This window comes from Mytilus californianus, unplaced genomic scaffold (genome assembly GCF_021869535.1).
Source record: "Mytilus californianus isolate M0D057914Y unplaced genomic scaffold, xbMytCali1.0.p SCAF_3, whole genome shotgun sequence".
NCBI lineage: Eukaryota > Metazoa > Mollusca > Bivalvia > Mytilida > Mytilidae > Mytilus > Mytilus californianus.
Window position 1 is genome coordinate 36352907 of NW_026262679.1, and position 256464 is coordinate 36609370.

At 32.3% G+C, this 256464-nt stretch overlaps 4 protein-coding genes and 1 long non-coding RNA gene across 7 annotated transcripts; 4 read left to right on the forward strand and 1 right to left on the reverse strand.

Moving 5' to 3' along the window:
* The first annotated feature begins 455 nt into the window (after positions 1-455).
* LOC127734467 (vitelline envelope sperm lysin receptor-like) lies at positions 456-22584 on the forward strand. The gene is made up of 10 exons (XM_052244352.1): positions 456-572; positions 8732-8773; positions 9565-9607; positions 12803-13026; positions 13332-13492; positions 14222-14376; positions 16174-16258; positions 20020-20185; positions 21038-21071; positions 22247-22584. The coding sequence occupies exons 2-10, from the start codon at positions 8738-8740 to the stop codon at positions 22522-22524; spliced, it is 1182 nt and encodes a 393-aa protein (XP_052100312.1). The 5' UTR covers positions 456-572; positions 8732-8737; the 3' UTR covers positions 22525-22584.
* A 2392-nt stretch (positions 22585-24976) lies between these two features.
* On the forward strand, positions 24977-52672 carry LOC127734468 (beta-hexosaminidase subunit alpha-like). The gene is made up of 12 exons (XM_052244353.1): positions 24977-25343; positions 28330-28430; positions 37271-37381; positions 37749-37835; positions 38221-38329; positions 39410-39614; positions 41687-41773; positions 44341-44416; positions 44709-44880; positions 47400-47489; positions 51889-51993; positions 52351-52672. The coding sequence occupies exons 1-9, from the start codon at positions 24983-24985 to the stop codon at positions 44850-44852; spliced, it is 1281 nt and encodes a 426-aa protein (XP_052100313.1). The 5' UTR covers positions 24977-24982; the 3' UTR covers positions 44853-44880; positions 47400-47489; positions 51889-51993; positions 52351-52672.
* Positions 52673-62872: 10200 nt separating this feature from the next.
* Positions 62873-83689, reverse strand: LOC127734469 (vitelline envelope sperm lysin receptor-like). 2 transcript variants are annotated; one of them, XM_052244354.1, is made up of 10 exons: positions 83586-83689; positions 80895-80939; positions 78797-78836; positions 76656-76885; positions 71842-71999; positions 66525-66679; positions 65732-65813; positions 65290-65455; positions 63584-63629; positions 62873-63200 (listed from the first exon to the last, which is right to left on the reverse strand). In XM_052244354.1, the coding sequence occupies exons 2-10, from the start codon at positions 80931-80933 to the stop codon at positions 62911-62913; spliced, it is 1206 nt and encodes a 401-aa protein (XP_052100314.1). In that variant the 5' UTR covers positions 80934-80939; positions 83586-83689; the 3' UTR covers positions 62873-62910. The 2 variants fall into 2 exon arrangements, with proteins under 2 accessions (XP_052100314.1, XP_052100315.1); XM_052244355.1 differs by having other exon boundaries at positions 83573-83687.
* A 28612-nt stretch (positions 83690-112301) lies between these two features.
* Positions 112302-125001, forward strand: LOC127734470 (uncharacterized). Of its 2 annotated transcripts, none has more exons than XR_007997613.1 (6): positions 112302-112641; positions 114722-114818; positions 115727-115835; positions 121817-121890; positions 122289-122375; positions 122948-125001. It is a non-coding gene; the product is annotated as an uncharacterized LOC127734470 (long non-coding RNA). The 2 variants fall into 2 exon arrangements; XR_007997612.1 differs by having other exon boundaries at positions 114722-114794.
* Positions 125002-132556: 7555 nt separating this feature from the next.
* LOC127734471 (nonsense-mediated mRNA decay factor SMG5-like) lies at positions 132557-232359 on the forward strand. The gene is made up of 26 exons (XM_052244356.1): positions 132557-132779; positions 139964-140062; positions 146152-146275; positions 146691-146847; positions 147959-148072; positions 150563-150652; positions 151369-151447; positions 151877-151996; positions 153699-153770; positions 154033-154217; positions 154551-154694; positions 155569-155708; positions 156323-156428; positions 159595-160062; positions 161021-161128; positions 162806-162860; positions 163429-163558; positions 171400-171475; positions 172289-172467; positions 173827-173982; positions 217602-217661; positions 218166-218322; positions 219748-219838; positions 222157-222237; positions 226309-226463; positions 230341-232359. The coding sequence occupies exons 1-26, from the start codon at positions 132712-132714 to the stop codon at positions 230406-230408; spliced, it is 3282 nt and encodes a 1093-aa protein (XP_052100316.1). The 5' UTR covers positions 132557-132711; the 3' UTR covers positions 230409-232359.
* Positions 232360-256464: the final 24105 nt, after the last annotated feature.

Below are 256464 nucleotides of genomic sequence, written 5' to 3' on the forward strand. Positions count from 1 at the left end.
CCCCTGCAAACAGGTTTTAATGTATTTTCCCCAATATATTTTCCTACCCCTATTGATGGCTAATCTGTCGTGTTTACCTCCGAGTACTGTAACCTGGTCCCCGCCATGTGTGTCTGTCCCAAGTACGGAACATTGCCAGTAGGTCTAAATGATTTGGTCTTTTAACATTTTAGGGAATTTGGTTTTGATGGTAGATGTTTGACATTTACATATCTATTTACAACCTTTCTTGAATCAGGGGAGATTTTAACATATTGTGTAGACTTTTTTATGTTGACCTCAAAAAGTGATTTTGAGGGATGTCGATTGGTTGCTGTCGTATACCCACATCTTCTTTTATTAATCGTTCCAAATAGCAGTTTGTAAAGGTCATTTTGGATATATAGACAAGACAATAACAATTTCTTGAAGCTTTTATTTTCCTTCAATTGCTGCTCGCATATTTTCCTGTTTACGGTTTCATATGTTCCGCAGTCGAGAACACCCTTTTGACATTGCACGTGGGATTTCATTAATACACATATTGTCACAAGAAACATAAAAAAACAAGCACCAGAGGGAAAGTTATAAAGGTAAGTTTAACTCGTCTTTAAGTACACAAACTGAATTACAGTAAATTAATTTCCTGAGTATATTTGAACATGATATTTGCAATCGAATTTGCCATAATACAATTTTTTTTTAAATAAGCATATGAAATAAATCTGGTAATGTGTTGTATACAGGTGGATTAATTACTGTCGTTGCCATTTTGTTCAGGGGAGTCAATAGGGTAACCCATAATTTAGGGCTGGTTAAGGTCTCCCTTGAATACATTTTGTAACTCATCATAGATACTAGGCTTAAAATTTTGTTCGCCATAATCGCGTTTCGTCTACAAAAGACCCTTCAGTGACGCTCGAATCAAAAAAGTCAAAAGACAAAATAAAGAACAAAATGGCACTAATTAGTGTATATTTTAGACACAGTGATAATGTCTTATATATTTACTAGGAGGATGACTAGAAAGAGCGGGAACTTGCATTAAATTTCTTTTCAAGACTTTATGCAACTTTGTTTACTACTTTTCAATAAGACATGTGCTGAGATTTTTTTATTTTTCATTAAGAAAGAAGATGTCAATGGAGTAAAAAACAAATCATATTTTGAAGGGCAGATAAAACCTTTCAAAAGGAAAAAAAGACAAAAAAAAATAAGAATCATACAACACATTACACGTAAGCAACACGAACCCACTTAAACCTATAGAGCTGATATCAACCACAATCCCACCCCAACACCGTAGAAGTATGAAGTCGTTATTATTCTTTAAAAGCACATTTTGTATTGCTCATCACATGTTAACATTTACGAAAAAAGGTAGACACCAATCTGGGACCAAAAAATCAATTCTTATGTTTTACTGACAAAACAATATTCATCTGATTATATGGCATACCTGACATCTTTGCACAATTCAGGGGCGGATCCAGGAATTTTGAAAGGGGGCGTTATTCTATAAAACTGAACGCATACCAACTGCCGATGTCAATTCCCCCCCCCCCCCCCCCCCCCCCCGATTAAATGTGGGGGCGTACGCCCTCTTCGCCCCTGAATCCGCCACTGCAATTTGCTTCTTGTACTGCCTAGAGATAATCGATATTATTCTATAGGAGGCCACTGCAGCAATTTGTGTCAATTAACTTTACAACTACAGTGAGTTGAGAGTTATGTTCTATTCATATTAACGGTTGACATCTTTGATTATTTTGCCATCTCAGTTGTTTGGCAGGATCATTCCAAATAGATCTAAAAGTAGATATATGGCCATGTAAGATGAACTATATGCTCTCAGGAGATTATTTAAATAATGCAAATGATCATTAAAGATTGATGTATTTGCTGTTTTTAAGAATCGCGTTCAAAGTGTGATATTTCTTTCAAAATTAATCATTATTCATTTTCCTAAAAAGTTTATTTTAAAGACAGTCGTCAAAGGAGTCGATTCAGGAATATTTTCAACCCGGCCACAATACTACAAATTTACATAGAAATAGTTGTGATATAACTATTCAGTCGGATATCCAGATGAAATTAATCAAAAGAAATGAAAATCTTTGTTAGAGAAAGTAAAAAAGCCAAATTGGTATATTTGAATTGTTTACATGTGTTTCTATGGGCTTTAAAAGTTTAATCAAGGTGCATAATTTAGGATTTATGCATCTTATATACGTGTTTTATTTAAATTATAGGATGGAGCTTCCAGATATTTGTAAACTTTTAAATTATAGACAAATTTTCATAAAACAGTCGATTGTGGTAGGTGCAAATACAAGTGGATTTTTTTGTGCATAAGCATAAATACCGCCAAAAAAAAAATCCTCAGAAAGATAAAAGAATAATCTTTTTGAAGAATTAATTTGCATCTCTACACCCGGCGACAGTTTTTTGGGGAAAATCCCCAAAATGGGCAATAATTCTCAATTTTAATAATTTCATCGAAAAGAAAAAGTCGAGTACACCTTTCCATGTTCAGGCGTGTTTGGGTTGACTATTCTGTCTTGAAAACGTATAAAGCAAAAATATTTGATACATCATCTCGCTTCAGATTCTATTATTTTTATATATTTAGGCTACAGGTTGATTTAATAACATTAAAAATTCACAGTACTAAAAATGAAATATATGTGTCAAGTGAAATATCTTTCTAAAGAGTCATAACAACAGTGTAGGTGTGTCTTTGAATAACAAATTTTTACTAAAAGTACTTGACGACAGACTTTACAAGTGGATCTTAAAAATGCATAACTTCTAAAAACCTTCATTTTTTGTGTGTGTTATCTAGGGTTATTAGTCTTCAACCTCTGAAAATTTTGTGTCTGCCCTTCCACGAAATATTTAATTAGAATTTTTTTAAATGTTTTTGGACTTTCGAAAATTCCACCTGACAACCGATCAGACAATAGTTTTAAGTTGACTTAAAGTACATTAAATGATGTTCAATAGCTAGTAGATACATTTGTCTTTTAAAAGACAACTAGCATATAAGGATCATAATGGTGCTATGTGGATAAATTTATCGGTTTTTAAGAGCTAAATTGGCAGTGCGTCATCCCTACAATGGCTTCCATTTTTACGATTGTAAAAATTAGCTGGCGTAATGGGGAGATTATTTGGACAAAGTAGAATCCTGACTGTATTAATACAAAATAGCTTCGTATTGGTATGTCATATATAAAATTACGAAGTTCTAACCCCTTTGTGTTGTAATTGTAGCAGACTTGTAAAGAATTTTATAGAGTTTTAAGCAAAATAATAACACAAAGTACACTTTTTAGCTTTTAAACCCCCTGCAAACGAAGTACGATGACGGATACACGAGTACTGTCGGACCCAGAAATGTTGAATGCTTTTAATGATATGAGGATTTGTCGTTAAAAAAGGTTCGAATGTTTATTTGCAAGATGAATGTCAAAAATATAGTTTCACATATACAAAGTTGTGTTCGACTAGGAATTAGTTCATACCTCGAAGGACGAAGGATATTAAAATTGCATGCAAGTTGGGGCGGTATTGCATTGAGCTTGTCCGTCTGTCCGTTTTTCTAACACATATTTCCGTTACACTTTTCTCAGCTACTTCTAAACAGAATAACTTCGTATTCAATCAAAAACTTAACAGTAAGGGAAGAAATGTGTAAACACTTTTGAAATCTTTGAACTTTTCAATATGTTGTATTAACTTTTAAAACAAATCGCCTTAACTACTTAATATAATTTTTGGTCAGCAGCTCGACAATGATGAGTTGTAACGTTTGAACGCTTTTCCTGATCTGTCAACATCTAATTCCTGTTTGCTGATACTTCGAGTTACAAATGGAGGTATGATTAGAACGACGACACGTGTAGTCTTGTTATTGTTGTCCACCACCAGAGGGTTTTTTTTAAAGAGAATGATTGGAATGATTGTCTGCAATGTCATAGTCACAAACTTATTTCAACTTTACACCCCCTTATGCAAATGTCCAATGTTGAATCCGTCGCATAGCCTTTAGATAGCTTTAAGGATATCGATGATGCTCGATAAGTTTGTTGTCCAACACAAGATTTCAGATCTAGGTTGAGCTTTTGTGGTCAAGTCTGTATCATAGATACTGTAATCAATAGGTCAATTGTATTTGGTATATGGAATGATAGTAAGGTGTACATTTCTGTCTGGCTGTCTGGCAGGGTTAATCTGACGTTTAACTCGTTTCAATGGTTCATTTGTTAAGAATAAATTTTGTGGTTAGGTATGTTTCTCAGTTAGTTTCAGCAATAGGTCAGCTATTTTTGGTATATGGAATGACTGTAAAGTGCCGGTATTGCAGGGTTCATCTGACCCTGAACTCATTTTCATGAATTATTGATAATACACATGTATTAAGTCTATCTGATACTTGCAGTAAAACATTTATCTTAAATAATTTCAATATAAATTCAACCATGATTAGTAAAGCAGGCGAGAAGTAAAATTTATTAAACATATTAATTATCTTACTCTCTAAAATGTACTTTAAACAGAGAAATCGGACACACTAGCTGTTTACCGACATTCCTTTTTTCTGTAAAAAAGCCTTGACTTATATGACAATAGACATCATTAGACCCTCATATTTCAAAAAGCTTCAAAAAACCTGTCAACACTTACGTTGCGAGTTCGAACACCACATGTTCGACTACAATTGACTAGGATTTTCAGTTTTCCTGCCGAAGGTGGATGATTCTATCCGGGAACTCCTGCTTCCAAAATCCTTCAATAGAATCATTGAGCGACGAATAACATTAAGAATAAATTGAAATACGCAAAATTGTAAGAAAATCTTTAAAATTTAGTTATAGACTTTTATCTTTTATATTCCAGTTGGATTTGATAACTTTTATATTTGGACCGTGTTACAGTGTATATAAAGTGTGAACCCAGATAGTTCATTTTCACTGTCATATATGCGAGTATTACTATTGTAGAATGAAGGATAATAGGAAAAAATGTGTTTGTTTACGTTTTGAAATTACAAAATAATTGATTTGAATTTATTTTTAACACATTTCATGTACAATAACATGATCTAAGTCCAACAAAATGTTATTAAATCAACATAATCTAGAATAAAGTTATTGAAAACGATTTGTTTTACATTTGGTGCGATGCATCATCACTGTAAAAGCGATCATTTCTGATCTGGGATTTATTGAGGTGGGATGGATTTTCATTGTGGTTTTATGTGATAATTGGGCATGCAAAAACTGACGATATTCATATGATAAATTGAATATTGATGATATTTACAATTTAAAAATCAAACTTATCTTACATGCTTAACTACCGTACAGTTGATTGCGGACGGTGTGCGTTTTAAGCGATAAAGAAAAAGGCGAGAGAAGCATATTCTGAGTTCTGCACACAGTTTGTATACAAAAATATAATATTCACGTTGTATGCATGTTAAGCCATCAATTCTAATTAAAGAATTCCAATTCTAACTCGAATTGTACTTACTTAATGATAAACGCATGTATGTTTACAAAAACTCGCTTAAAAATGCTTTAAAAATGCAAACATTAAATAACTTTAAATAACAACTGATACATGTATATGTGCAGGTTAGTGAGCGTATCTTCCTCCAGAATATATCCCACATACCTAGTTCATTATTATTATTATGATTTTCTAAAATAGTCATGATTCAGTTTATAAAATTGTTTCTACTGTATTGTTCGTTGCGCGTTTTCGTAATAGAACTGTACCGTTCGTTGCGGGTTTTCGTAACAGTACTGTACACTTCGTTGCTAATAATATCGAGAAGAACATATGCTGTCTCCTTTGCAAACTCAATCTTTTACTTTTTGTAACGACTTTTAAAACTTTTTGACATTTATACCATTTCATAATGAAAATTAAAGCACCTGAATTTTGTGTATGTTGAATGTGGGACCAAGTGGAACCCACTCATTGGGAGGACCTGATTGCAATCCAGTTTCTGAGAGATTTCGCAAAAATAACTAAAAAAATCTATTATTTTGATCTTGAGGTAAAGGTCATGATGATATGCAACACATCGTCCTGCCATTAGTGTGTCACGGATTCGAAAATATTCGGGGGTAGAAAATTCATGAGTACAACGTATTTTTATTGCGAATTTTCCGTAAAAAGTTGTAATACTTAATTAAATAAGCTTCGAAAAGTTGGCAAGCAGTTTTACTATTTTATATACATATTTTTACCATATATTGATCGACTTTGAGCTGTCAAAATGCACAACGAACAGTACAAGAATTTGCAACGAACGGTAGTTAACAAAAACACTTAAGCTTGATTAAACTATAAATAAAAGCATGGTACGTTGACTCGAAAACTAAATGTGACCGTGCGTTTAATGATTTTTGTTGCTGTTTAAATTAATAATGGGTGTTCATGTATTTTTCAAAATAAGCAATGCTGTAAGCTTTGTTTTCCTAAACATGTTATACCTAATGTTACGGCCATAAGTCTTTGATGAAAAATATTTTGACGTTCTATCTACCAACTTCGCTTCGCTACACAGTAACGTCCGAAATCAACTTTAACGTGGAGATACCAGTGATACAAAACCATTAAAATCTGTTCTCAATATGTCATTGCAATTTCAAATGTGCGTATTCTTTTTATGTCCAAGATATACGCACCGATGACTTGCATCGATACGTGATGTATATAGCTCCTTAGATATAAACATATACTGAAAACGTAACCAGTCACTTAAGCGTAATAATGAATGTCGTTGTGTGAACGCTCTTCATTCTCTAAGATGCATTCATTAATTACATTTCATTAGTATGTGATGTAATAATACACTAGATATAGACCGAAACCCAAAACTTAAGCGTAGTTTTCGGTGACCGCTAATGTGCTTAACTGTGCAAGGTATATATATTCAATGATGAAATGTGATTGGAATGGATATAATTAACCCTTCACATATATATCCTTACGAATTATTAAAAACATTGAATTGAATATTTTCAGCAATAAATGCTCTTATTTTTACGGAACTCATTTTTGCAATTCGTTAGACTTTCACTCACAAAGTAAGCATTATATAAACCTTCTGACTTTATTTAGTTGCTCACCGAGTCGGCTGAATTAACACTCTATTTGATGAAAATGAAAAAGATTCCTACTGTGAAAATACACCGCATATACAATAGAAAAGAATCGCCCCTACAGTGAATATGAAAGTATTGTATCATTATTCAACAGCAAACATGAATCGCATAAGGCCGAGAAAAAAAAAATCTGTGTTTCCGGTAACCCGACCGACCCTGTTTTTTTAGCCCCGACCCTGTTTTTGACACAGGCTTCTCTTTATCGACATAATTTTTATCTAACTTGCTTCTACTGGCACAGAAATCCAGTAAAACATTTTATTTATGTCAAAAGGTATTCCAAATAGGTTAAAATCCAAGAAATTTGCACAGCATGTGCTTCAAAAACATTGCAAATGGCCGCACTTCCGGTATTTGAAACTAATATCGGACCCGGACTTAGAAAAACCATGATAATTTTCCGGATTTCGTTTACAATGTCAAAAAAAAAAAAAAAAAAAAAATCCGACCTACCGACCCTTTTTTTCAAAATGATGTTACCGGAAACACAGATTTTTTTTTTTAGGCCTAACGAAAGCAGCATAATGGAATTTAACTCAATAGCAACAAACTGAATAACAAAACCTGTTTTAAGTTATACAACATTAATGATTATGTTAAAAGGTATATTTTTCTGAAAATAAAACTTTACTGCTGCTTTTAAATCTCATGCACGCTCTGTTCGTGAAATATTCTTAATATTTACATGTTTGTGTAACGATTTCACACCTTGATCGCTGTATGTGTGATATAAAACCGTCTGCATCTCTTATCTGTATCATGAGTTTATTTAAACAATCCATTTGATATATTATTTATTATTTTATTCCAAAATCATCAATTTTTCGTCTGTTTATTTATTATTCTACATTAGAAATTTATGGCATATACAGTGAAAATGGTATTTCAGGATCCGCACTTTATATTCACTGGTATTAGTGAAACAAATACAAGGGAAACTTCTTTAACATGATCACTCTGAAGTTATCACATCTAGCTTTGATATTCAGTAACAGTTACAGTTACAGTCATCCATTAATCTAAGAGTAATACGGCGGATGTCAATAGTGGAGCAGAAACAGGTGACCACCTTGGAGCAATCGAGTTCGACAGGTTTGGTGGAGTGCTTGTTGCTCAATCTTTAACACTTTTTTATGTGACGGGTTTTATAATTGTTGTTTGTTTTTTCGTTTTGTATATCATTAAAAGTAATTTTGAAGTAATTATGAATAAAACATACATACTTGCGAAATAAGAGTAAATCGATTTGACCTCATATAATTTAACCGGGGGGAAAGTGGACTCGAAAAAACAGACCGATTCGTACGATAGAAAAAAAACACAGTCCCACACGCACACTTATTCCTACCGTGAAATCATCAATATGGCCAATGTTTGTGAACACAATGCTATTATGTTTATGATTTAAAAATCATTTACAAAAGTATATTACAATAATATAATTAGATGAAAAAGTAAATTCATCCTACCAATAAAACAACCAAACACTATATAGATAACTTTTAAGTTCTAAATATTCACATTAGCTGCAGACAGACTAAATATAATTTTTCGTTTCCAACTTTCAGCAAATAATGATCATAGCACTGCTTTTTGGTTCCCTATTTTCGGTAAGTTTTTGATTTTATATAAGAGTGAGGATTTGTGATATGACTGCCAATGAGATAACTATCCACCAGCAACCAAAGGAGATTTGTGATATGACTGCCAATGAGATAACTATCCACCAGCAACCAAAGGAGATTTGTGATATGACTGCCAATGAGATAATTATCCACCAGCAATCAAAGGACAAGGATATAAACAACTTACATTTACTATAATCGGTCATCGTACGACCTTCAATTAACAATGTTCTCTTCAATTTAAAATCAAATTCAAAATAGAGAGCGAGAGCGAGAGCGAGAGCACGGGGAATATGATAAATCTAAATGAGTCAACAACTTAACAACACTATAAACACGTGCTTTTATTTATACAATCTTATCACTAAGTATTGGAATTTTGATTATTTTTTTTTTACAAACATGTCCCACCATGTTCTTGACGACAGGATTGCAGTTCACTAATTGACTTGATCTCCGTCCAATTAATTTGTGAATTTATTGTCTACAGATTAGTGTACCTTTTATACACCCGCATAAATCAATCTGTCGTTCTGAAATATCATTATGCCACCGAGACAAAATGTTGTCCTGCAAATTGTGGTTACCGTATAAGTGAAAAAAAATACTTATAAACGATTTGTGGTTAAATTAGAAAAAATCAAAGCACTTGGTCCTCATGCAAACGTTTAATTTTTTGGGAAATTCGCAATGGAGATAAAGACATGTATACATATAGGTAATATAATTAGTTGAAAGAATGTTACAAATTACAGCGATATTAAATTTTGTTGTAGACTGTATACAGTAATGCTCCACCAGCCGACTATGTCTATAATGGTACGTATATCATAGAACGCAGTCTTCACAGAAGGATTTTTAGCCTGATGAGAATTGACAACAAATATATAGACAGGAAGAAAATGAACATTCCTCCTACAAAATATACAGGAAATAATTGTGTGCAAAAGTAAAAATGTACCATTAAACCAAACTGTTCAGTTGGCAAGAAAATTTTCCAAACTGTTCACAGTTCTCTGTTAGTGGTTCAAGTGAAATGATATCTAAACGACCCTAAAGAGTACGTAACTGCACTTTTTGTTTACAAAAGAAGGGAATGAATTGATTAGTATACTAGTTTTTGAAAGTAGTATCAACGAGGGGGAAATAAGGTCTTCCATATGTTGAAATGCCGACCATGTAAATAATTATCAACTAGTATCGATGTCTGTACTCCATACAAGATTTCATACAACAATGTCAATCGCAAGCCAGTAGTCAGCACTTTTGTATTGACATGACATATCATTGATATGTTATTTTTTTCGGTAAGTTTACTGTTTATAAAATGTTTGATTATTCGAAACACTGAGGGGTTTCTCTCCCATGTATAGATTGCCTTAGTTTTGTTTGGCATACCGTCTTAGGATTGTCAGTTTTTAATGCTCTTCAATGTCGTATTTGATTTGGCCTTCCAACTGTTTTAACAGTGGGAAATCTAGTGACAAAATATTACCTCCCCTGTAAACACTGAAAACTAGATCTTCTCAATGTTTGACACATTTTAGCAAGGACGCTATCAATTATGGATTCACGTAAAAACGTTCTGGTAAATAGTAAAAATAGAAATAAATTGAAATAAAAACAAAACTTCCACTCAATGTTATCATATTCCTCCTTAAATAGCAAACGACGAGTAAAGCAGGCCACAGAAGCTGGGTGTAAAATTGGTTTAAAATGTTGCTATGCGAATAAATTCCTGGAGTACCAACTTCAATTTATTTTTTTACTGTCTGTATACCTCTCTGGAACATGCTAATTATTCGTATATATATATAGCTAGATCAGAGAAAGTCGGGGAAAAAATTCCAAAGAAATCGATTGAAATGCAGCAAAGATTGGCACTTTTAAAATTCAGTTACTAAGCAAAATCAAACCGACCTTATCTCGATGTATAAACATTGAATGTGAATAGATCGAGAAGACCGCAAATACTTGTACAAAACTTGAGACGACCTTTTCTTAAAATTACATACAAAATAGTAGAAAGATACATACTTTATAAAAATAGTTATCTTTAATTTTTTAACCTGCTAAGACAGACTTTTAAATGTTTATATTCACGAAAAGACAATAGTTCTCTATTGAATGTACATGTGACAAGAGCAGACCGGTGTGCTCGATACCTTAGGTGTTAAAAAATAGGCATACTTTGAGAAATTGTAACATGCTAAGGACTTTTTTGAACACTCAGAAAATTGGTGACCCGAAAGATCTTTCGATTTTGTATTTCATGATTTTTTTCCATTTTTTTTTATCAATATGCAGCAAAGATTGGCAGTTTTTAAATTTCAGTTTCACAAGCTTCTAAAGCAATTATCTCGATAACTACTGAACATAAAACATCGTGTATTTACATGTATATTTCTAGTAATACAGTTTAACAAATAATTTCTTTAAAATGAACAATTATTATTTAGAAATAACTTTTGATCAGAATCATCACTGGTATTGTTTTATTATTGACTTACTCGACTCTATCATAAGAAGAGTGAATTTTCTTTTGTTTTCGTTCACTGGATATTCCACTGTTGATACGAGTGATGAGTCTCATGAAGACAAAACGCGCATCTGGAGTACAACAATTATAAGCCTGGTATCTTTGAAGAGTTTTTGTCGAGCCTGCGACTTTTGTCGCAGAAAGCTCGACAATGGGATAGTGATCCGGCGGCGGCGGCGGCGGAGTTAGCTAACTTCTTAAAAGCTTTATATTTTAGAAGCTAGAAGACCTGGATGCTTCATACTTTGTATATAGATGCCTCATGTTACGAAGTTTCCGTCTGTCATATATCCATTGTCCTTGACCTCATTTTCATGGTTCAGTGACTACTTGAAAAAAAAGTCAACATTTTTTGTAATGTTAATTTCTTTCTTATTATGGGTAATAGGATAACTATATTTAGTATGTGCATACCTTGAAAGGTCTTCATGCCCGTCAGACAATTTTCATTTGACCTCGACCTCATTTCATGGATCAGTGAACAAGGTTAAGTTTTCGTGGTCAAGTCCATATATCAGATACTATAAGCAGTAGGTCTACTATATTTGGTATATGGAATGATTGTAAGGTGTACATGTCCAACTGGTAGATGTCATCTGACCTTGACCTTATTTTCATGGTTCAGTGGTCAAAGTTAAGTTTTTGAGTTTTGGTCTTTTTTCTAATACTATATGCAATAGGTCAACTATAAATGGTGTATGGAAATATTTTATGATGTACATGTCAGTCTCACAGGTTTTATTTGACCTTGACCTCATTTTCACGGTTCATTTCTCAGTGTTAAGTTTTTGTGTTTTGGTCTGTTTTTCTTCAACTATAAGCAATAGATCAACTATATTTGATGTATGGAAGGATTGTAAGGTGTATATGTCTGTCTGGTAGGTATCATCTGACCTTGACCTCATTTTCATGGTTCATTGGTCAATGTTAAGTTTTCATGGTTAAGTTTGTTTCTTAGATACTATAAGCAATAGGTCAACTATATTTAATGCCTAAATTGATTGTAAGATGTACATGTCTGTCTGGCATGGTTCATCTGACCTTGACCTCATTTTCATGGTTCATTGGTCAATGTTACGTTTTCTTGTTTAAGACTGTTTCTTAGAAACAATAAGCAATAGGTGAACTTTGTTTGGTTTATTGAATGATTGTAAGGTGTACATGTATTTCTCGTTTGGTTTATCTGACCTTGACCTCATTTTCTTGGATCATGTTAAGTTTATGTGTTAATTGTAGTAAAGTTTTGTATTTAGGACTATCAACATAAAATCAATGGTTATTAAAGAAGGCGAGACATTTCAGCGTGTGCACTCTTGTTGCATAACTGATTTAAACATTTACAGAGTAAGGGTCGCTGTACCATCCAAATACTTTTGACACTTAATGAGTTCCAATGTTTTATAGTGAATACGAGCACGTGCAGAGAGAATGGTGATTTCAATTTAATTTTCCCCCATAACTGTTGTCCATTTTAGTTAATCATTCATGTGGAACCGTCGCTTCTGGTGCTGATTTTGATGCTAGCGGAGCAAGTGTAACAATCCAGACAGAACTTTATGTAATTGCGGAAATCAAATGTGCAGATGCAGTTACATATCATATCCGGCTATTAGATCCCACTAACATAGACACTGTATCAGCTAATATCTATTATACAAATGACGGCACTGGTACAAAAGGAACAGATTGTTTCTTTTTTGTAAGTTTTATTTTTCTTTCTTTCGTCTTGATTGCTTTTAAGAATTATATTTTCAAGAATAAAATATATTTAAGAATACTAATTAAGACGAAGAACATTTATATTTCAATATCCAAGTAAGAGTTCTAAATTATACATGGTGAATAAAAACAACGAGTTTCAGTAGCTTTAATGAAAGTGCATCTTCCAGAAATGGATCTATCTTCCAATAATTGGTAACAACGGATTTAAAACACAGATTAGACAGGTTCTCTTTGAGATTTAACGTTTTATAACTACTATAATGATGTTATTTTTACCTAAAGCAATCACACAACGAATCCAACTTGTATGTAGTGGAAATGAATGTATATTGGGGATATACGAATGACTCTTTAATGCATGAGTATGAAGCTTATACCATTACATGTACTACAGAAGGACTAGCGTCTAACAGCACATCGCCTGAAAGAACCATCGATGACAAGTTTGTAACCAGTATATTCATTCGTATTGCTCATATTTATATGCTAGAGAAAACAGTCAATGTATACACACATTATTTTGATGCTAACGGGTTATGCGCCTTTTTTTTAATCTTTCAAAATAAGAAAAAGTCATTTTGTACACACAAGCAGAGAGATATAGTAAGCCTACTCACTATGAAACTCTATAAGAATTGTGTTTTTTTTTTCAAATTTTATACGGTTCGTGCCAAGCCGATTTTAAATCTTCAAAAACATATCCGTAATGGATCTAACAACATATCAACTAATTAAAAAAGAAATGTCCTTTTAATCTTTCTTTGAACCGCATCAGTGTCTCCTGGAAATCGAGGTCGGGAAGTGATTCGATTCAAGTTGACTCGATCCACAGCTGGGTCAAACCAGAATTTAAACTGGTAGTTGCTGCTTCTCCACCAAACACGTGGCATTAAGACTGATAGGGAGTCAGAATAATATATCTGGATACGGTGACATATCATCCTTCCGGTTGTTATCATGTTAGCTAGCATGTACGTCAAAAATCAGACTCATCGTTTCTGTCTAATATTCATATCTCATTCAAATGTTTTCATTCTAAGTAAGCATATAGTGTTTGGCAAGGAATTTATCTATCAATAAATCTTAATATTCTCTATTCGCGAAAAAAATATTCACTTTTTTATATATCAAACCTATTTAACGAATTAAAACGGAAAACAATTTATTTTTAGTGGGATACGTATAGCAGCTGATTTGGAGAGTCATATAGGAGAGGGATACACTGGTATAACAAGCCTTGGTTTAGTGGATATTCTAGGTCGACCAATAACAGGGAACACAATATCTATGCAAAAGAAAGTAAAATTACAATTGTCGATTGATGGAAGTAAGTAAAGATGCGACTACTACATCCTTGAATATTGTCTTTATCGGTACCAAAATTGAAATATTTTTTTTTAATAAACAAATACGAAAGTAAATATATATTGCTGTATTGTTATATGAACAATTATGGTCTTACATCCTGTTGATATTATATTTTTTGCATTGCACAAGGTCTTGCTTTGTTCAGATTGTTTATGACGTTCTTACACCCAAACGTTGGATGTGTACTGATTGATACTTTAATATAGGAAACATGGTTGAAATTGTCTTTGAGCTAGCTTTCAATAACAGCTAGTGTTCTTAGATTGGTACTTGAGTCTTTTGTCTTTTTGTTAGATGTTTTTGTTTATGTGTTTCGTGCCGATCTGATATGTCAAGTGCTTTAAAATTTCTAACTGATTTTTAAAGGTTGTTCTTATATTGGGTTGTTACATCAGTGTCCCATGTTTAGGTGGGAGGTGGGTGATTGCTCACACACACGTTTTACTCTGCCACATTTTTTATTTGCTTTGTCTCAAGTCAGGAGACTGTATTTCAATGTTTGTCGTTAGTTGTCTGCTATATTTGGTTCTTATTTTTTGTCGAGCGTTCGACGAAAGTCACGGAAGCGAAACGTAGCAAATTATCATAGAATTTTACGAAACCTTGACAGATGCTTCTTCATAACCGATGGATACTGTATCCAGAACAAAATTGTGAAAATATCTGCTTTTTTTCTTAAATATTTAGATACAGTTCTTGGTGAAAACGTATTTGAAATCAATAACTTTGTCAAACCTTCTTAGAATTTTATGAAACTTGGACAGAAGCTTTTTCATGATTATGAGTTAACATTTGTTGGAAAATTTTGAAAGTATTTTTTTTTCCATTTTCCTGTATTTTACTGATAGATGTTACGAAACTCGGACAGAAGTATATTCATAATCAAGAATAAGCATCTGTAGAAATACTTGATTTTTTTTTTCAATTTGTCCGTATTTTACTGATAACTGAACTGTTTTTTTGGTAGTAAACATTGCACTTTTGCACTGACAGTAGCAATCATAGGCGAGACACACGGTTCGACGGAACACTTAAAGACTATTTTTTTCATAATTTTTTAGCTTATTTTCTTTTCACATGCTGCTAAGTAAATTTTATAGGACTACTTTGCATTTCCAAAAAAAAAAAATAATAAATAAATATATCGACATAAAAACGAAAAAAATTGGATAAGAATGCCAAGTCATATGTTATAGGACTAACTGTGTGTAAGCAACCTTTCCCGTTTTTTACATGAATAAATGCAACGATTTAAAACAAATATTTTGAACAAATTTGATTCTAGAAAATAAATAGTATGTATATTAAGGATGTACTTAGGTGAAATTAAAAAATCTAGAATTTAAAATTGATACTTTAAGTCAGAAGAGCATTAGTTAAGGAATAAAATAAGCTAAAAATATTGATAGGTTATGGAGCTTTTTTCGAGATATTTAATATTTAAGAAATGGCGAGAAAAGGCTGACTCGGACTTTTACCTTATATTTGCATTTGTATTATTAGGGTCTCAAATCGAAAGAAAAGAAATCAAGAATCTGCTTGGGTAAATGACCTTTTATGAGCTATTGAAGTCTTATATGAAAAGAAAAATTGGTGTTATGGATCAAAATATTTTACCCTGTATCGTAGGAATAAAACCAAGGAGTCCGAACATCTGACAAAAACTCCTAAACCTGACTTAAGTACATCCTTAAGTAAGAAAAAACACGTACTTATAATTTTGTACTATATTATGCTTTTGTTGCTAAAACTTCAGGTAGTGGCAAGGTTGGAGTAATACCATATTGGTGTAAAGCTTATAACAGTGATAATACACAAACGTACAGAATACTGAGCGCAGGGTAGGTTTCATACAGTGAATGTGGGATGGGGATTGGTGGAATAGATGTTAAGCCTAGTAAGGGAGCTACCATTTGATTTTTATGGGGCGGGGGGGGGGGGGGGGGGGGCTAGGATGAAATTTGAAAAAAATAGGCAGGACAGGAGTTTTGAGTAAAAAAAAGGCAGGATGACAATTTAGTTAAATAAAAAAGTCAGGATAAACTAAAAATCAAGGCAGGACCGAATAGAGGGAAAAATAAAAAGGCAGGACAAAATTTTTCATCCTAGCCCCCCCATAAAAATCAAATGGTAACTCCCTAATACAATAATAACAATACACATACTTATAGAATACTGGGTGTAGGGTAGGTACTGTACAAAAACACACACAGAATACTGTATATGTATAGGTATGTGTAAGATGTCTACAAAAAATAGTTGTCAGGTAGATATCAAATAATGAATTGAAGTTTTGAAGTTAATGCAAACCTGCCTACGAACAGAATAAATTGACGTATGCTTGATTATTCAGGTCCTGTGGCAAATATTTGTTCATGTTCAGGACGACAAGAAATTAAACATTACACGAAACAAATAAGGACTGTGACAAGGGTTGACCAAAATGGATAGCTGGAAATTTTGACTGCCCCTTGAAAAAGGTAATGTTTGATAGGGGCAGACATACGGTCTTGCAACAAATCATCCACGGATCCATCATGATTGTTGCAATGGTTCTTAAACTTGGTGAGAACGTGTCACTCTCTTTATATGGATTGTTGGATTTAAAGTCGCCAATCATACATGTATTTATACTACAGCACCAGGTAAACTCCCTAGCCATGGTCTTGATGCCGAACGAGTCTGACATCGCCATGGTAATCGACGAAAAGACAAGCAGATCCACAAAACACTGATTTAGAAAACTAAAGATTGAGCCACACTAACCCCAGCAAAATCCGCGGGTAATTTCAGGTGCTCCGGAAGTGTAGTCAGTTCCTGATGAAAGTACAAATCCCGTGATAAGTCTCATCCGGTGATGTCACAATCGACGAAAGGAGGGCATTTGTGGTTACGACAATTGGAACATATCCGTGGTCATCTGTGACAGATATTCCATAACGGTCAATCAACTCGTGATGGCGCCCTTAAAACCTTCAAAGGGGGGTTTCAAGTTCACAACTTGGAATCCTTGGTTCAATAAATTCCTTGTAAGGAGCAACCCTTTATCGAGGAAATCATGATAGGAAAGTATGTAAAGATATAAGTCAAAATATGAGGCAGCCTTAACTTTATCTGTGGTGTCCTCTATTTCAAGTTCGATGGGATAGATGCGTTCAACATAGTCACCAAACTTTGGATTATTTAGTGAGAGGATATCATCTATATAGCGGAATGGAAAGTTAAGGTAGCTGGGTTGTCTAAATGTTCAACGATAGATTTTTCTTAAACTTCTGTAAAACACTTCAGGGTCAATGTACTTTCAAATTTCAACATAAAAACTGGGGGTCACATACCTTGTTTTTCGTTAAAATACATTGAAATTAACGAAATTTGGGTTATTTTATATTGTTTATATAGAGGAAACTTAATTTTTCCTTATCGAGCAAATTTTAAGACGTTTTCTTAGCGTTATGTCTTGTTTCATCGGCATTCTTTGACGTGCAGATGTGGTTAAGGGCTCAAAATAATTCTCAGAATACCACCAATGTGATTTAATGTGCATCAGACTTCTGTCATTATCTGTTTATAGTCGATTTGCCTCTTACTGACAAGTTTTTTTTCTGTAAAAACATTTATTTTTTTTCAAATTTTAACTGAATGTTTTCACAAAGTAGTGCATAGAATACTGTTTTGGTTTTTTTGTGGGGGGGGGGGGGGGGGAGGGGGATATGACTATTTTCAATAACTGTGCAGTGTGTTTTGGAAGAATAATCCCAAAATAATAGTTCTAACTTGTACACTAGTTAACTGAAATGTGATTCTAATAGTGTACCAGCGCAATCACAAACTTGAAATGCGCTAAAAATACGTAGTCATTTCTTACAGAATTTATTGAAAAATAGACAAAAACCACTAAAATATCCTGAATTTTTCTAGCGAAGTTGAAATAGATGTAACAAAACATTGTTTCGTAAGTGCTTGTTTATGATAAAGTTAAAAACACTTTTGTTTAGATGAAGGAACATGACTATGTCAATGAAAAAATGACAGACTAAGGTATAGATTCCTTCTACATTTGCTTAAAATCATGAATTTGGCAACATAAATATATCATCTCAATATATAATTTCTAAAAGAAAACAAGCTGGATGATGATCTTATAGTTTTTTCTCTCACGTCTTGAGTAGTAGACTTAATTACTAAAATTTTAATAATTTTCTAAGGATGCCAATGATGCAGGGGTATGCTGAACCAACCCACAGCGGGATGGTCGTGTGTTTGAATCTCACTGCCGAAGGTGAACAAATTATTTCCTATATTGAATGTAACTTAACTTAATTTCAAAAAGAAAACCAACTACATGCAAAAGTCTAAAACAGAAATAATTATGTTTGTTTTAAAAGAATGTGTGTACCCAATTACACCCCCCACCCACCACCCCCCCCCCCCTTTTTCCTCTGCTCCATTGGCCTCGGTCCAGGGTGCGCCACATCAAGTTATCATTGGTAATTCAATGATTTTTCCTTGTAAAGACCAAATTTAGTTTACTGCTTGACTGAACAGACTTGGGGCATTGAGTTTCCACCAGCACTATACCCTATTAGCGCAACAATATGTCTCTACTCGACTCTCCCCCCCCCCACCCAATGTTTTCCCCACAAGTCAGAAAAAAAGTGTGGAAAGATACCAATGACCTAGAAAAGACGAATTATCTTCAAATTTAATTTTCTGTAATATTCGATCAATTATCTTTCATATGAGTCCAATATGGCCAGTGCATGACCTTTGGTGCGAATGCAGTATTCAATTGAATTTTGGTAGTGTCTTTTCGATAAGTAAAGGTCTAAAATGCCTGAAGGGAAAGGGTTAAACGATAGAGAAGGCTAAAATTGGCTAAGAGAATTGCTTTTCATTTATACTTCTGAAATATCAAATAAAAATAGGGGTTTATGGGCCTTATTTACCTGAAAAATAAAAAAAAAACACGGATTATCCAATCAAATTCGGTATAATTATCTGCCCTTGATTTTAAAAAGATTTTTTTCTGATAATTTCAAATATACTTCACGACACTTAATTTTTTGATAGTTTAATTTTCAAATTTCAAGTTTTAGGTATATTGTTGTATATTGACTGGTATTTGGTAAAATATTTTTTAAAAACAAAAATATTTTTTGTTTGAATCAGAGAATTTTTTTACAAAGTTTTTGTTGTTGTTGTTTTTTTTGTGTTTTTTTTTTTACAAAGTATGATTTATCCCTTCCTAAAACAAAATATTTGTATTTAATGTCACTCTTGTGGTCTGAGCACAAAATATGTTTACTGTGTACTAGGAAAGTCTTGGCAACTCTCCTGTACATAAAGGTTTTCAATTTTAAATTCCACTTAAGTTAATAGGTACGTAAATGAGCAACCTGTCAGTTTTTTTTAATTTTGTTTTTCAAAAAACTTTGGCATTAGGAACTGCATGCATATATCGCCAAAAAAAAGTAACTTTCATACTTTCGGATATAAAACAAATTGACTATCCTGTAGATGAAAGTACAAACTATAGGATGCTTGTAAACATCGCAAAAAATATTCAATAATTGACATTTCGATTTTTCATCTTTTATTTTAGATGTGGAGATGGTATCGTGTTTCCAAAAACTGTAGGATTTACCACAAAAGGATTGACAGCTACCAGTCCACATTTTAAAGTGTTCGGACTATTGGAAGCGTTAGGAAATACTGCTGAGGTATCTTACCAGTGTGCATTTTCTACTTGTTCAGCAGTTTGTGATGGGGTAAGTTAAAAAAAAACTCTTATATTGATATGAATTTTCTACGTGTTCAGTTCTTAAAATACTGCTGCACATTAAATTGATGTGTATTTTCTACGCGTTGTCCTAAAAATACTGTTGGAGCATTATTTTCATGTGTATTTTCTACGTGTTCATGCTGAAACATTTTATTGATGTGTATTTTCTACGTGTTCAGTCCTAAAAAAAAATACTGATGGAGCATTATATTGATGTGTATTTTCTACGTGTACAGCATCAGTTGGAATAGATTGGGGTGTATTAAAAAAAACTACTGAAACATCCTAATGGTTAACATGTATCTACTAGTTCTGTCAACTTCAAAAGCATTTGATTGGATAAATTACCAATGTTACTTTTATACTTTCTCAAAAGATGTGATTTTCGTAAGTTAGGCTGCTGAAGTTTTTAACTTGTATGCAGTATCTACGTTTTTAAAGGCCATTGATGACGGGTTATTCCAAACTACAAGATGTTGTTGCAATATCTAACAATAGTACAGTCTGGGTTTCTCTGCTTGTTCAAAGACATGTTAAAATTATACAAAAGTTGAAGGAAAAATTTACCTAAGAGTATACTAAATAACGAGTCTGATATGTCCATTGTTGTCCTTTTATTACAGGATATTTCGAGATAGTTAAGACTAAAATTAATAGGAATATCCCCCTAAAGTGTTTTGTAAGAAAATTTGTAAACATTAACCTAGTTTGACAACGTTACAATAAATCGAACCTGTATGTATAAACTTTCTTCACATAGTTCTTCAATTGTAATATTTTTATGGCAAATCTAACATCACTCCAAATGAAGATAAATATATTATACTTGTTTTTTCAGTCCTCCTGTGCATTACGAAACAAGAGATCTGTTGGTAAGTGTATGATGTAATTGATTAAAAAGATTCTTTACTATTTTTATCTTGTTTGTCTAAGTCACATACATACTCTTATTCGAACTGTGATGAAATTACATGTAGTTTTCTTGCTCCGTTTGAGTTGAACTATAACTTTAAATCGAAAAGATAATGCATTTATCTCTTATTTTCTTAATTATTACTGTATGAATTCATTCAAATAGATGAACATTTGCTTAGAAAGCAATACAGTTCAACTAGCAAAGTTTTATGCAAAATTTAGTTTTACCAACATCTAGGACATTCACAAAGGAATGTATTTGTTTCATTTAAAAACTTTATCCAAATAAATTTATGGATTACACTAAAACTGACAGATTATTGAATTCCGATGTTTTCTTTCACTAAATTTTCAAAAGAATTATATTTAAATCATCATGATTAATCACTCTCACCTGTGATGTATTAGTGCCCGAAGTTTAAAGGCATTAGATTAAGTCTGTCATAAGTGAATCGCCCCTGGACTGCTCCGTTAAGAGTTATGGTGGGACAAAATCGTAACCTGATGGATTAAACACAGGGTTATGATGTCGCAACAGACATCACACATGTGTGCTTTGTTTACTAAAAATAGAAAAATAGTACAAAAATATCTGTGAACAAATCTGAAAATTCTCACAATTGCCAACTTTTATTAAGCTGTGTAGGAAATGGTGATTGATTGTTGGTTGCTTATCGTTCAGTGGCAAATATTTCATGCATGTTCAGGATGGAAGGAAATGATGTATTTGAAACTCGCTAAAAGAATCATTTTGTTGAAAACTCCAATTGCGATTAAAACATCTACACTGTCGTAACTAAAAACAAGAAATTTGACAAAGTTCAATCAAAAACTGGAAAACTGTGTAATTCTAGTATTGTTAAGTTTAAAGAAGGTTGTGAATATAAAAGAAATTATACTATTACAAAGCTAAATTTGAAACGGATGACTCTATTATGATTCCATGCAAAGCCATTCATTCTGTTTACTCGATTCATTAATATTTTAAGAAACGTGAATTGTTTGACAATTTTTTGACGTAACAATTATAATTTACACGATTTACTAACTTGTAACTAGTTGACGATCGGGCAAGAAATCTCAAATCGGACAGACAATAAAAGTATCTAAAAGATAAACTTCTTTTTTACAGAGAAAGAAAGACTGCTTTTTGTTCGCACGGTTAAATACAAGTTGGAACACTTGAGAAATTTGTTATACCAACCAACGATAGATGAGCATGAACTTGTTGGATTAGATATGATCGTGAAGATTGCCGCTACAGCTACAAGTGTTATTGGTGGAATAGCTGTAGTATTACTTGTTGTAGCTTTATGTAAATGTATAAAACTTAAACGTAAAGACAACCAGGAGCCAAGTCTAGAGCAGACACGAACAGAAAAAATGGGGCTTGAAAAAGTAAAAGCTTGAAATTAAAATTGTTTATGCTATAATTTTGCTACTCTAGACAATAAAACATTTGTAACAGAATCCTGATTGTTCATGTAATTTTATTTAATTCGTGATTGTTCTTCTGATCCACTTGTTAACTATATTAAACCAACCGCTATGTCATTCACCAGTAGTTATAACAATGGACTTTTTTTTAAATATAGTTTTCTGTGCAGTCTTTCAAGAACAATTGTGTATCGGATCATGCTTTTTTTTTCTTTTTTCATGGTGTTGTCTTTTTTCGTCGATTTATGTTTTTTTTTATTGTCCCCTAGTATGGTAAATACATCTCAGGATTAAAAAGGGACGGTTTAACTGACATGAAGCAAACTATATTCAAACCCTTCCTAAAGATAAGGAAAAAACGACTAGAAAATCCTTTTATTTTCACTCTCAAATATACCGATGATTTCCTTTCACTCAATATTCCTAAATCAGAGAGTACTCGAATACTATTATGCTATCTTGAATATGAAAATAAGATGTGGTATGATTGCCAATGAGACCACTCTCCACCAGAGACCAAATGACATATAAGTTGACAACTATAGGTCAGCGTACGGCCTTAAAAAATGAGAAAAAATCCGTACCGCATAGTTAGCTATAAAAGGTCCCGATTTGACAAATGTAAAACAATTCAAACGAGGCCTGATTTATATTAAACAATAAACGATAAACAAATATGATATTCAGCAACAAACGACAACCACTAAAATTACAGGCTCCTGAATTGAGATAGGTACATATAGAATGTGACGGGGTCAAACATGTTTGCTGGCGACAATCCCTCCACCTAACCCGGGACAGTGGTGTAACAATAAGACATAAGAACAAACTATAAAAATCAGTTGAAAAGGACTCAACTAATCAGATCGATACAAAACACACAAAAATCTTAACATAAACACAAAAGTACTCGCAGTTACTGAAAGCTATAATAGTTTAAAGCCAATAATAGCCAATAAAAATCGTGTGTCACTCAGTACACATCAGACATTGAACACTATGTATAGGCTCTATGACAGATTCTTTTATTTCAGTTTTCCTTTTATAAATATTCTAATCATGATTTGTATCATCTATTTTTAGTAATACATTTAAAGGTATGAACTGATATCTTAGCACTATCAGCATTTCAACTATGACAATCAGCTCATTATTGTTAAGTTGTTGTAAACTTAACATAGATAGATGATATACTGGCTTATGCGACAGATTTTATACTTAGAACAAGTCTGCATTGCCATTTGCCTGGCATCACATTGTTATGCCAGGACATGTCAGAATTCGTGTAACAACTTTCAGCACTAATCAGGATTAGCTATTTGCGTAAATGCCATCACGAGTTGGTTGACCGTTATAAAATATTTGTTTCACAGATGCCGACAGATATGTTTAAATTGTCGTTACCACTATCACGTCTCTTTTCCTCGAATGTGACCTACCTATCACCGAGTTTGTACTTATATGATGAACACGACGGATGCCACATGTGGCGTAGGACCTCCTTACCTTTCTCGAGCACATGAGATAACTCCCGGTTTTGGTGGGGTTGGTGTTGCTCATTCTAGTTTTCTATATGTTGTGTATTGTATACTGTTGTTTGTCTTTTGATCGTTTTTAATTTTTTTGCCATGGCATTGTCAGTTTGTATTCGACTTATGAGTTTGAATGTCCCTTGATATTTTTTGCCTTTCTTATGAACATTTAAATATACAAAGGAAGCCAGTCAAGTAAGAAGTCCCTTTTGTAACTTGTTTTCTTTTCACTTATTTGATCATACAATGTATATGCATTTTGCAAATGAAGTTGTTTAATATATAATTGTCAAAGAAAAAGAATTTTGTCCGGGGCTTATGTCCTTAGACTTTCTATCCTACATTCGTTGGTTTTATCTAACTTCGGGAAGTAATAATTTGTAGGTTTCAAATAATTATGATACATATAATAAAAAGGAGATATTGTGTGTTGTATGATTGCCAATGAGACAACTATCTACCAAAGTTCAAATGAAATGGATGTAAGCAACTACAGGCGACCGTAAGGCCTATAACAATGAGAAAAACCATACCAAATAGTCGGCTGTAAAAGACCCCGACATGAAAAATATAAAAAATATTTATATTATTCTATGCTTTAAAGTGATGTAAGTTTCACTCCGATGCACAGGTATAATGCTTATATGTTTACTAGTATATGATGTGAACATTTAATTAAACAAACAATTGTAGAATAAACCCTTACTTTTGCAAAATATTAAATTATTTGATTGTCTGAAATCAGGTTTGATTCTTCTTAGTGTTATCAAAATATGCTAGAAAAAAAAATAAAGTACATAATTAGGTCGAGTCTGAGATTACTATTTATATAGTCACAGGTAATTGATTTTCTTCACATAATTATAAGTAACATGTCATGTGATATTTAATTGTACAAAATGGTGTTGAAAGTAAACACCAGTGTTTTCTTCCTCCTTATTAAGTTAATGGTATGTTATTCACGTCATCTTCAAGCGACTATAAATCCAACAATAGGAGCACCATGGCCAATGCCACAGAAATATTCACCTTCAAACAAGGTGTATATGTTAGACGAATCAACTTTTAGATTTGAGGCGACTGGCGAAACATGTGATATTCTAACCTCGGCTTTTGATAGATATAAACAAATAATATTCGACACAACTTTTAGATTTCAACCAAAACATGGAACAGACACCGAGAACGCGTTGACAGTTGCATCAGTGAAAGTTGAATCGGAATGCGACAGATTTCCAAGTTTGGAATCTGACGAATCTTGTAAGTATGCATCATCTATCATTAGGGGGACCTCGTTGGCCGAGTGATCTAAGTAGTCGAACTACTGTATCACTAACCTGTCAACACTGATGTTGTGAGTTCGAATCCCGCACGTGGCAGGTCCGCTCGACTCCAATCTCAATTGACTAGGATTGTCAGTTTTCCTACCGAAGGTCGGTAGTTTTCTCCGGGCACTCCGGCTTCCACAATAAACTGACCGCCACGAAATAGCACAATAGTGCTGAAAGTGGCGTTTAACACCAATCAATCAATCTAATATCAGGAATTTCAAATGTTAAGGTTTAGATTCTAAATCAATGAATGAATATAAGGGTTTTTTTGGCTTCTTAAAATATGAATTTACCAACCCACCTTTCTTCTTTGTACTGGTTAGTTCGTGTGAAACGAGTGTGTTATACTAAATTGTGTTTAAGACATTTTATGACACTACAGTACGATGAAATGGTAGGAATTGTATAAGTTTCCTAAAGGTGAGTATGAATGTAAATCATGTACCTTTTTTCGTATTTACAGTTAAAATCAATAAATTCAAAATTTGAGCTGCAACTGAGTTTTATTTCTCAGCCAATATTGTAGTCCAGCTCTTTACATCAATTACTACTTCATTATGCGAAGAAATTAACTGAAACTAAATGTTCAAATAAATTTATTAAAAATGCCTTTTCTATAAATAATTATATTCTAAAGTTAAATCAAATTCCTGATTTTTTCTTAATTTTATCGGAATATTTGGAAATAACTGTTCTTACCAACAGCGGATCCAGTAATCTGAGTTTTGGTAAGCGTATTAGCTTAAGATTTAGGTTATATCTAATCTTAAAACTGTTTTTTTCTGTTTTTGCATTGCTTTGAAATTGTTAAATTTTTAGCTCACCTGGCCTGATGTGCGTTAAGAAGTTAATTATTGACGAAAGTCTTTTCATATTTACAACTGTGAAGGATTGTTTTTCAGACAATTCGTTTTAAGGCTCTTTTGATCGTACAGCTCTAAACGTTTCTACGTATTGTTACGGCCAGAGATCACTTTTAAATTGTAGCCAACAAAAGACACAAATCAATAATAAAATTTATTAAGATTTATTATACACAAGTTTACAAGAAATATTACACAAATAGAAATGTCAGCTTAACTGTTAAATATATGTCCGATCCTTTGTCTTTTTTTTATCCGGAATTCTTCTTTTAACTGTAAAGGAATATGTCTAATACGTTTACAATCTAGTATGATGTAGCTAACGTAAATAAAGTGTCAATCCAACACCTCCAAAGAAATTCTGAGAATACAAGTATATGAATGTCTATCCAAGTCTGACTTTGGTGTCTGTATATATAGTTACCACGGAAACTTCTAGAAAATGTTATTTTCATTGATAACTTTTCGAATTATAAGCCGGTCTGCTAGAAAACCATGCAATAGGATCCAAATGCAATGTTATCATATTGACCTGACATTTGACATTTTGATACTTTCATGGCAACTACTCGCTGTGCAAAATATCTTTTAGAAATATTCAATGGTAGTCTCTTTATGGAGCGCCATCTATGTAACTACATCTACAAGTAACAATTCATAAGTAGATATGTCATAACTCTTGAGTACATTTTGCATTTGCTGATTTTAAAACGATAATAAAAGTCATAAAATAAACGACAATCAATTGAATAATAAGAAATACTTATTAATCTGTGTGTAATGATTAAATTCGGATCAGTACTTAACAAAGGTTGGGAAGCATATACGTCTAGTGAGCGCCTATGGTGGTCTTACAAGGCATATTGAATTGTTATGCTATTTCACGCATTTCCAAACGAATGAATATTTTAGGCAATGATCCTTGGTTTTTTTCTATTGTCACTGTTTGTTAACTTTTACAAAAAAATCTTCTCTGAAACTACTGGGCAAAATTTAAACAAACTTGGCCACAATCATCATTGGGGTATCTAGTTTTAAAAATGTGTCCTACGATCCCGCCAGCCAACCAAGATGTTCCCTATTATTTAGAAAACCGCTATTCATAGAGAAAATCTGACAGTGGCAAAAATGTTCAGAATGTTGAGCTCTACCTTATGTTTATTTACGTTGAAACTGTCAGACGACTTCTTATAGGAGTTATTGCACTTTAATGATGAATTTTACCATTTTTCAAGTTTTTGCCAATTATTTTGAAAATTATAACAGATTGACAGAAACTTTAAATAGCAAATATGATCGACAAGAAAATATCTACAAACAAGTCAACATGACCGAAATCTTCAGTCGACTCCTTCTTAGAGTGTTTGCCCTATAATGATGATTTTAACCATTTTAGGGGGTTTTGGCTTCATATCTTAAAACTATATCAGATAGATAGAAACTTTAAATGGCAAAAATGATCATCAAGACCAGATCTACAAATAAGTCAACATGACTGAAATTGTTAGTCGACTCCTTATTGAAGTTATTGCCCTATAATGACGATTTTTCCTATTTTTTCCTAATATCTTGAAAGCTATAATAGATTGATAGAAACAAAAATGATTTATGATCTGCAAGACAAGATCCACAAATAAGCCATAATGGCCGAAATTTTTAGTCGACTCGTTATTGGAGTTATTGCCTTTTAATGATAATTTTACTAAAAAGTAGCCATTGTTGAAGATGTCTCTTGAGAGCCTCTAGTTTAGTAATTTTGAAATTATTTATATTCTTATAATAACATTAATGGTATGTATATTTGATTAAATAACAGTTAATTTGCAATGTCAAATAATTTATAAGATAGAAAGTGGAATGGTTTCAATGGTCTTCATACATGGACCTCGAGTCCGATCATATGTGACAATACTTAATAAATCGTTCCAACAGAGTCAATAGATGGCTTCTGTAATAAATACTGAACGGGAGAATTCGCAGAGTAAGCTGTCATTTTGGTACCATTTAGTTTAAAGTCGTGAATTTCATAGTATACAGAATCTATTATTTCAGACGATCTCACCGTCAGTGAAACCGGTATCGTAATTAATGCAAATGCTGTCTGGGGTGCTCTCAGAGGACTGGAAACATTTAGTCAACTTATAGTAAATAAGGTAGGATTTTTTAACATCCTCTTCATGTCAAACTGTATATTTATATATACTCTATATAACATACAGATTTGAGCTAGGCTCTATGCTTTGAGATTTTGGTAAGCTATATTTAATAACGGTTGTAGATAAGAAAAAAATCAATACATTTTAATAAAAGAGGAACTATTTATCCTTTCCGGAGCATATGAGTCACCTGTGACTTTAACGAACAATTTTGTTGCACAAACTTAGTTTTCTATGTAGTGTTTTATAATAGTTTACTCTTTTTTTTTCACTTTTTTTTGTGTCTACTTCTTCGTATGATCTCTGATTGCTTTCTTGGTACCATCCTGTTTTTTTTAATCTGTAATATGTAATCAAATAAGACAAAACTGCCTCGGTGGTCTCGTGGTGGCGTGTTCGCCTCGGGTGCGGGAGGTCATGGGTTCGATTCCCGGCCTGATGAAACCAAAGACTTTAAAATTGGTATTAGTTGCTTTTCCGCTAAGATCGCGGCATTAAGGAGTCAAAGCTAAAGACTCGACTGCTCGGAGTCAGAATAATGCATCCAGGTATAGGGTGACATGTTTTCCTCAGGACTTATCTTGAGGCAAAACAAATCTGTAAACAACACCACAATTGAAGACACACGACCTCACTAGGTTTGCAAACTTTCTATGAGGTTCTAAAGATCTCGGTTGAAAACAAAAAAATGGTACCAGATTTCAAAAGTTTTGATGAAACTAAAAAATGGGAAAACAATTCCTCAAATAATTTCATAATAAAGAGTTCAAAGCTGCAATATGTGTGCACTCATCCTATTAAATTTAAGGATCTGGGTTGAAACTGTAGGAGGAATTGATTACACAACATCGGTACCATGTTTTGCAAATTTTGCAATAATTCCATAACAGCAGAAACACAATTTCGATATGTGTGCACAGGCTGATAGCCAGTTGAAATTAAACATTGAAATGGAACTCTTTATTAGAGAAGGTAAAAAAGGCGAAGTTGGTATATTTGAATTGTTTACATCTGTTTCTATGGGCTTTAAAAGTTTAATGTAGGTGCATAATTTAGGATTTTATGCATCTTATATACGTATTTTTACTTATATTATAGTATGGAACTTCGAGATATTTGTTCACTTTTAAATTAAAGACAAAACAGTCGATTGTGATAGATGCAAATACATGTATATCTTTTTTGTATATAAGCATAAATTCCGCCGAAAAATATTCCACATAAAGATAAATGATTGATCTCTTTAAAGCATTAATTTGCATCTCTGCCCGCGACGGATTTTGGGGGAAAAATCTTAAATATGGGCAATAATTTCATTAAAAAAAAAGAGAAAGTCGAGTACACCTTTTTATGTTCAGGCGTGTTTGAATTGACTACTTTGTCTTGAAAACGTATAAAACAAAAATATTTGATACATTTTCTCGCTTCAGATTCCATTATTTATATATATATATAGGCTACAGTTAGATATGATAAAATTAAAACCTCACAGTACTAAAAAAATAAATATATGGGTCAAGTGAAATACCTTTATAATGAGTCATAACAACATAGTAGGTGTGTTCGAATAACAAATTTTAACTAAAAGTACTTGACGACAGACTTTACAAGCGGATCTTAAAAATGCATAACTTTTTAAAAAAAAATCATTTTTTGTGTGTATTATCTAGGGTAAATTAATCTTCAACCTCTGAAAATATTTAGTCTGCCCTTCCACGAAATATTTAATTATAATTTGTTTAAGTTTTTTTTAACTTTCGAAAAATTCCCCCTGACAACCGATCAAACAACAGTTTTAAGTTGACTAAAGGCCTAAAAGTACATTTAATGATGCTTAATAGCTAGTAGATTCATTTGTCTTTTAAAATGCAACAGTCATATAAGGACCATAATGATGCTATGTGCATAATTTTATCGGTTTTCAAGAGCAAAATTGACAGTGCGTCATCCCTATACTGGCTTCCATTTTTACGATTGAAAAAAATCGTTGGCTAAATGGGGAGTTTATTTTGACGAAGAAGAATGTTGGACTGTGCAATCCACCTGTGAAGTTGTAAGGATGTGGGTTTTAAATTATCGAAGGAATTGATTACACAAATTAGGTACTGTCTTTTCTAAATTTTGCTGAAAAATGTCTGGAATAAAAGGCGGGAGAGGGAAGTCTACTGAAAATTCCATAATAGCAGGTCACACCTCAATATTCAGGCTACAGTACAGTAGTTTACCAATGTTCAAATCTCGTAAATCGACTAGGGAAAGACAAATCAATGCAACTATCAAAAACCAAAGGAATCACATGACTCCCAAAAGTAGCGAGACCGGGTTCGTCGAAAGGTTGCATGGCCGCAAAACTTATGTTGTATCGATTTCAGTCGTTGTTCCCCATAACTGTTGGAGCAGTTTATTTAGTAAGGAGAACACCCCTGTTAATGAAGTCCTTATTGCGTGAATATGCACGAACGTAACGTATAAACTGAGATTCAAAACGCCATATTATGGAGAAGAGGGTATGTTACTGCTAGGAAATGGGAAGCTGACAATTGGAAAGTTGAAATTATCATGTTTGTCATATATTCTAGTTTGAAGTCGTCCAACTGTGTCGATAGCACTCGTTGAAATGTTGGTTATTGAGTGACAGAACATCAACTGGAACTGAAATTAAAGAACTTTGCAAGATGTTTTTATTGTCTTTGAGATGATAAGTGTACAATCTTTCTGTGAAGTTCAGGGTTCTATAAGGAAAACTAAGAGGGATTGATTTTAGAACAAGAGGCTCTCAAGAGCCTGAATCGCTCACCTGTAATTTTTTGCTTAAATCTTTCATCAATGATTATTTTTGCTTTTCAATACATATTTATGAATGGCTTAAAACTTCCATTGAAATGTTCTTTGTATCTGTCATATTTTCTTCAAAATCAAAGAAATGCATTTTACCCCTATGTTTCATTTTAGCCATAGTGGTTATTAGTACTGCAACTGACCTCGAAAAAGACGCTTAGTTAACGAGTTTAATGTTCCGGAATAACACACGGCTAAAAAATGTTTTAAATGATAGAATTATATCTATATTTTAATTTCTGTCTGGTCGTAAAAAGTTTCTATGGTCACATTTTTGTATTTTAGCCCTTTAATGGGGCACCACTCAATTTACGGTTTTGGGTAGTCACCTTAAAATCCCAAAACAAAAAGTTTTTGGTAAATTTCCGGCTCTTTTCGTAAATATTTTCGATGCACATATCATCAAGGATCATCGGAATGATAGAGACATAAATATAATACCATCCCCGAGTAAAACTTTCAAACTTAAAGTTAGCAGTTTTATAGATGGAAATTTAACGCATTTTTCTTTGAAAACTAGAAAACATATGATTCAAAAACAGTATTTGACATTTGAGAGGACAAAATATATTATTGCGATACTGCATGCAAATTTTGTTTAGCAAATTCCAATTAATTTTGTCAAAAACTCAAAAATAAAAACATCATTTATACCTTTTTTTATTACGGAAATTTCATATCCGTCAATCAGCTCCATCATTTATTTTTTTCTTCACAATGAATTTGATAGTTTCGATGTGATGATGTACATTTTCTTGGATAAGTTAATTAATTTGGAGTTTTTGAAGTGTGATTTGATTATATATAGTAGTTCTTTCGTGTATTTTCTGTAAATAAGTTATATTTTTGTTAAGGTTCATCATAACAAATGGACAAAAATGGCTGTATTTACACCTTAAAAACTACTCTGTGTACAGACTTACCTGTCCAGTTTGGAAAGTTTTAAGGCCTGGCATCCACTAGATATAAAAAAGTTAAATGCATTTTTTGTTTCAGAAAGATATAATCACTTTTGGATTTTGATGGGCATTTTTTTTCCTTTCTGCAGAAGGTGTAAAAATAAACAAACACCTGAATTGTTTTGATACTGTCCACTCAGTTAAACCCTTTAACTCACCTATAGTTGTGTAGATACCTATTGTCTGTCTATTGTCCGTGTCAATCAAGGCCAATCAATACAATACAATACAGTTTTTACCTGAGAGGGAGCATCTCAAAGTTTTATCCCAACTTAGTTCATTTTTACACCTTCTGCAGAAAGGAAAAAAAAATGGCCATCAAAATCCAAAAAAGATTTCATCTTTCTGAAACACAAAATGCATTTAACTTTTATATATCTAGTGGATGCCAGGCCTTAAAACTTTCCAAACTGGACAGGTAAGTCTGTACACAGAGTAGTTTTTGAGGTGTAAATACAGCCATTTTTGTCCATTTGTTATGATGAACCTTAATAGAATTTTGACTTTTTATAAAAGTTAACCAAATCCTTCGGATAAGATGCTTTTCCGGATAATGACTAGTTGTGGAAGTCCTAAAAAGTTTACTCATACAAGTCCCAAAAGGAGAAGGCTTGATAGTGTGTGGAAAAAATGCATTGTCAAAGTTCAACCTCAGAGCAACTAATATGCATGCAAGCGGTCTAGAACAAAAGTACTATTGAAGTTTCGCAGAGATTTGGTGTGTGACAAGGTGATGTTACAACTAACTTCTCTTGATCGTCTGCTTTCTTTGGACGAAAGAGTTGTGAATCATTAGTGATGTTATAAGACTTACACCAGAAGGCAAAATTGTAGCGTCTTCAAATTATAACAACAGAAAGCCAAATATGTGATCAATCTGATCCACATGTATCCTCACAACCTGACACTTTTATACGATCTCGCGCTCAGTTTCCTCCTTGTAGTTTGGATATGAAAACATGTTTTTTTTGTGTAAAAGCTAAACTTTTAAAAAGTACAGAAAACAACACAAAATTGAGTCGCCTGAACGTTTTGACAGTCTTTTGAGGTGTGCTTATGTGAGTAATCATATATCCATGGTAAAGATAATCGCGAGTACAGATTTATTTTCGAATGCAGTCTACCTTTCAGCATGCATTACCAAGTACTTATTGAAGTTAACACCTGTGCAATCAGGTATAACAGTTACTGAAGAATTAGAATATGAACTTGCTTTCAATTCATTGATAACGATTGTTAATGATGATATTATGTTCATCCAGAAAAAGGCCTTTCTCCTGTTGCACATCCTCGACATATACCGATTACTTTTACCCAAGAATGTCTCTGATGCTTACCCAACTGCCAAACTCCAGAACAAACTACTAAGTAACTAGTTATTATGACACCTTACAATTCAGACACAGCGGGGACAAGGAATTTCAAATATATAGTTTAGCTCTGAGCTCACTATAGGGGATGCCATATCTGCTGCAGAAAAAAATGAAGTTTATCTTAAGACTTCAAGAATTACACCAAGATGTGTCTGTAGATATCAAAGATACATTAAAAGAGGAACAATTACTTCACTCTGCCGCTAGCTCTCTAAGGAGCTCTGTCCTAGTCGGGTCCTTCCATGGAAAAGATGCCCGCATGTATGGATATTACAAAATCAATCGTTTTTGTAGCAAAATCAACATTCGCCTCATTACATTTGGGATTGACCGTGCAGTTATATAATGAATATGGGAATATTGGTCACAAACATTGATATAAACTTTGTCCTTTTGTGTTTCCTATGCAGAGGTAAGACTATACCTGACAAGCATTGCCATGCATGAGTTTGACCGAATCAAGACGGTATTTACGCTCTAAATGGCATTGTTTCAAAACACCAAGGGGAGTGTTTGATACCAATGGATGCTGACAATATAGGCCTCAACACGGAGTCAATTGATAGTAAGGAACGTTTCATTCCATGGCACGAGCAAACTTTCAGGTTTGTCATTCCACAATTGATTCCAGTTTGCGTCAGAAAGTGAAGAGAGATCAAGATAACACTTTTCAACTGACTGACAGTGCATCATCGTTGGCGACTGTTTCATTATACCAAAGGTAAGAGAGGTCCTGTTCGCGTTCCGAATGCTTTCAAAAACATTTCAAATTGTGCTGAAAAAATTGAAAACACATCAGAGATTCCTTTGGAAATTTTGTGGTCCATGTCAAAATATATCGGAAATTTTCATGTTTAGTCGGAAACGTTTGACCAGCAATTTATTCCATTTTAGACCGGATATAGCAACTCTTTCTGACTTCAGGGTTAGATTTTTGGCCTTGAAGACAAAACAGGATAAACCCCAACATTTTTCAAGGGACACATGACATCAGATTACTTACAAGATTATCTTTGTACTTGCAAAGGTAAATCTTTGTGCTCAAAAGCTGTGTTTGCTTTGAACAAACTCTGTCTTGCACCGAACTTGTTTGTGTCAAGAAAGGGAAGTATGTTATAATGCTAATACGCGTACTGAATCCGCATACGATGACGAAGATATTCATTAAATAGGGATTCATATCCCTATTTAATGAAGACTAGAGCTTTTGCATGTAGCTTTAAAAAGACAAGTTATATAAGGGTCTTGACAGATTTTAAATTACAACATTAGCAAATTGGCATTACATTGTATTTTCCATTACTTCCATAAAAAATTGATGAGTCTACACTTTTTTACCAGGATAATCCCACTAAGATGTTCATGCACCAAACCGAGTTTGTTTAACCAACCGCTAAATTAATGCAAGTCACACTTATGATTTTTTTAAAACCTCGCATTCGCCTCGGTTGACTATGATATTTTTGGTGTTATAACTGATATGTCCGGACTTTGCAAATACACAATAATTATTTATGTATAAATAGATACTAATTTTCCCAAATTTACACAACCTTTTAGATGCAAAATTAAAAACACTGTTTCATCGCTTGAATTTTGTTTTTTTCAAAGATAGAAAAAATATTGAAATAATTGTATAAACTGTTGTTTTATAGTTCAGAAAATAATTCTGTAATATACTGTAGTGAAAAATTATAAGCAGTATGAAAGTTAATGGATGTGAAAAGGTCAAGGCCACTTCTACTTTTGCTATGTCAGAAATGGAAAAAAATCAGAAGGATCCAGATCAACGCCATTTTGTAATGGCAGCTCTTCAAATAAATAGTCAAATTTGTCGTTTTAACATACTTCGCAGCATATGCTGATGATTGAACCGTTTTTGTAGCATTCTAATGAATAAATATAAGAAAATTTCTCATTTTTGTCCTTGTGGTTGAAATATTGATATTTTTAGGCCTGACCTTTGACCCAAATTTCACAAAAATGTGACCACTCTGGATTTTTACGACCAAACTTTTCTTATTGTACTCTTTTTCCTCTTTCCATCGATATATAATTTAGGTGTGTGTTCTTCCGGAACATTAAAGTTTTAAAAAATGAACTCTGGTTGCAGTACTATATGTTTCTTGACGTACAAGAAAATAAAATACAAAATTTATACAAGATACTCTGAAACTCATTCAGCCCAAGTTTGGCTGAAATTGATTCAGCAGTTTCAAAGGAGAAGATTTTTTAAAGTAAGCAAACTAAATGAACAAATTGTGAAAAAATGATTTTAAAGGGCAATAACTCCTTAAGGGGTCAATTGACAGTTTTGATCATATGAACTTATTTGTAGATCTTACCTTGCTAAACATTTTTGCTGTTCACAGTTTATCTTTGTCATTAATAATATTCAAGATAATAACCAAAAACTGCAAAATTTCCTTAAAATTACCAATTTAGGGGCAGCAACCCAACAATGGGTTATCAGATTCAACTGAAAATTTCAGGGCTGATAGAATTTTACCTAATGAACACTTTAACCCCCATGTTAGATTTGTTCTAAATGCTTTGGTTTTTAAGATATAAGCCAAAAACTGCATTTTACCCCTATGTTCTATTTTTAGCCATGGCGGCCATGTTATTTGACGAAACAGTAAATAAAACACAAACTTTATTCTTGATACCCTAAGCATCATTCAACTAAAGTTTGGTTGGAATTGGTTCAGTAGTTTCAGAGGAGAAGATGTTTGAAATAGTTTACACCAGACGGACGACGACAGACGACGACGGACGACGACAGACGACGACGGACGCCAAGTGATGGCAAAAGCTGACTGTTCCTTCGGAACGGTGAGCTAAAAACTGGGACCATCTTTTCCCTGCCCTTCCATTTATTCATCCGAAAAATAACCATTCTATTCGTCGATTTTCAAAATCATCCAACCTTTCTAAAGATTCCACTTAAAATGACCATCTTCATAAAATTAATAGTACCAATTATACTGGAACAGATTAACTAATGTATTTTCATGTAGTGATGCGTTAGGCTAAAATATTTGAAAATCCAAAACCAATAAAAACGACGAAAAGCGTGATACTTTTAGGGCTGATAGACTTTTTCAAAGAGCAATTCTAGTGGAATCCACAATTGACCATAGGTTCGTTTAGAACAGAATGTCTAACCGAAATAAGAAGTTTATACTAAATGACCTTTCTACTTTTAACTACTAATTGGTCGATGCCATTACTGATTGACGTCCCAGAGTGTATCACGAGTCCAGTACTCAGCACTCCTGTGAAATATTAAAAATACGGTCATTTTATGTTTATAAATTTTTTATTTGTCAAAACATTAGATTTTTCTACCCACAACTACCAGATAGATGGCCATAGTCGTATTTGGAACAATTTTTCGGAATTTTCTGTTTTCAATGATCTTCAACTTCATATTTGATTTAGACTTCAACGAAACTCGCGTCTGGCGTAACAAATTTAAAACCTGGGATCTTTGGTGTATATCTTGCTTAAAAAAAATGCCTCTTTAAATTCAGTATAGATATTTGAGAACAAAAACACTTGAGGTGCACGCGTGTTATGTGTTTACTTGAACAATTGCAATTTATTTTCATTATATCTATGTTTAATCATGAATGATCATATTAATGTGGTATATTGTCTATAGTATTTCATTAATGGGACAACTATCACGGACTTTCCTAGATTTATGCACCGTGGAATGCTGATAGATACATCTAGACATTTTTTATCTGTTGACGTAATCAAGAAACATGTAGTAAGTAAAATACAGTATACTATTTGTTGGAACATTTTTCAAAGAAATTTAAAAGCAGTATTATAATAGACATCATTTTGAGAATTATTAGAGATTGAATAAATTAGAGTAAGATACATTTTGCAAGCTATCATTATGATATGGGAATTTTTGTTTGTGTTATATAAATTACAAAGTATGATTTAGGATTCAGTTACTGAAAGGGGGTCTATAGAAATACTTTGCCTAAAAAGGGGGAAAAAATCCAAAATACATTTTTCAAATCAAATTATCGTCCATAAGGACCACTCATCTCGCTGAATCTGTCCCTTCTATTTTGTGTACCATAAAGGGTTAGAACTTACATTTATTTACTTATATTAAACAGGAAGCTATGGCTCAGAACAAGTTTAATGTGTCTCATTGGCACATTGTGGACGACCCAAGTGCACCATTTCCTGAAATGAGTCAAAAGGTAGTTAAAAAAAGAAAATTTTATGAGAGATGGCAATCTCGTTCGGAAATAGTCCATGCAAAAAGTTAATAATGGAAACCAGAATGCAGACCGACACAGAGAAAGTTAACATATAATATCTAAAAGAGCTAAACAAACAAAATAAACCAAAAAATATTTTATTTTTTAAATATGGTGTCCACGCCATGCATATTTGCCTACAAATAGCATTAAACTGAAGTAGATACTTACTATTCATAACATTTGTTGTAAATGCATTGCTGATCATTTTCAAACCATATTACAGAGCAACTGTATGGCTTATCGACACACTCGAGGTTTATGCAATCGACATATGATTAGATGTATATTTATATATTCTGATGATGTTAAATCTATATTTAAGGGATCTTATCCAGGACCTGGCCATGTATACACAGCTTCAAATGTTTTGGACATCATTGGTTATGCAAGAATGAGGGGAATTCGTGTCATACCAGAGTTTGATACGCCAGGTAAGTAGAACATAATTACATGTATATTTTGTGTGATTAAAGGCAGCTTGCAAAGTTCTTTAATTTCATTTTCAAATGTATAACATGTTTAACAAAATAAGGATACAACCGAAATTAGAAGGTTTGCTTCATTTCTTGATCTTTTCCTTGCTTTTGGCACAGATGGACGACTTCAAACTAGAATGTATGACAAACGTCATGTTTTCAATTTTACAAATGCAATTAGTCAAGTGATGTCTTCATTTTCTATTGTCAATTAATTTACTTCCCATTTCGCAACAGTAAAATCCCCCCTGTCCTATTGTATGGTGTTTACATATCTCTATTAAAATGTTACACTTGTGTACTTCACTATATACGGACTTCATTAACATAGTTGTGCTCCGTACAATAAAATTGCTGCAACAGAGTTATGAGAGTAATGAATGGAATTAGCACTTTATAAATTTTACGGTCACTATCACAAACTGATTGACTGATACGATGTATCTGTCTAAACTCACAAGGGGCATGTTTTCGCGGTCTCAACTATTACTAGAATGGTTTTCTGATCTGTAAATTACATATTGTGTCCTATTCTCGATCTCCGCATTTTTACTGGTTGTGGATTCGCTTGGTGGGTGCAAAGAAGGATACGCTTACCATGTCGACTCATCCAGTCCCGCTCCTTTTGAAGTTCATGCGATTCCCTCAGTTTTCTGTTTTTACCTTTATTTGTATCTTGCTAATAGATTTATGAGATCTCAACTTTGAATACACACGAAATTTATTATTTTCATTAGCTACTGTTGCCTTTGATTTATGTGCTTAGATAATAGAAAGGCTTGCAATAAAAATGTAAGTGTATATTTGAAAGTTATGTTTCATCGGATTGATAATCCATTATTTGACATCCAACTTTATTTTGTTGTTAAGTTGTGGTCATGCTTCATGATGCCTTTCAGTTTTGTTTGATTCTCTATTTCCCTAGTTTTTATGTATACTGTTATATCATTAATATTTTCATGATAAAAATTTCAAAAATAACCACTCTGATCATAAAACATAACCTTTAATATTTTTGTTTTTATCATTGTGCAGGACATACTCAATCATGGGGAAAAGGTATTCCCGATTTATTGACGAAATGTTACAGAAAGGGTGAATTTGATGGTAACTATGGACCGATAGACCCGTCTAAGAACAGCACTTATACTTTCCTGGAAACATTTTTTCGTGACATAGCAAACACTTTCCCAGATCAATATATTCATCTTGGTGGTGATGAAGTTTCATTTGGATGTTGGTAAGAAAATTTAAAGCAAAATGTGTTAAGTATATTGCAATTGGTATGATTTTGTAGACGAAACGCGCGTCTGGCGCAAATACAAAATTTCAATCCTTGTATCTATGATGAGTTTATTTACAACCACTGGGTCGATGCCACTGCTCGTGGAGTTTTTATTCTTCTAGGGTATCACCAGCCAAGTAGTCAGCACTTCTGTGTTGACATGAATTATCATTGATATGGTCATAATTATAAATTAACTGTTTTTTTAAACTTTGAATTTTTGAAATACTAAGGCTTTTCTACCTCAGGAATAGATTACATTAGCTGTATTTGGCAAAACTTTTAGGAATTTTTGGTCCTCATTGCTCTTCAACTTCGTACTTTATTTGGCTTTTTTAACCTTTTTTTATTCGAGCGTCACTGATGAGTCTTTTGTAGACGAAACGCGCGTCTGGCGCAAATACAAAATTTCAATCCTGGTATCTATGATGCGTTTATTTACAACTACTGGGTCGATGCCACTGCTGTGGAGTTTTATTCCCCGAGGTTATCACCAGCCCAGTAGTCAACACTTCTGTGTTGACATGAATTATCATTCATATGGTCATAATTATAAATTAACTGTTTTTAAAACTTTGAATTTTTGAAATACTAAGGCTTTTCTACCTCAGGAATAGATTACATTAGCTGTATTTGGCAAAACTTATAGGAATTTTTGGTCCTCAATGCTCTTTAACTTCGTACTTTATTTGGCTTTTTTTAACCTTTTTTGATTCGAGCGTCACTGATAAGTCTTTTGTAGACGAAACGCGCGTCTGGCGCAAATACAAAATTTCAATCCTGGTATCTATGATGAGTTTATTTGCAATTGGTATGAACAAATTGTTGTTTCAATTCTTATGTAGAATTGGTAAACTGAAGAATTAAGGCAACAGTAGTTTCTAAATGTTCAAATCTCATTAATCGATTAAGAAGACAAATCAATGTAACAAACAAAAACGGAGCATGAACTCCAAAAGGATCGAAACCGGGTGTGTTGACAGAGTAAGCCTTTCCTACTGTGCATGCATCGCTCAACATACAGTTCACACCCAGTCACAATCGGGAATAGGACACAACCAGTATAAATACAGACATATCGTATCGGTCAACCTGTTCGTGATGGTGACTGTAAAACTTATAAAGTGTCGATTTCAGTAGTTCTTCCTCATAACTCTATTGGTTCATTTTTGTGTAATGACCATACCGCTGCCAATGAAATCTGTAAAGTATGGACATGCAAGAATTAACATATCAATTAAGATATGTAAACGCCATGCGATGGGTTACAGATTTGTCTTAGAATATTGATACTTGTCTGAAGTTGTCTATTTGTGTCAATATCGAGGAAAAGATAAACATATAAAGCAGAATTCTTACTGGTTTCGGTAGTATCCGCTGGGATATATGAGATGCAAGCACTCACTGAAATGTGTGTTTATGAGTGACAGGACACCATCAATGAAAGTGATATTAAAGAACTTTGCAAGATGTGTTTTCCTTTTTTGAGAAGGTTTCGTATGAATTCTGCTTTATATGAGTTCAAATACAAGTCGGTCAGTACGGTTGCACAATAAGTACTCATTGGAATACAGACTGTTAATCCACAAAACTCAACAAATATTTTGTCGATTAAAATGTCAGACATGAATTTTATTTAAAAAAAACAGCTGTAAAACAATTATAAAACCAGATAAAATAAAGCTCAGAAATAGGAAAATTGCTTAAAAAGCATGGTATGATTAGAACTAAAATATCTATGATCCTTTGTACGTGAAATAAAAAATATCACAAAACAATAACGATTCAGTCGTGAGAAGAAAATCGTGTGCCCTGCTACCGAGGTGAGGGCTATTGCAAAACGTATTGATTCGTGGACTTGATACTACTTTATAATTTTAGACTTCAGTGTTCCCATTGCAAATCAGTAAACATTTCTTTTGATATGAAAGCTACATTTCGGATAGAGTGCATCACACAAAAATTCAGGAAATGTGTATCGGAAAAAATACAGTAAGCACTGATCTGTTTCTTTTTTTCATTTTTAGGAAGAGCAACCCAGATATAACAACATTCATGTCAAAAATGAGTTTTGGAACAAGTTATTCAAAACTGGAACAATATTACATGCAGAAGTAAGAAACTTGATAGAGCGTTCAATTACCAGCATCAATTCAAAGGTGTCTGAAATATAATAACTAATAGAGGAAAGTGTTATTTGAATATTTACAGATATTTAAATTTTCATTCAACATATAAAAAGCCCTCAGAAAAATTCATCCAATGTCTGGACAACATTAAAATATCTTCATGGACTGAATGATAGTATTACGTCAATACTTTGACAGCTAATTATATATTCTGCTCTTTGGTCGGGTTGTTGTCTCTTTGACGCATTCCCCGTTTCCATTCTCAATTTTTTTGAAAAAGAACAAGTTCGGGCATTGGTGCTGTTAAAATAGACACATTGCAGTGGGTCAGTTTCCATTTACCTTTAACCTTTCAGAAACACTTTTCCTTTTTACCCATGTAAGTGGAAAGTTCTTCATTGGTAGTTATGTTCTGTGCTGCCTATGGTAAATAATAGAAATCATTTTAACAATTGCAGCATTCTTACCCTTTAGATACGATTTACACTGTTAGGAATTTTTTTATATTCTGACATAACACATTTCATGTACACAATGATGAGAAAATAAGTTGAAAAAATGACCCAGTTTTTTTCAATGAAAGCTACATATATAATAAAGTGAATAATTTGAGGCAGGCATCATCTTTGAAAACAAAAAACACAAAAAACTAAACAAACAAAAGGAATCTGATGTACAGTAGTTGTCGTCTGTTTATGTATTTCATACGTGTTTCTCGTTTCTCGTTTTTATATAGATTAGACCGTTGGTTTTCCCGTTTGAATGGTTTTACACTAGTAATTTTTGGGGCCCTTTATAGCTTGCTGTTCGGTGTGAGCCAATGCTCCGTGTTGAAGGCAATACCTTGACCTATAATGGTTTATTTTTATAAATTGTTACTTGGATGGAGAGTTGTCTCATTGGCACTCATACCACATCTTCTTATATCTATAAAAAAAACACAAAAATAACCGAAAAGTATGCAAAAATGTCCATCATTTATTGGCTCGTTATTATCGGTCATGCAGGGTATTTTGATATTTTCCAATCATGAATGCAGGAACTAGTGAATCCACTAAATGGCCTGTTATATATGGAGTAAAAATTAAGTCTTCTTCTTTGAACTAAAAGATTACTTTGTCTACAATGTTTTCTATATTACATACTTTTGGAAGCTATAGCAGAAAATTGTAATTAAGTGTACCGATAATATACAACACGTATACGATAAAAGTCTTGTATGAACAATGCATTGAAACATAGCAAATATGATTCATAGAAACAAATTTAATTGTATATCAAACACAATCAACAATATTTATAAACAAAATGTGTTTCCTTTGAAAAAAATCAGTATTTAAACATTTATATATGGCAGATTATGAACGTCCATTAGTAAATTCGTAGCAGTTATAAATTCATATAAGTACCCGTAACAAAGTAGACTTTTTTATTAGAGTATAGGGTTGGTTTAGGTCTTTAGACGGCTATGATAAGGAGTAGTATATGTCAAGGTTAATGTAAGAGTAAGAATGGTACAAGAAGAGCTCTGATGGTCATGATTAATTACAGTGAAAGGAGGCTCTAGATTCTTTTTTTAATCATAGAATTTAGACTAAAGAACAACCCTGTTTTCAAAAGACGTATTGTGATGTATCTGTATGTATTTTAAAATGCATGTATCTTCAACATAACAGACATTTTTTTTTACTTTTTATAATTGTTATTTTTTAAATAAACTATAGCATGTTTAATCCCGCCAATTTCTGTGTGTTCCTGTCCCATATCAGGAGCCTGTAATTCAGTGGTTGTCGTTTCTTGTTGTATATCATATTTGTTTTACGTTTGTTGTTTTGAACATACATCAGGTCTTTAGTTTTCTCATTTGAATTGTTTTATGTTTTATCATAAAGTTTTCTCGTTTGAATTGTTTTATGTGGTTTGCATGTTGTGTCGACTATTATATTATTTGTTTGTGCGTTTCTCTGTTATGAATATCCTTGCGTGTATTTGTGCTGTATTTCTGTCACGTAGTGTTTTGGCGATAGTTTTTAACATTGTCATAAAGCGGGAGGTTTGACATGCCATGAAACCAGGTCCAACCCACCATTTTTTCTTAAAATGTCATGTACCAAGTCAGGAATATGGCAGTTGTTATCAAATAGTTCGTTTCTATGTGTGCTGGCGTTTGTTTTTGTTGCACTTCGGTGTTCCTGTTGTTCCTTTGTTTTCCTCTTATAGTTGATGTGTTTCCCTCGGTTTTGGTTTGTAACCCGGATTTGTTTTCTCTCAATCGATTTATGACTTTTGAACACCGGTATACTACTGTTGTCTTTATTTACCATTGTCATTTCTTTGCCTTTTATAGCTTGCTATGCGGTATTAAGTTTGCTCATTGTTGTAGGCCATACGATGACCTTTAGTTGCTAACATCTAGGTAATTTGGTCTGTGGTTGAGAGTTGTCTCATTGGCAATCATACCACATCTTTTAATTTTTATATGGTTAATAAAAACTTAAAAAGTATATTTATGTTGATATGTCCTGACTTTTCTTATTTCTTATTTTTTTCAGTTTGTTAAATATAATTGGTAAAAAGTTAAACAAAGGATACCTTATTTGGCAAGAAGTTATAGACAATGGAGCTATGGTAAAATATGTTTTTGTATTTGTATAGCATTGTCACACTTAATCATAATGGAGTCTGAAAAATAAACAGGATATGGACTGATCTCTGAGAGATCACCTCCCAAAAATAAAGGAAGGAAAAAAAGGAAAAGTATAACTTCCAAGTACAGTTTTTACAGAACTTCAATATTGATTGCATTCGTCTTTAAAATCATGATAATGAAAGAAATGAAGAATTCTATGAATATTGCTGTAATCAAAGAAATGAAAATAACTACCGAAAATCACCTGTATGATGCGCTTTTATAATGTAGGTACAACCAGATACAGTAGTTGAAGTTTGGAAGCGTGGATATGTAGAAGAACTTGCCAAAATAACTAAGTTAGGATATAAAACATTACTATCATCTTGTTGGTACCTGAACTACATATCATATGGGGATGACTGGAGAAAATAGTATGCTTGTGATCCACAACATTTCAACGGTAAATTAGAAATTTATTTATGCTACAATTTTAATATCTGGCAACTAAAACATTTCCAAAAGTACTAAATATATTGTTAATAAAAGGCAGTAGTTTACTGATGTTCAAATCTCATAAATCCATTAAAAAGATACAAATCAAGGTGTAAAGAAAACCTGAAGGAAACGCATGATATTCAAAAGTAGCGAGAAAATGTCACAGTCGGGAATAGGAATCGATTTGTAATTAATAAAAATACTGTGAAAAAAATTTCATTTATAAAAAGGATATCAAAGGGACATTCAAACTCATAAGTCAAAAATAAACTTGACAACGCCGTGGCTAAAAAAGAAAAAGACAAACAGACAAACAACAGTACACCAAACACAACATAGAAAACCAAAGACTGGGCAACAATTTAGTAACTAATGTAGTTTTATATTATCTCTTACCTTTTTCATTTATAAAAATGTCTGTTTTAGTAGGGAAACCTATACACTATTCTCAATACCTATTACTGCAGTATATTTATTTTCTGTGATTAAACTTGGACTTTTGTTACATTTACGTTTGTTTCTCTGCATCAGATACGAAGAGGCTTGTTAGAGCTATCAAGCTCACAATCCTAGAGCATCGTCCATTGGTACCTGTTGCAGCTAAACAATCAATTATATTTATACATTTCCAGCAAAAATATTATAAAATCAAGCGAGAAGAACGTTTGCCACATCTCTGGAGTAGCAACTCTTAAATACTTTTTTTTTATTTTAACATATAATATCCTGTATGACTTTATATCAATATTGTAGGTGTATTATATGAATGTCATGTAAAATACTGTATGTTGTAACGATTATATTTGTTATATGTGTATGCCCCCTGGGGACCTTATTTGGAAAATAAAATATCTTATCTTATCTTATCTTATAACTTTAATAAGTCACACATTCTCATTTAATAATGTACTAGAAGATGCCCGCGAAATCGCGGTACAATTGGGCAAGTGTTGAATTAAAGAGCACCCGACATGAAATTTTAAAGTACATTTTTGTGTTATAGTAGTCTCAGATGACATACAGTATCTTATTATTATTACAGTGAAACCTGTCTAAACTGAACAAAATCTTCAGTCCCAAAGGTGTTTGGTTTAGGCAGGTTTCACTATATATAATATTTATTATACTGTAGTTAGCTTGTATGCTTGAGCATCCACATGTTTCCAGTAGAAAGTAACCAAGATTTACCACCCCACTTTTTTCTTGTAATGGAAAGTATCCACATTATTTTAACCCTAGCTATGCCACTGATACTCCAGACTGTCGGATCAGAGGTAAAATGTCTAAAACATTCAGTCCGCAAGTTTATATAGGGGAGGCAATTTAGGTAACAACATTTCAGCCTGCGATCGTCTGCTCAGAGGCATATTTCAGCACATAGCACACAAATTTATATGAGGAAAGTAATTTTAGGTCATGACATTTCAGCCATCGAGTGTCTGATGTAAGAAATGCGTGTATTTCAGTCCGCAATTTATATAGGAGGGGGTAATTTATGGTCACAATATTTCTCCCCGTGTTTGAGGAGGGTGCACTAATTTTCTATGGTTTCAGTGTGAGTGCTTCAGTCCCAAATTTGTGTGGGAAACGTAATACGACAACTTCAGTCCTAATTTTATGTGGGGTACGTATTAATAGGTATAGACATTTCAGCCTGTGTTTGAGGAGGGTGCACCACTAATTTACAACAGATTCAGTCTTAGATTTATGAGGGGTAAGGACATTTCAGCTTGCATTTTGATGACAAATATTTTGAATTTATGACATGTATAATTTGATTGTGGTGTATGCCATGGGCATTATGCATGCGACATATTGTAAGCGTTGGCCAAGGCTGCCATGCCATGGGCATTGTGCATGTGACAAATTGTAAGCGTTTGCCAAGGCTGCCATGATCGAGATCACTTCGACACGTTCAACACCCATTCCTTTTTTGGACAGTTCTTTAAATATGCATTGAGTGAAAAGGGGTGGAGTGCATGCAGATGTGACAAAATTTGTAAGCGTTGGCTCAGGCCACAGGCACCCGACGTCCGGACCCTCCCCCATATTTATGTGTAAACCGGCCCCTTGGCCTAAAAAAATTTCTGTGTTTCCGGTAACATCATTTTGAAAAATATGGTCGGTAGGTCGGAATTTTTTTTTTCTATTTTTATTTTTTTGTGACATCGTAAACGAAATCCAGAAAATTATAATGGTTTTTCCCAGTCTGAGTCCGTAATTAGTTTCAAATACCGGAAGTGCGTATAAGACACGGATCGATAACGGTCTCCGAATTTGGATATTTTCTCAAAAATTGGCGTTTTCGGTGGAAAAAAGATTGTTTCAAAGTCATATTTAGGAAGTACAAAACACTACATTTATACGTCATATCACAAATATTTCTGACTTTGTATGGTTTCAGAGAACATGCGGCTCAAATCGGTGTCTTCCTTTAGTTGTATAGATTGTAAACTTTACATTCTTTTTACGTTGTACATACAGGTACTGATGAACAGAAGAAATTAGTTATTGGTGGAGAAACCTGCATGTGGGTGAATTTGTTGATAACACCAATTTGATTGCTCGATTTTGGTAAGAAAAGGGCTAGCACTTATTTGCAGTATAGCTTAAACGTATGGACGTTGCGCACGATGTTGGTACTACTTAGCGTTACACGACGTTCCTCATAATGAAGCGATTTCGACGATTGCAAAGAACGTTTCAAGCGTTCAAGCTTATAATTGATGAGGTCAATTTACTGTTATGAATTTGGTAACCGATTTCGGTTTGTCTGAAAATGCATAGTTTAACAAATAAAACTCAAAGTGGTCGTACACATATTTTTTTAATGAATATTTATTAATAGTTGTCAGTCTTTCCAGGCCAAAATTGATAATTTTACTTTTGGCAGCAGTTCGCATTAATGAATCATACATTAATTTCCAAATTTATACAGATTTCTTTTTAATATAAATTAGATTTTGAATTTATTTTTCCTTTTTATTGCATGTTTATACATACTCCTTTTGTTGCATTTCTGTCCGTTTCTGTTTCCTTTCTATATTTTATCATTTCCCAATGCTTTCTTTGTCGCAAAATTTCAAGGTAGTTAAACATTTTGGATTCATGTTTTTCTCATTTCCGTATTTTTGTGGCATTATGCATATCCTTTGTTTTGTTATAATTGCCAGCTATGGTTTTTCTCTATTTTATTTTATTGACAAAAAAATTATGCATGTTACTTTTGATGATTTGAAACTTGCAGATAGACGTTCCTTGAATAAACAAATGTCATGAATGTGCTAAAATCCCGATATTTTTTATATCAGTCTCATTTGGTCAACATTAGAATTTAAACTTAAACTTTTCCTTTATCATAAATTAGTTATATTATAACTTATATTTTTATTTTCATTCGAATTAAAAAATAAAACTGGAAACAAATAATTATGATATAAAATTAAAAACCCGAGCATGACATCAATTACGTTTTGCGAACGTTGGGACAAAACGGCTATACTTTTTGAAACGATCTAAAAATCTTGTTGCCTATCGAAAAAATGTTAAACACTATATTGTTTAAAAAGAAAAAGAAAAAAACTTTTACCGCCAAGTTTTATTTTCCTATGATCTAACTATGCCTATTTAATATACAGCCGGTTAAAACCTCAATTGTAAAGAAAATACAGCGGTTTTTTTTGTTGGGACAAGATGGCTATACTTTTTGAAGTCATTGCAATAAAAACTATACGCATGGTTTCCGGCAAAAAAATATCATGAACCAGGAGAAAAGTAAAAAAAACTTTCAAAATATCATAAATATTTTTCCTCTCAGCTTTTCCAATTTCACGGTATAAATGCGCAAACCCGATATATGCTTACCTTGCATATGCTTGGACATTTTTCAGACCGTTTTCAAAAATAACATTTTCCGGTTTACGGTTTCAGTGATATTGAGTTTGCTTTAACACGCGAATAACAATAACAATAGCAATACTCTTGTGAAGTTTTACGATGATCAGAAAAAAAATACCGTTGGACATTACGTTTTTGCGTAAAAAAGGGATAATTAAGTGTTATAATTCTTGATATTTTAAATTTCGGGTCCTTTTTTTCTTTATTTTCAAGTCTAATGTAATAAATTCAACCAGAAATCACAATATTTTTATCGAACTGACCAGTCTACGTATTTATTTTCATGCTAATCTATAGTAAAATGGAATTCGTACCAACATCGTGCGCAACGTCATGGGAAGTACTAAGTAGAAGTCCTCACCGTTGCTGATTATCAAGGTTGGCAAAAAAGCGGTCAATACTAGTATTGACCAGGCCGGCGGTAAATACTGGCAAATACTGGTCAATACTGGCAAATACTGGTCAATAGAAATTTTGATAAGATATTACTATTAAATACCGTCCCTACTTGTTCAATTACTGGGTAAATGGACAGATATATTCACAGGGATAGAAAGTCACTTATTTACAACATTGTAAAGGACAAAAAGACACAATTACTTAGTTAACAAGTGTTTGAATATGTAAGGGAAAATCCATGATATAAATTCATTGTAATGTTTATGAGATAGATAATCATGATAATGAACATGGTTAAATGAAGATTTATTAAATATTAATCGTACAAAGGATATTTCTTGGCACTATGACTATGACAACTTGTTTACTTAATTGTAATTTTTATCAATTGTAATAAAACAATGTCTTAAAAATTATTCTTTTCTTAATGAAAGAAAACAGTTCTCTTAAAATTGAATTGTGACTTTCTGTCCTCTAATATTTTGCCCTATATTCAATAACTGTTAGTCATGAAAATATGAAAGTTTTCAAGTCAAAATTATACTTTTTTAATGTTATCTTTTCTTATACAAATTGAAATTCTACATGAACACATCGTGGACAGTAATCATTAGAATAAAATATTAAGGAAAAAGATAAAAACAGCAGCCATAAGAGTATAGATCCTTCAAACTTTCCATTTTCTGTATTTAGTTTTAGAAGATATTTATCATGCTGTTGAATAGTCAGGAATACAATCATTGTTTTAAACAGTCTTCAAAAATAAATTTTATGACTTTTTTCCTGTCATGTCAACATTTATTAGGGGACAGTTGTAATATTGATTAAACTTTTGACACCTGCTTGCCATATAATAGGTAATGGCCTGATAATCTAGTCACCTGTAATTCTATTTACCTGTTAAAATCAAACCTTTTCAAGAAAAAATATATAGATTTTATACATGTTGAAATAACTGATATAGCAATTTAATATCTATACCTAAACTATGTTATATCATTACCACAAAGAACTAAAGTATTCATTATTCATGCTAATAGTTAATAAAACATAGCAATATCATTCTTTTTTATAAACTGAATCATGCCATAGGAAGAAAGTTAAAATAATTTCCCCTATCAACTACGGTTTAACTAGAATTGATAGTAAAATCTGTCGAAAAAACCATGAAAATTTCAATTGACCAGTATTTGCCAGTATTGACCAATTGAGGAGTGTTGACCGGGGCGGTAAATGCCGATAAATACCACTGGTAAATACCGGGGGTTGTATGTACTGCCCAACCTTGCTGATTATGATTGTCTTCATTCAGTTCATGCATGAATAAAAAATTCAGACTTTCTTATGATCCATGGTGGATGACTGTCTCATTTGGCAACTTTATATACCTTTACATTAATACTTAATTGGCTTTCAAATATTTGGCTTTGAGTGTTTCTGGTAAAGGTAAATCCATAAAAGCGCTTCGTCTGGAGTCTGGCGTACAACATTTCAATCCTGGTATTTATGATGAGTTTATTTACAACCACTGGGTCGATGCCACTGTCGGTGGAGTTTTTCTCCATGAGAGTATCACCAGCCCTGTAGTCAGCACTTCTGTGTTGACATGAGTTATCATTGATATGGTCATAATTATAAACATCTTCGCTAGCCAAATGTTACGATCCACTTCCCTCCTCTCCACCCTTGGCGGATAGAGATAGAATTTCGGAGACACAAGGTAATGATTTTCATTGGTTGCAGTCGAAACTCGCTGCATCCAATCAAAAAACGTCTATAACATGATCACGTGTAAATGTAGAAAGTGTATGTAAACAATTGCCACGTGCTTATTGTGCAAGAAGTCTTTACATCCCTAAACATACGACTATATTTAGTGACAATTTGAATGTTTTTAATCAATTAGTAGAAGTTCCTGTGTATGTTTCTTGCACAAATGCATGAATGTCAACGTATATTTTCGTTTCCTGCTTTACCAAGTGTGTAGAATCTAGACGCTACCGTGTTTTTACCTCCAAATTGAAGAGTTCAAGTGCTACCATTGGTCAAGAAAAATGTATTCGGAATGGGCGTGACTTTAATCCACCGATAGATGGCGCAACATTGTTATCACAAATGTTGGTTTTTCGAATAAAAAAAAGTTAAAAAAGTCAAACAACACAGAAGTGCTGACTACCGGGCTGGTGATACCCTCGTGGAGAAAAAACTCCACCGACAGTGGCATCGACCCAGTGGTTGTAAATAAACTCATCATAAATACCAGGAGGGAGGGAAGTGGATCGTAACCCTTGGCTAGCGAAGATGAATTATAAATTGACTGTTTACAAAACTTTTTCAAAATACTAAGGATTTTCTACCTCAGGGATAGATAACCGTAGCTGTATTTGGCAAAACTTTAAGGAATTTTTGGTCCTCAATGATCTTCAACTTCGTACTTTGTTTGGCTTTTTTAACTTTTTTTTATTCGAGCGTCACTGTTGAGTCATTTTAGACGAAACGCGCGTGGCTGGCGAACAACATTTCAAGCCTGGTATCTATGACGAGTTTATTCAAACACATGGAATTCTAAGTGGTGTTTTCAATTCTTAAATGATAAATTTTATATATGTACTTAATGGGAATGTTTACATGTATCATTTGAATTAAAAAAAAATAATTGTGTGCACATATTATACAGGCCAAGAGCAGCTGCAGTAGGTGAACGTTTGTGGAGTGACATGTCGTTAAGAAGTACAGCTGAGGCAGCACCAAGGCTTGAAGAACATAGATGTAGAATGGTCAGGTCAGTATAATATTTTAAGGGATAAATTAGAAGTTCCTAGAAGAACCCAAAATGTGAACACATGATTTATAATGCCAGTTTACTAGTATCTGGAAATATCTACAATAGTGAATATGCAAGTTCATTATTTAAACATTCTTATACAAGTTATTATTCTGCTGTTCTAATAAAGGTGGTTTAAAAATTGGATTGGTGACTGAGGATACATGCACATGGAGTCGATATCATACTTTTTAAAAATGTATTTAATGTCCCTGGCCACACGAGGTTAATGTACAGCTGATTTGATCGTAATAAATCTTTTCTAGTGAGTTGAAAATTTATAAGTTACCTTAATGTTAAGTATTATTTTTTCAGTCGAGGCTTTGCTGCTGAACCTGTTAATGGACCTGGATTCTGTCCAGAAGAATACACCAAGTTTTAATCGTTACCAATCTCGTTCAATGTAAAAAAAAAATCAAAGATCTGTGATATACTTATGTAGCTACATCATCACATCAATGCATATCTTTTATATCAGTTGTGCAATGTGTCACACAATCATTCACGAATATTATATTTATCTACACAGTTTTATTTTGAATAAGCTGGTTGTTATATATAACTGTTATTATAAGTAATGTGAAATCCATTGTTGGATTTTAAAATTAAAATTTCTTAATTAAATATTTATACTTTAGGCTAGCATCATATTACAAGGCAATTATTGACGTTGTGTGCTGAATTATTTTACATTTGTTAGGGGCCCTCTGACTCTAGTCCGTGTTGCCCTATAGTAATCACTCTGTCTCTGTCAGCATGTCTACGTCGTATGATGAGGTTGCCTCAACCGATTTTTAAAAATTTCATCAGTGTTAATTCCTACAAACCAAAGGTCCATTTCGTTTTGTTGAAATTTTGATAAAGAAAAACTAAGTTTTTTAGTTCAAAAAACCACAATTATTAAGAAACATCTTTTTGTGCTAGAATTTCAACCAAAATTGATATTTTAGTTATGATATGGTATTTAATATTGATTCCCAATGACAAAAACAGGTTATGAAATTCTTATGTTATGATGTTACACCACTGTCACAGGTTAGGGGAGGGTTAATGGCTCACAAACATGTTTAACTCCGCCATATTCTATATGCGCCTGTCCCAAGTCAGGAGCCTGTAAATCAGTGGTTGTAGATGGTTCATGTCCGTCATATTTGTTTTTTGTAAATTGTTTTGATATAAATTAATCTTCTAATCAGATTTGGACTGCTATCACCTCTCATAAAATTTTCAATTTGATACTTTTAAGAACATTTAAAGCCCACTGAAGATTATCTAGACAGAAAATTCTTTCGAGTTAAAAAAAAAATCTGAATTCAGTCTTTTTCAAAAAGTTCGTCTTGAAATGAATATTGTTGACAATTTTACGAACTCTTAAACATAAGCAGTTGTTTCTATCAAAGGGAAGGTCGGCTATCAATGTATAGAAAAAAAGCGCCTGTGCTATTCATACCTTTAAAATTATATCCCATAACATGAATGTAAGGAATATTTAGACCATGACATTACGAACCTAATTGAAGGACATCCAATGTTTTGTTTTTGAACACAAGAAACAGATTGTCATTATAGTTCATTTAAACAACGTAGTGGATGCCACTAGTAGAGCTGAAACTGTTTTTGGGGAGATTGGTCTATGGATTGTCGCAAGACTCAACTCAATGCCACTAGTAGAGCTGGAACTATTTTTGAGGAGATTGGTCTATGGATTGTCGCAAGTCTCAACTCAATTCCACTAGTAGAGCTGGGACTGTTTTGGGGGAGATGGGTCTATGGATTGTCGCAAGTCTCAACTCAATGCCACTAGTAGAGCTGGAACTGTTTTGGGGGAGATGGGTCTATGGATTGTCGCAAGTCTCAACTCAATGCCACTAGTAGAGCTGGAACTGTTTTGGGGGAGATGGGTCTATGGATTGTCGCAAGTCTCAACTCAATGCCACTAGTAGAGTTGGAAATGTTTTGGGGGAGATGAGTCTATGGATTGTCGCAAGTCTCAACTCAATGCCACTAGTAGAGCTGGAACTGTTTCGGGGAGATGGATCTTTAGATTGTCGCAAGTCTCAACTCAATTTTTGTATAAAAGTGACACCTAACATCCACGTATTCCAACATCAATCCGAATTCCGACAGCAAAAAATCTTATTCGGAAGACTCCGTATACATACTATTAGTATTTTACTGTAATTATATTATACAATTATAGCCTTTGTATGAGGTCGATACGAGGTTATATCGACCTAAGAGAAGCATATTGACTGAGGACGAAGTCCGAGGTCGATATGCTTCTCTGGGTCGATATAACATCGTATTGACCTCAACCAAAGGCTACAATTGTTATATTATTAATCAACAACTATTGCATGAACAATGTAAAATTGGGGATTTCTAGAATCTATTTTTAGTAACATGCTGTATGCCCTGTGCAATATGCTGTTTTTGACCTACGAAAAGCTAAACACAACAGTATTGGTGTGCAAACTGAGCAAATACAAATGTACATGTGATCAAGTTTTAACGAATCACTAATCCTTAAAAATATTCGATTAATAATATTACAAAATATTGATCACATGATGCTAGTATTACTAGACTTGCAATTGCTTTACATCAATCCGACACTAATTTAGTGTTTCGGCGGTTTTTGTATTATATGCTAATGATAAATGTATAACATTTATGAATGGGTTTAAGCATTGTAGGCCCGCCATCATCAGGGATTTACCTATCAATTTATTTTAATTTTGACTTGTCAATAGATCTGCTATATATTTTTATGCTTTTTATAAGCTATTATTGGTTTGCTTGAAAATATTTCGTTGCAAACCGCATCCTGTTTTAGTAGATGCCAATGTTTACTAATGCATTGTTTTAAATTTATGAATGCATGGATTGAATTTCGTTGCCAATATTAAAGGAATTTCCTTTGTGTGTTTTTTGGCCTTTTTTCTGATTAAATCAGATCTTTTACATGATAATGCCTCATTTATGTACTTTTCGATTTCAATCTCCTTGTATCCTCTATTTATTAAGTTCAATCTGAACTGTAACTAAATATATTGTAAATCAACATCATTATTTGTTGTTCTAATGTATTTGATAACTTCGCCCTTGATAAACCCTGCAAACACGTGTTGACTGTGACAGCTTAAACGATCTAGATAAAGGAAGGCATTTGTCGGTTTAAAGTGTGTTATCACATCCAAGATATTTTCATTAGAAAACCTAGTTCCTTTGAAAATATTAACATCAAGAAATATTATTTCTTTAGATGAAAATTCTACTGTGAATTTCAGGAACGGATGATGATTATTTGCTAACTCTAACAAATCCTTTATTTCCTTCCAGTCGCCGTGATATATTAATATAATATCATCACGATACCTTCCATATTCCATAGAAAAAGATATTTTTTGATTTTTACTTATTTCGATTCATTTAATCGGTGTATTTTAGGCAAGATATGCATATACCCAGGCCCATAATCAATTTGATTAACATTATTAAGGTAATTAAATGTGGAGTAATCTATAACACCTTTGGTGTACATGCCTTTGACATATTTTATTGATATTATATTCTATCATGTATAAAAATACATGATAGAATAACTGAATTCTTTCAAACCACGCTTGGTGTTAAACAAGGAGATAACTTGAGTCCTAACTTGTTTAAAATATTTATAAATAGCCTTCCAGATTATTTTACACAAACCAGAGATCCAATTATGCTGGATGACAAACTCATTCATTGCCTTATGTATGCTGATGACATTGTAATTTTATCTAACTCAGCAGAAGGACTACAAGAGAAATTAAATAAACTTCATGATTTTTGCAATGATTGGTGCTTAAATATAAATACTAAGAAAACTAAAGTGTTGATATTCAACAAGGCGGGCAGACATATCTCTCAGAAATTTATTTTCAACAAAGATGAGCTGGAGTGTGTATCTAATTATAAATATTTGGGTATCCAATTTAATGCATCATGTTCTTTTTCATATGCTCAGAATGATTTATACCAAAGAGCCTTAAAAGCGTACTTCAAATTATGTAATGATTTTTTAGTGCATAATCCTACTGTTAAAAACGCAATTCATGTTTTTGACCATACAATAAAGCCTATACTTTTATATGGGTGTGAAATTTGGGGATATTTTAATCCCTTTACTGCACGTTTAAAAAAAGAAAACATATCGGTGGATACAATTTACTCAAGGATACTTTGTAAAAAACTTCATATTAAATTCTGCAAATATATTTTAGGTGTTAATAGAAAAAGTACAAACTTTGCAGTTTTGTCTGAATTAAGCCGTTTTCCACTGCATTATGATATAGTCAAACATGTTTTAGGATATTGGCATCGTTTAGAAAATATTGGCTCATCATTTCCCTTGTTAAAAGTTGCATATAATTGTTCTAAAAAGCTATTTGAAACAAAAAATTGTTTTAATGGAAAAAATGTCAGGCATAGAAAAGCATATTCCTGAAAAATATTCAACATTTAAATTACACTGTGGTCAGATTGTTAAGGGATACTATACTACATTGTGGAAAAAACAGCTAGATATACATAAAGATGGTTTATTTCTTTTAGCATATTTCTTATAATGTCTAGCCATATCTGTGATCACAGAGACTAGTATCTGAAAGACTATTATCAATCAGCGCCAATATCAACAAAACGAAATGGTAGGAGGCGTGGTGTATTTGCCTAAACTGATTTTCATTGGCTCAGTTACTTCTGTAATTATGTTAAGAGTAATAAGTACTTCAATACATACCACTTTAATGGAAAATATAAATTCCAAAATTACATTATAAATAAAAACAATAAATATTATTGTTTTTCTTCACTAGGTATCAAGTGCCAAGCACTAGTTATTTCAAATAAACCAATAAAATATTTATTGTTTATTCCTAATTCTGATCACGAGAAAATGCAAAAATATCTTTCGATTTATATGTCCTAATCATCAAATGTTTCGTTGGAAAAAGCTTCCTGTGTGCTTTAGATTTCCAAAGATTTCACATGAGGAATATCCTCAGTGTTTCTCTTTAAACGTGATAATATATGCATTTTCTTCAGAATCTGTTTTCAACAACAATATGTTTGAAATACTAATGTAACAGTAACGCCAATTATGTGAATCGGACAGGATTGACCAAAGGTGCCGTATTTCCTTTCCCGAAACAATAAATAACTTTTTGAACCGAGTAAGCGAATTGTTTCAGTGACATTTAACATATGTTAATGTTTGACAAGCTTTTCCGTCGTAATGGCATCTAGTAGAGCTGGAACTGTTTTGGAGGAGATGAGTCTATGGATTGTCGCAAGTCTCAACAGCTGCTACTTAGAATTTGTAAAACGTCATCAGCGTCTGAGCAAAAAAATAATGAGCCAGGGTTTTGTGAAAAAACGTCTTGTCCTTTTTCTCAAAAAGTTCTTTGGAAAGTACGAAGACCTAATAAATATTCAGTGTCTACTTCACAAATAATACAGGATGGTCTTGAGTTATAGAATCAAGGTGCTGACTCTGTGTAGAAATTTGTCTACTTTACAGTTTTATCTTTATTTGTCTTTGTACCATTATTTTCCATTTAGTCGTTTGACTAGATCTTGACGTGGTCCGGTATATATGCATCCAGCTTTCAGGTTTTTGGCTTTTGGCGTTCCTTATGCGAGTGGGTCCAGAGATGCGATTCGGACACTTGAGGTTTGTATAGTTCTGTAATGTTTTAATTGTGTATACCCTTGTATTTATATTTTACTTATTTTGTATTTTATCGGGAAAGTATATATGTCATTATGCTTTACTATACTGACTGCATTATCAACTACACAAACTTTTTAGCTCACCGGGTCCAAAAGGGCCCCATGTGAGCTTATGCCATCACTTGGCGTCCGTCGTCGTCCGTCGTCTGTCGTCGTAAACTATTTAAAAAATCTTCTCCTCTGAAACTACTGGGCCAAATACCTTCAAACTTTAACTAAATGTTCCTTAGGGTATCTAGTTTATAAATTGTATCCGAAGTTTTGATCCATCGACAAACATGGCCGCCATGGCTAAAAATAGAACATAGGGGTCAAATGCAGTTTTTGGCTTATATCTCAAAAACTAAATCTTTTAGAGCAAATGTGACAGGGTAAAATCGTTTAATTGGTCAAGATCTATCTGCCCTGAAATTTTCAGACGAATCGAACAACCCATTGTTGGGTTGCTGCCACCGAATTGGTAGTTTTAACATAATTTTGCAGTTTTTTGTTATTATTTTGAATATTATTATAGATATATATAATCTGTAAGCAGCAATAATGTTCAGCGAAGTAAGATCTACAAAAAAGTTAATATCACCATAATTGTCAATTGACCCCTTAAGGAGTTATTGCCCTTTAAAGACAATTTTACACAATTTGTTCATCAAGTTTGCTAACATTTAAAAATCTTCTCCTCTGAAACTACTGGGCCAATTACCTTCAAACTTTAAGTAAATGTTCCTTAAGGTATCTTGTTTATAAAGTGTATCCGAAGTTTGTATCCATCGACAAACATGGCCGCCATGGCTAAAAATAGAACATAAGGGTCAAATGCAGTTTTTGGCTTATATCTCAAAAACTAAATCTTTTAGAGCAAATGTGACAGGGGTAAAATCGTTGTATTGGTCAAGATCTATCTGCCCTGAAATTTTCAGACGAATCGAACAACCCATTGTTGGGTTGCTGCCACCGAATTGGTAGTTTTAACAAAATTTTGCAGTTTCTTGTTATTATTTTGAATATTATTATAGATATATATAAACTGTAAGCAGCAATTATGTTCAGCAAAGTAAGATCTACAAAAAAGTTAAATGACCATAATTGTCAATTGACCCCTTAAGGAGTTATTGCCCTTTAAAGACAATTTTACACAATTTGTTCTTTAAGTTTGCTGACATTTAAAAATCTTCTCCTCTGAAATACAGGTGAGCGATTCAGGCTCTTGAGAGCCTCTTGTTTGTTGGTGTCTTTGTTTGATTTAATTGTAAGTTTGAACGTTTAATTCAGTTGTGTTGTATGTCTGTGATGTATTTTAACACAGTTTTGGCTGTTGGATCCCAGTTATGGCCACGTTAACCAATTATTTCTGTTTGGGTTGCTCACCCAATTTGGTAATATTATGGAATATTAAAAACTGGCATATAAGTGGGCGTTTTAGCTAGCTAGAAACCCGGGTTTTACTCACTATTTTCTTAAGAAAATGCCTGTGTCAAATCAGGAATATGACCGTTGTTTCCTGTGGGTTTTTTTAAACAATGTTTTCTTTCCGTTTTTCACGAAAATCAACAAGGATCTTCGTTTTATAGATATGACTGCATAAAAATTAATGGAAATCAGATGACACAATCGTAACGTTTCATGAATACGACATAAAACTTACGCAGGACGGACAGACGGACATATATTATTATAAAACAAGTAGTCGGTGTGGTATTATCAAATAATCAGATCCAATAGCATTGAACTATCATCGTTAAAATAAGGAGATTTGGTATGATTGTCATTGAGACAACTATCCACCAAAGTTCAAATTATGTGGATGTAGGCAGTTATAGGCAACCGTACATCTTTCAACAATCAGAAAAAACATACCGTATAGTCGGCTATAAAAGGCCCTGACATGAAAAATACGAAACAATTCAATTGAGAAAACTAACGGGCTAATTTATAACAAAATCTTTTTACGAAAAACAAATATGACCGACATGAACCAGCGACAACCTCTGAACTACAGGCTCCTGGTTTGGGACAGACACACAAAGAAAGTGGCGGAGTTAAACATGTTTGAAGGCACCAACCCTCTCCCTAACCTGTGACAGCGGTGTAACTGTATAACATAAGAACAAACTATAAACATCAGTCGAAAAGGGCTTAACTCATCAGATCGATATACAAAGCAGAAAAACATCCAACTAAAACACAGACCATACGTGGCAGGTATTTATACACTCCTCACAACAACAAAAAGACACTAAGTACAGGTTTGAGAGTACTCGCAGTTACTGACAGCTAGTTCAAAGCCTATAACAACTAATAACAAACTCATGTATCCAAGACAAAACCCTATCCAGAAACATAAGTGAAGAGGAATAGGTCGTGCAAATCCAATCTTTTGCTATACCAATTACAAATATAAATTATCATGTCACCTTTAAATGATTTGATCGTTTTCGTGGATTTTTGGGATAACGATCCGAATATATCAAATTTTTACAAATAGTCCCAATTTTGCAATGTTTTTGATTGAACTAAAAACAAAGAAACTTTAAAAACCATTTTAAACAGTAATATGGAACGATATTTTTAAGAGAAAAGTAGTTTTTGCATTCAAAATAGGAAAAAAATTATGTTTATTTACATTTTTATTTTTTTGAAATTTCTATGAGCAATTTGCCTTTACGGTAGTTATGTTAAAACGGTGCACCTTTGAAACTTGATTTTTCTCGGATACTGATCACAATGTTGAACCATTTTGACAAACAATTTTATTTTTCCAATATTTGTCATTATAATTCATTAAATTAGATTATTACTGGTGTTGCATGTGTCTTCTCGATAAGATTTCCTTCACGCTCCAATACCAGATCTTTCACGATCCAATCACAATACTTGACCACCGTAACTTATTCTTCCACGATCATTTTTCTCGATATTCCGAATGACAGCCGTGCTATGGTATCATCGTACAAAACGACCTAAAATTTAACATGAAATGTAAAAATAATGGAATTTGAAACGAAATGCGTAATTTGTTTGTTTTTTGCGGTTTAAAGCTGTGGATTCAAACACGCCTGGATGTAAAAGGTGTACCCGGCTTTCTCTTTCACTCTTAGAGAATTTTCCATTTTCAGTATTTTTGTTCTCAAAATAACGCTGCAGAGATGAAAGCATTTATCGTTTCGTTGATTTTTTTGTTAATTCGTCTTCAAAAATCCAAAAGGAATTGCACTTATGCGACATATTTTGATTAAGAATCTGCATTATATAGCTTTTATCACCATATATTAATTTGTGTATAAATAGTTATAAAATAAAACTTGTAAATTATACAGCTGTATTGAATTTCACGCGGTAGCGAGACAGGGATTGCTTTTCCGGATACGATGACGATGGCGTCAACAATTGTTAAGTTTTCTGCTTAAGTAAGTTCGATAGGAACTACTTTTGATAGATCATTTATATTTCATACACAGTTTCATTACTATCAGTACATATCAGTTTGACGACTATTTTGAGACCCTGCCCCCTAGGTCAAGGTACAGCGACTTTGAATTAATTAGCGATTTTCAATGTTAAGTTTTCTGCTTAAGTTAGTTTGATAGGATCAAGTACTTGTGATATATCAATGATATTTTGTATGAAGTTGCATTACTATCAGTACATATCAGTTTGACGACTATTGCGGCCCTGTTCCAGTCACTTTCAATTAATAAGCAATTTTTAATGTTAAGTTTTCTGCTTAAGTCAGTTTGATAGGAACTACTTGTGATAGTAATGCAACTTTATAGAAAATATCATTACCTATCAGTATATATCAGTTTGACGACTATTTTGCGGCCCTGCCCCCTAGGTCATGGTCCAGTGACTTTAAATAAATTAGCAGTTTTCAATGTTAAGTTTTCCGCTTTGGTTAGTTTGATAGGAACTACTTACAATAGACAACGTTATTTTTCTAAAAAGTTACATTACTGTCTGTACATCTCAGTTTGTCGATCATTTCTAGGCCTTGCCCACAAGATCATGCTCTAGTGATTTTGAAATAATAAGCAATGTTGCTGTGCATCAGATTGTCTTTTTCTGAATTTCATGTCGACAGGAGAGATATATCATTGTGTCAACAATTCGTTACTTGTTTAAAAAAAGATTTCTTTTTCTATTGTTAAATCTCAACTAGATATCCGTTTTTTAAGGATTGAATTTTAAACAGCAATTTAAAAAAATCCAAAGGTTTGCTAGTTGGCAATCTGGTGCATCCTCTATGTTCCAGATGACTGTTCATTTAAATTTGTTCCAACCTTCACGAAAGAGGCCAATTAATGGAAAAGGATGGTAAGAATGTTTGTATTGCACTGCAACTACTTTATACTTGCAACCTTTTTCTTGAACAACATGCTTTTAAGTTTTCACCATTTTGATTTGGGAATAGTATTATTAGAAGATGTTCCAGATTTGATCAAATTGAAGAGATGATGTCAAACTGCAACTTTGAAAAAATCCTTTATTCGCACGAGTCCGACGCCATAAAGTACCTTTTCAAAGAGAATGAAAATATAGGATTATCCGTTTACTTCACATTCTGCTATAATTATAAATAATTCATAGTTTAATCATTATTATGATTGATCGCATCTATCCAGCTGAACTTGAGATAAAGGTCACCACAGTTATGTCTGTTTCGTGCATTGCCTTATATACACAAATTGGCAGACAGGGTCCGGAATTACAATGATGTCGATTTCACCAACGGTATTTCGTGGTATTTGCATTGCTGTATTTTTAGTGTTTAGTGTACTGTAGTCTGTTTTTGGAGCCACGATGGATTTTTTTCAAGTTCCTTTTTTGATTCCCCAACCCATTTGATAATTTCCACCTTGTTTTTGCCTATTACCTAAAGACCTGTCTATTCCTTTTCATGTAACTTTCAGCATGGAGTCATAAAATGTGTGTATTTGGTTTCTATGGTTTTCGTTTTTGTTGCTTAGAATGATTATTGTACCAAAGTCTTGCAATTCATTTTACAGTGAAATGTAGAACTTATAATTATCCAAAATTAATTTTGTGAAAAAAACAAATAAAAAACAAGAAGATTCCTAATGATTTAATTACAGATTTAACAATGTCCTAAATCCGTCTTGGACATTCTGGACAAGGACACATCTCACTGTTGGGACACTTGCATCCTGGAACACATTCACGTCGTGATCGAGATCGTTCTTGTCGTATACATGAATATAAAGAGAGAAGCAGTGATATTATTGCCAGTACTGCAACACAGAATAAGGCCACTGATGAAAGTTTGCGCTCCTTTGTGTCTTTATCTTCTCCCTCCTCTTTCCCTGGTTTACTTTGATCACTCCTTGTTGATTGGTTGATTTGATATTTTGCTGAATCCGTCATCATCATGGCTTGTTCTATAATAATATAGTATAAAGGTTGTAAAAGTTATATGTACTTGATACATCGATAGAATTGTCAAAATATAATTCTAATTCTGTAAAAGGGTATGAGACGTTTAAAAAATTCCATTCGAAAAACGAATTTTATTTAGCATTTTTAAATCTTTATAAAATAATGTAATAGTATTCTGCCTACCCTATTTTGTATGCTTCAAATAGCTACCCTTAGTTTTCATTGGCACTTTTTGTAACTTACCAGTGGTCCTCATCACATCTCATGTCAAAAATGAGCACAATAACAAAAAAATCTAGCTACCCTTATTTTCTAAAGGAAGCAACACTGAAGATATTTTTATGTTTGACCCAAAGTAAAAAAAAAAATTTCTTTTAAAAATTACCTGGGTCTACAGATCTTCTACTTCTCAAAACAAGGCTGCAACTTGACTGAAAAATAAAGGTCATGAATTATACAGGCCAGTTCATAGATGATACTACGGTTTCTACATATGGTGAACTTGAAAATTTAGATGCAAATGGAAGCGAAATGAAATTGATACAGCTACATATATATTCTATAACAACCCTGTTTATTACTGGTTTAAACAAGCCTGAAACTTAAACACAAGCAAGACTCTATATTACCTATTTTCGAGCTATTTTTTAATTAATTGATTGTTTTAGTGGATCCATTAAATTAGCATTTTTAGCTGGCAAATGTATGCACAATGAATGTATTCAAACTCTAAAATTTGATATAATATATACTAAAACGTAATGCAGAACTACAGAAGTTCCATGGAAAGCAATACACGTCGTCTAGAATCGTTACCAAGTATCCAGTTATCAACATTGTGTGTGTATTCCTAACTGGACGCCATCGAATAAAGTTAAACTATTGACTTGATCCACAATTGACGATGAGCATGTGGCCCCGTTATAGTTATAAACCACAGGGACTGGTTAGCAGATTAAAATTTGTTATTTTTTGCAATTTTTTTTTTCGTATTTCTTGTCTATTTGTATTGCATTATCAACGTTTTAAACGTTGGCATCAATATTTCTTTGTTTTCTAGCAATGTGCAGTTTACTATCCATATCCGTATACTGAAAAATCCTAAATAGACAATACGAAAAAAAAATGCAAAACATTGTTTAACAAATTTTAATCTGCTAACCGAGTCCCTGTGTTATAAACATAACATTCAAATAAAACAGGTAATCACGTGCAACAGTAAAACCAATTTTCTTAGTTCTGTTTGATCTCATCTCATAGATAAAAAACAAATTAAATGTACTGGTAAACCATTTACTCATAACCTGTATAGAACCGGGATTTTTTTACCAGTCGGAGTCATTCAACGAAATCGATTTTCCTGCTGCTACCTCCCCTGGTTTCATTTTTCAGCTGACATCGTTTCTATCATTGGACATGCCTAGCACATGCATAATCTCACAGTGGTTAAATCACAGGTCGCATGAAAACGGATTAAAATGAGATTGAATTTATGACTTGCAAATAATTTGGACTTATTTTGACAAAATTAAACCAAACTAACACCTAGTTGCGATATATTGTTTAAATATTCCGTTTTTATAAATGTTTGGGTTTTTTTTCTAAATCGCAGCCATTGCCCCTTTAATTAGAAAATACATAGACAATAACTGTTTAGTGTCTTTAAATATCAGCTGTATTTGTACGAGGCTAAGAACCAGGTGCAATGCGAGCTTCAGCGAGCTATTACTCCTGTTTCGAGCCGAGGACAAATACAGCTGATATTCAAAGACACTAAACCGTTATTGTCTTTATCCTGCAATTAATTTTGTACATTTTTTTCTATCCCAATCGTTGAATTTGTTTTTGAAAGAAATCGACATGACTAAAACGCGGACCGGAATGAGGACCCCAAATTGAACTGTGACGTAAACAGTAATTTGACATAACCGTTCGCTCGCAACAGAAGCAGGATACCAGGAGACTATATACGTCTAGTATACGTATATCGCTTCGTGTTATCTGTACACCTGTATAAGTATAGTAGAAAGGCCGATTGCAGGATAAAATGTTTTACTTTGGATGATGATAAGCCTGATAAAAGTTACTTACCCCATCGCAGGTGTTATTACATGTTGTAAATGAACAGCTATACTTTACAGCAGTGTTGGCTGTGTCAGTTTCAATAAGCTTGAACACTTTGAAGAATGGACTTTTAGCTTTTGTTCCAGAAACTGTAAAACCTGCAGATTTCTTAAATACAATACCATCACCACACCTACAGAAAAATATGGTATGTATTTCTTATCAATATATAATACTTTTCTTCTATTCCCATACATTTGCTTCATAAAGTTTTGAAAATAATAAACAAATGCAAATGCTTGTTGGGAATCATTAGGGGGAAAATGTGTAAATCAAAATAAAACACACGCCCAATCCTGGAATCCTGTTTTGTGGGACATACTTTCGGATGTACTCTTTCATTATCAATGTGAATCTTTCAATTACAAAACAATAACTGGTTCCATAAAAAAAATCACCGAGTACTTACCCTGCATTAAATATCTTGTACGATTTTGTACTATCGCTGTTTCTTGCATAACAGTCGTAAGGTGTTAATCCCTGTTCATTACCTACAAGTGGATAAAAAGGGAATGAATTACACTCTCTTCATGTAAAGGAACCTTACAACATCTCTAAATGTAATTACATCCGTGTAATGCAGATCTGGTGCAAGTTTATCAAATGCACACATAAATTCAGTTTTTCTACTCCGTCAATAAGTAATATTTTTTCTTCGTTTTCTGACTGAATCTTATTTTTAAAATTATGAATACGAATCTTTTGTATATCCCTTTTATTCATATAGGTCCTCGTGTATAATACTAGTAGTTGTACATTCGGGCCTTTTAATTTTGTGAGTGAGTGTTCCTGATGAATGTAAATCCAGATAATAGATTCAGATGCACCAAGTTAACTAAAGAGTTATTTTTTTATTGTCGAATGTGATTAAATTCTAATACCCAGTCCTTTTCTTTCATCCGTTACTTTTGGAATATTGATTGTCGCTTGCTTAACGTTCAGTGGCAAATATTTCATGCATATTCAGGACAAACTGTGGATACATAATTTGTGCATAACCACGTTACTTTTAATTTCACACTTTAATTACTATTCACGACTTTCCCGTCCAAGTAATTTAGAAAACCTATACATAATTAGAAAATCAAGATCACATACTTGATGAAAAACGAAGACTACCTAAAACGATCCGATATGATCGATCTATTAATTTCCTTATTTATTTTTCTTATATTTGTAGTACAGTACACTTCTATACTAACCACCGCTAATTGACAATTCCAAGTAAATTTTCTTTCCCATGGATACTTTAGTGGCACTTATTTCTTGACCCAAAACATCCATCAATTTCAAGGATGAGCCACCAGCATATGAATCACCAAGGTTATGTACCAATCCATCAGTCATCAAAATTCGACTAGAAGAAAAAATATGTCAACACAGCTTACAATCATGACAATGGATGGTCAATATATATAAAGATATCAAATAGATATAAGAAGATGTGGTATGAGTGCCAATAAGACAACTCTCTATCCAAGTCACAATTTATAAAAGTAAACCATTATAGGTCAAAGTACGGTCTACAACACGGAGCCTTGGCTCACAACAATTAGCAAGCTATAAAGGGCCCCAAAAATAACTAGTGTAAAACCATTCAATAGGGAAAACCAACGGTCTAATCTAAATAAAAAACGAGAAACGACAACTACTGAACATCAGATTCCTGACTTAGGACAGGTGCAAACAATTGCAGCGGGTTTAAACGTTTTAATGGTACCAAACCTTCACCTTTATCTGAAACAATAGTGTAACATCACAACATAGAAAGACACACTATAAAGTATCAATGTAAATGGCTTAACTCAATCAAAAGACATATTAACACAAGTGAACATACACTGAACGAATAAATTTGATCTATGATACAACGTAAATACAAAATCAATAAAATAAGGGATGAATAATTAAAGTAACAGTATTATACCGCTGTGAAATGTTAAACAATTTCAGAAAAACAACAATAACATTGAACGAAAATTCGCCATTTACAAAAATATTACACACAAGTAAATTAAAATAATTTTGTAGTCAGGTATACAGTTTAAATGAAGAAAGGAAATGTTTTTACAAAATAAATAATTTTGATGTTCATAGTACGAAGAAGTGAAAATTTATAGTAATACCAAACACTTATCAAAGCTGGTATATAGACCAGATATAACCCTGAATAAGTAAACATTTAATAACAAAAAAGCATTACAAATAGTATCAACAGGTCAAATTAACAAGAAAGTACGATTTGAGAGTACTCGCAGTTACTGACAGCTAGTCAAAAGCCAAAAACAATTAAGAAAAAAATAATAATGCATCAGAGACTAAAATCAACTAAAACACATCCCAGGGATTTAGTATTTTAACGTCATGGACAGTCAAAGAAGACATGACTTGTGCAATGCCAAAAATAAATGTATCGACAGGCAGTAGGATAGCTAGGTGTTAACCTCTTTATAGATAAAAATGAAATAACCATTTAGTTCTATGCTACATGCCCAGTTTGTGGTGGAAGGTATTTCCAGGTGTATTTTTTCACCAGAATTTTTTTATAATATAAAGTACTGAAATTCCCAAAAGAAATGTATTAATAAGACGAACATAATATACGCTGTTATAAAATTGAACATATTACTCGCTAGAAAAATCTTTAATGACAATACAAATGAATAAACAATACATGACCAGGCCAAATTTTTAAGATCAAGGTGTAACTCTATGCAAGGACTAGAAAAATTATTGCTCTTTACAAATAAAACTATTCAGATGTCACAAGACATTAGTAAGGCAGTCACATATTAGTATCTATATTTTTAGTTTTGTGTGGCATATTTGCTTTTAGGTCTGAAGACTTAAGTTAAAGAAAAAAAAATGCAAAAAAATGTCAAAACTAAGATTTAAGATACGAAAAAAAGCTTTGACTAAAATAATTTTATCCAAAAGATATCTTGTGCAGCACAAAAATGTCATTTCATAAGTCCGTCTCCTCATAAACATAGTAATGACAACAAATGATTAGTCACTGTGAATATAATTCATATATACAGCTTATAACCTAAAACTATATATCTATTTAAATATACTAAAAACTCATAAATTGGTGACTTAATTTCAGTGTTTCGTCTTTTTAGAATAGCACAGATGCATCAATAAACGATTGAAAAAATCAACACTCGACTTTGTTTTACCTCAATGAATAATATTTATAAATATTGGGATATACTAACTAATCGAAAGAAGAATATAGCGCAGTTATTTTGTATCCATTTGCTAACTTGGAAATTAAAATTAGAGTCCCAGTGCGCCATGAGCACATGATACGCACGTCGCTTTTTCAACGAATAGAGTTCCGTAACATCTTCAATATATCAGAAATTTATATAAAAAAAATTAAAGGGAGCTTATTTTAATAAATATAAACCAGTCACCAAAGTTTCATGAAAACTGCTCAAAGCATTTTTGAGTTATTGTCCGAAAACTTATATAGAGGAAAATTAAGATTCTTAATTATCAGGCAAGCCCACAGAGCCAGTCTCAGCAGTGGCATAGCTTTCATTCACCAGATTTATCGAAATCCGTTTTTTTTATGCTGGTGCTAATTTTGGATCACTAAGACTATACACCTGGTGGTCCCAGTGAAAATGTGTTGGTTCTTGTGTTTGCAGAAAATTTTAACTATCAATCATTTTGATACATGTAGGTATAAATAAGTTGAGGCCAGTATATGGTTCCATATATTGATGAAGATTGTAATCAGGAGCTATTAAACAACAGACAGTCCAATTAACAATTAAACCATCACAGACTTAGCTGGACATCAGAACCACCACTACAATAAAAAAAAAGACGGATCTACCCAATTTTTGGTGGTCAGGACCGCAAGTTTTAGAGAACACTGATTCATAGATGCAAACAACGGGCCTCGGTTAAAAAGAAAAAAGAAAAAAACCAACAAAATACCAAAAAGAAAAAACTAACATGAACAAACAAACGTCACCCATATATACAATGTATATGTATTAACAGTGTATATCTAATGCAACGAACTAGCTTTTCGTATTACTAGTATTCTTACTCATGGCAAAGAGCTACATAAATATTGATTTTTTACAACATACATAGCTTTGAATTCTCTTTTAGGTCTTTAAGGTGCGTCATTCAAAAAAATAATCTTAAAACAATACCGGATTCGAAGAAATGCAATCAATTAAAGCTAGCAAATTTGTTTAATCCGTCGCCAAGCAAAGTCAGCAAAGTATTTAATAGATAATCCAATTCTTAAGACTTCTCCTGTCTCATTTCCATATAATTAAATTAACAAGAAAGTACGAAAAAACTCTTCTAAGCGGTATAATAACAAAGATGTCCTGCTAAGAAGAGACTTTACCTCAGCAAACTTTTCTCGAGCTATCACAAAACCGAATTTACGCAAGACCTATGGCAAGCCGTTTTACTATTTATTCTAACTTCAAGATATATCATATAATGTATAATATATAAGATATCTCATATAATTTATAAGATATCTAATATAATCTAGTTTTTATAAGTAATCTTATAAACTTATTGCGATCCCAATGAGACTTGTCCACAGATTCACCTGCAAGTTACCTGTCGATTTAAACTTTTGTAAGTTCTTTTGTCCCATCTAATAAATACAATAGCTATTGTTCTCTGTGTAGTTTATTTGATGGGATCTTTAAATTTCTTCCAAGAGAAATCTATCACTCACTGATTAATTTACCTGAACAAAAAATTGAACTGTCAATAATGAAAATACATGTACTGTTAGATCTGAAATGTTATTCCAAATTGTTGGGTTTCTTCCATTTATTATTACTGAATTTATTTATTTTATTTATAATACTTGTATATACTATTTTTGAGTATTTGCGCATATGTAACGTTGCCCTCGTATAAATTGTAATAGTTTCCTTTTTTTTTTTTTAAAGTTTTATGACGTTTCGCCTTGACGTACGTTACGTTGTCTAGAGTTTTTATTCATTGCAAGTTATTTATTATTCGACGACACATCAGTATTTTGTATAGAGAGATTATAATCGGTAAGAGATATTTATGTACATTTTTAAGAACAATATATTTATTTCAATTAACTTTTTAATTTAACAAGTTATTTATGAAGCGTGAAAGAAAGTGATTCCTATTGTTTGTTTAGTATTATGTTTTTTAGTGTTTTAATTTATATTTTACTTACGATGTATGTTAATGTGTATTTGTATTTTATTGTAGAGAATCGGTTGTTACGATATACTGCCAAATGTAATTTTGATGAATAAAGATACGTATAATTCTAACCGCATACTCGACTTAATTTGATGTGATCCGTACATGTACAAATACTAAATAAGGACTAAAAAAACTGCATGTGGTGTTGTATTTATTCAATATCAATAATTCATTTTTAATAGTTTCAATATAAACACTGATTCCAAAATTAAAAGTTGATTTCTGAACAATTTTTTTATATTTTCCCTACTAAAATTTGCTTTTTTTTGTATGTTTGACAAATGTATTCTATAACTGAACAACAACAAAAACATGCAAATTCATTGGAACAATACTTAAAATTTTGTCAGAAATAAACTTTTTATAATTAAATCAGTGTTTATATTGAACAGATTGAAAATATATTATTGATATTGATTAAATACAATATTGCATGCAGTTTATGCGAGTTTATACAACTATTTCCCCCAAATTAGAAGATATTTATTTGGTCTGGTAAATTAATCAATGAGTGATAGATTTCTCCTAGAAGAAATTTAAAGGTCCCAGTGAAAAAACTACACAGAGAACAATAGCTATTCAATAGGACAAGAGAATAGACAAAAGTTTAAATACCCTGGTCAGACGACTCTGTGGAAAACTTTCATTTGGTTCGCAATAATAAGATATCTCATATACTTTATAAGATATCATAAACTATATGAGATATCTTATAACGGTTTATTAGATATTTTGAAGTTAGAATAAATAGTAAACGGCTTGCCATAAAGATCAGCAATGTCATTAAGAATTCAAGGAGAAAACGGGTCATTCGGTCGGGATAGAAATAGCCATCAAAACCCGATATAAGAAATCTTTACGTCAGAATTGATAAAACAGTTTTTGGGCCTAAAAAGAACATATCTAAATAGTTAAACCCTTGCAGTTTTATTTATTTTTTTTTTAAACAAATGGACTGCAATAGGAAAAATACATGTCTAGTCTACCGAAGGTAAAAACTTAATGGACGGTCCTTTGATTTTCTTGGGGGTGAGGAGGGTTTTTAGCTTTTTTCGGATAGAGTATTCATTTTCACCGGCTTAGCAAATCAATTGCGCGAAAGATTTATTTTAAAAAATCTTGTACATAACTATAATTTCCTGTATTGAAGAAGTTGTGAAGAATTTCATTTACATCCTACTCGGCTTGGGCAAAGTAATTTGTTTTCAGTTTTAAACAGGCCAGACTATTCTTTTTCAAAATCCTGGCCCCCAGAATATCAAATGGTCATCGCCTTACTTATCATCAATCGCCTTTTTTGTTAGAGTCTGTGAAGCGTCTCCATTGGTAGTACATGTTATTGTGTAGGTTTCATAATCCTCCATCAGTGTGGCGTTCCCGAATCCCCAGAACACTTCTATCTCAACCACATTAAGTTCAGAATCTCCATCTGGATGCTGTAGAATATAATAATTATTTACAACAAATGCATGTTGGTCAATTAGATTGTCAAACTTATATCTCATGTCAATATAAGTTTTTCTAATTGGTTATGGGTCAATAGGGAATTTAAAAGATGGATAGCACATGGCACGTATACAGCCACTATGACGTAGATTTATAGATTATCGTTGGTTATCTCAACGAGATTGATTTTCTCGCTTGAGCCGGTACGGCGAAAGTGAGAAAAGCAATCGAGTTGAGATGACCAATGATAATCTGTTTATCGCTATTTTACCTATGAAGACGTTGTTAATTTCCTTGACAACGGGACGTGTTCCCTTAGTTTCTAGCGATAATTTTCATATCACTCGACTCCGCTGAGAACGGAAATTATCAGTCAGCAAGATCAAAGGAAAAATTCGTAAAATAGCGATAAATATATATATCTACGTTGAACGATAGTATACGTAGCAAGCCTATCAACAATTTCGTTGATAATAAATTATTGCAATGGATTCTCCAAATAGCATAATTTTAAGGCTATCTTATTTATAAGGCTGTCTATATCTATTTTGATTGGCAGGAAACAATCATGTGGTGTTTTTAAATAATGTTTAACATCCAAATTACACGAAACATCAATAACCGCACGTGCTTTTCATGGCAACAAAGTTTAAACAGTTTCAAGGTGTATGAATATTAATCAAAGTACTGAAGTACTGAACATCGGATGACCGAATGGTCATAAGCACTTGTCTCAGAAAAAAAATCACATCTCTATACCTGAAAGTGAAATTAAGGTTCCACTAAAGTCAAAATATAGGACACTTCATAAACATCTAAACTTTGCCTGTATTTTTCAACCTATAATGAGTAAAGTCCTAAACTATGAGAACATATGTTCATTTAAACATACTTAACATATACACACTGTGTAAATTGTAAATAAACTTGAAATTGTTATGTTGTGGCCAAACCGGTTCTTGGGGTGAACACTAAATTTTCAAAAAAATCTGGAGGCCTGCGAGACGACTTTATTTGTTTAGGACTTTACTCATTATAGGTTGAAAAATACAGGCAAAGTTTAGATGTTTATGAAGTGTCCTATATTTTGACTTTAGTGGAACCTTAAGGTACAAAGATATATTTTTTTCTGAGACAAGTTTGTGCGTGGATGATGAATAAATGACAGGGAATTCAACCTCACCGTAATAACTATTATATTGTAGTGATACAAATCAGTATACTCTGGTTTGTTGTTATATATCATAAGTTAATATTTGTATATAACAATTACATGTATATATAATTTTCATCTATTTGTATATCATTATATTCTACTATTCTAATAATAGTGCAGTGCAAGTGCATGGTGGACACTCTTCTGTAATAATTCGATTTTTCTAATAAATTGGATTGGAGTAGGCATTCATATTTTCCCGCAAAACGTTCTTGAGATATTCTTCCGCATGCGTTAACACAAATTTTCGGTATTCTTGATTTGTTATTGATATACTAGAAAATACCCGCGAAATATACTTTGGTTCATAATTTGAAGATATATAGTTTTGGTGTAAGGCGATATTAAGATCTTTTAAAAAATCTTTTTGAAGCGTGTCACAGACCCATTTTTAACCGAAAACCGAAGTAATCCCTCCACCCTTTTCATGTTAAATTGCTGCGGTTCCCCGGAAGGAAAAGCTCTTGACGGGTAAAAATCTGTTGTTAAATTGCCGAGAGCGTCAAGGAAATGTGTATCACAAAGTGTTTTAGTGTAAGGTCGATCTGCATTAATATATGAATAGGGGTCACATTCCAGCCGCTCTTCTGTACCCATATTTAACCGAAAACCGAAGTAATCCCCCACCCTTTAGGGTATACTTTTTGCTGTGCAGACCATAATACTTGCAGACAAAGCGAAAATGACGACGGCACGTACATTTTTGCTAATTTACCCCAAAATATTTTGCAACATGCTCCGCTGAACAATATTTTTTGCACCCCCCCCCCCCCCTAACATAAAATCCTGGATCTGCACCTGATTTCTGGTGTTTCCGTGCTCAGAACCACCCCCATATATGAGTGGGCTGAAAATTTTATGCATTAATATATGAATGGGGGTGGGTCACATTCCAGCCGTACTTCGGTACCCATTTTTAACCGAAAACTGAAGTAATCCCCTACCCTTTTCGTGTTGCATTGATGCGGTTCCCCGGAAGGAAAAGCTCTTGACGTGTAAAAATCTGTTGTTAAATTGCTGAGAGCGTCAAGGGAATGTGTATCACAAAGTGTTTCAGTGTAAGGTCAATATTTACCGTATCTGCTACGAAATGAAATTTAATTTTGCCGGGCAGACGTGCAATGACGGAAATGAAACCACATAATTTTAAACACTTGTTTTTAAAATTTACAGTCTTACCTGTATATAAAGTTTTTTAAACTTGGTTTAAGAACGTCGTGAAGCACAGTCGATCCGAACTGGCTTTTTTCCGATTTTAACCCCCAAATACCCCCCCCCCCCCCAAAAAAGATCTTGAAATGAACACATAATAAACTACGCTGGTCATTACCCCTTTATGGTATAAAACAATATTCGTGGATTTTATGTGAAAGAAGAAAAACGCGACACCCAATTTCAACTCTCTTCATTTAGTAATATAGATATATTTCTCACGACAAAACATTTTCATATCATTTATCTATGTTCTTAAAAATTATTTTCATGAATATTTATTGATGAAATTGATATTTAACAAGCGATAAGGAATGTTATTTTGCGTTCGGTCATCAGTCAAAAACGAAAGTCACGTGGGTAGAAATGTCTGTGGCAACAATACACAGGAATGCCCTTATGGTCATCTGATGTAGAAATTGAAATCCGAGTATAGCCACAGCGTGTGATAAGAGATCATAAGATTTTGCGAGGGAATTCGATGTTTGCTATACCATGGTTCACTTAAACCCATTTTTTGACAATCAGAATAAAAGTTTTTGCAGTATTTTAAGAAAAGATTTTTCTATGTATCCGTAAATTATATTTATTGATTAACGCTAAAGGAATGTGAATTTTCTGTACAAGTCAATAGTTTTTTTGACTTTTGAAGTCCGAAGTTTCTGTTGCTTTAAATATGCAATATACAGACATATAGGTTTTTGAATTCTAACTCAAAGTTTGAGAGATGAGTGTTTCGTTGTATTTACAAGAAACTGTAGTATAAAACCCCACGTCTGACATTTCTCCCTACCCAATCTCCTAACACTTATTTAAGTTCTTTTGATATGTACTGGTCATTGTTATTTAATCTTACGTAACAATAATTATTTTTGAAAACAGGTATGGCAACTCTAAATCTTAAGGTAAAACTTCTTTAACGGAAATTATTCTTGTTTGTGAATTAACAATTATAGTCTTAAGTTTGCTGTACTAAAAATCACGCATTGATTTCTTTTATAAATATGATAAAACAATGTTCTTTTTTATAAATATGATAAAACAATGTTCTTTTTTATATATATGATAAAACAATAATCTTTAACTTGAGGGTAACAGTCTAGAGAAAAGTCGGCATCAAAAATGAAGAATTAGAGAAAAATGGCATAAAACATTAAAACGTACAGAAATGAAGAAACCCCATCCATATGGACCCTCGAACTTTTAATAAGTCATAATTTAACTTTTTTAAAGTTCATAATCTGAATGCCTTTAGAATATAACTATATTCTGTTTATCTGAAAACAGGTTAATTTGCATTTCTGAACAGTAATTTAATTGACCATCAAATTGGACACTGAAAGAGTTCATGTTATTTTTATTTATGAAACACAAGGTATGAAAGGTTCGATTTTCCAGTTCTTACTTTTTCACAAAAGTTTCGTTATACAGTGATTTTTTTACTATATTAAGATAGCGCAATCTTCAGATATTTGAGAAACCAAGTTTACAGATCATGTATTTTTTTTTAAATATTTTACGAACGTCCACGCAAGGTTAAAAGCTTGTGTGTCTTAACAGAAAATAGATTTTTTCAGTCTTATTAAGCTGTTGTCATTCCAATTGAATTCAAATGAAAGCAGAGAGTTAATGAAGTCAAAATATGACTGATCTGCCTATTTTTGTACATAAAAAGTAAATTTGATCATTTAAGGGAGCTACCATTTGATTTTTATGGGGGGGGGGGGGGGGGGGGGGGGGGCTAGGATGAAATTTGAAAAAAATAGGCAGGACAGGAGTTTTGAGTAAAAAAAAAAGGCAGGATGAGAGACACTTGCAAAAAAAAGTCAGGATGGCAATTTCTGTAAAAAAAGTCAGGATAAACTTTAAAAAAAAAGGCAGGACCGAATAGAGTGAAAAATAAAAAGGCAGGACAGAGATTACAACTAAAAAAAAATGCAGGACAAAATTTTTCATCCTAGCCCCCCACCCCCATAAAAATCAAATGGTAGCTCCCCAAAGGCTGAATTCGTCTACCTCAATAAAATCTTGTAAGGCACTATATTTTAAAGCGACCCATCCAACAACATTAAACCACTCAACAAACAGCAAATATCTAAAATATAGTTCCGTCCTATACATTTTAAAATTACTTATGTCAATTTTTGAATTGAGTCTCAATACTAGTATCTATAGTAAACATCCGAAATTATCGCGGAAAAAACTCCAATCAACTTACGAAAAAGAAGCAATCTGTACCAGCAACTGCATTGGAATCACCAGAATAGTACAGATTTGTCGTTACTTCAGTATTCGTGTCATTAATCTCCGCCATCTTTACTGTAACTGGACTACCAGCATTGTTGCATGTCAATTTTGCGAATGCATGAAGATCGGTCTTAACAGTAACGTTAGCTCCAGCTCCGACTGCCGAACCTCCTGTTCCAAGCGTTCCACAGTTGTGTGTTACTAAAATAATAAAACTCCATCAAGTAGCGTTTGGAGGATCACCTGATCGAAGTACAACTACTTTGGTTTCAACTGGTCATATTTTTTATTTGATTAAGGATTGATTGATTGTTTAAATAATGTTCAGTGGCAAATATGTCATGCATATCGAGGACAAATAGGTAGAGGTCAAGTAGATTAACCGGGATGAATTTTGCCTTTCAACAGGCATGTTAGAAAGCGTTGCGAGAGAGAGAGAGAGATAGAGAAAGAACCACTTTTTTTTATGAGTATTTAGTATGACAATAAATTTTCACTTTGTTCTCGTACAATGAACAACAAATTTATTTATTTTGTAAAAAATATTTCAGTACTAACTGCAAAATTATTTATTTAAATTTACCTGTGTACGTTATTTTATTTAACTCTATTTTGTCCAAGGTTATAGTTGTCTTTTTGACATTGTTTTACATCTCCCCCTTTTTTTTATTAATATTGTATTTATATTGTGTCATAGATCAAATTTATTCGTTCAGTGTATGTTTACTTGTTTTTGTTAATATGTCTTTTTGATTGAGTTAAGCCATTTCAGTTGATATTTTATAGTGTTTCTTTCTAGGTTGTAATTTTACACTCCTGTTTCAGGTTAGGATGAAGGTTGGCGCCTGTTAAAACGTTTAAACCCGCTGCATTTGTTTGCACCTGTCCTAAGTCAGGAACCTGTTGTTCAGTGGTTGTCGTTTGTTGATGTGGTTCATAAGTGTTTCTCGTTTTTTATAAAGATTAGACCGTTGGTTTTCCTGTTTGAATTATTTTACACTAGTCATTTTTTGGCCCTTTATAGCTAGCTTGCTGTTCGGTGTGAGCCAGTGCTCCGTGTTGAAGGCCGTACTTTGACCTATAATTGTTTACTTTTTACACATTGTGACTTGGATGGAGAGTTGTCTCATAGGCAATCATACTACGTCTTCATATTTCTAATAAGTCTATTAAGAGTTAAATGACAATTTCAGTCATGTTGACATATTTGTAGATCTTATCCTGCTAATAATTTTTCCTTTTCAAAGTTTTTATTTATCTATTAAAGTATAGTTTTCAAGACTGCAAAAAATGTTAAAAATTATCACTAAAGGGCAATAACTCCAAAAAACAAATCGATTGAATATTTCCGCCATTATAACTTATTTGTAGATCTTGTCTTCCTGGTCTATTGTGCAATTTAAAGATTCTATCTATCTATTACAGTTTTCAAGATAAAAGGCAAGAATGGGAAAAATCGTCATTAAAGGGCAATAACTTCAATAAAAAGTCGATTAACGATATCGTTCAGGTTAAATTATTTGTAGATCTTGTCTAGCTGGTCATTTTTGCTTTTTAAAGTTTCTATCTATTATAGTTTTAATATATTAAGCAAAAACGCAAACAATTGGTAAAAATCGTCATTAAAGGGCAATAACTCTAAAAAGGATTCGACTGAATTTCCATGTTGACTTAACTGTAGATCCTGATGTGCTGATCAATATTGATTCTTAACGATTCTCTCTTTTTATGAGGTAATAACGCAAAATATTTGGAAAAAATCATCAAAGGGCAACAACTGTAATTTGTCTGACGATTTTGGCTGTGTAGACTTATTTGTAGATCTTGCTGATTACTTTTGCTTTAATAGTTTCTTTCTATCTTTTATAATTTTCGACATAGACAATAATTTAAATAAATGGTAATATTCACCATTTCCGGGCAATAACTCCTATAAGAAGTTGTCCGACAATTTTGACGTAAACATACAAAAGGTAGAGCGTTGCATTTCACACATATGTTCTATTTTTAGCCATGTCAGCCATCTTGGTTGGCAGGCGGGGTAATCTGACACAATTAATAAACTAGATACCCCAAACTTTGTTACGATTCACCAGTTCTACTGAAACTTACCTTCTAACAAGTATCCCGGTGGAATAGCATGGCAATATACCTTAAATATAGAACAAAATATATGAATAGTCCCAAAAGTATCCCGGTGGAATAGCATGACAATATACCTTAAATATAGAACACAACAAATGAACTATCAATTTATTCATTTGCTTTTCACTCGTTTGTCTGAAATGGGAACATTTATAACTTCGGCAATTCGAAATTCGAATCCTGATCGTATGCATTTACTTGCATATAGTCTTAGTTTTTAGACACACACATACATGTTGTTAGAGCCCGTGTCGTACGTTATCGTAATGACGTATGTATAACTATAGAGGATTAGCCTCTAGCACTAGAAATAGCCTGTACAAATCATGTGTACTTGACCACTAGATTTTAACCTGACCTTTGAAACAATTCAAACACCTCTGGTTCATTTATTGTTTTCTGTTATCTTAGTAAGTACTCGTTGGAAAATATTTTATGCACATTCAGAACCAGAACATTTCAAATAATAATAATTTCTCCAAGGTAGTCTACCAGTGAATGTTGGTAAGGAACAGAAATTTTGTCTTGCTTCAGTCTCTTGACCATTGTTGCATGTGTTCTTAAAGCGAACAGTTAAGAGATGAAAGGGATGAATGACAGAACAAACGACGACCATAGCTCACACTTATGCTCTAGAATTATGTCACCACATAACAGTATTTTGTATCTTCTCGATTCTTAGTCCGAAATTGCTCCGATGTTTGACGACCTTCTTACGACTTGTTGGGCACAGGCACTTATCTCAGAAAATTTTTTCCCCTATATACCTTAATATAACAGGAATTTTTTTTTCTGAGACAAGTGCCTGTGTTGTTGGGGCCTAGGGACGTTTCCCAACAATTCCTAAATAAGCCAATCTCGGTTTACCGTTTCAAGGAATATAATTCAATCTCGATTACTAAGCGTTGAAAAAAAAATTGCACTTAATAAATTTGTTGCGTCCTAATCGCTTTTCTGGATTTATTTTCCCCAGCAATTCACAACGCTAAATAGTTGAAAGTCAATGCATAAGTACATGTAAACGAGGAGACCTATATAACCAAAAAGGCACCCAAAAGGATAACCACTGATCCATCTTTGGTCAACTCTTTCTTAATAACTTCTAAATTTATGAACGTTTGAGCATTGTTCGTTCACAATTACTTCCAATAACATGTAAAAGTAACGGATTCTAAAACTGCAAAAGCCAACACAATTTTTCGTAATATTTATTTGTTAACTTCAAGATATTATTCCCAATATAATAATGAAAAGTGGGTTTATCAAGCAGGGTCAAAGTTTATTTCTATACCATTCCGAACAACTGGATTGAAACATGCAGACATTTTTTTTTCTCTTTAGCAACCAAGACTAGGATTTGGTGATAAATTTTAACATAAACATCACAATAAGATTTAAGTTACAAGTAAAAACTTGGAATTTATTTGTATAGCACGTTAATAATTACGATTGTTATAGAGTGTCATACAAATATGCACAGAAATCCGCATAATTATGTAGCTGTATTGCTCCTTTGAAATCACTGAATATTATTAAAAATAAACTCAACAAAAAATTTGAAAAAGACAATCTGATGGACAGCAACATTGCTAATCAATTCAATTACGCTGGACCATGACCTAGGGGCAGGGCCTCGAAATAGTCGTCAAACTAATATGTACTGATAATAATGCAACTTCATAGAAAATATCGGTGAGCAAGTAGTTCCTACCAAACTGACTTAATCAGAAAACTTAACATAGAAAATTAATAATTAGTTCAAAGTCACTGGGCCATGACCTAGGGGGAAGGGCTCAAAATGGGTGGGGGGGGGGGGGGGGGCATGGCCTCGAAATAGTAGTCTAACTGATATGTACTCGGATAGTAATGCAAATTTATAGAAAATATAAGATAACAAGAAGTTCCTATCAAACTAAATGAAACAGAAAACTCAACAATTGTTGATGCCGCCTAACGTCCTCGCCGCCGCCGCCACCGGAAAAGCAACACCTATATCTCGCCTTCCGCGACTTTGGTCGCATGCTATTTAAAAACTTTTGCATCGTGTATAAATAAAGTCACTTACCACAAAGAGGCAAAAAATTGCTACAGCAAAAGAATGCATAACGTTCTGGAAAAAAAAAGAAATGCATAAACATTGCTATAGGTTATTTTAAGTTACAGTTTGTATAAACCCGCAAAATTGTGGTCAAGTGAATTGAATTATTATGTTTAATTCAAAATGGCAAAGATAAACAGATATATATCATATTCTGGAGATGTATTTTCGATAATACCAGTCGAGATAATTTAGAATTTCCTGTGTCGCTGGGCGAAGGCAATTCCGTCTCAAGACTGGTATTTTTTTTGCAAATAGTCGTCCATGTTTAATTAAGCAAAATATCGATAGAGATGGTACTAGTAATAAAATTAAAGCTTTCAAGACGCAGCATAAATGGTAGCAGTGAAATAAAAAGCTCAAATGACCAAGAGTCTCCGTGATGGATAAAAAAAAAGTATCTTGTTTTGAGCAAATACCACTACAGAGAGCATAAAAATGGCACATCCTTTTGCATATACACCGGCGACAGAAATATGAACGATATTCATTAGAAGATAGTACCTGCAAAAATGCACAATTAAAAGCAAGCATACTTATATAAGGTGTAATTATAACAGCGTGATCAATTACTTTATTAGATGTAGAGATGTGGTATGATTGCCAATGAGAAAACTATCCACCAGTTCAAATAAGCGGATATAAGCAATTATAGGTCACCGTGCGGCCTTCAACAATGAGAAAAACCCATACCATATAGTCTGCTATAATAAAAGGGCTGTTGCTGTGTATCCAATTTTGTTAGTAGTAAACTAATTGTATTCTAAATAACTGTTCATAAAAGAGAAATCATAAAGGTACCTGCAAATACGGCCGTGTGTACACCACAAAACAGAAAACCTGAGAACTTGGATGTTTTCTAGGCCTGGCTGAACCCAGATATTGTACAAATTATATGCATATTGTGTGTTTATAAAAACTTAAAAAATTAAAACTTCTTGAAATTTTATGTTAGGTTCATCAGAAGGAATTGCCAAATATGAATTACACAATGAAATTTACTTATGCACATAAAAACCTGTGCACCTTAAAAATTTAAACTTGGTAGGAACTGCATTTTATTTTTCAGAAGTTTAGAAAGTTTTGAAAATACATCAGGATTAATTTCTATATGCAACATTTGTTCTATTATCATTTTTTTGCTGTTCCATATTTATTCCATCACTATATACCCCTCCTCCACCATCCCATTACAAAAATACCCGCATGATCACACAGAATGGCGGATAAAAATTCCTTAGACTAGCCATGTGGCATTTCGTAATTTGTTGCAAATCAATGTTGTCCATTTCAACTATCTGCATGGTTAAAGTTCATCATAACATAAACAAAAATGGCTGGGTTTACACCCCTAAAACTACTCTTGAGTACAGACTAACCTGTTCAGTTGAAAAAAGTTTTAAGGCCTGGCATCCACTAGACATATAAAAGTTAAATGCATTTTATGTTTCAAAAAGATAAAATCTTTTTTGGATTTTGATGGGCATTTTTTTTCTGTTCCTGCAGAAGCCAAAGGTGTAAAAATAAACTAAGTTGGGTTAAATCTTTGAGATGGTCCCTCTCAGGTAACAACTGTATTTTATTGCATTGATTGTCCTTGATTGACATGGACAATAGAAGGACAATATAGATATCTACACAATAGGTGAGTTAAAGGGTGCAACTGAGTGGACAGTATCAAATGTAATTCAGCTGGAACGAAAAAAACTGCCCATCAAAATCCAAAAAATATTTTATCTTTCTGAAACACAGGATGCACTTAAATTTTATATATCTAGCGGATGCCGGGCCTTAAAATTTTTCCAACTGCAGAGTTTAGTCTGTACTCAAAGAGTAGTTTTTGAGGTGTAAATACAGCCATTTTTGTCCATTTGTTATGATGAACCTTAAGCATGTGACAATAAATCTTTGGTTTGTTCTCATAACTGTAAAAATGGTTTTTTATATAGCTATTTTGTCGTGCAAATACCATAGGCGTATGTTATTTGCTCAATTTTCAGGATTGCGTTTTTTTATGCCATTTAGGCGGGAAAACAATTAAATATTAGTATTTCTTTATGTAAATATATAATAAAAGCGTTTACTTATACGGTTTATTTGAACTTAACCCAAATTGAACTTGCAATAAATATGGAAGTTTTCATGAAAAGATGCATTTGAGCGATTCCATGTTTTAAATTTTCAAAATGCTAAATGAAATTCGTCACTTATTTAACAAGGACTTGCCTACGGGACAGTGTGGTCATTTAAAAATAACTTGTCCTACTAAATACTACACCACCACAGTCGATTTTTTTCAGATAAAATAATGCTGTTCTGTAGAAAATTCCCTGTTGTATGTGAATGAAAATGCAATGTGTCCGGAAAAAAGGGCCTCGTTATTATATGATTATTTTCATTAAGGCTCTGGTCAACCGAAAAGCTTAGATTATCAGTAAAATTTTCTATAATTATTTTATCGTCAACGTATATTTCTTCCGTATAGACAATTCACTGGAGACTTTGTTGTAATCAATGCTTTTAAATTTGTTACTGTTTAAACAAATATATTCATTATCCCTTTGCCCGTAGGGAACAATTCTGTAATGTTTCTTCCATTGGAACTAATGTTATTCCTAAACCGATAAGGAATAAGATAGTGTTACCTTTAGGTCCTACCTGTGACTTGTCCTGTGTCCAAAATCAGTTTAGTTGCAACTCTCGGCAACTTAAATTTTCTATTCTAACTGCACGTGTTTATTTGGCGGGAACCGATTTTTTCATTTCCAGAAATAATTCACAATCGAGATCACCTAAATTATCAGTTGGATTGAATCAGATCTAACAAATGTTACATCTTTTGGGTAGAATTACCACAGTCAATCTGATTTCGTATAAGCTTTTTAACATAGACTATGATTTAAAAAAAAATTGATTTAGCTTGAATATTTGGCAAAGCAAAAGAGCCAGGAGTCACTTGTTTTTTGTTGTTTTTTTAAATACAACTTGCACCAGATATATACTTGCTATTATTGATATCTTTCTGTTTTTCTTATATAACACAAAACAAGTTTAACATGATCTTGCTTATCTTTACAGAAGTCACTTTGACAATGCTACCAGCAATATTTTAGGTTGTGTCTCTATTGCAAATGACATGGTAAGGTAACTCAACATGATATTCATTGCCTACGTCACACGCACTTGTCTCTAAAAAAAGTTATAGTAAAGTATAGAGGTATCTTTTAGAGAAAAGTGCCTGTGTTATATTACACGGCTGTCATTCGGTATATCGAGAAAAATGATTGTGAAAGAATAAGTAACGGTGGTCAAGTATTGCGATTGGATCGTGAAAGATCTGGTATAGGATCGTGAAGGAAATCTTATCGAGAAGACGCATGCTACATCATTAAATAATCCAATTTAATCAATTATAATGACAAATATTGGAAAAATAAAACTGTCTGTCAAAATGGTTCAACATTATGATCAGTATCCGAAAAAAAAATCAAGACTTAAAAGTACACCGTTTTTACAAAACTACAAAAGGCAGATTGCTCTTCGAAATTTCAGAGAAATAAAAATGTAAACAAACATGATTTTTTTTTCAAATTTTTAATACTTAAACTTCTTTTCTCTTAAAAATATCGTTCAATATCACTATTTAAATAGTTCTTAAAATTATTTTGATTTAGTTTAATCAGAAACTTTGCAAAAACGGTAATATTTGTAAAATAATGATATTTCGGATCGTGAAAGATCGAGTACCGCATTTTGATGATCGTGAAAAGGATCGTAAAAGATCTGTTGCCGCTTATTCGTTATTGCCAAAAAAAAAATCATGAAAACGATAAAATCTTTCTTTGGACAAATGATAATTTATATTTGTAATTGGTATATCAAAAGATTGGATTTGCATGACTTATTCTGCTTCACTTTTGTTTGTGAATTGTGATGGTTCAATGTCATTGGAGCTGATTATTTGATAATACCACCCCGACTAGTTTTCTTATAAGAATATAAGTCCGTCTGTCCGTCCTGCATAAGTTTTATTTCGTATTAAAAGTTAAGATTGTCTTATCTGATTTCCATTATTTTTTATGCACAGGCATATTTATAAAACGAAAATCCTTGTTGATTTTTGTAAAAATTCGAAAAAAACATTGTTTCAAAATAACAGCAGGATTACACTCTTACAATTAAATCAAACAAAGACGCTAACAAAAAAGTTTTTGTACATGTAGTTGATAATACAGACAGTATAGTAAAGCATAGTTACGGAGCCCCTTAAGTGTCATGTGAATATAGATATTTTCTTTTGTCGGAGAGTTTAATCTGGTGCGCACTAGTTTGAAAAATCGTGCATTCGACTTTCAAACTTGTTTGCACCATTTTAAAACTCGTGCGCACGACTTTCAAACTTATGCACATAACTTTCGAACTGGCGCGCACGACTTTCAAAATGGTGCTCACGACTTTCAAAAATGGTGCGCACGACTTTCAAAATGGTAAGCACGATTTTCCAGAACTGGTGATCACGACTTTGAAACTCGTGCGCACTAGTTTGAAAGACGTGAACACCAGTTTGAAAGTCGTGCTCTCCAGTTTGAAAGTTGTGCCTCCCAGTTTTCAAATGTCGTGCGCTCGATTTTTCAAACTAAAATATTTCTTTTTACTTGGCACTTAAGGGGCTCTTTACATAATGACATATACATTTTCCCGATAAAATACAAAAAAAGTAAAATATAAATACAAGGGTATAAATTGAGAAATGTATACTCCATACGCGGATGAAGTTGGTAAATCGCTGCTAAAGAATTTTTATACGTGTGCATGCAAAACAAATTTCTTGGTAGAGGGGCCTAAATACACCACAAGCAACATTTTCCAAAAGACCAAATGAGTGAAAAAGTATATTTTAACAAAACGCATTTGACTAGCAGGTCGAACAACTGATGTTCTTAAACCCTGCTGACTGCCATTGGCGATTGCCAAATAAACGGATCACAAGATATATATATATATATATCACCAAAATTATAGCATTAATTTACGTTCTTGGTAAGTAATTACACGCTTCAACCAATTACAAGAATGTCAATTGATATAAGAAATGCTGTTTTCTGATCATTAAGTCTGGTCACGCCTTGTCTTTCACGATCAAAATAATGCGTTGAATGATCTTTCATGATCATGCAGTTTTGATTTAAAATCAACAATAATATACTTTTTCAAAAATAATATGAACTTTTTCAAGTAATAACATACTGTTATTTTACTGGACAATAAAGATCAAGTTTCAAATATATCGTGATATATTGGAATGTGACCATTATAGATACAAAACGTGATTTTTTCTTGATGATTCTCATAGGATTGTATGTCGCCTTTTGTGTTTTCCTAAAAAGTACTGCATTTTTTTCTTTTTCTTTAACTTAGTGCACAGTATTTTTAAGGAAATTGAATCATTGTGACAGACATATTTTCTTTTTCTGATTTGTTCCACCTTTTGAAAATACAGCAGATTTTTCACAAATGTTGAAGTAGAATTACACTTAAATGCATTCACGATCCGATACCAGATCTTTCACGATCCGATCGCAATGCTTGACCGCCGTTATTTATTCTTTTTTCAGAGACAAGTGCGTGTGGTCTGCGTCGAGATATGTGTACATTCTTTTTATGCTTACATCCTCGTCTTTGGGTGATAGTTACCAATCCTAGCACATCTCTTTATATATCCTATTGAGTGTGTTGATGAACTGAACCGTAAATGGGCGTAACTTCCACTTAATTTCATTTGCTAAATTATCCATGTACAGAAGGAACATCAAAGGGCCTAAAACTGTTCCTTAATGTACTTCTATTTTATATAACCGTTTCAAGATAAGTCACACTGCTAAAGTAAGTCGTCCATTTGGCTATGTAAAATGTGTACATACGCAGCCACATCCGGTCGGATTTAGGACGTTCAATCCTATGTCTCGTGTAGAGAGAGGGCCACAGTCTCTGTGATTGCCTATGCCGTATTTGGCACAACTTTTTGGAATTTTCAGTTTTAAATGCTCTTCAACTTCGTATTTGATTTGGCCGTATATCTATGGGCCTGCCAAATGTGTTGATTCGAGCGTCACTTATGAATCTTATATAGACGAAACGCGCGTCTGGCGTACCAAATTATAAACCTGGTATTTTTAATGAGTTTGGAGACATTTTCTTTGACTAGATACTCCTAGGTTGGTTGTAGCTTAGTTTTGTCTCGATTAGCCAAATTGTTTCAAAGAAAAAGATGATGAGCATGCACCTGAGATCTCCCCTGGTTCTGATTGTCCCACGTCAAAAGTTCTGATTGTCCCACATTATTTTACTATGTTAAATGTTCTTAAAAAAACAAGGTAATTGTTGTTTGTTTTGCAATTTCAAATTGAAATTAAGGTTCATCATAACTTTTTGTCAAATATGGCCATATTTACATCACAAATTTTATTCTGAGTACAGACAAACATGAGCACCTGGTAAAGTTTTAATACATGGCAGAAACTAGATAATTACATTTCAAATGCATTTTATATTTCAGAAATTTATAAACTTTTATGGGTTTTAAGATTCCCTTTTTTTTTCCGTTCCCATAAAAGATGCCAACATAAACTAAGTTTGGGAAAATGTTTGAGATGTTCTCCTATGTAATAATATAAGTGAGTTGTTTAAATTGACATTGGACAATAGATGGACAATAGATACCTGCAAAACAAATAGTCGATTTTTACAGTGTAATTGAGTGGGCCGTATCAAATGAAATTCAGGAGTTTGTTTGTTCTGGCACTCTTGTGGAAACGAAAAAAAAAAAGGAATCTCAAAATCAAAGTAAGTTATAAATTTTCTGAAATATAAAATGCATGTGAAATGTAGTAATTACAGTTATCTAGTTCCTACCATGCCTTAAAACTTTACCAAGATGCGGCGTTTTGCATTTGCGCCGATCTGCATTTCACTTTTTTTTCACTTGCGCCGATTTTCTTTCATTTGCGCCAATTGTGTACAGGTAAATTACAGGTGAATGTTATTTTTTATTTATCATTATAAACCACTTCCGTTAGCCAGTTGTACATATGTTATGAATTGTCTAATATAACTGTTGTCCCCTGCTCACCACGGGGAGGTGGAAGTAGGTTTCGAGCAGGATAAGTCAATTTTAAAGATAAAAGCTCTCTGCTTACAGCCACTAATATCACGGAGTAAAAATCTATTTACAGCATTCAAAAGCACACATTAAAACCCATAAAAACGATATATAATTAATTATAAATCTGTTCTTGCCGAGTATTTATATGCTACACATCTATCGTATTCCTTCCTTGTAATTTCATCTCTTCTATACCTGTTGTACTTGCCAACAACGAAGTCCATCTTTTCTTTCTCTGGCTGGCGTACAGAGGCGGGCATTTCAAGAGTTAGTAACGGCCTGTATTTTCTTGATGACATCCATAAAGACATATATGTTAGGGTGGTGCGAATAGAACTGTTCACTGTAATGCGAATGAAACGATTTCAGGACACTGAGGACACTGAACCGGCTGCCGATATGTATGGCCATCGATGGTCAAAGAATTGACTCCTCGGTTCGTTTCATTGTGCAATATGTCCATCGTGTCACAAAGAAGTTCCCGACAGGGGCGGATCCAGAACCTTGATGCCTGGGGGGGCACCATGAAACCAAAATTAAATATTTATTTAGAGATGTGTATATGCGAGTGTAGGTGGATCATCGTTTCTGTAGCTCTCAATCTTTTATTTTTTTACCATTTCACTCTACTCTTTATTCTTCTGCCAATTGGTCTCTATTATATTCGTCCTAAACATGCATGAAATATATGCCACTAGACATTAAGCAACCAAGAATCAATCAATCTATTCTTTATATTTTATCACAATAAATAAAAAAAAATAAGAGGGAAAAGAAAATACACGACATTCAGTTTAAAAAAAAATTTATTAAAAAAACAATTTGTTGTTAAATAAAGTCACAAAAAGACGGTTTGGAAAAAAAATCACAAGAAATGGTAATATGAAAGCTGTGTACATTCTGTATATACAACTCGTCTAAACATCAGCCCAACAATGTTAGATCTGTAAATTTGCTTTCGCAAATTTTTGGTTTTTCCCTCGCCGGGATTCGAATTCATGCTACTGAGATATCGTGACACCAAATCGCCTGCACTGAATCCGACGCGCTAGACCACTCGGCCACCTAGGCTTCACAATAATAAAGCTTTCGGTGGCCGGGTGTTACCTTTCCTCGTCAGTTTTAATCTAGCGTCGTAATACAGTACATGATATATAAGGCATGAAGATGGAATTGTTACAGATCAGCTGAAATATCTATTGTAAAGGATCCTACAAATTAATGCAAGATACAGTCACAGAATATAAATGGAACTTTATATATATCACAAAATATTCTGTCTAGATAGGATACGATGTTAAAATATGTACAGTATCAAATAAATACTTATAACAACAAAATTATTTTCATTTACCTGTGTTTAAAGTAATTGCAAATGGTTGATATTTTTGTTCAAGCATATTGTTTTTTCTTAAATTGTTTAACATTTCACAGCGGTATAACATGTTACTTTAATTATTCTTCCCTTAGTTTATTTTTTTAGTATTTGCATTGTATCATAGATCAAATTTATTTGTTCAGTGTATGTTCACTGGTGTTAATATGTCTTTTGATTGGGTTAAGCCATTTCAATTGATATTTTATAGTGTGTCTTTCTATGTTGTGATGTTACACTATTGTTTCAGATAAGGGTGAAGGTTTGGTACCATTAAAACGTTTAAACCCGCTGCATTTGTTTGCACCTGTCCTAAGTCAGGAACCTGTTGTTCAGTGGTTGTCGTTTGTTGATGTGGTTCATAAGTGTTTCTCATTTCTCGTTGTTTATAAAGATTAGACCGTTGGTTTTCCCGTTTGAATGGTTTTACACTAGTAATTTTTGGGGCCCTTTATAGCTTACTGTTCGGTGTGAGCCAAGGCTCCGTGTTAAAGACCGTACTTTGACCTATAATGGTTTACTTTTATAAATTTTGACTTGGATGGAGAGTTGTCTCATTTGCACTCATACCACATCTTCTTATATCTAATCATAGTTAAGAATCTTAGAATTAAGATGTTTATATTCATCTGGGACTATTATACTAAGTTAGTATAATAGTCCCAGTATTCACATTTATATATGATTATCAACATTATTGTGTCACTTATCTAACTCATTGTGATAAATTACTTTGCTCTTCATGGGCCCTTTGATTGGAATAACATGTCTTGAACATTGATAGTAAACTGCCAGTTGGGACTAATAGTGGAGTGACCAAGTCGAGGAACTCCTTACATACTTTTGGCTAAATATTTTATATACAGTTTATGTCTCTGCACCAATTAAAAAAATGTTTTAAAGGGACCATAAGAGCCTCATACGGCAGTGTTAATTTTGGAACACCACGATTAAACTGTTCGCAAATAAGAATATGTTAACTGTATTTCGAGAATAAACTCAACAGTCGACAAATATGTCATATAGCCCAACTGAAGTTAACAACTTATCAATTGTTGCTTTAAAAAATATGAAATCCCATGACTTACTGATATTCTTATAATGTGGGAGTATAAAACGTCTGCCATAGACCATTTTTCTTATTGGGCAACAATAAACTGTTGCCATGTTGCTATGTTTGGTGTATATCACCGGAGCGTACGTAGGCTTGAAACGTATTTACAAATTTGAATTCTGATAACCTTTTGTAAAAGATGAACCAAATTGGGAAATTGGTCAAGTTTTTTCTGCAGAAATGGGTATCTAAGTTTTAACTTGAAATCTGAGCTTGAAATAAGTCGAAGAAACATCCAAGACATATCAGATGTATAAAAAGAAGATGTGGTATGATTGCCAATGAGACAACTCTCCACAAGAGGTATTGTGACTTGGATGGAGAGTTGTCTCATTGGCGCACATACCACATCTTCTTATTTATATTGACATCTTTAAACTTGATTTTGAAAAAGGCATTTGATACAGTTCCTCGCGAACTTCTAAAACGTAAGGTCAGTAGATAGATATTGAGTACGAACAAACATATTAAACTGGATAGACTTATTTTAAATACAGAGGACACAATGATTGGTAGTAAATGGTTGCAATTCAAAAACAACACCAGTGCTCTCAGGTGTCCTGCAAGGCACTGACTTCAGTGGAGGATCCAAGGGGCGGGGGTGGGGGGTTTCGGAGGTTGCACCCCGTTTTTTGGACGACCTATGCATTTGAAAGGGGACATATGGTTGGAACTCCCCTGGTCTTGGATCCGATATTAATTCTTGTACAAATCAACTAAATTTCTAAAAATAATACATCCTGAATCAAACTATTTGCCGATGACTGCGTTTGCTATAGAGAAATTAGCACCATCAATGATTGTTACAAATAACAGGAAGGCATAGACAGCAACAACATGGTGTTTGAGATTTTAACCAGTCAAATGTCACATGATGACACTAAGCAGGAAGAATAGTAATGTATAATTGGTTTATACTCTGAAAGGCACCAAACTGGTATTTCTCTAATTAATCAAATATCTTGGCGTAAACATCAGAAGTAACTTACAATGTGGAAAACAAGTTGAAGAAATCTATAACAAAGCATACAGAACACTGGGGTCCCTATCAAACGTATCTCCAGGAGAAATTATAAAACTTAAAAAAAGAGCGGCCCCTTTTAATTCAACAAATTATAAAGAGAGATTATAAATCCAGAACAATAATAGCAATTTTGAAACATCTCAATTTACCCACAGTGTAGGATACTACTTCTACATAAAGTACAAAACAAAAAATATACAAACAGAGCAATTGAAAATATCTGGAAAAATCACCAAATCCATGCATATATATCATTTCCTCAGACCACCATCAAGAACAGACTCGCTCAAATTTAGCTTTATCCCGAATACCATTTAACTGGAACTCAATACCACCGGACATTTTTGACAAGATAGAATCTTCAACAGACCAAGTCATATTTTTTTTTTCTCAAAACAGATAACAGTAAAATTAGAATACTGAATCCCAGGCGCGTAGCTACGTTTACGTCAAAATGTCCGGGCGAACATGAGACAACTCTCCAACAAGTGACCAAATTACACAGAAATCAACAACATAGGTTACCGTTCGGCCATCAACAATGAGTAAAACCCATACCGCTGTAGTCAGCTATATATAATAGGCCCCGAAATGTCAAATGTAAAATAATTCAAACGAGAAAAGCTAACGGATTTATGTACAAAATAATGAACGAAAAACAAATATGATACACAGCAACAAACGACAACTACTGAATTGCAGGCTCTTGACTTGGGACAGACACATACAGAATGTATTAATGAATGTATTAATAAATTATTAAAAGTGACGAAATTTACTTTTAATCAAATGGTATCATATTATATATATTATTTATTCATTTTCTGTCAAAGTCTGAATCTACTATGAATTCTAATGTTTCCTATTGTATAAAGCAATTCATTATCTGCTGAGATACGATACGTAGTTTGGATTTTTGTCGAGCCTGCGACATGTATGTCTCGAAAGCGAGACATAGCTATAATATTATAGATTCTGTCGGCGTCGGCGTCGTCAACATGAAGGTTGAGTTTGTGGTTTAAGTTTTTTTTAAACATCAACAATTTTGTCAACACTTCATGGAATTTTATGAAATTTTGACAGAAGCTTTTTATGATCAAAAGAAAGTATCCAGAGCATAAGGAATTCCTTGCTACGCCACTGACTCTTACATTTACTGTCATATGGTATGGCTTTGTTGTAAATAATTCGCTTCGTTATTTTTCTTCCCAATTTCAATTAGCCTATACCGATTAATTTATTATATTGTTTGGTAATCGCCCAGTTGCAAATATTTCATGCATATTCTAGACAAGAACAAAACAATACGTAGGTTATTTGATCACAGTAGGGCGAGAACTCTCATGCTGTCGAAAGTGTGACTATTGAGTAAGGAGGTCCCTCATGGGGGTGTCCAAGTAATCAAATAATCACAAATGTTTTGCCAATGTAATCACATAATCATTAATTATTTTTTTAAACAAGATAATCAAATAATCAAAAATACAGTCTTAGATTATCAAATAATAGAATAATCATGAAATACTTGGTTTGGTAATCAAATAATCACTATAAAAACGGCCAAGTAATCACATAATCAAAAATCCCATGAGGAGGCTCAGTAAGTACACACATTTCCCCTTGTAACTTGTCAGCTTAGCACTGGAGTTGTTCAAATTGTGTTAGGAAATAAATGTATGATTATTTCTAAAGAGATTCAAATCAGGTTGCTGTAATGAAAACTAGATATCAGGTGTACGTCTGTTTATGACAATTTCGCCGGTAAGTTCGTACCTAAGACTTCGATTGGTATACATAATTATATATATTGTTAAGAATAAATAATATATATTAAAAACAAATATTTTTCGTACTTCTTATTTAGAATTAAAATGATTGTTCTCTCTTATTTATAATTTGTCCCTAGGCAACTTTTTTATGCTCGATTTGAGATCAAAATTTAATTGTTCAACAAGACTGTGGTCAAATGAATTTGTGAGTTGTTTTAATGCCGGGGGTGTGTCTTGTTTTGTTGGTTCTCATTGGTTTCATGTTTTGTGACCCTCATTTTTTTGCCAGTGGAAAACTTCCCGCCGAAATGTTTCAACTAGCCCTTTGTCTTTAAACGAACAAGTCGGACATACTTCAGAGAAGTAAACAAGTTTTGATGTGATCCTTGTAGCTGTTCGTATAGCCACACATACAAGGTAGATATTTCCCCAGATTATTTTCGTTTTATGGATCAAAACACGCCTTATAAAAAAATCTTCTCTCATAAATTTTGGATAAATCATATAAAACATATATCATTTGACGTTGAATTATTTTTTTATATACTAGATGACCCTTTCCAAAACCCCCATTTTGTTTATTGTTAATCAAGTTTCTGCTTTTTAGGACAGTCGTTTCTATTAACTTGATCGTCCTGAATATGCATTAAATATTTGTCACAAAAGTCATGCAAGTCGAAGGAAAATCAATTCATTATTGCCATCATTTTTTTTTAAAATTCAAATCGAATGAACCTTTGTCAGTGGTCAAGGTCAAAGTAAGCGAAAGATGGTTTTATCCGAGATTCAACCACCTTGCGCATACATCTTTTTAAATTTGGACGGAATTCACGATTTGAGTTTGCAATTCCTTCACAAATGTTACGTTGAGCATCGATAGAAAATACCAGAGTTAATGGTTTTTTCAGCTATTGGCCATAAACAAGGGTAATAGCATTTTCGAATCTGAAACAGACGAAAAATATTATAAAAAGAGGTAAGTAAAAATGTGTTCATATTTATTTTTTAAATGAACGAGTGACATTACAGGTCTTGTAGTCCTAAAAATAGGCAACAAATGGAGAGGTGTAATCCTACTACAAAATAGAAAGCCAAATACTAAATGAAGGGACGGAAAGCTGCTTTAAAACATAATTGAAGGTTTATCCACTAACGCTTTGGAAATGGACCATTTATATATATATATATAATATTACATTTTTGTGTTTAAATTTATTTTAAGGTCAATTTAATTTTACAAATTTAAGAAAAGTTTGACTTAGCAATATAATTTTACAAATTTAAGAAAAGTTTGACTTAGCAATATAATTTTACAAATTTAAGAAAAGTTTGACTTTGCAAATTACATATTTAAATAAATGAATGAAATTATTGTTTTTTATGATATGTTTTGTTCGTAATCTTTCTTTGTTGCAGTCTGATTAAAACCAGCCCCCCCTCTCACTATCCACTTGCAGTGGGGGCTGGTTTTAATCAGACTATCTTTGTTGCAGATTGTAGTTCACACAACGGACTTAGCTTCATTGGAGAGTGGCAAGTTTTGGCTCTTAAGTATTTAATAAAAGTGTTTAGAATAAAATATAAATATTTTTTAGGTCAATATAATTTTACAAATTTAAGAAAATTTTGACTTTGCAAATTACTTGTTTAAATAAATGAATAATATTATTGTTTTTTATGATATGATTTGTTCGTAATCTTCCTTTGTTGCAGTCTGATTAAAACCAGCCCCCAATATCCACTTGCAGTGGGGCTGGTTTTAATCAGATAACTTTGTTGCAGATTGTAGTTCACACAACAGGACTTAGCTCCATTGGAGAGTGGCAAGTTTTGGCTCTTAAGTATTTAATGAAAGTGTTCAGAATAAAATATAAGTATATTTTTAGGTCAATATAATTTTACAAATTTAAGAAAATTTTGACTTTGCAATATAATTTTACAAATTTAACAAAAGTTTGACCTTGCAAATTACATGTTGAAATAAATGAATGATATTATTGTTTTTTATGATATGTTTTGTTCGTAATCTTTCTTTGTTGCAGTCTGATTAAAACCAGCCCCCACAATCCACTTCCAGTGGGGTCTGGTTTTAATCAGACTATCTTTGTTGCAGATTGTAGTTCACACAACAGAACTTAGCTTCATTGGAGAGTGGCAAGTTTTGGCTCTTTTGACTTTGCAATATAATTTTACAAATTTAAGAAAAGTTTGACTTTGCAAATTACATGTTTCAATAAATGAATGATATTATTGTTTTTATGATATGTTTTGTTCGTAATCTTTCTTTGTTGCAGTCTGATTAAAACCAGCCCCCACTATCCACTTGAAGTGGGGGATGGTTTTAATCAGACTATCTTTGTTGCAGATTGTAGTTCACACAACAGGACTTAGCTTCATTGGAGAGTGGCAAGTTTTGGCTCTTAAGTATTTAATGAAAGTGATCAAAATAAAATATAAATATATTTTTAGGTCAATATAATTTTACAAATTTAAGAAAATTTTGACTTTGCAATATAATTTTACAAATTTAAGAAAAGTTTGACTTTGCAAATTACATGTTTCAATAAATGAATGATATTATTGTTTTTATGATATGTTTTGTTCGTAATCTTTCTTTGTTGCAGTCTGATTAAAACCAGCCCCCACTAGTTTTAATCAGACTAAATTTGTTGCAGATTGTAGTTCACACAACAGGACTTAGCTTCATTGGAGAGTGGGAAGTTTTGGCTCTTAAGTATTTAATGAAAGTGTTCAGAATAAAATATAAATATATTCTTAGGTCAATATAATTTTACAAATTTAAGAAAATTTTGACTTTGCAATATAATTTTACAAATTTAACAAAAGTTTGACCTTGCAAATTACATGTTGAAATAAATGAATGATATTATTGTTTTTTATGATATGTTTTGTTCGTAATCTTTCTTTGTTACAGTCTGATTAAAACCAGCCCCAACAATCCACTTCCAGTGGGGTCTGGTTTTAATCAGACTATCTTTGTTGCAGATTGTAGTTCACACAACAGAACTTAGCTTCATTGGAGAGTGGCAAGTTTTGGCTCTTAAGTATTTAATGAAAGTGTTCAGAATAAAATATAAATATATTTTTAGGTCAATATAATTTTACAAATTTAGGAAAATTTTGACTTTGCAATATAATTTTACAAATTTAAGAAAAGTTTGACTTTGCAAATTACATGTTTCAATAAATGAATGATATTATTGTTTTTATGATATGTTTTGTTCGTAATCTTTCTTTGTTGCAGTCTGATTAAAACCAGCCCCCACTATCCACTTGAAGTGGGGGATGGTTTTAATCAGACTATCTTTGTTGCAGATTGTAGTTCACACAGCAGGACTTAGCTTCATTGGAAAGTGGCAAGTTTTGGCTCTTAAGTATTTAATGAAAGTGATCAGAATAAAATATAAATATATTTTTAGGTCAATATAATTTTACAAATTTAAGAAAATTTTGACTTTGCAATATAATTTTACAAATTTAAGAAAAGTTTGACTTTGCAAATTACATGTTTCAATAAATGAATGATATTATTGTTTTTATGATATGTTTTGTTCGTAATCTTTCTTTGTTGCAGTCTGATTAAAACCAGCCCCCACTATCCACTTGAAGTGGGGGATGGTTTTTAAATCAGACTATCTTTGTTGCAGATTGTAGTTCACACAACAGGACTTAGCTTCATTGGAGAGTGGCAAGTTTTGGCTCTTAAGTATTTAATGAAAGTGATCAAAATAAAATATAAATATATTTTTAGGTCAATATAATTTTACAAATTTAAGAAAATTTTGACTTTGCAATATAATTTTACAAATTTAAGAGAAGTTTGACTTTGCAAATTACATGTTTCAATAAATGAATGATATTATTGTTTTTATGATATGTTTTGTTCGTAATCTTTCTTTGTTGCAGTCTGATTAAAACCAGCCCCCACTATCCACTTGAAGTGGGGGATGGTTTTAATCAGACTATCTTTGTTGCAGATTGTAGTTCACACAACAGGACTTAGCTTCATTGGAGAGTGGCAAGTTTTGGCTCTTAAGTATTTAATGAAAGTGATCAAAATAAAATATAAATATATTTTTAGGTCAATACAATTTTACAAATTTAAGAAAATTTTGACTTTGCAATATAATTTTACAAATTTAAGAAAAGTTTGACTTTGCAAATTACATGTTTCAATAAATGAATGATATTATTGTTTTTATGATATGTTTTGTTCGTAATCTTTCTTTGTTGCAGTCTGATTAAAACCAGCCCCCACTAGTTTTAATCAGACTAAATTTGTTGCAGATTGTAGTTCACACAACAGGACTTAGCTTCATTGGAGAGTGGCAAGTTTTGGCTCTTAAGTATTTAATGAAAGTGTTCAGAATAAAATATAAATATATTCTTAGGTCAATATAATTTTACAAATTTAAGAAAATTTTGACTTTGCAATATAATTTTACAAATTTAAGAAAAGTTTGACCTTGCAAATTACATGTTGAAATAAATGAATGATATTATTGTTTTTTATGATATGTTTTGTTCGTAATCTTTCTTTGTTGCAGTCTGATTAAAACCAGCCCCCACAATCCACTTCCAGTGGGGTCTGGTTTTAATCAGACTATCTTTGTTGCAGATTGTAGTTCACACAACAGAACTTAGCTTCATTGGAGAGTGGCAAGTTTTGGCTCTTTTGACTTTGCAATATAATTTTACAAATTTAAGAAAAGTTTGACTTTGCAAATTACATGTTTCAATAAATGAATGATATTATTGTTTTTATGATATGTTTTGTTCGTAATCTTTCTTTGTTGCAGTCTGATTAAAACCAGCCCCCACTAGTTTTAATCAGACTAAATTTGTTGCAGATTGTAGTTCACACAACTGGACTTAGCTTCATTGGAGAGTGGCAAGTTTTGGCTCTTAAGTATTTAATGAAAGTGTTCAGAATAAAATATAAATATATTCTTAGGTCAATATAATTTTACAAATTTAAGAAAATTTTGACTTTGCAATATAATTTTACAAATTTAACAAAAGTTTGACCTTGCAAATTACATGTTGAAATAAATGAATGATATTATTGTTTTTTATGATATGTTTTGTTCGTAATCTTTCTTTGTTACAGTCTGATTAAAACCAGCCCCAACAATCCACTTCCAGTGGGGTCTGGTTTTAATCAGACTATCTTTGTTGCAGATTGTAGTTCACACAACAGAACTTAGCTTCATTGGAGAGTGGCAAGTTTTGGCTCTTAAGTATTTAATGAAAGTGTTCAGAATAAAATATAAATATATTTTTAGGTCAATATAATTTTACAAATTTAGGAAAATTTTGACTTTGCTATATAATTTTACAAATTTAAGAAAAGTTTGACTTTGCAAATTACATGTTTCAATAAATGAATGATATTATTGTTTTTATGATATGTTTTGTTCGTAATCTTTCTTTGTTGCAGTCTGATTAAAACCAGCCCCCACTATCCACTTGAAGTGGGGGATGGTTTTAATCAGACTATCTTTGTTGCAGATTGTAGTTCACACAGCAGGACCTAGCTTCATTGGAAAGTGGCAAGTTTTGGCTCTTAAGTATTTAATGAAAGTGATCAGAATAAAATATAAATATATTTTTAGGTCAATATAATTTTACAAATTTAAGAAAATTTTGACTTTGCAATATAATTTTACAAATTTAAGAAAAGTTTGACTTTGCAAATTACATGTTTCAATAAATGAATGATATTATTGTTTTTATGATATGTTTTGTTCGTAATCTTTCTTTGTTGCAGTCTGATTAAAACCAGCCCCCACTATCCACTTGAAGTGGGGGATGGTTTTAATCAGACTATCTTTGTTGCAGATTGTAGTTCACACAACAGGACTTAGCTTCATTGGAGAGTGGCAAGTTTTGGCTCTTAAGTATTTAATGAAAGTGATCAAAATAAAATATAAATATATTTTTAGGTCAATATAATTTTACAAATTTAAGAAAATTTTGACTTTGCAATATAATTTTACAAATTTAAGAGAAGTTTGACTTTGCAAATTACATGTTTCAATAAATGAATGATATTATTGTTTTTATGATATGTTTTGTTCGTAATCTTTCTTTGTTGCAGTCTGATTAAAACCAGCCCCCACTAGTTTTAATCAGACTAAATTTGTTGCAGATTGTAGTTCACACAACAGGACTTAGCTTCATTGGAGAGTGGCAAGTTTTGGCTCTTAAGTATTTAATGAAAGTGTTCAGAATAAAATATAAATATATTCTTAGGTCAATATAATTTTACAAATTTAAGAAAATTTTGACTTTGCAATATAATTTTACAAATTTAACAAAAGTTTGACCTTGCAAATTACATGTTGAAATAAATGAATGATATTATTGTTTTTTATGATATGTTTTGTTCGTAATCTTTCTTTGTTGCAGTCTGATTAAAACCAGCCCCAACAATCCACTTCCAGTGGGGTCTGGTTTTAATCAGACTATCTTTGTTGCAGATTGTAGTTCACACAACAGAACTTAGCTTCATTGGAGAGTGGCAAGTTTTGGCTCTTAAGTATTTAATGAAAGTGTTCAGAATAAAATATAAATATATTTTTAGGTCAATATAATTTTACAAATTTAAGAAAATTTTGACTTTGCAATATAATTTTACAAATTCAAGAAAAGTTTGACTTTGCAAATTACATGTTTCAATAAATGAATGATATTATTGTTTTTATGATATGTTTTGTTCGTAATCTTTCTTTGTTGCAGTCTGATTAAAACCAGCCCCCACTATCCACTTGAAGTGGGGGATGGTTTTAATCAGACTATCTTTGTTGCAGATTGTAGTTCACACAACAGGACTTAGCTTCATTGGAGAGTGGCAAGTTTTGGCTCTTAAGTATTTAATGAAAGTGATCAAAATAAAATATAAATATATTTTTAGGTCAATATAATTTTACAAATTTAAGAAAATTTTGACTTTGCAATATAATTTTACAAATTTAAGAAAAGTTTGACTTTGCAAATTACATGTTTCAATAAATGAATGATATTATTGTTTTTATGATATGTTTTGTTCGTAATCTTTCTTTGTTGCAGTCTGATTAAAACCAGCCCCCACTAGTTTTAATCAGACTAAATTTGTTGCAGATTGTAGTTCACACAACTGGACTTAGCTTCATTGGAGAGTGGCAAGTTTTGGCTCTTAAGTATTTAATGAAAGTGTTCAGAATAAAATATAAATATATTCTTAGGTCAATATAATTTTACAAATTTAAGAAAATTTTGACTTTGCAATATAATTTTACAAATTTAACAAAAGTTTGACCTTGCAAATTACATGTTGAAATAAATGAATGATATTATTGTTTTTTATGATATGTTTTGTTCGTAATCTTTCTTTGTTACAGTCTGATTAAAACCAGCCCCAACAATCCACTTCCAGTGGGGTCTGGTTTTAATCAGACTATCTTTGTTGCAGATTGTAGTTCACACAACAGGACTTAGCTTCATTGGAGAGTGGCAAGTTTTGGCTCTTAAGTATTTAATGAAAGTGTTCAGAATAAAATATAAATATATTCTTAGGTCAATATAATTTTACAAATTTAAGAAAATTTTGACTTTGCAATATAATTTTACAAATTTAAGAAAAGTTTGACCTTGCAAATTACATGTTGAAATAAATGAATGATATTATTGTTTTTTATGATATGTTTTGTTCGTAATCTTTCTTTGTTGCAGTCTGATTAAAACCAGCCCCCACAATCCACTTCCAGTGGGGTCTGGTTTTAATCAGACTATCTTTGTTGCAGATTGTAGTTCACACAACAGAACTTAGCTTCATTGGAGAGTGGCAAGTTTTGGCTCTTTTGACTTTGCAATATAATTTTACAAATTTAAGAAAAGTTTGACTTTGCAAATTACATGTTTCAATAAATGAATGATATTATTGTTTTTATGATATGTTTTGTTCGTAATCTTTCTTTGTTGCAGTCTGATTAAAACCAGCCCCCACTAGTTTTAATCAGACTAAATTTGTTGCAGATTGTAGTTCACACAACTGGACTTAGCTTCATTGGAGAGTGGCAAGTTTTGGCTCTTAAGTATTTAATGAAAGTGTTCAGAATAAAATATAAATATATTCTTAGGTCAATATAATTTTACAAATTTAAGAAAATTTTGACTTTGCAATATAATTTTACAAATTTAACAAAAGTTTGACCTTGCAAATTACATGTTGAAATAAATGAATGATATTATTGTTTTTTATGATATGTTTTGTTCGTAATCTTTCTTTGTTACAGTCTGATTAAAACCAGCCCCAACAATCCACTTCCAGTGGGGTCTGGTTTTAATCAGACTATCTTTGTTGCAGATTGTAGTTCACACAACAGAACTTAGCTTCATTGGAGAGTGGCAAGTTTTGGCTCTTAAGTATTTAATGAAAGTGTTCAGAATAAAATATAAATATATTTTTAGGTCAATATAATTTTACAAATTTAGGAAAATTTTGACTTTGCTATATAATTTTACAAATTTAAGAAAAGTTTGACTTTGCAAATTACATGTTTCAATAAATGAATGATATTATTGTTTTTATGATATGTTTTGTTCGTAATCTTTCTTTGTTGCAGTCTGATTAAAACCAGCCCCCACTATCCACTTGAAGTGGGGGATGGTTTTAATCAGACTATCTTTGTTGCAGATTGTAGTTCACACAGCAGGACCTAGCTTCATTGGAAAGTGGCAAGTTTTGGCTCTTAAGTATTTAATGAAAGTGATCAGAATAAAATATAAATATATTTTTAGGTCAATATAATTTTACAAATTTAAGAAAATTTTGACTTTGCAATATAATTTTACAAATTTAAGAAAAGTTTGACTTTGCAAATTACATGTTTCAATAAATGAATGATATTATTGTTTTTATGATATGTTTTGTTCGTAATCTTTCTTTGTTGCAGTCTGATTAAAACCAGCCCCCACTATCCACTTGAAGTGGGGGATGGTTTTAATCAGACTATCTTTGTTGCAGATTGTAGTTCACACAACAGGACTTAGCTTCATTGGAGTGTGGCAAGTTTTGGCTCTTAAGTATTTAATGAAAGTGATCAAAATAAAATATAAATATATTTTTAGGTCAATATAATTTTACAAATTTAAGAAAATTTTGACTTTGCAATATAATTTTACAAATTTAAGAGAAGTTTGACTTTGCAAATTACATGTTTCAATAAATGAATGATATTATTGTTTTTATGATATGTTTTGTTCGTAATCTTTCTTTGTTGCAGTCTGATTAAAACCAGCCCCCACTAGTTTTAATCAGACTAAATTTGTTGCAGATTGTAGTTCACACAACAGGACTTAGCTTCATTGGAGAGTGGCAAGTTTTGGCTCTTAAGTATTTAATGAAAGTGTTCAGAATAAAATATAAATATATTCTTAGGTCAATATAATTTTACAAATTTAAGAAAATTTTGACTTTGCAATATAATTTTACAAATTTAAGAAAAGTTTGACCTTGCAAATTACATGTTGAAATAAATGAATGATATTATTGTTTTTTATGATATGTTTTGTTCGTAATCTTTCTTTGTTGCAGTCTGATTAAAACCAGCCCCAACAATCCACTTCCAGTGGGGTCTGGTTTTAATCAGACTATCTTTGTTGCAGATTGTAGTTCACACAACAGAACTTAGCTTCATTGGAGAGTGGCAAGTTTTGGCTCTTAAGTATTTAATGAAAGTGTTCAGAATAAAATATAAATATATTTTTAGGTCAATATAATTTTACAAATTTAAGAAAAGTTTGACTTTGCAAATTACATGTTTCAATAAATGAATGATATTATTGTTTTTATGATATGTTTTGTTCGTAATCTTTCTTTGTTGCAGTCTGATTAAAACCAGCCCCCACTATCCACTTGAAGTGGGGGATGGTTTTAATCAGACTATCTTTGTTGCAGATTGTAGTTCACACAACAGGACTTAGCTTCATTGGAGAGTGGCAAGTTTTGGCTCTTAAGTATTTAATGAAAGTGATCAAAATAAAATATAAATATATTTTTAGGTCAATATAATTTTACAAATTTAAGAAAATTTTGACTTTGCAATATAATTTTACAAATTTAAGAAAAGTTTGACTTTGCAAATTACATGTTTCAATAAATGAATGATATTATTGTTTTTATGATATGTTTTGTTCGTAATCTTTCTTTGTTGCAGTCTGATTAAAACCAGCCCCCACTAGTTTTAATCAGACTAAATTTGTTGCAGATTGTAGTTCACACAACTGGACTTAGCTTCATTGGAGAGTGGCAAGTTTTGGCTCTTAAGTATTTAATGAAAGTGTTCAGAATAAAATATAAATATATTCTTAGGTCAATATAATTTTACAAATTTAAGAAAATTTTGACTTTGCAATATAATTTTACAAATTTAACAAAAGTTTGACCTTGCAAATTACATGTTGAAATAAATGAATGATATTATTGTTTTTTATGATATGTTTTGTTCGTAATCTTTCTTTGTTACAGTCTGATTAAAACCAGCCCCAACAATCCACTTCCAGTGGGGTCTGGTTTTAATCAGACTATCTTTGTTGCAGATTGTAGTTCACACAACAGAACTTAGCTTCATTGGAGAGTGGCAAGTTTTGGCTCTTAAGTATTTAATGAAAGTGTTCAGAATAAAATATAAATATATTTTTAGGTCAATATAATTTTACAAATTTAGGAAAATTTTGACTTTGCTATATAATTTTACAAATTTAAGAAAAGTTTGACTTTGCAAATTACATGTTTCAATAAATGAATGATATTATTGTTTTTATGATATGTTTTGTTCGTAATCTTTCTTTGTTGCAGTCTGATTAAAACCAGCCCCCACTATCCACTTGAAGTGGGGGATGGTTTTAATCAGACTATCTTTGTTGCAGATTGTAGTTCACACAGCAGGACCTAGCTTCATTGGAAAGTGGCAAGTTTTGGCTCTTAAGTATTTAATGAAAGTGATCAGAATAAAATATAAATATATTTTTAGGTCAATATAATTTTACAAATTTAAGAAAATTTTGACTTTGCAATATAATTTTACAAATTTAAGAAAAGTTTGACTTTGCAAATTACATGTTTCAATAAATGAATGATATTATTGTTTTTATGATATGTTTTGTTCGTAATCTTTCTTTGTTGCAGTCTGATTAAAACCAGCCCCCACTATCCACTTGAAGTGGGGGATGGTTTTAATCAGACTATCTTTGTTGCAGATTGTAGTTCACACAACAGGACTTAGCTTCATTGGAGTGTGGCAAGTTTTGGCTCTTAAGTATTTAATGAAAGTGATCAAAATAAAATATAAATATATTTTTAGGTCAATATAATTTTACAAATTTAAGAAAATTTTGACTTTGCAATATAATTTTACAAATTTAAGAGAAGTTTGACTTTGCAAATTACATGTTTCAATAAATGAATGATATTATTGTTTTTATGATATGTTTTGTTCGTAATCTTTCTTTGTTGCAGTCTGATTAAAACCAGCCCCCACTAGTTTTAATCAGACTAAATTTGTTGCAGATTGTAGTTCACACAACAGGACTTAGCTTCATTGGAGAGTGGCAAGTTTTGGCTCTTAAGTATTTAATGAAAGTGTTCAGAATAAAATATAAATATATTCTTAGGTCAATATAATTTTACAAATTTAAGAAAATTTTGACTTTGCAATATAATTTTACAAATTTAAGAAAAGTTTGACCTTGCAAATTACATGTTGAAATAAATGAATGATATTATTGTTTTTTATGATATGTTTTGTTCGTAATCTTTCTTTGTTGCAGTCTGATTAAAACCAGCCCCAACAATCCACTTCCAGTGGGGTCTGGTTTTAATCAGACTATCTTTGTTGCAGATTGTAGTTCACACAACAGAACTTAGCTTCATTGGAGAGTGGCAAGTTTTGGCTCTTAAGTATTTAATGAAAGTGTTCAGAATAAAATATAAATATATTTTTAGGTCAATATAATTTTACAAATTTAAGAAAAGTTTGACTTTGCAAATTACATGTTTCAATAAATGAATGATATTATTGTTTTTATGATATGTTTTGTTCGTAATCTTTCTTTGTTGCAGTCTGATTAAAACCAGCCCCCACTATCCACTTGAAGTGGGGGATGGTTTTAATCAGACTATCTTTGTTGCAGATTGTAGTTCACACAACAGGACTTAGCTTCATTGGAGAGTGGCAAGTTTTGGCTCTTAAGTATTTAATGAAAGTGATCAAAATAAAATATAAATATATTTTTAGGTCAATATAATTTTACAAATTTAAGAAAATTTTGACTTTGCAATATAATTTTACAAATTTAAGAAAAGTTTGACTTTGCAAATTACATGTTTCAATAAATGAATGATATTATTGTTTTTATGATATGTTTTGTTCGTAATCTTTCTTTGTTGCAGTCTGATTAAAACCAGCCCCCACTAGTTTTAATCAGACTAAATTTGTTGCAGATTGTAGTTCACACAACTGGACTTAGCTTCATTGGAGAGTGGCAAGTTTTGGCTCTTAAGTATTTAATGAAAGTGTTCAGAATAAAATATAAATATATTCTTAGGTCAATATAATTTTACAAATTTAAGAAAATTTTGACTTTGCAATATAATTTTACAAATTTAACAAAAGTTTGACCTTGCAAATTACATGTTGAAATAAATGAATGATATTATTGTTTTTTATGATATGTTTTGTTCGTAATCTTTCTTTGTTACAGTCTGATTAAAACCAGCCCCAACAATCCACTTCCAGTGGGGTCTGGTTTTAATCAGACTATCTTTGTTGCAGATTGTAGTTCACACAACAGAACTTAGCTTCATTGGAGAGTGGCAAGTTTTGGCTCTTAAGTATTTAATGAAAGTGTTCAGAATAAAATATAAATATATTTTTAGGTCAATATAATTTTACAAATTTAGGAAAATTTTGACTTTGCAATATAATTTTACAAATTTAAGAAAAGTTTGACTTTGCAAATTACATGTTTCAATAAATGAATGATATTATTGTTTTTATGATATGTTTTGTTCGTAATCTTTCTTTGTTGCAGTCTGATTAAAACCAGCCCCCACTATCCACTTGAAGTGGGGGATGGTTTTAATCAGACTATCTTTGTTGCAGATTGTAGTTCACACAGCAGGACCTAGCTTCATTGGAAAGTGGCAAGTTTTGGCTCTTAAGTATTTAATGAAAGTGATCAGAATAAAATATAAATATATTTTTAGGTCAATATAATTTTACAAATTTAAGAAAATTTTGACTTTGCAATATAATTTTACAAATTTAAGAAAAGTTTGACTTTGCAAATTACATGTTTCAATAAATGAATGATATTATTGTTTTTATGATATGTTTTGTTCGTAATCTTTCTTTGTTGCAGTCTGATTAAAACCAGCCCCCACTAGTTTTAATCAGACTAAATTTGTTGCAGATTGTAGTTCACACAACAGGACTTAGCTTCATTGGAGAGTGGCAAGTTTTGGCTCTTAAGTATTTAATGAAAGTGATCAAAATATAATATAAATATATTTTTAGGTCAATATAATTTTACAAATTTAAGAAAATTTTGACTTTGCAATATAATTTTACAAATTTAAGAGAAGTTTGACTTTGCAAATTACATGTTTCAATAAATGAATGATATTATTGTTTTTATGATATGTTTTGTTCGTAATCTTTCTTTGTTGCAGTCTGATTAAAACCAGCCCCCACTAGTTTTAATCAGACTAAATTTGTTGCAGATTGTAGTTCACACAACAGGACTTAGCTTCATTGGAGAGTGGCAAGTTTTGGCTCTTAAGTATTTAATGAAAGTGTTCAGAATAAAATATAAATATATTCTTAGGTCAATATAATTTTACAAATTTAAGAAAATTTTGACTTTGCAATATAATTTTACAAATTTAACAAAAGTTTGACCTTGCAAATTACATGTTGAAATAAATGAATGATATTATTGTTTTTTATGATATGTTTTGTTCGTAATCTTTCTTTGTTGCAGTCTGATTAAAACCAGCCCCAACAATCCACTTCCAGTGGGGTCTGGTTTTAATCAGACTATCTTTGTTGCAGATTGTAGTTCACACAACAGAACTTAGCTTCATTGGAGAGTGGCAAGTTTTGGCTCTTAAGTATTTAATGAAAGTGTTCAGAATAAAATATAAATATATTTTTAGGTCAATATAATTTTACAAATTTAGGAAAATTTTGACTTTGCAATATAATTTTACAAATTTAAGAAAAGTTTGACTTTTCAAATTACATGTTTCAATAAATGAATGATATTATTGTTTTTATGATATGTTTTCTTCGTAATCTTTCTTTGTTACAGTCTGATTAAAACCAGCCCCCACTATCCACTTGAAGTGGGTAATGGTTTTAATCAGACTATCTTTGTTGCAGATTGTAGTTCACACAACAGGACTTAGCTTCATTGGAAAGTGGCAAGTTTTGGCTCTTAAGTATTTAATGAAAGTGATCAGAATAAAATATAAATATATTTTTAGGTCAATATAATTTTACAAATTTAAGAAAATTTTGACTTTGCAATATAATTTTACAAATTTAAGAAAAGTTTGACTTTGCAAATTACATGTTTCAATAAATGAATGATATTATTGTTTTTATGATATGTTTTGTTCGTAATCTTTCTTTGTTGCAGTCTGATTAAAACCAGCCCCCACTAGTTTTAATCAGACTAAATTTGTTGCAGATTGTAGTTCACACAACAGGACTTAGCTTCATTGGAGTGTGGCAAGTTTTGGCTCTTAAGTATTTAATGAAAGTGTTCAGAATAAAATATAAATATATTTTTAGGTCAATATAATTTTACAAATTTAAGAAAATTTTGACTTTGCAATATAATTTTACAAATTTAAGAAAAGTTTGTCCTTGCAAATTACATGTTTAAATAAATGAATGATATTATTGTTTTTATGATATGTTTTGTTCGTAATCTTTCTTTGTTGCAGTCTGATTAAAACCAGCCCCCACTATCCACTTGAAGTGGGGGCTGGTTTTAATCAGACTATCTTTGTTGCAGATTGTAGTTCACACAACAGGACTTAGCTTCATTGGAGAGTGGCAAGTTTTGGCTCTTAAGTATTTAATGAAAGTGTTCAGAATAAAATATAAATATATTTTTAGGTCAATATAATTTTACAAATTTAAGAAAATTTTGACTTTGCAATATAATTTTACAAATTTAAGAAAAGTTTGACTTTGCAAATTACATGTTTAAATAAATGAATGATATTATTGTTTTTTATATGTTTTGTTCGTAATCTTCCTTTGTTGCAGTCTGATTAAAACCAGCCCCCACTATCCACTTGCAGTGGGGCTAGTTTTAATCAGACTATCTTTGTTGCAGATTGTAGTTCACACAACAGGACTTAGCTCTATTGGAGAGTGGCAAGTTTTGGCTCCTAAGTATTTAATGAAAGTGTTCAGAATAAAATATAAGTATATTTTTAGGTCAATATAATTTTACAAATTTAAGAAAATTTTGACTTTGCAATATAATTTTACAAATTTAACAACAGTTTGACTTTGCAAATTACTTGTTTAAATAAATGAATGATATTATTGTTTTTTATGGTATGTTTTGTTCGTAATCTTTCTTTGTTGCGATCTGATTAAAACCAGCCCCCACTATCCACTTGCAGTGGGGGCTGGTTTTAATCAGACTATCTTTGTTGCAGATTGTAGTTCACACAACAGAACTTAGCTTTATGGAGAGTGGCAAGTTTTGGCTCTTTAGTATTTAATAAAAGTGTTCAGAATAAAATATAAATATATTTTTAGGTCAATATAATTTTACAAATGTAAGAAATATTTGACTTTGGCATTGCAATATAATTTTACAAATTTAAGAAAAGTTTGACTTTGCAAATTACATGTTTCAATAAATGAATGATATTATTGTTTTTATGATATGTTTTGTTCGTAATCTTTCTTTGTTGCAGTCTGATTAAAACCAGCCCCCACTATCCACTTGAAATTGGGGATGGTTTTAATCAGACTATCTTTGTTTCAGATTGTAGTTCACACAACAGGACTTAGCTTCATTGGAGAGTGGCAAGTTTTGGCTCTTAAGTATTTAATGAAAGTGTTCAGAATAAAATATAAATATATTTTTAGGTCAATATAATTTTACAAATTTAAGAAAATTTTGACTTTGCAATATAATTTTACAAATTTAAGAAAAGTTTGACTTTGCAAATTACATGTTTAAATAAATGAATGATATTATTGTTTTTTATATGTTTTATTCGTAATCTTCCTTTGTTGCAGTCTGATTAAAACCAGCCCCCACTTTCCACTTGCAGTGGGGCTAGTTTTAATCAGACTATCTTTGTTGCAGATTGTAGTTCACACAACAGGACTTAGCTCTATTGGAGAGTGGCAAGTTTTGGCTCCTAAGTATTTAATGAAAGTGTTCAGAATAAAATATAAATATATTTTTAGGTCAATATAATTTTACAAATTTAAGAAAATTTTGACTTTGCAATATAATTTTACAAATTTAAGAATAGTTTGACTTTTCAAATTACTTGTTTAAATAAATGAATGATATTATTGTTTTTTATGGTATGTTTTGTTCGTAATCTATCTTTGTTGCGATCTGATTAAAACCAGCCTCCACTATCCACTTGCAGTGGGGGCTGGTTTTAATCAGACTATCTTTGTTGCAGATTGTAGTTCACACAACAGAACTTAGCTTTATGGAGAGTGGCAAGTTTTGGCTCTTAAGCATTTAATAAAAGTGTTCAGAATAAAATATAAATATATTTTTAGGTCAATATAATTTTACAAATTTAAGAAATATTTGACTTTGGCATTGCAATATAATTTTACAAATTTAAGAAAAGTTTGACTTTGCAAATTACATGTTTCAATAAATGAATGATATTATTGTTTTTATGATATGTTTTGTTCGTAATCTTTCTTTGTTGCAGTCTGATTAAAACCAGCCCCCACTAGTTTTAATCAGACTAAATTTGTTGCAGATTGTAGTTCACACAACAGGACTTAGCTTCATTGGAGAGTGGCAAGTTTTGGCTCTTAAGTATTTAATGAAAGTGTTCAGAATAAAATATAAATATATTTTTAGGTCAATATAATTTTACAAATTTAAGAAAATTTTGACTTTGCAATATAATTTTACAAATTTAAGAAAAGTTTGACCTTGCAAATTACATGTTGAAATAAATGAATGATATTATTGTTTTTTATGATATGTTTTGTTCGTAATCTTTCTTTGTTGCAGTCTGATTAAAACCAGCCCCCACAATCCACTTCCAGTGGGGTCTGGTTTTAATCTGAATATCTTTGTTGCAGATTGTAGTTCACACAACAGAACTTAGCTTCATTGGAGAGTGGCAAGTTTTGGCTCTTTAAGTATTTAAAGAAAGTGTTCAGAATAAAATATAAATATATTTTTAGGTCAATATAATTTTACAAATTTAAGAAAATTTTGACTTTGCAATATAATTTTACAAATTTAAGAAAAGTTTTGACTTTGCAAATTACATGTTTCAATGAATGATATTATTGTTTTTATGATATGTTTTGTTCGTAATCTTTCTTTGTTGCAGTCTGAATAAAACCAGCCCCCACTATCCACTTGAAATTGGGGATGGTTTTAATCAGACTATCTTTGTTGCAGATTGTAGTTCACACAACAGGACTTAGCTTCATTGGAGAGTGGCAAGTTTTGGCTCTTAAGTATTTAATGAAAGTGTTCAGAATAAAATATAAATATATTTTTAGGTCAATATAATTTTACAAATTAAAGCAAATTTTGACTTTGCAATATAATTTTACAAATTTAAGAAAAGTTTGACTTTGCAAACTACATGTTTCAATAAATGAATGATATTATTGTTTTTATGATATGTTTTGTTCGTAATCTTTCTTTGTTGCAGTCTGATTAAAACATGGTTTTGGTTTTAATCAGACTATCTTTGTAGCAGATTGTAGTTCACACAACAGGACTTAGATTCATTGGAGAGTGGCAAGTTTTGGCACTTAAGTATTTAATGAAAGTGTTCAGAATAAAATATAAATATATTTTTAGGTCAATATAATTTCAAATTTAAGAAAATTTTGACTTTGCAATATAATTTTACAAATTTAAGAAAAGTTTGACTTTGCAAATTACATGTTTAAATAAATGAATGATATTATTGTTTTTTAAATATGATATGTTTTGTTCGTAATCTTTCTTTGTTGCAGTCTGATTAAAACCAGCCCCCACTATCCACTTGCAGTTGGGGCTAGTTTTAATCAGACTATCTTTGTTGCAGATTGTAGTTCACACAACAGGACTTAGTTTCATTGGAGAGTGGCAAGTTTTGGTTCTTAAGTATTTAATGAAAGTGTTCAGAATAAAAGATAACAATATTTTTAGGTCAATATAATTTTACAAATTTAAGAAAATTTTGACTTTGCAATATAATTTTACAAATTTAAGAAAAGTTTGACTTTGCAAATTACATGTTTAAATAAATGAATGATATTATTGTTTTTTATGATATGTTTTGTTCGTAATATTTCTTTGTTGCAGTCTGATTAAAACCAGTCCCCACTATCCACTTGCAGTGGGGACTGGTTTTAATCAGACTATCTTTGTTGCAGATTGTAGTTCACACAACAGGACTTAGCTTCATTGGAGAGTGGCAAGTTTTGGCTCTTAAGTATTTAATGAAAGTGATCAGAATGAAATATTAATATATTTTTAGTTCAATATAATTTCACAAATTTAAGAAAATTTTGACTGCAATATGATTTTAAAAAAATAATTCAAAAAAATTTTGACTTTGCAATCGCATGTTTAAATGCATTTATAATGTTGTTGTTTTTTATGCTATGTTTTGTTTGTAATCTTTGGTTGTTGCAGATTGTAATTCATTCAACAGGACTTAACTCCATTGGAAAGTTGTAAGTATTGGCTGTTATAATGTTATTGATGTTATTGTTTTTAATTATTTGTTTTGTTTGTTATCTTCCTTAATTACAGATTGTTGTTCTGATTACACAACAGGACCAGGACTTAGCTTCATTGGGAAGTCAGTGGTGAGGATGGGAATTATATAAAAGTATTTGGTGAAAGTGTTCAGAATCAGTTTTAATCAACTCTTATTCTTTATTTTGTTATCTTCCATCGACACAAATGATGTCAAAGAGCCAATAGAAAGCCACAGATTTATGAAGGTAGAGATTCTGTAAGTTTTCACTATACATCAGTTTATTTTTTGCTTCAGGTTTTGTTCCCAGTTTGGACTTTAAACTGTGATAGATCTTCACTGCATTTATTTCTAATGTTTCATGGTCACAATGAGTTTTGATAAACAAAGAAAAAATGTTTACTGCAAAAATTGGACACACAAAAATTTCCAGATTTACAACTTACTTTATTATATTTTGGATCCAGTTTTACGATTTGTAAATGTCGGCTTACATATTTACATTATCACAGTAATATATAAGATAGACTTGCATAGATACCAACCATTACGATTTTCCCGTAATTGTTACGAATTTTGGACCAAAATTATGGTGTTACGATTAATAGTCTTATTTGTTACTGATTAACGTTCATTAGCTGTCCAGAACAGTTTTCCGTATATAAATCATTTTCATCATTGTGACGCTTAATGTTTCATTAGAATCTTGTAACATTAAGCGCTTGAATGGTTCACACTGTTATTTTCCATTAGGTTTCTGGGGACTACACCCCAAGGGTGACGGGAATAGAAATATGGTCACCACTGTTCCTCGCCAAAGTGGGGCGTCCATTTGGTAGTTCGGGATGTATCAAGTACGCAGCCACGTCCAGTCAAAATGAGGACTTTAAATCCGATGCCTCATGTAGAGAGAGTTTGCACGTTAAGAACCCTTGTAACAACTCTTTGAGGGGTACGTGGGTGGCCTGTTGCAATATACTCTCATTTTCCTGTGGAAGTCCAAACTTTCCCCAACCTTCATCCCCGACGGCCTCCATTGTAAGACCTATCTATTGAATTAATTGTCAACATGTTCTCGTCCTGAACATACATGAAATATTTTCCACTGGACGTTAATCAACCAACAATCAATAAACAATCAATCCGGACTACCAGTTGAAAATGATCTCTCTATTTCATGTTCAATTCTGAATAATTAATGAACGAAACAAGTCTTTGTTTTCAATTTGACATTATGTCTATTGGAACAAATCAAATATCTGAAGCAAAGAAAGAAAACTAGAAATCCGAAACAATTATGCCTTTTGCATATATTATGAAAAAGATTTCCATTTAGCGCGATGGTCAGTGATTATCATTTGCTCATCAAATTTGAATCGTAGTTCTGATAAAAAAAGGAAATCATTTTGTCACTGAGAGTCACCCAATAGGGTGTCTGTGGAATAGAAATATGGTACTACAGGTTTTCTTCAATAGGCAGTAAAACCCTTGCCAAAGTTGGGCGTCCGTTTGGCTGTGTTGGATGTACAAGTACGCAGCCACGTCCAGTCCGGTTGGGGACTTTAAATTATTAAGATTGCCACGCTCGGTGCGCGTTAAGAACCGTTGAAACAAAACTTAGGGGATTGTTGTAATGCTTAATTTCTGTCTCGCATCCAATATACCCTCATTTTCCAGTGGCAGTCTAAATTTCCCGACCCTCATCCCGGACGTCTTCTAATAAAGGACCTACCTTCTGTATTTATTATTCATTTGTTCTCGTCCTGAACATGTATGAAATATTTGCCACTGGATGCTAAGCAACTAATAATCATATCACTGTGTGCTTAGTTGTTTATATGATTATTACAAAATTTTATGAAGAAAATATTATTACTGAATAAAGACCTAAATTACGGAAATCTTTATAACTGTTTTACTGAATGCACCAAAAGAGGGTTGGCATCTATGGACTTGTTGATCTGTAAATCTTTAACATTCTAAGTTAGTGAACTCTTAATGAAAATTCAAAGGATTTTTTATTCTGAATCTGAATCCAATTTATATTTAAAAACAAAACTGCTGTTTTGCACAATCATTCAATTGAAAGTTAGAAGCATGAGACAACTAGAATTAAGTATACTATATATATGTATTCTCTAATATGTTTTAAATGTGTAAAAAATTATAAATGGTCAAATTTGTTATACACATTTTTATATCTTTTGGTTAATTTTTCTGGATTATCATAAATATCTTGATGGATTCTACCACAAAGATAGTTCAGCCATGTTGATTTTAAAGTTAATTTATATATACAAACTTATAATTTCAAAACTGTTCCTAATTTTCTTTTCAGACTTTCATCTTGTATACTGGAACAAGATTATATGCCAGCCTGCATCCTTAATTTATCAGATGATGGCTAACCTGTATGTTTAAACTTTATATATCAGGTAATTTATCTCCCCTGGGATGAAAGTCGTGTAAGGTGAGACATATGGATTGCTTTTCCTTCAATGGCGTTAACAATTGTTGAATCAGTGCATATCAGTTTGAAGACTATTTTTAGGCCCTGACCCCTAGGTCATGGTCCAGTGACTGAATTAATAAACCATGTTGCAGTGAGTGTCCATCAGATTGTCTTTTTCTGAAGTTTATGCCAACAGGCGAGACACATCTGTGTCAACAGTTTTTTTCCTTAGTTTTTGTTCCCTGTTTGGACCACTTTTCAACAGTAAATTTTGCTGGATTATCATAAATATTTTGATTTATTCTATCACACAGACATGTGCATTTTATACAAACTCATAATTTCAAAAAACTTCTTTTCTTTTCAAACTTTCATCTTGAATACTTAAACAAGATTATATGCCAGCCTGCATCCTGAATGTATCAGATGAATGGTCAACCTGTAATGTTATGCTATATATATATTAGGTCATTTTTATACTCCCGCTTAAAAAAGTGGGGGTATTAACTGTTTTACCTCTGTCCGTCCGTCCATCCATTAGTCCGTCCATCTGTCCCATGAATATTTTTCGTCGCATCTTTCTCAGGAACTACATCATAGGGATTTCTAAAATTCGGTTTCAGGATTTATATAAGTCAGCTATACCATGTGATTTGTTTTCAGATTCATTACTCAACAACTTCCTGTTTACCGTCAAGTTTTTGGGCGGGGGTATCATCAGTGAGCAGTACGTTGTTCGCAGTTTCACTTGTTTTGCATCAGGTTTTATTCCTTGCTAGGACCTTAACTTTTGACAGTTAAACTAATTGGATTATAAACATTTTGATATACTTTACCACAGAGTTCATTATATACAAACTTGTAATTTCCAAACTGTTCTTTTCTTTTCAGGCTTTTCATCTTGTATACTTGAAGAGATTATATACCAGCCTGCAAATTCTAAATGTTTTAGTTGATGGCCAACTTCAGTATCCTTTACTTAATAGATGTATGTCAGCCTGTAAGTTTATACGATACATATTAGAAGAAAAAATTTATCAGGTGTTGTTCCCTATTTGGACGATTAAGGTTTTGATAATTAAGTCTTCACTGCACTTATTTTTAATGTTTCATGGCCACAGTTCCTTTCAATGAACAGAGAAATGTTCGTGTACAATTTATTTCAGGTTCAATGTCTACTGTGAAATAGTGATAATTAGATGAATGAAAAATTTCCAAATTTACAATATTTTGTTCATTATTTGATGGGTCCAGTTTTCTAGTTTGTAAATGTTGGCTTACAGATTTACGTTATCACAGTAATGTATGATATTCATAGGTTTCATAACTGAGAATGTGATATCGCTTGATATCAATTTAACTCGAGTTATTTAATTTCAATATAATAATAAACAAGCCTTCGGCGAGTTTACTATTTAAATTAAATAACGAGAGATGATATCAAGCCATATCCAATTCTCACAAATTGTTAAACCTATTTCTCTTATGGTCAACACTAGCTCTCATTGTGTTAAATTAAAAATTCTTTGAATCGTTGATCTAGTCTTTTGCACATTCCAGTATGATGTCATATGTCCTTTTCTGATGTCATGAAACTTTAAAATCAGACATTTTAAGACTTTTGTACGCTTTAGAATGTAATAAAATTTGATAAAAATAAGATTGTCAGGTGAAATGTGTGAGTGTTTTGTATATTATTGGAAGAAATAACATATATCTGTTGCCATGGATGAAATGTACATAGTCTTAACCTTTGAAAGTCATCAATTACCTAACGAATAGCCAATGGAAATGTCGTAATATCGTCTATGATGCTGGATCAAAGCCAATCAAATTAACACAGATTTTCGTCTAACTTTTTCCTATCACACACTGTGCAGACGTGTGATACAAGAAATATTTATTCATGCAAGAAATAGAAAACAGGCCACAACCGTAAGAGAATGACTTGTTGACCTGTAAATCTTTAACATTTTAATTTAGTGAACTTTTCATGTAAATTCATATATTTGATTATGAATCTGAATCAGTGTTATATATGATAACATAATTACTGTGTTTTGCACAATCATTCAATTGAAAAGTATATAAGCATGAGACAAAAACAAAAATGTATACTGCATTATAAATTCCCAAATATGTTTCAAATTTCAAATAGAGATTTTAATTGATGTCTTCCTTTTACTTGGATATAAACATTTTGCTTGATTCTACCACAAAGACAGTACAAACTCATAATTTCAAACCTTTTCAGACTTTCATCTTGCATACTTGAACCAAATTATATGCCAGCTTGTATCCTTACTTTAACAGATGTATGCCAGCCTGTATCCTTAATGTATCAGATTTATGCCAGCCTGTATCCTTACTATATCAAATGTATGCCAGCCTGTATCCTTACTTTAACAGATGTATGCCAGCCTGTATCCTTATTGTATCAGATTTATGCCAGCCTGTATCCTTACTATATCAGATGTATACCAGCCTGTATCTTAATGTTTCAGAAGCTTGCCAACTTGTATCCTTAACCTATAAGATGTATATCAGTTTGTATCCTTTATGTATCATATGTATGCCAGCCTGTATCCTTACTATATCAGATGTATGCCAGTCTGTATCCTTTATGTATATGTATGCCAGCCTGTATCCTTACTATGTCAGTTGTATGCCAGTCTGTATCATTTAAGTATTATATGTATGCCAGCCTGTATCCGTTTTGTTTTTGATGTTTGCCAACCTGTAATATTAACCTATCAGATGTATGCCAGCCTGAATCCTTACTATATCAGATGTATGCCTGTCTGAATCCTTAATGTATCAGATGTATGCCAGCCTGTATCCTTGCTATATCAGATGTTTGCCAGCCTGTATCCTTAATGTATCCAATGTATGGCAACCTGTATCCTTACTATATATCAGATGTATGCTGGTCTGTATCCTTAATGCATGCAATGTATACCAGCCTGTATCCTTACAGTATATCAGATGTATGCCAGCATGTATCCTTACTATATCAGATGTATGCCAGCCTGTATCCTTAATGTATCCAATGTATGCCAGCCTGTATCCTTACTATATCAGATGTATGCCAGTCTGTATCCTTATGTATCAGATGTTACATAATGCCAGTCTGTATCCTTCATGTATCAGATGTATGCCAGTCTGTATCCTTACTATATCAGATGTATACCAGCCTGTACCCTAGCTATATGAGATGTATGCCAGCCTGTATCCTTAATGTATCAGATGTATGCCAGCCTGTATCCTTAATAGATCAGATTTAGCACAGCTTATATCCTTAATGTATCAGATGAATGCAACTTTGTATCTTTTTCATATCAGATTAATTTTTATATCAGAATGGACCGAGAGTCATACACTTTGAGAATGGCTCCGTTGTAGATGACCCGAACTGGGTAGTTGACAGTTCCACTGTGTTCCTGCAGCAGTTATATGCCTTCTACCCAGAGCTTGTAAAAGAGTACCATTACTTGAGGATGTGACTGCAGATGGCCTCCAATTTGTTTTTATTTCAGAATGAACCAAGTTGGGTATTTTGAGGATGTGACTGCAGAAATATCCCATAGATATCTTATGAAATATTTGTATTTTTTGCAGGATCTACAAACCGAACTTTTAATTTCATTCTTGAAGGATTTAAATCTATTTAGTAGTTACTTATTCCTTAATGTATTATATGTATGTATCCTTAACATATCAGATTTATTTCAGATTATATCCTTAATGTATCAGATGTATGCTAGCATGCATCTGTATAGAAGCACATATATTAAATTGTTGATCTTACATGTTTTTTTATTCAAGGACATCTAAAGCAAAATGAATGGTTTAAAAAAAAAAGATTATAAATAGATTAGAGATTTATACTCATTTATATTTGGGAAATTGCAGCTTTGAAAGTTGGCATTTGACACAACCTGTTAAACTACAAAAAAAGCTGTGTAGATATACATAATACATCATTGGTCAATTAGACAGCAACCCAACGTCACAAAAAAAAAAGAATATGAACTTAAAAAATTATGGTCTCCAACAATCAACAATTTAAAAAAAAAGTATCTTATACAATATGTTGACAAGAGCTTTGAACCCTTATCTAGAAAAAGTGAATTAATTTAGCTGAGACTATCAATATTCCATATTCAACAAATTGCTAAATAAAGAAAAAAGATTTCAGTTTTCAGGTACATGTAAAACTCGATTTGGATGTCGGGTAATAATTTGTTAATGTTGAATAATAAGCAATTAAATAAAATCGAGATATTTTTTGGTGTTAATGGCCATAATTAATTACCTTATATAAAGGGGAATATGTGCACGTAACATTATAAATTGACAGAAAAATATTTTTATTCAAGGGTAAATGTAATAATGCAAATAAATATCAGATAATAAATTCAGAAATACATCTTACTTACTAGCCATTTCTATACTAACATTTAACCACCAATCTAACAGACCTAACATTTTTTCTATATCATTGGTATATCTAAACTTCATTGGTCATTTCTAAGTTGTGTTTCCTTTTTCTTGCTATTTTGCTGGTTTGAATGGTTTCATATACATGTATTTGATAGTAATGAAATGTTGTCTATAGTTTTTATAGAGTTTCTTAGTTATGTATTTCTGAAGTTTATTTATATGATGTTTTAAGTTTTAAAAAGTTTTTTCTATGGGGTCTCATTTGATTCAGTAACAATTTGAATTTTTTCGTAATTATTTCAAAATTAATTTTATCAAAATTATATAATCATTGTAGTGCATATTATTCATTACTAAAGTCCAGATCCTTAATTGTCCATATTTGTCTTTTATCATTTATGTTATTTAGAGAATTTTGTGTTGATAGCAGCTCTATATTGGTTTCTGTTTAAATGTATTCTCAAATTTTAGATATTCAATTCTTAAATTAAAGCAGATTAAAAAAAACGTTGTTAGATTATTTGTAAAAGTTAATATTTTTGTGTAAGATTTCCTTCTCTTCATGATCATTTAAGAATTGCTTGGAGTATGTATTTTGACATATTATAGAATTTAAAATTATACTAAAAAAATAAAGAGAAACTTGATCAAGAATAGAAGTTTTTTCTAAAATTAAGCAGATAGTAAATTTTGATTTTTTTCTGGTTAGAAATGCACAGTTAAAATTGAACTCCATGTTGTTTAAATTCACAGTTTATTTTGCATGGTTATGGTTTTCTCCTAAAAACATATTCTGATCCCCAATTTGATGAAAAAAAATTTTGTCAAGCAGATGACAAAAAAAAATATTCTGAATCCAGTTTTTCCCAATACCTTAATGTTAAATTTGGAAGTAAAAGTATAAAACTAAATGAAAAAAACCACCAAAAGAATTACCAAAAAACCCCCAAAATTTCATAAGTTAAATAGTAGTAAAAAATAATTTTGTTAATATAAACAAAACACTGCTAGTCATTATATGGTGCAACAGTTCTTGGAACATTTTAATATCTTGTCCTTTTAATGCAATGCAATTATGTGCAAGTGGTAGAGTTTTCTTACAGGGCCACACAATTTATTATTGATTTTGTATTATTATTTTTGAACCTAATGGTTGTGTTCTAGCTGACTTTGAAGCTTTGTAAGGCAAGGGTAAAATATTCATTTTTAGTGCCATTCGAGAGTGTGGTTTATATTTGGGATGGAGGGAAAACTTCAAAGAATTTTAATAGGTATCATAAAATAATATTTTAATTGGTCAATAAATAAAGTACAACAAATCTGAGAATAAAATAACACAAAGAAAGATGCGAGTGAAAAATGAATTGTCCATTCCTCGATAGGTTTTCAACCTAACATTTATGTGCAGAAATTTAGAATATATTAAAAAGAGAAATAAATTGAAGAAAAGAAAACTTTACAACAGAGTATAAATTGCCAAATACAAATAAAGTTAAAAGGGGGGAGGTGGTATTTAGAGGCAATACCCAAACCCCTAATTAATGTAAAATTTTATTCAAATGGGGAAACCCAAGGGTTCAGTGGGATATGTGGTCATCTGGACTTCTCCCATCCAGCGGTAAATCTTATTTGAAGGGGATCTGTTTTTGTTGCTATGGAATATTAATATGCAGTCACATCCGATTTGATTGTGAAGTAGGAGATTGATCTCTGCACATTAAAGAACCCTGGCAACAACTCTGAGGATCTCTGAGGGGTATGTAGCTTGCCTGTTGCAAGACAGAATTTCTGCCTCCAAGTTTCCCCTTTTTTCAATGGTAGTTTAAATCTTATACCTTTCATCCTGGTTTACCAATTTTGCAAAAGGTATCTACTGGAATTAATGTCCTGAATATGCATAAAATATTTGCAAGTGGACATCAACTGATTGCAACGAGTTGGAATGGAATATTATGAAAGATGGTTATCCAAGCAAGAGATCTCCATGACCAGAGCAAAGGCCTGAGTGAACATTAAAGAGATTAAATTATATTAGATTATTCACAGTAATGCATTGCTAACTGATAAGTTAAAAGAGCAGACAAAATTAAAGTAATATCTTTTAAACATTTAAATTGAACTTTTTGCATGTCATATTTAGTCATCTTTATGTAGATTTGCCATTTAATGGATTATGAAAAATTATGTGCGTGGTGAAGTATGTTTCATTTACAAATGTTGATCCATTCTTTTTGAGATGCCAAGATTAAACAAAAAGGTTAATTCGATGTTGCTGCAGGACTTGGAAAATTGATACTGTTTTACCTCAAAAGTGCCATTTCATGATAATAATGAGCAGGGTTTAAGCTAGGATTTTGAGAGCTTGTCACTTTTCAATCACTGATAATAAGAAGTGTGAATGAAATATTTCAGAGTTAAGTTATAGGAATTAAATTTTAAATATTATTAAAATTAGATTATATGCATTTCTAATTATATCATTTGTTTTAACTTTTAAGCATATTTTTCTATTTTTTTTTTTTTTTTTTTTTTTTTCAGGATGAAAATAGCAAACAGGAAGTTTTCAAGAGATTGTTATCTCAAATCTGAAGTGGTTCAATGCAAAACACGAGGTAATCTTTTCTTAAATTTAAAAAAAAATACTTTAGAAGGTTGATTTATAATGGTCAATGCATCAATAAGACCAAGTCATCTATCTGGCTGGGACCTTAGAACTCTCATAATTTTTACTATATTGAGAAAATGCATAAGGAAAAAGATCCAATAAGAATAATGGATGCGATATTCTAGGGCTATTGTTCTTGTTTCAAAAATTTATCTTTTGAACACTGTTGCAGTTAATGAAGGCTGATTTTTAAGTGGCTGCTCAGATTGGATAACTTTAACAGAAAATAAAATCCAGAATAGAAATGAGTAATATGCTAATTAATATTCTAATGCTACCAATTAGAAGTTGAAGAAATATAAGTATCTCAGAACAGTAAAACATTTTGATAATTTATTTTTTCAGCTTCATTCAATGCTGGCCCTGCATGGTATTCACAAAGTGCCGTTATTAGATGAAAACTTAATGGGAATAAATTTACCTGATGTTTAGGTAAGTCAGCATTATTACAAAAACACTACACAAATGCATTGTTAAAGAGACCGGTTGTATTCTTGCATACCTTGGGGGGTGGTGGGAAGATATACTAATTATGTAAAAATGTGTACATCACACAATCATACTGAGGAAAGGGGGGAGGGGGAAATGCATTGCTGAAAATTATTTCAAGGGAGATAGTTATAGAGATTTTTTTCTTCTGGACTAATTTATAAATACAAGATCATATCATCATCAAATCAGATTTGCAAATAGGACTGAAATAACATTCATATCTTACTGTAAGATTCATATGTTTATGCAAAAACCACAGAATGGTCAAGTTTTACCATTTGAAACTTTTTCGTCTTCTTAAAACCAATTATTTGCCACCTGGCTTGCATTGTAAACGGATATTCAATCTTGGACACCAAATGGTATAAAAAATAAAGAACTTAGCAGCAAAACATAATCCTAACTGTCAATGATTAACCTGATTATGAAGAATAAATATTGTGACACAGAAAAACTGTTTCTCCTTTTTATTTTTAAGAACCTTGTGATAAAACTTATCATTCCATTTGTAGGTAATGTTTGATACTTCCAATTGTGGATATTTTGAAAAAAAGGTGAAAATGAAGGAAGGACATCAACACACACGAACTTTTTTATTAATTATAAAATTGAGGATGGAGAGTCAAATATAATTTTAAAATATGAAATGTGTGAAAGGCAAAGAGAGAGTCAGCTAGATTTTGTGAAGATTATATTTGTTCATTTTAAAGCTCACTGCTTATCTTCAATGTTTGATTAAAAATGTTTTTTTTTTCTTCAAAATTCATTATGTTAAAATGTGAGATAGTTAGAATATTCATTTGTAAAGATTTATCCTGTTTCATACTATTGTTTCCATTTTTTACGAGCTGTTTGACTATAGACGGTCACTGCTATTTTTTGTTTGTTTGTATTTATGGCTTAAACAAGATTATTCTAAGAGGAATTGCAGTGTATGAAAGACAGAAAGAAGGACTATGTAAAGGTCTATTCTTTTTCAGCAAAACAGCAGGTTCTTCTTTATAACTTTTTGTATTGAAATAATCAAGCACTTGCCAATTTGTTTAAATTGGATAAATCTTGGATGAGTATTACATTAATGTGTATTGAAAACTGTATTTTTAAAAAGGATACACTAAAAATATTACATACTAAAAAATTTAAATCATAAACTTTCATTTTATATCTAAATTATCACACTTATGCAATATATTAAGTGTACCATTTTATATATATATATATATATTTATTTTTTTTTAGTTTTCAACACAGGAAGTGAAATCTAAATTGAATGAGGAGCTAATAGGTTGAAGTTATGGCAAGGGGAGGGAATAAACCTATTTACCTCCTATTACTGGTTTCTTCCTATGATGAAAGTTAATTTATCATACTTGTATTATTTACATGTAATATATTTAAGGGACACAGATGTTATCAAAATTTGCCATTTTGTAGAGCTAATAGTAAAGAAATAATGTAAACAAAAGATAAAGAAAAAAAAAGATAAAAGAAAAACTGTAAACTAAGTTCTAGGAAATGGCAGTATGGGATTTTCTGAAATTTATAAGTTGTATTGGATCGAAAAGTATTCTTACAACTTAATATATCTGGTGTGTGTGAGGGAGAGAAATATATTTTGTGGAGGTTTATTTTCTTTCAGCCAAACAGCAGGCACTTCTTACAACTTTTTGTAGACTGGTCTCAAACAAGTTGCCAAACTTAACCTATCATTTGGTTTAGATAAGATAAATCTAGAAGTGGAAGATAGTATTTTGAGATGCTACTTTTTCTTTAATTTGTTTTATGGCTTGAATCTATGAACAAAGAATATACACTTGAATATGACATGGATCAAAATTTAATAAATCAGCTCTCATTGTTTTAAACATCACAGTCATGTTCTATTCTATGCGTATCTATGTCATTTGTGAACCCCTTCAACACAGAAAGCAAAATCCATGTGATGAATGAGGAGCTAATAGGGTTAAGTTTATGGCAAGGGGAGGGAATACACCTATTTACCTCCTTATTCTGGTCGCTTCCTTTGGTGAAAGGTAATTAATTAGACATTAATAGGAGCACATCAGATGTAATCAAAATTTGCCATTTTGTAGAGCTTAGTAAAAACTGTAAACTAAGTTATAGGAAATAGCAGTATGGGTTGGTTTGAAATTTAATGATATCTTTTGGATATTAAATTCTTCTTTTTATATTTTAAATTCATCTGATTTGCATATTTGATAGAGAGATAGAACAAGACTTTGTGAAGGTTTATTCTGTTTCAATCTAACAGCAGGTGCTTCTTTCATCTAATTGTAGTCATCTCTTATGACCAATTTTCAATAAAACTACTAAAACCTGCCATTGGATTAAGTTTGGATGAATCTAGAAGGAGGGTAAAGTATTTCGAATTTGATTACCAGTACTTAAAAAAATAATTACATTGTTTCTTAATTTTCAATATTTGGAGTAAGAGCATGATATTTTATTAACAAAACATTCAAGTGTTATTTTTTTTTTTGCGTTTTGTGTATGGTTATTGAAATAATAATATTTCTTAATAAAAGTTTATATTGAAAATCAGCAATGATGGCTTTTTGTCCTAGTATAATATCCCTCCTCGAGGAGTTAAGGCTATATTGCATTCACCTTGTCGGTCTGTTCCTCTGTCTGCCCGTTTGTCCAGCAAATATTTCCGTCACATTTTTTTCAGGTACTGCTGAACAGGATGACTACCATTTTGGTCAAAGCTTGACAGTGATGAGTTATAACATGTGAGAGCTTTTCAGATCTGCGAGGTACCTACTTTCTGATTATGGGGAACCACTACTAGTGATAGGTCAATGATATTTGGTATGCAGTTGTATCAGCATTGGCACATCTCATTTCCATGGAGCCTGATTATTTGGCCCCGTCCCCTCGGTCATTGTCTACTGACTTTGAAACTTTTGCTTAGTTTACATGTATAAGTTTGTGATTAGGTCAGTTTATGGGTAACAACTAGTGGTAGGTCAATGATATTTAGTATGTTGTATTAGCATTGGCACATCGTATTTCCATGGAGAATGTTTGGCCCTGTGCCTTCAGTCATGGTTCATTGACTTTGAATATTTTGCATAACTTGCATGTTAAAGTTTTGCTATTTAAATATCATTTGCATTTTACTAGCAAAATAACAAAAAGGCGAGGCATATCTCTGTGTTAACAGTTTATGATAATGTTGATGTATGATGCTCAGAAGTATTCATAAGATCCCTTATATTATATTAGGTCACTTTTATGAGAGGTATTTAACTGTTGAGCATGCATGTTAGACATTTTTGTTTGTTCATATTAAGGCTATTGAATAATGATTTGTTCTATCTCAATTTACATCTGATGGAACCAGTCACTAGCCTTTCAACTTTGATCCAAATCTGAAACCTGGTCATTGCGAGGGTTCAACTCAGATCTTGATTAACAAGGATTGCCTGAGTTTTTCTGCTGAAGATTGGTGGTTCTCTCCGGGTATTAGTTCCATCTTCCTCCACCAACCATAGACTGACTGCCATATAAAGCCATTAGGTTGCTGAAAGTGGCCAACAACTATAGTTTTGTATTCATGGAGGGAAATGAAAAAAAGTCACATTTCATTCGGATTAATTTCCGCAATAATTTTGTTCCTATTTAATTAAATATGTATACTGAATTGATTGATTAGTTGATGTTTGCTCAACATCCAGTGGCAAATATTTCATGCATGTTGAGGACAAATGCTGAATTTAATCTGAATGGGGAAAATGTCTTTTTGTTTTAAGTCATATAACGTAGAAGCTAGAAGAATATCATGTTGGCTGAATGTTGTGCGACCTTAAGTCGAAACATTTATTAAGCAGCATATACTCATATATTTGTGGCTTGTGGCACTTTTTATGCCATGAAATAAGTATTGTTTGCACAGAATGACAAAAACTTTAGTACATTATGAAAAATGAAAATTATGTCATATCAATTAACACCTTGGATTTATAAATATTGGTCCCAGATTACACCAAATAAGCTGAAATTATCCCAACATTATGAATTTTTAGACCATACACAAGACAAGTAGAGCTAAAATATTTTCTACTAAGCATTACGTATTTATGTCATTTTGAATTCAAATCAGAATAGTATGATTTTTTGTCGAGGCTGCGACTTTTGTCGCAGAAAGCTTGACATAGGGATGGTGATCCACGGCGGCGGCGGCGTTAGCTAACTTCTTAAAAGCTTTATATTTTAGAAGGTGGGAGATCTGGATGCTTCATTCTTTGTATATGGATGCCTCGTGTTACGAAGTTTCCGTCAGTCACATGTCCAATGTCCTTGACCTCATTTTCATGGTTCAGTGACTACTTGAAAAAAAAGTAAAGATTTTTTGTAATGTTAAATTCTCTCTTATTATAAGTAATAGGATAACTATATTTGGTATGTGCGTACCTTGCAAGGTCCTCATGCCCGTCAGACAGTTTTCACTTGACCTCGACCTCATTTCATGGATCAGCAGTGAACAAGGTTAAGTTTTGGTGGTCAAGTCCATATCTCAGATACTATTAGTCCGAGATTACTCTGACCTGGGAACAGTAAATCTAATATATATGTTCCTGCTCTGACGTCCAACGGCTGTTTTGCCAGACAAGCTGGGGCCGTGGGACGTCCCACGGCCCCAGCTTGTCTGGCAAAACAGCCGTTGGACGTCAGGGTAATCTCGGACTAAGATACTATAAGCAATAGGTCTAGTATATTCGGTGTATGGAAGGACTGTAAGGTGTACATGTCCAACTGGCAGGTGTCATCTGACCTTGACCTCATTTTCATGGTTCAGTGGTTATAGTTAGATTTTTGTGTTTTGTTCTGTTTTTCTTGTACTATATACAACTATATTTGGTGTATGGAAATATTTTATGGTCTATATGTCAGTCACGCAGGTTTTAATTGAACTTGACCTCATTTTGAAGGTTCATTAATTGCTCAGTGTTAAGTTTTTGTGTTTTGGTCTGTTTTTCTTTAAACTATAAGCAATAGGACAACTATATTTGTTGTATGGAAGAATTGTTAGCTGTACATGCCTGCCTAGCATGGTTCATCTGACCTTGACCTCATTTTCGTGGTTCATTGGTCAATGTTTAGTTTACTTGGTTAATGTTAAGTTTATGTGACAGTTGTAATAAAGCTTTATATTTAGGACTATCAACATAATATCAATGATTAGTAAAGAAGGCGAGACATTTCAGCGTGTGCACTCTTGTTTACTTTTATGAAAACTTCTTTTGCCAAAAAAAAAAATATGATGAATATTAAAAACCATGTAAAGTTGAATATGGAGTTGCATATAAAAACTATTTTTTCTTTAGAATTTTCTTGGTTCATTGGTTTACATAAAGTAAGATGAACTTATATGAAAAGATTTTCACAACATTTGAATTATTCATACGTTTTTGACCTCTTTTTTTTTCATACAGCAATATTGCAACGTTCAGTCAAAATTCCAAATTTTTGACTAAAAAGGGGTTTTAATGTTAAGTAGAATAAGACTATCCATCCTGCTTGGGATTTAGCTGCAGAAAAGATGTTAATAATTTCACCAAATTCTAAATCCCACGTCTCTTGAAGGGCAAATTCCATACACACTGCACGTTAAAGAATAACTGCAACAACACATTGATGGGTTAGTTGGAAATTTCCTGTCTATCCAGTATCCATCTTCAGTAGCCATCAATCTCTAGTGTCAGTCCCTGCTGTTCATCCTTGTGTACCTACCATGCAGACTCTTACTTACTGATGGTATGAATTATAAGATTTTTTCCTGCCTGTCAATCCGTTCATCTGTATGTCAGTCCGTCTGTCCGTCTGTCGGTTCTTTTTTTCAAGATGCTCAGTTGACTCGAATTCGTATATCAGATTGCAACCTTACTGGGATATATGTCGCATGTAATGAGAGGAAGTTCCTCATTGATTTTTAGTTCACCATGTCAAAGGTCAAGATCATAGTTACTAATAAAAGAAGAAAGTGTCTGAGGACACGAATGCCCCTGCCCCTGCTCAAGCTTTGCAATTTAAAAATTGGACGAACGGAAGTACGGGCGGAAAGACAGACTGACGGACGGTCAAGGGTAACACTTAATGCCCCCTCGCCTAGCGGCAGGGGCATAAATATAGACCTCAATTTGTGTAGAAAACTTTTATATCTAAGTAAGGTTTCAATCCAATATGTAACCAGATATTACATATTGGATTGAAACCTTACTTAGATATAATTATGGTCATATTTAATGAGCGGAAGATCTCTATTGATTTTTGAGAAAGTCACTTTAATCCGAGCTAATGCTTACTATTAAAGGTCCTTTTATTGCCAATTTGTTCTAGTCCTGAATATGCATGAAACATTTGCCACGTACTGGAATTAATCGATAGTTATGAAAAATGTATATTTGAATTTTACTATTTAACTTAATCAAGAAGCACACCTGGGTATTTTTTCCTGGATAAAAGGCGCAGAAGAGGGGGTGGAGGATGGGATAGTGATTCGGAAGACACTCGTTTGAGCTGGTAGTCGTCATCATCAGACATGGGCAAAACGCAGTGTTTTTTATACGAAAATGCCATGTCAAAGGATAAGAATTTAAATTATTCAGTATATAATTCTTTATTGTCATATATATAAGTAAAACATGAACTTGTGACAATTTCAAATGATAAACATCAACAAAAAATAAAATATAAAAGCCAACGGAAATTGGGTACCAACGAAGCGGAGAAAAAGGAGGAAAAAAGTTTAGAAATCATTTGATTTAAACCATTTCTACCGTTTTGATGAGGTTACCGCTTATGAAACGATTTTCTGATATATATAGTGCTTAATTTTTATGCCAACAAGTAGCAAACAAAGACAAGAGTTTGCGTTATACTTCAAAACTGTGCGCTTGGTACCAGAAAATGTCGAGGTCAATTGCTCTCCGACGTCCCACTGGCCAAATATTCATTCTTTTTCCAGACAAATTTTTAGATTATGATAATGTGACATCATATTTATATATTTACTGAAATTTGCTATCAAAAAGATGTTTTTTTAAAGAATATGCACCTGTAATTTTCAAGTTACTATACGGAGAATTAAAGGGCGTTGTACGGCGAATTGCAAAATAACAACTTGTTTTTCTGTACGGCGTCTTGCGATATACTGAAATGTAAAGATGATATTAATAACTATATAGATAATAACAAGGGTGATATGGTGTACGTGTATTTTTCGTTTGGGCTTGTATTATATTTGCCTTCGGGTTTATATGATCCGTTCATCCTATTTCGACTCTTCAAAATTCAAGAGTCAATCCCAAATTGAGGTAAATTATATGGCCTTCCAAATACCGTTTCGATTCCTATCACTGAAGAGACATTTATTGTCGAAATCCGGATATGGTGTACAAATTTTTGCACCTCATGTTTGCTGTATACCATCTTTTCCGCAAGTTTATTGTTTTCTGTTTGGTATTAAACTAATAATTAAGATCCATTGTGTTAGATCTGTGATCTGTTTATTTGGCAATCGCCATGGCAGTCAGCAGGGTTTAAGAACATCCGTTGTTCGACCTGCTAGTCAAATGCGTTTTGTTAAAATATACTTTTTCACTTTTTTGGTCTTTTGGAAAATGTTGTTTGTGCTGTATTTAGACCCCTCTACAAAGAAATTTGTTTTGCATGCACACGTATAAAACTTGCGGTTTTTGTCCAACGCAATCATATGTTTGAAAGTTGTTTTCAAAGTTTAGACTTGTTTATATTTTTTCGTTTGGGCTTGTATTATATTTGCCTGCGGGTTTATATGAATGATCCGTTCATCCTATTTCGACTCTTCAAAATTCAAGAGTCAATCCCAAATTGAGGTAAATTATAATTATGGCCTTCCAAATACCGTTTCGATTCCTAACATCAATGAAGAGACATTAATTGTCGAAATCCGGATATGGTGTACAAATTTTTGCACCTCATGTTTGCGTTATACCATCTTTTCCGCAAGTTTATTGTTTTCGGTTTGGTATTAAATTAATAATTAAGATCCATTGTGTTACATCTGTGATCTGTTTATTTGGCAATCGCCATGGTAGTCAGCAGGGTTTAAGAACATCCGTTGTTCGACCTGCTAGTCAAATGCGTTTTGTTAAAATATACTTTTTCACTTTTTTGGTCTTTTGGAAAATGTTGTTTGTGCTGTATTTAGACCCCTCTACAAAGAAATTTGTTTTGCATGCAAACGTATAAAAATTGCGGTTTTTATCCAACGCAATCATAGGTTTGAACGTTGTTTTCAATTTAGACTTGTTTATATATATATATATATGCCGTTTATTCCATTCAGATGTCATCATTGCGTACCCTTATTGGATGTTGTGTTATGAAAGAAAAAATGGTTACATTAACCTAATCATCATTAACATATTCATATGTCTTTATACTACTAACAACAGTTGTCTTATTTGTTGTAAGGGCGAATTTTCAAAAGTTCAATAAAACACCGACCATTCATCTTTTGATGGGGAGTATTCTATATATATTTAATTTAAGTATAATTCCTTATTAGAAGGAAAGTGAACAAAAAAATTTGTTTGCATTGAATATTAGGGATGAAATGAATTATTCATTGCGTTTTAATAATAATTCTTGTTATTGAGAAATAGCTTGGTTTTTTTTTAAGTCGGGGAAAAAATGTTTGTCACGAGAAAAATACCATGCTCCCTAAAAAGAAAAGAACGGTCAGTGCCTAAAATATAATTCAACTACAAAACTCCGCAAAGGGATCGACGACTTAGACTATTTGGTTCTTTTGTAAGACGTTTAACACCCAAACTACAACTTTTTATGTCCAAGATAGAAAATGCAACTTTTTTTATTTTCAAGTCTTTTTGTTTGGTCTAAATTAAAAGGAGTTTGTTGAGGGCTTGACCACCGTTAGTTATTCTTTCACGATCATTTCTTTCGATATACAGAATGACACCCGTGAGTTTATGGGGAACCACTTATGGTAAGTCTTTGATATTTGATGCAACTATATAAGCATTGACACATCTCATATCCATGGAGTTGGTCATTATCCCTTAATTAGTCATGGTCTATTGACTTTGAAACTTCTGCATAGACTATATAGTTTACATGTTAAAGTTTGTGATAAGGTCAGTTTAAGGTTAAACACTTAAGGTAAGTCTTTGATATTTCGTATGCAGTTATATAAGCATTGGCACATCTCATATCCATCCCTTCAGCATATGGCGTGTTATAAGGGTCAACAGAAATTTGTTGGCACCACTTGTTTTTGAAATACCGTGTATCATTTGCGCCAAGAATAAAGTATACGATTGCGCCATTTTTTTTTCAAATAAAAAAACTTAATGACTTCACTTCTACTTTTTAGCCGGGTATGGGACCAGCGGGTTACATTGGCGAAGTTATGACTACTTAATACATAATTTTCTTAATCATGGCATAACAGACAATAACAGGCATATCCAGAAAACTATTGTCTCTGACTGTCACGTACAATTGACAGAAAATCGGTACAAAATTTAAATAGAAACAAAATTTGAAAACAACAAATAATCAACTGTAATTAACTCTTACCATGCCAAAGTTGGTCATTAGGTGCAAAAAGCGTCAATTTTGACGATTTTTCGTCCTTTTTCTTGACCTGGAAGACCGTGGGATGCTGATAGATGTATCCCCTGTAGTCTGCATGTGGAGTAGACCACAGTGAACACATTAACTACAACAAAGCTTAGGTTGGAGTGAAACTGATCTGGGTACAGCAGTCTAAAGAAGGTCACGGATTTGCACAAAAAATACGGAATCAAGTTCTCGTTTTTTTCCCGATTTTTGGCTTCAACTTGACCTACAACCGGGAGTAGTCGTTCACTAAATGAATTTCAATATCAAATACGATCAGTAGTTATATTCTCGCAGGTTTACACTATTTTTGGAAGTTTTAGGCCTCTAAACTGTTAATGCCCCTTAGGTACATGTTGGTGCGTTGTTATATAAAGTATTAAAATGGGATTCATTTATATTTTAGTTGATTTTGTGTGGGAATATTCTGACTAGCGATAACTTTTCATACTTTTCTGGACTTTTTATGGGGTTGGTAGTAAAGTCAAAAGAAGTTCCATAGAAAAAAATATGGCAACGAAATATCGGTGCCACCAGGAAGATCTTTCATCAACTATGGAAAGTTAGCTTTTGAAATGAGAGAATGTAATGAAATCCTGATTTGGTGGAACATATTGCCGAAAAGATGAAGAAAGGGAGCGAAAAATCGGGAGAAACAAAACCAGATGTTGATAAAGCGAAACGTGTTTACAGGTGCACCTCAAATCAAAAAATTTATTGGAAAAAAAATATAACATAGTTTCAAGTCCCTTTATCTATTGGCCCAGATTTCATCAAATTTCAGAATCAGCCTTTTGAGTGATAATATGAGGAAGTTGTTACCTGTGAAGTGGACGAAGTAAATCTTTAGAATACTTTACCATGGATATCCAGTTAACAGCAGATTTATATATAATATGAGGCAGGCATTACCTGTGAAATGGGACGAAGTCTGTATGAATAATTTTTTTTTAATTCAAACATATTTTAACTTCAAAATTTGTTAAAAAAGAAACGGAAATACCGTAACGTTTCCGATTTTGGTTCTGTTGTTAGTGATATTAGTTGTGACATTATTTAAGTTATGACGTCATATTCAATGTAAACAAAGAAACGCTATCATCAGGTAACGTTTTTTTCATTTCAAAGAATTATTAAAAATGAAATTGGTATTGTGTTCTTCCTATATTTTACTAGACTGATAAATATATATTTTTCTAAACTCTCATGACATACGAGACCGGAAGAAGGAAGTAGATTTCCGGGCAAATGCGGGAAAATAAAAAAGTCTGAAAAAAAAAGTTAACGATTTTGAGTTCATTAGTAGAATGATTTTTTTGCTGGAAATTTTTAAAATTTTAAAAAATTTGATTTTTTTTCTTTCTTCTTATTTTTCTACCGTAATAGGGGACTTCCTCCCCTTATAAACATTTTTTGTAAAAAAAAAATCCCAGCATGATTTCTGTCGGTTAAAAGCTCATTAGAGCTTATGTTGTTTCTGTTTGTATACCTTGCCGACTCTAAATAAAGCTTATTTATATTATGAAAAGTATCTGAATTACGGAAACGTATCCAATGTTGGTTCTAATGTTAGGAATTTTATATATGATATCATTTTCAATAAAAAGAAAGAAACGCTATCATCAGGTAGTGTTTTTTTTTCTTGTTTTAAAGTATAGTTTAATTAAAAACACAATAACTAAAGTTGGTTTATTACTGATCTTTGTACTGATACAAAAATCTGCCTGATTGCAGACCTGCCTTCTATCCCAATTTATGGGGGATATCCCCATGAGAGGTGTTCACCTGAATTTTTAAAATTCTTTATTGCATAAAATGCAGAGGCGGATTTAGGGGGGGGCCCTTTTGTTGGAAAAATTTGGTTGATTATATAGGAAATCACTGAAGCATTACTAGAACAGGCCCTCTTTTAGGCAGTCAGTGGGCCCCCACTTATTAAAATTTCTGGATCCGCCACTGAAATGAACACCTTGAAACAGGCATTCAAATGAGTTAATAGGGTATTTAAGCACATACATACTCATTGAAACAATATAGTAGTAGATTAAAAACGCTTATGATATTAGATAATATAAGAGGTTCATTAGGTCCTCTAGTCCAAATAATTATGACGCCTTGAAAGGCTATTTTATTTTTTTGCTTTGACGCCTTACAGTGACGTCATAATGCCGAACTCATTTTTTTCAGTTGGACTCCAAGAGAGATTTACTGCTTTATTAAAACGTTTAGCTGATTTCTACTGAAAACGCTTCACTTTAGGAGTATAAAATAAATTTTTGCACCAAACTCAGTAATTTTGACAGACCTGAATTTCCGGATAATAGAAAACTAACTATCAGGAAATTCGGGTTTTGGTGCAAAATTTATTTTATACTCTCTGAAAGTGAAATCAGCTAAATGTTTTAAAAAAAGCAGTAGATTATAGTCTGCCTTGGATGGAATTGTAACTTATTTTATCATTTCTTTGGGAAATTATTGGAAATATTTTGCACTAATAAAGGCATAAAAGGTAAGCATTTGTATATATATGCAAAAATTTCTAGCTATCAATGAAAATTTATGGCTAAATTGGGTCTCAAAGTTGAGAGCAAAATTCCCTTTCAAAATCCAACCAAAAGAAAATGACGTCGCTTTAAGGCGTCAAAGGAAAAAAATAAAATAGCCTTTCAAGATGTCATAATTATAAGGACTATATGTCCTCATGCCCTTAAAATCCTCCAAGGAGATTTCGAAACAGTTGGCAGGTATGTGATTGATATGAGGTGATTTTACCCTGAGAACTCATTTTGTTTGCTATAAAATTGTATTTTGAATAAGCTCTAGACTCATATTATTAAGTTTTCAAACAGAATGAATTCAAATTGTTTGTCCTTATTCTTTTTGGTTATCAGTTATACAAATTTGTGGAAATTATATGACTTACAACATGGCAGCATCTGTCAACAAAATAGGAACAGGGTAATGTGCAAGTTCAACTATTAGAAACATGTTAGAAAAAAGAGTTAACAATTTTGAGTTCATTAGTATATTTTATTTTAATTGATTTTCTAACTGTCATTGGGGACTTTGTATTCATAATATGAGGCAGGTGTAAGAGGACAAAACCTGTTTTTAAGTTGATGCTGATTTTTGCTACATGTAAAATAAAAACTACAGTAAAATGTACTATACAAGTCAATTACTTATTTTTATATTTGTCAAATTAGGACATAAAACCAAAAATTACTATACAATCTGTAACTTTTTTACCTGCATAACAAAAGATTAAACTGTGAAACTGAGTGGACTGTGTCAATGAAATTCAGGTGTTTGTTTATTTAACCATCTTCTGCAGGCTTGAATAAAAAAAAATATCCAAAAATCCCCAAAAGATTTTATTTGTTTGACATACACAATGGATACAACTTTTATATATCTAGGTCCCGCAATGTTTTAAAAAATTTCATGGTGTTCAGATTTGTCTGTACTAAGATTTTTGTTGCAAATATGGCCATATTTATCAATACCTTATGATAAACCAAAGGGTCAAGAAAAATCTAATTCCTTTTTTGAGAAAAGAAAATTTCATTTTCATTTGGATCCTTATGTATTATGTAAAACATTCCATTTAAAGATACATTAAAGAAAAACACAGACATCACCATCAGCACCCTAACCAAATAGTGACTATACAATATTTTATAATTTATATATTAATTACAAAAAGGGTTGGGCTTCGTAGAGGCATTTAGTTTTGAGTGAAATAATATTTGAATATGAAAATCATTCATTTTGAATTTAATTTTGAAAGTTTACAGGATTTTCTGTCAATTTTCACGTTAAAAGCAATTACTTTAAATAAGCTGTAAAGAAGCTATAAAAGTTTTATGTTGAAATATCAAAAGAAACTGTTAAATAAAAGCAGTATTTCCGTTTTGGCAGATTTACCAGATATGGTTGTTTCCAATAAAAACACCGTAATCCCACTTGTCATTGCTTGTTTTGTGGATTGTTTTAAATTCTTTTTATACGACCGCAAAAAAAATTTTGTGGTCGTATATTGGTGTGACGTTGGCGTCGTCGTCGTCGTCGTCCGAAGACACATTAGTTTTCGCACTCTAACTTTAGTTAAAGTGAATGGATCTCAATGAAATTTTACCATAAGGTTCAATACCACAAAAGGAAGGTGGGGATTGATTTTGGGGGTTATGGTACCCACAGTTAAGGAATTAGGGGCCAAAAAGGGGCCAAAAATAAGCATTTTTGTAACTTCCAGACATAACTTGTGTGTAAGTGTATGGATCTCTCTGACATTGTAACACAAGGTTCCATATCATAAAGGGAATGCTGGGATTGATTTTGGGGGTAATTGCCTCCAAATTTTAGTAATTAGGGGCCATAAAAGGGCAAAAAACAAGCATTTTTCTAGTTTCATGACAATAACTTGTGTGTAAGTGTATGGATCTTTATGAAATTGTACTACAAGATCCATATCACAAAGGGAAAGCTAAAATTGAGTTTGGGGGTAATTGCCCAAAAAGTTGAGGAAAAAGGGGCCAAAAAGGGGCCAAAAATAAGCATTTTTCTAGTTTCCAGACAATAACTTGTGTTCAAATGTATGGATCTCTCTGAAATTGTACTGCAAGGTACCATACCACAAAGGGAAGGCTGGGATTGTTTTTGGGGGTAATTCCCTCAAAATTTTAGTAATTAGGGGCCATAAAAGGGCAAAAAAACAAGTATTTTTCTAGTTTCAGGACAATAACTTGTGTGTAAGTGTATGGATCTTTATGAAATTGTACTGCAAGGTACCATATCACAAAGGGAAAGCTGGGTTTGAGTTTGGGGGTAATTGCCTTAAATGTTTAGGAATTTGGGGCCAAAAAGGGGCCAAAAAACAAGCATTTTTCTAGTTTCCAGACAATAACTTGTGTTCAAGTGTATGGATCTCTCTGAAATTGTACTGCAAGGTACCATACCACAAAGGGAAAGCTGGGATTGAGTTTGGGGTGATGAATCATAAGGGGGTTCAACAAATTGGAGGGGATTTTTTTTTCCTTTTTTTTTCTTTAAAATTTTCCAATTTAAATTGGTAATTTCTGATTTATATATAAAAACCAATAAATTAATAATGATATGGTTTGAATAGGTAAATTAAAAATTTTTAAGTTCTTAGACCACTTTCATTCTGTGTGAGAAACCTATGCTGTGTCAAATATTTAATTACAGTCCAAATTCAGTGCTGTATCAAGCTTGAATGTTGTGTCCATACTTGCCCCAACTGTTCAGGGTTCGACCTCTGCGGTCGTATCAAGCTGCGCCCCAGCGGAGCATTTTATTCATGAATATATTATAATTTTCATAGGATTGAGACTTCTATCAAACACTTGGTGCAACTATTTACAAAACATTTTGACAATAGCATTGCGAATCCTTTAAACAAAGGGGATTTACCGGATTGCCTAATAATGATATACTGTAAAACAAATCTTTGTTTAAATGTTAACTTTGAAAGAGGAAAAACCAGTCATAAAATCATTTTGGGATGACATAAACAAACATTCTTTATTTTTCGGAAATTATGCTTTTTGAATTACTTTTAGCATTAAAATATGGGTAAATTCTGCCCATGGACAACTCAAACCTCAGCACGACTTACAATCATGTCGCAAAAAATAAAAATGAAAAAAATAAAATGGAAATACCGACCTACCTACCCTATTTTTATACGACCGCAAAAATTTGGCAGTCGTATATTGGTATCGCGTCGTCGTCGTCGTCCGAAGACACATTGGTTTCCAGACAATAACTTTTGTTTAAGTGTATGGATTTCTATGAAATTTTACCATAAGGTTTATGAATACAAAAGGAAGGTTGGAATTGAATTTGGGGGTTATGGTCCTAACAGTTCAGGAATTGGGGGCAAAAATGGGGCCCAAATAAGCATTTTTCTAGTTTCCAGACAATAACTTGTGAAATGGTGTATGGATCTCTCTGAAATTATACCACAAGTTACCATATCACAAAGGGATGGTAAGAATTTGCTTTGGGGGGTTATGGCTCAAACTTTTTATACGACCGCAAACAAATTTTTGGGATCGTATAATGGTATGATGTCGTCGTCGTCCGAAGACACATTGGTTTCCGGACAATAACTTTAGTTTAAGTGAATGAATCACTATGAAATTTTTTAAGAAGGTTCAATACCACAAAAGAAAGGTTGGGATTGATTTTGGGGATGATGATCCCAACCGTTTAGGAATTAGGGGCCCAAACAAGCATTTTTCTAGTTTCAGGATAATAACTTGTGTATAAGTATTGCGATTGCTCTGAAATTGTACCACAATGTTTAATACCACACGTAGAAGGTTGGGATTCATTTTAAGGGTTATGGGGCCAACAGTTTAGGAATTAAGGGCCAAAAAGGGGCCAAAAACAAGCATTTTTCTAGTTTCCAGACAATAACTTGTGTGTAAATGTATGGATCTCTCTGGCAGTGTACCACAAGGTTCCATGTAACAAAGGGAAGGCTGTGATTGAGTTTGGGGTTAATTGCCCCAAACATGTAGGAATTAGGGGCCAAAAAGGGCCAAAAACAAGCATTTTTATAGTTTCCAGACAAAAGCTTGTGTTTAGTGTATGGATCTCTCTGAAATTGTACTACAATGTTCCATACTACAAAGGAAAGGCTGGGATTGAGTTTTGGGGTTATTGCTCCAAGGGGGGTTTCAAAAAGTTGTGGGGGGGATTTTTTTCCCAATTTTTTTAAGGGATTTCATATTTTTTTTTCAAAATTTTTCAAATTTCGAAATTTTGAAAAGTTTCAAGAAGAAATCTTCAATTGCACAGTATTGCGCAAAAGATTTGTAAGATCTTTGACCACATTTATTTTGTGTCAGAAACCTATATTATGTCAAAAATTTGATCACAATCCAAATTCAGACAGTATCAAGCTTGATTATTGTGTCCAAATTTACCCAAACTGTTCAGGGTTCGACCTCTGCGGTCGTATCAGGCTGCGCTCAGCGAAGCATTTTATTAGGAATTCGGGCAAAATAGGGGGAAAACAAGGGTTTTCAGGTTAATGGACAATTACTTTAGTACAAAACATAATTTTAAAGCAGTGTAAGGGAGGTAATTCAAACACATATTGTCAAATTACCTCACTTACACTGCTTGTAAATTATTTATAAAAAATGTATTGTCTTTAGGTGATTAGCTGTCAATTTATTTTTAGAAGTTACTATTTTAAAAATGTTTAAAAAAAGGTAATTTAATTATAGCCATGATTATGTTTGTGAAGGAATTTTATTTTTAGACATTACTATTTAATGTTGCTGATTGAGGCTTTTTAATTTAAAAAAAGCATTTTTCTAGTTTCCAGACAGTAACTTGTGATTAAGTGTATGGATCTCTCTAAAATTGTACTACAAGGTTCCATACTTCAAAGGAAAGACTGCAATTGAGTTTGATGGTTAATGCTAAAAGGGGGATTCAAAAAGTTTGGAGGGAAGGGGGGGTTTCCAATTTTTTTTTAAAAGGGTTCATATTATTTTATTTTTAAAATTTCAAATTTTTGAAAAGTTTCAAGAAGAAATCTTCAATTGCACAGTATTGCGCATTAGATTTGTGAGATCTTTGACCACATTTATTTTGTGTCAGAAACCTATATTATGTCAAAAATTTGATCACAATCCAAATTCAGATAGTATCAAGCTTGAATATTGTGTCCAAATTTGCCCCAACTGTTCAGGGTTCGACCACTGCGGTCGTATCAGGCTGCGCTCAGCGAAGCATTTTTATTTTATATGATGTAACCTTAAACAGACATGTATTTTTTTTGGCCTAAGATGATGCAAGACAAAAATAAATAATTTCTCATTCTATATTTTTTATAGAGCAGCACTTGAGGCCATCAGAAGATTAGATGAAATTTCCAAACAAAAGAAAGCATACAGAGAAGTTTTCCATCAAGATGCTGTAGGACTTCGCAATAAGTATGAAAATTATACACTCAATGCTGTAGTACTTCAGAATATGTATGACAATTATACTCTCAATGCTGCAGGACTTCACAATAAGTATGAAAATTATATGTTCAATGCTGTAGGACTTCACAATAAATATGAAAAAATACATGCTTGTTTCCTGTCTCCAGGTGGTCCCTGCCTCAGACCCTCTGTTTTTTTTGTGTGCATTTTTCTCTTAAAATGTTCAATAATGCTTATTTGGTATATATATTGGTTTTGAAATTTATCAGTCTCACAGTTTAGGAAACAAAATAAAAAAATAGAATAAAATACAATTCTATAAATTTCTTACCTACTTACCCTATTTTTTTCAGCTTGGAGACAGGAAACAAGCATACATACATTGTATAATTTTGTTAGGCCTAATTATGAAAATTATACACTCAATGCTGTAGGACTTAACAATAAGTGTGAAAATTATACACTCAATGCTGTAGTACTTCAGAATATGTATGACAATTATACTCTCAATGCTGCTGGACTTCACAATAAGTATGAAAATTATACGTTCAATGCTGTAGGACTTCACAATAAGTATGAAAATTGTACACTCAGTGCTGTAGGGCTTCACAATAAGTGTGAAAATTGTACACTCAATGCTGTAGGACTTCACAATAAGTATGAAAATTGTACACTCAATGCTGTTGGAATTCACAATAAGTATGAAAATTGTACACTCAATGCTGTAAGACTTCACAATAAGTATGAAAATTATACACTCAATGCTGTAGGACTTCACAACAAATACGGAAATTATACACAATTCACACAATAAGTATGAAAATTATACTAGATTGATTTGAATTTTTTTCAATGCATGTAATTACTGCAAAATGGATATTTTTTCACATTTATTGCAGTAGCTAATGTTTGCTTTGATCAAATATCATGAAATTGTATGCAGTATAAGAATTTGTGAAAATTACTGTTGCTGTATAAAAAAATTTACCATAAAAATTTTATCACTAAACATCCATTTTAGACTTTCATATGCTAAAAATGTGCAGTCTTTTACCATACTTAACCATGCACCTTTAAGGACTTTATGTGACAAAATTGTTAGATATATTGCCATTAAACATTAGAAAGATGAATAAAAATCATACATTTAAAAAATCTAAGAAAGCATACATGTATGTATACCCATATATTGAATGCCTAAACCCCCCTACTGAAGTTGACAGAGAATTTTTATCTTCACAGTTAAACATACAAGTATTCTTTACTACATTGTATTGCCCTCAAGTTGAAAATGATTTTTAAATACCTCTGATACTGTTCACCAAAGATAGAAAACATGCAAAGAATCCAAAATCAAAGCTAGATTTATCTAGTAGCATGTAAGAACTGTGTACAATGTATTTACCATTTATTGCAAAGTTCTGCTACAAGGTAAATAAGAATTGAGTCAGTTTTGAGAAATACTAAGCAGTATTCTCATCTCAAATTACATATAACATTCTGGTAAACTGAGAATTTTTAAAAGGCACCTTTTTATACGACCGCAAAAAAATTTTGTGGTCATATATTGGTATGACGTTGGCGTCGTCGTCGTCGTTGTCGTCGTCGTCGTCTTCGTCGTCCGGCGTCGTCGTCCGAATACATATTGGTTTTCGCACTCTAACTTTAGTTTAAGTGAATGGATCTTTTTGAAATTTGACCATAAGGTTAAATACCACAAAAGGAAGGTTGGGATTGATTTTGGGGGTAATGGTACCAACAGTTAAGGAATTAGGGGCCAAAAAGGGGCCAAAAATGAGCATTTTCTAGTTTCCAGACAATAACTGTGGAACGGTGTATGGATCTCTCTGAAATTATACTACAAGTTTCCATACCACAAAGGGATGGTTAGGATTTGCTTTGGGGGGTTATGGCTCAAACCGTTTAGGAATTAGGGGCAAAAAAGGGGGAAAAACAAGGTTGTCCTGGTTAATGGACAAATACTTTAGTACAAAACATAATTTAAAGCAGTGTAAGGGAGATAAATCAAATACATCATTGAAATTATCTCCCTTACACTGCTTTTAAATTATGTATAAAGTAATGGTTAATGAACAATAAAGATAATCTAAAACAGTGTAAGGGAGGTAATCCAAATACAACGTTTTGGTTACTTCCCTTACACTGCTTTTAAATTATGTTTAAAGAAATGCATATTTATAAAGGAAGACCAGTAAAAATATCTGCAAATGTTTTCATCTTTTTTTTTTACAAAAAAATCCATATGAAAGATTTGACACTATATTTTTATTAATTCTATTATAAAATAGATTAAGTTAGCACTATGGTAAATTTAAATGGGTAATTATGGTTGCCAACTCCATTGGAAATTTGAATTGAGATTATGACCATATCTTGAGGGAAAGAATTTTTTTGGGGGAAAAAGGGGGGGGGGGGGATAAAAAGAAATTGTGGGGGGCCAATTTTTTCTCATTTCAGATTTCAGAAATTAAAAAGAATTATTCTTCAAATATTATTTTTTTTCAAATTTCAAATATTGAAAAATTTCAAGAAGTAATCTTTAATTGCACAGTATGGCGCATTAGATTTGTAAAATCTTTGATCACATTTATTTATTTGTTATGCCGAATCTAACAGTGTATTTAGATTTTTAATTTTGGGTCCAGTTTTCAAATTGGTCTACATTAATGTCCAAAGGGTCCAAAATTAAACTTTGTTTGATTTTAGCAAAAATTGAATATATGAGGTTCTTTGATATGCTGAATCTAAACATGTATTTAGATTTTTGATTTTTGGCCCAGTTTTCAAGTTGGTCCAAATTGGGGTCCAAAATTAAACTTTGTTTGATTTCAACAAAAATTGAATATATGGGGTTCTTTGATATGCTGAATCTAACCATGTATTTAGATTTTTTATTTGTGGACCCCGTTATCTAATTGGTTCATATTGAGGTCAAAAGGGTCCAAAATTAAACTTTGTTTGATTTCATCGAAAATTGAATTATTGGGGTTCTTTGATATGCCAAATCTAACCGTATTTTTAATTTGGGTCCCGTTTTTTAAATTGGTCTTCATTGAGGTCCAAAGGGTCCAAAATTAAACTTTGTTTGATTTTAGCAAAAATTGAATATATGAGGTTCTTTGATATGCTGAATCTAAACATGTATTTAGATTTTTGATTTTTGGCCCAGTTTTCAAGTTGGTCCAAATTGGGGTCCAAAATTAAACTTTGTTTGATTTCAACAAAAATTGAATATATGGGGTTCTTTGATATGCTGAATCTAACCATGTATTTAGATTTTTTATTTGTGGACCCCGTTATCTAATTGGTTCATATTGAGGTCAAAAGGGTCCAAAATTAAACTTTGTTTGATTTCATCTAAAATTGAATTATTGGGGTTCTTTGATATTCCAAATCTAACCGTGTATTTAGGTTTTTAATTTTGGGTCCTGTTTTTTAAATTGGTCTACATTGAGGTCCAAAGGGTCCAAAATTAAACTTAGTTTGATTTTGACAAAAATTGAATTCTTGGGGTTCTTTGATTTGCTGAATCTAAACATGTGTTTAGATTTTTGATTATGGGCCCAGTTTTCAAGTTGGTCCAAGATAGGGTCCAGTATTTAAACTTTGTTTGATTTCAACAAAAATTGAATATATGGGGTTCTTTGATATGCTGAATCTAAACATGTATTTAGATTTTTGATTATGGGCCCAGTTTTCAAGTTGGTCCAAATTGGGGTCCAAAATTAAACTTTGTTTGATTTTAACAAAAATTGAATATATGAGGTTCTTTGATATGCTGAATCTAACCATGTGTTTAGATTTTTGATTATGGGCCCAGTTTTCAAGTTTGTCCAAGTTGGGGTCCAAAATTAAACTTTGTTTGATTTCAACAAAAATTGAATATATGGGGTTTTTTGATATGCTGAATGTAACCATGTATTTAGATTTTTTATTTGTGGACCCCGTTATCTAATTGGTTCATATTGAGGTCAAAAGGGTCCAAAATTAAACTTTGTTTGATTTCATCTAAAATTGAATTATTGGGGTTCTTTGATATTCCAAATCTAACCGTGTATTTAGGTTTTTAATTTTAAGTCCCGTTTTTTAAATTGGTCTACATTAAGGTCCAAAGGGTCCAAAATTAAACTTAGTTTGATTTTGACAAAAATTGAATTCTTGGGGTTCTTTGATTTGCTGAATCTAAACATGTGTTTAGATTTTTGATTATGGGCCCAGTTTTCAAGTTGGTCCAAGATAGGGTCCAGTATTTAAACTTTGTTTGATTTCAACAAAAATTGAATATATGGGGTTCTTTGATATGCTGAATCTAAACATGTATTTAGATTTTTGATTATGGGCCCAGTTTTCAAGTTGGTCCAAATTGGGGTCCAAAATTAAACTTTGTTTGATTTCAACAAAAATTGAATATATGAGGTTCTTTGATATGCTGAATCTAACCATGTATTTAGATTTTTTATTTGTAGGCCCCGCTATCAAATTGGTTCATATTGAGGTCAAAAGGGTCCAAAATTAAACTTTGTTTGATTTCATCGAAAATTGAATTATTGGGGTTCTTTGATATGCCAAATCTAACCGTGTTTTTAGATGTTTAATTTGGGTCCCGTTTTTTAAATTGGTCTTCATTGAGGTCCAAAGGGTCCAAAATTAAACTTAGTTTGATTTTAACAGAAATTGAATTCTTGGGGTTCTTTGATATGCTGAATCTAAACATGTGTTTAGATTTTTGATTATGGGCCCAGTTTTCAAGTTGGTCCAAGTTGGGGTCCAAAATTAAACTTTTTTTGATTTCAACAAAAATTGAATATATGGGGTTCTTTGATATGCTGAATCTAACCTTGAATTTAGATTTTTTATTTGTGGGCCCCGCTATCAAATTGCTTCATATTGAGGTCAAAAGGGTCCAAAATTAAACTTTGTTTGATTTCATCAAAAATTGAATTATTGGGGTTCTTTGATATGCCAAATCTAACCGTGTTTTTAGATTTTTAATTTTGGGTCCCGTTTTTTAAATTGGTCTACATTAAGGTCCAAAGGGTCCAAAATTAAACTTAGTTTGATTTTAACAAAAATTGAATTCTTGGGGTACTTTGATATGCTGAATCTAAACATGTGTTTAGATTTTTGATTATGGGACCAGTTTTCAAGTTTGTCCAAGTTGGGGTCCAAAATTAAACTTTGTTTGATTTCAACAAAAATTGAATATATGGGGTTCTTTGATATGCTGAATCTAACCATGTATTTTGATTTTGGACATTGGACCATAATAGGTAAATTAAAAAATTCAAGTTCTTAGACCACATTCTTTCTGTGTCAGAAACCTATGCTGTGTCAAATATTTAATAACAATCCAAATTCAGAGCTGTATCAAGCTTGAATGTTGTGTCCATACTTGCCCCAACTGTTCAGGGTACGACCTCTGCGGTCGTATCAAGCTGCGCCCCAGCAAAGCATTTTATTTGTAAAAATTATAGTATCACATCTATCACAAAATCTATAAGAAAAATAATTTCCGTTAGCATCCCATTACCATAATGCTAAAAGGCCCTGTGGAGAACACTTATTTCATTGTTCCTTTCAATAAGGCCAAAAAAAAATATATGTCTGTTTACGGTTACCCGACTGACCCTATTTTTGAACGCCGACCCTAAGTTATTTTATTTCCGTCGTAAAGTGAAAAATAAACTGAACTCGTGTCAAAAGCGAAGTTAGTGTTGCAAATAATATAAATCAATTGCCTGATACATCCCAATGTTCACAATCGTGAATGTGACAGCTGTTTTAAGGAAATTCGTGACTCATGTGAAGAAATAAACACTTTGCCGCCATTTTTTTCCAACCAATTACCAAGGGAAATAATCCAATCATTAAAAATACGGGTAAACTCGGCCCATGATCAACTCGGACCACAACAAGACGAAACCGCATGACTCAAAATCATGTTACAAAAAATAAAATGAAAAAATAGAATAAAATGGAAATACCTACCTACCTACCCTTTTTTTTTTAAAAGTATGTAACCTTAAACAGATATATATATTTTTTTTGGCCTAATGAAAAGCATTTGTTTATAGACTTAAAGAATACTGTGAAAGACTTATGTTTTACAACCCATCTGATTATGGGAGAAAGGCAGAGGAAGTTTTATGGAGAAAGGTCTTCTATGAAATCATACAACTTATGAAACATAACAGAAAAGTAAGTATACAAAATGTAAAATGTTTCACTGATAATTATACTTGTTTAAATTTGACATGATAAGTTATTGTCTATATTCAGCATTAATTCTGTACAAATTCCATTCTTTGCCAAAAAAATTGAAGAACATCATGAATTTTTTTATTTTTCTTGAATTAAATATGATTGAATTAATCTCTATTATTTAAAGTTTTCCTGCTGCAAAATAAAAATTTGCAGAAAAAATGTCTTTTTTTATCGTATTTATGATAAGAGAAGAAAAGGAAAAGGTTCCTTTAAGACTTCAAATAGTAATCTGTTAACAGCCCTCCAAATTATTTGAATAGTTTCACTGGTTTCAGTAGGTTGATAATGGTGCACATCTTTTTGACTTGCCTGCATATTATGTCACATGCTTGTCATATATATATTTCAGCACATCAGAATGGGTAGTTCATTAGAAGCAGCATTTCGCACACATCTGTCATCAGCAACAGGATACTACTACCATCTTTTATTTAGATTGCAACAAGAATTTGGTCTCAAATTTAATGGAATATTAGATTTTAATCTTGTACCAGAACAGAAAACAGGTTTGTCATCTAAGATTACTGTTTAAGTAGTGATTTTTGTGACATACTGAATTTTCGCCATTTGATTTTTTTTTAGAAATAACTATAAATTAATGCAAGTAAACAAGTACCTTTAAAAAAATGCATTATGATAACATATTTTAAACAGATTTTGAACGTTGAACAAGCAACAATCAATCAATTAATAAAATATGCAACCATGAAAACAAATACTTACAAACATGCTTTAATCATCCAAACTGACAAGAATTGGATTCCATGAAAACAAATACTTAAAAACATGCTTTGATTAACCAAACTGGCAAGAATTGGATTCCATGAAAACAAATACTTACAAACATGTTTTGATTAACCAAACTGACAAGAATTGGGTTCCATGAAAACAAATACTTACAAACATGCTTTGATTAACCAAACTGGCAAGAATTGGATTCTATGAAATCAAATACTTACAAACATGCTTTGATTAACCAAACTGACAAAAATTGGATTCTATGAAAGAGGGGCGAAAGTAGATCGAAAATAAACTGACAATGCCATGGCTAAAAAATAAAAACCAATGTCTATCTCAGTGTCATACAGAAAAAAATATATTGTACCAAAAACGATTCCGAATATTTGACAACTAAACGTTTAGATTTGCGTAAAACATATTTATCACAGCTTTTTGTTATATAATTTAATATTCCTATAATATTTATCATTTTTTTACACAAATAGGTATTAAACATTCAACCCTTTAACCATAGAAAAATCCATGAAGTTATCTTTAAAGATAAATAGTATACTAGTAATTCTAAATTTAATGCATACATTAAAATTTCAAAATCAGACAGTTATACAAAAGTTACATGATAATTGTAGTGTATATGTTGCAGTACAATATTTGTGACCAGTATTAGAATCTTTATTTACTTAAATTGTGATGGTCATCTTTCAAATAAAAGCATCACAATAGTGTGTGAATTCATTATTCATGACAGTAATGAGGGATATATATCACTGTGTTTTATAATTGAAATCTTTTTCCTGTACTGTTACTATAAGTGAAATTATGTCAGATTTCTTGATGATAATCCTTATGCAATGCTTAAATTTTTTCGTGTTTCAGTAATGAGAAAAATGGGACTTTCTAACAGTGTAAAAAAGCGAGATTTTGGTCCATCAGTTCAAGCTTGGGCCATAATGGCTTGTCATAGGTGTTTGGTTTGTCTTGGTGATATTGGTAAGTCTTAACTGTAATATGACAGGGAATGATTAACCTTAGATCATATTTTTAAAGAATGAGCTTTCAGTGTATGTCAGCAGACCTAGGGTAATTAAAAATGTAATTGTAATTAGCTGTAATTACAAATTTGAAAGTAATTCAATGTAATGTGTAATTGAGCATATTTTCAATTACATGTAATTGAAAGTAATGAATTACATGACCTATTGCCATGTAATTATGAATTACATTTCAATTACTTTCAATTACATTAATATAAATTGCTGGGAAATTACATTTTTGGCTTTTCTGATGCAACTTGTATTTTATATTTTCCCTACATTTAATATGCACTTGGTACTTTTTTTTTTTATACTTTTTAAACACTTATCATGTTGAAAAAACTACATCATTCCTTGATACTTCCTTAATCATTATAGCATGTATAATAATTTGTATTTAATTCATTAATTTTGTTCACATGTTTACATAAAAAAAAAATCTAAATATCAAGAACAGTACTAATTTATTGACATGATTGACCTACGATTTGTAAATATACTGTTCTAACAATTAACAATAACCATAGCCCCAGGTTATTCTTTCACTTAACTAATTATGAAGTAAAAGAATGTCCCTTGATTAAAATGTCAAAGGCAATTTTTATTTTAAACCATCATATGCATATGTTAAAATTTAAAAATATATTCATTTCTATCTATATATATATCTTTATAAATTTTTCACCATAAAAATAATAAATGCAGTCAAAAATCTAATGATGATTAAATGTAACAATGCTGTTAGGAATTTGAAAACTTAAAATATAGCTTGTACAAATGTTTTCACTGCTAAAAAGTCCACATATATGTATAAAAGTTTCATTCTATTCTTTCCTGTCGTCATTTTAATGATTTTTTTCTAAATGATAGAGCTCTTACATGTCTTTGGACAAAAGTAATTGAAATGTAATTAATTACATTTGAAAATCAATGTAATTGTAATGTAATTAATTACATTGGCATGTAATTGACCCCAGGTCTGTATCTCATTATTTTTATTTTGATATTTAGGATTGATTATTATTTTGATATTTAAGATTGAATATTATTTTGATATTTAGGATTGATTAGACTTGCATTGCTATCGTAGCCATGATGTTTCTGATTGGGGGTTATATGCGTCCTTCCTCTGTTTTTCCTTCAAAAACATATTTGTTTGTTTTGTTAAATTGTTAATTATGAGTGGTGAAATACTTTGATTTTCTCTATGACAACATGCTGTACAAATTTAATTCTACAAGTAAAATTTCACTCCATGGCTAACACAGGGCTTCCAAAAAATATTTGAGCCAGCCGTACAATGTCCCGTAAATTTATAAATATCTGGAATATAAGACCGTTTAGGAAGCCATGGGCTAACATCAGCATGAAGCTCAAGTATAGGTATATGGGAAAAAGTCATATGTGATTCCAGATATATCAGTTATATGTCACTATAAATTATGTGATAAAATGGAATTTAAATTTGGAAAATATAAAACATTTGACCAGAAAATGCTGATAATTAGGGCCCCGCCAAGTGGGGGGTCGCCCTATAGTGATCAGTCTATCTGTCCGTCCGTTTGTCTGTCCATCTGTCCGTCTGTCCGCAACAAATTGTGTCCACTCTATATCTGGAGAACAGTTATAATTTCATACTTTATACTTGACATGTATATTAACCAACACCAGAGGGTGTGTCATAATGTATGTACAACTTCCTAGGTCAAAGGTCAAGGTCAAAAACTTTTTGGTTTCAGTTGACAACCCCATGTCCTATAGTAAAGATCGTGTCCGCTCTATATCTTGAGAACCGTTATGATTTCAAAGTTTATAATTGACATGTATATTAACCAACACCAGAGGGTGTGTCATAATGTATGTACAACTTCCTAGGTCAAAGGTCAAGGTCAAAAACTTTTTGGTTTCAGTTGACAACCCCATGTCCTATAGTAAAGATCGTGTTCGCTCTATATCTTGAGAACCGTTATGATTTCAAAGTTTATACTTGACATGTATATTAACCAACACCAGAGGGTGTCTCATAATGTATGTACAACTTTTTAGATCAAAGGTCAAGGTCAAAAACATTGGTTTCAGTTGACAACCCCATGTCCTATGGTAAAGATGGTGTCCGCTTTATATCTTGAGAACCGTTATGATTTCAAAGTTTATACTTGACATTTATATTAACCAACACCAGAGGGTGTGTCATAATGTATGTACAACTTCCTAGGTCAAAGGTCAAGGTCAAAAACTTTGGTTTCAGTTGACAACCCCTTGTCTTATGGTAAAGATACAAATTTTTTACCACACGTTATTTACAGCGGGGGCCACAGAGATGGCTCCCATCTCAATGATGTCTAGTTCCTTCTAGGACACCAACAAGAATGACCGAAGGAGGTATAACTTAGGCTATTTTAAAACTTTAAAAAATCTAATGATCTACCAACTTTATGTATTTCAGCAAGATACCAACAGGATTTTGATAAGGGATTTAGTAAGTCATCAGCAGAAAGATTCTATTACCAGGCTATAGCCCTGTGTCCAGAAAATGGTAGGTCATAAAGAAACATTCATAATTACATTTGATATGCAAAATGTTAAGATAAATGTAGTAAGTAAATGAATGCTTTATCATTATTTATTTTTTAAAAAACATTTTTTCATGCATTTTTGTGAAGGTGTAAACCATAAAAAAGTATCATTTGTTTGTCACTTGTGACCTTTTATTAACAGATTTTTTACATTCACTTAAGTCTAAAAAGGTTACTATACAGTATGTTATATGAAAAGTGTATAATAATAATATACCACATTTGTAAATTATTTAAGAAAAAATATCGCATTATTTAGCTATTCTTTCACAGTTAGATTTATTTATTAATGTTATTCATGACATCTAATAACAGTAATACAGGCATTTTATGGATAATAGTATTTGAAAAATCATATTGTGGATCCTAAAAGTAGGAGGAACAGAGAGGAAAATAAGCATAGAATTTGAAAATCTACAAGTAAATGTTTGGCCATTCAAAAAAGACTGGTTTGGATCCATACAGAAAGGATACTTTATTTTACTATGGGAATTATCATTTGAATGTCTTCATTTCACATTAGTTTGGCCACCTAAAAGGATGGGTTCCTATCATGATGTTAAGTTGCTATATTGAAGTAACCATACTTTTCATGTGTAAATAATTGTGTCCAGTTGAAATAAAAAGACTCATTAGATATGTTTGTGAAGTGAAGCTTTGAACATTTTTTTTATAGGAACACCACATAACCAGTTAGGAACACTCAGTGGATCAAGATATTACAATGTGGAAGCAGCTTATTACTATATACGATGGTAAATTGTCTTGTGGATTTGATAACTCATCAACAAAATCAAATTTCAAATCGCCTAATAACAACTACATAAAAGTTGATAATTGAATTACTACAGACTGTCGAAAAGAATCTCATCCCTGGATACAATACTGAATTCTTTGCATTAGATTGCTTTTTTTATAAAAAAAATATCAGTTGAAATTAACAGTAGTATTCTCTTCGATTGTTTCACATTTTATATATTATACAGTATGGGCTTTTCATATGCATTATCAACTTCCTGTTAATTTAATACTTAAATTGCCGACATCTCTACTTGTTATTTTTATATAACAGACTGTATTGTACATTTTAAAAGTCCATATTACATTTTGAAATCAGCAATTTTAATGTCAATTAGGTTAGATGTTTAAAAAGGTATATTTAAATTTCTACCGTTTTGTTTTAGTTTGGTGTGTGAAAAACCATTTGAAGGAGCAGATGGAAACTTACAGAGATTATTTGAGAAAAATAATAAACGATTAGTAGAATTACAACCAAATTTATCTCTTCCACCTGAAGTACAAAGGTAGTCCTTAAGATCAGTTTAAGTCTTTATTTTTCTAATTTCTGACATTATCATAACAATGTGCAGGTAATTCTGAAACTTCCATGGAATTTTTCTTTGGAAAATTAGATTCAACATAAAAAAATTTAAGGGTAAACTGCATTTTTAGCTCACCTGACCCGAAGGGTCAAGTGAGCTTTTCTCATCACTTGGCGTCCGTCGTCCGTCGTCCGTCGTCCGTAAACTTTTACAAAAATCTTCTCCTCTGAAACTACTGGGCCAAATGCACCCAAACTTAAACACAATCATCATTCAAGTATCTAGTTTAAAAAATGTGTCCGATGACCCCGCCAACCAACCAAGATGGCCGCCATGGCTAAAAATAGAACATAGGGGTAAAATATAGATTTTGGCTTATATCTCTGAAACCAAAGCATTTAGAGGAAATCTGACATAGGGTAAAACTGATTATCAGGTCAAGATCTATCTGCCCTGAAATTTTCAGACAAATCTGACAACCTGTTGTTGGGTTGCTGCCCCTGAATTTGGTAATTTTAAGGAAATTTTGCAGTTTTTGGTTATTATCTTGAATATTATTATAGATAGAGATAAACTGTAAACAGCAATAATGTTCAGCAAAGTAAGATCTACAAATAAGTTGTCATGACCAAAATTGTCAGTCGACCCCTTTAGGAGTTATTGCCCTTAAGAATCAATTTTTAACAATTTTTTGTAAATTTTTGTAATCTTTTACAAAAATCTTCTTCTCTGAAACTACTGATACAAATTTAACCATACTTGGCCATAATCATTATTAGGGGTATCTAGTTTAAAAAATTTGTCCCATGACCCCGCCAACCAACCAATATGGCGGCCATGGCTTAAAATAGAACAAAGGGGTAAAATGCAGTTTTTGGTTTATATCTCTGAAACTAAAGCATTTAGAGCAAATCTGACAGATGGCAAAAATGTTCATCAGATTTAGATTTATCTGCCCTGAAATTTTCAGACGAATCCGACGACCCGTTGTTGGGTTGCTGACCCTGAGTTAGTAATTTTACAAAAATTTTGCAGTTTTTTGTTATTATCTTAGATATCATTATAATATCTAATATCTAATACTATTAATTATGATTTTAACCTTATTTTACATGATTTCCAAAGCATCAGAAAATACAGGTGAGCGACACAGGCTCTTGAGAGCCTCTAGTTCTATCTGTGACAGCATATCATCATGGATGAATCAATATGTAGTTTCAGTTATGTTTGAGTAAGGGAGCCATTAAAATATTAGATAAAACAGAATCCATTCTTTTATAAATTGTTGTTTTCATTTGGAAATGTCCTGCACATGATCCATTAGATTAGTTATTCCATCAAAAGAGTTAAACAACCTGTTACTGGAGTAATGGTCCAATCAGACACTGTAATAGATGACTTATTGTGAATTTTCTTACTGGTAGAAAACTGGATTATCAGGAAAGACGTGTGCTTTCATGTCTCAAAAACTGGAGATTGAATATCTTCCACAAAAAGAATAAATTGTACATCCTTTGTCCTTGTTCTGCTGTACACTCTAGTAAAAATACATAATTTACTATAGTTCTTGAGATCTCTAATTTTTTATATAACTTATATAAGAACTTATTAATCTTCTGGATTTATATTTTTAATAGTTCATACCTTTGATAATTTAAAACTACTATGATTTTCTTCATTACAGAGTACATGACACTAAGATGTTTCTAATCCAGTTTCTACAGCTGATTGGTGCATTTCATGCTACAGGCAAAGAGTAAGTTTATTGATTTTGAACTAGTATTATGCTTATTTTCCTGTATGTTATAGGTAGATGCAAAACATAAATGAATGGTCAAATTTACTCGAGGGAATACTTCCATGCTTTTATCTTTATATTGAAATAATAAAAATTAAACCCCTCAAGAAAATTTTCCATTTTACTTTATACTCTGTTTAATATTTAAGAACTAAACCAGGATATGTATAAGAAAAGTGGAAATATTTCTTCTGAGATTTATTTATGTTTTATATTTTAGAATGAAACCAGCTGATTTACAAGAGAAGTGCCAGTCTACTCTACAGAAATTCAATCTATGTATGTTTTATGAGGTGAATACAGAGGATGACAAGAGGGAGGAGAATACTTATTTCATGGATGATGACATTGTATTTAAAATAGTCATTATTTGTATGTCTACCGTATATCTTCTTCAGCTAAAAGGTTTGTTACTGAGAAATATATCTACATTAGAACTGTAGAAATTAATTTGAACAAAAGTAGTATGAACACTGGCTCAAAACAAATTGCTTTTAACCTTTACCTTTTATTGTTTAAAACTATAACATACCATAAAATATCATTTAGACTAATTTAGATTTTCCTTTTGTATTTGAGTCTTCAACATGAACTAAAATTCAGTTACCTTTAAAACTATATATGTTAGAAACCTTGACATCAAAGTTTGATTTAAAAAACAAAAAGTTCAAGATATAAAAATAGTTTTATGAATCTTATTTTAAATGACAAATGAGTTAATTTTTCTTTAAACTGTAGGTTCAGGACAGACGACTGCAGCAACAGCTTTCCTTTTAGCTTTATTTTCACACATCCTTAACCATGTGGTGATCAGACTTCAGGCATCACTATATGACATGGAAAACCCAAATAAAATACTTGGTCATATTGAAGAACAGGAAGGTACTGAATGTTTTGTTTAAACCACTTGCTTATAAAACTATCCGAGTTTGAAGACTAGAGAAAGAAGTTATATGCTATTCCAATATTTGATAAAGTCTTAAGAGGATTTCTAGTTAGAAAAAAAACATTGTCGAAAAGCTTTACCCATTTAATGCCATCTGTGTAGCAATCCTCTTAAAATGCTTGATTGAAATGAAAACAAAAGAATGGATTAAGAAATAATTTATGGATTCATGAAATAATGTAAGTGCACATACTTGTCAAATACCATATAAAGCAGAGAAATAGCCCTTTCTTTACTGTTCTTCATTTCAAAACCGTAACGAGGCTTTTAACTTTCTGTATTTGGACAACCATGTTATACATTAAAATATAACTAAGCTGCTGATGGACGACATAACATTTTTTAAAGCCTACAGATTGAAAGAGCACATAAAAGATGTCATGTCAAGAAAAGACATGCTGTAACTGTAGAAATATAATATTATACACCTCAAGCAGAAGGAAACTTTCTATGGCCTCCACACAGCACAAGAGACAAACTGTCAATGGAGTACAAAAGAATGAATATGATTAACTTGCAACAAAAAATCTCTACACAAATTTGACAAAATCAAATACAAAGGAACAAGCCTTGTAGTACTTTACCTTTTCCCCAAAGCACAATGAGGCCAACATTTGACGCTAAAAAAAAAGCGATTGTGTAATGAAAATGATTTGTGATTTTTCTGTGGTATATGAAATGGTTATAAGATGTGAAAGTTTCCCTTTGAATTTTAGAAGAGAAAGTCTAATCCTTTATTTAATGCTTTATCTTTTTCTTCAGGATGAGAAAGTCTAATCTTTATTTTAATACTTTATCCTTTTCTTCAAGATGATGATATGTCAGATGATAACCTTTGTAATGGCTTGACCTCTGATCCCGAACCAGATCAACATATTAACAAAAATGGAGAAAACAAAGTAGAATTAAGTCAACAAGACACAGATGACAATAAAGTTCTCTCAGAAAAGGTATGTTTCTGATATTCAAAAAAATTGTGTTGTATTTTGATGGATGCCTTACCTTCGATGGCAAATATAACATGAATATTTAAAATCATTACATGAAAATGAGATATGAATATACCCTGCTTTAGACTAGACTGATATGTTGAGCCAGTCTTTTAATGTGCTTACTCTCACTAAACAGTTCCATAAAAGACATGTCATCCTACATGCACACATTATTCTGACTCTGTGCCAACCAGCCTTTGATTTTACTCCTGAATGCCACATGCTTGGCACAGAATTCCAATTTGAAAGTTTGTATTGACCTGTACTTGATTTAAACCTACAACATCCTTCACTCAATTTGAGCATGTTCCCATGGGTACTGAATAAACAAATATAACATTCAATGAACTGATCAGAAAAAAATATGTATGTAATAATTTGTTTATAATACATAATATGTAAAAATAAGTTTATATGTTAAAAAAAAATACTTTATTGGTTTTATATATTAACAATGAAAACAATCAGTTTAGATCTACACATATGATATCAATTTTACTTTTGCCTGCTACTTAACAGCATTTTAACAGAGCAAATTGTTATTTTATACATTCTTTAAAATATATTTTCAGAAATCTCGACAGTCAAAACCAAAAAGTTATAAAAGAAGGCGTAGACGTGCAAGAAATGATAGTAGTGATAGTTCTGATCTTTCTGATATGTCTGATCTCAGTGAAGGTATGATGAAAGATGTAAAATTTTGTTATCCTTCCTTTTTAGCTCACCTGACCCAAAGGGCCAAGTGACCTTTTCTCATCACTTGGCGTCCGTCATCGTAATCCGTTAACTTTTACAAAAATCTTCTCTGAAACTATTGGTCCAAATTTGACCAAACTTGGCCATAATCATCATTAGGGTATTTGGTTTAAAAAATGTGTCCAATGACCCGTCTGCCAACCAAGATGGCCAACATGGCTAGAAATAGAACATAATTAATATTACAAATAAGTAATAAGTTCCAGGTCGACGGGTTAAAAGAAAGATTTTGAAAGCAGAGAAAAAAGTTTTGTCTATTATTTTGAAAACATTTATTAATAAAGGAAACCTGACAAGGCAAAAATGTTCAGAATGTTGAGCTCTACCAATTGTTCTTTGAGGTTAAAATAGATAGAGAGAAACTTGTAAGTTGCATAAATGATCAGCAAAACAAGATCTCTGAATAAGTGTTCATGTTAGAAATCATCAGTCAACTCCTAATTAGAGTTATTGCCCTTTGATGACGATTTTTACCAATATTTTGCATTTTTGCCTTATATCTGAAAAATTATAATAGATAGGTAGATAGAAACTTAAATAAGCAAAAATGATCAGCAAGCCAAAATCTACATTTTAGACAATAGGGAAATTTTTTTTAAGTAGATTGTCACTCTTCATAGAAGTGATTGCCCTTAAATGAGGATTTTTTTACCCTCTTTTGTGTTTTGAGCAAAAACTAAAGTAGATAGATAGAAACTAAACAGACAAAATGATCAGCAATACAAGATCGACAAAAAAGAAATTTTTGTCATGACTTCTATTTTTGTCTACAATGTTGGAGAGTGTCTATTGTTGATTATGCACATAGACCTAGGTGAGCGACACAAGCTCTTTAGAAACATGGCAGGTGAGGCTCTTTAGAGCCTCTAGTTTTAATTTGTTAGATAAGGCCAATTAAAAATAATTGATAGATTTTCATCCCCGCCAGCCCTCTGAAATTGTCCTGCCCCGATTTTTTTTATTTATGAAAATTTACGATTTCCGAATTTTGTTCATTTCTGTTACCGGTAACCGTCGATAGTTTAGTTTCATTCAAAACTTCCTTTTGCAAATTTCGGTTTTCATATTTCTTTGAGTAATTTAACCAAAATAATTAAGTCGACATATTCTGCTGCTCTATGTGACAACAGTATCTACTGAGAATGGGAAGAACATGAAATAATCGGGTTACGAGTAACAGGCGGTGTCCAAGAACGCAAATCGCGGTATGGCACAAATTTCAGTGATTTGAAAACTGGGATTTCTTTATTTAAACAATGACTTTGTGCCAGGAAATATGTACTGTGAAAATGATATCAAAACGCTAGAATCGTGGAACACATTGGTACAAAAAACATGACTGGAATGAAGAAATTGACACAAGCACGAAAATGTGCGATTTATAGCTGTATATATTTTTGAGTACAGGAATTCGGGCAACGTACAAAATGTATTAAAGCAAGGATTAGCTCTTAGATTTACCCCAAGGCTGTCGTTATTTTGTTGACAAACATCAAACACTTTCTGTCCCCAGCCCCTCAATAGAGTCATTAAACAACTTCTTTCTTTTGGTTAAGTGCATGTTTTACATTGTAATTTAATATTGAAAATAAAAACAATTTGCACCTTCCATAAGAATCTTAAAAGCATCAACCCTAGTATTTTCAACACAGTTTGAGTTTTCATTTCACTATATGTACTCAAAATACTTGTGTTGCATACACTTCATTTCATGGGCACTACAACAGTGGCGGATTTCGGGGGTAGGAACTCCCCCTTTTTTGACGATCAATGCTTTTGAATGGGGACACATAGTTGGAACCCCCCTTTTTACAAATGGCCAGATCCGCCCCTGTACAAACCATATCTTAGAAAGCAAAATATATTTGATGTAGGTAGTCTAAAAGAGAGCATTTCTCCTTGTTTTTGCTATTTACTTAAAATAGGTTTCTAAAGCGGCAATTACATGCAGAACAGTCGTTGCCTATCAGAAATATTTATTTAATAATTTGAAAAATTATGTAGAATTCCTTATATAAACATGACATAAGCTTATTATTACCCTTGCTAATGAAGAACTCATTGTAAAGGAGTTTCAGGGGAAATAAAAAATAAAAAAATAAAATCCACCCATCGCCCCATTTTTTTCAAAAATTTGGATGAAAATCTAATTAATTTTAGTTGGCCTAAGAGACTAAAATAGTGATATCAAAAGAAATAAGAACAGGTACATAAGAATTTCTTCTCCATATTTGATATTCTCTATAGGCATTTCTAAACTCTAAAGCTGTACAAAAAAGTTTTATAACTGGATAATCTAACCTCTTATATTAACTCTTTATGTTTTTTTCTCATTGTACTGGGATTGAACACAATGATTTGATAATTGACCTGAATATTCATGAACTATTTAACAATGGATGTAAAGCAAATAATAATCAGTCAACATTGGTTTAATTTTTAAAAGTTGAAATGCCTTTTCCTGCATCATTAGAGTAGCAAAGTTTCAAATACTAGATTTTGTAAAGTATTGTAGATATTCAAGTCTCATATTGCTATTATAATGACTCGCATCTTTTTATTAATATATCAATCAATTGAACATTTTTCCAAGTAGAACATCCTGAGGTTTGAACAGATTTTACTTGTGATTGATTGTTGGCGTTTAACGCCACTTTCAGCACTATTGGCTATATTGTGGCAGTCAGTTTTTATTGATGGAGGAAGTTGAAGTGGCCGGAGAGATCCACAACCTTGAACTGGAAAACTGGAAAACTGACAATCCTAGTAGATTAAGATTGGAGTTGAGCTCACCTGCCATGTGCTTAGTTCCAAACTCAGAACCTCAGTGTTGACAGGTTAAAGATATAGTAGAAAAACTACTTAGACCACTTGGTTTTTACTTGTAATAATTACAGAACAAATCAAAAGATCAAACCAAGATCATACAGTTTAAAGAATTGTTAGAATAAGAACTTGTGGTTAAAGGGATTAAAGAAATGTTTTATTTCACCTAGTTACCGTATTTTCTGTGTTTACATTTATCTAATATGGACAAATAATTGTTTGCTGAAATAATTATTTAGTGATATTTTTGTTGACATTTCAGGAGGTGATGACTTACCTGAAGATTTCATGTCAGAAGAATCTGAAGAGGAAGAAGAATTTGTTGGATTTTTTACCAATGATTCAGACTCGGACATGTCTGATCACCTCATGGACAGTCAAGAACTAGAACCTGGCCTTTCTAATGAAGGAAAAATCTTGGTTAAAAATAAACTACAAACTATTGAGGAGAGAAGTAATGCCAGTGATAGCTCACAAAATACTGACAGCAAATCTCCTAGACCTTCATCTAAAACCGATGCTAGCTCTAAGGTGAACCCATGGCTAAAATCAGTAGACCGTGATAACCTTGCTCATTTTTCTTCAGAATTGTTTTCATCCTCAATGAGTTTTCTTGGACAGAATTTTAAATTTTCTTCACTAGCTGATTCCTCATTTGAGAAAGACATTGAGGAATATGAAACATGCAAAGATGTGATACAAGGCAGGAAACAAGTATCTGTTCCTCCAGGTTTGTATATACATAATTACATTTTTAAAGTAAAGTGAGTTGATAGATCTGAATATGAAGGTTTCCCTAAATCCCAACTATCTGTTTTGGTGAAGTAAAAATTAGGTCACAATGCTATAAAAAATATATCCAAGACATAGCAACATAACAAATTGATCATCTTGATGTTATCATGTCTTCAATTATGAGTAGATATCAATTATAGTTATATGATAAAAAATAATGGATCGTAAATGGTTACTGTAAATTCAGAAATTATTGAGTGCATTTATTATTGCGATTTTGTCATTTTAGACTAAAACGCGATTTTAATTTTTGCTATATTGAGAAAAATCCTGTTTAATTCATATAAAAAATTTCAAAATGCAAGTTTGAATTATTGCGATTATAACCCTGTCGCATTTTTCGCAATAATAAAAACATCGCAATAATTTCTGAACTTACAGTAATGTACAATGACTATAAGGAATAGATAACAATTACAGAGTTATATTTATTGTCTCACTAACAGAAGTAAAAGTTTGAGATGCATCCAGTCAATAATTGTTAATGTTCATGATTTAAACTCCTGATTTTATTCTTAACATATCAAAAATTAAGTTTATTTATCAAGACAGTCCTTGTAGAGGAACACTATTTTCTTAAAATAACGTGTCAGATGTATTATTGTAGGATAACCCTGTCGCATTTTTCGCAATAATAAAAACATCGCAATAATTTCTGAACTTACAGTAATGTACAATGACTATAAGGAATAGATAACAATTACAGAGTTATATTTATTGTCTCACTAACAGAAGTAAAAGTTTGAGATGCATCCAGTCAATAATTGTTAATGTTCATGATTTAAACTCCTGATTTTATTCTTAATATATCAAAAATTAAGTTTATTTATCAAGACAGTCCTTGTAGAGGAACACTATTTTCTTAAAATAATGTGTTAGATGTATTATTGTAGGATTTGCCTCCACATCTGAAGCCCACCATGTAGCTGAGATTACCAGCAAGATGGCTAACTTTGTGATAGAAACAGACACTGAAGCTAGTATTATGCCTACAGATGCAGGTTTGTGTTTAAGTATAAGTTGAACTTATTGTACTATGTTGTCCTTCCACTGTCTGTATTTCGATTGGTCATTCTGTTTGTGTAACTGTCTGTCCATTCGTCCATCCCATAAAATGTTTGTCACATTTTTCTCAGGAACTGGGAATCAAGGCTTTTTAAAATGTGAACTCAAGCTTCATGTTAGCATGTCATGTGATGTGTTTTCTCATTTATCTCTCAATAACTTTCTGTTTACCAAATACTTATTGCTGGGGTATCATTGGTGAGCAATGACTCACAGTTTAACTTGTTGTCTCTGTGATGGTGTTATATACTACAAATACTTTTATATCTTATCTCTTTTTTCACCTTGTGCAGTTATTAATTATAATGAGATCTTGTCAGTCTGTCAATGAGACCTATCCTTGACCTCATTTTCATGCTCCAATAGTCATTTGATGTTATTTATGCCTCCGCCGTAGCGGAGGGGGCATTAAGTTTTACCCTTGTCCGTCTGTACGTACGTCCCAAAGTTGGTTTCCGTTCTCTAACTTTAGTTTGCCTCAACCAAATGTTATGAAACTTATACACAATGCTTATTACCACAAAACACAGATCAAGTTTGAATTTTGGTGGCATCACTTTAAATGTCTAGAGTTATGCCCCTTTACTAATGGAAAAATTGCTGAATTTTTGTTTCCATTCTCTAACTTTAGTTTGCCTCAACCAAATGTTATGAAACTTATAAACAATGCTTATTACCACAAAATAAAGATCAAGTTTGAATTTTGGTGGTGTCTCTTTAATAGCTCTAGAGTTATGCCCGTTTACAAATGGAAAAATTGCTGAATTTTTTCGTTTCCGTTCTCTAACTTAAGTTAGCCTCAACCAAATGTTATGAAACTTATACACAATGCTTATTACCACAAAACACAGATCAAATTTGAATTATTGTGGCATCACTTTAACAGTTCTAGAGCCCTTTACAAATGGAAAAATTGCTGAATTTTTCATTTCCATTCTCTAACTTTAGTTTGCCTCAACCAAATGTTATGAAACTTATACACAATGCTTATTACCACAAAATACAGATCAATTTTGAATTTTGGTGGTGTCACTTTAACAGTTCTAGAGCCCTTTACAAATGGAAAAATTGCTTAATTTTTTGTTTCCGTTCTCTAACTTAAGTTAGCCTCAACCAAATGTTATGAAACTTATACACAATGCTTATTACCACAAAACACAGATCAAGTTTGAATTTTTTTTTAATAGTCATCAGAGATTTCCAGTAATAAATGCAATTGTTAAATTCTGAATTTTCAGTATACAATCCCTAGACTGTTCCTGAGTCTGTATAATTCTGTCAGATTGACTTACTGTTAACAATGTGTTTACCTCACACAGAGGCAATAACTATATAAATTGAACTTGCTGAAAGCCAAAAATCTCAAACTAACATGGTTTTGATACTGAATTTCATAAGACATTTTGTTACAATGTATATTTATGCCTTACTTGTAGGAAAAAATATAAGGAAGTCCAAAAATTTAAATTTACTGCAGAAGTATTTGTGCATATTGTTATGAATAAAACATTGCTTAAACAGTATTCAACAGTGTCGATTAGAGAATCATAATGAAAGTTGTGATAGAGATTGTCAGTGGTAATGTTCTACATGTCCAATGATTTATATTACAGAACAGTCTGCTACAGAGGCAGAGGATCAGAGTAGTGAAACAGAGTCTGTAGAAAGGTTTGTTTTACTAACAATACAATGTCTCATGGCTGTTCCATTATAACATACATGGTACTCAGGGAAGGCACTTTAAAAATGAGTAACCATCTATAAAGTCTATTTTAGAAATTCCCTTACAATTTCACTGAACAAAAACACCCACTCATAGATGAGATGTCAAAGTGCCTTCCCTTGGTCCCATGTATATTTTGATGGAACAGCCCTCAGTAAAAAATATACGGGAGTGATGGAAATAATGGGGAAGTAATTTACACTTTGCATCTTAAAACTGATAGATTGGTTGCTAATATATGTACCTCATTGATGCAAGTCCCAATGCCAATATATCAGTACTTTTTTAGTTCTTTCTAGTTCTACTAAACCCCTAGCAAACATTTTTTATTAGTTAAATACAAATAACTTGAGGTCATATCTTAAAAGGTCATGTTGAAACATGAATTCTTTAGTGTATTTTGTCATATAATTTTCTATTCCTACTTTAATATATGTGATATTTTACTTATTATTTGTTGTTCTCTATATCACAGGTTTAACATGATGTTATTCTATAAATAATTTCTTACAGGTCTGAAGATGAACATCGTCAGTTACAGTACACTCTAGATATCATACAGCAGGAAGGACTGTTACCTGTTGTCAAGGTGATGAGTGACTGGATGAGATGTAATACTGGTGTTATCACTACTTGTGCTCAGGTAAGCTACTGTAAAAAATCATCTTTGTATTGTTAAAACCTCATGTATGGAATTGGGTGGTATACTGCTTCAACCTTGGCAATCTGTTAGTCCCTTCATTTGTCTGTTTGTCTGTTCATAACTTTCATAACATATTACTCAGATTCTATATTAAGAATGATTAGTTATTTGGTCTAGACTCTCTCTATAATCTAGACCCTCTCTATAATGTTGAGTTGTACCATGTAAGCAATTATCAGATCTGCTGGGCAGTCACACCTTGCTTAACGATACTTTTTGTCTATCCTTGATGGAGTCAAAAAGCGAGACATAGGTATGCTGTTTCCGGCGAAGGCGTCAACATTGTATAAGTTTGTGATTAGGTCTAGTTCATGGTGAACCACTAGTGGTAGGTCAATGATATTTGGTATGCAGTTGTATTAGCATTGGCACATCTCATTACCACGGAGATTATTTGGCCCAGCCCCCTCAGTCAAAGTCTATTGACTTTGAAACTTTTCATAGTTTACATGTATTAGTTTGTGATTAGGTCAATTTATGGGGAACCACTAGTGTTAGGTCAATGATATTTGGTATGTAGTTGTATAAGCATTGGCATATCTCATTTCCATTAGGCTCCGGCCCCTTAGTCATGGTCTATAGACTTTGAAAATTTTTCTAAGTTTACATGTATTAGTTTGTGATTAGGTCAGTTCAAGGGGAACCATTAGTGGTAGGCCAATGTTAATTGGTGTTCAGTTGTATAAGCATTAGCACATCTCATTTCCATGGAGAATATTTGGCCCTGCCCCCTCAGTCATGGTCTATTTACTTTGAAAGTTTTGCTTAGTTTACATGTATTAGTTTGTGATTAGATCAGTTTAAGATGAACTGCTAATGTTAAGTCAATGATATTTGGTATCCAAATTTATTGGCATTTGAAAGTATCATTTCCATGGAGATTATATAGCCCCACCCCTGAAACTTTTACATAGTTTACAAGTTAATGTTTGTGTTTAGGTTTGTTTAAAGGGAACGACTTATAATAAGTCAATAGTATTTGGTATGCAGTTGTATTCGCATTGGCACATCTCATTCCATGGAGATTGTTTAGCCATGTACCTTCAGTCATGGTTCATCAACTTTGAATATTTGCATAACTTTCATGTTAAAGTATTGCTATTTTAATTTCAACATTTGCATTATCAAAATTATAAAAAGGCGAGACATATCTCTGTGATAACAGTTTATTGACTTTAATTTTACCCACTGAACATGGGTTTTTCATCTATGTCTAATAAATTTATGAGTGTCATATACATTGCATGACATTGTGTGCATTATTATATATTAATATATTATTCCAGGTAAAACTTTAATTATATGTAGTATTATAATGCATGACAAGAATTTATACATACGGGTATATATATTTTGAGAAGGATTCCAAGTTTATTTAAAAGAACAAAATTTTATACAAACTACTCCTGAACGATTGATATGTTGAATAGAAATATAACATAATTTTACTTATCTATGGTTCAACGTTTTTTCGTATCATAAGGTTATAAGCATTGTATAAATGTTGTACAATAAAGCCAAGTCTTAAAATATATTATTGATTGCAATGAAATAATTGGACTTTACCTAAACTGACACACACACACAATTAAAGATTTTTCGTAAGGAACAAAGAAATGATTGAGTTGTCAGAACATTGGAAGATACCCCTGATAATTTTGCATGAAGATATTTCAGAAGTGAAAAGCTAAATAAAATCAAATTAAAGTTCAATAACTATTCAATGTTTAAAAAATCTCCAATACCAAGAAAGTTTAAACAGATTTCATACAATACAGTCATGAGTAAAGAAATTATGGGGTATACATCAATGAAAAAGCTAACAAACAAGACTTAAACAAACAAAGACATACTCTCTTCTATGTTCTTGTTCAAGATATCCAATATCATGATATGGAATCAATAACAACTGATTTTAAAGAATATAACATGGTTTGAGATTAAATCACAACTCAAGAATATAAATAAAAAATGTTTGACAGTAGGATTTAAATACAAAACATTCAGAAAGAGTGTTGCTTATGATGACTCTGTCACAATTGTAACATCATAATGTTGTTTGAACCAGTATTGTTGGAATAGCCAAAAATCAACATCTTAATGTATGATGTATTCTTTAATTAAGGTAAATGTCTACCATGGTGTAAGTTCTTTTTTTGAATGTTTAGTAACATTCACAATCATGTATTTAAAATTTTCTTAAAAAAAAGTTTTGCCCTCTGTATTTACATTTTACATCATGCATATGCCATCAACTAAGAAATGGTGTCATCATATATAAAATTTTGGAAGTTTTTGTCCCTGACATGGTTTGAAATATGAAATTCCTGAAGAAAAGTATCTATAACAGATGCTCCTCCTTCCCAAAGAGTACACAGCAATCATTTGAGTAAAATGTCCAACCAATATATAAGAACAAAAAAATGGAAGAGTTACTTCTCTTTAGCTACTAGAAAAACGTATTTACTAACATTGACTACTAGAGAGATGATATCATGAGGAAATAACACTCAAACAGCAGGGTATTGACCCAAGTGATAGTAAAGTAAACACATCTGGTTTATTTCTGTATCTTATTCATATTTTGTCACTTATTTTCATGAGGATCTGGGCACTTAATACTCTTAGGAGTAATATATCACCACTAGTGGTATCCATCCAATGATACAGTAATATATCACCACTAGTGGTATCCATCCAATGATACAGTAATATATCACCACTAGTGGTATCCATCCAATGATACAGTAATATATCACCACTAGTGGTATCCATCCAATGATACAGTAATATATCACCAGTAGTGGTATCCATCCAATGATACAGTAATATATCACCAGTAGTGGTATCCATCCAATGATACAGTAATAGTAGTGGTATCCATCCAATGATACAGTAATAGTAGTGGTATCCATCCAATGATACAGTAATAGTAGTGGTATCCATCCAATGATACAGTAAAATATCACCACTAGTGGTATCCATCCAATGATACAGTAAAATATCACCACTAGTGGTATCCATCCAATGATACAGTAAATTATCACCACTAGTGGTATCCATCCAATGATACAGTAAATTATCACCACTAGTGGTATCCATCCAATGATATCAATTCAAAGTTTGGAAATATTACTTTTACTTTATTTATTTCATTATTCAGAATTGTCAGACCCAAAAGTGCAGTAGAGGTCATGTTACACGAGTTCAAACATCCTCTGAATTCACTTGCCTTGTTCTATTCCTTGGAATTTCTACTTTTATCATTTCTGACAAGTACTAAATACTAAAAATACACAATTAAATTCCAAATTTTAGAATTCAAATAATGGGGGAAATTGATATTCTTGATAAAGCCAAGGTCTGAGGTTGGAGCATTTATTGTGTACTGCAGAGATTTAATGTATTCTGCTTATCTCCTTTTATTCATATTGAATTTTAATGTTGCATTACAGTAAATTGACTTAGAAATTACAAACCATTTAAACCGTGCTTGGATTTCAGAATGAAAATAGTACAAAATAACTACATTTACAGAAGTTAGTTTTACATGAATTTTAAGCAATTGTTTCATTTCCACATAACTTCATTTCATCTGGGCACATTTAATCACAGGTAAACAAAGGTAAATAAGGATGAATACAGCTGAAATTCCAAAGTGATATTATTTAACTAAGATCCCATTCACACAAGCATTTTTTGAATCAATGTCTAATCTGAACTACTGTGTTCACACTACAAGTAAACATGCAATTAATCTGACCTAATAACCTGTGAAACTGTAAACACTGTGTATAAATAGAAATAATTAATCAAATTAATGTGTTGATACACATGCTTGCAAAAAAATAATGGATGAAGTTATTGTTTCACATGAATTACAAGTTCAGATGTTGATACTGGTGTTGTAACAGTTTTTGTTAATTTTCAAACAAAAAACTTTAGCAAAGAAGTTACAACATCGTGAAATGCTGCGGTTCCTGAAATGACAAACAATAGAAGAAAAGAAGACACATATTTCAAAAGTTTATGATACCCTTTCATCTCGTCATAATTCGATCAAAAGGCCTATTTCCTCATGGGTCCATGTATCAGCCCTTTTATGTTGGTCATCCATTTTGTATTAAATTGCATGTGTAGTTTTGCAGCCATACATGCGCACAGATTATTTTTGATTCAATCGTTCTAGTTTAGATTGCTTGCTGCGTTTACATTTGAAGTAAGATCTGTTCACTTTAGATCAATTCAAACTTAACTACCTCCTTTGGTGTTTTAGTTTAGATCGATTCAAGATCCATTCAAAGGGTTCACATTGGACTTCACTTAAATTGATCTAAAAAGAATCGATATAGCTTAAATCGATCAAATGTCCAAGTGTGAATGGGATCTTAGTATTAATTGTTCCATTTTTGAAAATATTATCATATTTTAAGCATAGTGGAGCAAGATTAGAAGTAAATGAATGAATGTAGATACTATGTAAAGTATTTATTACCATGAAAAAACAAACAACCTCTTGTCAGATTCCAAATTCAATATTTTATACCTTTTTGAACTTAGTCAAAGGCTTAAAGTATAATTGGATATTCTTCCTGTCTATCTGTGTAAATTGCCATAACTAAGCTTTTCTAACTGTTTTCCAAAGCTTTATTTTTTGAAGATCATAGATAAAATTTTCTTGAGGAAATGAGGATGGCTTTCTTTAACTTATGAGATATATTTATTCCTTGAAATTTTAACATTCATAACTTTTTTTCATGCATTTATATACCTTGATGAGGTTTGCATGGCATAATGTAGCGTAAAAACATTAATGCGATCAAACATCATTTGAAAATAAACGCCGTTATTATTTCATAATTATCCGCTTCTAAGTGCTGTGATCGATGTGACAAAAAGGAAGAGACAAATCATCCATAAGCTTAATTTCTTTATTGATAAAAAAACATGTTAAAATTTTCAGGTGACCTAAGCAGGAAATAAATTGATGTCTTTTATGGATAAAAACTTCAAATAAAAAATCTATATGAACAATAGTTATCTAGTCATGCTGAGGCAAAAGTTGTTATTTCTGTATGCAAATGTATTTGTATATTCACGACATCTGTTCTAGCAGAAAAAAATGGAAGTTCACATATACATTGTTTTCCTGTGTAAATTTTGAGCATCATAATGGAAAGGAGCATGTTAAGAAAATATGAAATTTTTCGTTGGCAATCTATATTTGGGGATTTCATGATCATATAAACCACAAAATTTGTTTTCCCAAAAGGCATAAATATTCCATAGATTTGTTTAATCTTAAAGAAAGAATATAAACTTTCTCAAATCTACATAAAACCAAAATAAAAATGTCTTAATTCTATAACAGTGATCCTCAGAATGATGTAATCACAATCTTTCAATTTATTTTCTTACAATACCATTAGCAGTTATACTTTAATATGATGACCCCATCTGATTTATTGAGTATTCAGAAAGAATTATTGTTATGTTGGTTTTTTTATGCAAAATTCTACAGGAGGAACGTTGCAATAATCAATACTCACAGTTTAATTTTTGTTCATAATATTTTGCTACAAAATCAGTGATTGCATAAATTAGTCTTGCATGATTGTCTGTTGTTAAAGATTCACAATGATGAATTCACACATTAGTTCAAAATTTACAGTAAATGAATTATTAAAAAACCTTCATATGAGACCTTCGTCGATATTTGTAAGGTACAATTTTACCCAGAAAGCTTCTTCACATGGTCAGTGGCTTACAATCAGAAACACTTCTAATGCAACAATAATATAAATAATAAGATGTAGTTTGATCGCCAGTGAGACAACTATCCTCCAGAGACAACTATACAACTATCCACCAGAGACAACTATCCACCAGAGACAACTATCCACCAGAGACAACTATCCACCAGAGACAGCTATCCACCAGAGACCACTATCCACCAGAGACCACTATCCACCAGAGACCACTATCCACCAGAGATAACTATCCACCAGAGACAGCTATCCACCAGAAACAGCTATCCACCAGAGACCACTATCCACCAGAGACCACTATCCACCAGCGACAACTATCCACCAGAGACCACTGTCCACCAGAGACCACTATCCACCAGAGACAACTATCCACCAGAGACAACTATCCACCAGAGACCAAAGATTGAGGATGTAAACAACTGCAGGTCCCAATATGTCCATCAGCAATGAGCAAATCCCAATACCATATACATTTAGTAAGCTATTAAAGGTCCGGCTTGACAAAATATGAAACAGTTCAAAAAAGAAAACCAACAGCCTTATATATGCTAAAAAGAATAAGTGAAAAACAAGTTTAACAGATAGCAACCAATGACAACCACTGGATATCGGGCTCCTGACTTGAGACAGGCACATTAAGAATATGGTGTGGATAAACTTTGTTGTAAGGACTCTACTCTCCCTCTCACCTTGGATAGTGGTGTGTGTAAAAGCACATCTTAAGAACAAATTGTCAAAATCAGTGTTGGCTTGATGCATCAGATTGGTACCAAGCACAAAACACAAATAACAGAAAGACAAAGGACACTCGCACAAAGTACCGATCTCACAGTAACTAAGTGATAGTTCAAAGCCTAATTTGAACTAATAAATCAACTAGGTTTTCCAAGACTAAATTGTCAATCAGTAAACCTCCAAGGGATTAAGTGTAAAGATGTTATAAGCATGATCTTGTGCAATTCAAAATATAAGTATCAACAGGCTGTAGTACCCTACTTGTCAAGAAATTGATAGAAATACATGTTAATTACGTATCAGACTACTTTAAACTATAACCAATGTTAGTATGGGTAAAGGCAAGTTCAAATTGATAACCCTCATTTCAGTCAGTTATTCCTAGGTTTGGTATTTTGATTTGACTGTTGTATCTAATTCAGCTTTTGTCCCTATTCTCACATTCCATATCTTTCATCCTACAACAATTTGACTAAAAGATTCCTTGATGTCGGTTTGTATTGATCTGAAAAACAATGCACAACACTCTCTGAGTATAATGATGTTTAACAATTCTTATCATTCATTGATAGCTGTGTTATATAATGTTAATATTTGAAATATTTGTATTTGAATCATGTACAGCTATTGTTTTGTAATTTACATATTGATTTAATCTGTCATGACTGTGTTATCTAGTCTATTCTGTGACATATTGTAGATAGTTCCTTACAGATAATCTTTATTGGAAAAATAATATAAAGAATAGTAAAAACAGATTTTTTATTATTGATTATCTTTACTGGGAAAATGATATAAAGAATAATAAAAAAATTCAAAAAAACATTGATGTCGTAAGATTTGATAGTCATTTTAAGTAGGTGAAGATCCTAACTTTTAGTTTAAAGATAATATATGTTTAGAATTTAGAAGATTCGATTAAAACCTGAAATTGATCTCAAGATAAGAAATGTTGGAAATGATATTTAGATTTACTTTGGGGTTTAGTTATATGTTTTTTCATACAAGTTGTTCTTTTTTTAATTGAAGGCAGAATAAAACTGAATCACATTTTACAAAACTAAAAACTTTTCTAACTTTGTAACTGCCCTGTTTTCCAATTAAACAACTAAGTTGTGCAAATTAAAGCTTTTGTCTTACTTCAATAAAAGTCACAAAAATGTTAACATATACCTTATAGATAGTAGATGCAATCCAGACAATTTCCCTTGTTCACAGTTTTTATAAGTAGACATTTTAAGTTTTTCTGTTACAATTTTTAATCATTTACTTTTGTAGAGTTCCCAGTCACTGTGGCACAGATTGTCAATTTTACTGAATATTTTACCAAAAGAAAGCCTCTTGGTTGATAATGGTAAGTGTTTTACAAGAATAATTCTATAAGGAGAATGAGCATTTTTATGTAGGAGGGGAGAATGAGCATTTTCATGGAGGAGGGGAGAATGAGCATTTTCTTGGAGGATGGGAGAATGAGCATGTTCTTGGAGGAGGGGAGAATGAACATGTTCTTATAGGAGGAGAGAATGAGCATTTTCTTGTAGAAGGGGAGAATGAGCATGTTCTTGCAGGATGGGAGAATGATCATGTTCTTATAGGAAGGGAGAATTAGCATTTTCATATAGGATGGGAGAATTAGCATTTTCTTGTAGGAGAGGAGAATGAGCATTTTCTTTTAAAAGGGGAAAATGAGCATTTTCTTGTAGGAGAGGAGAATGAGCATTTTCATGTGATAGAGGAGAATGAGCACTTGACTATATACTCTATAAAAAATTCACTTGATGGTTTTGGTGGTACATAGTGTTCTTGAAAACCCGCTGGAAAATCACATTTCCATCTTCTCTAAAAATACTTGTCCAATTTAAACCAAAATTGAAAGGAATTATTGCATAGAAGGTTTTTCATAAAAACTCCTCATTCTCTTGTGATTGAATGAAAATTGATTCTGATTGTCCAGATTTAAAAAAAATAAATCCTAAACTTCAGAAGATTGATGATTGTAAGACCCTCTACAAATGATTCTCATGTAGTGTTGATTTCCAATTCATGCATCATTTATAAATCACTTGCAGCTTGAAACTTACTACATACACATTCAATGTTGTGTTTAATATGAAAATAATTCAAATACATTCTAAAAAGATAATATTTGTTTAATATATAATTTTAGATAATTGTTGGATTGATGATTTAAAAGAAGTTCTAAAAGTGGTAGAAGAATCTGATTGGAAACAGGTGATACCTCTGATGGAGGATGTTAGTCTGTGTCAGTTCTCTCCCCTAGCAGAGGTTCATAACAACATAGAATTTTCTGTGAAAAGGAGAGGACAGCTGAATGAAGTTCAGGAGGTATGATCACTGTGTTTAAAGTTCAAAGGTCAAAATGTTTATTCACTTAAGATCCAGATGTATGCAGTTCTTTCCATTCATTAACTTTCGTGTGATTCAGTCAATTGTAAGGTTGTATAGCTATCATTTCTCAATTTAGTACAACACAATTCAGCAACATTCCATCGTCCAGACTTCACAAGTATGCTTGAGCATACAATGTTGGATATATACCACCAAGACAGCAACTTACTAAATGTTGTGACTTTGATGCTGATGAAAATCTTAATAAGGCTCTGATGGGCCAAAAACAAGCAGATGAGTGAGTTGTTACTTATGTAATAGTTCAATACTCTATTCAACTATTCCTGCTGAAGGTCGTGGAATCTCTCTGGGCACACTGGCTCCTTCCATCAATTAAAACAGTTGATATGTATCGATTATCAGGTTGTCTGCATATTGGTTTTGTAAAATATCAGCTGCGAGTCATAATATGAAGCTTTTTGTCGAGTGAGTGCAGCAAACAAGGTCAAAATAGCTTCATATTGTGTCGAGCACCTGATATTTTACAATATATATATATATATGCAGACAACCAGGTAATCGATTTATCGGGTTGTATTTGTGTATTTTGCATGATAGAAACAAGTGTTTTCTGTTTCACAAGCAAACCAGAAGATGACATGATAAGTTCAGGTCAAACTTATCAATGTCGGTTCAATCATTATGACAACGGTGATATGTCCAGGTCAAAGTTATTAAGGCATGGTCAACGTATTTGATGTCACAAAGCCGTGATATGCAATTTTATTAAGACCTGAGCAGAGTGATACAGATAGTGGGACGACCTATACTTTATGATATTAATATGCAGAGAACCTGGTAATTACTACTTATCAAGAAGTAGTCAAACTGTGAGATTATTATGGGTTATAATATCCAGTTTTTGTTATCTCTGAGAAAGTGTTAATCAATGTAAAGGAATTAATAATATTCTGTAAATTAGTATTTGCAAAATTTTAGGACATTTGGAAATATTTGTTAGAGTGACTTCCCTTTGTCCAATAGAAGTGTAAAGAACAATAACCAAACATTTTACAGAACTCAATTTCTTGTTAGGAAAAGATATGTCATTATTTTAATTTGATTACTTACAAGATACAGAGTCACTTATATATTTTCTTGACCAGACATTTCAAGTTTTATGTAAGACAAAAAGGTTTCAACTTTCAAAAGTTTGAGAAGATATTTGGAAACACAAATAAAAAAATTGTACTAACAACTAAATATGTATTTTGTTTACCATACTACATGTACAATTTTCTTTTAGAGATTTCAAAGGAAAAAATAGTAAGTTTCAATTTTATTTTAATATTGCAGACTTTTTTGAGAATTGGTTGTATCAGACAATTTGGTTATTTTCTGTCTGACCTGGACACAATACAGTTTACTTATGAAGAAGCTCAGGGTGTTTTTGTGGGACCATCACAGACCAATCATAGCTCTGGAAACGAAAAAGTTGCCATGCAGAGAGTGGTAAGATTGATATAAAAAATTTCACTTGCAATTGACAAGATGATGTGTAAAAATGTCCTTATTGCCTTATCAAAGATTTACTGTTCTGAAGGTGTTAAGATATGTGTTGATATATATTAGTAAAGAGGGCTTATTCCTTTTGCTTTTGCCTGCTGGGTAATACAACAGATGAACTGGTGGACTGGTTGCCTACTGGGTAATACAGTAAATGAGCTGTAGACTGGTGTGCTGGACTAAAATCCATCTATTTTTGACCTCATAGTACAAGTACAAAAGAACTTTGTAATAAAGTATTTTTGGTGATGAAAATTTTGACATTTCCACTAACAATAACATGTAAAACTGTGGAAATTGTTTTTTAGAATTTAAATGTTAACTTTGAGATATTAAGTAACACTTTTTCTATGGACGTGTTATTAACATTTGAACCTTTTTGATAATTATACAAATGTCAAGATCAACTCACAGTTATTGTTTGAAGGTGGAAAAATTCTTTCTCACCTCCTCTTTTATTACTCAGATTAAACTACAGTTTGTTACGTCTACAAACAAGAAGTGACCTTTTTATACTGATGGTTAAGAATGAATCATTAGGTTATTATTATTTGATTGATTGATTGATTGATTAACGTTGACCAAGACATAGTAATAGTGGTGAAAACATTTCTTCTATTGTTCGTCTCTTTTTGTATATCATTCAATTGATGCAGACCATTTCAAATTTTCTGTAATGGATACCTTATAGAGCAGAAGTTTAACTTTTACAGTTCACCTTCTGTTTCAGCATTTCTTTTTATTGCCAGTTAAAAAAAAAACTTGTTTAGATGTTTTCAGAATAACCAAAGCATTATGTGTACAGTTATCACTGATAAGGCTATCAAATGCTTACAGGTTAAAGGTAAAGGCCACAACAGAAATTGGTAGACCAAAATTTTGGTTTCCATATGATATTTTTTAGCCATATGTCTAACCTTCACCAAACTAAGCTTAAGAACAAAATTCCTATTGACACAGTACCTGTATATTGACGGAAATTTTGACAATCTGATTGGTGACGGCCTTTGATGAAATAGAACCCATTTGATTTTTAGAGCTCTTTGGTCAAAGGTCAAGGCCATAGCAGCAAATAATAGACTGAAATTTGGGCAATTTTTACTTGTCCATCTTTTGACATAAATTGTAGGCAGACTTTACAGTCGTTGTCACCAAAGAAAAAAGAAAACAGTATCACCAATCAATCAATTGTGTGTGCATAAGGGAATTAAGTACAAAAAAAAAACCTCATGATTTTGTTGCAGAAAATGGTGTTAATATTTAATAAGGTTCATTAGGCAGTGAACAGTACAGGCTCTTATTAGCCTTTTTACGCATTTGTTTTTTTTCTATTTGTATCGTTTTATCCAAAGCTGTACATGTAATTGTTTTTGAAGAGTAGGTAGCTATGCTATACTAATGATTGTTGATGAATGTTTTAATTAGCAACCTGTATCAAGTTTAAGTAGCAAGCAAGTAGAAAGCAATATGGTATTAGTCTACAATCCACAGCTCTTTTGTCTTTAATTTTAATCACTTTATTAGTTTTTTTCATTTCTGTTTGACAGTGTTTACTTATATATTTTATCATATAGTCCCTAAATAAAAATCTTATATCACCTGCCAAAAGATGTCCATTGCCTTTCCTTTAGTCTGAAAGCTCTTCACTTTTTTTATCTAGATATAAAAAAGGCTCCTTCTCAAACAATTACATAGAAACGGTTCTTTATTTCTGATTGGTCAACCAATATAGCTGTCATGGGAAATATGTAAAAAGTCTAGCTTTTTGAAAAAGCTACTCAAAAGCTTCACCAATTCAAACCAAATATTTTAAGAAAATTCCTAACTTTTATGTTGTTTTTTTGAAACTGACTAAATGATATTAATTAGGTACTGACTAAGGTTCTTCCTTAAATTGTTACTGACTAAAAGCTGTAATCTATGTACTAACTTAGTGTTATTGCTAAGGTAATATATGGCGGCAAGTAATGACTAAAGGTTCTTACTTAGGTCATGACTAATAATTGTGACTTAAGTACTGACAAAAAGATGTGGACTAGGTACTGACTAAGTGGTGTTGCTTAGGTAATATATGACTAAATGTTTTTAATCATATGGATCACCTAGATCTATATTCTGGTTTGAGGATTGTAAATTTAAGTTCTGATTTGTCAACTTATATGACAGTTATTAAGAGACTTTGTGTTACATTTTAACCTGGGAAAATTTGCAGAAGTTTTTTGAGAACTATTATAGTATTTGAAATTGCATTTGACAAGAATGTTCTTGGATTATTAACATAAAACAATGATTTGAATGCTGATTGGCCAACCAGTATGACTTCAAGGAGGGGACTTGGTATTACATGATATGATTCTTTTTAAGAATTTATAAACTGGGCTATTCCTAATAAAGTATGGTAATTCTTTAGAAGATTTATTTTGCAAGTATAGATTCATTGATTATAACAGGCCAATAATTTGTCTATCAGAGTAAATGTTTAACTACAGGGTACTTTTTGAAAATGAAAAAAGTATACAAGAGGTGAATACAGGGTCATTTGAATAGCTAGTTAAGATTTGTGTTTCTGCATATATAGACAGTTTCAAGTGTGTTGTATGATTGATATACATTTTTAAACATTAATTGAAATCATTGTGTTAGGTAAACTTTTTTAAAAGTCTCTGCAACTATCAATAAATATGGCTAACAAATTTACAAAAATTGAGTAGCATAAAGTTTTTTCCAACACTTCTAGAAATAAAGAAAACAATAGTTTGTTGTAAATGTTGAATCTGTTTACATTGTCAAACTGTATGCAAAAACTGTGAACTACCAAGAAACCAAACAATCAAACATTATGACTGGATTGACCTTGAACTCCTAGAAGCAGGAAGTTTTTGCTTATAATGATAAAAAAATAATAAATGCATTTTTAAAGAGACACATAGTGTCCCAGAAGAGTTAAGCATTTTCAAACAATGATAAACAAATAATAAATGTATATTATAAGAGACACATAAATGAAAGAATTGAATTAAACATTTTTAAACCTAATGTGTCTGAAATTGAACATGGAGATTTGTAATATTGCTGATGTGCAAAAGTTTATAAGTAGTGATATGTTTTCTGCAATAGAGTTCGGTAAGATTTGGAATTCTTCAGTAATAGAGGTCTTTAGGGTTGTAGGAGTTAGTATTTATCATTGGATCACCAAGATCTATATTCTACTTTCAACTGCATTTATTCAAATATTTTAAAGAGACAGCAGTAATCAATTCATTGGTATCAATAAACCAGTCTGTTTGTCTGCTTATAACAATATCTGATCCACAACGAAAAACAAATTATCATTAAATATAAAATTGTTAATCAAATATTATTAAATGAAAACAGCTAGTTAAATATCAAACAGCATTCATTGTTAAAAATCCAAATAATATAAGACCATGAATATAGCTCTAACAATTATACATATTGATTAGTTTAAGGTTTAATTTATTGGTTGTACACACAAATTATTAAAAACTGATATATGCAATCTAAAACAAATTGGTTTTTGTGGTTTAAATATATCCACTTTACTTTGATGTACCAATAATTGAAAAACCATGTAAATGAGGTTTGCCATTATGTGAAACCTAGAAACCACCATTCATCAGTATCTAATAATGCAAATCTGACCTTTATCCTTGTCTATTTTCCCCCTGCCTATTTGGGCCAAACAGCATGGCATATAGATTTCAACATTGTCTGTCTGTGTATACCCCCTTAATATTTGTGTTTAGGTCAATATATCAGAAGTCTTTAATAATACATGTATTTAATTTTTACTGTCTTTTTGTATAGTGCAAAGTGCAGTAAGATTTTGATAACTGTGACCTACATTTCAAGGTTCAGTGACTTTGATTAAGTTTCATGTATAGATTTGTTTCTTAGGAATATATCATCATATTCACCACTATTGTCCTTTTGTACAATACAACACAAAAGCAATACAAAAAATTTGTGATATAAAACCGCCAGAGAACAGTACTTTTATTGCCGTCCTTCATCATGAATGTTTTTACAAGCTCTCAGCAATGAGTCACATGAAAACTCTGTAAACTTCCTGGTAAAAGTAGTTTTACCTGCTTGATATTGGGTATATCTTGTTAAAGCATGTTTTATTTTAATTGATTAATAATGCAAACAATGAAATATTGAAGCAATGAAGACCTTGTTAAACAGGTGCCCTTTATTTATCTGTCCATTTGTAGCTAGATATGAGACTGCAAGAACCAATAAAAAGCACTTAAAAATGCTTTATATAAATTTTGGTAAATATGTGATATTTTATTTATTTCCTGAATATTCAGGCATCAAAATATCCAATCAATAAACAAGATATTTGTTTTGTTTAAAGATTATCTATAATTAAGCAAACCAATGAGGACTTTACACAGTGATGCAGGTTTTATTTACATTTAGCTTGCATGTGACTACTTTACTTTGTCCTGTACTCTGAAGTCCGAGGCCGGAGAAACGTGACAAACACTTGGAGTTGATGTATACCTTACAGTCATACCCTGTTATTGACTTAATGATAGTCTCAAGTAATTTATCAATAGACAATATTGACTGAAGATATCGTTATAACACATTTCTGGTCAAGTAGTTATTGATAATCGGCAAATCTATTTTTGTACTTGAGTGTCACATGAGTATCGTAATATAAATATTGAAACAAGCCGTACTCATTAAACACTTCATGTCAGGTGCCTTTAAAACTATTTTTTTATGATGACAATAACACTGGTTGGAAATTACATATATTTTAGTTTCCATATCCGTATGCTATTTTTGCATGGTAAAACCTGTACGATTTGAAGTGTATTTGTTTCTGTATGATAACAGACACTTGATTAGCTGGAATTGCGATACTTGAAAAGTTCAAATGGCTTTAATGATTTGAAATATTCTTTGTCATATGTTCTCAGCATTTCTTAGTAATTATAAATCTTAAAAAACTGTCAATCATTCAGTATAATTGGAAAAAATAATGATATTTTGAAAATTGTGCATTCTTATCCAATTTCGATGTTTAAATTCTATAAAAGAACAGATCATTTCCAGGTTTTATTTATTCATTATACTACAAAAATTGATTTACTTTTTATGCATGTATAATTAAGTTTTAATTGGTATTATTGATTTTGATATATCTACCAGTAATAGCAACAAGGCAGAAAACATATTTCCATATTAACAGACACAAACCCAGGATTTGATGTGGGGAGGGGTTGGGGTGGGGGCTTCTGAGAATGAACTTTTTGATGTTGTAATTTTACCTTTAAATATCAATTTTTTGTTGTTTTTTTAGGGTTGGGGCGTGCTAGGCACTTCCCTGTCTGAATTGGTTTACGATTAAGGCTATGTATATTTCTGTATAATAAGAGGCAAAGGTAGTTTACTCCAAAGCTTGTAAATCCTCTTTGAAAACTCAAACTAAGAGAAAAAGCGAGGGAATCACATGAACTCTAAACTGAGACAGACTGCAGGTTGGGTCAATAGGGTAAAAGTTCTTTATGAACGAGAAACTATTTCAACTTCATTGGTTAAATTCTTCAGTATTGAATGATAATATGGTAGACAACTGATACCTTGAAAAAATGTTGGCTTATGTTCTTCATTAATAGTATTATTTGATAGAGTGACCCAATTTGGCCATTAGTATTGTTCGATAGTGTGACCCAATTTAGCCATTAACTCCATTTACTCATATTTAATGAGATAATTCACACAATCAAATATAGTGTGTTGTAACTTGTATTTGCATGTTTGGACAGAAATTGTTCAATTCTTAGAACACTTTATATAAACAGTACATTTAAATTGGGATTAAAATGAGAGCGAAGTGACAGCGGAACTTTACATACTTAATAATCAATACATGTGTTTAAGATAGATAAAAAAAAGTCTCTCATCTTCCTTCCTTTTTACAGGAAATAATAAAAGTGTTTGTCACTGTATGACGTTGTGAAAATAGTTATCTTTAGGTGAAAAATTATGTGAACGGGATTAAGGTTGAGTGGGATCAGACATACCATTTGTTTTTAAGGAGTATAAGTGAACAGCATCCCTAAATGTTCTTCCGGTATTGATGTTATCTATAGACCAACTTACATACTTCTAGGTTTTGGATGACACGAGCTAGCTTTCTGGCATAGGTCTCTATGACATTAACCCTTTCCCTTTCACACCGGTACAGCTTACCGGTGAAGCAAATTTTAAGATATTTTTTGGGCATTTAGTCTTGTTCCATCGTCATTTGCTGACGTACAGATATGGTTAAGGGCTCAAATCAATCCTCAGGATACCAGCAATATGATTGAATGTGCATCAAACTTCTATCATTATCAGTTCATAGTCAATTCGCCTCTTACTGACATGTATTTATTCTGTAAAAACCGTTTTTTTTCTTCGAATTTTTAAGAATATTTTCAAAAAGAAGTGCATAGAAAACTATCCTTTTTGGGGGAATTATGACTTTTTTCAATAACTGTGCAGTGAGTTTTTGAAGAATGGTATTAAAATAATAGTTCTAACTTGTACACTAGTTAAAAATGTAATTTCTAGTGTACCAGCGCAAACACAAACTTGCAATGCGCTAAAAATCCGTAGTCCTTTCTTAAAGATTTTATCGTAAAAGAGATAAAAATCACTGAAATGTCCTGAATTTTTTTAGCAAAGTAGAAATAGATGTAACAAAACATGGTTTCGTAAGTGTTTGGGTATGATAAAGTTGAAAACACTTTTGTTTAAATGAAGGAAAATGTATATGTCAATGGAAACAAGACAGATTAAGAACTGGATTCCTGCTATATTTGCGCAAAAAACCATGCATTTGGCCATTTGGCATCAAAAATATATTATCTGAACACATAATTTCTAATAGAAAACAAGCTGGGTGAGGATCTTCATATGTTTTTTTTTTCACGTCTTGAGTAGTAGACTTAAGTACTTAAATTTCAATATATTCCTAACGATGCCAGTGGTGCAGGGGAATGCTGAACAAACCCAAGGCGGAAAGATCGCGTGTTCGATTCTCACTGCCGGAGGTTGAAAAATTATTTCCTATATTAAATGTAACTTAACTTAACTTTACTTTCAATTTCAAAAAGAAAAACCAACGAAATACTTATGTTTGTTTTTAAAAGAATGTGTGTGCCAAATTGCCCCCCCCCTTTTGCCCTCATTTACTTCCTCGGGTTCGGTCCAGGGTACGCCACATCAAGTTATCATTAGTAATTAAATGAATTTTCCCTTAGAAAAAAAAAATCTAGGTTACTGCTTGACTGAAATCGATTTAGACAAAAAACTAGTGTCCGAGTTTGAAATTGGACGAAAAGAGCGTCTGAAATCAGTTATTTTGAATGTTACGGACATCGAGATTTCAAGGCATATAGCACGCATTTCCTCTTTTAATACCAATATGATAACTTGTATGTCTTTAACAGACTTGGGGCATTGTGTTTCCACCAAAACCTTACCCTATTAGCGCAACAATATGTCTCTACACGACTTTTGTCCAAAGGATTTCGTATTTTTTCACATTTTCTACAAAAGTCACGTGACATTTCGAAACATCCCACGTGACCAAAAAAGGACGAATTATCTTTAAACGTAATTTTCTGAAATATTTGATCAATTATCTTTCATATGAGCCCAACATGGCATGTGCATGACCATTGGTGCGAATGCAGTATTCAATTGAACTTTGATAGTGTCTTTTCGATAAGTAAAGGTCTAAAATGCCTGAAAGGGAAAGGGTTAAGCCAATTAACCCTTTCCCTTTCACACCGGTACAGCTTACCGGTGAAGCAAATTTTAAGATATTTTTTGGGCATTTAGTCTTGTTCCATCGTCATTTGCTGACGTACAGATATGGTTAAGGGCTCAAATCAATCCTCAGGATACCAGCAATATGATTGAATGTGCATCAAACTTCTATCATTATCAGTTCATAGTCAATTCGCCTCTTACTGACATGTATTTATTCTGTAAAAACCGTTTTTTTTCTTCGAATTTTTAAGAATATTTTCAAAAAGAAGTGCATAGAAAACTATCCTTTTTGGGGGAATTATGACTTTTTTCAATAACTGTGCAGTGAGTTTTTGAAGAATGGTATTAAAATAATAGTTCTAACTTGTACACTAGTTAAAAATGTAATTTCTAGTGTACCAGCGCAAACACAAACTTGCAATGCGCTAAAAATCCGTAGTCCTTTCTTAAAGATTTTATCGTAAAAGAGATAAAAATCACTGAAATGTCCTGAATTTTTTTAGCAAAGTAGAAATAGATGTAACAAAACATGGTTTCGTAAGTGTTTGGGTATGATAAAGTTGAAAACACTTTTGTTTAAATGAAGGAAAATGTATATGTCAATGGAAACAAGACAGATTAAGAACTGGATTCCTGCTATATTTGCGCAAAAAACCATGCATTTGGCCATTTGGCATCAAAAATATATTATCTGAACACATAATTTCTAATAGAAAACAAGCTGGGTGAGGATCTTCATATGTTTTTTTTTTCACGTCTTGAGTAGTAGACTTAAGTACTTAAATTTCAATATATTCCTAACGATGCCAGTGGTGCAGGGGAATGCTGAACAAACCCAAGGCGGAAAGATCGCGTGTTCGATTCTCACTGCCGGAGGTTGAAAAATTATTTCCTATATTAAATGTAACTTAACTTAACTTTACTTTCAATTTCAAAAAGAAAAACCAACGAAATACTTATGTTTGTTTTTAAAAGAATGTGTGTGCCAAATTGCCCCCCCCCCCTTTTGCCCTCATTTACTTCCTCGGGTTCGGTCCAGGGTACGCCACATCAAGTTATCATTAGTAATTAAATGAATTTTCCCTTAGAAAAAAAAAATCTAGGTTACTGCTTGACTGAAATCGATTTAGACAAAAAACTAGTGTCCGAGTTTGAAATTGGACGAAAAGAGCGTCTGAAATCAGTTATTTTGAATGTTACGGACATCGAGATTTCAAGGCATATAGCACGCATTTCCTCTTTTAATACCAATATGATAACTTGTATGTCTTTAACAGACTTGGGGCATTGTGTTTCCACCAAAACCTTACCCTATTAGCGCAACAATATGTCTCTACACGACTTTTGTCCCAAGGATTTCGTATTTTTTCACATTTTCTCCAAAAGTCACGTGACATTTCGAAACATCCCACGTGACCAAAAAAGGATGAATTATCTTTAAACGTAATTTTCTGAAATATTTGATCAATTATCTTTCATATGAGCCCAACATGGCATGTGCATGACCATTGGTGCGAATGCAGTATTCAATTGAACTTTGATAGTGTCTTTTCGATAAGTAAAGGTCTAAAATGCCTGAAAGGGAAAGGGTTAAGCATGCTGTTTCAGTTTTTTTAAAGCTTGTTTTATTTTTGCAGTCAGAACAATTGGATATGATTTACTGAAATATACCCAGTAATAGGTCCGAGTACACAGTTATTTCGTAGTGCATTTCTTTTAGACAATAAATGAAAATTAAAAAAATCCCACCTGCGCTTTCTCAATAATATTTTTACAGTGTGTTGTACTACTTTTGGGACAAATTATATCAAAATTATAGAAAACTTCATCGGCTCTAACTCAAAATATGGACAATTTCATGTTAAGGGGGTCTTCAAATCTTTTGACAGCTTCCGAAGTGCTAATTTTTAACATTTTTCAACTGGACCAAATCACTACTTTACTTTAAAATTCATGACCCAAATTTTTTTACAGTGTCATTTCACCACCCTACTTACTATTTGAGTCATAAAACATGGAGAAATAAATTTGGAAGGGGTATAAAAAAAATCGACAAGTAACACACTGTCCACACTAGGGACTATATTCGTGGACAACGAAAATCAAAGGACGATAACTGTGTACCCGGACCTAATAGGGTAGAAAAAGTTGACCAATCTTAATGAAACTTGGTATGACCAAAGCTTATTAAATTATAAGACTGCTTACAAAGTTTCATGGCAATAGGATATATATTATAGACAATATGACTAATTCTATATTCAACTTTGCGTGTTAAATTTAGACGTTAAAATTGAAAATTTTCAACTATCAACATTTGGGGCTTAAAAAATTAAAATATTGCAAAAAAATACTTTTGAAATGCCTTAATATATAATATATTATGTATTAAAAGCAATAGAGTACTCATTTGATTTATCAGACTTATCATAATTATTAAAAAGTCAAATTTATATGAGCCTGTGGCTAAAAATGGAGGTTTTCCAATGAAGGGGGGCCTTACATGAAGATGTAATATTTTCCATCAATTTTAAATTTGTAAAGCTTTTTGGTTATAAATAATCCTTACATATGTATTTAATGTACTTTAAATGGAAAGAAAACTTACAAATAACATATCACATCAGTTTAAAAGGGTCTTAGGCCAAGTAAGACTGAAAATAATTTAGGGTCAATTTAGGCCGTATCACATATTTACATTTAAAAATGCATATTGAAGCTATAGGAAATAAAATTTTGTGTCTTTTCTATCATTTCTATACTCAGGTGACATGATACAATAAATCCGAGCACAAAAAGACTCTTGCATTCAACTTTTTTTGCAGACAGTATGGTCTGATACAAAGATTTTTCACTTTTTAGTGAAAAACATGCATGCAATTTTAGTCTCAACAGGCTTATATTTGAACCACTTGCTATCCTATGGAAGAAAAGAAAGATATTATGTGACATAAAACAGGTACAAAAGACATTGTTAAGTGCTTTTTATACAAATTTAGTGAGGTCTTTATAATGGACTTCAACTTTTGTGTTCCAAGCTCCTCACATTTAACTTGATCCAAACAGGGTGTTAGACAAGGATCATATATACAACACATTTTGCACATATTGTCCGAGATAATCTTCTTTTCTGTAAATTCAGAGTTCACAAATGAGTAATACAACTGGATTGAAGCATAGAAACACAAATATTGACACATAAAAACCTGTCAGATAGAAAGCCAGAATGCCACTTATGCATCAAAATTGAAAAAGCTATGAAATGCTTATTTTGACCATAAAATGCCTAAATTGGTTATTTTTGCAGAAATTCTATCAAATAAAAGTTTAAATCCTTTAGTTTTATGCTATTTGATAAATTGACACCATCAAATCATTCAGGGAAGTTGCCAAAGTACAGATTCTATATTTCCTGATTTCACCTCTTAGGTCCGAGTACACAGTTATTTCGTAGTGCATTTCTTTTAGACAATAAATGAAAATTAAAAATATCCCACCTGCGCTTTCTCAATAATATTTTTACAGTGTGTTGTACTACTTTTGGGACAAATTATATCAAAATTATAGAAAACTTCATCGGCTCTAACTCAAAATATGGACAATTTCATGTTAAGGGGGTCTTCAAATCTTTTGACAGCTTCCGAAGTGCTAATTTTTAACATTTTTCAACTGGACCAAATCACTACTTTACTTTAAAATTCATGACCCAAATTTTTTTACAGTGTCATTTCACCCCCCTACTTACTATTTGAGTCATTAAACATGGAGAAATAAATTTGGAAGGGGTATAAAAAAAATCGACAAGTAACACACTGTCCACACTAGGGACTATATTCGTGGACAACGAAAATCAAAGGACGATAACTGTGTACCCGGACCAATAAAAAGATTGGAAGTACATCCAGGCTTTATCAGGGTTTTAAATTGCATTTTTCAAAGGATGGAGATTTTTATTTTGAGGTCAAAGGTCATGGTCATTTAAAGAAGAATAAAAGGAAATAATTGCACATAGAGATTGAGTTTACAATCAAGCTTCATCAAACTCAGTAAAATGTTTGATTGTTGAAAGATAATAGACTTCAATTTCAAGTATGTTATCTATTTTTAGTACATAATTGTTAAGTGGTCATTGTATTGAAATTGACATTTAAAACATATGCTGTTATGAGTGGGTTATTATCCATGGTAGTGTCTTATCCTTTTCATTTTTGAAATACATGTGTCAGTGACAGTATGCCTATTATATATCCTCAAGGGAGGATCACTCAGTCTATCATACTGATTTTTCACTCTTTAGTTGAAATCTGATCAGCAGTTAATACAAGTCTTATGGTTAGTTAGAATGTAAGGTTTTGACAACTGTTTTTGTTAGGCACATTATTTCCAATATTTTCTTTGTGCTAAACTGTAGGTTGTTTTTTTTGCTTTATTTTCTTAAAATTGTACATAGATCTTACTATTTTCTATTTTTAATTAAAAAAACCTTTTTTTGTCAGTTTTATCACAGAAAGGTATGCAATGCAGGAGTAGTGGCTGTTTTAATGTGGTGGTTGAAATAGTTGAAACAAGTCACAAATTTTATGCATCTGTCTACTCTTTCTCACAGACTAATTATACCCCACGCAACAAGTTGCAGAGGGTATAATGTTTTTGACCCGTCTGTCCGTCCGTCCATCAGTCTGTCAGTCCGTCAGTCCGTCACTCCTGTTTCTTGTTATCGCAACTCAATTTTTTTTCTAGGAGTTACGCCCCTTTGAACTTATTTACTTTAATGTACTACTGCAACAGTTTGTCATCGCAACTCCTCTCAAACCACACAACAGAATTTCATGAAACCTTTTCAGATAATAAGGACATACTACATAGATGTGCATATCGACAGGAAATTACGATTCAATTTTTTTTCTAGGAGTTACGCCCCTTTGAACTTATTTGCCCAATATACTACTGCAACCTTTTGTCATCGCAACTCCTCTCACACCACACAACAGAATTTCATGAAACCTTTTCAGATAATAAGGACATATTACGTAGATGTGCATATCGACATGAAATTACGATTCAATTTTTTTTCCAGGAGTAACGCCCCTTTGAACTTATTTGCCCAATATACTACTGCAACCTTTTGTCATCGCAACTCCTCTCAAACCACACAACAGAATTTCATGAAACCTTTTCAGATAATAAGGACATACTACGTAGATGTGCATATCGACAGGAAATTACGATTCAATTTTTTTTCCAGGAGTTACGCCCCTTTGAACTTATTTGCCCAATATACTACTGCAACCTTTTGTCATCGTCACTCCTCTCAAACCACACAACAGAATTTCATGAAACTGTGTAGATAATAAGGACATACTATGTAGATGTGCATATTGACAGGAAATTATGATTCAATTTTTTTTTCTGATACAATTTTTTATTCTTACACTTATTTTATTCCTCCAATGACGACGTTGGGTATGTGAGCGTGCTCACTAAGGTTCTTTCATTAAAGGAATGGTATGATTTTAACAGATTTCCATTATTAACATTTGACCAGTCTTTTCTACTGGTATTTTGACCCCCCTCATTCTTCTGAAAACCTATGGTCAGATGGCATTACCCATGAAATGATATTTCATGCAGACTACCTGTTGTTGATCCAAATATGCCTAACTTTCTGACGTAATCACATGACTGAAATGACTAAAAAAAAACAGAACTTCCATATTAACACACCACCTTGGTATTCTTGTGGAAGTGTGCTCGTCTTGAGTGAGGTAGGTCGGGGAATTAGAGCTAAGACTGGTCAGAATAATGTGTCTTAGTAGGGTGACATGCTTTCCTGTTGACTGGTACCTTGTAAACCAGAACGTTAAAAATCTAGCTCAGCCTGTAGGTCTAGTATAAAAACAGGGTTCATATTGATATCACATTAACATGTTCTTGTCCTGAATAAGCATTTAATTTGCCGCTGGATGTAAAATATCATCATTCATATTAACAACTACAATTCAGGTCATGATAATCTGTAGGCTTTTATTGTACTGGGTTTTTGCTTTATATTTTTCTAAAAATGCAGAAGTGAACTATTTATTTCTGACTCATCCATATTTAAAGCCGCAGCAAAATATTGTAGGATATTTTAGTTTAAGGATTCATATTCATATTTCTGTATTCTGATTTTTTGGAATGCACAGAATCCACAAAAGTACTTTTGTAATCTGATTATCATGTGGAAAGCTCAGAATCCACACAAGTAATTCTGAAATCCGACTAATATGTGGAGTGCACAGGATCCACAGAAGTACTCCTGCAATCTGATTGTTATGTGGAATGCACAGAATCCACAAAAGTACCTCTGTAATCTGATTATCATGTGGAAAGTTCAGAATACACAAAAGTAATTCTGAATTCCAACTAACATGTGGAATTCACACAATCCACAATAGTATTCTGCAATCTGATTTTTATGTGCATGGATTCCACTGATCCACACAAGTACTTCTGTAATCTAATTTGCATTTGGAGATCTCTGAATCTACTCATGTATTTCTGTAATCTGATTGTCATGTGGATTCCCACGAATCAACACAAGTACTTCTATGTCATCAAGTGGATTCTCTCACATAATGTGGATTCTGAAGAATCCACACAAGTATTTCTGTAATCTAACACAAGTTCTACTGTAGTTGGATTCCTCAAAATCCAAACAAGTATTTCTGTTATCTGGTTATCATTGACAATGTTTGGTCATATTGAAGAAATGTAAATTTTATTCCTAAACAAAGACAAAGAGGATGAATTATTATCAAGTCTCTTGGTATTTTGTCATATTCTCCGATAAAGGAAATAATTTATAATAGCATATTTCAAGAGATTTGTTAAGAGCAATTTGTTTTAAACAATGTTTCCTCAAATAGACAGAACTTTATATTTCATGAAAATTAGATTGTGCAAGGAAACAAAAAACTTTCAAGATAATTGAGTTCTTCGAGAAGTAGACATAATTATAGACTAAAGTTTCCATTAACTTGAAGGATTCGCACTGTTAATTTGGTTTCCTATTTAATTGCAATTGAATATTACTGAAGACAATGAATGCTTTCGAAACCCACTTGTATAATCTTCTAAATGTTAAATTCTTGTCAAAATATTGGATTGTTCCTAAATCTGTTTGCATATTGATAACTAAAGAATTTCAAGATCTTATCGATTTATGTCTTAATAAAAATCTTCCTGCAAATATTTACTTAAGAGACAAACATATCACACAATATTCCTATACAGTTGGAGTGTTTAAATTATCAAGTGGTATTACTGAAGCTTCGAGAGCACTAGCCTTAGTTTCAACGTAATCTTTTATATTCAATTCATAATTTATATTTGTACAAAGGGAATTCGTCAATATTTTGATCGATATCTCAACCCTTCAGGGAGATATTTTGGTTCTCAAGATGACATCTTTTAGTTCAAACAACTGTACTAATATTGATATACTGTATAGTTATGGAAGTTGTGGAGATAAAGCACAGATAGTTGGATTTTGTCTCAATACGCCATCGTCAATTTGTAAGCTATTTTCTTTTCTCTAGTAAACACTCATAGGCAGTGCTAAGCAGATTTACTATGTACTGGAATGTAACGGAACCTAGGCTATTTACACAAGACATAAGAGTCTTAACCATCAAATCATGGCAGGCTTTTACACTGAGTAAATCATTTTTGTCATGCTAGCAGCCAAGTTATTTTCAATTGTGCCATACAAACACAAATGAAAAATGGATCAAAGCAGGGGACCAAACTCTTGAGACCTTCGTAGCAATATGATCCTAACGCTAATCTCTCAAGTTTTCAATTATTGAAGGCTATTTACTCAACAAATTTTATCTATTTATGTTATGGTTAACTATGTTGACTGAGACATTAAGTCAACATTTGGTCTTTTGTTCACTTAAATACTCCATATATGGAATACTTTGTCTGAAGAATGTGTGGGTCAACACTAGTGCCCAATGTAGACCATAAATTACTGCAATTTGATAAACCCCCGCTAGATTGAAAATTGACGGGAAAAGAGTGAAGAGATCGCTTGTCAATAGATTTAATCAAAGTGGCTCCTGTTTTGAAGTGTACAGATTCAGAAAATGAAACTTGAATCTCCAAGGATTTACAACAATAACAGTAATATTATGAAATTGTCGTGGGGGATCATGATACCATTTTTATCAGAATACAACTAATAATATTGGCAACATGCCTTGGGGGAAATTTCTCATATAATATAGTTGATAGTATTGTCGAAATGTCTTGGGAAATTTTATTCCAATTTTTTGCAGGATGATGTTTAGTGAGATATCAGCTGTTGTTTATTATTTCCCTATTTGGTGTCTTGTTTCACATACTTGTGTTACTACTGGTTAATGTGTTGTAGATTTGCATGTCTGAAATAATTTATCTTTTGTTTTCATATAAGTTTTCATTGCTTGAAGAATATTTTGTTTATAATCCAGTTTTAATTTGCAATTCACATCACAGCATTTTTGAGGAATTGCACACTGTAATACAATGACATCAGATGAAACAAGAGAATGTAATCAAATTTTTAAAAGAGTCGACTTTTCTTTACTTCAGAAAACATTGTTTGAACATGTGACAAATAAAATATAGTCTTATATAAGAGGTTTTTACTTACTCAACAAAAACAATATGATCTTTAAGAAGCTTACACGACATAGCAATCAAGATTCATGATTAAAAAAGTTCAGACTTTAGATTAGCATGTTGCCTCTCTATTCATTTTAAGCTGCTTATATTTATCTAATTTTTTCTAACACAAAAAACCTTAGAACAGAGATGTATCGAAAAAAGATACATTTCAATTGAACTTTCACTATCTAATCCTCTTACTTTTACATAATTATCTAACGAGAAATGACAGGAGTGATATACAGTGGGGAGCAGCTGGCACATCATTGATTAGTATTGGAAAGGAAGTCAGGATCATGGAATCATACCAAGTGTTGTCCAACGGTCGATGCTCAAACATCAGACTAGATTAAAAAATGTTGATTTGACAACGATGACAATTTAAGTATTGATTTTTGGTCCTTTATTTGTCAAATGTGTAATGTGGTATGCATTAATCATTAACTGATTTGTTGAAGCCGTTGATGGCGTGTGGTATCACAATCTTACAAAGGAAGCCGTCCATGGCATGCAACATCACAGACTTGCATAAGAAACTGCCCATTATAAGTTTTAAGTAATGCTGCAGATAAGTTAGGATTCGCTGTCTAAGGATTAAAATATCTCGAGCTGTTCTTTTTGCACTTGGTGTAAATATGTTACTTATACAAGACTGACTCAATGTCCTATATTTTACAAATCCCCTCTAGACAGTTTACAGTATTGTAGGACAAGATTTATTGAGATGCTTTGAATATCAAAGTTTTGTCTATTATTTAATAAATAATTCTGTTTGTAATCCTAATACTGTTTTCTAAGTACTCTATTTGACCAAGTCTTTAAACAGTTCATTCGTCAAAATCAATGAACAATTTTGTCTTTTAATCCAATAGATATGGTTCAAAAAGGTTGCTGTAATATAATATTAAAAAACCATGATTTTTAATAAGTAGACAAGGCATAAGTCATAAAAGGTATAGATGAGAATGAAGCAATAAAAGAGGCTATCAAAGTTGAGATTCAGATTGATTTTTCCTATTTAGGTCAGAGTGTCATGGCTACAGATAACCCCCCTCAGAGACATCCTGGCTACAGGCCTGGGACCAGTAGTAAATAATAACAGAAAGCAAAAAGAGTGCAGATAGGAGATGTGATAAATCACATTCAATTTCAAATTCAAGTTATGACACTGGCAGCAAGGGATTATCCCCCTGTTTTTGGTAGTCAGAGGTAATATTCCTTGAGTGAGATTTCCTATCATTTCTGACTCCAACAGGCCTCATCAGAGACTCGAAATCTTGCACTTTACTATCTGTGATTTCCCAGTCTTTCACTCTTGTTGGTGCTAGATTCTTGATATCTCAGACATCGTCTCTGATGTGGGTTTTTCTTTCTTTTTTTAAATAGACAACTGACCCTTACTCTATTGGTGGTGATAATAAAAGTCAAGCAAACTGAAAAATACTCAAAACAGTCTGCAAGTTGAGAACAAGCACACATCTTTTTTTCTCAAAATTTTGAACGTTTTATTTACAAGCCAGATGAACATTGGGTTAAAAATCTAACACAAATAGTAGGAGTGCCAAGATGAAAAATTAATAGATATTAAAAGTTCACCATGTTTCTGATTTTATTGTATCATTCTTTGAGGTTTGTTTCTGATCCCAAAAGGAATAATCTACCCTGAAAACATTTTGAAGTAGGAGTTGTCATGACATTATAAGAAATGTCTTGTTTAGACTTTCATACTTTGGGTTATATCAGAATGTCACCATGTGGTTAGTCTCATGTGTAATCCTTGCTCTATTAGTCCTTGTAGAATAGCTAATTTCTCTTTATTGTCTGTCATGATGGAGGAATATATAGAGAAATACTTACTGATGTAGGTGGGTAGAAAAACTGTCTGGGGAATTGTTTTGTTACCAGATATGGTTTATGACACAACTGTGATTTGTGTTCGTCTTTTTGTCATAGGATATAGCATTAGGTTACTACTTAGTGAAGCAGGGATGGATATTTTCAGAAATTGATTTGAAATAATTCTTATTTATTGAACATATATGACTTTTATATAGATTATGAATAAAATGAGATATTTAGTCTGTATAATTTGTATGCTAGGGATTTCTTATATTTTATCAGTCTTTTGTGATATGAAGAGATATAAATTACAAGTGACGTTTTTAAAATTCTTAAGAGAAGTTCCCTGTGTTCATATATGACACCTCAGATTTTCGTGTTATTTTGTGAAATTCTGCATTTTAATCAATGTTTACTCTGCAAGTCATTCTTGTCTTTAATAAGGTTATTTTACCATAAATCTATATTTTCTCAAAGCCAATATAATGCAGAATCAATATTTATTTTTAATATGACAACCTTTAAATTTAGATCAATAAAAACTGAAGTGATACAATAGACACATTGTAATTTAAATGATTTGAGTCATTTTCCTTCCTTGGAGGTTTGTTTTGTTTAATAATGGCTGTCCTTGTATACACAGAACAGTTATCAACACAAAATACAGACTAAACCTCCAATATTTACTTGGTCAATATTTATTCTAGGTTGAAGTTGACACAACATATTCAATATTCTCCAGTTCATACTTATCTCTTCAAAATTGAACTTTGATAAGAGTTAAATTATCAAGGTATGTTTGCTCAAACTTCATTGGTTACATGTGAATGTAAGCCACACCCACTTAAAGGTGGAGTCTAGTAATTAGTTAATGAAGTTATTTGTCCTAATTAAATTACCTGTAATTAGATGTCAGATGATAATACAATTTACAGAGGGCGTTATATTTATGAACTTACTGCTGATTAGTGTCTTGTAATCAGCCATATGTTTATATTTGATTGATAATTTCAGAAGATATAATATTTGCCAACAGATCAGTACCTACAAGTTTTTGTTTACTTTTAATGATATTTTTATTCTGTTGGGAGTTATGTCTCAAAAACATGCCAAGAGGTTGATTTTCACTTTAGGAAATTCCTAACATACCCAGCAAATACAGAATTGTACAAAAAAAAACAGTAAATTTCATTACTTTTCTTAAACTGAGATAGGTACATATTTTGACTCTATTCTGAATTTGCTTTATTTACTTTTCTAAGATTGTCCAAGTAACACTACATCTAAAAGCAATATTACACTTTTTAACTTAGGACCCCAATGGTGATACAATATTCTTGTAAAAGATCATCTGAAGCATCTTAGCTGTGATTTTTACAAAGGAAAACAGAGTACATCATTTATCAGTTGAGAAGATTTATACCTTCACATTTTTGCATTTTTGAGATTCAACAGTATTCCTATTTTATTTTTGTTATTTTGGTCAGATAATACAAGGGAAGATCAAAAGCTGATTATAAACAACTGACTTAAAGGCATTTTTCTTTAGAAACACTCAGGTAATGTGTTTGTATATACTGGACATCAAATGTAAAGCATTGTATGTTTTTCACACATGCAAACCAAATTATTATTTGAGGAGATCATAAGGTAGCTAACATAAAGTATAAAGGCTATTATTATTTGCTGTAAAAGATGTGTTAAAACTTGTCTGTTTATGGTTATTACTTTTCTGATATAGGCTCTTTTTTCATGCCGTGTTGTGTATTTCTGAAGAAGCACTTAACCAAATAAACCTGACAACTGAAATACACTTGTTTAATTATCAGAAATTACAAGGTTGACAGTTGTCAGGGAAAATCCATGCAAGGTCTTACCAAGATCAATCTTTTATGCAGCGTAAATGCTTTAGATCAGTCTTCAGATTTAAAAATTATCTTAAAAAGTTCACCCGCAGGGTAGTTATTTAATAAGATTTAATAAAATTTGAACAATTCTTCCTATTAGCATCAAGATTATTTTCCATTGTGCTATCACTTCCTAAATATTTATAAAAAAAGAACATGTTTAAAAGTATTTAAACAAAACAATTATTTAAAATAATAAGACAGCTTAAAGATTGATTTAAAACAAGAATTCCAAGATGTCAATTAAGAGATCTAAAATGTGTCAAATTAGATCTTTTCAATCTGATAAGTGATTTATGTTCCTGCTCATTCCTATATACTCCTTAATAGAGGGGCAGAATGTACTTTTAAGGGACGTCAGGATTGGGCCTTTATTTTTGCTGGAATTCAGGATTTACACTTATCGGGACTCGGGATTTAATGATAAATTTTTTGGGATTCAGCGTTGATTTTCAGGATGACACCCCTCTCCCCCACCTACAAGAACTCTATTCCAGTTTGTGTATATGTACACACCACAAATTGGCAGGATCATAAAAATTTACCCATATCTGACATTTTGATATACAACTAAGGTCTGGACTTCATTGTACCTGCAGGTATTGAGCAGAGTTTTGTTACCAAAGAAGTTGTCTAACATCAAGTTTGCTATTTGCTTCCATTAACCATCAAATGGAGTTAACCACTCTCTCTCTCAACATGAAGTTGTGGTCTCATCAACTTGAAACCTAAGGCCTGTGTCACTAGTTTTCTTGTACAAGTTTTCTTGGTCAAAGTTTTTGATGGATTTTTTTATAGAGACAACCGTCAAAGAAAACTTTGATCAAACAATTTGACGGACTTGGATGGAATAGAATCTCATCCTATTTTTCTTGAATATAAATAAGAAGATGTGGTATGAGTGCCAATGAGACAACTCTCCATCCAAGTCACAATGTATAAAAAGTTAGCATGGATGGACTTGGAAGGGAATTATCCAATCACAGTTCAGTCTTTTCTTTGACCGGGTTTTTGATGAAAAACTTTGATAGTGACAACCGATGATTTGGACCAAGTTTACCTAACTTTTACCTTTTATGAAAAACTTTAATAGTGACAACAGATGACTTGGACCAAGTTTACCTGGTCATAGACCAAGTTACTTTAATAGTGACAACAGATGACTTGGACCAAGTTTACCTGGTCATAGACCAAGTTACTTTGATAGTGACAACAGATGACTTGGACCAAGTTTACCTGGTCATAGACCAAGTTACTTTGATAGTGACAACAGATGACTTGGACCAAGTTTACCTGGTCATAGACCAAGTTACTTTGATAGTGACAACCAGTCTTTAGAGCACATGTTCATTATGGTATTAACTTTAAAAAATATATTCCAAATTAGGGTTTTGAGCCACATTTCTAAAATGGCCTATCAGGGTAAAAGTTTGGTTTTAGGTACATGTATGTTAAAGTTTTGGTTTAACCCCTTTGCCCCCAATCCCACCTGTAGTTGTGATTGCAACCGCCATTCTTTGATGGCCTGTATGACCCACCATACTGTTCTAGAACTGCCCCAGCTGATCTGTGTTGATAGCAGGGAGTTCAGCCATGCAATTCATAGTCCATAAACTCTTCCCAGATGTGTTTTAATGAAAATATGACAACCTTAATGCCTTTCTTAGAATTCAAAATCAGAAAAATGTGAAAAGTGTCCAAAATCAGGTGGGGGTGGGAGTTATTTGATTGCCACTACGGTAATGGTTTGGGCTGTAGGTATTAACTATTATCTTAAATACCGGTACATGCATAGGTGGTGCAGGAACACAAGGAGGTTTGATATGGCCAAAAAAAGTATGGTTTGGAAAATCTAGGTCACTCTTTTGTCAGAAATCTGTAAAAACAGACATTTAGGCAGACCTGGCTTGCCAATAATAATTTCCCAGCAAGACACTCAAGTCACATTTACTTCCAGTCAGTATGGATGGACAGCTGTAACTACTACATAAATGACACAAAGAAACACAATTTGGTCAATGTTTACCTCTCAAGGTCGTATTTAAATCGAAAAAAAGTCTGAAAATTACCATTTTTCAGCTGACCCACCAGAAATATGGGGTTGAATCAGTTAAGGAAGTTTAACATGAAGTTTTGGATGGATCAACTTGAAACATAGTACACATTTTCATTATGACATGAATTTTTAAAATATCTGCCAGATTTGGGTTTTGACCTAGATTTCACATTTCACTGAACATAACAAACTAATCTTTCATCATGTTCCAGTTGACATAATTTTGATGGAGTTATGTCCCCTTTCATAGGACATGCAAATAGAGGACCTGTCCTCAACTTATTTTCTTTAGGTGGGTGCATTCATGACATACTGACACAACTTGTCATTTGATTATGAGGTAATGAATGCTTTTCAAACACTTGACTTCTTTTTTTCCATTCTTTTATGAATGCTTGGTACCTTAGCTACTTAAAAGCATATTGTTTTGCGTTAGATGTGATTAAGATTTTCTCAAGTATAATAAATACCAGTCATTACAATCCAGATGTATATGTTAAGATGAAAAATAAAATTGAAAAGTATTATTGCACTGAAGAATTATCGTTTTACTGATTTGGTTCACTGAATTTTAGAGCACCAACAAATCTAAACCTTCTATGTTTAAACTGCTAAAATGCTATCAAAAACACCATGGGTAGGCAAGACTTTCAATTCATGGATTGAATCCCCTTCATACACAGTTATTCCTGTCAACAGAAGAGGGGTTGAAAAGGATGCCTTTCACAACTTTAAGCTATTACTATTTTTAAATTGGTACATGGGTTGAACAACATATATCAAAAGAAAGAATTGGTTTCATGCTACTCTTGAGAGGCAAATATAAAACTCCTCTAGAAGAAAATTTCTGTCTTAGATTTACTCATTGTCCATATACCACCTAAAAAGTAATCTTACAGATGAAACTGGCAATCTTATAGAGTTGCATACTGTTAAAATGTGTAATAACATAATTAATCAAACACAATTCAAGAAATTTTTAGAAGGATTGGGGCAGGGGGGAGTTTGGTTGCACCCTCAATTTTCTAACTTTCGATGTGATTTACAAAAAATCCAAAGAAGGGGGAAGGGTTCAACTCCAGAACCCTTTCGTGGATCTGTCAATGTGTATGGACCAATACCCATTTTTTTCACACATAAAAAATGCTATTGGGTTGCATACTTAGAGGCTCTTTTTTAATCCAAAAAAGTGGTAATGGCTAGTCCTGCAGATATTTTGACCAGTTTTAATCCATGCTTTGTTACTTTTATTGTACAGTATAGTGTTAAGTATTAGACTGAAATGACCTTATCAATTTACCTAAAGATATGTTGACACAGGTGATTGTGTAAAGGTAAGTAAATATAGCACAGGTAAACAATATTCACTTACTTATCTCACTTTAAACCACTGTATTGATCACAACAAATCTATTGTGTCAATATTTTAAAGTTTTGTTGTTTTATGGTCTTTGGTATGATATTTTATTGGCAGATAAACGTATGTGTTCAAATTTGTCAATTTGTGTATGTAGATTATAGATATAAAGGCAACAGAACGTTTGCACATATTTTATTATTTATATTGAACATATTTATTTGTATACCACAATGTATAAGAAATCAAATCTAATTATAACATTGTCCTGCCACCATTGTAATGTATCTCAGTCTTTTTGTTAATGTCATCACTGATACTAGTCCCATTAAAATTATCTTCTCCGATTTCTTTGTTAATATGGTCATCATGATAAAGCCATGTGTGCTCATGTAGCATAAAGAACTCATCCATCAATCAATATTCATTACAAAAGATTTGATTTGCTGGTCTGGCTAGTGCCTAAAAAACCAAATGCTCCTAAAGAAATATGTCTAACTCTTATGATTTATATTGTATGTATGAAAAATCTTTTCCTTTCTACAACATTAACTTTAACAGGGGTAGGTGATAATATTTGGAATGCTTTCAAACTTATACAAAGTGTTTGATAATTAATTACTTTGATGAAATGAATTACCGAGTAATTACTTTGTAATTTCTGATGCATTTAACATGAAAAGTACACAGTCTAATTATATGCATTTAATATCAGTCTGTCACAATCTATTAGATCAAATTACCTCGATAAGAATGCAATTTTACATCAAATATTTACAGTTAGAGATAAAATCATTCTTATTATAGTAATTAGCTCCCTTTAGTTTGCCTACTGGTACTATGGAGATCGGAAACATTCCTTTTTAAAGCAGTTATGTCCCCTGGTAAGACTTTTGTTACATGTTAAACCATGTGACAGGTCATTTGTCAAGTTTTGTCTCTAGCACTCTGTTCCACCCATTGAACTCCATTCTGATGTCGAACCTGATTATTATAAATGTTATGAAATAAAATATTGAGTATGGGAAATGAAGGTATTCACATGATTGATCACATGATTGATCACAGGTTAATAATGATTTCTACAGATTGAGAACCTTCTTGTTTATCATGTTGATGTGTTTATTATCGGTTTTTGCTGGTATCTGGTAGCTATTAAGTTAACCAGTATTCTTGCCAACAAAACAAGAAGACAGGTAAACAGAAGAATCTCCTAAAACCAGGAAACTTATAGGATATTTTTTGTGAAGTAATCCGTTATTGATAATTGTAAATATGATCTGGCAGCTGACTTATAATTCAAGTATTTTGAGAATAATGGTACCCTTTAAGGAAGAGGATAGAATAAGCCCCTCCTACACAACTCCTCCCTTTAAAAAAGTTATTCTTCATGTAGATAATCATATTCTTATCATGACATCATGACAGTAAATGAAATTGAATATAATCAGTTGTGAAATTGAGGGTACTCTTTATAAATTTTAATGTCCATAGCAATCTTTGCAAACAGGTTATCAGGTTTATTTAGCAATAGATTAAATTAAAATTTCTGACATATTTGTGGTATTACTTGAGGGTCATATTTACATAAAGGGATAGAAATGTAATATTTTACTGCCAAATTCTAATGAAATTACCCCTAACTGCTGTCGTCCCATTAGTTGAGTGTTGAGGTAAACAGTCCACACAGATCACTTGATTTATTCATCTTAATTATTTCATATGAAGGACTGTGTGCCTAGGGAGTCAAACGTTTAATGAAACTGCCCTATATGGTAAGTGGGATTAAGGACTTTCAAATGTCTGGTTCTTTCTATGTTATATTTTCTATTACCTCCATTTGGGATGAACATCAGGAAATTCTTTGATCACTTCTTTACTACTGGTATATACTGCAATAATCTAACAGCTGTGTTTTGTATACCTAAAATATATGGTTTTCACTCTTAATACTTGCTACTATGAGATTTTAGGTATGATTATGAACAAGCAAGTTTGCCTGTTGTCTGACTATTATATCCCAATGGCCACAACAATATGAGGTTCTCTTGAATTAGAATTTTCACAAACTCTTTATTTGATGTTCAGTATTACATCAACCTTTTTACCCTGTATTTTTAGTATAGATTTTCTCGTAGATTGATAAAGTGAGGCAAATACAATGTATAAGAACATGTCCTCCTCCTGAATTTGTCTTATGTATAACATTTGTGGCAATTAATTTAAAAGAAAATCCATGGTCTGATTTTATGTACAATGAAAAAGGTTAATTGTTTGAACCTGATATTCCTGTTGGAATCACCTAGAACCCCCACTCCCCTCCCCCCTTATAATTTTTTTGATATGGCTTCTAAAAAATAAAATTACACAAATCTTATCATTATCTTGAATTAGTTGGTACTGCTTTGTATGTAAAATCTGATGTAATATAGCACAGTATCTTGACTGCATTATACAGCTTTGCATATAAATCTTCACAAGTTATAAATATAAAACATTTTACTTTTTTATCATAATCAAATTGATTAAAAGCATATTTGGAGAATTTTGTGATTTGTGAATATGATACTTGAGGATTGTTGGCATAGTTTATTTGCTCCTGGTGGTCTACATGTAGTAATGCAAAAGATATAAACACTCAGCAGCTGGTAAAATTGTGTAGAATTATTTTCTATCTTTGTTCAGATTAGAACTGAAACTAATATCCATGAAGTGTATGTAGACATTTATCATTTTTCAATAAAGCCAGAATTTGATAAGAAACAGACACTGCTAATATACTCATTTGAACTTTTATACTGTACACAGCTTTTCTCATTGTACCTTAACTGTTGTTATAGGCTGATAGGCCTTGGCAAATCACAGCTAACTACTTGGTTCTTTGTTTTCATTGGTTAATAGTAAAGTTCTAGTCTCCTCCTACAAAGTTCTGAATGTTACGCCCATTTCCCACCTTTGTTGACCAATGAAATGTTAGAATATACTATCTGATTAAAGATTTTTCTAACAGTGTTTGTATTACAAGATGTATCTGCCAGATGATATGAAATATCAGACAGCCATCCAAGCGTGACCTGTGGCTTTTTATTTAGGCAGGAGAATTACTTTAGCTTTTTTTGTTTGTTTGTTGTATAGGGATTTTAACACCCCAAGGCAACCCAACCATCTTATCTGTTATCCAGGTCGCTGCATTCTTTATCTATTGAAAAATGTTTTTAAGATTTTCATTGCTGTTTTAAAGCTATTACCAAGGATATTTAAGTTAATTGGTTTGTGTACTGACTACATTTGATGTTTAGTTTTGGGGCATTAGCATAAATTATGTACAGGCATACAACAAATAAAAATGTACAATAGCAGTATATTAAAGACTGGCATGGTAATGGTTTATATATTGTAGAAAGGCTAAAAAAGGTCAGATCGTTGGTGAGAAAAGTACATTTTAATGTGTTTATAAAGGTATATTGTTGAATGAGCTATCATAACTGAATAAAAATTGGTCAAAATGGTCTGTTTTGTCCAAATAACAGTAATGGGTCTGTATGTCACTCTAATATATTTTAATGACTACTAGATTTTTATTGCTTTTTAGAATGATGGAAGAAAATGGGGTTGTTTTGGCTCACTGTCTGAAGACATTGATCAGGATCAATAATAAATTTCCACTGCAGTATTGTCTCATCTATCCTGTCACTCTTGTCTATAGGCTCCACCCACTCTGAGTTTCTGATTAGGACACAGTGTCAATTGAACCTCCCCAAGGAGTGATACTATATCCTTATGTAATCAAAATCCCAACTGAGCCCCCAGGGAGCCACATCTGTTATGTTATCATTTAAGGGAGAAGTAATTAGTTTCCCTTGACTGAGGTCCCTATTGGGGCAGTATTTTTTCAAGATAATTTATTGAGATAATCACTTGATTACTTTCTGTAAATAATTGTTTGCCTTCCATTTATTTTTCTGACAGGAATAGTTATTTGTTTATCCTATGGGAATTGACACTGTAGGAACTAGCATCATTTTACTCCCTATAGACAGACCTCATACTGATTGAAATATAAAACCTCTGTAATTTTAATAAGAAATATTGAGATTTTGTTTTATCATAGAATTCAGTGTACTTATCACACAAAATTTCAATCTGTTTTCATCCTGGAATAATCTGCATTTGCCATGTGTTAATGCAGTCCATCCAAATTATTTTCCCTATACCTACAATGTTTCTGGCCAAGTTCTCTAATTATGTCCTGTGGTTGTATACATTTTTTTCTATAATTCTTATCTGATATATACTTTTCTAAACTGGTTGATTATCTTTTTTGTAATCAATGTGTGGTTCGTTCAATTGGTCCAATTCAATTATGAGGTCAAATTGTCTTTCTTCTTGGAATTTGCTATTGTGACATTATGAAAAATGCCTGATGATGTCACTTATAAAGAACACATCTTTTTTGCAGATCATCACAAAAAAGAACAATAAAGTTTGTCTACATTCATTTGTCTAAAAATCATTAGAGAAACAAAATTTTACATAGGATTTAAGTTTCATTCTTAAAATATTGTAGTTTATGGTGTAGTCTATTCACAGATAAAACATCTGAAATAGGAGACATTCTAAGCATGCATATCATTGAGGAAATACTCTGAAATATTCTCTGACAATGGTACAGCAGAATTAACTTTTTATGCCCCCACCGTAGCGGAGGGGGCATTAAGTTTTACCCTTGTCCATCTGTACATACGTACATACGTCTGTACATCCCAAAGTTGGTTTCCGTTCTCTAACTTTAGTTTGCCTCTATTAAATGTTATGAAACTTATACACAATGCTTATTACCACAAAGCACAGATCAAGTTTGACTTTTGGTGTCGTCACTTTAACCGTTCTAGAGTTATGCCCCTTTATAAATGAAAAATTGCTGAATTTTTAGTTTCCGTTCTCTAGCTTTAGTTTGCCTCAATCAAATGTTATGAAACTTGTACACAATGCTTATTACCACAAAATACAGATCAAGTTTGAATTTTGGTAGGGTCACTTTTACTGTTCTAGAGTTATGCCCCTTTACAAATGGAAAAATTGCTGAATTTTTCGTTTCTGTTCTCTTACTTAAGTTTGCCTCAACCAAATCTTATGAAACTTATACACAATACTTATTACCACAAAACTCAGATCAAGTACAAATTTGGGTAGCGTCACTTATACCATTCTTCAGTTATGTCTCTTTATAACTTTATATGATATGCAAGCGGGGGCATCATCTGTGTCCCATGGACATATTCCCCATTTATTTAGTTACTATTTAAATTGTAAAACATAGAATGCACAATGTGACATCCTTGCCTTAATAAACTAAATATTGTGTGACTAGGGGAGATAAGTGATGACAGTTGCATTGGTCAAAGTTTCATTGTTTCCCCCGCCATAATATCTAATCTCTCTCTCGTCAGGGAGGATCTCTCTTCAGTAACTAATCAATGAAGGTTATTGGTCAGATAATTAATAAATCATTTGTCATCATTCACCCAGGGTCAGTAATTAGACGTCTGTCAGCGCCCTGTGGGTGCCTCTGGAGGTCATTAAGAAAATTTTGGCAGGTTGTTTGATAATTAGATGGGTGTTTAATGAGTGATGATAGAGATAAGCAATGTATCTGAACCAGTTGGGGAATTATGAAGATAAGTAGGATCTTAAAACCTTCCCACCATTATTTATTTGTATTTGTCATCATGTGATAGATAAATATTTGTCATGTAATAATAAATACAAGTAAAAATATAATCAGACTATGAAGGAATGAATTATTTAACCACATTATATCCCTTCAGGACCATATCTGTTGAAATATTCATAGATGACCTCATGGGGACAGACATGTGCTATATAATGCTGTCTGGCTGAGTGTCATCTACAATGAGTTCAAAATAAACTGATAATTTGACATAATTATAAAAGTCAATACCCTTTTCCCTATTTCAACTAAAGCTAATTCTGATCAAAATTTGGTCTAGCCAATTTCTCTTGCCTGGCATTTCTGTTCAAAACAGTTCATCAGCCAATTTGTATAATAGACATTGGCGTTTTTTCATTTTAACCTTAGAACACAATTTTTCCCTTAGAGGAGATTGTTTAGATCAAAATAATGTTTACCAATTTCTGTCTTATATCTTCTATGATTGAGCATATTTTATGATTTGGTTGTTCTACCTTTGAACTTTGATGACTATACCCATTACCCAAGTTCTTTATTTTCCATGTGTTACTTGTAGTAGTCATTGCAGTCACTTAGCTAGTTACCACTTTGTCATTTGTTGTTAAGTGATGTGGTTTAAAGCCATGAACTGAATTTACAAGGACCAAAACACCAAACACATCTATGGACCAAAGGTCCATTTTAGCCAATTCATTCTGCGATGCCACCAAAATATTTATTATTCACAGAAAGCTCATATAGTACATATGGTTAAACTTCTTGCACCACATGAACTACTATATTTTGACTTTGGATAGTGAGAGAGTTTGACAAGCATTCCATGGATTATGTGAGATATATTATGGATAGTGAGAGAGATTGACAAGCATTCCTTGGATTGTGAGATATATGTTGCTATATTTATATGATATAGTGAGGACATTGATGACTCAGCTGTTTACAGGAAAGTACACTTAAACAGAAGTACCTATCACTCTGCTTGGCAGTCACTCATATCAGCTACTGATAGAATTGTACTTTCTTTTAATTAATGTACTGGGAATGATAAACAAAAAATGTCTCCTTACATTGTACAGACAAGGTATAGTTATAAAGTTAACCATGTGGAATTTTTCTACATAGCCTGAGCCAACTGAGAAGTATCAAGGTGTCAAAAACATTAGCAAAAACTATCTGATCCAAAATGGAATGTTATTAACAGATCATCCTATATCAATTTAATAGGCTTAGAATGTAATCAGCAGTGATGTAGATTTTTACAATTAGGTTTTGTTTGCTGGCACTCTGTGATTATTGGAATAGCAAACTGCAACAAGTCTGTTCTGTTTACCATTTACACATATGTGAGGAGTTGTAAGGGGCAGTGTTTTCTTTCCCTTCTATCTCTCCAATTTTATCTGATATATTCTTTGTGTTTTTGATCTATTCTGACTTTGATATTCTCCTTTTTCCCTTTGTCCTTTTTTCTACCAAAGGGGATGCACATTTTCATAGTTACCTCAGATATTTATATCAGTATACTGGTATGCAACAATCTGTTAAGATACCTTGATATTGAAATCCTTATAAAAAGTCCGAAATTTGTTTTTCCAAAGCTAGAAAGGGACATTTTGCATCTATTTGTGATCTATACCTCTTTTAATATATATAGGGAAAATAATGTGTATTGCTCTATTTACTTATGTATAAAAACCCAACAAAGTACTTGTTGTAGAGTACACAAGAGTTGTTTTACCTGACTAGTTTTGTTTGAACCCCAGGCGGTAATTAATTAGAATGATATGGTTTGTTACACAGTTCTGGCAAGATCTTCACAAATCTGTGCTATCTGATTGTGTATCAGGAGTGATTATAATACCAAACAGCTGATTGGAAGATTGATAAAACATTATAACAGACCTGATGATTGGTCAGATAATAATTGATGGGAGATAAATTAATGAGCTATGAATGTAACGCAAGGGATTGCAAAACTCTACTGGGAAAAGTTATGAATATGAAATTAATATTAGATATTTTTTTATTTGCTTTTGATGTTTGAAGTTGAATTATTTGAATAAATAATTCCAGTAAAGTTACAGAGTTGTAAAGAATTATATCTGATCTACAATGATAATGTATATTGTGATGCCACTATGTATTTAACTCTAATAATTCAGCGCCCTCTATCTACTATTGTTTCTCTATCGTTAATGGAGTGAGCAGAGTAAAACAATAGGATTATTCAGGTTACTATGTATCAGTCAAGGACCACAGCTTTATGTTCTCAGTGCAAAGGAGTCATGTTCTCTAAACATGTGTTGTTGAGTTGCTGTCTCAATGACATATACCCAAATCTCCTTTTATTTAGGTTATCTCATGACCTTTTATTTATCCTGTACTGCCAGGGAAGCACAGTCTGTCACTTGTTTTTTATCATGAAGTTTCATGTGTTTGTTTAACATGTAAACGTTGAAATTTTAGTATAGATGAAACACTTATCAGTGTTGTATTCAAAGGGCTGACTTTTTGATTTTTCCTGACCACCAAGAAGTTTAAAAGGATCTAGATGATGTACTACATACAAATGTTTTATTACTGAGTGATGTTCAACATACATATTATTTGCTTTATGACAAAAATCAAACCACAGAATTCTCAAGTAAACAATTAGTAAACATGAAAATTTAATCAGAAAAAACACAGCTTTACATGTAAAGTACAATAGTTAGTACAAAGTTTCCAGGTGAAGGACGTGTATGACAATTTATTCAGAGTTAACAGACATGAAAAAAGATAATGTCCAACAATCTTTACACAGTTTGACCTGGGTGTCACCATGTCCTCTGCATGTTCAAGACCAGACATGGATCTGAATGAGCAAAGGTACAAGTGGGTTGGATTGTTGTGAAGAATAGACAAATTTGCTTTTATTTAGTCAAGAATACCAAGGCATTTCCATGTGAATTTAACTAACAACTGTCTTCTCCGAAAAAACAGACAAACAAAGGAAGACAAACAACAATGAACACACATTATCCTGATAGCCTAATTGGCACAGGAACAAAATGTGATTGGGTTAAACCAGTTTTATATGTGCACAAACCTCTCCTGTTGCCTATCTAAACTATATTTGGTTAAACCATGGAAGTGTTATAATTTTACTTCCGGATAATAAACTAAAGCATGATAAAAAAAAAAAACTACAATGAGCAGCTACTAGGATGACCATTTAAACAAGGGGGGAAAATTACACCTAATCTAGTAAGCAGGGTTGGTTGGAAACTTCCACTCAAGAAATGTATATCTTTAACTTTTGATTTTTGATTGCCCCCTTCATGGTTTATTTTTGCATAGATTTGTTCACTGTCTTTAGAAAGTAGAGACCAAGTATGAAAAGAACAATTCTATGATTGATGTGTATAGAGATCACTAAAGTATGAGACCTGTCAAGTCTGTGATTCATCTTTAGGTATTTAATGTTGGCCCACTGCAGGACTCAGTAACTCTTATGTAGTACATGTTTGAGTTATTTTTAAAGGTAATTTGAAAATTAAACAGATAACATCCATTTTTCTGACAGTTTGGATCATGACTTTTAATATTACACCAAACAGATATATTTTGCAGATGGCCTGCTTATCACATTGTGTGTACTGTGTTGTCTCCCCTTATCTTTGTCTGATTAAAGGGGAGATAACTATCAAAATTGAAACATAAACTGTCAGTAATGAAATTTTTTGATAATTTTTATGAACTCATCACAGAAGTGGTTTTTGTAATAATTGCTTATAAAAACGCAGCTGGGTTTTGTGGTAAAATGATGGGTTGTTTATAGGTTTGTGAGCTGTATGCCATGTGTGATTCCCATCAAAATATTTTAAACTTTATGATATGAAGTTAAATTGATTTCTAAACTGCTTTGGGTTTACAGATCCTAGATAAAGGGAATAGAAGATCCAACATGATAAATTCCACATAGAAATGGAATTAAATAGATATCAAGGGTGTTGCCATAATCATAAATCAGAGAATACATAACATAGCTGTGGAAAAAACAAAGAGCACTGCAGTAAATGCAGTACTTTAGAAAAGTAAAAAATACAAATTAAATGCCATGGGGCCTGACTTAAAACCATTTACTTTAATTATTTGAAGGATTCACTATATTGGAGATAGATGGGCAGGGGGGAGTCAAAAAGCACAATAAAACATAAATGGGTGTGAAAGTATTTTGCCTAAAGTAAAAACCTAACGAAGTGCTTGAAATTTTTTGTATACCTATCAGTTATTCAGTTAGGCCTGGAAGAGAGTCTTGTTTCAAACTACAATATACTCTCAGGGTATATAACTTTCATGCTAAAAAACGAAAGGCTATAAAGTTTTTTAACAGAGGGAATGTTCCAGTAATTGTATATAAACAGTTCAAACAGATCAATAACAAAAAATAGTATTTACTTTTATTTAATGATAGACCATTGTGGTAAATTAGTGTGAGTTATTAGTGTAAACATCATGGTTCTGTATGACTGGAGGGCACAACAACAACTCAAGTGGAAAATAAGTAAATCTTTGTTGTATTATTACAGTCTAATAGGTGTAGAGACCTTGATAGGTCTGACTGTTAATATAATGTAAGGACATGTAAAAGTACAAAGAACTTCACCAGGAGACATATGTAATTATTCATAATTAAGGAGGTATATTGTGTCAAGTTAATCAGTGTATTCATCAAGATTACCCCAAAATAACTTTATATAGCTTTGTTGATCTGTAAATGGTGTATATTGTCCAGATTTGTAATAAAAAAAAAAACGGTGTATGGTCAGAAATAGAATACAAGTAGACTATAGATATGCCTTTGTTCAGTCAGTGTTATAAGAGAGGGGTTAACTTTTTCTGTTGGTTTCCATTTTACAACAAATTATACATTACTCAAATCATACCAAGTCCTCTTAAATAAAACATTACTAAATGATATAAAGTAATGCAAGAAAATTTATCAATGATGAAAATAGAAATAATCATAACAATAATTTTAGTCAAACATAGGACATTGTGTTTCCTCAATTTATTATTTAGGAGGAAACAACATTTGTAAAACAGCTATTAGCATTGTGATACAATGAAATCATTAGTTCCTACAGAAATGACTTTTACACCTTTAATGCAAGTTCAGCTGTTAGATACCACTTTTGTTTCACTAATTCAGAAACTATGTCCTTGTTATTTTGGTTTTCCACTAATTATTTTCCCTGCTCACACTTTTACTATTATGTAAATAAATATTAGTTAACTTTGCACATGTGGAGCACTTTAAAATGGTTTAATTAAATCAGGGAAACTCATGTTCCAGAATTACAGGATGTTAACTGCTTCATAGGTGATTGTTAAATCGTCAATTTTCGCCAAATGTTTTCACTTAATTATTATAAGTAAATTTCTTTGATAATTCAATGGTTGAATCCATTATCTTAATTGACTAATATATACTCCATCTTCTTAGATCAAAGACAGCTATACATAAATATTATATGCATCATTTAAAACAACTGTTTAGTTTGATGGTAGTCCAAGTACCCTCTCTGATTTTACACAGAGTATTCTTAGTTAGATTGTGTAATAATTGAATAAATTTTTGGATAATTTAATGATTTACATATAGATGAATTAAGTTACTGCTAATTATAATATATGTATCATGAAAGTATAGATAAATAAAGAAATTCAATTAACAAAAATTTAGAGCTGTTAGTTTTTATTCCCACACCACACTTTGTTACTACTGTATGTCTTGCTAGAAACAGTTGAAAAATTGTAAATGTCATGTTATTACACAATAAAACCTTTGATATTATTAATTGATTGATTGGAAGTGTTTAACACCACCTTCACAAAACATAAAACATCTCTCAAATTTAATCTCACTACAATGAGAATGCCATGTTTTATCTAATATGAAGTCCTATGTGTTCAATATCAATGAGTTTTATGGTTTATTTCCTGAAATGACTAGGGAAGGGGAGATTGCCCTAAACACAGGATCAAATGATACATCCTTGTTTATACAGTCCTCATATGGTGTGAGGAGACATTGAACTTCTTACAAGTACTTGAAAGTTTAGATCAGTGCTATAAGTAGAGTATTTATGACGGAGAATTAGTACCATCTATATATACTGTATTTAAAGTATGTAAGCACGTGTTATATATGCCTGCCATTTAGAATACTTCTAAATTGAAGGCTGTTTGAATGTTGAACAAACATTATGATCATTCACAGATGCAAATTCCAACAATTATACTTGGCAAAATGCTGTGCAATTAGGTACTCAATTGTTTCAGCATGCATTAACTTTCATAATCATCTTGAAACCAGAATGTAAGGAAGTAACAAATGGTTGTACTTTGTTTATGTTAGAAACACATTTAATTTCGACATTGAGAATGATGCACCACAGACAAATGATACTCTAATGAATTATAACAGGCGTTATAGAAAACATGGGATAAACATTTTACCTGGAACCAAGTCTTACAATCCCTATTATAGTATGTTTTTTTAAAGTATTTAGTCTAATTTGGATTAATTTCAATAATATAGCACAAAACTGTTCAAATGGTTATTCTGCTTGTAGCCTGGGATCCTGGCTTACTGCTCATAGTTAATCAGATATGGGACACTTACTTTCCCATGCTATCCAACCTAAAGGTTTATACTTATTATCTCCCTTGTAAGCCATATATCTTATTACCCTTGATGTAAAAGGTTCAGTTATCAAAGGCCATGTATAGAGATGAGATTGGACATAAATATTTGCACATAAATTTCCCCAGAATATTTTTCACACACAATGTTAAGAACCTAAACTTGCAGACAGGAGTTCTAATTTAGGCAGGTAGTCACTCACCATTCTATAGTTATGCCCCTTTATAACTTTGAAAATTGCAAATTTTTTCATTTCTGCACTCTTACTTAAGTTTTCCACTTCCAATTTTTATGAACTCAAACACAATGCTAAGAACCACAACACGCAGACAGAGTATAAATTTTGGCAGTATGTCATTAACTGTTCTACAGTTATGTTCTTTTATAACTTGGAAAATTGCCAATTTCGTGAGTAACTCAAGTTTGTTTCAACCAAATTAAATGAAACTCATACACATTGCTAAGAACCGCAGCATTCAGACAGAGTACAAATTTGGGCAGTCTGTTTTTTAACGTTCTAGAGTTATGCCCCTTTATAACTTGGAAATTTGTAAATTTTAGCGGGACATTTGTGTTCTCAGACGCATTCTTCTTTCATTTTCAAATTGTTATTAAGTAACATCTATGATGACAACACATTATTATGTAACAATTTTCTATCAAAAAGTTTTTGTTGCACCCAGTAACTTTAATTTTTATACGACCGCAAACATTTTTTTTGGATCGTATAATGGTATGATGTCGTCTGCGTCGTCGTCCGAAGACACATTGGTTTCCGGACAATTACTTTAGTTTAAGGGAATGGATCTCTATGAAATTTTTTAAGAAGGTTCAATACCACAAAAGGAAGGTTGGGATTGATTTTGGGGATGATGGTCCCAAGCGTTTAGGAATAAGGGGCTCAAAGGGGGCCCAAAACAAGCATTTTTCTAGTTTCAGGATAATAACTTGTGTATAAGTATTTCGATTGCTCTGAAATTGTACCACAATGTTTAATACCACAAGTAGAAGGTTGGGATTCATTTTAGGGGTTATGGGGCCAACAGTTTAGGAATTAAGGGCCAAAAAGGGGCAAAAAACAAGCATTTTTCTAGTTTCCAGACAATAACTTGTGTGTAAGTGTATGGATCTCTCTGACATTCTACCACAAGGTTCCATATAACAAAGGGAAGGCTGTGATTGAGTTTGGGGTTAATTGCCCCAAACATGTAGGAATTAGGGGTAAAAAAAGGGCAAAAAACAAGCATTTTTCTAGTTTCCAGACAATAACTTGTGTTTAAGTGAATGGATCTCTCTGAAATTGTACTACAATGTTCCATACTACAAAGGAAAGGCTGGGATTCAGTTTTGGGGTTATTGCTCCAAGGGAGGTTTCAAAAAGTTGGGGGGGGGGGATTTTTTTTTAAGGGATTCAAATTTTTCAAATTTCGAATTTTTGAAAAGTTTCAAGAAGAAATCTTCAATTGAGCAGTATTGTGCAATAGATTTGTAAGATCTTTGACCACATTTATTTTGTGTCAGAAACCTATATTATGTCAAAAATTTGATCACAATCCAAATTCAGACAGTATCAAGCTTGAATATTGTGTCCAAATTTGCCCAAACTGTTCAGGGTTCGACCTCTGTGGTCGTATCAGGCTGCGCTCAGCGAAGCATTTTATTATGTGATAATAAAGTCCTGCTCCTTTGAAGCTTTCTAATCAGCAATACATAGTAATTTTTGAAGTACATCTTCCCATTGTCCGACTACATAAATGAATATTATTTTTACAGGACATTCAGTCTGGTAAACAACCTAGCTTTACCAGACCGAATGAAATTTTACCAGACCAATTTTTTTTACATCTACTTGTATATTATCCACAAAATACAACAAACTTATGACTTGTTGTGCCCTACTCCTCTCCAAAATGCATAAAAACAAAATCATGTGACAAGAGTGTATATTTTGATGAAAGTTGTGCACAATTGCTTGAATGCATTTCAGGAATATTACCATCATTATTATAAATAACTCCAATTATTTAACATATGATTCTAACTTGGGACAAGGCACGTCAAAGAAAAATTGGTGATTTAACTGAGTTTATTTATATATATTGTTTAAGAGTCTCTTGAACCCTGTTTATTTATGTTGCTATAGTAATCTACACAGACAGAGCAAGTCATTGTATCATTTTCAAACTGAAGCCACAGCCGATTTTCTTGCCATTTTTTATTCAATTTCCGTGATGGTCTCTGTGTCTCAATTACTTTGCTTTTTTCTTTCCTTTCATTGTCCATTATTTTCTTTTTTGCAGCTTTACCAGGAATGGCTCCTTTGTTTGATGTGTTTGAGCTTTTGATTTTGCCATTTGATTAGGGACTTTCCTTTTAGAATTTTCCTCGGAGTTCAGTATTTTTGTGATTTTACTTTTTTCCTTCCATATATTTTAATAATCCAATCATGTTATCCTTTCATATATAAATTTGAAAATACAACGGAAGTAGTATTCTACCGGAAATACGATAATTAAAAAAAAAAAAAAACCAGATGATAAACATTCGGACCGGAATTCAACAAAATTTTACCAGACCGATCCATTATTCATCGGATTTGTCTGACGGTCCAACGAATTTCCTGTAGTCTGCATTGTAAATGATTCAAGTACCAGTAATTTGAGTCAGTTTTATCACAGGCACATTTTAATCTGAATATAAAAATACGAAGATGTGGTATGATTGCCAAAGACAAAAGGCCAAGCATTTAAATAAATGTAGGTAACTACATTCTTCAACAATGAGCAAAACCCATTCCATACAGTATGCTATAAAAGGCCCCTTGGGAAACAATTCAAAAGAGAAAACCAAAGACTTATTTATACTTAAAAAATATATGGCAGACAGCAACCAACTATAACCACTGAATGACAGACTCCTGACTAAGGGGATATGCCATTCCATGAACCATTCTTTTATTTATAGTCTGCCTTTATTGTGCTGCAAAACAAATGCCTTGAGTGCAAGTGTTATATGTATGAATCTGCTATTATTGTTCTATGTTTACTATTTGATTGATTTGCTGCAATCAACAATTTGACAATTTGAGTCTTTGCCCTCCCAAGATGTGTGCAGCGGATTTTACAAACCAGAGGAAAGAATGAGCACTAAGTGTTACTTATAATGTATATTTAGCACAGAAGGTGCTAGTGCTGTTTTGTTACAAAAGTTACAAAGTTGGATTTTTATGTTTTTTACCTCTGATGTGACCTTGAGATGTCATACCGGTGTTATGTGGCACGCAGAAATTTAGGCACACGTCCCTTGCCCTTTTGACTGATAACCGAATGTATTTCGTATAAATACGCGGATATTATCGAGTGCAAAATAACATTCCTTATCGCTTGTTATAAATTCATTTCTTCAATGAATACTCATGAAATTTTTTTTTTAAGAACATATATAAATAATATGAAAATGTTTTGTCGTGAGAAATATATATATATATATAAGTAAAATAATCATTAATATCTATGCACACGTACCAAAAATTGTGTTTGCGGATGAATATCTCTTATCGCTTAATTGTTATATATTAATTTCATCAATAAACATTCATGAAAATATTTTTTTAAGAACATAGATAAATGATATGAAAATGTTTTTTTGTAAGAAATATATATAATTATCAGTAACAAATCATGAATACCGAAAATTTGTGTTACACATGCTGAAGAATATCTCGAGGACATTTTGCAACAACAGGGGGAAAAATATGAATGCCTACTCAAATCAAACCTATTAGAAAAACATATTATTACAGAAAAGTGTCCATCATGCACTTGCACTGGACTATCATTAGAATAGTAGAATCGAATGATGGTATAAATGGATGAAAATTTGCCTATAGAGTTATTAAAATGATCTGCTATATATATAACTGTTATACAAGGTACATAAGGAAATTCTCAGTTTCATATTTTTGCCACACTATAAACCCATGAACATGAACATGAACACAGTATTAATATAATATATAACAACAAACCAGATTATACTGATAACAAATGATTGTCCCATGATTATATCACTACAATTATTGTAGTACAATATAATAATTATTGTGGTGAGGTTGAATTCCCTGTCATTTATTCATCATCCACACAGGAACTTGTCTCAGAAAACAAAATTATCTATACCTTAACCTAACTTTTAGGTATAGAGATATGAATTTTTATTCTGAGACAAGTGCCTGTGACTATCCACCAGAACTTGCGGTCATCCGAGGTTCAGTACTTCAGTACTTTGATTGTCTACTGAAGCTTATCACTCTGCATTGTGACCATTGAAATAGTGCCATCTCCTATTAAAGTGAATTGGAGTCAGCATAACAATGTCACATGTCATATAGAGAAAACTCTTTCTTTTAAAAGAGACTGACAATGGTACAAGAAACAACAGTTGACTGACTTTTTATGGAGTCACAGCCCTTGGACATAGAAAATTTAATGAAAATTTTATTTGTCTGGAAGCCTGTAGAAATGGAGCTGAGTTTTTGTACATTAGTATATAATGATGATTCATAGAAAGTCAGTTTGGGTTTTGTTCTGGTTGATCAACTTTACACTGAGTTGTGGTTCTTTGAATGATGATTTATAGATATAGTTTGTGTTTTGTTCTGGTTGACCAACTTTTCATGAAGTTGGACTTGAAATCTTCATGAAAAATGTTCTTGTTTGGACCTTTCTTGGTAATGCTTGTAGTTCTGGAGCTGAGTTTTGGTACATTTGTGTATAATGATGACTAACAGATCAACTTTGCATTTCTTTCTAATTGACTGACTTTTCCCACTGAACAAATATTGGTACATAAGGAAATTCTCAGTTTCATATTTTTGCAACACTATAAACCCATGAACATGAACACAGTGTTGCCAGTGTATATCTCCAGTACACCTCACCTTTCATATGAATTCCCACAAATGTACATTTAACAATAAGGCTGCAAGCTAGGGCATTCATGTTGGTCAGACACATCTTGTTTTCTTAAACTTAGTCAGGGAATATCTTTACTCATTTTCCACAAATGCCACATATCAATGAATATGAAAGAAGTGGTTTTGATACTTCTCTTCCATGTCTGAAAGCTGCTTGTGTTGTCCTTCAGATTTTGTATCTATTAATTGAAGATTTACTTCCACTTAATTAAAAATCTTTCCATTTGAAAAAGTGTAATACCTGTCTTCAATGTAGAATTATTTTATTTAATTGATTTGCAGGAATACTTATGAAAATATAAGTTTTACATAAAGATAATGATAGTTTTGTTTGATGTTGGTCTTTAAATATTTCCTCCTAAGTGTTTTATGTACTTGAAATTTGAAGTCAATTCAGACCTCATTGAAATAATTCCTGTTGTTAAGTGATACTAAATTGGATGAGGCGGGCACAATTTCCACATCAAGTACTTGACAATACTTGTATTTTGCACCCAAATATAGTAGGCGACTAGTTCCGCTCAGTGATTAGGAGTCTTTTCACAGAAATCTGAATTTACAGTATACATGTTATTTTTAGTTAAATTAATTTAAATTAAATACATTTAGGTAATTTAGGAAACTACATTAGTCGATATTTTAAAAAATACATAACTAAATTTCTAGAAGAAATAGTTTCAGGGATTGCTGTTTTTCATTGTTTCATTAATTAATAAGTTTACTTGTATTTATATATTTTGCAAGGTGCATTTGATTCCAATCTTAATTAACAAGAATTGCCAGTTTTCCTGTTAACTGAATAAATCAGTCCCTCGCTGTAAGCGATCTCTCCTACTTGAGAGGTTTGTGTTGCAATTGTAGAGCAGCAAAATATAATGACTGAATTATTCAGGTTAGTTTTCCTACCCTGGGTCAGTGGTATCCCCAGGAACTCCATCTTCTTCCACCAATGAAAACTGGTCACCATGATATAGCCAAGGGCACTGAAAGTGGAGTTTAACAACAACATACAAACAAACTTGTATATTTTCTGTTCCGACCCTACATCCAGCACCAACATGATCACATAATTTGGCAGCAGTTGTTGAGACTGTGACTAAGGATAAAACCAGAAAATTCATTAAAAAAAAATTAGAAAGATAATGATGCATATGGGTCAAGTTGCATAAAGGTATTAATCTTGCTGACAGACGATTAGCCTTGTGTTATTTCATTAAATTGAAAAACAGAGAAAGCTGAAGATTTTTGGTGGGTGTAGCTCTTAGTACAATACCAATACACTTAACAGGAAACCAGAATGTGTCAATAAAGTATCAATGGTCGATTAAACAAGTGAAGCAGCTGATCAGATGAAAATGTTGATTAGTAAAGCTATAAATACCCTGTGAGGTTTTTTCATTGTTTTGATCACCAATATTTTTATTGCTGTCGTACTTCCTATGACTATTAATAAGTTCATACTCATGTACTTTTACAAACTCTTTGTACCAGTTAATAATTACATCAGTTGTTATCTAAGAAGATATTGAATTAGTTTGTCATTAAATATAAAAAGATTTCAATGGTGTGACTTATCAAATATTGAAAACACTTGGTAAATACAATTACTTTGGGAATGAATAAAAAACAGAAAATAAACAATGACATAATTATTGGAAACAAACATAATCTTAGACTGTAGAATCATTATTCTCCTCTTACATAATGCTAGATTGAATCTATTCAAGTAGCATAATGTTACTTAGTGTTTTACTGTGTTGTCAGCATAGAAACTCCTTTTACACCATGTGACAGAAACTAACTAAACTTGTGCAGTCTTCTGCAGCATGTTAAGTTGTGCACCAGTTATATTTACATTTTATCACATTAATTTCATGGCTTTCACTTAGTTCAACAACAGTTTTCAGTGTTGTTCAGATTTTGACAAACATCACTAATCTGTATTTTCTCTATGCTCATTTTAACATGGATAGGCATTATATATATATTTTTACTGGGCGCTAGCCAGTTGGAAAATGTTGACAAATATAATGCCTACATAATGTTAAAATAAGTATAAATCATGGCATGATAGAATTTTATTAGGAACATTGAGAACTTTTGGACTTGAAAGGGAAACTAATGGAGACACATTTGAAAGGCAGTTGTCTGATTTGATGAAAACAAACAAATACTATATGTTTACAAATAAAAATGTTCAAATACAATTAATGTTTCAAATTTAATTGTGACGTCACACATGTGCACCCTTTGTTATATTGGAAATAGAACATGACTTTGTTTGCAAAGAGAAAGAAGACCGTTATACTAGAATACATGTACAAGTTATGTGGCAATCTTGAACTTGTAGTAAATTTTGAGATTTCGCTCCATGTTAAGTCCTCACTATGTCTTTAAGATAAATAGCAATAAGAAAGGCTGTTGCTTTGCTTTTATTTGTTTGAATGGCTATTAAGGATTTTGTGTCATGAATTAATACACCACTTTTTCCGTTGAATAGTTGTCATGATGTGACTATATTTTGGCATTGCAGGCTGTGGCAGAGAGTAGAAGAAATCAGCTAATGAAGGACATGGCACAGTTAAGACTTCAGGTATGATACACCTCTCAAAGATAAAATTTTGTTTCTTCTTCCCTTTCAAAATTAATTTGGTAAACAGAAAAGCCTTTATTTGTTTTTTTCATTCAAAAAACATATAAGTAAAACCAATATAACAATAAAATTTAACTGCATATTTGAAATTCTTTTTCATTTCACAATACCCATTGCTTAAAAGTTTAACCCAATCACAGTTGGAATTTACCAATACAAAACGATCAACTGGTAAAGCATAATAGCAAATGTTGTTAGTTTGGTGCAACTCCATGCTAGTACAGTGAAATAAAAAATATTCTTACTGTTTCCAAAGCTTCAGACTCTGTATCTTGAAACCAGAAAAAAAACATTTCTACTTATAAGTGACATTGGTTTACGAAAGTTTGACTTGCATATGAATACTTCTATCATGATGGCATTTTATAAGTCATTGTTCAACACATGATAGAAGACACAACCTCACAACATAATCCTTTAAACCTGTTTGTTTGTTTTTTTCAGGCTGAGGTGACACAGTTAGAGGGATCATTAGATAACAGTGATCAAGGACATTTCCCTCCATACTTAATACCAGACACTTCCTCACTGTGTGACTCTCTACAACTTGTTAAACAACTGACTCAGACAAATAAAGGAATAGTTATAATACCATTAGCTGGTGAGTGTAAATGTAGTATAATACCATTAGCTGGTGAGTGTAAATGTAGTATAAAACCATTAGCTGGTGAGTGTAAATGTAGTATAATACCATTAGCTGGTGAGTGTAAATTAAGTATAATACCATTAGCTGGTGAGTGTAAATGTTAAACAACTGACTCAGACAAATAAAGGAATAGTTATAATACCATTAGCTGGTGAGTGTAAATGTAGTATAATACCATTAGCTGGTGAGTGTAAATGTAATATAATACCATTAGCTGGTGAGTGTAAATGTTAAACAACTGACTCAGACAAATAAAGGAATAGTTATAATACCATTAGCTGGTGAGTGTAAACGTAGTATAATACCATTAGCTGGTGAGTGTAAATGTAGTATAATACCATTAGCTGGTGAGTGTAAATGTAGTATAATACCATCAGCTGGTGAGTGTAAATGTTAAACAACTGACTCAGACAAATAAAGGAATAGTTATAATACCATTAGCTGGTGAGTGTAAATGTAGTATAATACCATTAGCTGGTGAGTGTAAATGTAGTATAATACCATTAGCTGGTGAGTGTAAATGTTAAACAACTGACTCAGACAAATAAAGGAATAGTTATAATACCATTAGCTGGTGAGTGTTAATGTAGTATCTGTTCAGACTAATTTTTATTCCAGTTAATACTTTATTTTGGAAAAAATATTATGCTAAAATTCGGGAGCATAAATGATAGAAGAAGGATTTGGGTCATTTCACTAACACACTGTAAGACCTTCAACAAGATGGTGGACGATAAAAACCTTTTTTGAAATTTTGTTCCTTTAAGTGATTTTTCGTACAACATCATAAAAGAGCATATGATTTCCTGCAAATTTAATTCTATATATCTGATTACCGAATGTAGGATTTTAAATAAAACAAATATGCACCAATAATCTTCTGGAGATCATGAGGTAGCACCTGCCACATATTATTTTAGTTTGATACCATTTAGCCATCTGAAAAGCACCTGCCTCATATTAGTATAGGTTGATACCACTTAATCTGAAATTTTCAAACTTTTTATTCAATTAAAACCTTTTCTATTTTTTTCAATATCAATGACTCTCAAGTGACTGTCTTGTCCTAATATTGCACACAAAAGTAGCACTAAAGAAGGAGTAGGGGTATTTATGTAGTGGACATATATCTACATCAAACTCTCAGTGATTCAACTAATGTTGAGTATACATAACACAAAAATGGTTGTTGATAGACTTAAAGCATAAACGAAATCCTATATTATATATGAGACAAACTTTTGTTATTGTTATACTTATACATATAGTTAGTTTGCTTTTTTAATTGATTTGAAATGTTTGTTCTTAGACAGTCTGATTCATGTTCACAATCAGACAAAAAGATTGTTAAAACTGAAAGAATTGAATTTTTTTCTTCAGTGATTGATACTTTAGATTATATGAAAAAAGAGTCTGTTAGAGCAAGAGAGGCCATTAGATGGCTGGAAACAGAATTCAGGAAAGGAAACAGGTAAGTTATTATCATATACCTCATGGGTAGTCAAGGTCGTTAAATCCCTCCCTAGAAGTATGATCATACATGATTTGGTGAATTATTGGACTTTCTGTATTGGAGTTTTAAGGTCAAGGTAAAGAAGTTGAAGGTATTCTTTAAGATTTCGATTTTTGTCAGGCTAATAGAATTAATACAGATTAACCAAATATGCCCCAAAAATGGAAATAGAGGATTCCTTTGCCTCTTGACTGAATCAATCCAGTAGACCCAAAATATATCTTTTTACCTGCTACTTCATTAAAAGGATATACATTGAAATCTAACTTGTAAAGATACAGAGTCAAATTATAGAATAGTAGCACTGTAACCGAGTTGCTGCTGTCAATTTCGGATTTGATAGTCATAAATCTAGTTTTAATGCCAGGCTTCCCAAATTTTTGATTTTTTTATGAACAGATTTTTTTGCCATTTTCTTTTCTTCTATGACTAAGATTTGATATGGGCTTTGCTTTTACTTTTCAAGTTATATTCAAAAAAAGGTCCAGTCAACATAATTATACATATGATCTTACATAGCCAAATATATGTCCCATCAGCTTGGTTTTTATTGTCAGATGGGACATGTCAAAGTGAACATATTTCTATAACCATGTCAACCCTTTGGGTCATAAGATTAAAAGTGTGCCTCTTAACCTAAAACAAATTTGATTAAAGTATGAAAATATTTAGTATTCTTATATATGTCATTAAAATAACATCTTGAAAAGAAAAACATATTTAATAGTTATGTTAAATATTGTTTTATTTAATTAAGATTTATTGATATAAAGAATTAAAGTTTAAAAAGACCAATGGATCAAAAAAATAACTGATTATGTTCTTGACTTTTTACATATATATACGGTAAGGCAGAATTAAGTGTGAGATATTTCAAAGGATACCAGTAGAAACTACTACGGGTGTTTAATAACCTTGACTACCCATGATGGTCTCTCACGGTCAATTTTCCTACTACATGTACTACTAAACCAGTAGAAAGAAGAAATCTTTAACTGAATCTTTAGCCTATGACATATCTTATTAAATTTGTATATTTTTTACTAGAATTGCATAATATAGATTAGGCAAATAATTAAAATTAACTTTATATATCAATAAAAATATAGCTTCTAACATAAAGATGTATTTTGGAAAAAGAGAATTTGAATTTTGAATAAAAAATGTTAACAAAACACAACTTTTTACAGTTATATTACCACAGATTATACCATGTTATTGACAATAAAATAAATAGTGGTTCAAAGAATGACGGGACCTCAAGTTTATGCTTTGGTAATCATTAAAAGATTTTATAAGGTTAAAGATAGTTTGATGTGAAGAAGATGTGACATTGTATGTCGTCACAGAATACATTAAATTTGCATCTCCAAAATTAGGCCCAAAGGATGATGTAACCCTTATTAAATAAGTCCTCTAAAAAATTAGGTCCAACGGATGATGTGACTCTGATTTAGTCCTGTAAATGAATAGGCCTAAAGGATGATGTGATGCTGATTTTATCCTTTCAAAATTTGGCCCAAAAGAAAGATGTGACCCTAATTTCCTCCTCTCAAAATTAGGTCTAAAGGATGATGTGACCCTGATTCAGTCCTCTAAATTAATAGCCCTAAAGGATGATGTGACCCTGGCCTGATTCAGTCCTCTAAATGATTAGGCCTAAAGGATGATGTGTCTCTGATTTCCTCTTCTCAAAATTAGGTCCAAAAGATGATGTGACCCTGATTTTATCCTCTCAGAAATAGGCCTTAAGGATAATGTGACCCTGATTTCATCCTCTCAGAAATAGGCCTAAGGATGATGTGACTCTGATTTCATCATTTTGTTATCAGTTGTTTATAGTGAAGCACCTATTATCAAGATGCAATTTACATACTGATATTCCAAGAGAAAAACAACACCTTCTTGTATTTTAAGTTGATTAAAATAGTTTACCAGCAGATCTTCTCAGGAAGTTGATCAATGGTTGTATAATTTTGCAGATTTCCCATAGTTGAATACAGAAGTTCTGGAAATTTTCAGACCTTTTGGGGAATCTCACATTCATAAATTCCATATTTTTAACCATAAAGCAAAATTGGGAATTTTTTGTACCAAATTTTAGATGGGTCAGAAGAACAAAGTGACATGAAGTTTTAGGAAGAATTAGTGACATTTTTAAACTAGTTATTAACAATCTGTAACAGGAAATTATACAAGTGGTTTTACATTTTTTCAAATACTCCAGAAGAAATTTTTCATAAAATAATCTTAAGTAAATTAATTTTTTTCATCAGATACATCAGAGCACAGAAAAGTACCGAGAAACTTCAGGATAGCACACCTAAAAATCTGAAGAAGAAAAGCCAGGAAATGTGGTAAGGATTAGAAAGGGTAAAACAGAAAATATCATGGAGATTTTTATAAAACAATAAAAAAACAAATTTGATTCCACAATTTGGTTTTATGTTTTATTAGCATGACATTTATAATGTGATAAGTGCCAAGCAGATGTTTATGTATGTTTGCTGCCCTTATTTGAAATATGAAAATGCAGAAGGGCAAAAATTGTGTGAAAAAAATAATTATCGTATATTTGTTACAAAACATTGGGTTTTGCATATGCAATAATAGCAGAATTGCCCTATTCATATTTCTGCCTGTTCTCAATGACCTCATTAGCTTGTTGACGAGGAAGATGCTTGATTTGTCAATGTCGAGCAAAATGACACAGAAGATTTTGTTAAACAAACACTAATACTTAAAGAAAAACTGACAATGACATTATCATAGTCGAAGGCTATAGTTCAGAATCTTTTGGAGATTCATAATAAATGTAATAAAAACATACATTTCAAACATACATACTTAATCTAGTCTTGGAGGCTATTGGAGAACCTTAAGTGTCTAAAGCATGTTATCAGAAACTCATGAAAATGTAGCCATATAATATGATGTGCAGATGCATCTCTGAGATATTGTTTGAAGGTCACATGACATATATTTCATGTTCATTGACTCAAGTTTTTGAGCTTCATTACATAAATATACAGTTGATATTAAAAAGGAGATTAGCAGACTTAAATAATGTAGGTCACTTGATCTATAATTTTACACTACAATGACTTTAATTAAGTTTATAACTAGGTATGTGGATGCACCAAGGAGAGTAGAGCAGTGTCTGCTAAAAATAACTTCACTTTGAACTATATTTTAAATTTTATTGACTTCCACTTAGATTAAGTATGTATGTTTGAATTCAGAGCTTAGACACCAAGTGATCTAAATTCATATAAACTGGTAGAAGGATTCATCATGGGCAGAAATAAATCAGTCACTTTGACCTATAAATTAAACTTGAGTGACTAAAATGAAGTTTTACATCTGAGTTAAGACTTCTAGGAGCCTCTAGTTATATAAAATTAATGTTCTGTAAATAGTTTATCAGTTATAAAATATGTTGAAACAATTAGGCTATTTTAGTTGTAATTATTATCCTGGCACACAATAACTGTGCTATTATATTAAAGTCTGATCCTGCTTTTATCATAAATCTATTCAACTTGAAATATGTTTCATTTACCATCTGAATGAGGATTTAGATTAGAAATAAGGTTGAGATTTAAAAATATTGTGTGATATATTTGGGTTTTTTTTTATTACTTTCAGCATATAATACTTAATGCATGCTAATTTTAGGATATTTTTGTGGTTAAAGATATGCTAATTCAATTTATTAAATGAAAACCTCTTATAAATTATGCAGAGCCTGTAGGCTTATTTAGAATTTTGACAAACACACATAAACCTTGGAAACAATTTAGTTTTTGGCAAACACACATAAACCTAGGAAAAAAATTTAGATTTAGTTTTACAGATTAAATGACTCTTTGGTGTATGATAATAAAAATTGATATTCAACAGTTGACATTTTACTATTTATCCCAATCCCAGACTTCAGGCTGTTTGATCAAAGATATGACCTTTTGGAATTGTTATAGTTATACAAAGCAAAATATTATGAACAATATTAACAAATAGACTAATTTGATGGTTAACTTTCATGGTATTTAAAATGTTGTCATAATTAAGTAAATCGCAAGAATGAATAAATTCTATTTTATATGATTAAAAATTCTTTTCATTGATTATCACAGAAATGACAAAAAGAGATGTGCTTTAGGTCCTATTTGGCCTAGAAATTGAAGTATTACAAAATAATATGATTTTTGTTAAAAATAATTTATAGGTATGTGCAATGTTTAGACTGCAACGTCATTCAAATTTTATAAATAACTAACATGATTTTGATTTTATGGTCTAATGATGGGAAATATTTCACTTTTCCACAAAAAATGAACAAAAAATGCATATTTTAACACCTGTGTGTTGGAAATTTCGAGCACTTACAAGTATGATATAAATATTTATATGAAAGGTTTGTTCATTTAAACAGGCATGTGGTAAAATATTTAGTTGGTACTTGCATGCCCTCTATATTTGCAGGTTATCAAACTATTTGAGAATTGACCAACAACTATGTATTTTTTCACAAAAAACATAGAAAGGGTTTTCCATGACATCACAACTAATTGCATATTTTTTAGTTTTGTATTTTCAAACTTTATTAAAAAGAGACATAAATGGAAATTTTAAATCAATAGTTCAAATTTTAAATTTATAGTTCCAAATGTAGCTTTTTAGCTCACCTGACCAAAAGGCCAAGTGAGATTTTCTCATCACTTGGCGTCCATCGTCTGTCGTCGTCGTTAACTTTTACAAAAATCTTCTCCTCTGTAAAAACTGGGCCAATTTTAACCTAACTTGGCCACAATCATCATTAGGGTATCTTGTTTAAAATGTGTCCGAAGACCCTGCCGGCTAACCAAGATGGCCAACATGGCTAAAATGGAACATAGGGGTAAAATGCAAGTTTTGCCTATTATTTAGAAAACCACTATAAATAGAGAAAATCTGACAAGGCAGAATGTTGAGCTCTACCTATTGTTCATTTACATCAAAACTGTTATTGCCCTATAATGATGATTTTAACCATTTTTGGGGTTTTGGCCTTATATCTTAAAAACTATATCAGATAGATAGAAACTTTAAATAGCAAAAACGATCGTCTAGACAAGATCTACAAATAAGTCAACATGACTGAATTTGTTAGTTAACTACTTATTGAAGTTATTGCCCTTTAATGACAATTTTTACTATTTTTTCCTTTTATGTTGAAAACTGTAATAGATAGATAGAATCTTTATAAAGCACTTATGATCAGCAAGACAAGATCCACAAATATTAGCCGTAATGGCCCAATTTGCCAAATCTTCAGTCGACTCGTTATTGGTGTTATTGCCCTTTAATGATGATTTTTACCTAAAAGAAGCCATTGTTGAAGATGCAGGTGAGCAACACAGGCTCTTCAGAGCCTCTAGTTTGTGTAGTTATTATAAGGAGAGACATCTGTGTTCAAACACAATATCCAGGTCTTTTTTATGTCACATACCAGTACTGTAAATTCAGAAATTATTGCAAGGTTTTAATTAATGAGAATAATGAGACTGAGTGACTATCACAATAATAAGAACTCGCATTTAGATATCTGTTACATACATCTGTATGCAGATTTTCCTGATATCGTAATAATTTATCTCGCATTTTTGTCCGTTCTTGAAAAATCGCAATAATAAATGCATGCAATAATTTCTGAATTTACAATAACCTATAGGGCCATGTGAGCTATAGTCATCACTTTTTTTGTCTCTTAACCATTCAATGTCTGTGAACAGTCCATTGTAAGACAATTTACAATTAAATCATGTTCTATTTTACAGCCATGAGGTTATGAACAAACTTGATTGTACTGTTACGGCGCTGTGCCATGTTTGGGAGTGGGTTGATTGCTCACAAACTTGTATTATCAAATGGTTTTTCAACAAGTTGTTTTCAGTGGATATACACAGGCAAACCTGGTTAGGTGGTGTATGAGGGTTTAGATGGGATTACAGTATAGAGAATAATGGGCAATAAGTGCAGAATAAAGGGCAAAACAAAATTAAGAATAAAGAATAATGGGTTGCTGAACTATATAAAGAATAGAGAATAATAGGGTGCTGTAATATAAAGAATAGAGAATAATGGGGTGCTGTAATATAAAGAATAGAGAATAATGGGGTGCTGTAATATAAAGAATAGAGAATAATGGGGTGCTGTAATATAAATAATAGAGAATAATGAGCAAAATTAATAAAGAAAACAGAAAAATGGTCTAAAAAAATTAAAGAACAAAGAAATGAAGGACCCCCATCCTGACCTTCAGTTATTGCAAACTTATCTTTTTTTTTAAATAAAGTTTGAAGGAGGTGTTTTCATTTTTAAGCTACTAGGAGCCTCTTTTTTTAAAGTTAAGTATGATGGTTCATGCATATATTATTTGTTTACAGGTGTTTATATGAGATATTTAGTTGTGCCAGATATTTAGCTGGACAAGGTGACATAGCTAGTGGCAACATGGTGGCTGTGATGACTAAACAGGATTTGAAAGCCACTCCTTTGTCTGATATTGTCAAACAGCTGATCAATAAATGTACCAAGGAAGGTAGGGCTAAATTTCTGATTTGTGCTTAAATGTATTACTTAGTTAATTGTTGAAAATATAACATTACAACATTTGATCAGATTGGCATTTTTTCACTGTTGCTAGTAAATGATGGAAACAATAAGAGTAGCTATGGAAATAAGTAGTTTGATTTGAATATACTAGTCAGTTCTGATCAGGGTCATTTAATTTTAATTTCAGTCTTCAATTAAGGTATAACTGAAATTTCCTTTATCCAGTATTCAACTTTTAAAAATCAAGGATATTTTTTGTTTACATAATGCTTGACACAAGGTATTACGGTTCCTAAAAATTATTAGTCTTCAGATCATTAAAAACTGTAATTATTTGCTGATGAACAAATAAATCCCATAGATCAGAACCATAAGTCATTAGACAAAGCTGTTTGTTCTCGTTATAAAGTAACTTGCCATCCTCACATCAAAAGTGTTAATTAAACAGGTAAAACTTGTCAATTTAGTTACACTAGAAATATTGATTTAGTTATTATGATATTCTAATGCCCAATTTATGATATAGATATCTTCATTATTGAGATAGTTAGTAGAGCAAATGTGTTGTTGCTTTAAGGTTTTGTACTATTTGAAAAAAAAGCAAATAATTGGAATGCACATGACACCGCCATATTTTTGTATGTTGAGGCCAAATGAACTTGGATTAATTCATATAAGCATTAAAATAGCCTAGCCTTTTACATGAGTGATAATAACATTTTTTTTTTTTTTAAACCTGCAGACATTTCCTTTTCAGTTCTTTTTCATAGTTTTTGTTATTAATAATTAGGTATCAAAATAGATTCCATACCATAAAACCCCATTGATTATGATATGTATCTTCAGGATATTAATGCCAGGGTTACTGAGTATAATAGAAATAGAGAGTGGACAAATATCATAGTTAATGTGGTAAACTGGTATAATTCTGTTTCCTTAAGATTTTATGCATTGAGTTTCAAAAAACCTTGTCCCTGTATGTCATTTAAAAAATTGTTTGTTTTTTGAGTAAACTTGAAAATTTATTTCTTTTTCTTGAGTCCCATTGGATGTGGTACTGATTGACATTTAAGCTTGGTCAAACATGATGTATTTGTAAGTTGTTGTGAGCATTAGAACTATATCATATAGTAACTGCTAGCCTCGTAGATTAGTGTTTTGTGCGTTTTGTTTTTTTTGTTAGTTGTTTTTGTGCTTTGTGTCAATCTGATGAGTCAAGCCCTTTCCCACTGATCTTTACAGTGTGTATAGCTGTCACACCACTGTTCCATGTCAGAGGAAGGTTATGTGGAACCTGTAATTCAGTGGTTGTCGTATATTGCTGCATGCAATATTTTATTTTGGGGTATTTTTTCAGCATAAATCAGTACTCTGGTTTTGTGGTTTGAATTAGTTCACATTTTATAATAGAGGGGGCTTGGGTTTTTAGCTCACCTGGCCCAAAGGGCCAAGTGAGCTTTTCTCATCACTTGGCGTCCGTCGTCGTTAACTTTTACAAAAATCTTCTCCTCTGAAACTACTGGGCCAAATTTGACCAATCTTGGCCACAATCATTATTGGGGTATCTAGTTTAAATAATGTGTCCTATGATCCGGCCAACCAACCAATATGGCTGCCATGGCTAAAAATAGAACATAGGGGTAAAATGTAGATTTTGGCTTATATCTCTGAAACCAAAGCATTTAAAGCAAATCTGAAATGGGCTTAAATTGTTTATCAGGTCAAGATCTATCTGCCCTGAAATTTTCAGATGAATCAGACAACCCGTTGTTGGGTTGCTGCCCCTGAATTGGTAATTTTAAGGAAATTTTGCCGTTTTTTGGTTATTATCTTGAATATTATTATAGATAGAGATAAACTGTAAACAGCAATAATGTTCAGCAAAGTAAGATCTACAAATAAGTCAACTTGACCAAAATGGTCAGTTGACCCCTTAAGGAGTTATTGCCCTTTATAGTCAATTTTTAACCATTTTTCGTAAATTTTTGTAATCTTTTACAAAAATCTTCTCCTCTGAAACTACTAAGACAAATTTAACCAAACTTGTCAACAATCATCATTAGGGTATCTAGTTTAAAAAATGTGTCCGATGACCCCGCCCGTGAACCAAGATGGCTGACATGGCTAAAAAATAGTACATAGGGTAAAATGCAGTTTTTGGCTCATATCTCTGAAACCAAAGCATTTAGACCAAATTTGACGGGATAAAATTGTTCATTAGGTCAAGATCTATCTGCCCTGAAATTTTCAGACCAATCAGGCAACACGTTGTTGGATTGCTGCCCCTGAATTGGTAATTTTAAGAAAATTTTGCAGCTTTTGGTTATTATCTTGAATATTATTATAGATAGAGATAAACTGTAAACAGCAATAATGTACAGCAAAGTAAGATCTACAAATAATTCAACATGACCAAAATTGTCAATTGATCCCTTAAGGAGTTATTGCCCTTTATAGTAAATTTTTTACAATTTTCATAAAATTTGTAAATTTTTGTAAATTTTTACAATATATTTTCCACTGTAACTACTGGGCCAAGTTTATTATAGATAGAGATTATTGTAAGCAGCAAGAATGTTTAGTAAAGTAAGATCTACAAACACATCACCATCACCAAAACACAATTTTGTCATGAATCCATCTGTGTCCTTTGTTTAATATGCACATAGACCAAGGTGAGCGACACAGGCTCTTTAGAGCCTCTAGTTCTCTATTTTGATAGCCATATCGAGTGAATTGTCTCTTTTGACAGTCCTTGTTGTGTTCATAGACGTTCCCAGTTGTCTTCAATGTATCTCTTCAATTCGATTGAAATTATATTCTGTAGGAAGATCTCTATAGACTGTCCAAATTGTCTCCATAGATGGTCAGATTTGTTGTTTTAAAGATGTTCCTTTTAGTTTTTTTGGGACTTGGTTGTCTTGTACTTGGACTTGACTGGGTTTATATATGAGGTTAGGGAAAAGTTTCAATGACGCTTGACAAGTGGCAAAAATACTTAATTATTTGTTCTCGAATTGCCTAAAATTTTCCATGATATCATGATTTTTTGCATTATTTCATGTGCAGGAGCAAATAGTCCCTATATGATTTGAAAAAAAATTAGGTTACATTAATCTTTTTTTATGACAGTTGTCTAAATATTTTAACTTGGTAGTATTTGCAAGATATTAACTTGACGTACATAGCATAAAAAAAAGATAACTCAATCCAACTGGTCATTACATGTACCAGTTAAAGTGCATGAAAAAGTAGAGAAAGATATTTAGAATTTTGTCAAACACTTTTTTTAATGAAAGATTATTATTGTAAGATTAGCTGTTAAGTTATGGTTTAACTATGAAAGCTTAAAAAGTATGAATATATAAGTCAAATCTCCAGATTTCACAAATAGCCCCCAGAATAAGGACCCCCATTACTGGATTCTTTCTGGATTTTTAAATTCTCAGGAATCACCATATTCTGTAGGAAAATATTTTTGTGTGCTGATTTTTTTTTCAAAAAGAGGATATAAATTGGCAATTTCTGTAGATTAAGAACTTGGAATTTTATTTTACTGTCTTTAAACACCTTAAAATACCCATTCGAATAGCTCAAAATCGTTTTCTCCTAACCAGCTTCCCTAGTGACCTTAAGGGGCAATACTTTAGTTTATTCTCTAAAAACCAATACAATCAAAGGTACAGAGAATGACATGCAAAAACAATATACAAATAATACAACGTATGGTAGTGGTGAGTTAACATTGTTGTAGTATGAGATACAATATGAAAAAAAAATGGACAAATATTTATGAGTGAGAAATATTAAATTGAAAAGTCCTTTAGTATCCCACCTGCTCAAAGCATGTTTGATATTTTCAGGTATTGGAATTGAAAACATTTCTACCTTTGCCAACAAATGGAAAGAAGTCTTAAAGAACAAAGGCTGAATATAAATAAAAGTCAAATGACAAGAATCATAGCAGTACAGCCTAACACCAACAAACCAACTGTAGACCAATACCAACCACAAGAAAGTATATAAAACAACTAGAAAAAAGCAGCAAATTTGTAAATCGGTAGAAATGTAAAATAAGATCAAATCAAAATTTGAACAGAAAAATGGACAGAAAGCAGTTACTGATGGTGCATGAAACTTATATGTGTGACAATAGGTGGAACATCTGTCATTTTATTGAGTGCCTTGCTTTTATCTACTCACACAAACATTAATGATAAAATCATTCTTTTCAATCTATGCTTGTTAAAAGATTGCTAATTAACAGGTTACAATCTCATTCTAGAGAGAAGTTGTGAAGTTTTTAATACCAAATGAAGCTGTTAATAGCTGTAGCAACAATACTCCTTATCTTAAAGTAATAAATGTCATTTTGAATCATAATCAGATAGGTGAACTCAAATACCAATGATTCCTCCTTCTTCTATAGTTGTTGCCTTGTAAAGATCTGTCTCCAGGGTGCATGCTCTTTGATTTATCTTTAAAATGTATTGAAAATTGATTTTTGTGAAGAAATAAGGATAAAAAAAATTGCAGCAAGTAAGGAATATAGAAGTTAGATTTTTACTTTGCTTAAAAAATATCTTTTTGAAGTACGTATATATGTAAGGTAAAAAAAAAAAACGTTATATAGTCGACATTTAATTTATCTCAATAAGTAATACTTTTTCCTGATTTTAACTCTCATGTTTTATGGATTGTAATGTCACTTGATTGATTAAAAGTTCACATTTTACCTGTTAGAACGCCCTTCTCACACTTGACCTTAATGATTTAAAAGTACAAAGAGCAACCCTTTACTTTCTATTGATGGGCATGAAATAAATTGAAAGAAAAAAAAATATAGAATCCAAAATTTTAAAAAGTCAGGATGTTCTTTTATGGTCATTGTCTGCATCACACTTTTTTGTTTGCTGCAACTCCTTGAAATGGTTTTACAGAATTCAAACAAACTTGCTCAGATTTTTCTACAGTACATGAAAGTGTGCGCCTTCTGTTTGATCCAAATATATTCTGGAGTTTCCCATACCAAAACATGGACTTGACCATTTCTGCTTATATCAGTTTATTACTCAACAACTCCTTGAAACAAATTTGAACAGAGTTGTCTACAGGACTTAAAGTTGTGCCCTGTTTTTTTTATTTTTGATCTGAGCGATTTGGAGAATGCAGGCAAGACACACCTCTTCATTTGAAGACTCACACAAAAAGTATAAAGTATACCGAACAACTAAAGAAACGCACCACATCTGTTTCTGTTTTTGGAATAAACAAAATCAAATAGCTTTATATTTTAAAGTGTCATAAATTGTGACACAATATTTTTGACATCACAGAAATCAACAAATTTAGCAATTTTTTTAACATTTTTTTTTATACTTGTTTTTATCCAAGTTTATGTAAATTTAAGCCTACTTGAAATCCTGGAAAATTCAGTCTTAAACCTCTGTTGTTTTCTAGATACATTGACATTGAGCAATAAATATGGTTCCTAAGTTTTATCTTGTACACTCTAGTACCAGTAAAAAATAAGGAAATAGATTGTGTTGTGCAAGCAGGTATCCATTTTGTCTTTGATAAATTAAAACATTAACTTTGTATGGTCTAATACACACTAGAATTGTGTTTTTAATCTAACAAACAAAACAAATACCTGCACCATTGAGAGAGAGTCTTATTTTGTTTTAAGAATGTTTGTATTTTTATTTTAATACATTGATGTGGTTATAACATAAGTCAAAAATTTAAAAGGTTTATCTCTTCTGAAATTATAAATCAGGTTAATATTTTTTTTGGATGCAATTTATGGGAACAAAAAAGTGTTGATATACATATTTATATTCACATTTATAGCCAATAAAATACATATACAACAGACTTTATTTATTTTCAAGTTATATTTGTTCTCATTAGAAAATACATTATTAAGAATGTTTGCTCCTCCTGTTTTTGAATTTTTGTCAGATATTCCGAATCTTTTGTTTAATCAATGTAGTGCTAATAAATATTTTGCCCGCTAACCCCTTCTTTTCTTTTCATAATTTTATTTCAGATAGTTTAAAAAGCCATAATTGAAAATCTTATAAAATCCTTGTTATTTTTTCATAGTTTTTGAAAGAAAAAAGGTGCCAATGTTTAATGTATGAAAAATCTAGAGAGAATCATTTCCCGCCAAATTTTCATTTGCTTATATCTCAAAAACAAAGTCACAGACCCTTCATTTTTTTCTGCTTTTTTAGTTCCGTTATTTATATACTATCAATTTATAACAATCTTTTAAAAAGCTTGTTATTTTGAAACAAGAGTAGCGAACATCCTTAACTAGCCTTTTCACTTCTAAATATCATCAACATATACAGCAAACAATACAGTAAATTGACGTTTTTTTTGTGTGCATTTATTATTGTGATTATTGAACAGTTAACAAAATGTGTAATACATTAATGTAGTTATAAAATAAGACACATGGTAAAAAAGGTTTCCTTTATGAAATAAAAAATTGGGTATTTGGATGCATAAGTTATGGGAACAAAAAAGTGTTGATATACATAATTCTATGCATATTTATAGCCAGTAAAATACATATATAACTAACTTTATTAATTTTCAAATTATAATTGTTTTTATTAGAAAATTCATTTTTAACTAGCCTTTTCATATTTATCTATACAGATCACTGCTAAATATCAACACTAACAGCAAAAAATACAGTATATTTTCTACCTCAGGAATAGATTACCTTTGCAGTATTTGGCAAAACTTTTAGGAATTTTTGGTTCTCAATGCTCTTCAGCTTCGTACTTTATTTGGCCTTTTTAACTTTTTTTGATTCGAGCTTCACTGATGAGTCTTTTGTAGTTGAAACGCGCGTCTGGCGCAAATACAAAATTTCAATCCTGGTATCTATGATGAGTTTATTCAGGATTTTTTGTGTGCATTTATTATTGTGATAGTTGAACAGTTGAAAAAAATGTGAGATGAAAAATTGCGATTTCAAGGAATTGTCCCTTCAATAATGCTGTATTTGTATTTAAAAATGCAAGTTTTTCTTTTTGTGAAACCTATCCTGTCTCAATTATCCCAAAAATTCTTAATTTACAGTAATCATATTTAAGATGGAGTTGTTAAATATTCTTCTCTGCAATGCAATAATTATTTGAATATATTTGACCTTGATTTAGGTTTGGGAATCAGTATACGTATATATGGTCTGGCTCAGCATAAATGATCAAAATATCAGGTAATTACTGGAGAAAGTTACTGTTCGTCAATACCTGAAACCATTTGCTGATAGTCAGTAGAAATAGCAAAAAATAAACATTGTTAATGTTAGGAGGAATTTCCCTGTATCAGCTCACCAGGAATAACATCACTAGAAATTATGTTATAAAAAATGGTTGATATTGCCCATATACAACTTTAAGGAATACACTTTTGATGACCCATTCTATTATGTCAATGAGATTCAAGTTAAAAATCTATTGGTTTTATGTAAGTGAAACAGATTAACCTAGAGAAAAAAAGACATTTTAAAATTGAAGGCAAAATTTAGTTATCTTTTTTGAAAGGAAAATAATATTTTTTGTTTCCTTTAGCATGTTTACATCGATTTGAAACCATGTTTTATTGACCTGCTATGGCAAATAGTTTTTCCATTCAATGTTGAATCAAGTACCATTAGACTAGAAACAGTTTATAAAACTACATAAGTTTATGTTTGTACTTTAACTTATAGTAACAGAATTGATAAAACTGATTGCTAAATGCATTCATAGAAAGTTCAGGGATATATAGGTAAAATTGTGTCTTTATTTTTGCTTTGAAAGGTCAAGTGGCATTACAAGCATGTACCATTATCATTGTTGAGCATAACATGTGTTCTATTGCTCTGATGAAGAAAAGACAAAAAACTTGGTAAGAAAATTAAAGACCTGTTGAGCAGGATCTGTTCACCCTTCCAGAGCCCCTGACATCACCCCTTGTTTTTAGTGGTGTTCTTGTTGCTCAGTGTTTCGTGTTCTATGTTGTGTTTTGTGTACTGTTGTTTGTCTGCTGGTCTTTTTTTCTACTTATGAGTTTGAATGTCCCTTTGGTATCTTTCGCCTATCTTTAGCAAAACAAAGCCCACTGAAGAGCAGTGATGACCTGAGGTCCTTCTGAAGAGTTATCACCTGCTGCTCCTCCACCACTGTAAACATTGTTGACCTAGTTTTCCAGCAGATATATCATTACCTTACATATTAAATTTGATGTAAAACTGTCTTTTTTGTAAACCACATATTCTTATTACCATATAACTGTGCAAAAAATACTGCAAACTTTACCATTTGCACCAAATATTTCCTTCCACCTTTATATGTTACATGGTTAAGCTTTTCACCTAGCTCTTTCACCTGTAGGTTTTATCTTTATCATATAATAGACAGCTTATATAGAGATATAAAAACAACATAAAAAGGAAACTAGAAAAGCTCTGAACTCTGTGATATGCACTGGTATGACAGAAGACGAAAAGTCTGCTGTATAAGAACATTACTAAATGTCCAATCTTACATTGCTGTATCATGAAAGCATACAGTTATTGGAAGCAAACTCAAAATACAATTAAATCATGCCTTCTTATTTGAATTATAATTAGGTAAAAAAAAATCAGTAACTGAAGTCTTGTGTGTTTTAATTTGCGTTTGAAAGTCAACTGTACTGCTGTCTGTAACTGATGCACAATTTGTCTGCATAATACTGCTACTGGGGTGGTTGTTAACGACGTTGACTGGCTGTTAAGCCCTCGCATGGTCGGCGTTTGGTGAGCATTATAATGTTGTTGTCAAGTTGGAAGAAGGCGGCCATTTTGGTTTTGCGTAGATCGATTTGGTTTGTTGACTATGTTGGTTTGGTTTGAAGTACTGCCTTCACAACGGCTATTTTCAGGATCAGGTTGATCAGCTGGCAGTCCGCTACTGCATAATACGTTTGATTTACATGAAAACTTGCATACAATACTGCAATACTGCACGCTAGATCTTAGTTCCACTAAACTTATATAGCTATTTACACAGCCAAGTAACAATAAATATCATTAAATGTAAGTTTACAAAAAGGGGAATGACAGTACAAATAAAAATCGTATTAATGTAAGGGCGTTAAAAGAATCCCTAAATAACACCTTGGTGAAAAGTATAATTATATTGACATATCAAAAAGTGTTAAGATTTATTTTGGTTTTGTTTGAATGCCTTGATCAAATCTTACAAATAACGATCTAGTTGCAGGTAAATAAATTATTTGCTTGATTACACTCTGAAAACTTAGCAATCAAATAAAATTCCAATATCACTTTTATAGCTCATGTTCTTCATCCAAGTTATTGGCAAATAATTTACGTATTGCAATTTCTTTTTTTCTATTTTTAGTTTAAAACATATTTATGTTTGAAACTTTTAAGGGATCTTTTGTGATATATCTAAATTTGTAAATAGTAATATGTTTTCATCATTGTGATCAATATAGATTTGGTATCAACAGTTACCAGTAACGTATAGTAAGCTATTTTTGTCCGATTTCTTCAGGAAGTATTTTTTTTTATTAGTTTTTTCCGATGTTTACTTTGACATGAAAACAAAAATATGCTAAGAAATGTACATGTTGTTATTACATTAGATCATATTTGTCTGCATTGTTCATGATGGTATACTATATGAATGAAATCTACTTTGATATAGTACCTTTCGTTTGCTTTCAGTACCTTAAGTATTATGTTGTATTGTTTCACAGATTTTTTCATTGTCTATGATACCGATTTATAGTGAAGTGCTTTTTATTCTATATATGTGTTAATGCTCTTTATATTGCAAGAGATAACCAAAAAATATATGTAGGGTAAAGTACTGCAAAACATAGTTCGAAGTTCTACTTAACCCAACACATGTAAAGTTAAGAACATTGTCAGTAACTTATATTTAAGTAAAGTGTACCCTCTAAGAATATGGTGTTGACTATATTCACAACTTGTCGTCACTCTGGGAGATTTAGAGCTTGTCAGTGGCATACTCACGAGTCTTTTGTTGACGACTGTGTGTTGCAAGCGATAGCTTCTATTTGTAGCAAGTTTGGTTTTTTTTAAAGATGGCTGTTAAACCATCTAATGATCGACCGATAAGTTCCAAGGTTCTCACAACAACCTTTCTTACAAACACCTAATTTTATTTTAATTTTTTTTTCATTAAGTGCTAAATCATTCAAAACCCGATTAAGGTAAATAAGTAGTGATATTTGTATGTCAGTTGTAAATTATTTATTCACGTGTCAATTTAGAAGTATAAGTGATAACTTTTGTAAATTTTCAAAACGTTTCATAATTAAGAATTTACTTGCCAGTGACTAGGACTTCTGGTTTTCATCCAGATGATTCTGGTTCGATACTTTGTATTACAGCTTTAATTTCAATCATGTCAGTCACATCTCTGTTAGTACAGCTGAACAAAGGTTCCGGATCGGCTCCTGTTTATACACCATCTAAAAGATGTAGCTCGAATTGCTGGTTAACTGTAGGGGCTATTTACTTTTTAATGACTTCAGCAACGATTCGACCTAATGCAGTATCCATGTAGTTGAAAATAGCCGTTATTAACCATCGACAAGTGTAAAAACTAATCGAAGATACCAGGCTTTTAATTTATTGAGCCAGATGCGCATTTCGTCTTCATAATGGAACGCGAATAAAAAAGTTTGAAGACCATATCAAACACAAAATTAAGGGGCATTGCAAGCCAAAAATTCCGAAAGTACTGCCAAATACGGCAAAGGCCATCATTGCTTATTGGCAGAAAAACCTATGTCTTTCGAAAAGATCATTTTTTTCTAAAACAAAAGTTATAAAACAACACCAACCCAAACGTCATCGGTCTAATAACTTCTTACTATAACAAAGTAATGAAACATCTACAACTACAAGTAGGCATCGAAAACAGCAATGATCATCAAATGAAATAGATAACCGTCCGACTTAGAGGATCAGGTAAATGAGTAGAGTAGGACGTTTAACAACCCACTGTCATAATATATCTGACTACCCATTTTAATTAAGGCAACAGTAGTTTACCGATGTTCAAATCTCATTACACAAATCAATGAAACGAACGAAAAATTAGGGAATCGGATGAACTCCAAAATGATATGAATACAAAAACAAGTCGGCCATTATGGGTGCACAATTAGTACCTATTGAATTATCGATGTCCGGCATTCTGATGATATCTTTTGTGTATTTGCTGTTCGAATTATCACACAAAGTAAGATTTTCCATGACTTAAAGGAAGGAATTTGTATCTATGATTCCAATATTAGTAGAACAGCTCCGTTTAATGAGACGAATAAAATACCCGGTATGTAGAGCTTTGATGTTATATGTCCTAAATATCCAATGCTGTAGATATAAAAATATTTTACTTGTAATGTTCTACAATTATTATTTCCATTACTATTCTAAATGATCATTTTATCCTCATATATACGCTTGATAAAGCAGCTAGGGTGTTGACTTGTAATGATGTTTGTCATACGTACATATACGTCAGTACGTTATGTCCAGGACAATGGCTGCAACCAAAATCACAGAATCTTAAAACTTGGCTCAATATATGGTAACACTAATTCAGATGTGTGCCACATTTTTTGGAAAGTTTGATACTTGCTCTTTAAAGCAAAGAATTATAAGCGAAAGCAAATTTCTTGATAAGCAGTAAGTCATATAAACAGCTTTATGAAGATGTAGGAAGTTGAAACTTGAATCACAAGTCACATTATAATGTATACTTGGCCAATGGTGCTGTATTTTTCATTTGATCCATCGGGGCATGATGCTCAGAGGTCCAAAGAGCAAAACGGGGATTCTCATTCTGGAATTTCTCTCCGGTGCCATATGAGATATAGGATCATGATGTTGTATCTACTTGATACAATAAGAGTTATCTGCGCCGGAGGTTTCGATATTTGATCTAAGAAAAAATTATGAGCGAATATGTAAACTATTTGGTATAGTGGATAATTAACAGAATTACAAGTTGTGTCATTAACTCATCATATATAGATACTAGGAGTTACATTTTGTATGCCAGACGCGCGTTTCGACTCTGCAGGACTCTCGAATAAAAAAGTTTAAAGAAAGGTCATATAAAGTACGAAATAAAAGAGCATTGCGGACCCAAAAATCCGAAAGGTTTTGCAAAATACAGCTAAGGTAATCAATATAAAACAATACTTATAAAGAAAATTTCATTAGTGAAAGCTTGTGTTTTGAGTCCTTCTGGTCGGGTAACAAGTCATGGAAAAAGTAAGTAAGGTCTTGTATGAAATAAATCGCACATGTAGACCGTGCTGCAAGATTTTCCTTTGAAATAATTGCGGAAAGCGGGTTAGATTTTCTGTAGGAACAACTGTGAAAATTCTGTTAGTTGGAATATCTGTGTGGTTAGATCTTTGGAAATACTGTGAAAAGTGCTGTTATGGAAACTTCTGTTTGATCAACCGCTCTTGGGGAGAATTAAGTGATAGTAATCGGTTTTCGTGTTAGAGCAACTGTTCTTGGGAGATGTGATGGTAGACGGACAGACTTCTGGTTTGAACAACCGATGTTGGATATGATTGTTGTTTTTAAAATATGTTTTCGTTTATAACTTTTCACTGGAACGTTGTTGTTTCATGAACAAGAACTTCTCCTGAAACATCTGTGCACATGTTATTTGGGAAGGTTTTCTATTGTGGTAACATGTATGTGATATGAAAGAATTATTTGGAGGTTGTTTCAATCGAATAAACTAGTCGGGCGTAAATTTTTGCTATGTGGTCATCAAGTTCGTTTAAATGATTTTTACTAGAACAACCATTTTGTGAATATCCTTTTAGGAGGTCTTCTACTAAAACTGTTCGAAGATTTCCTTTCGAAAAAAAACGTTAATTTGGAAGTGTTGATAACCATCTTCCTCAAGATTATTAAAATGATAAAACAATCATCTCCAGATGTCGATCGGATCCATTTTATGATTTTAATTGATATATCATATATTACCGATATTCATATTTTCTCAAAAGGATAACGTTTTACTGTATCTCACATTGAGTTTGACAGTAAACGAGAATGGTTCTCTTTTTTCCAGTTAACAGTTGATGAAAATGTATCTTGAAAATTCAAAGAAATACGAGGTGCAATCATCCAATGAACTTCGATTTATAATATTTATTCGGTACATGTATTTATTCGTCTTAAAAACACTTTTCGGTATCCAGGGAGATTTTACTATTCTTTCATACTCGCATAAAGTTTTGGACGTGCCTGAAAAGATAATTTTAAGACTATTGAGAAATCGCCAATATGCTTGTATTTTTGCCTTAAACAAGGATTTACTACCACCTTTAATCAATGAGTCTCTACTTCACTGGTTTTTCTATAAAATAGTTTTTAGTTGAAAGGAAATAATTTAAAATTCTGGTACAGATGTTTCACACCTAATGATCGTAGCACTTTCAAACTTAAACGTGTCGCCGTAAATTGATGGCTTCTATTATAATGAACAAATTGAGTTCCATAAAGCGCTCCATCGACCTGGAAAGTCACTCATTGACACTAACTTCAATGGATTAGCAGGCCAGACTTCGCTATCTTAGCATGACTTGTTTCTATATTAAGGATAATTCTAATACATGTCAACGCCTGTTGGAGACATAACAAATCCATTGAAGCGATATTCGAAGACGCCTTTTCATAATTCTACAATGGATAGTATCCGATACACGAATGGATCACAATCTGATTGGATGCTAATGTTGTCCAATTGTATTCTGCAATACTTCTGAAAATTATCAATCCCCAAATGGTTATAATCAGAAATTGGGGCGTGTTACTTTTGAATAATTTTGTCGAACAATAGTTACTCAGCAGTGAAAACCCATATTCACTGTATAAGCTGACAGTTGCTTTAAATTTGCCCTTGTGATTTTGAGGGCTTTATACAATGAATGTGGAATTTGATATTTTTAATGATCTCAAAGCCTCTTTTGTGCTTAAACGCGGATATGAATTTAAATTAGTGTGAATTTGAGTCGATAATTTTATGTTTACGTATGGTTGTCATTGTGCTGTCCGGAGATTACAACCATGAGTGGCTTTCTCATGGAAATAAGTAGGCGAATCGTTTTTGAAACTAAATATTCAGAAAAGCTTTTAAAAATATTTGTATACTGTTCAAAGTAATTCAGCATTAAGTACAATATATAACATGCACTCATACACCTTCCACAATCTCTCCCTCTCTCTTTCGCACTCTCTATTTCTCTCGCACGGGAATAAATCTTGAATTTGATTTTCAAATATAGTTTAAAAGAATACATTTGACTATGCAATTTCTCAGCAAGAGTAGTTTTACAGTGGAAAGTCGTACCGGAAGTGTCATTTCAAACATCTTGTAATTTCTGGGAACTAGTTCCGTCGTATCTGCAATTAAATGTATACTGATTTTTAATAACCAATTCAACAAAGATGCAGTTTGCATACAATGAAGCTGATGTCTGAAATTAACTTTAAGGCGAAAGTAGAGGACCACAAAAACTTGAAATAGCAGAATGTATATATATATATATATATATGTATAGATTACATTATACCATATGAATTTGTGTTCTACTCCGTTAACTATAAACATACGCTGTAAAACTTCTTAACGAGGACAGCAGGCTTATGAAAACCGAAAACTCCAAAAACGAATCTGGTCAATGTGATCTAAGCCTGCATGAAGGTAGAAAACCGTAGTGTAACGGTTTCGGCTGATTTTAATATTTTTATTTTAAACTGTATTTTTTAGCAAATGACCGCATCATTAATATTAAGGAGCGCCGACTCCTAGGCTGTTTGATATCCTGTATCCTTACATGACAGTAGAATTTGATTATTCATGTGTAAAACCTGTAGTTCAGACATCATTGGCTTGGCTTTTTTCACCTAGGACTGATAGTTCAGAGCAAAAGTGTGCATTTGTATATTGTCTGGCTGCTCTGTTAGTCAATTACTTACTGATATTCAAGAAATATCTCCAACCCCAACTTAAGTTAAACATATGTTAAACCTGTATTATATGTTGCATAAAGTGATTGATAGAAGATTCTTCTATAAGTTCCTTTGTAATAGTGTATTAATATACATCGATTGATCCTGAAATTAACCTGTAATGGTTTATAAATCTAGATTCTGAGTCCTTTAGAAGGTTGCTTTCGAATAAGCTTAGAACGAGCATGTTTGCTTATTTCTCGTCTCTATATTTATATTCGTCTCTATATTGGTTTATATATCTCTAAAGGAAGTGATTTGTATGAAAGTCACATGACTTCGTATTAACGCGCTTATTTTATTCAATGAAGTCGTTCTGATCCTTTTGTGGAAAGCAATTGTTTTGTCAGAACATGAGCGGAAATTGTCGAGAAAGAAGAGAATCCTATTATATGCAGACATGAAAATCAAATTATAACCTTGCATTTGCCGCTAATTCAAAATTCAGTGTTTGGCAGCCGACAGGGAAAATCGATGAGGCAATTCCAAAGGATGAAGTACAATTCACAGTTCAAATTTGTAGCTGAAGTGTGTTTCTTCTATTGCATGAATCGATTTTAGCAGATGTAATATATTTCTAGCACTTAAGGGCTTTCCAACATGAAAGATTTACGGCAATATTGAATTAGATGTTGATGGCGGGTTATCCAATCCTCTTATGACCATTTTCACCTCCAGCGTTGGAGAGTGAAAGTGGATTGTTATGTTGACTTTTGAATCATCAATGGCCCTCGACAAGATAATTACCGGAAGACTAAATACTTCAATTGAAAATTGGATGTCGGGTGAATACAATGAGACTAAACTTAAAGATTTGCTATTACTGCACTGGCGTTGATGGTGTGCTTCAGATCTGTAAGGTCACCGGTGATAGCAGGGCCAAATGATAGTTTGCGATCTGTATTTCGATTATTTTTTGTATATTGACTTAGCAAAGCTTGTCAAAAATGACAATAAATATGCGTTTTTAATGCATAAACGTTTAAGAGTTACTTGAAACAGTTGGAAAAGACCGGCGATAGTATCATACGCCGTGCAACTTGTTGGCCACGGATTAAAAAATATGAAATGATAAAACACGCCCAAATAGATAATAAATTAATTTTGTACAAAGAAACTAACTTGTCATTCACTTTTGTATAGACGCCAGTTAAGAAAAGGTATAAACCAATAAGAACGTTCGAATTATTTAATTTTGTGGTGCGACAAAAACCATCCAGGCAAAGCACAGGTGTTTGAACAAATTTGCTCCAGGTAACAATTGGTTTACCTTAAAGATTTTATTGGGGTTATTTGATCCGACTTAATGGGACGTCATGGGTACTTAAATACAACTTATTAATTGCAAAGATGGATTCACACAGCTCTTAAAAAGATAACAGAGTCTGCGTAGTACCTCAAGCGTAACCACCCGAATCAAAATAGATTTAAATTACTTCTAGTTGACGGTAGAAAATTATATGCTATGATAAGTATTTTAAATTATATAAAAGCGCCGCGTATTTCTGGCGTGTCCAAACGTTTCATGTCATAGCAGTAGGCTTTAATTGACAACCATTATTTGAAGTGTCCCTAGTTTCTAGTCACATTCGAATGACAGTAGATTGGCTAATGCATACACAATGTTGGTTATCTTCCCAACCATCAGTCTGATATTTCTCAATTTTAGTATATTTCATTTAACAATTCTTTCGCACAACCTGTCAACTACTATTTTAATAGTGATCATATCGATGACAAAATAGTTTCTAGTTTGATTGACTTCAGTTATATATTTTCTCCGATTGCATTACGAGTTTTCTCTACGCAAGTACATGCACGGGAATTTTCTGGCTTTAAATTTAATAGGACATGTAATACTTTCTTAATTGTATTGTTTATTGTGTAAGTGTCAGATTTTAGTGCAATCTACGACAAAATTGAATGTACGACTTTATTTAAGTTGGCATTAAAATTGAGCGCCAGTGAAATTCATCCGGCGTCAGACTTGTACCCAGTGGTATGACATTGGACTGAACATGCCTTTTGTTGTACACTGTGAAGTTAATTGGTCTGAACGCTATCTGATTGTTAGATAAATTGGTGTCGAAGGTATGGCGATTGATTAGCTGAGAGATTATTCTCTGTTATATTAGATGGTATCCTTAATTGACAATGAAATGAGAGATTTGCATTACTTCTCATAAAACTCTTGGCAATAAATTAATTTTCCTTTTCTATTGCTTAGAGACTCGTAGACGAACCTTAGAGTTGAACTTTCATCGATTTCTGTAATTACACACGGTCATATAAGGACCAGGTTTCTGTAACTCGGCTAAATATATTAATTTAGCTCACGTAACACAAGAAATGTACTAACTCCTAATAGAGACTTCTATTTTATCTTTAAATATTATAAGTCAAATAAGTATCCGATAAATGTTATTCCAGAGACAATTACTACACTGAGTCGTAGTCGGTGCTTGTGGAATCATTGTGCGTCCCTTATGGCGCGATAAACCCTGTGACTAGTACATTAGTACTGGCAGGACTTTAATCATATCTATTGTAAATTTTCAGTTACATCTAGTAAATAGAGTTCAACTCCTCAGGCAGGGCTGGTCTAAATGATTTTCGTAGTGCATTTTAGCCTTTTAGCACTTATGGGGTTGATGCTCTTAAATGGATGGCTAATTCGACTTCCACAGCATATGGTCGGAACACGGTTATTCCAGAAACACGTATCATAAGCGACGAAAACAATCATACATTTATGATAATCATCAAATAAATATGTTTGTCGATGGATACTTCTCATTGTACGCAAAACTCTCTGCAAACTAGACAATAAAACTGCTGCCTTTAGGTGTATTGCTCATTAATGCAGACGCTTAAGTATATGAATCGTAGCCAGCAACATAAGGGTGGAGCAATGGATTTTCTGATTGGTCTTTCGTATAGCTAGTTTCCTACAGAATGGGAAAAAATCTATCAATCAAGCTGGGTGATAACCGTGGCGTGCTTTAAACATTTTCCCATATCTTTGATTTTCTCCTTCTCTTGATTAGATCAAATATGAGTCAGATCGGACATTAAAGAAGAATCAACGAAGCCAGAAAATATCTTTTGTATGATGACAACTGTGATTTTTATCAAGCTGATCATATAATGATGACGGATAAGTCATCAGTGTAATACAGACAACAGTTAGCTATCGTACCTATCATTAAAGTTTCACAAACCTGTGTTTTCGTATTGAATAATTTACAATCCTCTTTGATTAGTTTCTTGATTTGAGAAGATATAATTTCACTGAGAAAATTGAGTATTTTGAAGCGATTGTTGTAAATCAAAATGGAGAACCGGGCGCGTACAGTTTTATAAACAATTCTGTTTGCTAAAACTTTCTTTGATTAATGTAGATCTATTATAACCGACGGGCTGTTGGTATTCCTATTATATAGACAAAAAATGTTCGTTTCTGTGAAGATCTACCGTTGAATTTAAGTTATTTCTGTTTATTATCTTCTCTAATCACAGAAGGAAAATGGATGATGGTACAAGAAGGAGCTCCCAGTAATAAACCAAATGAGCTACATTTTTATATTAAATATCCATGTCAAAAACGTTTTAATCTGTTCAATCAAAAATCGAAGGAACCTCTGATGATTACAGGAATTGTCACGTACGACAATATGCTATATTTTGCAGTCTCCTAACTTATAGTTTCCATAATCATTTTCCCGTCTGGATATGCTGATATGGGCTGCTTTCTTCCGGTGGTATTACTCGAAATGTTACTATAAATATGTATGGAAATGCAGGTGTTTTGACTGGACGATGATTGACATTGTTGATATACAATCAATATTGTTGAATTAAATAATTGAAACAGTTGTTTTATGTTTTCATTGTAGATAATTGAAAATTACTGTTGAGAAATAGAAAGTTGGTTTCTGTTTAAATTTGAAGAGTCTGTTGATATTTTGTCAGAACTGATGGAAGATTTGAACAAATAATCAAATTTCCATTATTCCCTGATCTCCAATACAATCCTAGTTTCTGTCTACCTAACCATTTATATATTGACATGGTTTTTACATTGAAAAACAACAAATGGTCTATACTTACCTGAAACCAAATATCGGAAGTACATGATAAACAGATTATTATAATATTACATGACCTTTTCCCTCAGCCTTTTCCATATCAAACCGGTTACATCCCTCTACCAAGCAGCGTCTAGGGATGATTGACGGGCCGATATGGAAAAGCCTGCATTAATTTGTATTATCACAGCATGAAGTGTTCATCGACTTTAGACCGTACATTGTCTATTATTCAAAGAAGCGGGGCTCTATTACTGAGTCGATCATGTTCTATTAAAAGCAGTTTTCTTGGCGGCTTGTTTTATCTTGAACGTTCATTGGTCAACTCTGCTGTCAGATATCCACTTCAGAACTTTACAACCACCACGTGGTCTTTGTCTTAAAAATGTATAATAAATAACGATTTAGTTTCAACTGAAATTCTGATCTTGGAAAGTTTAACAAGAATCGCTGAATTTGTTTTGCTTGTCATATAGAGTAAAAAAGGTACTTTGTAATCTAAAAATTATTTGATAGTTTATTCATTTCATTTCTGTTGTCTGTATTTGTTTTTGTGCATCGTGTCATGCATTCTGTTGAGCAAGCCCTTTCTGACTGATTTTCACAGTTTGTACATCAAAGAACTATAGAGCCAGTGTTTTATCCCGTGGTTTCATGGCGACAAAAAATCTAAAAGAATTAAAATTGAAGAAATTATGTTAATCAGATTTATTTCATTATAAAAATCGATGATATAAAACTGGTTTTCATATGTTTTAAGATAATTCAAATATCCGTTTACTCGTATATTAGGATGCTTTCAAACTAAGATCTTTTAGCATGCCCCTATGACGGAAAGCTTCCCAAAAAAAGCGTAAAAGACGTCATAATTACCTTGACTATGAGAGACCAAGATACGTTTTGGTGTCCACTAGTACCTACAGTGCTATTTAATAGATCAAACGAATTGAAAATAGGCCCCGACAATTTAAATAAATGAAAACCTACATACTTGTACTAGTAATTCGTGAAAATACAATACAATATTGTATACTATCTCATGGATGCCAACTGTGTTCCTCTTCTTTCCGACTTGTTCCTTTATTCATATGAGGCAAACTTCATACAAGAGCTTCTCAGTCTACGTCAAGATGAGAGGAAACGAGCAATTGGGATTTTACAAGCAGGAATGTCACAAACTTCAGTTGCAAACCAATTGAATTCCTCCAGAATGACAATTTATAGACTTGTGGTTCGTCTGAGGGACACAGGCACACCATCGAATCGCTCGCATTCCGGACGACCTCGAGCGACAATGTACGTCAGGACAGGCAAATTCGTGTGATGAACCTGCGTAATCGCTGTGTGACTGCAGTAGCTACAGTCAGGCGTATACCCGTAACGCCAACAACAGAATTTCAGACCAAACTGTCCGAAATCGCATGATTAGTATGGCGTCCATTGAAAGGAGCCATACTGAAACGACGTCACAGAGTTTCGAGGCTGCAATGGTGTCTTAATCTTTATAGAGGTTGATTGTTAAAATATTTTTTCATCGTTATCAAATAATGTTTGTATCTAATAAATTATATGACATGAAATTAGTGTACCATTTTACCCCGCTAGCTAGATAGATGATGTCCTCTCACTAAATAATTCAAAGTTCGGTGAATATATATATGTAGATCGTGTATTTCCTATCATGGTTCCTTGATAGAAAGTTTCTGCTTATAAAGAAGCAATTAAACCACGGTTTCCAAGTGGTGAAGTTGAAGATTGTGTTGATCAGTCTTTAGTTTTCTATGTTGTGTTTTTTGTCTTGCCTGAGACGAAAGTTGCAGAATGCGAGACAAATGGGATTACTATACGACGGCGGCGATGGCAGCGTAAACTATTTGTATTAAGCTATATATTTCAGAAGGTAGAAGACCTGAAGGCTTCATATTTTGTATACAGATGCCTTATGTTATGAAATTTCCGTCTGTTTTATGTCTGTTGTCCTTGGCCTATTTTCATGGTTTAGCGACTGCTTGAAAAAATATTTAGTTATTTTGTCATGTAAATTTCTCGCTTCTTATGAGTAATAGGATAACTATTTTGTATATGGGTTTCTTGCAAGTTCCTCAGTTCACTGATCAGTGATCAAGATTGAAGTTAAACGATTAGGTCCGTTTCTCAGATACTATATGCAATAGGTCAACATTATTTGGTGTATGGAATGATTGTAAGGTGCATATTTCTCTCTGGCAGGTATTATCTGTCCTTGTCCTCATTTTCATAGTTCATTGGTCAATGTTAAGTTTCAGTAGTTTGGTCCTCTTCTAAGATACTATAAGCAATTGGTCAACTTTATTTGGTGTATGGAATGGTACATGTATATGTAAGATGTGCATGTCTGTCTGGCAAAGGTTCATCTGACCTTGACCTCATGTTCATGGTTCATTGGTCAATATTAAGTTTTCATGGTTTGGTCTGTGTCTTGTATACTATAAGCAATAGGTCAGCTAAATTTCGTGTATGGAATGATTTTAAGTTGTATATGTCTGTCTGGTTGGTTTATATGACCTTGACCTCATGTTCATGGATCACTGATAATCTTAAGTTTATGTGACACTTGTAGTAAAAATTTGTCTTTAAAACAATCAATATAAAATCAATCATGGTCAGTAAAGCAGGTTAGACATGTCAGCGTGTACACTCTTGTGTATACTGCATGTTGTTTTTCTTGTTGTCTTTCTTCGTTTTCTGCCATGATGTTGTCAGTTTGTTGTCGATTAATGACCCTTTGGTATCTTCCGCCTCTAAAAGATGTAACTGTGCCTAGAAATCTAAACCGCCCTCTAAAGTCGGGCAAAATCTGATTTGATCTCTCCTACAAGTCTATATGGATCACAACTTTTGCGTTTTGTTCCGAAAATTTGTTCATACATAAGGCCTCTGAATGAATAAATGTGACTCTGTGGAAGATTAAAGAGAAAACCAACGGCCTGATTTATGTTAAAACAAATAAATGAAAAACAATCATAACAGTCAGAAATCAAAGAAAATCCCTGTAATACACTAGTAACCAACGACAACCACTGGATTATGTACTGCCTCCTGACTTGGGTTGTGGTGGGATTGAATATGCATATGAGAGAGCAGCCCCTTAACCTGGGACAATGATACAACAATACAACTATACAGCCTGGCAAACTGTAAATATTAGTTACAAAGTGGCTATACCCAGTAGACTGGTGTGTGTATGTTTCGCTGCAATCCAATTTCAGGTTCTGGAAAAAAGAAGAGAAAGATATCAAAGGGATATTCAAGCTCATCAGTCGAAAACAAAATGGCAATGTCATGGCAAAAAAAAAATGGAAAAAAAAAACACAAACAACAGTGTACATAAGGATTTGGCTGTACCAAGTCATGATTATGACAGTTGTTTTCCATTCGTTTGATGTGTTGATTTTTTGGTTTTGCCATTTGAGAAAAGGCTTTTCGTTTTGAATTTTCTTTGAGTTCGGTATTTTCGTTATTTTACTTTATACAAAACGCAACATAGAAAACTAAAGACTGAGCACAATTAACCCCACCAAAAACTGGGGGTGATAACAGGTGCTCCTGTTTATCCAAGTTCTTTTTATCAGAGTTTTAGTCTTATTTTAGTAAGATCTTGTCCTAGGACACAGTGATCTCAAAAATTAGTTTAAATTTTGGTTTTATTCCCTATAAGATTCTAGAAGAGTAATTTGATAACATAGAATTAAGTAAGGTACATGCATTTCGATATAAAGTATTTAATTTATGATGCGGAAACCTAGATGACACACTGACAGACACTCATTGTAACTTTGCATGCATGTATATTTGGGTTCACGTGCACAGTTTACACCTATATGTATTTTTACATACATATGTAAATCAAAATGCATGTGCTAATGAGTACATCTAAACAGGATTTAAAAGTCTTATCTAACCTCGTTCATTACATGCACAAGTTTAAATTTGCCTATGCACGGAAATGCAAATGTGCAATGCGTGCACATGGTTTTAATACTAGGGTGTATTTGCGTTATAAACACATTGGCCCATAAAAGTTTTTTTTCAAGGTTGAATTTTATAATCTAGTCATGGAAGGGGCTTAAACCTGTTGTTCCATTTGGTGCACTACCTCTGTGTCTTGTACCAAGAATTTGTCTATGTTTGTCATACTATATATATATATATATTTATATATAAGTGCCTAAGAATGTAACTTAAACCATGGAAGTAATATTTAAATAGTTCAATATTACTTCCATGCTTAAACACACTAATGAGTGTTATAAAATTAGTTGTTATATTTTATATTATTCACGCAATATTTCGCTAAACAAATTAGCTTCATCAGGCGCGTGCAGCCAACCAGGTAAAAGTTAGAGGCTGTAAAGAAATTTTTGCAGCTCAATGTTAAATGTCTAGAAATATATTTTTGCCGCTTATTGTACATAGCAATTCTTAAATCAAAGCGAAATATTGCGTGAATAATATAAAATATAACAACTAATTTTATAACACTCATTAGGGTGTTAAAGTTACATTCTTAGGCACTTATAAAATTTAATGTAGTAACTGCATCAGTGTATTTACAAACTGATCCACGCCTAGATAGATTGAATGTTGATGTTGCTATTTTTAGACACTATATATATATATATATATATGTTTATATATATAAACAAGTCTAAATTCAAAACAACGTTCAAACCTATGATTGCGTTGGATAAAAACCGCAATTTTTATACGTGTGCATATAAAACAAATTTCTTGGTAGAGGGGTCTAAATACAGCACAAGCAACATTTTCCAAAAGACCAAAAAAGTGAAAAAGTATATTTTAACAAAACGCATTTGACTAACAGGTCGAACAACGGATGTTCTTAAACCCTGCTGACTGTCATTGGCGATTGCCAAATAAATTGATCACCAGATTTAACAAAATAGATCTTATTATAATATTAATTTAATACCAAAGAGAAAACAATTAACTTGCGGAAAGATGGTATTCCACAAACTTAAGGTGCAAAAATTTGTACACCATACCCGGATTTCGACAATTAATGTCTCTTCAGTGATGTTAGGGATCGAAACGGTATTTGGAAGGCCATATAATTTACCTCAATTTAGGATAGACTCTTGAATTTTAAAGAGTCGAAATAGGATGAACGGATCATATAAATCCTAAGGAAAATATAATACAAGCCCAAACGAAAAAATATAAACAAGTCTAAATTGATAACAACGTTCAAACCTATGATTGCGTTGGATAAAAACCGCAATTTTTTATACGTGTGCATGTAAAACAAATTTATTGGTAGAGGGGTCTAAATACAGCACAAACAACATTGTCCAAAAGACCAAAAGAGTGAAAAAGTATATTTTAACAAAACGCATTCGACTATATAAGTCTAAATTGAAAACAACGTTCAAACCTATGATTGCGTTGGATAAAAACCGCAATTTTTATACGTGTGCATGTCAAACAAATTTCTTGGTAGAGGGGTCTAAATACAAAACAAACAACATTTTCCAAAAGACCAAAAAGTGAAAAAGTATTTTTTAACAAAACGCATTTGACTAACAGGTCGAACAACTGATGTTCTTAAACCCTGTTGACTGCCATGGCGATTGCCAAATAAACGTATCACAAGATGTAACAAAATGGATAAGATAATATATATATATATATATATATATATAGAAGTCTATAAAAAGGACCAACCAGCAAATTTACTATGTACCGGATCGTCTAGAATAGACGATATACTGTGCAGATAAGGAAAAAATTATATAAGTCTAGAGATTTGCACAACGGTACTTATATAAGATGGTATTATACGAAGATGTTGTTATTAAATCGTGTTGACAAATATTTCGGCTTAACAAATAGCCTTCTTCAGTGTCAATTATTTTAACAACACTGCGAAGAACATCTGAAAACTCTTACTGGCGAATTTAACACCCTTTTTAATAGCTGCAAAAAAGATCTCACATCTGACAATTGTGATGCTGTCAATGCTCGCCTTAAAGACATAACAACCATACAATCTCAAAATTTGAGTGAAAGGCAGAAAAGAAAATTTCGTAGGGATGGCATCGAACATATCAATCCTTCTTTACCATCTGAAAAACAACTTCACTTTTGATATATATATATATAAGGCCCAAAATCACCGGGATGACAAAATATGGAATGATTTAAAACAGAAACCCGACGTCCTGATTTATGCTAAACAGAGAGGGAGAGAGATACAAACTGGTGTGTGGTTACGGCGAGTTGAATATATCCGGTGTCATCTGTGACACCGATACTACATAACAACCACCCTAGCCATGATGGTGTCCATAAATCTTTCAAAGGAATGCAATCAACTTCAGCACTTTGAACACTTGATACAATACCTTCCCTGTAAGCAGTAACCCTCGATCAAGTACAGCATGATATAGAAAATTAACGCAATCCAGCCCTGGGATATTGTAACAAATGAAAACAACACGTTATAAATTTCATCTGGAAGATATATATATACTTCACATGCAGGCTCTGCTGGAATGTTGCTACACAGATATGGAAAGTTTTCAAGGGAAAATCCAAATCATCTCCAGATCTTTTGTCGTTAAGGTTAGTCTCAACCGACCATCATGTCAATTTCTAGATGTACGTCAAGATATGAGGCAAAATTTACTGTATTTGTGGTAATCTTTATCCGTTCATTGGGATAGATACAATCGACATAGTCACCCAAATTTGTTCAGTGAAAAGGCCTTCATATAGCGGAAAGGGATTTTTATGTTAAAGGAAAGAGCTATTTTCTTTTCAATTTTTTTGATAAGCTTCTGTATGAATGAATTCTGTCTTATGAAAATAAAGGAACAAGACGGCAAACAGAAGGGCACAGTTGGTTACAAATATATATAAAAGAAAATACAAGATGAATGTGCCTATGTCACTCATATGTCCCCGCTTGTAAATATGCAAGTCAATGGTCTAATTCAAACTTATTGACGTTTTGTTTTCTTTGTAACTTAATGAAGGAGCATAACACAGAATAACACAATAACAATGATCTGTGTTTTGATAAACATTGTGTATAAGTTTCATAACATTTTTGAGGCAAAGTAAAGTTAGGGAGCGGAAACGGCAAATTCGCCAATTTTTCCGTTTATAAAGGGTCATAACTCAAGAACGTTGATGGTGATACCATCCAAATTCGAACTTGATTTGTGTTTGGTGGTAATGAGCATTGTGTATAAGTTTCACAACATGTGGTAGTGGCAAAGTAAAGTTAGAGTGCGTAAACTGCAAATTCAGCAATTTTTCCATTTATAAAGGAACATAACTCGAAGCGGTGTAGGTGACGTCAACGAAATTCGAAATTGGAGACTACAATCTCGAATAAAACAGACACCGCGTCGGCTTATACGATTCTTAGGGTTAACCATTACTACAGAAGGGATGTTCCCTCACATTCCTATTTTTTCAACTCAGAATTTCCCTTCGAACACCCTTTACATTTGACCTGACCTATAATTTACCCGCCAAATATCTTGTTCATTTCTATGTTTTATCTATAAGATAACCAAAACGTAAAATAAGGTTGCTATCAAAGTGAAACCGTTGTAAACTGTCCAAACTAAATTCAGCAAAACATCACAATACTATGGGGCAATAAAAAAGAACGTACATCGAAGAAACACAACATCGTGACCAAAAGAAAAAGACAAACAGACAAAATTTCACAAACACGCACTATACTAAAAACTAAGATTGAGCTACACGAACTCTAGCAAAACACCTGGATGAACTCATATCATCATGCCATGTGTTGCTCATGGCATGTATAAATATGCAGTGATAATTCTCATTCGCTGACAGATGGTACAGTGGAAGACAAGAGGACGGGGTTGGGGCTAAGACAAGTTGAACATATCCGCGTGGTCATCTGTGACACAAATAATCTATAACGATCAACGATAAAACTTTTAATATTTGGTTCCAAAGCTTTGCTGTTATCAGCAATCATCTATCAATGAAATAATGATATGAAACATGCACAAGCCCTAGCATGTCTTATCAACTGAGAGATACATATATATACCCCATGTGGAGGTGCGCTGCATGAAATGCTGTTATATGTAGAAATGAAAAGTTCACAATCAGAAGTTGAAAACCTCTTTTTTTCTCGTAAAAGTTTAGTCCTCGACTGGTCTTCAATCTTTAGATGTGGGTCAATATGTGAAGCAGAATTAACTGTATCTGTGGTCTCCTTTATATCAAGTTCAATGGGAAAGATGCGATCAACATATAGTCACCAAACTGCGAATCATTAAGTGAAAGGATATCATTTGAATAACGGAACGTGAAGCTAAAAGATATAATTCTAGCTTCTTTTCTTCTTTGTGCAAAGCCTCTCGATGAAGTCTGCCATCATGCTTGCAAAATATATCTTTATATATCTTCTTGATATCTGTACACATATATCTGTGTTTGTCTTTTTTTGTTGCTATTTGTCTCTTTGCGTAGCTGTCATATTGACACATGTTAATATCCAAATTTATATTTTATTCACAAATACTTAAACATAATTGAGTCAATTTGGGGCTTAATGATCCTACCCATGAAAAAATAAACAAAATATCAAGTGATAATTTGACTCGACTTTCGGGTAATGGTATATTCGCAATTTCTGTTAATTATTTTAAATAGTTGGTGACTCCAACTGCCATATATGACACAATACACACATATATCTGACGAGTTTATAGAAAGATGGCGATAGCACAAGGGTGCGATCGAGATCTAGTATCTAAAATCCACAACAAAATATACCAATTTCTAAACTGGCTGCCACGTTGGAATCTATACTGAAGCTGGTTTCATAGGTGCAACAAATAAAAAAATGAATCAACAGTTATCTGTATGGGACCATGTTTCGCTTACAGATATGTACAAAGGAAACGTGGGTATACCTCAATAATAGCAACCAAACAAACAAAAATAAAAAGGCGTCAGAAATCAGCATCTACTACAAGTGTCCGTACCATGCATGCATATGACAAGATCTTAATCGCATGGAGTCTAAACATTTAATAGAAACTGATAGATCTACCTGCAACGCTAAATTGTTTTAAGGACAAAAACACATTAAGGTATAATACTATAGAGACAACTTGGCCACTACTTGCCACTATATATACATCATGTACTGTGTTAGACCTCTATAGATAAAGCCGACGAGGAAAGGCATTACTCGACTGACGAAAGCTATATTTTGAAAGCCGAGTGGTATAGTGCGCTGGGGGAAAGGGGGAGGGGGGGGGTGATTGTGTCACTTTCAAAATAATGAATGGAAGGAATGATTCGCTGGAATAGCTTCGTGATATATGATAAGGTCGAGAAATCAAGATGAAATATATGACACTGTTGGTGATTAAATCACAAGTATCTGAAACTAAGGATTTGTATAGTATTACTATACAAATCCTTGCTGAAACTAATCAGATGTCGATTTTTTTCTTATATGCGATCGAAACTGCAGTCGTAAATGCATCAGATAATTGTCAAATATATTTATCTCTCTAGAAATAGCGTAAGCATGATAGCTGTAGGTAAATTTTATTTGGCAAAAAATACTTGATAAATGTCTCCCCCTCTCCGATAGGTTATCGGATGGAGAACGTCTGTCGTAAAGTTTTCACGTATATTTGTATTGTAGACGTACAACAATGTAAGAGTGAATCGGATTCGTTACTTCCTCTCCAACCGGTACTGGAACCTACATTTTCCCATCTCACTCCAACATCGCATTGCAGCCGCTTTATTCCCTCCTCTTACTACAGCTGGTTTATAAAAATCATTTTTCGTTTCTTCACGGAGTAGCCTGGGATCCTGGCCAACTGCTTGACAGTAGATCGACGAAGTATTAGATTGGGTCAGGATGCCAGGCTATTCACGGAGGTGATAAAGTGGTATCTGTTCTCTAATGGTTTAATCAAAGATGCCGAGTGCAATATTCCGAATGGATAACGCGTGAAATTGCACAAGACAAATTAAATCAATGTGTGTTTTCATACAAAATTAGAGAAAACGTATACATCGAAATGATTACCAATAAGTAATAATATATTATATTAAGCACACAAATAGTGATTTTTGAATTAATTCGAATAAACTGTGAATAAAATGACACTTGTCATCCGCCATTGAATTTCAATCACATCATCACATACAGTCACGTCTCAGTCATTACAGCTGAACGGACGTGCTTGGTCAGCTCCAGACCTCTTTATACCCGCTAACTACGATGTTGGTTTACTGATAGATGGCTTAACGACGTACTACTGTTGATGACAGAAACCAATTCAACGCTGTACATGCAGTCTGCATTTCGTCTTGATACACTCCAAAACCCATTGTGGATGGGGGAGTGTTATGCCGTCAGACGTCCGAGGGCCTGTATCCGTGGTGTTGGATAATGGACCGCCATTTCACTGTCTCACGACTTTGGTCCTGAAAATGCTTCCTGTCATCATTATTACTACGTCCTAGACTCATCGACCAGTACTTCATCACCGTGGTTGGTGGGCTGCACAGCTGACCGACCTGGCCCTGAGAACAGCCGTTGTGAAGAAGACTACTTCAAACCAAAATAGTAAACAAACATGCAGAAACAACATACCAAAACCAAAATGGCCGACTTCTTTCCGACCAACTTGACGACAAGAAAATATTCCAATGCTCACCAAACGCCTTCTGGCACCGAGCCGACCGTGCAAGGGCTTAACAGCCAGTCAAGGTCGTTA

What these genes read in the sequence shown, in the direction of transcription:
- LOC127734467 (XM_052244352.1), top strand. Translation starts at nt 8,738, where the DNA reads ATGATCATAGCACTGCTTTTTGGTTCCCTATTTTCG. An exon ending in GTTCAGCAGTTTGTGATGGG is followed by an intron (nt 20,186 to 21,037) that starts GTAAGTTAAAAA and finishes TTGTTTTTTCAG; the next exon opens with TCCTCCTGTGCATTACGAAA. An exon ending in ACGAAACAAGAGATCTGTTG is followed by an intron (nt 21,072 to 22,246) that starts GTAAGTGTATGA and finishes TCTTTTTTACAG; the next exon opens with AGAAAGAAAGACTGCTTTTT.
- LOC127734468 (XM_052244353.1), top strand. Translation starts at nt 24,983, where the DNA reads ATGGTGTTGAAAGTAAACACCAGTGTTTTCTTCCTCCTTATTAAGTTA. An exon ending in TTTGGAATCTGACGAATCTT is followed by an intron (nt 25,344 to 28,329) that starts GTAAGTATGCAT and finishes CTATTATTTCAG; the next exon opens with ACGATCTCACCGTCAGTGAA. An exon ending in GAACAATATTACATGCAGAA is followed by an intron (nt 41,774 to 44,340) that starts GTAAGAAACTTG and finishes TATTTTTTTCAG; the next exon opens with TTTGTTAAATATAATTGGTA.
- LOC127734469 (XM_052244354.1), bottom strand. Translation starts at nt 80,933, where the DNA reads ATGCATTCTTTTGCTGTAGCAATTTTTTGCCTCTTTGTG. An exon ending in GGAATTGTCAATTAGCGGTG is followed by an intron (nt 65,814 to 66,524) that starts GTTAGTATAGAA and finishes ATCCACTTGTAG; the next exon opens with GTAATGAACAGGGATTAACA. An exon ending in TACAAGATATTTAATGCAGG is followed by an intron (nt 65,456 to 65,731) that starts GTAAGTACTCGG and finishes ATTTTTCTGTAG; the next exon opens with GTGTGGTGATGGTATTGTAT.
- LOC127734471 (XM_052244356.1), top strand. Translation starts at nt 132,712, where the DNA reads ATGAAGAAAGGGAGCGAAAAATCGGGAGAAACAAAACCAGATGTTGAT. An exon ending in TGTACCAGAACAGAAAACAG is followed by an intron (nt 146,848 to 147,958) that starts GTTTGTCATCTA and finishes TTCGTGTTTCAG; the next exon opens with TAATGAGAAAAATGGGACTT. An exon ending in GAAACAGAGTCTGTAGAAAG is followed by an intron (nt 162,861 to 163,428) that starts GTTTGTTTTACT and finishes AATTTCTTACAG; the next exon opens with GTCTGAAGATGAACATCGTC.